Here is a 288358-nt window from a genome sequence, read left to right as displayed (position 1 = left end):
TGTTTTTCCGAGGAGGGTTTCTGACAGTTTAATTTACTTTCTGAAGTTATTTTGACCTCAAATCAAGGTTACAATCATGATTTTTAAAAAGTAAGGGGGACATTTCAATATAATAAAATATATCCTGACAGAATCTGTTTTTCCGAGGAGGGTTTCTGACAGTTTAATTTACTTTCTGAAGTTATTTTGACCTCAAATCAAGGTTACAATCATGATTTTTAAAAAGTAAGGGGGACATTTCAATATAATAAAATATATCCTGTCAGAATGTGTTTTCAGAGGAGGGTTTCTGACAGGAAAACTTATTTTCTGAAGTGATTTTGACCTCACATCAAGGTTACGATCATGATTTTTATAAAATAAGGGGGACATTTCAATATAATAAAATATATCCTGTCAGAATGTGTTTTCAGAGGAGGGTTTCTGACAGGAAAACTTATTTTCTGAAGTGATTTTGACCTCACATCAAGGTTACGATCATGATTTTTAAAAAATAAGGGGGACATTTCAATATGATAAAATATATCCTGTCAGAATCTGTTTTCAGAGGAGGGTTTCTGACAGGAAAATTTATTTTCTGAAGTGATTTTGACCTCACATCAAGGTTACGATCATGATTTTTAAAAAGTAAGGGGGACATTAAAAATATATTAAAATATATCCTGTTAGAATCTGTTTTCAGAGGAGGGTTTCTGACAGTTTAATTTATTTTCTGAAGTGATTTTGATCTCAAATCAAGGTTACGATCATGATTTTTAAAAAGTAAGGGGGACATTTCAATATAATAAAATATATCCTGTCAGAATGTGTTTTCAGAGGAGGGTTTCTGACAGTAAAATATATTTTCTGAAGTCATTTTGACTTCACATCAAGGTTACATTCATGATTTTTAAAAAGTAAGGGGGACATTTCAATATAATAAAATATATCCTGTCAGAATCTGTTTTCAGAGGAGGGTTTCTGACAGTTTAATTTACTTTCTGAAGTTATTTTGACCTCAAATCAAGGTTACAATCATGATTTTTAAAAAGTAAGGGGGACATTTCAATATAATAAAATATATCCTGTCAGAATGTGTTTTCAGAGGAGGGTTTCTGACAGTTTAATTTATTTTCTGAAGTCATTTTGACTTCACATCAAGGTTACATTCATGATTTTTAAAAAGTAAGGGGGACATTTCAATATAATAAAATATATCCTGTCAGAATGTGTTTTCAGAGGAGGGTTTCTGACAGGAAAATATATTTTCTGAAATTATTTTGACCTCAAATCAAGGTTACGATCATGATTTTTAAAAAGTAAGGGGGACATTTCAATATAATAAAATATATCCTGTCAGAATCTGTTTTCAGAGGAGGGTTTCTGACAGTTTAATTTACTTTCTGAAGTTATTTTGACCTCAAATCAAGGTTACAATCATGATTTTTAAAAAGTAAGGGGGACATTTCAATATAATAAAATATATCCTGTCAGAATGTGTTTTCAGAGGAGGGTTTCTGACAGGAAAATATATTTTCTGAAGTGATTTTGACCTCACATCAAGGTTACGATCATGATTTTTAAAAAGTAAGGGGGACATTTCAATATAATAAAATATATCCTGTCAGAATCTGTTTTCAGAGGAGGGTTTCTGACAGTTTAATTTACTTTCTGAAGTTATTTTGACCTCAAATCAAGGTTACAATCATGATTTTTAAAAAGTAAGGGGGACATTTCAATATAATAAAATATATCCTGTCAGAATGTGTTTTCAGAGGAGGGTTTATGACAGTTTAATTTATTTTCTGAAGTGATTTTGACCTCACATCAAGGTTACGATCATGATTTTTAAAAAGTAAGGGGGACATTTCAATATAATAAAATATATCCTGACAGAATCTGTTTTCAGAGGAGGGTTTCTGACAGTAAAATTTATTTTCTGAAGTGATTTTGTCCTCACATCAAGGTTACGATCATGATTTTTAAAAAAATAAGGGGGACATTTCAATATAATAAAATATATCCTGTCAGAATGTGTTTTCAGAGGAGGGTTTCTGACAGGAAAATTTATTTTCTGAAGTGATTTTGTCCTCACATCAAGGTTACGATCATGATTTTTAAAAAAATAAGGGGGACATTTCAATATAATAAAATATATCCTGTCAGAATCTGTTTTCAGAGGAGGGTTTCTGACAGTTTAATATATTTTCTGAAGTTATTTTGACCTCACATCAAGGTTACGATCATGATTTTTAAAAAGTAAGGGGGACATTTCAATATAATAAAATATATCCTGACAGAATCTGTTTTCAGAGGAGGGTTTCTGACAGGAAAATATATTTTCTGAAGTGATTTTGACCTCACATCAAGGTTACGATCATGATTTTTAAAAAGTAAGGGGGACATTTCAATATAATAAAATATATCCTGTCAGAATCTGTTTTCAGAGGAGGGTTTCTGACAGTTTAATTTACTTTCTGAAGTTATTTTGACCTCAAATCAAGGTTACAATCATGATTTTTAAAAAGTAAGGGGGACATTTCAACATAATAAAATATATCCTGTCAGAATGTGTTTTCAGAGGAGGGTTTCTGACAGGAAAACTTATTTTCTGAAGTGATTTTGACCTCACATCAAGGTTACGATCATGATTTTTAAAAAAATAAGGGGGACATTTCAATATGATAAAATATATCCTGTCAGAATCTGTGATCAGAGGAGGGTTTCTGACAGGAAAATTTATTTTCTGAAGTGATTTTGATCTCAAATCAAGGTTACGATCATGATTTTTAAAAAGTAAGGGGGACATTAAAAATATATTAAAATATATCCTGTTAGAATCTGTTTTCAGAGGAGGGTTTCTGACAGTTTAATTTATTTTCTGAAGTGATTTTGATCTCAAATCAAGGTTACGATCATGATTTTTAAAAAGTAAGGGGGACATTTCAATATAATAAAATATATCCTGACAGAATGTGTTTTCAGAGGAGGGTTTCTGACAGGAAAATATATTTTCTGAAGTGATTTTGACCTCACATCAAGGTTACGATCATGATTTTTAAAAAGTTAGGGGGACATTTCAATATAATAAAATATATCCTGTCATAATCTGTTCTCAGAGGAGGGTTTCTGACAGGAAAATATATTTTCTGAAGTGATTTTGACCTCAAATCAAGGTTACGATCATGATTTTTAAAAAGTAAGGGGGACATTTCAACATAATAAAATATATCCTGTCAGAATATGTTTTCAGAGGAGGGTTTCTGACAGGAAAATTTATTTTCTGAAGTGATTTTGATCTCAAATCAAGGTTACGATCATGATTTTTAAAAAGTAAGGGGGACATTTCAATATGATAAAATATATCCTGTCAGAATCTGTTTTCAGAGGCGGGTTTCTGACAGCAAAATTTATTTTCTGAAGTGATTTTGACCTCACATCAAGGTTACATTCATGATTTTTAAAAAGTAAGGGGGACATTTCAATATAATAAAATATATCCTGTCAGAATCTGTTTTCAGAGGAGGGTTTCTGACAGGAAAATATATTTTCTGAAGTGATTTTGACCTCACATCAAGGTTACGATCATGATTTTTAAAAAGTAAGGGGGACATTTCAATATAATAAAATATATCCTGTCATAATCTGTTTTTCCGAGGAGGGTTTCTGACAGTTTAATTTACTTTCTGAAGTTATTTTGACCTCAAATCAAGGTTACAATCATGATTTTTAAAAAGTAAGGGGGACATTTCAATATAATAAAATATATCCTGTCAGAATCTGTTTTCAGAGGAGGGTTTCTGACAGGAAAATATATTTTCTGAAGTGATTTTGACCTCACATCAAGGTTACGATCATGATTTTTAAAAAGTAAGGGGGACATTTCAATATAATAAAATATATCCTGTCATAATCTGTTTTTCCGAGGAGGGTTTCTGACAGTTTAATTTACTTTCTGAAGTTATTTTGACCTCAAATCAAGGTTACAATCATGATTTTTAAAAAGTAAGGGGGACATTTCAATATAATAAAATATATCCTGTCAGAATGTGTTTTCAGAGGAGGGTTTCTGACAGGAAAACTTATTTTCTGAAGTGATTTTGACCTCACATCAAGGTTACGATCATGATTTTTATAAAATAAGGGGGACATTTCAATATAATAAAATATATCCTGTCAGAATGTGTTTTCAGAGGAGGGTTTCTGACAGGAAAACTTATTTTCTGAAGTGATTTTGACCTCACATCAAGGTTACGATCATGATTTTTAAAAAGTAAGGGGGACATTAAAAATATATTAAAATATATCCTGTTAGAATCTGTTTTCAGAGGAGGGTTTCTGACAGTTTAATTTATTTTCTGAAGTGATTTTGATCTCAAATCAAGGTTACGATCATGATTTTTAAAAAGTAAGGGGGACATTTCAATATAATAAAATATATCCTGTCAGAATCTGTTTTCAGAGGAGGGTTTCTGACAGTAAAATATATTTTCTGAAGTGATTTTGACCTCAAATGAAGGTTACGATCATGATTTATAAAAAATAAGGGGGACATTTCAATATAATAAAATATATCCTGACAGAATCTGTTTTCAGAGGAGGGTTTCTGACAGGAAAACATATTTTCTGAAGTGATTTTGACCTCAAATGAAGGTTACGATCATGATTTATAAAAAATAAGGGGGACATTTCAATATAATAAAATATATCCTGACAGAATCTGTTTTCAGAGGAGGGTTTCTGACAGTAAAATTTATTTTCTGATGTGATTTTGACCTCAAATCAAGGTTATATTCATGATTTTTAAAAAATAAGGGGGACATTTCAATATAATAAAATATATCCTGACAGAATCTGTTTTCAGAGGAGGGTTTCTGACAGTAAAATTTATTTTCTGAAGTGATTTTGACCTCACATCAAGGTTACGATCATGATTTTTAAAAAAATAAGGGGGACATTTCAATATAATAAAATATATCCTGTCAGAATGTGTTTTCAGAGGAGGGTTTCTGACAGGAAAATTTATTTTCTGAAGTGATTTTGTCCTCACATCAAGGTTACGATCATGATTTTTAAAAAAATAAGGGGGACATTTCAATATGATAAAATATATCCTGTCAGAATCTGTTTTCAGAGGAGGGTTTCTGACAGGAAAATTTATTTTCTGAAGTGATTTTGATCTCAAATCAAGGTTACGATCATGATTTTTAAAAAGTAAGGGGGACATTTCAATATGATAAAATATATCCTGTCAGAATCTGTTTTCAGAGGAGGGTTTCTGACAGGAAAATTTATTTTCTGAAGTGATTTTGATCTCAAATCAAGGTTACGATCATGATTTTTAAAAAGTAAGGGGGACATTTCAATATAATAAAATATATCCTGACAGAATGTGTTTTCAGAGGAGGGTTTCTGACAGGAAAATTTATTTTCTGAAGTGATTTTGACCTCACATCAAGGTTACGATCATGATTTTTAAAAAGTAAGGGGGACATTAAAAATATATTAAAATATATCCTGTTAGAATCTGTTTTCAGAGGAGGGTTTCTGACAGTTTAATTTATTTTCTGAAGTGATTTTGATCTCAAATCAAGGTTACGATCATGATTTTTAAAAAGTAAGGGGGACATTTCAATATAATAAAATATATCCTGACAGAATGTGTTTTCAGAGGAGGGTTTCTGACAGGAAAATATATTTTCTGAAGTGATTTTGACCTCACATCAAGGTTACGATCATGATTTTTAAAAAGTTAGGGGGACATTTCAATATAATAAAATATATCCTGTCATAATCTGTTCTCAGAGGAGGGTTTCTGACAGGAAAATATATTTTCTGAAGTGATTTTGACCTCAAATCAAGGTTACGATCATGATTTTTAAAAAGTAAGGGGGACATTTCAACATAATAAAATATATCCTGTCAGAATATGTTTTCAGAGGAGGGTTTCTGACAGGAAAATTTATTTTCTGAAGTGATTTTGATCTCAAATCAAGGTTACGATCATGATTTTTAAAAAGTAAGGGGGACATTTCAATATGATAAAATATATCCTGTCAGAATCTGTTTTCAGAGGCGGGTTTCTGACAGCAAAATTTATTTTCTGAAGTGATTTTGACCTCACATCAAGGTTACATTCATGATTTTTAAAAAGTAAGGGGGACATTTCAATATAATAAAATATATCCTGTCAGAATGTGTTTTCAGAGGAGGGTTTCTGACAGGAAAATATATTTTCTGAAGTGATTTTGACCTCACATCAAGGTTACGATCATGATTTTTAAAAAGTAAGGGGGACATTTCAATATAATAAAATATATCCTGTCATAATCTGTTTTTCCGAGGAGGGTTTCTGACAGTTTAATTTACTTTCTGAAGTTATTTTGACCTCAAATCAAGGTTACAATCATGATTTTTAAAAAGTAAGGGGGACATTTCAATATAATAAAATATATCCTGTCAGAATCTGTTTTCAGAGGAGGGTTTCTGACAGGAAAATATATTTTCTGAAGTGATTTTGACCTCACATCAAGGTTACGATCATGATTTTTAAAAAGTAAGGGGGACATTTCAATATAATAAAATATATCCTGTCATAATCTGTTTTTCCGAGGAGGGTTTCTGACAGTTTAATTTACTTTCTGAAGTTATTTTGACCTCAAATCAAGGTTACAATCATGATTTTTAAAAAGTAAGGGGGACATTTCAATATAATAAAATATGTCCTGACAGAATCTGTTTTTCCGAGGAGGGTTTCTGACAGTTTAATTTACTTTCTGAAGTTATTTTGACCTCAAATCAAGGTTACAATCATGATTTTTAAAAAGTAAGGGGGACATTTCAATATAATAAAATATATCCTGTCAGAATGTGTTTTCAGAGGAGGGTTTCTGACAGGAAAACTTATTTTCTGAAGTGATTTTGACCTCACATCAAGGTTACGATCATGATTTTTATAAAATAAGGGGGACATTTCAATATAATAAAATATATCCTGTCAGAATGTGTTTTCAGAGGAGGGTTTCTGACAGGAAAACTTATTTTCTGAAGTGATTTTGACCTCACATCAAGGTTACGATCATGATTTTTAAAAAATAAGGGGGACATTTCAATATGATAAAATATATCCTGTCAGAATCTGTTTTCAGAGGAGGGTTTCTGACAGGAAAATTTATTTTCTGAAGTGATTTTGACCTCACATCAAGGTTACGATCATGATTTTTAAAAAGTAAGGGGGACATTAAAAATATATTAAAATATATCCTGTTAGAATCTGTTTTCAGAGGAGGGTTTCTGACAGTTTAATTTATTTTCTGAAGTGATTTTGATCTCAAATCAAGGTTACGATCATGATTTTTAAAAAGTAAGGGGGACATTTCAATATAATAAAATATATCCTGTCAGAATCTGTTTTCAGAGGAGGGTTTCTGACAGTAAAATATATTTTCTGAAGTGATTTTGACCTCAAATGAAGGTTACGATCATGATTTATAAAAAATAAGGGGGACATTTCAATATAATAAAATATATCCTGACAGAATCTGTTTTCAGAGGAGGGTTTCTGACAGGAAAACATATTTTCTGAAGTGATTTTGACCTCAAATGAAGGTTACGATCATGATTTATAAAAAATAAGGGGGACATTTCAATATAATAAAATATATCCTGACAGAATCTGTTTTCAGAGGAGGGTTTCTGACAGTAAAATTTATTTTCTGATGTGATTTTGACCTCAAATCAAGGTTATATTCATGATTTTTAAAAAATAAGGGGGATAATTTCAATATAATAAAATATATCCTGACAGAATCTGTTTTCAGAGGAGGGTTTCTGACAGTAAAATTTATTTTCTGAAGTGATTTTGACCTCACATCAAGGTTACGATCATGATTTTTAAAAAAATAAGGGGGACATTTCAATATAATAAAATATATCCTGTCAGAATGTGTTTTCAGAGGAGGGTTTCTGACAGGAAAATTTATTTTCTGAAGTGATTTTGTCCTCACATCAAGGTTACGATCATGATTTTTAAAAAAATAAGGGGGACATTTCAATATGATAAAATATATCCTGTCAGAATCTGTTTTCAGAGGAGGGTTTCTGACAGGAAAATTTATTTTCTGAAGTGATTTTGATCTCAAATCAAGGTTACGATCATGATTTTTAAAAAGTAAGGGGGACATTTCAATATGATAAAATATATCCTGTCAGAATCTGTTTTCAGAGGAGGGTTTCTGACAGGAAAATTTATTTTCTGAAGTGATTTTGATCTCAAATCAAGGTTACGATCATGATTTTTAAAAAGTAAGGGGGACATTTCAATATAATAAAATATATCCTGACAGAATGTGTTTTCAGAGGAGGGTTTCTGACAGGAAAATTTATTTTCTGAAGTGATTTTGACCTCACATCAAGGTTACGATCATGATTTTTAAAAAGTAAGGGGGACATTAAAAATATATTAAAATATATCCTGTTAGAATCTGTTTTCAGAGGAGGGTTTCTGACAGTTTAATTTATTTTCTGAAGTGATTTTGATCTCAAATCAAGGTTACGATCATGATTTTTAAAAAGTAAGGGGGACATTTCAATATAATAAAATATATCCTGACAGAATGTGTTTTCAGAGGAGGGTTTCTGACAGGAAAATATATTTTCTGAAGTGATTTTGACCTCACATCAAGGTTACGATCATGATTTTTAAAAAGTTAGGGGGACATTTCAATATAATAAAATATATCCTGTCATAATCTGTTTTCAGAGGCGGGTTTCTGACAGCAAAATTTATTTTCTGAAGTGATTTTGATCTCAAATCAAGGTTACGATCATGATTTTTAAAAAGTAAGGGGGACATTTCAACATAATAAAATATATCCTGTCAGAATATGTTTTCAGAGGAGGGTTTCTGACAGGAAAATTTATTTTCTGAAGTGATTTTGATCTCAAATCAAGGTTACGATCATGATTTTTAAAAAGTAAGGGGGACATTTCAATATGATAAAATATATCCTGTCAGAATCTGTTTTCAGAGGCGGGTTTCTGACAGCAAAATTTATTTTCTGAAGTGATTTTGATCTCAAATCAAGGTTACGATCATGATTTTTAAAAAGTAAGGGGGACATTTCAATATAATAAAATATATCCTGACAGAATGTGTTTTCAGAGGAGGGTTTCTGACAGGAAAATTTATTTTCGGAAGTGATTTTGACCTCACATCAAGGTTACGATCATGATTTTTAAAAAGTAAGGGGGACATTAAAAATATATTAAAATATATCCTGTTAGAATCTGTTTTCAGAGGAGGGTTTCTGACAGTTTAATTTATTTTCTGAAGTGATTTTGATCTCAAATCAAGGTTACGATCATGATTTTTAAAAAGTAAGGGGGACATTTCAATATAATAAAATATATCCTGACAGAATGTGTTTTCAGAGGAGGGTTTCTGACAGGAAAATATATTTTCTGAAGTGATTTTGACCTCACATCAAGGTTACGATCATGATTTTTAAAAAGTTAGGGGGACATTTCAATATAATAAAATATATCCTGTCATAATCTGTTCTCAGAGGAGGGTTTCTGACAGGAAAATATATTTTCTGAAGTGATTTTGACCTCAAATCAAGGTGTATTAATTGTTGTTGTTTTTTAAAGTTAAAATATAAACTGCCAGAATCTGTTCTCAGACGACGGTTTCTGACAGTAAAATGTATTTTCTGAAGTGATTTTGACCTCAAATCAAGGTTACAATTTAGATTTTTTAAAAGTAAGGGGGACATTTCAATATAATAAAATATATCCTGAAAAAAATCTGTTCTCAGGAGGGTTTCTGACAGGAAAATGTCCCCCTTACTTTTTAAAAATCATGATCGTAACCTTGATTTGAGGTCAAAATCACTTCAGAAAATATATTTTCCTGTCAGAAACCCTCCTCTGAGAACATATATTCATGATTTTTAAAAAGTAAGGGGGACATTTCAATATAATAAAATATATCCTGTCAGAATCTGTTTTCAGAGGAGGGTTTCTGACAGGAAAATATATTTTCTGAAGTTATTTTGACCTCAAATCAAGGTGACATTCATGATTTTTTAAAAATAAGGGGGACATTTCAATATAATAAAATATATCCTGTCAGAATCTGTTTTCAGAGGAGGGTTTCTGACAGGAAAATATATTTTCTGAAGTGATTTTGACCTCACATCAAGGTTACGATCATGATTTTTAAAAAGTAAGGGGGACATTTCAATATAATAAAATATATCCTGTCAGAATCTGTTTTCAGAGGAGGGTTTCTGACAGTTTAATATATTTTCTGAAGTTATTTTGACCTCACATCAAGGTTACGATCATGATTTTTAAAAAGTAAGGGGGACATTTCAATATAATAAAATATATCCTGTCAGAATCTGTTTTCAGAGGAGGGTTTCTGACAGGAAAATATATTTTCTGAAGTGATTTTGACCTCACATCAAGGTTACGATCATGATTTTTAAAAAAATAAGGGGGACATTTCAATATAATAAAATATATCCTGTCAGAATCTGTTTTCAGAGGAGGGTTTCTGACAGTTTAATATATTTTCTGAAGTTATTTTGACCTCACATCAAGGTTACGATCATGATTTTTAAAAAGTAAGGGGGACATTTCAATATAATAAAATATATCCTGTCAGAATCTGTTTTCAGAGGAGGGTTTCTGACAGGAAAATATATTTTCTGAAGTGATTTTGACCTCACATCAAGGTTACGATCATGATTTTTAAAAAGTAAGGGGGACATTTCAATATAATAAAATATATCCTGTCATAATCTGTTTTTCCGAGGAGGGTTTCTGACAGTTTAATTTATTTTCTGATGTGATTTTGACCTCAAATCAAGGTTATATTCATGATTTTTAAAAAATAAGGGGGACATTTCAATATAATAAAATATATCCTGACAGAATCTGTTTTCAGAGGAGGGTTTCTGACAGTAAAATTTATTTTCTGATGTGATTTTGACCTCAAATCAAGGTTATATTCATGATTTTTAAAAAATAAGGGGGACATTTCAATATAATAAAATATATCCTGACAGAATCTGTTTTCAGAGGAGGGTTTCTGACAGTAAAATTTATTTTCTGATGTGATTTTGACCTCAAATCAAGGTTATATTCATGATTTTTTAAAAATAAGGGGGACATTTCAATATAATAAAATATATCCTGACAGAATCTGTTTTCAGAGGAGGGTTTCTGACAGTAAAATTTATTTTCTGAAGTGATTTTGACCTCACATCAAGGTTACGATCATGATTTTTAAAAAAATAAGGGGGACATTTCAATATAATAAAATATATCCTGTCAGAATGTGTTTTCAGAGGAGGGTTTCTGACAGGAAAATTTATTTTCTGAAGTGATTTTGTCCTCACATCAAGGTTACGATCATGATTTTTAAAAAAATAAGGGGGACATTTCAATATAATAAAATATATCCTGTCAGAATCTGTTTTCAGAGGAGGGTTTCTGACAGTTTAATATATTTTCTGAAGTTATTTTGACCTCACATCAAGGTTACGATCATGATTTTTAAAAAGTAAGGGGGACATTTCAATATAATAAAATATATCCTGTCAGAATCTGTTTTCAGAGGAGGGTTTCTGACAGGAAAATTTATTTTCTGAAGTGATTTTGACCTCACATCAAGGTTACGATCATGATTTTTAAAAAGTAAGGGGGACATTAAAAATATATTAAAATATATCCTGTCAGAATCTGTTTTCAGAGGAGGGTTTCTGACAGTTTAATTTATTTTCTGAAGTGATTTTGATCTCAAATCAAGGTTACGATCATGATTTTTAAAAAGTAAGGGGGACATTTCAACATAATAAAATATATCCTGTCAGAATGTGTTTTCAGAGGAGGGTTTCTGACAGGAAAACTTATTTTCTGAAGTGATTTTGACCTCACATCAAGGTTACGATCATGATTTTTAAAAAATAAGGGGGACATTTCAATATGATAAAATATATCCTGTCAGAATCTGTTTTCAGAGGAGGGTTTCTGACAGGAAAATTTATTTTCTGAAGTGATTTTGATCTCAAATCAAGGTTACGATCATGATTTTTAAAAAGTAAGGGGGACATTTCAATATAATAAAATATATCCTGACAGAATGTGTTTTCAGAGGAGGGTTTCTGACAGGAAAATTTATTTTCTGAAGTGATTTTGACCTCACATCAAGGTTACGATCATGATTTTTAAAAAGTAAGGGGGACATTAAAAATATATTAAAATATATCCTGTTAGAATCTGTTTTCAGAGGAGGGTTTCTGACAGTTTAATTTATTTTCTGAAGTGATTTTGATCTCAAATCAAGGTTACGATCATGATTTTTAAAAAGTAAGGGGGACATTTCAATATAATAAAATATATCCTGACAGAATGTGTTTTCAGAGGAGGGTTTCTGACAGGAAAATATATTTTCTGAAGTGATTTTGACCTCACATCAAGGTTACGATCATGATTTTTAAAAAGTTAGGGGGACATTTCAATATAATAAAATATATCCTGTCATAATCTGTTCTCAGAGGAGGGTTTCTGACAGGAAAATATATTTTCTGAAGTGATTTTGACCTCAAATCAAGGTGTATTAATTGTTGTTGTTTTTTAAAGTTAAAATATAAACTGCCAGAATCTGTTCTCAGACGACGGTTTCTGACAGTAAAATGTATTTTCTGAAGTGATTTTGACCTCAAATCAAGGTTACAATTTAGATTTTTTAAAAGTAAGGGGGACATTTCAATATAATAAAATATATCCTGAAAAAAATCTGTTCTCAGGAGGGTTTCTGACAGGAAAATGTCCCCCTTACTTTTTAAAAATCATGATCGTAACCTTGATTTGAGGTCAAAATCACTTCAGAAAATATATTTTCCTGTCAGAAACCCTCCTCTGAGAACATATATTCATGATTTTTAAAAAGTAAGGGGGACATTTCAATATAATAAAATATATCCTGTCAGAATGTGTTTTCAGAGGAGGGTTTCTGACAGGAAAACTTATTTTCTGAAGTGATTTTGACCTCAAATGAAGGTTACGATCATGATTTATAAAAAATAAGGGGGACATTTCAATATAATAAAATATATCCTGACAGAATCTGTTTTCAGAGGAGGGTTTTTGACAGTAAAATTTATTTTCTGAAGTGATTTTGACCTCACATCAAGGTTACGATCATGATTTTTAAAAAGTAAGGGGGACATTTCAATATAATAAAATATATCCTGTCAGAATGTGTTTTCAGAGGAGGGTTTCTGACAGTTTAATTTACTTTCTGAAGTTATTTTGACCTCAAATCAAGGTGACATTCATGATTTTTTAAAAATAAGGGGGACATTTCAATATAATAAAATATATCCTGTCAGAATCTGTTTTCAGAGGAGGGTTTCTGACAGGAAAATATATTTTCTGAAGTTATTTTGACCTCAAATCAAGGTTACGATCATGATTTTTAAAAAGTAAGGGGGACATTTCAATATAATAAAATATATCCTGACAGAATCTGTTTTCAGAGGAGGGTTTCTGACAGTTTAATATATTTTCTGAAGTTATTTTGACCTCACATCAAGGTTACGATCATGATTTCTAAAAAGTAAGGGGGACATTAAAAATATAATAAAATATATCCTGTCAGAATCTGTTTTCAGAGGAGGGTTTCTGACAGGAAAATTTATTTTCTGAAGTGATTTTGTCCTCATATCAGGGTTACGATCATGATTTTTAAAAAAATAAGGGGGACATTTCAATATAATAAAATATATCCTGTCAGAATCTGTTTTCAGAGGAGGGTTTCTGACAGTAAAATTTATTTTCTGAAGTTATTTTGACCTCAAATGAAGGTTACATTCATGATTTTTAAAAAATAAGGGGGACATTTCAATATAATAAAATATATCCTGACAGAATCTGTTTTCAGAGGAGGGTTTCTGACAGCAAAATTTATTTTCTGAAGTGATTTTGACCTCACATCAAGGTTACATTCATGATTTTTAAAAAGTAAGGGGGACATTTCAATATAATAAAATATATCCTGTCAGAATCTGTTTTCAGAGGAGGGTTTCTGACAGGAAAATATATTTTCTGAAGTGATTTTGACCTCACATCAAGGTTACGATCATGATTTTTAAAAAGTAAGGGGGACATTTCAATATAATAAAATATATCCTGTCATAATCTGTTTTTCCGAGGAGGGTTTCTGACAGTTTAATTTACTTTCTGAAGTTATTTTGACCTCAAATCAAGGTTACAATCATGATTTTTAAAAAGTAAGGGGGACATTTCAATATAATAAAATATATCCTGTCAGAATCTGTTTTCAGAGGAGGGTTTCTGACAGGAAAATATATTTTCTGAAGTGATTTTGACCTCACATCAAGGTTACGATCATGATTTTTAAAAAGTAAGGGGGACATTTCAATATAATAAAATATATCCTGTCATAATCTGTTTTTCCGAGGAGGGTTTCTGACAGTTTAATTTACTTTCTGAAGTTATTTTGACCTCAAATCAAGGTTACAATCATGATTTTTAAAAAGTAAGGGGGACATTTCAATATAATAAAATATATCCTGACAGAATCTGTTTTTCCGAGGAGGGTTTCTGACAGTTTAATTTACTTTCTGAAGTTATTTTGACCTCAAATCAAGGTTACAATCATGATTTTTAAAAAGTAAGGGGGACATTTCAATATAATAAAATATATCCTGTCAGAATGTGTTTTCAGAGGAGGGTTTCTGACAGGAAAACTTATTTTCTGAAGTGATTTTGACCTCACATCAAGGTTACGATCATGATTTTTATAAAATAAGGGGGACATTTCAATATAATAAAATATATCCTGTCAGAATGTGTTTTCAGAGGAGGGTTTCTGACAGGAAAACTTATTTTCTGAAGTGATTTTGACCTCACATCAAGGTTACGATCATGATTTTTAAAAAATAAGGGGGACATTTCAATATGATAAAATATATCCTGTCAGAATCTGTTTTCAGAGGAGGGTTTCTGACAGGAAAATTTATTTTCTGAAGTGATTTTGACCTCACATCAAGGTTACGATCATGATTTTTAAAAAGTAAGGGGGACATTAAAAATATATTAAAATATATCCTGTTAGAATCTGTTTTCAGAGGAGGGTTTCTGACAGTTTAATTTATTTTCTGAAGTGATTTTGATCTCAAATCAAGGTTACGATCATGATTTTTAAAAAGTAAGGGGGACATTTCAATATAATAAAATATATCCTGTCAGAATCTGTTTTCAGAGGAGGGTTTCTGACAGTAAAATATATTTTCTGAAGTGATTTTGACCTCAAATGAAGGTTACGATCATGATTTATAAAAAATAAGGGGGACATTTCAATATAATAAAATATATCCTGACAGAATCTGTTTTCAGAGGAGGGTTTCTGACAGGAAAACATATTTTCTGAAGTGATTTTGACCTCAAATGAAGGTTACGATCATGATTTATAAAAAATAAGGGGGACATTTCAATATAATAAAATATATCCTGACAGAATCTGTTTTCAGAGGAGGGTTTCTGACAGTAAAATTTATTTTCTGATGTGATTTTGACCTCAAATCAAGGTTATATTCATGATTTTTAAAAAATAAGGGGGACATTTCAATATAATAAAATATATCCTGACAGAATCTGTTTTCAGAGGAGGGTTTCTGACAGTAAAATTTATTTTCTGAAGTGATTTTGACCTCACATCAAGGTTACGATCATGATTTTTAAAAAAATAAGGGGGACATTTCAATATAATAAAATATATCCTGTCAGAATGTGTTTTCAGAGGAGGGTTTCTGACAGGAAAATTTATTTTCTGAAGTGATTTTGTCCTCACATCAAGGTTACGATCATGATTTTTAAAAAAATAAGGGGGACATTTCAATATGATAAAATATATCCTGTCAGAATCTGTTTTCAGAGGAGGGTTTCTGACAGGAAAATTTATTTTCTGAAGTGATTTTGATCTCAAATCAAGGTTACGATCATGATTTTTAAAAAGTAAGGGGGACATTTCAATATAATAAAATATATCCTGTCAGAATCTGTTTTCAGAGGAGGGTTTCTGACAGGAAAATTTATTTTCTGAAGTGATTTTGATCTCAAATCAAGGTTACGATCATGATTTTTAAAAAGTAAGGGGGACATTTCAATATAATAAAATATATCCTGACAGAATGTGTTTTCAGAGGAGGGTTTCTGACAGGAAAATATATTTTCTGAAGTGATTTTGACCTCACATCAAGGTTACGATCATGATTTTTAAAAAGTTAGGGGGACATTTCAATATAATAAAATATATCCTGTCATAATCTGTTCTCAGAGGAGGGTTTCTGACAGGAAAATATATTTTCTGAAGTGATTTTGACCTCAAATCAAGGTTACGATCATGATTTTTAAAAAGTAAGGGGGACATTTCAACATAATAAAATATATCCTGTCAGAATATGTTTTCAGAGGAGGGTTTCTGACAGGAAAATTTATTTTCTGAAGTGATTTTGATCTCAAATCAAGGTTACGATCATGATTTTTAAAAAGTAAGGGGGACATTTCAATATGATAAAATATATCCTGTCAGAATCTGTTTTCAGAGGCGGGTTTCTGACAGCAAAATTTATTTTCTGAAGTGATTTTGATCTCAAATCAAGGTTACGATCATGATTTTTAAAAAGTAAGGGGGACATTTCAATATAATAAAATATATCCTGACAGAATGTGTTTTCAGAGGAGGGTTTCTGACAGGAAAATTTATTTTCTGAAGTGATTTTGACCTCACATCAAGGTTACGATCATGATTTTTAAAAAGTAAGGGGGACATTAAAAATATATTAAAATATATCCTGTTAGAATCTGTTTTCAGAGGAGGGTTTCTGACAGTTTAATTTATTTTCTGAAGTGATTTTGATCTCAAATCAAGGTTACGATCATGATTTTTAAAAAGTAAGGGGGACATTTCAATATAATAAAATATATCCTGACAGAATGTGTTTTCAGAGGAGGGTTTCTGACAGGAAAATATATTTTCTGAAGTGATTTTGACCTCACATCAAGGTTACGATCATGATTTTTAAAAAGTTAGGGGGACATTTCAATATAATAAAATATATCCTGTCATAATCTGTTCTCAGAGGAGGGTTTCTGACAGGAAAATATATTTTCTGAAGTGATTTTGACCTCAAATCAAGGTGTATTAATTGTTGTTGTTTTTTAAAGTTAAAATATAAACTGCCAGAATCTGTTCTCAGACGACGGTTTCTGACAGTAAAATGTATTTTCTGAAGTGATTTTGACCTCAAATCAAGGTTACAATTTAGATTTTTTAAAAGTAAGGGGGACATTTCAATATAATAAAATATATCCTGAAAAAAATCTGTTCTCAGGAGGGTTTCTGACAGGAAAATGTCCCCCTTACTTTTTAAAAATCATGATCGTAACCTTGATTTGAGGTCAAAATCACTTCAGAAAATATATTTTCCTGTCAGAAACCCTCCTCTGAGAACATATATTCATGATTTTTAAAAAGTAAGGGGGACATTTCAATATAATAAAATATATCCTGTCAGAATCTGTTTTCAGAGGAGGGTTTCTGACAGGAAAATATATTTTCTGAAGTTATTTTGACCTCAAATCAAGGTGACATTCATGATTTTTTAAAAATAAGGGGGACATTTCAATATAATAAAATATATCCTGTCAGAATCTGTTTTCAGAGGAGGGTTTCTGACAGGAAAATTTATTTTCTGAAGTGATTTTGATCTCAAATCAAGGTTACGATCATGATTTTTAAAAAGTAAGGGGGACATTTCAATATAATAAAATATATCCTGACAGAATGTGTTTTCAGAGGAGGGTTTCTGACAGGAAAATTTATTTTCTGAAGTGATTTTGACCTCACATCAAGGTTACGATCATGATTTTTAAAAAGTAAGGGGGACATTAAAAATATATTAAAATATATCCTGTTAGAATCTGTTTTCAGAGGAGGGTTTCTGACAGTTTAATTTATTTTCTGAAGTGATTTTGATCTCAAATCAAGGTTACGATCATGATTTTTAAAAAGTAAGGGGGACATTTCAATATAATAAAATATATCCTGACAGAATGTGTTTTCAGAGGAGGGTTTCTGACAGGAAAATATATTTTCTGAAGTGATTTTGACCTCACATCAAGGTTACGATCATGATTTTTAAAAAGTTAGGGGGACATTTCAATATAATAAAATATATCCTGTCATAATCTGTTCTCAGAGGAGGGTTTCTGACAGGAAAATATATTTTCTGAAGTGATTTTGACCTCAAATCAAGGTGTATTAATTGTTGTTGTTTTTTAAAGTTAAAATATAAACTGCCAGAATCTGTTCTCAGACGACGGTTTCTGACAGTAAAATGTATTTTCTGAAGTGATTTTGACCTCAAATCAAGGTTACAATTTAGATTTTTTAAAAGTAAGGGGGACATTTCAATATAATAAAATATATCCTGAAAAAAATCTGTTCTCAGGAGGGTTTCTGACAGGAAAATGTCCCCCTTACTTTTTAAAAATCATGATCGTAACCTTGATTTGAGGTCAAAATCACTTCAGAAAATATATTTTCCTGTCAGAAACCCTCCTCTGAGAACATATATTCATGATTTTTAAAAAGTAAGGGGGACATTTCAATATAATAAAATATATCCTGTCAGAATGTGTTTTCAGAGGAGGGTTTCTGACAGGAAAACTTATTTTCTGAAGTGATTTTGACCTCAAATGAAGGTTACGATCATGATTTATAAAAAATAAGGGGGACATTTCAATATAATAAAATATATCCTGACAGAATCTGTTTTCAGAGGAGGGTTTTTGACAGTAAAATTTATTTTCTGAAGTGATTTTGACCTCACATCAAGGTTACGATCATGATTTTTAAAAAGTAAGGGGGACATTTCAATATAATAAAATATATCCTGTCAGAATCTGTTTTCAGAGGAGGGTTTCTGACAGGAAAATATATTTTCTGAAGTTATTTTGACCTCAAATCAAGGTGACATTCATGATTTTTTAAAAATAAGGGGGACATTTCAATATAATAAAATATATCCTGTCAGAATCTGTTTTCAGAGGAGGGTTTCTGACAGGAAAATATATTTTCTGAAGTTATTTTGACCTCAAATCAAGGTTACGATCATGATTTTTAAAAAGTAAGGGGGACATTTCAATATAATAAAATATATCCTGACAGAATGTGTTTTCAGAGGAGGGTTTCTGACAGTTTAATATATTTTCTGAAGTTATTTTGACCTCACATCAAGGTTACGATCATGATTTCTAAAAAGTAAGGGGGACATTAAAAATATAATAAAATATATCCTGTCAGAATCTGTTTTCAGAGGAGGGTTTCTGACAGGAAAATTTATTTTCTGAAGTGATTTTGTCCTCATATCAGGGTTACGATCATGATTTTTTAAAAAATAAGGGGGACATTTCAATATAATAAAATATATCCTGTCAGAATCTGTTTTCAGAGGAGGGTTTCTGACAGTAAAATTTATTTTCTGAAGTTATTTTGACCTCAAATGAAGGTTACATTCATGATTTTTAAAAAATAAGGGGGACATTTCAATATAATAAAATATATCCTGACAGAATCTGTTTTCAGAGGAGGGTTTCTGACAGTTTAATATATTTTCTGAAGTGATTTTGACCTCACATCAAGGTTACGATCATGATTTTTAAAAAGTAAGGGGGACATTTCAATATAATAAAATATATCCTGTCAGAATCTGTTTTCAGAGGAGGGTTTCTGACAGGAAAATATATTTTCTGAAGTGATTTTGACCTCACATCAAGGTTACGATCATGATTTTTAAAAAGTAAGGGGGACATTTCAATACAATAAAATATATCCTGTCAGAATCTGTTTTTCCGAGGAGGGTTTCTGACAGTTTAATTTACTTTCTGAAGTTATTTTGACCTCAAATCAAGGTTACAATCATGATTTTTAAAAAGTAAGGGGGACATTTCAATATAATAAAATATATCCTGTCAGAATGTGTTTTCAGAGGAGGGTTTCTGACAGGAAAACTTATTTTCTGAAGTGATTTTGACCTCACATCAAGGTTACGATCATGATTTTTAAAAAGTAAGGGGGACATTTCAATATAATAAAATATATCCTGTCAGAATCTGTTTTCAGAGGAGGGTTTCTGACAGTCAAATATATTTTCTGAAGTGATTTTGACCTCAAATGAAGGTTACGATCATGATTTATAAAAAATAAGGGGGACATTTCAATATAATAAAATATATCCTGACAGAATCTGTTTTCAGAGGAGGGTTTCTGACAGTAAAATTTATTTTCTGATGTGATTTTGACCTCAAATCAAGGTTATATTCATGATTTTTAAAAAATAAGGGGGACATTTCAATATAATAAAATATATCCTGACAGAATCTGTTTTCAGAGGAGGGTTTCTGACAGTAAAATTTATTTTCTGAAGTGATTTTGACCTCACATCAAGGTTACGATCATGATTTTTAAAAAAATAAGGGGGACATTTCAATATAATAAAATATATCCTGTCAGAATCTGTTTTCAGAGGAGGGTTTCTGACAGTTTAATTTATTTTCTGAAGTGATTTTGATCTCAAATCAAGGTTACGATCATGATTTTTAAAAAGTAAGGGGGACATTTCAATATAATAAAATATATCCTGTCAGAATCTGTTTTCAGAGGAGGGTTTCTGACAGTAAAATATATTTTCTGAAGTGATTTTGACCTCAAATGAAGGTTACGATCATGATTTATAAAAAATAAGGGGGACATTTCAATATAATAAAATATATCCTGACAGAATCTGTTTTCAGAGGAGGGTTTCTGACAGGAAAACATATTTTTTGAAGTGATTTTGACCTCAAATGAAGGTTACGATCATGATTTATAAAAAAATAAGGGGGACATTTCAATATAATAAAATATATCCTGACAGAATCTGTTTTCAGAGGAGGGTTTCTGACAGTAAAATTTATTTTCTGATGTGATTTTGACCTCAAATCAAGGTTATATTCATGATTTTTAAAAAGTAAGGGGGACATTTCAATATAATAAAATATATCCTGACAGAATCTGTTTTCAGAGGAGGGTTTTTGACAGTAAAATTTATTTTCTGAAGTGATTTTGACCTCACATCAAGGTTACGATCATGATTTTTAAAAAGTAAGGGGGACATTTCAATATAATAAAATATATCCTGACAGAATCTGTTTTCAGAGGAGGGTTTCTGACAGTAAAATTTATTTTCTGAAGTGATTTTGTCCTCACATCAAGGTTACGATCATGATTTTTAAAAAAATAAGGGGGACATTTCAATATAATAAAATATATCCTGTCAGAATGTGTTTTCAGAGGAGGGTTTCTGACAGGAAAATTTATTTTCTGAAGTGATTTTGTCCTCACATCAAGGTTACGATCATGATTTTTTTAAAAAAATAAGGGGGACATTTCAATATAATAAAATATATCCTGTCAGAATGTGTTTTCAGAGGAGGGTTTCTGACAGGAAAATTTATTTTCTGAAGTGATTTTGTCCTCACATCAAGGTTACGATCATGATTTTTTAAAAAAAATAAGGGGGACATTTCAATATAATAAAATATATCCTGTCAGAATGTGTTTTCAGAGGAGGGTTTCTGACAGGAAAATTTATTTTCTGAAGTGATTTTGTCCTCACATCAAGGTTACGATCATGATTTTTAAAAAAATAAGGGGGACATTTCAATATAATAAAATATATCCTGTCAGAATCTGTTTTCAGAGGAGGGTTTCTGACAGTTTAATATATTTTCTGAAGTTATTTTGACCTCACATCAAGGTTACGATCATGATTTTTAAAAAGTAAGGGGGACATTTCAATATAATAAAATATATCCTGTCAGAATCTGTTTTCAGAGGAGGGTTTCTGACAGGAAAATATATTTTCTGAAGTGATTTTGACCTCACATCAAGGTTACGATCATGATTTTTAAAAAGTAAGGGGGACATTTCAATATAATAAAATATATCCTGTCAGAATCTGTTTTCAGAGGAGGGTTTCTGACAGTTTAATATATTTTCTGAAGTTATTTTGACCTCACATCAAGGTTACGATCATGATTTTTAAAAAGTAAGGGGGACATTTCAATATAATAAAATATATCCTGACAGAATCTGTTTTCAGAGGAGGGTTTCTGACAGGAAAATATATTTTCTGAAGTGATTTTGACCTCACATCAAGGTTACGATCATGATTTTTAAAAAATAAGGGGGACATTTCAATATGATAAAATATATCCTGTCAGAATCTGTTTTCAGAGGAGGGTTTCTGACAGGAAAATTTATTTTCTGAAGTGATTTTGATCTCAAATCAAGGTTACGATCATGATTTTTAAAAAGTTAGGGGGACATTTCAATATAATAAAATATATCCTGTCATAATCTGTTCTCAGAGGAGGGTTTCTGACAGGAAAATATATTTTCTGAAGTGATTTTGACCTCAAATCAAGGTGTATTAATTGTTGTTGTTTTTTAAAGTTAAAATATAAACTGCCAGAATCTGTTCTCAGACGACGGTTTCTGACAGTAAAATGTATTTTCTGAAGTGATTTTGACCTCAAATCAAGGTTACAATTTAGATTTTTTAAAAGTAAGGGGGACATTTCAATATAATAAAATATATCCTGAAAAAAATCTGTTCTCAGGAGGGTTTCTGACAGGAAAATGTCCCCCTTACTTTTTAAAAATCATGATCGTAACCTTGATTTGAGGTCAAAATCACTTCAGAAAATATATTTTCCTGTCAGAAACCCTCCTCTGAGAACATATATTCATGATTTTTAAAAAGTAAGGGGGACATTTCAATATAATAAAATATATCCTGTCAGAATGTGTTTTCAGAGGAGGGTTTCTGACAGGAAAACTTATTTTCTGAAGTGATTTTGACCTCAAATGAAGGTTACGATCATGATTTATAAAAAATAAGGGGGACATTTCAATATAATAAAATATATCCTGACAGAATCTGTTTTCAGAGGAGGGTTTTTGACAGTAAAATTTATTTTCTGAAGTGATTTTGACCTCACATCAAGGTTACGATCATGATTTTTAAAAAGTAAGGGGGACATTTCAATATAATAAAATATATCCTGTCAGAATGTGTTTTCAGAGGAGGGTTTCTGACAGTTTAATTTACTTTCTGAAGTTATTTTGACCTCAAATCAAGGTGACATTCATGATTTTTTAAAAATAAGGGGGACATTTCAATATAATAAAATATATCCTGTCAGAATCTGTTTTCAGAGGAGGGTTTCTGACAGGAAAATTTATTTTCTGAAGTGATTTTGTCCTCATATCAGGGTTACGATCATGATTTTTAAAAAAATAAGGGGGACATTTCAATATAATAAAATATATCCTGTCAGAATGTGTTTTCAGAGGAGGGTTTCTGACAGTAAAATTTATTTTCTGAAGTTATTTTGACCTCAAATGAAGGTTACATTCATGATTTTTAAAAAATAAGGGGGACATTTCAATATAATAAAATATATCCTGACAGAATCTGTTTTCAGAGGAGGGTTTCTGACAGCAAAATTTATTTTCTGAAGTGATTTTGACCTCACATCAAGGTTACATTCATGATTTTTAAAAAGTAAGGGGGACATTTCAATATAATAAAATATATCCTGTCAGAATCTGTTTTCAGAGGAGGGTTTCTGACAGGAAAATATATTTTCTGAAGTGATTTTGACCTCACATCAAGGTTACGATCATGATTTTTAAAAAGTAAGGGGGACATTTCAATATAATAAAATATATCCTGTCATAATCTGTTTTTCCGAGGAGGGTTTCTGACAGTTTAATTTACTTTCTGAAGTTATTTTGACCTCAAATCAAGGTTACAATCATGATTTTTAAAAAGTAAGGGGGACATTTCAATATAATAAAATATATCCTGTCAGAATCTGTTTTCAGAGGAGGGTTTCTGACAGGAAAATATATTTTCTGAAGTGATTTTGACCTCACATCAAGGTTACGATCATGATTTTTAAAAAGTAAGGGGGACATTTCAATATAATAAAATATATCCTGTCATAATCTGTTTTTCCGAGGAGGGTTTCTGACAGTTTAATTTACTTTCTGAAGTTATTTTGACCTCAAATCAAGGTTACAATCATGATTTTTAAAAAGTAAGGGGGACATTTCAATATAATAAAATATATCCTGACAGAATCTGTTTTTCCGAGGAGGGTTTCTGACAGTTTAATTTACTTTCTGAAGTTATTTTGACCTCAAATCAAGGTTACAATCATGATTTTTAAAAAGTAAGGGGGACATTTCAATATAATAAAATATATCCTGTCAGAATGTGTTTTCAGAGGAGGGTTTCTGACAGGAAAACTTATTTTCTGAAGTGATTTTGACCTCACATCAAGGTTACGATCATGATTTTTATAAAATAAGGGGGACATTTCAATATAATAAAATATATCCTGTCAGAATGTGTTTTCAGAGGAGGGTTTCTGACAGGAAAACTTATTTTCTGAAGTGATTTTGACCTCACATCAAGGTTACGATCATGATTTTTAAAAAATAAGGGGGACATTTCAATATGATAAAATATATCCTGTCAGAATCTGTTTTCAGAGGAGGGTTTCTGACAGGAAAATTTATTTTCTGAAGTGATTTTGACCTCACATCAAGGTTACGATCATGATTTTTAAAAAATAAGGGGGACATTTCAATATAATAAAATATATCCTGACAGAATCTGTTTTCAGAGGAGGGTTTCTGACAGTAAAATTTATTTTCTGAAGTGATTTTGACCTCACATCAAGGTTACGATCATGATTTTTAAAAAAATAAGGGGGACATTTCAATATAATAAAATATATCCTGTCAGAATCTGTTTTCAGAGGAGGGTTTCTGACAGGAAAATTTATTTTCTGAAGTGATTTTGATCTCAAATCAAGGTTACGATCATGATTTTTAAAAAGTAAGGGGGACATTTCAATATGATAAAATATATCCTGTCAGAATCTGTTTTCAGAGGAGGGTTTCTGACAGGAAAATTTATTTTCTGAAGTGATTTTGATCTCAAATCAAGGTTACGATCATGATTTTTAAAAAGTAAGGGGGACATTTCAATATAATAAAATATATCCTGACAGAATGTGTTTTCAGAGGAGGGTTTCTGACAGGAAAATTTATTTTCTGAAGTGATTTTGACCTCACATCAAGGTTACGATCATGATTTTTAAAAAGTAAGGGGGACATTAAAAATATATTAAAATATATCCTGTTAGAATCTGTTTTCAGAGGAGGGTTTCTGACAGTTTAATTTATTTTCTGAAGTGATTTTGATCTCAAATCAAGGTTACGATCATGATTTTTAAAAAGTAAGGGGGACATTTCAATATAATAAAATATATCCTGACAGAATGTGTTTTCAGAGGAGGGTTTCTGACAGGAAAATATATTTTCTGAAGTGATTTTGACCTCACATCAAGGTTACGATCATGATTTTTAAAAAGTTAGGGGGACATTTCAATATAATAAAATATATCCTGTCATAATCTGTTCTCAGAGGAGGGTTTCTGACAGGAAAATATATTTTCTGAAGTGATTTTGACCTCAAATCAACGTTACGATCATGATTTTTAAAAAGTAAGGGGGACATTTCAACATAATAAAATATATCCTGTCAGAATATGTTTTCAGAGGAGGGTTTCTGACAGGAAAATTTATTTTCTGAAGTGATTTTGATCTCAAATCAAGGTTACGATCATGATTTTTAAAAAGTAAGGGGGACATTTCAATATGATAAAATATATCCTGTCAGAATCTGTTTTCAGAGGCGGGTTTCTGACAGCAAAATTTATTTTCTGAAGTGATTTTGATCTCAAATCAAGGTTACGATCATGATTTTTAAAAAGTAAGGGGGACATTTCAATATAATAAAATATATCCTGACAGAATGTGTTTTCAGAGGAGGGTTTCTGACAGGAAAATTTATTTTCGGAAGTGATTTTGACCTCACATCAAGGTTACGATCATGATTTTTAAAAAGTAAGGGGGACATTAAAAATATATTAAAATATATCCTGTTAGAATCTGTTTTCAGAGGAGGGTTTCTGACAGTTTAATTTATTTTCTGAAGTGATTTTGATCTCAAATCAAGGTTACGATCATGATTTTTAAAAAGTAAGGGGGACATTTCAATATAATAAAATATATCCTGACAGAATGTGTTTTCAGAGGAGGGTTTCTGACAGGAAAATATATTTTCTGAAGTGATTTTGACCTCACATCAAGGTTACGATCATGATTTTTAAAAAGTTAGGGGGACATTTCAATATAATAAAATATATCCTGTCATAATCTGTTCTCAGAGGAGGGTTTCTGACAGGAAAATATATTTTCTGAAGTGATTTTGACCTCAAATCAAGGTGTATTAATTGTTGTTGTTTTTTAAAGTTAAAATATAAACTGCCAGAATCTGTTCTCAGACGACGGTTTCTGACAGTAAAATGTATTTTCTGAAGTGATTTTGACCTCAAATCAAGGTTACAATTTAGATTTTTTAAAAGTAAGGGGGACATTTCAATATAATAAAATATATCCTGAAAAAAATCTGTTCTCAGGAGGGTTTCTGACAGGAAAATGTCCCCCTTACTTTTTAAAAATCATGATCGTAACCTTGATTTGAGGTCAAAATCACTTCAGAAAATATATTTTCCTGTCAGAAACCCTCCTCTGAGAACATATATTCATGATTTTTAAAAAGTAAGGGGGACATTTCAATATAATAAAATATATCCTGTCAGAATCTGTTTTCAGAGGAGGGTTTCTGACAGGAAAATATATTTTCTGAAGTTATTTTGACCTCAAATCAAGGTGACATTCATGATTTTTTAAAAATAAGGGGGACATTTCAATATAATAAAATATATCCTGTCAGAATCTGTTTTCAGAGGAGGGTTTCTGACAGGAAAATTTATTTTCTGAAGTGATTTTGATCTCAAATCAAGGTTACGATCATGATTTTTAAAAAGTAAGGGGGACATTTCAATATAATAAAATATATCCTGACAGAATGTGTTTTCAGAGGAGGGTTTCTGACAGGAAAATTTATTTTCTGAAGTGATTTTGACCTCACATCAAGGTTACGATCATGATTTTTAAAAAGTAAGGGGGACATTAAAAATATATTAAAATATATCCTGTTAGAATCTGTTTTCAGAGGAGGGTTTCTGACAGTTTAATTTATTTTCTGAAGTGATTTTGATCTCAAATCAAGGTTACGATCATGATTTTTAAAAAGTAAGGGGGACATTTCAATATAATAAAATATATCCTGACAGAATGTGTTTTCAGAGGAGGGTTTCTGACAGGAAAATATATTTTCTGAAGTGATTTTGACCTCACATCAAGGTTACGATCATGATTTTTAAAAAGTTAGGGGGACATTTCAATATAATAAAATATATCCTGTCATAATCTGTTCTCAGAGGAGGGTTTCTGACAGGAAAATATATTTTCTGAAGTGATTTTGACCTCAAATCAAGGTGTATTAATTGTTGTTGTTTTTTAAAGTTAAAATATAAACTGCCAGAATCTGTTCTCAGACGACGGTTTCTGACAGTAAAATGTATTTTCTGAAGTGATTTTGACCTCAAATCAAGGTTACAATTTAGATTTTTTAAAAGTAAGGGGGACATTTCAATATAATAAAATATATCCTGAAAAAAATCTGTTCTCAGGAGGGTTTCTGACAGGAAAATGTCCCCCTTACTTTTTAAAAATCATGATCGTAACCTTGATTTGAGGTCAAAATCACTTCAGAAAATATATTTTCCTGTCAGAAACCCTCCTCTGAGAACATATATTCATGATTTTTAAAAAGTAAGGGGGACATTTCAATATAATAAAATATATCCTGTCAGAATGTGTTTTCAGAGGAGGGTTTCTGACAGGAAAACTTATTTTCTGAAGTGATTTTGACCTCAAATGAAGGTTACGATCATGATTTATAAAAAATAAGGGGGACATTTCAATATAATAAAATATATCCTGACAGAATCTGTTTTCAGAGGAGGGTTTTTGACAGTAAAATTTATTTTCTGAAGTGATTTTGACCTCACATCAAGGTTACGATCATGATTTTTAAAAAGTAAGGGGGACATTTCAATATAATAAAATATATCCTGTCAGAATCTGTTTTCAGAGGAGGGTTTCTGACAGGAAAATATATTTTCTGAAGTTATTTTGACCTCAAATCAAGGTGACATTCATGATTTTTTAAAAATAAGGGGGACATTTCAATATAATAAAATATATCCTGTCAGAATCTGTTTTCAGAGGAGGGTTTCTGACAGGAAAATATATTTTCTGAAGTTATTTTGACCTCAAATCAAGGTTACGATCATGATTTTTAAAAAGTAAGGGGGACATTTCAATATAATAAAATATATCCTGACAGAATGTGTTTTCAGAGGAGGGTTTCTGACAGTTTAATATATTTTCTGAAGTTATTTTGACCTCACATCAAGGTTACGATCATGATTTCTAAAAAGTAAGGGGGACATTAAAAATATAATAAAATATATCCTGTCAGAATCTGTTTTCAGAGGAGGGTTTCTGACAGGAAAATTTATTTTCTGAAGTGATTTTGTCCTCATATCAGGGTTACGATCATGATTTTTAAAAAAATAAGGGGGACATTTCAATATAATAAAATATATCCTGTCAGAATCTGTTTTCAGAGGAGGGTTTCTGACAGTAAAATTTATTTTCTGAAGTTATTTTGACCTCAAATGAAGGTTACATTCATGATTTTTAAAAAATAAGGGGGACATTTCAATATAATAAAATATATCCTGACAGAATCTGTTTTCAGAGGAGGGTTTCTGACAGTTTAATATATTTTCTGAAGTGATTTTGACCTCACATCAAGGTTACGATCATGATTTTTAAAAAGTAAGGGGGACATTTCAATATAATAAAATATATCCTGTCAGAATCTGTTTTCAGAGGAGGGTTTCTGACAGGAAAATATATTTTCTGAAGTGATTTTGACCTCACATCAAGGTTACGATCATGATTTTTAAAAAGTAAGGGGGACATTTCAATACAATAAAATATATCCTGTCAGAATCTGTTTTTCCGAGGAGGGTTTCTGACAGTTTAATTTACTTTCTGAAGTTATTTTGACCTCAAATCAAGGTTACAATCATGATTTTTAAAAAGTAAGGGGGACATTTCAATATAATAAAATATATCCTGTCAGAATGTGTTTTCAGAGGAGGGTTTCTGACAGGAAAACTTATTTTCTGAAGTGATTTTGACCTCACATCAAGGTTACGATCATGATTTTTAAAAAGTAAGGGGGACATTTCAATATAATAAAATATATCCTGTCAGAATCTGTTTTCAGAGGAGGGTTTCTGACAGTCAAATATATTTTCTGAAGTGATTTTGACCTCAAATGAAGGTTACGATCATGATTTATAAAAAATAAGGGGGACATTTCAATATAATAAAATATATCCTGACAGAATCTGTTTTCAGAGGAGGGTTTCTGACAGTAAAATTTATTTTCTGATGTGATTTTGACCTCAAATCAAGGTTATATTCATGATTTTTAAAAAATAAGGGGGACATTTCAATATAATAAAATATATCCTGACAGAATCTGTTTTCAGAGGAGGGTTTCTGACAGTAAAATTTATTTTCTGAAGTGATTTTGACCTCACATCAAGGTTACGATCATGATTTTTAAAAAAATAAGGGGGACATTTCAATATAATAAAATATATCCTGTCAGAATCTGTTTTCAGAGGAGGGTTTCTGACAGTTTAATTTATTTTCTGAAGTGATTTTGATCTCAAATCAAGGTTACGATCATGATTTTTAAAAAGTAAGGGGGACATTTCAATATAATAAAATATATCCTGTCAGAATCTGTTTTCAGAGGAGGGTTTCTGACAGTAAAATATATTTTCTGAAGTGATTTTGACCTCAAATGAAGGTTACGATCATGATTTATAAAAAATAAGGGGGACATTTCAATATAATAAAATATATCCTGACAGAATCTGTTTTCAGAGGAGGGTTTCTGACAGGAAAACATATTTTTTGAAGTGATTTTGACCTCAAATGAAGGTTACGATCATGATTTATAAAAAAATAAGGGGGACATTTCAATATAATAAAATATATCCTGACAGAATCTGTTTTCAGAGGAGGGTTTCTGACAGTAAAATTTATTTTCTGATGTGATTTTGACCTCAAATCAAGGTTATATTCATGATTTTTAAAAAGTAAGGGGGACATTTCAATATAATAAAATATATCCTGACAGAATCTGTTTTCAGAGGAGGGTTTTTGACAGTAAAATTTATTTTCTGAAGTGATTTTGACCTCACATCAAGGTTACGATCATGATTTTTAAAAAGTAAGGGGGACATTTCAATATAATAAAATATATCCTGACAGAATCTGTTTTCAGAGGAGGGTTTCTGACAGTAAAATTTATTTTCTGAAGTGATTTTGTCCTCACATCAAGGTTACGATCATGATTTTTAAAAAAATAAGGGGGACATTTCAATATAATAAAATATATCCTGTCAGAATGTGTTTTCAGAGGAGGGTTTCTGACAGGAAAATTTATTTTCTGAAGTGATTTTGTCCTCACATCAAGGTTACGATCATGATTTTTTAAAAAAAATAAGGGGGACATTTCAATATAATAAAATATATCCTGTCAGAATGTGTTTTCAGAGGAGGGTTTCTGACAGGAAAATTTATTTTCTGAAGTGATTTTGTCCTCACATCAAGGTTACGATCATGATTTTTAAAAAAATAAGGGGGACATTTCAATATAATAAAATATATCCTGTCAGAATCTGTTTTCAGAGGAGGGTTTCTGACAGTTTAATATATTTTCTGAAGTTATTTTGACCTCACATCAAGGTTACGATCATGATTTTTAAAAAGTAAGGGGGACATTTCAATATAATAAAATATATCCTGTCAGAATCTGTTTTCAGAGGAGGGTTTCTGACAGGAAAATATATTTTCTGAAGTGATTTTGACCTCACATCAAGGTTACGATCATGATTTTTAAAAAGTAAGGGGGACATTTCAATATAATAAAATATATCCTGTCAGAATCTGTTTTCAGAGGAGGGTTTCTGACAGTTTAATATATTTTCTGAAGTTATTTTGACCTCACATCAAGGTTACGATCATGATTTTTAAAAAGTAAGGGGGACATTTCAATATAATAAAATATATCCTGACAGAATCTGTTTTCAGAGGAGGGTTTCTGACAGGAAAATATATTTTCTGAAGTGATTTTGACCTCACATCAAGGTTACGATCATGATTTTTAAAAAATAAGGGGGACATTTCAATATGATAAAATATATCCTGTCAGAATCTGTTTTCAGAGGAGGGTTTCTGACAGGAAAATTTATTTTCTGAAGTGATTTTGATCTCAAATCAAGGTTACGATCATGATTTTTAAAAAGTTAGGGGGACATTTCAATATAATAAAATATATCCTGTCATAATCTGTTCTCAGAGGAGGGTTTCTGACAGGAAAATATATTTTCTGAAGTGATTTTGACCTCAAATCAAGGTGTATTAATTGTTGTTGTTTTTTAAAGTTAAAATATAAACTGCCAGAATCTGTTCTCAGACGACGGTTTCTGACAGTAAAATGTATTTTCTGAAGTGATTTTGACCTCAAATCAAGGTTACAATTTAGATTTTTTAAAAGTAAGGGGGACATTTCAATATAATAAAATATATCCTGAAAAAAATCTGTTCTCAGGAGGGTTTCTGACAGGAAAATGTCCCCCTTACTTTTTAAAAATCATGATCGTAACCTTGATTTGAGGTCAAAATCACTTCAGAAAATATATTTTCCTGTCAGAAACCCTCCTCTGAGAACATATATTCATGATTTTTAAAAAGTAAGGGGGACATTTCAATATAATAAAATATATCCTGTCAGAATGTGTTTTCAGAGGAGGGTTTCTGACAGGAAAACTTATTTTCTGAAGTGATTTTGACCTCAAATGAAGGTTACGATCATGATTTATAAAAAATAAGGGGGACATTTCAATATAATAAAATATATCCTGACAGAATCTGTTTTCAGAGGAGGGTTTTTGACAGTAAAATTTATTTTCTGAAGTGATTTTGACCTCACATCAAGGTTACGATCATGATTTTTAAAAAATAAGGGGGACATTTCAATATAATAAAATATATCCTGACAGAATCTGTTTTCAGAGGAGGGTTTCTGACAGTAAAATTTATTTTCTGAAGTGATTTTGACCTCACATCAAGGTTACGATCATGATTTTTAAAAAAATAAGGGGGACATTTCAATATAATAAAATATATCCTGTCAGAATCTGTTTTCAGAGGAGGGTTTCTGACAGGAAAATTTATTTTCTGAAGTGATTTTGATCTCAAATCAAGGTTACGATCATGATTTTTAAAAAGTAAGGGGGACATTTCAATATGATAAAATATATCCTGTCAGAATCTGTTTTCAGAGGAGGGTTTCTGACAGGAAAATTTATTTTCTGAAGTGATTTTGATCTCAAATCAAGGTTACGATCATGATTTTTAAAAAGTAAGGGGGACATTTCAATATAATAAAATATATCCTGACAGAATGTGTTTTCAGAGGAGGGTTTCTGACAGGAAAATTTATTTTCTGAAGTGATTTTGACCTCACATCAAGGTTACGATCATGATTTTTAAAAAGTAAGGGGGACATTAAAAATATATTAAAATATATCCTGTTAGAATCTGTTTTCAGAGGAGGGTTTCTGACAGTTTAATTTATTTTCTGAAGTGATTTTGATCTCAAATCAAGGTTACGATCATGATTTTTAAAAAGTAAGGGGGACATTTCAATATAATAAAATATATCCTGACAGAATGTGTTTTCAGAGGAGGGTTTCTGACAGGAAAATATATTTTCTGAAGTGATTTTGACCTCACATCAAGGTTACGATCATGATTTTTAAAAAGTTAGGGGGACATTTCAATATAATAAAATATATCCTGTCATAATCTGTTCTCAGAGGAGGGTTTCTGACAGGAAAATATATTTTCTGAAGTGATTTTGACCTCAAATCAACGTTACGATCATGATTTTTAAAAAGTAAGGGGGACATTTCAACATAATAAAATATATCCTGTCAGAATATGTTTTCAGAGGAGGGTTTCTGACAGGAAAATTTATTTTCTGAAGTGATTTTGATCTCAAATCAAGGTTACGATCATGATTTTTAAAAAGTAAGGGGGACATTTCAATATGATAAAATATATCCTGTCAGAATCTGTTTTCAGAGGCGGGTTTCTGACAGCAAAATTTATTTTCTGAAGTGATTTTGATCTCAAATCAAGGTTACGATCATGATTTTTAAAAAGTAAGGGGGACATTTCAATATAATAAAATATATCCTGACAGAATGTGTTTTCAGAGGAGGGTTTCTGACAGGAAAATTTATTTTCGGAAGTGATTTTGACCTCACATCAAGGTTACGATCATGATTTTTAAAAAGTAAGGGGGACATTAAAAATATATTAAAATATATCCTGTTAGAATCTGTTTTCAGAGGAGGGTTTCTGACAGTTTAATTTATTTTCTGAAGTGATTTTGATCTCAAATCAAGGTTACGATCATGATTTTTAAAAAGTAAGGGGGACATTTCAATATAATAAAATATATCCTGACAGAATGTGTTTTCAGAGGAGGGTTTCTGACAGGAAAATATATTTTCTGAAGTGATTTTGACCTCACATCAAGGTTACGATCATGATTTTTAAAAAGTTAGGGGGACATTTCAATATAATAAAATATATCCTGTCATAATCTGTTCTCAGAGGAGGGTTTCTGACAGGAAAATATATTTTCTGAAGTGATTTTGACCTCAAATCAAGGTGTATTAATTGTTGTTGTTTTTTAAAGTTAAAATATAAACTGCCAGAATCTGTTCTCAGACGACGGTTTCTGACAGTAAAATGTATTTTCTGAAGTGATTTTGACCTCAAATCAAGGTTACAATTTAGATTTTTTAAAAGTAAGGGGGACATTTCAATATAATAAAATATATCCTGAAAAAAATCTGTTCTCAGGAGGGTTTCTGACAGGAAAATGTCCCCCTTACTTTTTAAAAATCATGATCGTAACCTTGATTTGAGGTCAAAATCACTTCAGAAAATATATTTTCCTGTCAGAAACCCTCCTCTGAGAACATATATTCATGATTTTTAAAAAGTAAGGGGGACATTTCAATATAATAAAATATATCCTGTCAGAATCTGTTTTCAGAGGAGGGTTTCTGACAGGAAAATATATTTTCTGAAGTTATTTTGACCTCAAATCAAGGTGACATTCATGATTTTTTAAAAATAAGGGGGACATTTCAATATAATAAAATATATCCTGTCAGAATCTGTTTTCAGAGGAGGGTTTCTGACAGGAAAATTTATTTTCTGAAGTGATTTTGATCTCAAATCAAGGTTACGATCATGATTTTTAAAAAGTAAGGGGGACATTTCAATATAATAAAATATATCCTGACAGAATGTGTTTTCAGAGGAGGGTTTCTGACAGGAAAATTTATTTTCTGAAGTGATTTTGACCTCACATCAAGGTTACGATCATGATTTTTAAAAAGTAAGGGGGACATTAAAAATATATTAAAATATATCCTGTTAGAATCTGTTTTCAGAGGAGGGTTTCTGACAGTTTAATTTATTTTCTGAAGTGATTTTGATCTCAAATCAAGGTTACGATCATGATTTTTAAAAAGTAAGGGGGACATTTCAATATAATAAAATATATCCTGACAGAATGTGTTTTCAGAGGAGGGTTTCTGACAGGAAAATATATTTTCTGAAGTGATTTTGACCTCACATCAAGGTTACGATCATGATTTTTAAAAAGTTAGGGGGACATTTCAATATAATAAAATATATCCTGTCATAATCTGTTCTCAGAGGAGGGTTTCTGACAGGAAAATATATTTTCTGAAGTGATTTTGACCTCAAATCAAGGTGTATTAATTGTTGTTGTTTTTTAAAGTTAAAATATAAACTGCCAGAATCTGTTCTCAGACGACGGTTTCTGACAGTAAAATGTATTTTCTGAAGTGATTTTGACCTCAAATCAAGGTTACAATTTAGATTTTTTAAAAGTAAGGGGGACATTTCAATATAATAAAATATATCCTGAAAAAAATCTGTTCTCAGGAGGGTTTCTGACAGGAAAATGTCCCCCTTACTTTTTAAAAATCATGATCGTAACCTTGATTTGAGGTCAAAATCACTTCAGAAAATATATTTTCCTGTCAGAAACCCTCCTCTGAGAACATATATTCATGATTTTTAAAAAGTAAGGGGGACATTTCAATATAATAAAATATATCCTGTCAGAATGTGTTTTCAGAGGAGGGTTTCTGACAGGAAAACTTATTTTCTGAAGTGATTTTGACCTCAAATGAAGGTTACGATCATGATTTATAAAAAATAAGGGGGACATTTCAATATAATAAAATATATCCTGACAGAATCTGTTTTCAGAGGAGGGTTTTTGACAGTAAAATTTATTTTCTGAAGTGATTTTGACCTCACATCAAGGTTACGATCATGATTTTTAAAAAGTAAGGGGGACATTTCAATATAATAAAATATATCCTGTCAGAATCTGTTTTCAGAGGAGGGTTTCTGACAGGAAAATATATTTTCTGAAGTTATTTTGACCTCAAATCAAGGTGACATTCATGATTTTTTAAAAATAAGGGGGACATTTCAATATAATAAAATATATCCTGTCAGAATCTGTTTTCAGAGGAGGGTTTCTGACAGGAAAATATATTTTCTGAAGTTATTTTGACCTCAAATCAAGGTTACGATCATGATTTTTAAAAAGTAAGGGGGACATTTCAATATAATAAAATATATCCTGACAGAATGTGTTTTCAGAGGAGGGTTTCTGACAGTTTAATATATTTTCTGAAGTTATTTTGACCTCACATCAAGGTTACGATCATGATTTCTAAAAAGTAAGGGGGACATTAAAAATATAATAAAATATATCCTGTCAGAATCTGTTTTCAGAGGAGGGTTTCTGACAGGAAAATTTATTTTCTGAAGTGATTTTGTCCTCATATCAGGGTTACGATCATGATTTTTAAAAAAATAAGGGGGACATTTCAATATAATAAAATATATCCTGTCAGAATCTGTTTTCAGAGGAGGGTTTCTGACAGTAAAATTTATTTTCTGAAGTTATTTTGACCTCAAATGAAGGTTACATTCATGATTTTTAAAAAATAAGGGGGACATTTCAATATAATAAAATATATCCTGACAGAATCTGTTTTCAGAGGAGGGTTTCTGACAGTTTAATATATTTTCTGAAGTGATTTTGACCTCACATCAAGGTTACGATCATGATTTTTAAAAAGTAAGGGGGACATTTCAATATAATAAAATATATCCTGTCAGAATCTGTTTTCAGAGGAGGGTTTCTGACAGGAAAATATATTTTCTGAAGTGATTTTGACCTCACATCAAGGTTACGATCATGATTTTTAAAAAGTAAGGGGGACATTTCAATACAATAAAATATATCCTGTCAGAATCTGTTTTTCCGAGGAGGGTTTCTGACAGTTTAATTTACTTTCTGAAGTTATTTTGACCTCAAATCAAGGTTACAATCATGATTTTTAAAAAGTAAGGGGGACATTTCAATATAATAAAATATATCCTGTCAGAATGTGTTTTCAGAGGAGGGTTTCTGACAGGAAAACTTATTTTCTGAAGTGATTTTGACCTCACATCAAGGTTACGATCATGATTTTTAAAAAGTAAGGGGGACATTTCAATATAATAAAATATATCCTGTCAGAATCTGTTTTCAGAGGAGGGTTTCTGACAGTCAAATATATTTTCTGAAGTGATTTTGACCTCAAATGAAGGTTACGATCATGATTTATAAAAAATAAGGGGGACATTTCAATATAATAAAATATATCCTGACAGAATCTGTTTTCAGAGGAGGGTTTCTGACAGTAAAATTTATTTTCTGATGTGATTTTGACCTCAAATCAAGGTTATATTCATGATTTTTAAAAAATAAGGGGGACATTTCAATATAATAAAATATATCCTGACAGAATCTGTTTTCAGAGGAGGGTTTCTGACAGTAAAATTTATTTTCTGAAGTGATTTTGACCTCACATCAAGGTTACGATCATGATTTTTAAAAAAATAAGGGGGACATTTCAATATAATAAAATATATCCTGTCAGAATCTGTTTTCAGAGGAGGGTTTCTGACAGTTTAATTTATTTTCTGAAGTGATTTTGATCTCAAATCAAGGTTACGATCATGATTTTTAAAAAGTAAGGGGGACATTTCAATATAATAAAATATATCCTGTCAGAATCTGTTTTCAGAGGAGGGTTTCTGACAGTAAAATATATTTTCTGAAGTGATTTTGACCTCAAATGAAGGTTACGATCATGATTTATAAAAAATAAGGGGGACATTTCAATATAATAAAATATATCCTGACAGAATCTGTTTTCAGAGGAGGGTTTCTGACAGGAAAACATATTTTTTGAAGTGATTTTGACCTCAAATGAAGGTTACGATCATGATTTATAAAAAAATAAGGGGGACATTTCAATATAATAAAATATATCCTGACAGAATCTGTTTTCAGAGGAGGGTTTCTGACAGTAAAATTTATTTTCTGATGTGATTTTGACCTCAAATCAAGGTTATATTCATGATTTTTAAAAAGTAAGGGGGACATTTCAATATAATAAAATATATCCTGACAGAATCTGTTTTCAGAGGAGGGTTTTTGACAGTAAAATTTATTTTCTGAAGTGATTTTGACCTCACATCAAGGTTACGATCATGATTTTTAAAAAGTAAGGGGGACATTTCAATATAATAAAATATATCCTGACAGAATCTGTTTTCAGAGGAGGGTTTCTGACAGTAAAATTTATTTTCTGAAGTGATTTTGTCCTCACATCAAGGTTACGATCATGATTTTTAAAAAAATAAGGGGGACATTTCAATATAATAAAATATATCCTGTCAGAATGTGTTTTCAGAGGAGGGTTTCTGACAGGAAAATTTATTTTCTGAAGTGATTTTGTCCTCACATCAAGGTTACGATCATGATTTTTTAAAAAAAATAAGGGGGACATTTCAATATAATAAAATATATCCTGTCAGAATGTGTTTTCAGAGGAGGGTTTCTGACAGGAAAATTTATTTTCTGAAGTGATTTTGTCCTCACATCAAGGTTACGATCATGATTTTTAAAAAAATAAGGGGGACATTTCAATATAATAAAATATATCCTGTCAGAATCTGTTTTCAGAGGAGGGTTTCTGACAGTTTAATATATTTTCTGAAGTTATTTTGACCTCACATCAAGGTTACGATCATGATTTTTAAAAAGTAAGGGGGACATTTCAATATAATAAAATATATCCTGTCAGAATCTGTTTTCAGAGGAGGGTTTCTGACAGGAAAATATATTTTCTGAAGTGATTTTGACCTCACATCAAGGTTACGATCATGATTTTTAAAAAGTAAGGGGGACATTTCAATATAATAAAATATATCCTGTCAGAATCTGTTTTCAGAGGAGGGTTTCTGACAGTTTAATATATTTTCTGAAGTTATTTTGACCTCACATCAAGGTTACGATCATGATTTTTAAAAAGTAAGGGGGACATTTCAATATAATAAAATATATCCTGACAGAATCTGTTTTCAGAGGAGGGTTTCTGACAGGAAAATATATTTTCTGAAGTGATTTTGACCTCACATCAAGGTTACGATCATGATTTTTAAAAAATAAGGGGGACATTTCAATATGATAAAATATATCCTGTCAGAATCTGTTTTCAGAGGAGGGTTTCTGACAGGAAAATTTATTTTCTGAAGTGATTTTGATCTCAAATCAAGGTTACGATCATGATTTTTAAAAAGTTAGGGGGACATTTCAATATAATAAAATATATCCTGTCATAATCTGTTCTCAGAGGAGGGTTTCTGACAGGAAAATATATTTTCTGAAGTGATTTTGACCTCAAATCAAGGTGTATTAATTGTTGTTGTTTTTTAAAGTTAAAATATAAACTGCCAGAATCTGTTCTCAGACGACGGTTTCTGACAGTAAAATGTATTTTCTGAAGTGATTTTGACCTCAAATCAAGGTTACAATTTAGATTTTTTAAAAGTAAGGGGGACATTTCAATATAATAAAATATATCCTGAAAAAAATCTGTTCTCAGGAGGGTTTCTGACAGGAAAATGTCCCCCTTACTTTTTAAAAATCATGATCGTAACCTTGATTTGAGGTCAAAATCACTTCAGAAAATATATTTTCCTGTCAGAAACCCTCCTCTGAGAACATATATTCATGATTTTTAAAAAGTAAGGGGGACATTTCAATATAATAAAATATATCCTGTCAGAATGTGTTTTCAGAGGAGGGTTTCTGACAGGAAAACTTATTTTCTGAAGTGATTTTGACCTCAAATGAAGGTTACGATCATGATTTATAAAAAATAAGGGGGACATTTCAATATAATAAAATATATCCTGACAGAATCTGTTTTCAGAGGAGGGTTTTTGACAGTAAAATTTATTTTCTGAAGTGATTTTGACCTCACATCAAGGTTACGATCATGATTTTTAAAAAGTAAGGGGGACATTTCAATATAATAAAATATATCCTGTCAGAATGTGTTTTCAGAGGAGGGTTTCTGACAGTTTAATTTACTTTCTGAAGTTATTTTGACCTCAAATCAAGGTGACATTCATGATTTTTTAAAAATAAGGGGGACATTTCAATATAATAAAATATATCCTGTCAGAATCTGTTTTCAGAGGAGGGTTTCTGACAGGAAAATTTATTTTCTGAAGTGATTTTGTCCTCATATCAGGGTTACGATCATGATTTTTAAAAAAATAAGGGGGACATTTCAATATAATAAAATATATCCTGTCAGAATGTGTTTTCAGAGGAGGGTTTCTGACAGTAAAATTTATTTTCTGAAGTTATTTTGACCTCAAATGAAGGTTACATTCATGATTTTTAAAAAATAAGGGGGACATTTCAATATAATAAAATATATCCTGACAGAATCTGTTTTCAGAGGAGGGTTTCTGACAGCAAAATTTATTTTCTGAAGTGATTTTGACCTCACATCAAGGTTACATTCATGATTTTTAAAAAGTAAGGGGGACATTTCAATATAATAAAATATATCCTGTCAGAATCTGTTTTCAGAGGAGGGTTTCTGACAGGAAAATATATTTTCTGAAGTGATTTTGACCTCACATCAAGGTTACGATCATGATTTTTAAAAAGTAAGGGGGACATTTCAATATAATAAAATATATCCTGTCATAATCTGTTTTTCCGAGGAGGGTTTCTGACAGTTTAATTTACTTTCTGAAGTTATTTTGACCTCAAATCAAGGTTACAATCATGATTTTTAAAAAGTAAGGGGGACATTTCAATATAATAAAATATATCCTGTCAGAATCTGTTTTCAGAGGAGGGTTTCTGACAGGAAAATATATTTTCTGAAGTGATTTTGACCTCACATCAAGGTTACGATCATGATTTTTAAAAAGTAAGGGGGACATTTCAATATAATAAAATATATCCTGTCATAATCTGTTTTTCCGAGGAGGGTTTCTGACAGTTTAATTTACTTTCTGAAGTTATTTTGACCTCAAATCAAGGTTACAATCATGATTTTTAAAAAGTAAGGGGGACATTTCAATATAATAAAATATATCCTGACAGAATCTGTTTTTCCGAGGAGGGTTTCTGACAGTTTAATTTACTTTCTGAAGTTATTTTGACCTCAAATCAAGGTTACAATCATGATTTTTAAAAAGTAAGGGGGACATTTCAATATAATAAAATATATCCTGTCAGAATGTGTTTTCAGAGGAGGGTTTCTGACAGGAAAACTTATTTTCTGAAGTGATTTTGACCTCACATCAAGGTTACGATCATGATTTTTATAAAATAAGGGGGACATTTCAATATAATAAAATATATCCTGTCAGAATGTGTTTTCAGAGGAGGGTTTCTGACAGGAAAACTTATTTTCTGAAGTGATTTTGACCTCACATCAAGGTTACGATCATGATTTTTAAAAAATAAGGGGGACATTTCAATATGATAAAATATATCCTGTCAGAATCTGTTTTCAGAGGAGGGTTTCTGACAGGAAAATTTATTTTCTGAAGTGATTTTGACCTCACATCAAGGTTACGATCATGATTTTTAAAAAATAAGGGGGACATTTCAATATAATAAAATATATCCTGACAGAATCTGTTTTCAGAGGAGGGTTTCTGACAGTAAAATTTATTTTCTGAAGTGATTTTGACCTCACATCAAGGTTACGATCATGATTTTTAAAAAAATAAGGGGGACATTTCAATATAATAAAATATATCCTGACAGAATCTGTTTTCAGAGGAGGGTTTCTGACAGGAAAACATATTTTTTGAAGTGATTTTGACCTCAAATGAAGGTTACGATCATGATTTATAAAAAAATAAGGGGGACATTTCAATATAATAAAATATATCCTGACAGAATCTGTTTTCAGAGGAGGGTTTCTGACAGTAAAATTTATTTTCTGATGTGATTTTGACCTCAAATCAAGGTTATATTCATGATTTTTAAAAAGTAAGGGGGACATTTCAATATAATAAAATATATCCTGACAGAATCTGTTTTCAGAGGAGGGTTTTTGACAGTAAAATTTATTTTCTGAAGTGATTTTGACCTCACATCAAGGTTACGATCATGATTTTTAAAAAGTAAGGGGGACATTTCAATATAATAAAATATATCCTGACAGAATCTGTTTTCAGAGGAGGGTTTCTGACAGTAAAATTTATTTTCTGAAGTGATTTTGTCCTCACATCAAGGTTACGATCATGATTTTTAAAAAAATAAGGGGGACATTTCAATATAATAAAATATATCCTGTCAGAATGTGTTTTCAGAGGAGGGTTTCTGACAGGAAAATTTATTTTCTGAAGTGATTTTGTCCTCACATCAAGGTTACGATCATGATTTTTTAAAAAAAATAAGGGGGACATTTCAATATAATAAAATATATCCTGTCAGAATGTGTTTTCAGAGGAGGGTTTCTGACAGGAAAATTTATTTTCTGAAGTGATTTTGTCCTCACATCAAGGTTACGATCATGATTTTTAAAAAAATAAGGGGGACATTTCAATATAATAAAATATATCCTGTCAGAATCTGTTTTCAGAGGAGGGTTTCTGACAGTTTAATATATTTTCTGAAGTTATTTTGACCTCACATCAAGGTTACGATCATGATTTTTAAAAAGTAAGGGGGACATTTCAATATAATAAAATATATCCTGTCAGAATCTGTTTTCAGAGGAGGGTTTCTGACAGGAAAATATATTTTCTGAAGTGATTTTGACCTCACATCAAGGTTACGATCATGATTTTTAAAAAGTAAGGGGGACATTTCAATATAATAAAATATATCCTGTCAGAATCTGTTTTCAGAGGAGGGTTTCTGACAGTTTAATATATTTTCTGAAGTTATTTTGACCTCACATCAAGGTTACGATCATGATTTTTAAAAAGTAAGGGGGACATTTCAATATAATAAAATATATCCTGACAGAATCTGTTTTCAGAGGAGGGTTTCTGACAGGAAAATATATTTTCTGAAGTGATTTTGACCTCACATCAAGGTTACGATCATGATTTTTAAAAAATAAGGGGGACATTTCAATATGATAAAATATATCCTGTCAGAATCTGTTTTCAGAGGAGGGTTTCTGACAGGAAAATTTATTTTCTGAAGTGATTTTGATCTCAAATCAAGGTTACGATCATGATTTTTAAAAAGTTAGGGGGACATTTCAATATAATAAAATATATCCTGTCATAATCTGTTCTCAGAGGAGGGTTTCTGACAGGAAAATATATTTTCTGAAGTGATTTTGACCTCAAATCAAGGTGTATTAATTGTTGTTGTTTTTTAAAGTTAAAATATAAACTGCCAGAATCTGTTCTCAGACGACGGTTTCTGACAGTAAAATGTATTTTCTGAAGTGATTTTGACCTCAAATCAAGGTTACAATTTAGATTTTTTAAAAGTAAGGGGGACATTTCAATATAATAAAATATATCCTGAAAAAAATCTGTTCTCAGGAGGGTTTCTGACAGGAAAATGTCCCCCTTACTTTTTAAAAATCATGATCGTAACCTTGATTTGAGGTCAAAATCACTTCAGAAAATATATTTTCCTGTCAGAAACCCTCCTCTGAGAACATATATTCATGATTTTTAAAAAGTAAGGGGGACATTTCAATATAATAAAATATATCCTGTCAGAATGTGTTTTCAGAGGAGGGTTTCTGACAGGAAAACTTATTTTCTGAAGTGATTTTGACCTCAAATAAAGGTTACGATCATGATTTATAAAAAATAAGGGGGACATTTCAATATAATAAAATATATCCTGACAGAATCTGTTTTCAGAGGAGGGTTTTTGACAGTAAAATTTATTTTCTGAAGTGATTTTGACCTCACATCAAGGTTACGATCATGATTTTTAAAAAGTAAGGGGGACATTTCAATATAATAAAATATATCCTGTCAGAATGTGTTTTCAGAGGAGGGTTTCTGACAGTTTAATTTACTTTCTGAAGTTATTTTGACCTCAAATCAAGGTGACATTCATGATTTTTTAAAAATAAGGGGGACATTTCAATATAATAAAATATATCCTGTCAGAATCTGTTTTCAGAGGAGGGTTTCTGACAGGAAAATTTATTTTCTGAAGTGATTTTGTCCTCATATCAGGGTTACGATCATGATTTTTAAAAAAATAAGGGGGACATTTCAATATAATAAAATATATCCTGTCAGAATCTGTTTTCAGAGGAGGGTTTCTGACAGTAAAATATATTTTCTGAAGTGATTTTGACCTCAAATGAAGGTTACGATCATGATTTATAAAAAATAAGGGGGACATTTCAATATAATAAAATATATCCTGACAGAATCTGTTTTCAGAGGAGGGTTTCTGACAGGAAAACATATTTTTTGAAGTGATTTTGACCTCAAATGAAGGTTACGATCATGATTTATAAAAAAATAAGGGGGACATTTCAATATAATAAAATATATCCTGACAGAATCTGTTTTCAGAGGAGGGTTTCTGACAGTAAAATTTATTTTCTGATGTGATTTTGACCTCAAATCAAGGTTATATTCATGATTTTTAAAAAGTAAGGGGGACATTTCAATATAATAAAATATATCCTGACAGAATCTGTTTTCAGAGGAGGGTTTTTGACAGTAAAATTTATTTTCTGAAGTGATTTTGACCTCACATCAAGGTTACGATCATGATTTTTAAAAAGTAAGGGGGACATTTCAATATAATAAAATATATCCTGACAGAATCTGTTTTCAGAGGAGGGTTTCTGACAGTAAAATTTATTTTCTGAAGTGATTTTGTCCTCACATCAAGGTTACGATCATGATTTTTAAAAAAATAAGGGGGACATTTCAATATAATAAAATATATCCTGTCAGAATGTGTTTTCAGAGGAGGGTTTCTGACAGGAAAATTTATTTTCTGAAGTGATTTTGTCCTCACATCAAGGTTACGATCATGATTTTTTAAAAAAAATAAGGGGGACATTTCAATATAATAAAATATATCCTGTCAGAATGTGTTTTCAGAGGAGGGTTTCTGACAGGAAAATTTATTTTCTGAAGTGATTTTGTCCTCACATCAAGGTTACGATCATGATTTTTAAAAAAATAAGGGGGACATTTCAATATAATAAAATATATCCTGTCAGAATCTGTTTTCAGAGGAGGGTTTCTGACAGTTTAATATATTTTCTGAAGTTATTTTGACCTCACATCAAGGTTACGATCATGATTTTTAAAAAGTAAGGGGGACATTTCAATATAATAAAATATATCCTGTCAGAATCTGTTTTCAGAGGAGGGTTTCTGACAGGAAAATATATTTTCTGAAGTGATTTTGACCTCACATCAAGGTTACGATCATGATTTTTAAAAAGTAAGGGGGACATTTCAATATAATAAAATATATCCTGTCAGAATCTGTTTTCAGAGGAGGGTTTCTGACAGTTTAATATATTTTCTGAAGTTATTTTGACCTCACATCAAGGTTACGATCATGATTTTTAAAAAGTAAGGGGGACATTTCAATATAATAAAATATATCCTGACAGAATCTGTTTTCAGAGGAGGGTTTCTGACAGGAAAATATATTTTCTGAAGTGATTTTGACCTCACATCAAGGTTACGATCATGATTTTTAAAAAATAAGGGGGACATTTCAATATGATAAAATATATCCTGTCAGAATCTGTTTTCAGAGGAGGGTTTCTGACAGGAAAATTTATTTTCTGAAGTGATTTTGATCTCAAATCAAGGTTACGATCATGATTTTTAAAAAGTTAGGGGGACATTTCAATATAATAAAATATATCCTGTCATAATCTGTTCTCAGAGGAGGGTTTCTGACAGGAAAATATATTTTCTGAAGTGATTTTGACCTCAAATCAAGGTGTATTAATTGTTGTTGTTTTTTAAAGTTAAAATATAAACTGCCAGAATCTGTTCTCAGACGACGGTTTCTGACAGTAAAATGTATTTTCTGAAGTGATTTTGACCTCAAATCAAGGTTACAATTTAGATTTTTTAAAAGTAAGGGGGACATTTCAATATAATAAAATATATCCTGAAAAAAATCTGTTCTCAGGAGGGTTTCTGACAGGAAAATGTCCCCCTTACTTTTTAAAAATCATGATCGTAACCTTGATTTGAGGTCAAAATCACTTCAGAAAATATATTTTCCTGTCAGAAACCCTCCTCTGAGAACATATATTCATGATTTTTAAAAAGTAAGGGGGACATTTCAATATAATAAAATATATCCTGTCAGAATGTGTTTTCAGAGGAGGGTTTCTGACAGGAAAACTTATTTTCTGAAGTGATTTTGACCTCAAATGAAGGTTACGATCATGATTTATAAAAAATAAGGGGGACATTTCAATATAATAAAATATATCCTGACAGAATCTGTTTTCAGAGGAGGGTTTTTGACAGTAAAATTTATTTTCTGAAGTGATTTTGACCTCACATCAAGGTTACGATCATGATTTTTAAAAAGTAAGGGGGACATTTCAATATAATAAAATATATCCTGTCAGAATGTGTTTTCAGAGGAGGGTTTCTGACAGTTTAATTTACTTTCTGAAGTTATTTTGACCTCAAATCAAGGTGACATTCATGATTTTTTAAAAATAAGGGGGACATTTCAATATAATAAAATATATCCTGTCAGAATCTGTTTTCAGAGGAGGGTTTCTGACAGGAAAATTTATTTTCTGAAGTGATTTTGTCCTCATATCAGGGTTACGATCATGATTTTTAAAAAAATAAGGGGGACATTTCAATATAATAAAATATATCCTGTCAGAATGTGTTTTCAGAGGAGGGTTTCTGACAGTAAAATTTATTTTCTGAAGTTATTTTGACCTCAAATGAAGGTTACATTCATGATTTTTAAAAAATAAGGGGGACATTTCAATATAATAAAATATATCCTGACAGAATCTGTTTTCAGAGGAGGGTTTCTGACAGCAAAATTTATTTTCTGAAGTGATTTTGACCTCACATCAAGGTTACATTCATGATTTTTAAAAAGTAAGGGGGACATTTCAATATAATAAAATATATCCTGTCAGAATCTGTTTTCAGAGGAGGGTTTCTGACAGGAAAATATATTTTCTGAAGTGATTTTGACCTCACATCAAGGTTACGATCATGATTTTTAAAAAGTAAGGGGGACATTTCAATATAATAAAATATATCCTGTCATAATCTGTTTTTCCGAGGAGGGTTTCTGACAGTTTAATTTACTTTCTGAAGTTATTTTGACCTCAAATCAAGGTTACAATCATGATTTTTAAAAAGTAAGGGGGACATTTCAATATAATAAAATATATCCTGTCAGAATCTGTTTTCAGAGGAGGGTTTCTGACAGGAAAATATATTTTCTGAAGTGATTTTGACCTCACATCAAGGTTACGATCATGATTTTTAAAAAGTAAGGGGGACATTTCAATATAATAAAATATATCCTGTCATAATCTGTTTTTCCGAGGAGGGTTTCTGACAGTTTAATTTACTTTCTGAAGTTATTTTGACCTCAAATCAAGGTTACAATCATGATTTTTAAAAAGTAAGGGGGACATTTCAATATAATAAAATATATCCTGACAGAATCTGTTTTTCCGAGGAGGGTTTCTGACAGTTTAATTTACTTTCTGAAGTTATTTTGACCTCAAATCAAGGTTACAATCATGATTTTTAAAAAGTAAGGGGGACATTTCAATATAATAAAATATATCCTGTCAGAATGTGTTTTCAGAGGAGGGTTTCTGACAGGAAAACTTATTTTCTGAAGTGATTTTGACCTCACATCAAGGTTACGATCATGATTTTTATAAAATAAGGGGGACATTTCAATATAATAAAATATATCCTGTCAGAATGTGTTTTCAGAGGAGGGTTTCTGACAGGAAAACTTATTTTCTGAAGTGATTTTGACCTCACATCAAGGTTACGATCATGATTTTTAAAAAATAAGGGGGACATTTCAATATGATAAAATATATCCTGTCAGAATCTGTTTTCAGAGGAGGGTTTCTGACAGGAAAATTTATTTTCTGAAGTGATTTTGACCTCACATCAAGGTTACGATCATGATTTTTAAAAAATAAGGGGGACATTTCAATATAATAAAATATATCCTGACAGAATCTGTTTTCAGAGGAGGGTTTCTGACAGTAAAATTTATTTTCTGAAGTGATTTTGACCTCACATCAAGGTTACGATCATGATTTTTAAAAAAATAAGGGGGACATTTCAATATAATAAAATATATCCTGTCAGAATCTGTTTTCAGAGGAGGGTTTCTGACAGTTTAATTTATTTTCTGAAGTGATTTTGATCTCAAATCAAGGTTACGATCATGATTTTTAAAAAGTAAGGGGGACATTTCAATATAATAAAATATATCCTGTCAGAATCTGTTTTCAGAGGAGGGTTTCTGACAGTAAAATATATTTTCTGAAGTGATTTTGACCTCAAATGAAGGTTACGATCATGATTTATAAAAAATAAGGGGGACATTTCAATATAATAAAATATATCCTGACAGAATCTGTTTTCAGAGGAGGGTTTCTGACAGGAAAACATATTTTTTGAAGTGATTTTGACCTCAAATGAAGGTTACGATCATGATTTATAAAAAAATAAGGGGGACATTTCAATATAATAAAATATATCCTGACAGAATCTGTTTTCAGAGGAGGGTTTCTGACAGTAAAATTTATTTTCTGATGTGATTTTGACCTCAAATCAAGGTTATATTCATGATTTTTAAAAAGTAAGGGGGACATTTCAATATAATAAAATATATCCTGACAGAATCTGTTTTCAGAGGAGGGTTTTTGACAGTAAAATTTATTTTCTGAAGTGATTTTGACCTCACATCAAGGTTACGATCATGATTTTTAAAAAGTAAGGGGGACATTTCAATATAATAAAATATATCCTGACAGAATCTGTTTTCAGAGGAGGGTTTCTGACAGTAAAATTTATTTTCTGAAGTGATTTTGTCCTCACATCAAGGTTACGATCATGATTTTTAAAAAAATAAGGGGGACATTTCAATATAATAAAATATATCCTGTCAGAATGTGTTTTCAGAGGAGGGTTTCTGACAGGAAAATTTATTTTCTGAAGTGATTTTGTCCTCACATCAAGGTTACGATCATGATTTTTTAAAAAAAATAAGGGGGACATTTCAATATAATAAAATATATCCTGTCAGAATGTGTTTTCAGAGGAGGGTTTCTGACAGGAAAATTTATTTTCTGAAGTGATTTTGTCCTCACATCAAGGTTACGATCATGATTTTTAAAAAAATAAGGGGGACATTTCAATATAATAAAATATATCCTGTCAGAATCTGTTTTCAGAGGAGGGTTTCTGACAGTTTAATATATTTTCTGAAGTTATTTTGACCTCACATCAAGGTTACGATCATGATTTTTAAAAAGTAAGGGGGACATTTCAATATAATAAAATATATCCTGTCAGAATCTGTTTTCAGAGGAGGGTTTCTGACAGGAAAATATATTTTCTGAAGTGATTTTGACCTCACATCAAGGTTACGATCATGATTTTTAAAAAGTAAGGGGGACATTTCAATATAATAAAATATATCCTGTCAGAATCTGTTTTCAGAGGAGGGTTTCTGACAGTTTAATATATTTTCTGAAGTTATTTTGACCTCACATCAAGGTTACGATCATGATTTTTAAAAAGTAAGGGGGACATTTCAATATAATAAAATATATCCTGACAGAATCTGTTTTCAGAGGAGGGTTTCTGACAGGAAAATATATTTTCTGAAGTGATTTTGACCTCACATCAAGGTTACGATCATGATTTTTAAAAAATAAGGGGGACATTTCAATATGATAAAATATATCCTGTCAGAATCTGTTTTCAGAGGAGGGTTTCTGACAGGAAAATTTATTTTCTGAAGTGATTTTGATCTCAAATCAAGGTTACGATCATGATTTTTAAAAAGTTAGGGGGACATTTCAATATAATAAAATATATCCTGTCATAATCTGTTCTCAGAGGAGGGTTTCTGACAGGAAAATATATTTTCTGAAGTGATTTTGACCTCAAATCAAGGTGTATTAATTGTTGTTGTTTTTTAAAGTTAAAATATAAACTGCCAGAATCTGTTCTCAGACGACGGTTTCTGACAGTAAAATGTATTTTCTGAAGTGATTTTGACCTCAAATCAAGGTTACAATTTAGATTTTTTAAAAGTAAGGGGGACATTTCAATATAATAAAATATATCCTGAAAAAAATCTGTTCTCAGGAGGGTTTCTGACAGGAAAATGTCCCCCTTACTTTTTAAAAATCATGATCGTAACCTTGATTTGAGGTCAAAATCACTTCAGAAAATATATTTTCCTGTCAGAAACCCTCCTCTGAGAACATATATTCATGATTTTTAAAAAGTAAGGGGGACATTTCAATATAATAAAATATATCCTGTCAGAATGTGTTTTCAGAGGAGGGTTTCTGACAGGAAAACTTATTTTCTGAAGTGATTTTGACCTCAAATAAAGGTTACGATCATGATTTATAAAAAATAAGGGGGACATTTCAATATAATAAAATATATCCTGACAGAATCTGTTTTCAGAGGAGGGTTTTTGACAGTAAAATTTATTTTCTGAAGTGATTTTGACCTCACATCAAGGTTACGATCATGATTTTTAAAAAGTAAGGGGGACATTTCAATATAATAAAATATATCCTGTCAGAATGTGTTTTCAGAGGAGGGTTTCTGACAGTTTAATTTACTTTCTGAAGTTATTTTGACCTCAAATCAAGGTGACATTCATGATTTTTTAAAAATAAGGGGGACATTTCAATATAATAAAATATATCCTGTCAGAATCTGTTTTCAGAGGAGGGTTTCTGACAGGAAAATTTATTTTCTGAAGTGATTTTGTCCTCATATCAGGGTTACGATCATGATTTTTAAAAAAATAAGGGGGACATTTCAATATAATAAAATATATCCTGTCAGAATGTGTTTTCAGAGGAGGGTTTCTGACAGTAAAATTTATTTTCTGAAGTTATTTTGACCTCAAATGAAGGTTACATTCATGATTTTTAAAAAATAAGGGGGACATTTCAATATAATAAAATATATCCTGACAGAATCTGTTTTCAGAGGAGGGTTTCTGACAGCAAAATTTATTTTCTGAAGTGATTTTGACCTCACATCAAGGTTACATTCATGATTTTTAAAAAGTAAGGGGGACATTTCAATATAATAAAATATATCCTGTCAGAATCTGTTTTCAGAGGAGGGTTTCTGACAGGAAAATATATTTTCTGAAGTGATTTTGACCTCACATCAAGGTTACGATCATGATTTTTAAAAAGTAAGGGGGACATTTCAATATAATAAAATATATCCTGTCATAATCTGTTTTTCCGAGGAGGGTTTCTGACAGTTTAATTTACTTTCTGAAGTTATTTTGACCTCAAATCAAGGTTACAATCATGATTTTTAAAAAGTAAGGGGGACATTTCAATATAATAAAATATATCCTGTCAGAATCTGTTTTCAGAGGAGGGTTTCTGACAGGAAAATATATTTTCTGAAGTGATTTTGACCTCACATCAAGGTTACGATCATGATTTTTAAAAAGTAAGGGGGACATTTCAATATAATAAAATATATCCTGTCATAATCTGTTTTTCCGAGGAGGGTTTCTGACAGTTTAATTTACTTTCTGAAGTTATTTTGACCTCAAATCAAGGTTACAATCATGATTTTTAAAAAGTAAGGGGGACATTTCAATATAATAAAATATATCCTGACAGAATCTGTTTTTCCGAGGAGGGTTTCTGACAGTTTAATTTACTTTCTGAAGTTATTTTGACCTCAAATCAAGGTTACAATCATGATTTTTAAAAAGTAAGGGGGACATTTCAATATAATAAAATATATCCTGTCAGAATGTGTTTTCAGAGGAGGGTTTCTGACAGGAAAACTTATTTTCTGAAGTGATTTTGACCTCACATCAAGGTTACGATCATGATTTTTATAAAATAAGGGGGACATTTCAATATAATAAAATATATCCTGTCAGAATGTGTTTTCAGAGGAGGGTTTCTGACAGGAAAACTTATTTTCTGAAGTGATTTTGACCTCACATCAAGGTTACGATCATGATTTTTAAAAAATAAGGGGGACATTTCAATATGATAAAATATATCCTGTCAGAATCTGTTTTCAGAGGAGGGTTTCTGACAGGAAAATTTATTTTCTGAAGTGATTTTGACCTCACATCAAGGTTACGATCATGATTTTTAAAAAGTAAGGGGGACATTAAAAATATATTAAAATATATCCTGTTAGAATCTGTTTTCAGAGGAGGGTTTCTGACAGTTTAATTTATTTTCTGAAGTGATTTTGATCTCAAATCAAGGTTACGATCATGATTTTTAAAAAGTAAGGGGGACATTTCAATATAATAAAATATATCCTGTCAGAATCTGTTTTCAGAGGAGGGTTTCTGACAGTAAAATATATTTTCTGAAGTGATTTTGACCTCAAATGAAGGTTACGATCATGATTTATAAAAAATAAGGGGGACATTTCAATATAATAAAATATATCCTGACAGAATCTGTTTTCAGAGGAGGGTTTCTGACAGTAAAATTTATTTTCTGATGTGATTTTGACCTCAAATCAAGGTTATATTCATGATTTTTAAAAAATAAGGGGGACATTTCAATATAATAAAATATATCCTGACAGAATCTGTTTTCAGAGGAGGGTTTCTGACAGTAAAATTTATTTTCTGAAGTGATTTTGACCTCACATCAAGGTTACGATCATGATTTTTAAAAAAATAAGGGGGACATTTCAATATTATAAAATATATCCTGTCAGAATGTGTTTTCAGAGGAGGGTTTCTGACAGGAAAATTTATTTTCTGAAGTGATTTTGTCCTCACATCAAGGTTACGATCATGATTTTTAAAAAAATAAGGGGGACATTTCAATATGATAAAATATATCCTGTCAGAATCTGTTTTCAGAGGAGGGTTTCTGACAGGAAAATTTATTTTCTGAAGTGATTTTGATCTCAAATCAAGGTTACGATCATGATTTTTAAAAAGTAAGGGGGACATTTCAATATGATAAAATATATCCTGTCAGAATCTGTTTTCAGAGGAGGGTTTCTGACAGGAAAATTTATTTTCTGAAGTGATTTTGATCTCAAATCAAGGTTACGATCATGATTTTTAAAAAGTAAGGGGGACATTTCAATATAATAAAATATATCCTGACAGAATGTGTTTTCAGAGGAGGGTTTCTGACAGGAAAATTTATTTTCTGAAGTGATTTTGACCTCACATCAAGGTTACGATCATGATTTTTAAAAAGTAAGGGGGACATTAAAAATATATTAAAATATATCCTGTTAGAATCTGTTTTCAGAGGAGGGTTTCTGACAGTTTAATTTATTTTCTGAAGTGATTTTGATCTCAAATCAAGGTTACGGATCATGATTTTTAAAAAGTAAGGGGGACATTTCAATATAATAAAATATATCCTGACAGAATGTGTTTTCAGAGGAGGGTTTCTGACAGGAAAATATATTTTCTGAAGTGATTTTGACCTCACATCAAGGTTACGATCATGATTTTTAAAAAGTTAGGGGGACATTTCAATATAATAAAATATATCCTGTCATAATCTGTTCTCAGAGGAGGGTTTCTGACAGGAAAATATATTTTCTGAAGTGATTTTGACCTCAAATCAAGGTTACGATCATGATTTTTAAAAAGTAAGGGGGACATTTCAACATAATAAAATATATCCTGTCAGAATATGTTTTCAGAGGAGGGTTTCTGACAGGAAAATTTATTTTCTGAAGTGATTTTGATCTCAAATCAAGGTTACGATCATGATTTTTAAAAAGTAAGGGGGACATTTCAATATGATAAAATATATCCTGTCAGAATCTGTTTTCAGAGGCGGGTTTCTGACAGCAAAATTTATTTTCTGAAGTGATTTTGATCTCAAATCAAGGTTACGATCATGATTTTTAAAAAGTAAGGGGGACATTTCAATATAATAAAATATATCCTGACAGAATGTGTTTTCAGAGGAGGGTTTCTGACAGGAAAATTTATTTTCGGAAGTGATTTTGACCTCACATCAAGGTTACGATCATGATTTTTAAAAAGTAAGGGGGACATTAAAAATATATTAAAATATATCCTGTTAGAATCTGTTTTCAGAGGAGGGTTTCTGACAGTTTAATTTATTTTCTGAAGTGATTTTGATCTCAAATCAAGGTTACGATCATGATTTTTAAAAAGTAAGGGGGACATTTCAATATAATAAAATATATCCTGACAGAATGTGTTTTCAGAGGAGGGTTTCTGACAGGAAAATATATTTTCTGAAGTGATTTTGACCTCACATCAAGGTTACGATCATGATTTTTAAAAAGTTAGGGGGACATTTCAATATAATAAAATATATCCTGTCATAATCTGTTCTCAGAGGAGGGTTTCTGACAGGAAAATATATTTTCTGAAGTGATTTTGACCTCAAATCAAGGTGTATTAATTGTTGTTGTTTTTTAAAGTTAAAATATAAACTGCCAGAATCTGTTCTCAGACGACGGTTTCTGACAGTAAAATGTATTTTCTGAAGTGATTTTGACCTCAAATCAAGGTTACAATTTAGATTTTTTAAAAGTAAGGGGGACATTTCAATATAATAAAATATATCCTGAAAAAAATCTGTTCTCAGGAGGGTTTCTGACAGGAAAATGTCCCCCTTACTTTTTAAAAATCATGATCGTAACCTTGATTTGAGGTCAAAATCACTTCAGAAAATATATTTTCCTGTCAGAAACCCTCCTCTGAGAACATATATTCATGATTTTTAAAAAGTAAGGGGGACATTTCAATATAATAAAATATATCCTGTCAGAATCTGTTTTCAGAGGAGGGTTTCTGACAGGAAAATATATTTTCTGAAGTTATTTTGACCTCAAATCAAGGTGACATTCATGATTTTTTAAAAATAAGGGGGACATTTCAATATAATAAAATATATCCTGTCAGAATCTGTTTTCAGAGGAGGGTTTCTGACAGGAAAATATATTTTCTGAAGTGATTTTGACCTCACATCAAGGTTACGATCATGATTTTTAAAAAGTAAGGGGGACATTTCAATATAATAAAATATATCCTGTCAGAATCTGTTTTCAGAGGAGGGTTTCTGACAGTTTAATATATTTTCTGAAGTTATTTTGACCTCACATCAAGGTTACGATCATGATTTTTAAAAAGTAAGGGGGACATTTCAATATAATAAAATATATCCTGTCAGAATCTGTTTTCAGAGGAGGGTTTCTGACAGGAAAATATATTTTCTGAAGTGATTTTGACCTCACATCAAGGTTACGATCATGATTTTTAAAAAAATAAGGGGGACATTTCAATATAATAAAATATATCCTGACAGAATCTGTTTTCAGAGGAGGGTTTCTGACAGTTTAATATATTTTCTGAAGTTATTTTGACCTCACATCAAGGTTACGATCATGATTTTTAAAAAGTAAGGGGGACATTTCAATATAATAAAATATATCCTGTCAGAATCTGTTTTCAGAGGAGGGTTTCTGACAGGAAAATATATTTTCTGAAGTGATTTTGACCTCACATCAAGGTTACGATCATGATTTTTAAAAAGTAAGGGGGACATTTCAATATAATAAAATATATCCTGTCATAATCTGTTTTTCCGAGGAGGGTTTCTGACAGTTTAATTTATTTTCTGATGTGATTTTGACCTCAAATCAAGGTTATATTCATGATTTTTAAAAAATAAGGGGGACATTTCAATATAATAAAATATATCCTGACAGAATCTGTTTTCAGAGGAGGGTTTCTGACAGTAAAATTTATTTTCTGATGTGATTTTGACCTCAAATCAAGGTTATATTCATGATTTTTAAAAAATAAGGGGGACATTTCAATATAATAAAATATATCCTGACAGAATCTGTTTTCAGAGGAGGGTTTCTGACAGTAAAATTTATTTTCTGATGTGATTTTGACCTCAAATCAAGGTTATATTCATGATTTTTAAAAAATAAGGGGGACATTTCAATATAATAAAATATATCCTGACAGAATCTGTTTTCAGAGGAGGGTTTCTGACAGTAAAATTTATTTTCTGAAGTGATTTTGACCTCACATCAAGGTTACGATCATGATTTTTAAAAAAATAAGGGGGACATTTCAATATAATAAAATATATCCTGTCAGAATGTGTTTTCAGAGGAGGGTTTCTGACAGGAAAATTTATTTTCTGAAGTGATTTTGTCCTCACATCAAGGTTACGATCATGATTTTTAAAAAAATAAGGGGGACATTTCAATATAATAAAATATATCCTGTCAGAATCTGTTTTCAGAGGAGGGTTTCTGACAGTTTAATATATTTTCTGAAGTTATTTTGACCTCACATCAAGGTTACGATCATGATTTTTAAAAAGTAAGGGGGACATTTCAATATAATAAAACATATCCTGACAGAATCTGTTTTCAGAGGAGGGTTTCTGACAGGAAAATATATATTTTCTGAAGTGATTTTGACCTCACATCAAGGTTACGATCATGATTTTTAAAAAGTAAGGGGGACATTAAAAATATATTAAAATATATCCTGTTAGAATCTGTTTTCAGAGGAGGGTTTCTGACAGTTTAATTTATTTTCTGAAGTGATTTTGATCTCAAATCAAGGTTACGGATCATGATTTTTAAAAAGTAAGGGGGACATTTCAATATAATAAAATATATCCTGACAGAATGTGTTTTCAGAGGAGGGTTTCTGACAGGAAAATATATTTTCTGAAGTGATTTTGACCTCACATCAAGGTTACGATCATGATTTTTAAAAAGTTAGGGGGACATTTCAATATAATAAAATATATCCTGTCATAATCTGTTCTCAGAGGAGGGTTTCTGACAGGAAAATATATTTTCTGAAGTGATTTTGACCTCAAATCAAGGTTACGATCATGATTTTTAAAAAGTAAGGGGGACATTTCAACATAATAAAATATATCCTGTCAGAATATGTTTTCAGAGGAGGGTTTCTGACAGGAAAATTTATTTTCTGAAGTGATTTTGATCTCAAATCAAGGTTACGATCATGATTTTTAAAAAGTAAGGGGGACATTTCAATATGATAAAATATATCCTGTCAGAATCTGTTTTCAGAGGCGGGTTTCTGACAGCAAAATTTATTTTCTGAAGTGATTTTGATCTCAAATCAAGGTTACGATCATGATTTTTAAAAAGTAAGGGGGACATTTCAATATAATAAAATATATCCTGACAGAATGTGTTTTCAGAGGAGGGTTTCTGACAGGAAAATTTATTTTCGGAAGTGATTTTGACCTCACATCAAGGTTACGATCATGATTTTTAAAAAGTAAGGGGGACATTAAAAATATATTAAAATATATCCTGTTAGAATCTGTTTTCAGAGGAGGGTTTCTGACAGTTTAATTTATTTTCTGAAGTGATTTTGATCTCAAATCAAGGTTACGATCATGATTTTTAAAAAGTAAGGGGGACATTTCAATATAATAAAATATATCCTGACAGAATGTGTTTTCAGAGGAGGGTTTCTGACAGGAAAATATATTTTCTGAAGTGATTTTGACCTCACATCAAGGTTACGATCATGATTTTTAAAAAGTTAGGGGGACATTTCAATATAATAAAATATATCCTGTCATAATCTGTTCTCAGAGGAGGGTTTCTGACAGGAAAATATATTTTCTGAAGTGATTTTGACCTCAAATCAAGGTGTATTAATTGTTGTTGTTTTTTAAAGTTAAAATATAAACTGCCAGAATCTGTTCTCAGACGACGGTTTCTGACAGTAAAATGTATTTTCTGAAGTGATTTTGACCTCAAATCAAGGTTACAATTTAGATTTTTTAAAAGTAAGGGGGACATTTCAATATAATAAAATATATCCTGAAAAAAATCTGTTCTCAGGAGGGTTTCTGACAGGAAAATGTCCCCCTTACTTTTTAAAAATCATGATCGTAACCTTGATTTGAGGTCAAAATCACTTCAGAAAATATATTTTCCTGTCAGAAACCCTCCTCTGAGAACATATATTCATGATTTTTAAAAAGTAAGGGGGACATTTCAATATAATAAAATATATCCTGTCAGAATCTGTTTTCAGAGGAGGGTTTCTGACAGGAAAATATATTTTCTGAAGTTATTTTGACCTCAAATCAAGGTGACATTCATGATTTTTTAAAAATAAGGGGGACATTTCAATATAATAAAATATATCCTGTCAGAATCTGTTTTCAGAGGAGGGTTTCTGACAGGAAAATATATTTTCTGAAGTGATTTTGACCTCACATCAAGGTTACGATCATGATTTTTAAAAAGTAAGGGGGACATTTCAATATAATAAAATATATCCTGTCAGAATCTGTTTTCAGAGGAGGGTTTCTGACAGTTTAATATATTTTCTGAAGTTATTTTGACCTCACATCAAGGTTACGATCATGATTTTTAAAAAGTAAGGGGGACATTTCAATATAATAAAATATATCCTGTCAGAATCTGTTTTCAGAGGAGGGTTTCTGACAGGAAAATATATTTTCTGAAGTGATTTTGACCTCACATCAAGGTTACGATCATGATTTTTAAAAAAATAAGGGGGACATTTCAATATAATAAAATATATCCTGACAGAATCTGTTTTCAGAGGAGGGTTTCTGACAGTTTAATATATTTTCTGAAGTTATTTTGACCTCACATCAAGGTTACGATCATGATTTTTAAAAAGTAAGGGGGACATTTCAATATAATAAAATATATCCTGTCAGAATCTGTTTTCAGAGGAGGGTTTCTGACAGGAAAATATATTTTCTGAAGTGATTTTGACCTCACATCAAGGTTACGATCATGATTTTTAAAAAGTAAGGGGGACATTTCAATATAATAAAATATATCCTGTCATAATCTGTTTTTCCGAGGAGGGTTTCTGACAGTTTAATTTATTTTCTGATGTGATTTTGACCTCAAATCAAGGTTATATTCATGATTTTTAAAAAATAAGGGGGACATTTCAATATAATAAAATATATCCTGACAGAATCTGTTTTCAGAGGAGGGTTTCTGACAGTAAAATTTATTTTCTGATGTGATTTTGACCTCAAATCAAGGTTATATTCATGATTTTTAAAAAATAAGGGGGACATTTCAATATAATAAAATATATCCTGACAGAATCTGTTTTCAGAGGAGGGTTTCTGACAGTAAAATTTATTTTCTGATGTGATTTTGACCTCAAATCAAGGTTATATTCATGATTTTTAAAAAATAAGGGGGACATTTCAATATAATAAAATATATCCTGACAGAATCTGTTTTCAGAGGAGGGTTTCTGACAGTAAAATTTATTTTCTGAAGTGATTTTGACCTCACATCAAGGTTACGATCATGATTTTTAAAAAAATAAGGGGGACATTTCAATATAATAAAATATATCCTGTCAGAATGTGTTTTCAGAGGAGGGTTTCTGACAGGAAAATTTATTTTCTGAAGTGATTTTGTCCTCACATCAAGGTTACGATCATGATTTTTAAAAAAATAAGGGGGACATTTCAATATAATAAAATATATCCTGTCAGAATCTGTTTTCAGAGGAGGGTTTCTGACAGTTTAATATATTTTCTGAAGTTATTTTGACCTCACATCAAGGTTACGATCATGATTTTTAAAAAGTAAGGGGGACATTTCAATATAATAAAACATATCCTGACAGAATCTGTTTTCAGAGGAGGGTTTCTGACAGGAAAATATATATTTTCTGAAGTGATTTTGACCTCACATCAAGGTTACGATCATGATTTTTAAAAAGTAAGGGGGACATTTCTATATAATAAAATATATCCTGTCAGAATCTGTTTTCAGAGGAGGGTTTCTGACAGGAAAATTTATTTTCTGAAGTGATTTTGACCTCACATCAAGGTTACGATCATGATTTTTAAAAAGTAAGGGGGACATTAAAAATATATTAAAATATATCCTGTTAGAATCTGTTTTCAGAGGAGGGTTTCTGACAGTTTAATTTATTTTCTGAAGTGATTTTGATCTCAAATCAAGGTTACGATCATGATTTTTAAAAAGTAAGGGGGACATTTCAACATAATAAAATATATCCTGTCAGAATGTGTTTTCAGAGGAGGGTTTCTGACAGGAAAACTTATTTTCTGAAGTGATTTTGACCTCACATCAAGGTTACGATCATGATTTTTAAAAAATAAGGGGGACATTTCAATATGATAAAATATATCCTGTCAGAATCTGTTTTCAGAGGAGGGTTTCTGACAGGAAAATTTATTTTCTGAAGTGATTTTGATCTCAAATCAAGGTTACGATCATGATTTTTAAAAAGTAAGGGGGACATTTCAATATAATAAAATATATCCTGACAGAATGTGTTTTCAGAGGAGGGTTTCTGACAGGAAAATTTATTTTCTGAAGTGATTTTGACCTCACATCAAGGTTACGATCATGATTTTTAAAAAGTAAGGGGGACATTAAAAATATATTAAAATATATCCTGTTAGAATCTGTTTTCAGAGGAGGGTTTCTGACAGTTTAATTTATTTTCTGAAGTGATTTTGATCTCAAATCAAGGTTACGATCATGATTTTTAAAAAGTAAGGGGGACATTTCAATATAATAAAATATATCCTGACAGAATGTGTTTTCAGAGGAGGGTTTCTGACAGGAAAATATATTTTCTGAAGTGATTTTGACCTCACATCAAGGTTACGATCATGATTTTTAAAAAGTTAGGGGGACATTTCAATATAATAAAATATATCCTGTCATAATCTGTTCTCAGAGGAGGGTTTCTGACAGGAAAATATATTTTCTGAAGTGATTTTGACCTCAAATCAAGGTGTATTAATTGTTGTTGTTTTTTAAAGTTAAAATATAAACTGCCAGAATCTGTTCTCAGACGACGGTTTCTGACAGTAAAATGTATTTTCTGAAGTGATTTTGACCTCAAATCAAGGTTACAATTTAGATTTTTTAAAAGTAAGGGGGACATTTCAATATAATAAAATATATCCTGAAAAAAATCTGTTCTCAGGAGGGTTTCTGACAGGAAAATGTCCCCCTTACTTTTTAAAAATCATGATCGTAACCTTGATTTGAGGTCAAAATCACTTCAGAAAATATATTTTCCTGTCAGAAACCCTCCTCTGAGAACATATATTCATGATTTTTAAAAAGTAAGGGGGACATTTCAATATAATAAAATATATCCTGTCAGAATGTGTTTTCAGAGGAGGGTTTCTGACAGGAAAACTTATTTTCTGAAGTGATTTTGACCTCAAATGAAGGTTACGATCATGATTTATAAAAAATAAGGGGGACATTTCAATATAATAAAATATATCCTGACAGAATCTGTTTTCAGAGGAGGGTTTTTGACAGTAAAATTTATTTTCTGAAGTGATTTTGACCTCACATCAAGGTTACGATCATGATTTTTAAAAAGTAAGGGGGACATTTCAATATAATAAAATATATCCTGTCAGAATCTGTTTTCAGAGGAGGGTTTCTGACAGGAAAATATATTTTCTGAAGTTATTTTGACCTCAAATCAAGGTGACATTCATGATTTTTTAAAAATAAGGGGGACATTTCAATATAATAAAATATATCCTGTCAGAATCTGTTTTCAGAGGAGGGTTTCTGACAGGAAAATATATTTTCTGAAGTTATTTTGACCTCAAATCAAGGTTACGATCATGATTTTTAAAAAGTAAGGGGGACATTTCAATATAATAAAATATATCCTGACAGAATCTGTTTTCAGAGGAGGGTTTCTGACAGTTTAATATATTTTCTGAAGTTATTTTGACCTCACATCAAGGTTACGATCATGATTTCTAAAAAGTAAGGGGGACATTAAAAATATAATAAAATATATCCTGTCAGAATCTGTTTTCAGAGGAGGGTTTCTGACAGGAAAATTTATTTTCTGAAGTGATTTTGTCCTCATATCAGGGTTACGATCATGATTTTTAAAAAAATAAGGGGGACATTTCAATATAATAAAATATATCCTGTCAGAATCTGTTTTCAGAGGAGGGTTTCTGACAGTAAAATTTATTTTCTGAAGTTATTTTGACCTCAAATGAAGGTTACATTCATGATTTTTAAAAAATAAGGGGGACATTTCAATATAATAAAATATATCCTGACAGAATCTGTTTTCAGAGGAGGGTTTCTGACAGTTTAATATATTTTCTGAAGTGATTTTGACCTCACATCAAGGTTACGATCATGATTTTTAAAAAGTAAGGGGGACATTTCAATATAATAAAATATATCCTGTCAGAATCTGTTTTCAGAGGAGGGTTTCTGACAGGAAAATATATTTTCTGAAGTGATTTTGACCTCACATCAAGGTTACGATCATGATTTTTAAAAAGTAAGGGGGACATTTCAATACAATAAAATATATCCTGTCAGAATCTGTTTTTCCGAGGAGGGTTTCTGACAGTTTAATTTACTTTCTGAAGTTATTTTGACCTCAAATCAAGGTTACAATCATGATTTTTAAAAAGTAAGGGGGACATTTCAATATAATAAAATATATCCTGTCAGAATGTGTTTTCAGAGGAGGGTTTCTGACAGGAAAACTTATTTTCTGAAGTGATTTTGACCTCACATCAAGGTTACGATCATGATTTTTAAAAAGTAAGGGGGACATTAAAAATATATTAAAATATATCCTGTTAGAATCTGTTTTCAGAGGAGGGTTTCTGACAGTTTAATTTATTTTCTGAAGTGATTTTGATCTCAAATCAAGGTTACGATCATGATTTTTAAAAAGTAAGGGGGACATTTCAATATAATAAAATATATCCTGTCAGAATCTGTTTTCAGAGGAGGGTTTCTGACAGTCAAATATATTTTCTGAAGTGATTTTGACCTCAAATGAAGGTTACGATCATGATTTATAAAAAATAAGGGGGACATTTCAATATAATAAAATATATCCTGACAGAATCTGTTTTCAGAGGAGGGTTTCTGACAGTAAAATTTATTTTCTGATGTGATTTTGACCTCAAATCAAGGTTATATTCATGATTTTTTAAAAATAAGGGGGACATTTCAATATAATAAAATATATCCTGACAGAATCTGTTTTCAGAGGAGGGTTTCTGACAGTAAAATTTATTTTCTGAAGTGATTTTGACCTCACATCAAGGTTACGATCATGATTTTTAAAAAAATAAGGGGGACATTTCAATATAATAAAATATATCCTGTCAGAATCTGTTTTCAGAGGAGGGTTTCTGACAGTTTAATTTATTTTCTGAAGTGATTTTGATCTCAAATCAAGGTTACGATCATGATTTTTAAAAAGTAAGGGGGACATTTCAATATAATAAAATATATCCTGTCAGAATCTGTTTTCAGAGGAGGGTTTCTGACAGTAAAATATATTTTCTGAAGTGATTTTGACCTCAAATGAAGGTTACGATCATGATTTATAAAAAATAAGGGGGACATTTCAATATAATAAAATATATCCTGACAGAATCTGTTTTCAGAGGAGGGTTTCTGACAGGAAAACATATTTTTTGAAGTGATTTTGACCTCAAATGAAGGTTACGATCATGATTTATAAAAAAATAAGGGGGACATTTCAATATAATAAAATATATCCTGACAGAATCTGTTTTCAGAGGAGGGTTTCTGACAGTAAAATTTATTTTCTGATGTGATTTTGACCTCAAATCAAGGTTATATTCATGATTTTTAAAAAGTAAGGGGGACATTTCAATATAATAAAATATATCCTGACAGAATCTGTTTTCAGAGGAGGGTTTTTGACAGTAAAATTTATTTTCTGAAGTGATTTTGACCTCACATCAAGGTTACGATCATGATTTTTAAAAAGTAAGGGGGACATTTCAATATAATAAAATATATCCTGACAGAATCTGTTTTCAGAGGAGGGTTTCTGACAGTAAAATTTATTTTCTGAAGTGATTTTGTCCTCACATCAAGGTTACGATCATGATTTTTAAAAAAATAAGGGGGACATTTCAATATAATAAAATATATCCTGTCAGAATGTGTTTTCAGAGGAGGGTTTCTGACAGGAAAATTTATTTTCTGAAGTGATTTTGTCCTCACATCAAGGTTACGATCATGATTTTTTAAAAAAAATAAGGGGGACATTTCAATATAATAAAATATATCCTGTCAGAATGTGTTTTCAGAGGAGGGTTTCTGACAGGAAAATTTATTTTCTGAAGTGATTTTGTCCTCACATCAAGGTTACGATCATGATTTTTAAAAAGTAAGGGGGACATTTCAATATAATAAAATATATCCTGTCAGAATCTGTTTTCAGAGGAGGGTTTCTGACAGGAAAATATATTTTCTGAAGTTATTTTGACCTCACATCAAGGTTACGATCATGATTTTTAAAAAGTAAGGGGGACATTTCAATATAATAAAATATATCCTGTCAGAATCTGTTTTCAGAGGAGGGTTTCTGACAGGAAAATATATTTTCTGAAGTGATTTTGACCTCACATCAAGGTTACGATCATGATTTTTAAAAAGTAAGGGGGACATTTCAATATAATAAAATATATCCTGTCAGAATCTGTTTTCAGAGGAGGGTTTCTGACAGTTTAATATATTTTCTGAAGTTATTTTGACCTCACATCAAGGTTACGATCATGATTTTTAAAAAGTAAGGGGGACATTTCAATATAATAAAATATATCCTGACAGAATCTGTTTTCAGAGGAGGGTTTCTGACAGGAAAATATATTTTCTGAAGTGATTTTGACCTCACATCAAGGTTACGATCATGATTTTTAAAAAATAAGGGGGACATTTCAATATGATAAAATATATCCTGTCAGAATCTGTTTTCAGAGGAGGGTTTCTGACAGGAAAATTTATTTTCTGAAGTGATTTTGATCTCAAATCAAGGTTACGATCATGATTTTTAAAAAGTTAGGGGGACATTTCAATATAATAAAATATATCCTGTCATAATCTGTTCTCAGAGGAGGGTTTCTGACAGGAAAATATATTTTCTGAAGTGATTTTGACCTCAAATCAAGGTGTATTAATTGTTGTTGTTTTTTAAAGTTAAAATATAAACTGCCAGAATCTGTTCTCAGACGACGGTTTCTGACAGTAAAATGTATTTTCTGAAGTGATTTTGACCTCAAATCAAGGTTACAATTTAGATTTTTTAAAAGTAAGGGGGACATTTCAATATAATAAAATATATCCTGAAAAAAATCTGTTCTCAGGAGGGTTTCTGACAGGAAAATGTCCCCCTTACTTTTTAAAAATCATGATCGTAACCTTGATTTGAGGTCAAAATCACTTCAGAAAATATATTTTCCTGTCAGAAACCCTCCTCTGAGAACATATATTCATGATTTTTAAAAAGTAAGGGGGACATTTCAATATAATAAAATATATCCTGTCAGAATGTGTTTTCAGAGGAGGGTTTCTGACAGGAAAACTTATTTTCTGAAGTGATTTTGACCTCAAATGAAGGTTACGATCATGATTTATAAAAAATAAGGGGGACATTTCAATATAATAAAATATATCCTGACAGAATCTGTTTTCAGAGGAGGGTTTCTGACAGGAAAACATATTTTCTGAAGTGATTTTGACCTCAAATGAAGGTTACGATCATGATTTATAAAAAATAAGGGGGACATTTCAATATAATAAAATATATCCTGACAGAATCTGTTTTCAGAGGAGGGTTTCTGACAGTAAAATTTATTTTCTGATGTGATTTTGACCTCAAATCAAGGTTATATTCATGATTTTTAAAAAATAAGGGGGACATTTCAATATAATAAAATATATCCTGACAGAATCTGTTTTCAGAGGAGGGTTTCTGACAGTAAAATTTATTTTCTGAAGTGATTTTGACCTCACATCAAGGTTACGATCATGATTTTTAAAAAAATAAGGGGGACATTTCAATATAATAAAATATATCCTGTCAGAATGTGTTTTCAGAGGAGGGTTTCTGACAGGAAAATTTATTTTCTGAAGTGATTTTGTCCTCACATCAAGGTTACGATCATGATTTTTTAAAAAATAAGGGGGACATTTCAATATGATAAAATATATCCTGTCAGAATCTGTTTTCAGAGGAGGGTTTCTGACAGGAAAATTTATTTTCTGAAGTGATTTTGATCTCAAATCAAGGTTACGATCATGATTTTTAAAAAGTAAGGGGGACATTTCAATATGATAAAATATATCCTGTCAGAATCTGTTTTCAGAGGAGGGTTTCTGACAGGAAAATTTATTTTCTGAAGTGATTTTGATCTCAAATCAAGGTTACGATCATGATTTTTAAAAAGTAAGGGGGACATTTCAATATAATAAAATATATCCTGACAGAATGTGTTTTCAGAGGAGGGTTTCTGACAGGAAAATTTATTTTCTGAAGTGATTTTGACCTCACATCAAGGTTACGATCATGATTTTTAAAAAGTAAGGGGGACATTAAAAATATATTAAAATATATCCTGTTAGAATCTGTTTTCAGAGGAGGGTTTCTGACAGTTTAATTTATTTTCTGAAGTGATTTTGATCTCAAATCAAGGTTACGATCATGATTTTTAAAAAGTAAGGGGGACATTTCAATATAATAAAATATATCCTGACAGAATGTGTTTTCAGAGGAGGGTTTCTGACAGGAAAATATATTTTCTGAAGTGATTTTGACCTCACATCAAGGTTACGATCATGATTTTTAAAAAGTTAGGGGGACATTTCAATATAATAAAATATATCCTGTCATAATCTGTTCTCAGAGGAGGGTTTCTGACAGGAAAATATATTTTCTGAAGTGATTTTGACCTCAAATCAAGGTTACGATCATGATTTTTAAAAAGTAAGGGGGACATTTCAACATAATAAAATATATCCTGTCAGAATATGTTTTCAGAGGAGGGTTTCTGACAGGAAAATTTATTTTCTGAAGTGATTTTGATCTCAAATCAAGGTTACGATCATGATTTTTAAAAAGTAAGGGGGACATTTCAATATGATAAAATATATCCTGTCAGAATCTGTTTTCAGAGGCGGGTTTCTGACAGCAAAATTTATTTTCTGAAGTGATTTTGATCTCAAATCAAGGTTACGATCATGATTTTTAAAAAAATAAGGGGGACATTTCAATATAATAAAATATATCCTGTCAGAATGTGTTTTCAGAGGAGGGTTTCTGACAGGAAAATTTATTTTCTGAAGTGATTTTGTCCTCACATCAAGGTTACGATCATGATTTTTAAAAAAAATAAGGGGGACATTTCAATATAATAAAATATATCCTGACAGAATCTGTTTTCAGAGGAGGGTTTCTGACAGGACAATTTATTTTCTGAAGTGATTTTGTCCTCACATCAAGGTTACGATCATGATTTTAAAAAAATAAGGGGGACATTTCAATATAATAAAATATATCCTGTCAGAATCTGTTTTCAGAGGAGGGTTTCTGACAGTTTAATATATTTTCTGAAGTTATTTTGACCTCACATCAAGGTTACGATCATGATTTTTAAAAAGTAAGGGGGACATTTCAATATAATAAAACATATCCTGACAGAATCTGTTTTCAGAGGAGGGTTTCTGACAGGAAAATATATTTTCTGAAGTGATTTTGACCTCACATCAAGGTTACGATCATGATTTTTAAAAAGTAAGGGGGACATTTCAATATAATAAAATATATCCTGTCAGAATCTGTTTTCAGAGGAGGGTTTCTGACAGGAAAATTTATTTTCTGAAGTGATTTTGACCTCACATCAAGGTTACGATCATGATTTTTAAAAAGTAAGGGGGACATTAAAAATATTTTAAAATATATCCTGTTAGAATCTGTTTTCAGAGGAGGGTTTCTGACAGTTTAATTTATTTTCTGAAGTGATTTTGATCTCAAATCAAGGTTACGATCATGATTTTTAAAAAGTAAGGGGGACATTTCAATATAATAAAATATATCCTGTCAGAATCTGTTTTCAGAGGAGGGTTTCTGACAGTAAAATATATTTTCTGAAGTGATTTTGACCTCAAATGAAGGTTACGATCATGATTTATAAAAAATAAGGGGGACATTTCAATATAATAAAATATATCCTGACAGAATCTGTTTTCAGAGGAGGGTTTCTGACAGGAAAACATATTTTCTGAAGTGATTTTGACCTCAAATCAAGGTTACGATCATGATTTTTAAAAAGTAAGGGGGACATTTCAATATAATAAAATTTATCCTGACAGAATCTGTTTTCAGAGGAGGGTTTCTGACAGTAAAATTTATTTTCTGATGTGATTTTGACCTCAAATCAAGGTTATATTCATGATTTTTAAAAAGTAAGGGGGACATTTCAATATAATAAAATATATCCTGACAGAATCTGTTTTCAGAGGAGGGTTTCTGACAGGAAAACATATTTTCTGAAGTGATTTTGACCTCAAATCAAGGTTACGATCATGATTTTTAAAAAGTAAGGGGGACATTTCAATATAATAAAATATATCCTGTCAGAATGTGTTTTCAGAGGAGGGTTTCTGACAGGAAAATTTATTTTCTGAAGTGATTTTGTCCTCACATCAAGGTTACGATCATGATTTTTTTAAAAATAAGGGGGACATTTCAATATAATAAAATATATCCTGTCAGAATCTGTTTTCAGAGGAGGGTTTCTGACAGGAAAACATATTTTCTGAAGTGATTTTGACCTCAAATGAAGGTTACGATCATGATTTATAAAAAAATAAGGGGGACATTTCAATATAATAAAATATATCCTGACAGAATCTGTTTTCAGAGGAGGGTTTCTGACAGGAAAATTTATTTTCTGATGTGATTTTGACCTCAAATCAAGGTTATATTCATGATTTTTAAAAAGTAAGGGGGACATTTCAATATAATAAAATATATCCTGACAGAATCTGTTTTCAGAGGAGGGTTTTTGACAGTAAAATTTATTTTCTGAAGTGATTTTGACCTCACATCAAGGTTACGATCATGATTTTTAAAAAGTAAGGGGGACATTTCAATATAATAAAATATATCCTGACAGAATCTGTTTTCAGAGGAGGGTTTCTGACAGTAAAATTTATTTTCTGAAGTGATTTTGTCCTCACATCAAGGTTACGATCATGATTTTTAAAAAAATAAGGGGGACATTTCAATATAATAAAATATATCCTGTCAGAATGTGTTTTCAGAGGAGGGTTTCTGACAGGAAAATTTATTTTCTGAAGTGATTTTGTCCTCACATCAAGGTTACGATCATGATTTTTAAAAAAATAAGGGGGACATTTCAATATAATAAAATATATCCTGTCAGAATCTGTTTTCAGAGGAGGGTTTCTGACAGTTTAATATATTTTCTGAAGTTATTTTGACCTCACATCAAGGTTACGATCATGATTTTTAAAAAGTAAGGGGGACATTTCAATATAATAAAATATATCCTGTCAGAATCTGTTTTCAGAGGAGGGTTTCTGACAGGAAAATATATTTTCTGAAGTGATTTTGACCTCACATCAAGGTTACGATCATGATTTTTAAAAAGTAAGGGGGACATTTCAATATAATAAAATATATCCTGTCAGAATCTGTTTTCAGAGGAGGGTTTCTGACAGTTTAATATATTTTCTGAAGTTATTTTGACCTCACATCAAGGTTACGATCATGATTTTTAAAAAGTAAGGGGGACATTTCAATATAATAAAATATATCCTGACAGAATCTGTTTTCAGAGGAGGGTTTTTGACAGGAAAATATATTTTCTGAAATGATTTTGACCTCACATCAAGGTTACGATCATGATTTTTAAAAAATAAGGGGGACATTTCAATATGATAAAATATATCCTGTCAGAATCTGTTTTCAGAGGAGGGTTTCTGACAGGAAAATTTATTTTCTGAAGTGATTTTGATCTCAAATCAAGGTTACGATCATGATTTTTAAAAAGTAAGGGGGACATTTCAATATGATAAAATATATCCTGTCAGAATCTGTTTTCAGAGGAGGGTTTCTGACAGGAAAATTTATTTTCTGAAGTGATTTTGATCTCAAATCAAGGTTACGATCATGATTTTTAAAAAGTAAGGGGGACATTTCAATATGATAAAATATATCCTGTCAGAATCTGTTTTCAGAGGAGGGTTTCTGACAGGAAAATTTATTTTCTGAAGTGATTTTGATCTCAAATCAAGGTTACGATCATGATTTTTAAAAAGTAAGGGGGACATTTCAATATAATAAAATATATCCTGACAGAATGTGTTTTCAGAGGAGGGTTTCTGACAGGAAAATTTATTTTCTGAAGTGATTTTGACCTCACATCAAGGTTACGATCATGATTTTTAAAAAGTAAGGGGGACATTAAAAATATATTAAAATATATCCTGTTAGAATCTGTTTTCAGAGGAGGGTTTCTGACAGTTTAATTTATTTTCTGAAGTGATTTTGATCTCACATCAAGGTTACGATCATGATTTTTAAAAAGTAAGGGGGACATTTCAATATAATAAAATATATCCTGACAGAATGTGTTTTCAGAGGAGGGTTTCTGACAGGAAAATATATTTTCTGAAGTGATTTTGACCTCACATCAAGGTTACGATCATGATTTTTAAAAAGTTAGGGGGACATTTCAATATAATAAAATATATCCTGTCATAATCTGTTCTCAGAGGAGGGTTTCTGACAGGAAAATATATTTTCTGAAGTGATTTTGACCTCAAATCAAGGTGTATTAATTGTTGTTGTTTTTTAAAGTTAAAATATAAACTGCCAGAATCTGTTCTCAGACGACGGTTTCTGACAGTAAAATGTATTTTCTGAAGTGATTTTGACCTCAAATCAAGGTTACAATTTAGATTTTTTAAAAGTAAGGGGGACATTTCAATATAATAAAATATATCCTGAAAAAAATCTGTTCTCAGGAGGGTTTCTGACAGGAAAATGTCCCCCTTACTTTTTAAAAATCATGATCGTAACCTTGATTTGAGGTCAAAATCACTTCAGAAAATATATTTTCCTGTCAGAAACCCTCCTCTGAGAACATATATTCATGATTTTTAAAAAGTAAGGGGGACATTTCAATATAATAAAATATATCCTGTCAGAATGTGTTTTCAGAGGAGGGTTTCTGACAGGAAAACTTATTTTCTGAAGTGATTTTGACCTCAAATGAAGGTTACGATCATGATTTATAAAAAATAAGGGGGACATTTCAATATAATAAAATATATCCTGACAGAATCTGTTTTCAGAGGAGGGTTTTTGACAGTAAAATTTATTTTCTGAAGTGATTTTGACCTCACATCAAGGTTACGATCATGATTTTTAAAAAGTAAGGGGGACATTTCAATATAATAAAATATATCCTGTCAGAATGTGTTTTCAGAGGAGGGTTTCTGACAGGAAAATTTATTTTCTGAAGTGATTTTGTCCTCACATCAAGGTTACGATCATGATTTTTTAAAAAATAAGGGGGACATTTCAATATAATAAAATATATCCTGTCAGAATCTGTTTTCAGAGGAGGGTTTCTGACAGTAAAATTTATTTTCTGAAGTTATTTTGACCTCAAATGAAGGTTACATTCATGATTTTTAAAAAATAAGGGGGACATTTCAATATAATAAAATATATCCTGACAGAATCTGTTTTCAGAGGAGGGTTTCTGACAGTTTAATATATTTTCTGAAGTTATTTTGACCTCACATCAAGGTTACGATCATGATTTTTAAAAAGTAAGGGGGACATTTCAATATAATAAAATATATCCTGACAGAATGTGTTTTCAGAGGAGGGTTTCTGACAGGAAAATATATTTTCTGAAGTGATTTTGACCTCAAATGAAGGTTACGATCATGATTTATAAAAAATAAGGGGGACATTTCAATATAATAAAATATATCCTGTCAGAATCTGTTTTCAGAGGAGGGTTTCTGACAGGAAAATATATTTTCTGAAATTATTTTGACCTCAAATCAAGGTTACATTCATGATTTTTAAAAATTAAGGGGGACATTTCAATATAATAAAATATATCCTGTCAGAATCTGTTTTCAGAGGAGGGTTTCTGACAGGAAAATATATTTTCTGAAGTTATTTTGACCTCAAATCAAGGTTACATTCATGATTTTTAAAAAGTAAGGGGGACATTTCAATATAATAAAATATATCCTGACAGAATCTGTTTTCAGAGGAGGGTTTCTGACAGTAAAATTTATTTTCTGAAGTTATTTTGACCTCAAATGAAGGTTACGATTATGATTTTTTAAAAATAAGGGGGACATTTCAATATAATAAAATATATCCTGTCAGAATGTGTTTTCAGAGGAGGGTTTCTGACAGGAAAACTTATTTTCTGAAGTGATTTTGACCTCACATCAAGGTTACGATCATGATTTTTTAAAAATAAGGGGGACATTTCAATATGATAAAATATATCCTGTCAGAATCTGTTTTCAGAGGAGGGTTTCTGACAGGAAAATTTATTTTCTGAAGTGATTTTGACCTCACATCAAGGTTACGATCATGATTTTTAAAAAGTAAGGGGGACATTAAAAATATAATAAAATATATCCTGTCAGAATGTGTTTTCAGAGGAGGGTTTCTGACAGTAACATTTATTTTCTGAAGTTATTTTGACCTCAAATGAAGGTTACATTCATGATTTTTAAAAAATAAGGGGGACATTTCAATATAATAAAATATATCCTGACAGAATCTGTTTTCAGAGGAGGGTTTCTGACAGGAAAATATATTTTCTGAAATTATTTTGACCTCAAATCAAGGTTACATTCATGATTTTTAAAAATTAAGGGGGACATTTCAATATAATAAAATATATCCTGTCAGAATCTGTTTTCAGAGGAGGGTTTCTGACAGTTTAATATATTTTCTGAAGTGATTTTGACCTCACATCAAGGTTACGATCATGATTTTTAAAAAGTAAGGGGGACATTTCAATATAATAAAATATATCCTGTCAGAATCTGTTTTCAGAGGAGGGTTTCTGACAGGAAAATATATTTTCTGAAGTGATTTTGACCTCACATCAAGGTTACGATCATGATTTTTAAAAAGTAAGGGGGACATTTCAATATAATAAAATATATCCTGACAGAATCTGTTTTCAGAGGAGGGTTTCTGACAGGAAAATATATTTTCTGAAGTGATTTTGACCTCACATCAAGGTTACGATCATGATTTTTAAAAAGTAAGGGGGACATTTCAATATAATAAAATACATCCTGACAGAATCTGTTTTCAGAGGAGGGTTTCTGACAGTTTAATATATTTTCTGAAGTTATTTTGACCTCACATCAAGGTTACGATCATGATTTTTAAAAAGTAAGGGGGACATTTCAATATAATAAAATATATCCTGACAGAATCTGTTTTCAGAGGAGGGTTTTTGACAGTAAAATTTATTTTCTGAAGTGATTTTGACCTCACATCAAGGTTACGATCATGATTTTTAAAAAGTAAGGGGGACATTTCAATATAATAAAATATATCCTGTCAGAATGTGTTTTCAGAGGAGGGTTTCTGACAGGAAAATTTATTTTCTGAAGTGATTTTGTCCTCACATCAAGGTTACGATCATGATTTTTAAAAAAAATAAGGGGGACATTTCAATATAATAAAATATATCCTGTCAGAATCTGTTTTCAGAGGAGGGTTTCTGACAGTTTAATATATTTTCTGAAGTGATTTTGACCTCACATCAAGGTTACGATCATGATTTTTAAAAAGTAAGGGGGACATTTCAATATAATAAAATATATCCTGTCAGAATCTGTTTTCAGAGGAGGGTTTCTGACAGTTTAATATATTTTCTGAAGTTATTTTGACCTCACATCAAGGTTACGATCATGATTTTTAAAAAGTAAGGGGGACATTTCAATATAATAAAATATATCCTGTCAGAATCTGTTTTCAGAGGAGGGTTTCTGACAGGAAAATATATTTTCTGAAGTGATTTTGACCTCACATCAAGGTTACGATCATGATTTTTAAAAAGTAAGGGGGACATTTCAATATAATAAAATATATCCTGACAGAATCTGTTTTCAGAGGAGGGTTTCTGACAGTTTAATATATTTTCTGAAGTTATTTTGACCTCACATCAAGGTTACGATCATGATTTCTAAAAAGTAAGGGGGACATTAAAAATATAATAAAATATATCCTGTCAGAATCTGTTTTCAGAGGAGGGTTTCTGACAGGAAAATTTATTTTCTGAAGTGATTTTGTCCTCACATCAAGGTTACGATCATGATTTTTAAAAAAATAAGGGGGACATTTCAATATAATAAAATATATCCTGACAGAATCTGTTTTCAGAGGAGGGTTTCTGACAGTAAAATTTATTTTCTGAAGTTATTTTGACCTCAAATGAAGGTTACATTCATGATTTTTAAAAAATAAGGGGGACATTTCAATATAATAAAATATATCCTGACAGAATCTGTTTTCAGAGGAGGGTTTCTGACAGTAAAATTTATTTTCTGAAGTTATTTTGACCTCAAATGAAGGTTACATTCATGATTTTTAAAAAATAAGGGGGACATTTCAATATAATAAAATATATCCTGACAGAATCTGTTTTCAGAGGAGGGTTTCTGACAGTTTAATATATTTTCTGAAGTGATTTTGACCTCACATCAAGGTTACGATCATGATTTTTAAAAAGTAAGGGGGACATTTCAATATAATAAAATATATCCTGTCAGAATCTGTTTTCAGAGGAGGGTTTCTGACAGGAAAATATATTTTCTGAAGTGATTTTGACCTCACATCAAGGTTACGATCATGATTTTTAAAAAGTAAGGGGGACATTTCAATATAATAAAATATATCCTGTCAGAATCTGTATTTCCGACGAGGGTTTCTGACAGTTTAATTTACTTTCTGAAGTTATTTTGACCTCAAATGAAGGTTACATTCATGATTTTTAAAAAATAAGGGGGACATTTCAATATAATAAAATATATCCTGACAGAATCTGTTTTCAGAGGAGGGTTTCTGACAGTTTAATATATTTTCTGAAGTGATTTTGACCTCACATCAAGGTTACGATCATGATTTTTAAAAAGTAAGGGGGACATTTCAATATAATAAAATATATCCTGTCAGAATCTGTTTTCAGAGGAGGGTTTCTGACAGGAAAATATATTTTCTGAAGTGATTTTGACCTCACATCAAGGTTACGATCATGATTTTTAAAAAGTAAGGGGGACATTTCAATATAATAAAATATATCCTGTCAGAATCTGTTTTCAGAGGAGGGTTTCTGACAGTAAAATTTATTTTCTGAAGTTATTTTGACCTCAAATGAAGGTTACATTCATGATTTTTAAAAAATAAGGGGGACATTTCAATATAATAAAATATATCCTGACAGAATCTGTTTTCAGAGGAGGGTTTCTGACAGTTTAATATATTTTCTGAAGTGATTTTGACCTCACATCAAGGTTACGATCATGATTTTTAAAAAGTAAGGGGGACATTTCAATATAATAAAATATATCCTGTCAGAATCTGTTTTCAGAGGAGGGTTTCTGACAGGAAAATATATTTTCTGAAGTGATTTTGACCTCACATCAAGGTTACGATCATGATTTTTAAAAAGTAAGGGGGACATTTCAATATGATAAAATATATCCTGTCAGAATCTGTTTTCAGAGGAGGGTTTCTGACAGTTTAATTTACTTTCTGAAGTTATTTTGACCTCAAATCAAGGTTACAATCATGATTTTTAAAAAGTAAGGGGGACATTTCAATATAATAAAATATATCCTGTCAGAATGTGTTTTCAGAGGAGGGTTTCTGACAGGAAAACTTATTTTCTGAAGTGATTTTGACCTCACATCAAGGTTACGATCATGATTTTTAAAAAATAAGGGGGACATTTCAATATGATAAAATATATCCTGTCAGAATCTGTTTTCAGAGGAGGGTTTCTGACAGGAAAATTTATTTTCTGAAGTGATTTTGACCTCACATCAAGGTTACGATCATGATTTTTAAAAAGTAAGGGGGACATTAAAAATATATTAAAATATATCCTGTTAGAATCTGTTTTCAGAGGAGGGTTTCTGACAGTTTAATTTATTTTCTGAAGTGATTTTGATCTCAAATCAAGGTTACGATCATGATTTTTAAAAAGTAAGGGGGACATTTCAATATAATAAAATATATCCTGTCAGAATCTGTTTTCAGAGGAGGGTTTCTGACAGTAAAATATATTTTCTGAAGTGATTTTGACCTCAAATGAAGGTTACGATCATGATTTATAAAAAATAAGGGGGACATTTCAATATAATAAAATATATCCTGTCATAATCTGTTTTCAGAGGAGGGTTTCTGACAGTAAAATTTATTTTCTGATGTGATTTTGACCTCAAATCAAGGTTATATTCATGATTTTTAAAAAGTAAGGGGGACATTTCAATATAATAAAATATATCCTGACAGAATCTGTTTTCAGAGGAGGGTTTTTGACAGTAAAATTTATTTTCTGAAGTGATTTTGACCTCACATCAAGGTTACGATCATGATTTTTAAAAAGTAAGGGGGACATTTCAATATAATAAAATATATCCTGACAGAATCTGTTTTCAGAGGAGGGTTTCTGACAGTAAAATTTATTTTCTGAAGTGATTTTGTCCTCATATCAAGGTTACGATCATGATTTTTAAAAAAATAAGGGGGACATTTCAATATAATAAAATATATCCTGTCAGAATGTGTTTTCAGAGGAGGGTTTCTGACAGTAAAATTTATTTTCTGAAGTTATTTTGACCTCAAATGAAGGTTACATTCATGATTTTTAAAAAATAAGGGGGACATTTCAATATAATAAAATATATCCTGACAGAATCTGTTTTCAGAGGAGGGTTTCTGACAGTTTAATATATTTTCTGAAGTGATTTTGACCTCACATCAAGGTTACGATCATGATTTTTAAAAAGTAAGGGGGACATTTCAATATAATAAAATATATCCTGTCAGAATCTGTTTTCAGAGGAGGGTTTCTGACAGGAAAATATATTTTCTGAAGTGATTTTGACCTCACATCAAGGTTACGATCATGATTTTTAAAAAGTAAGGGGGACATTTCAATATAATAAAATATATCCTGTCAGAATCTGTTTTTCCGAGGAGGGTTTCTGACAGTTTAATTTACTTTCTGAAGTTATTTTGACCTCAAATCAAGGTTACAATCATGATTTTTAAAAAGTAAGGGGGACATTTCAATATAATAAAATATATCCTGTCAGAATGTGTTTTCAGAGGAGGGTTTCTGACAGGAAAACTTATTTTCTGAAGTGATTTTGACCTCACATCAAGGTTACGATCATGATTTTTAAAAAATAAGGGGGACATTTCAATATGATAAAATATATCCTGTCAGAATCTGTTTTCAGAGGAGGGTTTCTGACAGGAAAATTTATTTTCTGAAGTGATTTTGACCTCACATCAAGGTTACGATCATGATTTTTAAAAAGTAAGGGGGACATTAAAAATATATTAAAATATATCCTGTTAGAATCTGTTTTCAGAGGAGGGTTTCTGACAGGAAAATATATTTTCTGAAATGATTTTGACCTCACATCAAGGTTACGATCATGATTTTTAAAAAATAAGGGGGACATTTCAATATGATAAAATATATCCTGTCAGAATCTGTTTTCAGAGGAGGGTTTCTGACAGGAAAATTTATTTTCTGAAGTGATTTTGATCTCAAATCAAGGTTACGATCATGATTTTTAAAAAGTAAGGGGGACATTTCAATATGATAAAATATATCCTGTCAGAATCTGTTTTCAGAGGAGGGTTTCTGACAGGAAAATTTATTTTCTGAAGTGATTTTGATCTCAAATCAAGGTTACGATCATGATTTTTAAAAAGTAAGGGGGACATTTCAATATGATAAAATATATCCTGTCAGAATCTGTTTTCAGAGGAGGGTTTCTGACAGGAAAATTTATTTTCTGAAGTGATTTTGATCTCAAATCAAGGTTACGATCATGATTTTTAAAAAGTAAGGGGGACATTTCAATATAATAAAATATATCCTGACAGAATGTGTTTTCAGAGGAGGGTTTCTGACAGGAAAATTTATTTTCTGAAGTGATTTTGACCTCACATCAAGGTTACGATCATGATTTTTAAAAAGTAAGGGGGACATTAAAAATATATTAAAATATATCCTGTTAGAATCTGTTTTCAGAGGAGGGTTTCTGACAGTTTAATTTATTTTCTGAAGTGATTTTGATCTCACATCAAGGTTACGATCATGATTTTTAAAAAGTAAGGGGGACATTTCAATATAATAAAATATATCCTGACAGAATGTGTTTTCAGAGGAGGGTTTCTGACAGGAAAATATATTTTCTGAAGTGATTTTGACCTCACATCAAGGTTACGATCATGATTTTTAAAAAGTTAGGGGGACATTTCAATATAATAAAATATATCCTGTCATAATCTGTTCTCAGAGGAGGGTTTCTGACAGGAAAATATATTTTCTGAAGTGATTTTGACCTCAAATCAAGGTGTATTAATTGTTGTTGTTTTTTAAAGTTAAAATATAAACTGCCAGAATCTGTTCTCAGACGACGGTTTCTGACAGTAAAATGTATTTTCTGAAGTGATTTTGACCTCAAATCAAGGTTACAATTTAGATTTTTTAAAAGTAAGGGGGACATTTCAATATAATAAAATATATCCTGAAAAAAATCTGTTCTCAGGAGGGTTTCTGACAGGAAAATGTCCCCCTTACTTTTTAAAAATCATGATCGTAACCTTGATTTGAGGTCAAAATCACTTCAGAAAATATATTTTCCTGTCAGAAACCCTCCTCTGAGAACATATATTCATGATTTTTAAAAAGTAAGGGGGACATTTCAATATAATAAAATATATCCTGTCAGAATGTGTTTTCAGAGGAGGGTTTCTGACAGGAAAACTTATTTTCTGAAGTGATTTTGACCTCAAATGAAGGTTACGATCATGATTTATAAAAAATAAGGGGGACATTTCAATATAATAAAATATATCCTGACAGAATCTGTTTTCAGAGGAGGGTTTTTGACAGTAAAATTTATGTTCTGAAGTGATTTTGACCTCACATCAAGGTTACGATCATGATTTTTAAAAAGTAAGGGGGACATTTCAATATAATAAAATATATCCTGTCAGAATGTGTTTTCAGAGGAGGGTTTCTGACAGGAAAATTTATTTTCTGAAGTGATTTTGTCCTCACATCAAGGTTACGATCATGATTTTTTAAAAAATAAGGGGGACATTTCAATATAATAAAATATATCCTGTCAGAATCTGTTTTCAGAGGAGGGTTTCTGACAGTAAAATTTATTTTCTGAAGTTATTTTGACCTCAAATGAAGGTTACATTCATGATTTTTAAAAAATAAGGGGGACATTTCAATATAATAAAATATATCCTGACAGAATCTGTTTTCAGAGGAGGGTTTCTGACAGTTTAATATATTTTCTGAAGTTATTTTGACCTCACATCAAGGTTACGATCATGATTTTTAAAAAGTAAGGGGGACATTTCAATATAATAAAATATATCCTGACAGAATGTGTTTTCAGAGGAGGGTTTCTGACAGGAAAATATATTTTCTGAAGTGATTTTGACCTCAAATGAAGGTTACGATCATGATTTATAAAAAATAAGGGGGACATTTCAATATAATAAAATATATCCTGTCAGAATCTGTTTTCAGAGGAGGGTTTCTGACAGGAAAATATATTTTCTGAAATTATTTTGACCTCAAATCAAGGTTACATTCATGATTTTTAAAAATTAAGGGGGACATTTCAATATAATAAAATATATCCTGTCAGAATCTGTTTTCAGAGGAGGGTTTCTGACAGGAAAATATATTTTCTGAAGTTATTTTGACCTCAAATCAAGGTTACATTCATGATTTTTAAAAAGTAAGGGGGACATTTCAATATAATAAAATATATCCTGACAGAATCTGTTTTCAGAGGAGGGTTTCTGACAGTAAAATTTATTTTCTGAAGTTATTTTGACCTCAAATGAAGGTTACGATTATGATTTTTTAAAAATAAGGGGGACATTTCAATATAATAAAATATATCCTGTCAGAATGTGTTTTCAGAGGAGGGTTTCTGACAGGAAAACTTATTTTCTGAAGTGATTTTGACCTCACATCAAGGTTACGATCATGATTTTTTAAAAATAAGGGGGACATTTCAATATGATAAAATATATCCTGTCAGAATCTGTTTTCAGAGGAGGGTTTCTGACAGGAAAATTTATTTTCTGAAGTGATTTTGACCTCACATCAAGGTTACGATCATGATTTTTAAAAAGTAAGGGGGACATTAAAAATATAATAAAATATATCCTGTCAGAATGTGTTTTCAGAGGAGGGTTTCTGACAGTAACATTTATTTTCTGAAGTTATTTTGACCTCAAATGAAGGTTACATTCATGATTTTTAAAAAATAAGGGGGACATTTCAATATAATAAAATATATCCTGACAGAATCTGTTTTCAGAGGAGGGTTTCTGACAGGAAAATATATTTTCTGAAATTATTTTGACCTCAAATCAAGGTTACATTCATGATTTTTAAAAATTAAGGGGGACATTTCAATATAATAAAATATATCCTGTCAGAATCTGTTTTCAGAGGAGGGTTTCTGACAGTTTAATATATTTTCTGAAGTGATTTTGACCTCACATCAAGGTTACGATCATGATTTTTAAAAAGTAAGGGGGACATTTCAATATAATAAAATATATCCTGTCAGAATCTGTTTTCAGAGGAGGGTTTCTGACAGGAAAATATATTTTCTGAAGTGATTTTGACCTCACATCAAGGTTACGATCATGATTTTTAAAAAGTAAGGGGGACATTTCAATATAATAAAATATATCCTGACAGAATCTGTTTTCAGAGGAGGGTTTCTGACAGGAAAATATATTTTCTGAAGTGATTTTGACCTCACATCAAGGTTACGATCATGATTTTTAAAAAGTAAGGGGGACATTTCAATATAATAAAATACATCCTGACAGAATCTGTTTTCAGAGGAGGGTTTCTGACAGTTTAATATATTTTCTGAAGTTATTTTGACCTCACATCAAGGTTACGATCATGATTTTTAAAAAGTAAGGGGGACATTTCAATATAATAAAATATATCCTGACAGAATCTGTTTTCAGAGGAGGGTTTTTGACAGTAAAATTTATTTTCTGAAGTGATTTTGACCTCACATCAAGGTTACGATCATGATTTTTAAAAAGTAAGGGGGACATTTCAATATAATAAAATATATCCTGTCAGAATGTGTTTTCAGAGGAGGGTTTCTGACAGGAAAATTTATTTTCTGAAGTGATTTTGTCCTCACATCAAGGTTACGATCATGATTTTTAAAAAAAATAAGGGGGACATTTCAATATAATAAAATATATCCTGTCAGAATCTGTTTTCAGAGGAGGGTTTCTGACAGTTTAATATATTTTCTGAAGTGATTTTGACCTCACATCAAGGTTACGATCATGATTTTTAAAAAGTAAGGGGGACATTTCAATATAATAAAATATATCCTGTCAGAATCTGTTTTCAGAGGAGGGTTTCTGACAGTTTAATATATTTTCTGAAGTTATTTTGACCTCACATCAAGGTTACGATCATGATTTTTAAAAAGTAAGGGGGACATTTCAATATAATAAAATATATCCTGTCAGAATCTGTTTTCAGAGGAGGGTTTCTGACAGGAAAATATATTTTCTGAAGTGATTTTGACCTCACATCAAGGTTACGATCATGATTTTTAAAAAGTAAGGGGGACATTTCAATATAATAAAATATATCCTGACAGAATCTGTTTTCAGAGGAGGGTTTCTGACAGTTTAATATATTTTCTGAAGTTATTTTGACCTCACATCAAGGTTACGATCATGATTTCTAAAAAGTAAGGGGGACATTAAAAATATAATAAAATATATCCTGTCAGAATCTGTTTTCAGAGGAGGGTTTCTGACAGGAAAATTTATTTTCTGAAGTGATTTTGTCCTCACATCAAGGTTACGATCATGATTTTTAAAAAAATAAGGGGGACATTTCAATATAATAAAATATATCCTGACAGAATCTGTTTTCAGAGGAGGGTTTCTGACAGTAAAATTTATTTTCTGAAGTTATTTTGACCTCAAATGAAGGTTACATTCATGATTTTTAAAAAATAAGGGGGACATTTCAATATAATAAAATATATCCTGACAGAATCTGTTTTCAGAGGAGGGTTTCTGACAGTTTAATATATTTTCTGAAGTGATTTTGACCTCACATCAAGGTTACGATCATGATTTTTAAAAAGTAAGGGGGACATTTCAATATAATAAAATATATCCTGTCAGAATCTGTTTTCAGAGGAGGGTTTCTGACAGGAAAATATATTTTCTGAAGTGATTTTGACCTCACATCAAGGTTACGATCATGATTTTTAAAAAGTAAGGGGGACATTTCAATATAATAAAATATATCCTGTCAGAATCTGTATTTCCGACGAGGGTTTCTGACAGTTTAATTTACTTTCTGAAGTTATTTTGACCTCAAATGAAGGTTACATTCATGATTTTTAAAAAATAAGGGGGACATTTCAATATAATAAAATATATCCTGACAGAATCTGTTTTCAGAGGAGGGTTTCTGACAGTTTAATATATTTTCTGAAGTGATTTTGACCTCACATCAAGGTTACGATCATGATTTTTAAAAAGTAAGGGGGACATTTCAATATAATAAAATATATCCTGTCAGAATCTGTTTTCAGAGGAGGGTTTCTGACAGGAAAATATATTTTCTGAAGTGATTTTGACCTCACATCAAGGTTACGATCATGATTTTTAAAAAGTAAGGGGGACATTTCAATATAATAAAATATATCCTGTCAGAATCTGTTTTCAGAGGAGGGTTTCTGACAGTAAAATTTATTTTCTGAAGTTATTTTGACCTCAAATGAAGGTTACATTCATGATTTTTAAAAAATAAGGGGGACATTTCAATATAATAAAATATATCCTGACAGAATCTGTTTTCAGAGGAGGGTTTCTGACAGTTTAATATATTTTCTGAAGTGATTTTGACCTCACATCAAGGTTACGATCATGATTTTTAAAAAGTAAGGGGGACATTTCAATATAATAAAATATATCCTGTCAGAATCTGTTTTCAGAGGAGGGTTTCTGACAGGAAAATATATTTTCTGAAGTGATTTTGACCTCACATCAAGGTTACGATCATGATTTTTAAAAAGTAAGGGGGACATTTCAATATGATAAAATATATCCTGTCAGAATCTGTTTTCAGAGGAGGGTTTCTGACAGTTTAATTTACTTTCTGAAGTTATTTTGACCTCAAATCAAGGTTACAATCATGATTTTTAAAAAGTAAGGGGGACATTTCAATATAATAAAATATATCCTGTCAGAATGTGTTTTCAGAGGAGGGTTTCTGACAGGAAAACTTATTTTCTGAAGTGATTTTGACCTCACATCAAGGTTACGATCATGATTTTTAAAAAATAAGGGGGACATTTCAATATGATAAAATATATCCTGTCAGAATCTGTTTTCAGAGGAGGGTTTCTGACAGGAAAATTTATTTTCTGAAGTGATTTTGACCTCACATCAAGGTTACGATCATGATTTTTAAAAAGTAAGGGGGACATTAAAAATATATTAAAATATATCCTGTTAGAATCTGTTTTCAGAGGAGGGTTTCTGACAGTTTAATTTATTTTCTGAAGTGATTTTGATCTCAAATCAAGGTTACGATCATGATTTTTAAAAAGTAAGGGGGACATTTCAATATAATAAAATATATCCTGTCAGAATCTGTTTTCAGAGGAGGGTTTCTGACAGTAAAATATATTTTCTGAAGTGATTTTGACCTCAAATGAAGGTTACGATCATGATTTATAAAAAATAAGGGGGACATTTCAATATAATAAAATATATCCTGTCATAATCTGTTTTCAGAGGAGGGTTTCTGACAGTAAAATTTATTTTCTGATGTGATTTTGACCTCAAATCAAGGTTATATTCATGATTTTTAAAAAGTAAGGGGGACATTTCAATATAATAAAATATATCCTGACAGAATCTGTTTTCAGAGGAGGGTTTTTGACAGTAAAATTTATTTTCTGAAGTGATTTTGACCTCACATCAAGGTTACGATCATGATTTTTAAAAAGTAAGGGGGACATTTCAATATAATAAAATATATCCTGACAGAATCTGTTTTCAGAGGAGGGTTTCTGACAGTAAAATTTATTTTCTGAAGTGATTTTGTCCTCATATCAAGGTTACGATCATGATTTTTAAAAAAATAAGGGGGACATTTCAATATAATAAAATATATCCTGTCAGAATGTGTTTTCAGAGGAGGGTTTCTGACAGTAAAATTTATTTTCTGAAGTTATTTTGACCTCAAATGAAGGTTACATTCATGATTTTTAAAAAATAAGGGGGACATTTCAATATAATAAAATATATCCTGACAGAATCTGTTTTCAGAGGAGGGTTTCTGACAGTTTAATATATTTTCTGAAGTGATTTTGACCTCACATCAAGGTTACGATCATGATTTTTAAAAAGTAAGGGGGACATTTCAATATAATAAAATATATCCTGTCAGAATCTGTTTTCAGAGGAGGGTTTCTGACAGGAAAATATATTTTCTGAAGTGATTTTGACCTCACATCAAGGTTACGATCATGATTTTTAAAAAGTAAGGGGGACATTTCAATATAATAAAATATATCCTGTCAGAATCTGTTTTTCCGAGGAGGGTTTCTGACAGTTTAATTTACTTTCTGAAGTTATTTTGACCTCAAATCAAGGTTACAATCATGATTTTTAAAAAGTAAGGGGGACATTTCAATATAATAAAATATATCCTGTCAGAATGTGTTTTCAGAGGAGGGTTTCTGACAGGAAAACTTATTTTCTGAAGTGATTTTGACCTCACATCAAGGTTACGATCATGATTTTTAAAAAATAAGGGGGACATTTCAATATGATAAAATATATCCTGTCAGAATCTGTTTTCAGAGGAGGGTTTCTGACAGGAAAATTTATTTTCTGAAGTGATTTTGACCTCACATCAAGGTTACGATCATGATTTTTAAAAAGTAAGGGGGACATTAAAAATATATTAAAATATATCCTGTTAGAATCTGTTTTCAGAGGAGGGTTTCTGACAGTTTAATTTATTTTCTGAAGTGATTTTGATCTCAAATCAAGGTTACGATCATGATTTTTAAAAAGTAAGGGGGACATTTCAATATAATAAAATATATCCTGTCAGAATCTGTTTTCAGAGGAGGGTTTCTGACAGTAAAATATATTTTCTGAAGTGATTTTGACCTCAAATGAAGGTTACGATCATGATTTATAAAAAATAAGGGGGACATTTCAATATAATAAAATATATCCTGACAGAATCTGTTTTCAGAGGAGGGTTTCTGACAGGAAAACATATTTTCTGAAGTGATTTTGACCTCAAATGAAGGTTACGATCATGATTTATAAAAAAAATAAGGGGGACATTTCAATATAATAAAATATATCCTGACAGAATCTGTTTTCAGAGGAGGGTTTCTGACAGTAAAATTTATTTTCTGATGTGATTTTGACCTCACATCAAGGTTACGATCATGATTTTTAAAAAGTAAGGGGGATATTTCAATATAATAAAATATATCCTGACAGAATCTGTTTTCAGAGGAGGGTTTCTGACAGGAAAATTTATTTTCTGATGTGATTTTGACCTCAAATCAAGGTTACATTCATGATTTTTAAAAAGTAAGGGGGACATTTCAATATAATAAAATATATCCTGACAGAATCCGTTTTCAGAGGAGGGTTTCTGACAGGAAAATTAATTTTCTGAAGTTATTTTGACCTCAAATCAAGGTTACGATCATGATTTTTAAAAAGTAAGGGGGACATTTCAATATAATAAAATATATCCTGTTAGAATCTGTTTTCAGAGGAGGGTTTCTGACAGTTTAATTTATTTTCTGAAGTGATTTTGACCTCAAATCAAGGTGACGATCATGATTTTTTAAAAATAAGGGGGACATTTCAATATAATAAAATATATCCTGACAGAATCTGTTTTCAGAGGAGGGTTTCTGACAGGAAAATATATTTTCTGAAGTGATTTTGACCTCATATCAAGGTTACGAACATGATTTTTAAAAAGTAAGGGGGATATTTCAATATAATAAAATATATCCTGTCAGAATCTGTTTTCAGAGGAGGGTTTCTGACAGTTTAATATATTTTCTGAAGTGATTTTGACCTCACATCAAGGTTACGATCATGATTTAAAAAAATAAGGGGGAGATTTCAATATAATAAAATATATCCTGACAGAATCTGTTTTCAGAGGAGGGTTTCTGACAGGAAAATGTATTTTCTGATGTGATTTTGACCTCAAATCAAGGTTACATTCATGATTTTTAAAAAGTAAGGGGGACATTTCAATATAATAAAATATATCCTGTCAGAATCTGTTTTCAGAGGAGGGTTTCTGACAGGAAAATTTATTTTCTGATGTGATTTTGACCTCAAATCAAGGTTACATTCATGATTTTTAAAAAGTAAGGGGGACATTTCAATATAATAAAATATATCCTGACAGAATCTGTTTTCAGAGGAGGGTTTCTGACAGGAAAATATATTTTCTGAAGTTATTTTGACCTCAAATCAAGGTTACATTCATGATTTTTTTAAAATAAGGGGGACATTTCAATATAATAAAATATATCCTGACAGAATGTGTTTTCAGAGGAGGGTTTCTGACAGGAAAATTAATTTTCTGAAGTTATTTTGACCTCAAATCAAGGTTACATTCATGATTTTTAAAAAGTAAGGGGGACATTTCAATATAATAAAATATATCCTGTCAGAATGTGTTTTCAGAGGAGGGTTTCTGACAGTTTAATTTATTTTCTGAAGTGATTTTGACCTCACATCAAGGTTACGATCATGATTTTTAAAAAGTAAGGGGGACATTTCAATGTAATAAAATATATCCTGTCAGAATGTGTTTTCAGAGGAGGGTTTCTGACAGGAAAATATATTTTCTGAAGTGATTTTGACCTCAAATCAAGGTGTATTAATTGTTGTTGTTTTTTAAAGTTAAAATATAAACTGCCAGAATCTGTTCTCAGACGACGGTTTCTGACAGTAAAATGTATTTTCTGAAGTGATTTTGACCTCACATCAAGGTTACGATCATGATTTTTAAAAAGTAAGGGGGATATTTCAATATAATAAAATATATCCTGTCAGAATCTGTTTTCAGAGGAGGGTTTCTGACAGTTTAATATATTTTCTGAAGTGATTTTGACCTCACATCAAGGTTACGATCATGATTTAAAAAAATAAGGGGGAGATTTCAATATAATAAAATATATCCTGACAGAATCTGTTTTCAGAGGAGGGTTTCTGACAGTTTAATTTACTTTATGAAGTTATTTTGACCTCACATCAAGGTTACGATCATGATTTTTAAAAAGTAAGGGGGACATTTCAATATAATAAAATATATCCTGACAGAATCTGTTTTCAGAGGAGGGTTTCTGACAGTTTAATTTATTTTCTGAAGTGATTTTGACCTCACATCAAGGTTACGATCATGATTTTTAAAAAGTAAGGGGGACATTTCAATGTAATAAAATATATCCTGTCAGAATCTGTTTTCAGAGGAGGGTTTCTGACACGAAAATATATTTTCTGAAGTGATTTTGACCTCAAATCAAGGTGTATTAATTGTTGTTGTTTTTTAAAGTTAAAATATAAACTGCCAGAATCTGTTCTCAGACGACGGTTTCTGACAGTAAAATGTATTTTCTGAAGTGATTTTGACCTCAAATCAAGGTTACAATTTAGATTTTTTAAAAGTAAGGGGGACATTTCAATATAATAAAATATATCCTGAAAAAAATCTGTTCTCAGGAGGGTTTCTGACAGGAAAATGTCCCCCTTACTTTTTAAAAATCATGATCGTAACCTTGATTTGAGGTCAAAATCACTTCAGAAAATATATTTTCCTGTCAGAAACCCTCCTCTGAGAACAGATTCTGACAGGATATATTTTAATATATTTTTAATGTCCCCCTTACTTTTTAAAAATCATGAATATATGTTCTCAGAGGAGGGTTTCTGACAGGAAAATATATTTTCTGAAGTGATTTTGACCTCACATCAAGGTTACGATCATGATTTTTAAAAAGTAAGGGGGACATTAAAAATATCCTGTTAGAATCTGTTTTCAGAGGAGGGTTTCTGACAGGAAAATATATTTTCTGAAGTAATTTTGACCTCAAATCAAGGTTACGATCATGATTTTTAAAAAGTAAGGGGGACATTTCAATATAATAAAATATATCCTGACAGAATGTGTTTTCAGAGGAGGGTTTCTGACAGGAAAATTTATTTTCTGAAGTGATTTTGACCTCACATCAAGGTTACATTCATGATTTTTAAAAAGTAAGGGGGACATTTCAATATAATAAAATATATCCTGACAGAATGTGTTTTCAGAGGAGGGTTTCTGACAGGAAAATATATTTTCTGAAGTGATTTTGACCTCAAATCAAGGTTACATTCATGATTTTTAAAAAGTAAGGGGGACATTTCAATATAATAAAATATATCCTGTCAGAATCTGTTTTCAGAGGAGGGTTTCTGACAGGAAAATTTATTTTCTGAAGTGATTTTGACCTCACATCAAGGTTACGATCATGATTTTTAAAAAGTAAGGGGGACATTAAAAATATATTAAAATATATCCTGTTAGAATCTGTTTTCAGAGGAGGGTTTCTGACAGTTTAATGTATTTTCTGAAGTTATTTTGACCTCACATCAAGGTTACGATCATGATTTTTAAAAAGTAAGGGGGACATTTCAGTATAATAAAATATATCCTGTCATAATATGTTCTCAGAGGAGGGTTTCTGACACGAAAATATATTTTCTGAAGTGATTTTGACCTCAAATCAAGGTGTATTAATTGTTGTTGTTTTTTAAAGTTAAAATATAAACTGCCAGAATCTGTTCTCAGACGACGGTTTCTGACAGTAAAATGTATTTTCTGAAGTGATTTTGACCTCAAATCAAGGTTACAATTTAGATTTTTTAACAGTAAGGGGGACATTTCAATATAATAAAATATATCCTGAAAAAAATCTGTTCTCAGGAGGGTTTCTGACAGGAAAATGTCCCCCTTACTTTTTAAAAATCATGATCGTAACCTTGATTTGAGGTCAAAATCACTTCAGAAAATATATTTTCCTGTCAGAAACCCTCCTCTGAGAACATATATTCATGATTTTTAAAAAGTAAGGGGGACATTTCAATATAATAAAATATATCCTGTCAGAATGTGTTTTCAGAGGAGGGTTTCTGACAGGAAAACATATTTTCTGAAGTGATTTTGACCTCAAATGAAGGTTACGATCATGATTTATAAAAAATAAGGGGGACATTTCAATATAATAAAATATATCCTGTCAGAATGTGTTTTCAGAGGAGGGTTTCTGACAGGAAAATATATTTTCTGAAGTTATTTTGACCTCAAATCAAGGTTACATTCATGATTTTTTTAAAATAAGGGGGACATTTCAATATAATAAAATATATCCTGTCAGAATATGTTCTCAGAGGAGGGTTTCTGACAGGAAAATATATTTTCTGAAGTGATTTTGACCTCAAATCAAGGTTACGATCATGATTTTTAAAAAGTAAGGGGGACATTTCAATATAATAAAATATATCCTGTCAGAATCTGTTTTCAGAGGAGGGTTTCTGACAGGAAAATATATTTTCTGAAGTGATTTTGACCTCAAATGAAGGTTACGATCATGATTTATAAAAAATAAGGGGGACATTTCAATATAATAAAATATATCCTGACAGAATCTGTTTTCAGAGGAGGGTTTCTGACAGGAAAATTTATTTTCTGAAGTTATTTTGACCTCACATCAAGGTTACAATCATGATTTTTAAAAAGTAAGGGGGACATTTCAATATAATAAAATATATCCTGTCAGAATGTGTTTTCAGAGGAGGGTTTCTGACAGGAAAATATATTTTCTGAAGTGATTTTGACCTCAAATCAAGGTTACATTCATGATTTTTAAAAAGTAAGGGGGACATTTCAATATAATAAAATATATCCTGTCAGAATGTGTTTTCAGAGGAGGGTTTCTGACAGGAAAATATATTTTCTGAAGTGATTTTGACCTCAAATCAAGGTTACATTCATGATTTTTAAAAAGTAAGGGGGACATTTCAATATAATAAAATATATCCTGACAGAATCTGTTTTCAGAGGAGGGTTTCTGACAGTAAAATTTATTTTCTGAAGTTATTTTGACCTCACATCAAGGTTACGATCATGATTTTTAAAAAGTAAGGGGGACATTTCAATATAATAAAATATATCCTGTCAGAATCTGTTTTCAGAGGAGGGTTTCTGACAGTAACATTTATTTTTTAAAAATCATGATCGTAACCTTGATGTGAGGTCAAAATCACTTCAGAAAAAAATTTTTACTGTCAGAAACCCTCCTCTGAAAACAGATTCTGACAGGATATATTTTATTATATTGAAATGTCCCCCTTATTTTTTTAAAATCATGATCGTAACCTTGATGTGAGGTCAAAATCACATCAGAAAATATATTTTCGTGTCAGAAACCCTCCTCTGAAAACACATTCTGACAGGATATATTTTATTATATTGAAATGTCCCCCTTACTTTTTAAAAATCATGAATGTAATCTTGATGTGAGGTCAAAATAACTTCAGAAAGTAAATTAAACTGTCAGAAACCCTCCTCTGAAAACAGATTCTGACAGGATATATGTGGAAAAGGTTTAAGCCAAAAAAGAAGTCTTGAATATTACATGAACATTCACACTGGCGAGAGCTCCTACACCTGCAGACAGTGGGGAAAAGGTTTTGAACAACATGGAAACCTTAAGGTCCACATGAGAGTTCACTCTGGAGAGAAGCCGTTCATTTTGTGATCTCTGTGGATAGAGTTTCGGATATAAAGAAACCTTTAAACACCACATGAGCATTCACTTGTGAGAGAATGGTTTTATTTGTCATCAGTCTGGAATGAGTCTCGGACAGAAAACCTTAAGCCGAAAGTATAGTTGTTGTTTTTTTACGCATATGCACAGTCAAATGCACAGCATTGCAAAGTATACTTATTTTAACTCGTATGCGTGCATAGGTATTCTGTGCAGTTTGAGCAATCTCAACGTGCTATTCTTCGGCTGAATCCGAAATCGCCCCCTAAACCCTCAAATCACGATTCCCTACTTTAGTCCACTGATACAGTTCACTTGAAGGAGTGAATGAGAATGAGTGAGTGAATTCAGACAGTGTGTACATCGGCTGTACACTCGTTATTGCGGTGCATTGTGGGATAGAATGAGTGCACTCAATAACGTCCACTATGGTTTCGGACACCACTACAAATGGCTGTCCCTTCAAATAAGACAATCGTACGATTGTTTTCATGGGTGCTTGCACTTTTTAAATAACCATAACTTGCTCAAATTTCTACCGATTTTCAAACTGTTCGGTTTTTTATAGACGTCAGCGATGCAGTTATGACACTGCACACTTATGAAAAATTATTCATAATTTGTTCAAGCATCCATAACTATAGCCACATTAATAACATTTGTAAGAAACCAAACCATTTGTAAATCCGTCAAGATTTCAGTGAGATAAGAGTATTTGTGTTCGTGCAGATCACTCACCTTACATCAGGAGCCACAGAGCCCTGCCTGTGACAAGATGGCTGCCGGTGATGATGTTAGAGACTCCGCCGTAAGACATCTAGCCTTTATCATGGATATCTATGGTGGCTTCAGTCTAGTGATGGGAAGTTTGGTTCTTTTCCGCGAACCGGTTCTTTCGGACAGTTTGTTTCAATGATCAGGTTAAAAAAAAACGGTTCAACGGTTCTTTTACGTCCTCATGTAATGACGTCATTTCATCATCCCGGCGGATGAAAATACATTAAAAACACATTCATATAAAGTAATTTGTAATCATAACTTAGTATAATAATAATAAGTGGATAAGTTCTTACATTTACGTTTTGCAAAAGCACTCAATACAGCCTCTGTGGTGCAAACGTGGATGTTTATAGGGATTAAATAAATGTACATTGACATAACATAAACTTACAGAAGTCGTCGGTTCACCCGTGCTCATACTATCAGCACAGCATCAGCTGTTCGAGAGAAACAGTTCGGTTCAGACGGTGCTATCACACATGCTCAGTATCTCAGCTAATCGGTTCTCAGTATCGAACATGTCCGAAAGAAATGGTTCTCGATTCTGTACTGATGATCCGAGAACTGCTGCAACCCGTTCCTGACTCGAGAACCGCTGTATCAGTGTGCTGAGCTGAGAACTGCTGCAAGCTGAATATGTAGTCTATATTAAAACTTCTGTTTTGATGAATATATTTTAAGATTTATATCAACTTATTTAGAAATGTAATAAGTTGTTCCTGAAAATATCATTATTGATAAAACAAATAGGCTTACATGTTTAGTTTGACGGTTTTACAATCCATGCATTGTGTTTCCAAACTTTAAAACAATACAGTGATAGACAGCAATTATGTGATGAACATGTTTCAAACTTGATAATTTTATACACATGAAACCTGCATTTCGTTCCTCTGAACAAATGACACGCATTATCTGCTCATCGTTTCTCAGTATCGAACATGTCTGACAGAAACGGTTCTCGATTCTGTACTGATAATCCGGAAGTACACGCATGCTCAGCTCATCGGCTCTCATCTAACGTGTCCGAAAGAAACGGTTCGTTCAGATTCTCGAGAACCCGAGAACCGCTGTGCGTTCGGTAGTACACGCGCATGCTCAGTATCAGCTGCTCGTGAGTTCTCATCAGTTCTCTCAGCACATCATGTCTCAGTTCAGTGAACTGTTATAGTTACTAGTAACATATACTTCAGGTTATTAGTTTATTTCTAGTCAGATGGACTGTCACTCATGTCAGAAAGTTAGTAACTTATGGATCAGCGCTGACTCGAGACTCAAACCGTTTAGAACGATTCAGTCCGATTTGGTGAACTGGTTCGACCGGTTCACTAAAAAGAACCGGTTCAAAAGAACGATTCGTTCGCGAACCGGACATCACTACTTCAGTCACAAGAAGATCTTGCAAAGAGAGGAGATGAGTCTGAGTTGCATCATCCAATCACAGCTAATTCAGTCATTTGTTTCTCTATTTACACAACCTCACTGGGCATGATCATGAAGACACGTGGCATATCCTAATACAGTTGGGCAGACGATTCACAGCTTTATTTGTCATTTCAATCTGATAATATCTGTTTTAGCTTATCTCTGCCTGCTTTTTTGACATCTCAGCTAAAAGTGCTCCAGACCCGGAGATCTACTGAATGGATTCGAAAATGCTAAAATTCAACTGTGTAACTTTAGGGGAGTTGGAAAATGAGCCTATTTAAAAAAAAGCGGAGTGTTCCTTTAAATACTAGCGTTTCGTTCTCCCACATGCACGACACCCGTAAGACCTCCGTTCATCTTTGGAACACAAATGAAGATATATTTGTTGAAAGCTGATGGCTGAGAAAGGCCTCAGATAGGCCTCCATTGGCATTCAGTACATTTACACTCACAAGACCCATAAAAGGCACTTAAAACGTCGTTACAAAGTCCATCTCACCACAGTGGCTCTACAATAATTTTATGAAGCGACGACAATAGTTTTTGTGCGCAAAAAAAAATCAAAATAACGACTTTATTCAACCTCTTCTTTTCTTCCGTGTGTGCCTCCACGACACATGCGCGAGAATATAACGTAGCGCCGGCGTTCAGGAATCCATGAAATGCACACTTTAGTCCCATTTTGAGGACTACGCTGAGACCTAAAGCACGATCAATGTAGAATTCAACAGCTTAGATACGCGCGTCTTCCTCTGCTTGTAAACAAATCGCTTCTGGGTCATGTGTCCGAACGCCGGATCTGCGTCATATTCTCGCGCATGCGTCGTGGAGGCACACACGGAAGACAAGAACAAGTTGGATAAAGGTGTTATTTTGATTTTTTTTTTGCGCACAAAAACTATTGTCGTCGCATCGTAAAATTATTGTAGAGCCACTGTGTTGAGATGGACTTTGTAACAACGTTTTAAGTGCCTTTTATGGGTCTTGGGAGTGTAAATGTACTGAATGCCAATGGAGGCCTATCTGAAGCCTTTCTCAGCCATCAGCTTTACACTAAAATATCTTCATTTGTGTTCTGAATATGAACGGAGGTCTTATGGGTGTCGAACGACATGAGGGTGAGTAATTAATGACAGAATTTTCATTTTTGGGTGAACTAACCCTTTAATAACGCGACTACATCTCTGCGTTTTCAATACATTATTAACGTAACTGACTTCAAACTACATCTTTTTAAAAACGAGTTGACTTACTATGCCAAATACAAACACACGACATACTAGTAGCAAGCGCGTCCAGTATAAACACCTCCCCAACCGGAAGAGGCGCGCACGCAGCGGAAGCCTGCACTGTGTAAACAAACCTTTATTCTTCACTTCTTTGATCAGACGATCATACCAATACTTACATATGTATTATTATGCATGTTCACGTTTACTATTAATCCCCAGTTTACAAACACTTCAACTCAGTGTTATACAATAACCTTACTTTATTTTACATAACTCTTGTCTTTTTTTTTTACACAGACTGCTTAATACTAATCCTAAAATATAACATTTACAAAAATGTATTGCATGGGCTTGGTCTCATTTAATATACACACTATATGTCTCTATATCCATTTATCTAGACCTTTGCATTTTTCCTATTTAAAATTCCAAATTTCCAACCAGGTTTTCCATAACTATACAAAACCTAAATCGACCATCCTTCTAAGAAAAAATAAACCCCGTCCAAATAATGATTTAACATTTATTCAAACCTACTAATGTCAATGCTTGCATTTCTTAATTAAATCAACAAATACACAAGCAATTCACTAAATTATCTGTTATTGGTAAAATTATAGAAATAGACAAATGTAGAAATAAAATATTTTGACAGTATCACTTTGTCCTCATTGACCTACCAGTTTGCCTCGGTTCTCCACTGAAAATCCAGCCATGGTTTCAAAAACACCCGTTTTATATAACAAAATGCACAGCGTTTGTCCTTTCCAAAATATCCATTACAACAACACATTAAAACAGAACACTTAGTCAATAACACAATCTCAAAGATTACAATGATACTGCAGCCACTTATTGGTCCCCAAATGCTGCAACTACTACAACTTCCTTCACTGTGCTGCAGCTACCTCCTGGTTGCTCATACCATTCCTAAGTATAAGAAAAGACCATAAAAGTTAAATACACACAAACATTTATACAAAAAAGACAGCAAGGCATTACATTTCAATATATTCACTTTAAACATAATTAACTTACTACATTACCAAATTATAAGAAAAAACAACAGCTGCATCCAAAATCACATTAAATAATATCAATTGAACAAGCTACATTCACCAAACTGTTGCTGTCATATGTAGTAGCAACATTACTTACATCCGTACCCTCATAAAATAATAAAGTGTGCATTTTAAAGCTCACCACAAATAGTATGTCAAGCCGGTACTTTTTTTGTTTTGTTTTCCACATACTGGACATGGAAACATATTACTGTATTTCCCTTGCATACCATGTAGTATCCAAACATTTGCTTCCAGGAGCAACAAATGACATCACCTTTTAAATAAAATGATCCCTTAAAATTCACTCATTACACATTTATAATCTTTCAAATTTTAATGATTTCCTTTCTTTAAATATATTAATATATATATTAAATATGAACAAAGTGATAAAATCACACAAATATTAATAACCAAACATAAAAATCTCAATTTTAGCAAACATTGCATTAACCCATTATAACAATATTCACTTAGATTACTGACACTTTACCTGATAGTTCTTCCTCCATTAGCATTGCAGCCGCTACCTCTTCAATTGAATCTGCATCAACTTCTGCCTCTTCTTCCATTGAGGATGCAGGGACTTCTATTACCACCGATGCAGCAGACACTTGCCTTGGCACCGATGCAGCTACTTTATGAACCTCAGACTGTGTAGCTGTATTGACCACCATCTTCTCAATTGCAACCACCATGTTATTTTGCATTTTTACTGTGCAACGTTCCATAGTTAGAAAATGCTCCTCCACATTTTGCCCGTCTGTGAGTAAATTAAGAAGATTCTCACCTTCCAAATATTTCTTCAAGACAGAGTTGGACAAGCTCAAGTCCTCCTCTCCAAACTCCCCTACCAAACACACCTTTCCCGTGGCAATGGGTTGGTAGTTTTCAGCCTTCTGCAGCAGTCCACACTTTTGGCAGCGGTGGAATTTACATTTTACCTTGAATTCCACTTGCCACGTCTGGCATTTAGTACACCTCAGTGAAACAGCAATTTCAGCAGTGTTAATGTCACCACTGTCACCACTTTCACAAGGTTGTCACGTCATCTTCCTCGATCACAAAGTCCCCGTGCGGACTAGGACCATGCAAACCTTGGACTTCTTTTATTTCAGTCTGACGTGTGGTAGTCAGAAAAGCAGATCCCGTAAATTCTCTTGTGCTGACATTTCGTATGTCATATGTCTTTCCAGTCACGAGCATCCCTATCTGACTGTCCCACAACTGAATTTTCATGCGTCCTGTCAGATCTTCCACATAACAGGTCTGCGTCTCGATGCGAGCTCCTCTAACTTCCACCATTTCAGTTGAAGCCTTTACATGCACGACATGAACCTCCATAATGCCAACCTAAAAAAAATTAAACATACAATAAATTAGTACCATTTTACCTGCACAAATGTCTGACATATAACTAATACATAAACAATGCATAATATAAACAAAAATATTATAGCTACAGAATTACATTCAATAAACAAATGTATCCATTTTTATGCTGGCTAAATATATAATATTGCACTATAATATAATAACTCCACTATAATAATACTCATTAGTGATGGGAAGTTCGGATAATTTTACTGACTCGGATCTTTGAATCTCATTCAGCAAAATGAACAAATCTTTTTTCAAGTCATTTCGTTCATTTCAGCAGAATCTAATTAAAACGTTACATGCTTCATTTTTCAACACATTTAGTACTTTTGGAATAAAAAATAAACTTTAAGCTAATGCAGCCATGGCCAAACTTTGAAAGTTATTAATGAATTGCTTCAATTGCTTCAGTCTATGTATGCACTCTGTTAGTTCACCTCACCTCCCGATCCAAATCATGCTTTTCTTTGTCACTTCACATTTAATTCTTTCAAGTCCCCATAGGCTGAATGCAGAAACAGAAAAGATTAGTTCATCTCTCGAGTCTTCTCGTGCAAAAAAGAAGTCGTTAGTTCTTTTTTCACGTGACCGCTTTCCTGTTCAGTGTCTCGGCAGTGAACACCACAACTTTATGATATTCATCGCGGCTCACCTGAAGTACTGCATTCAAATACTTCGACCTGTTTCTCATCGACGTTTTTACACAACTGACATTGTGTAAGAATCCACACACTGAATTGCTGCTCTTCTCAGCTTCAACTTTCATCCTTTTTAGTGCAAACGCCATCATTAAAACACCTTCTTCGCAAACTAATTCTTCATACGTCACAAGTCACATTTCATTGGATGAAAATCTGATGTCCTGCCCCAAAACTCTCCAATACTATTGGCCTTACATACTGTACATCAGGGGTCATCTACTATATTTGCCCAAGGGCCAGAATTTTTCTCTGCGGACACTGTAAGGGCCAGATACTCGTAATATAAAATAAAACTGAGGCCTGTCGCTTTTATTTGTCATTAGAACTATTTGCTCATGTGCAAGACTTGCAAATACCATGTTCTTCTCTGTTATGTTGATGGTTGTTATTGAGACACCGCAATTGTGCGCAAATCCCAGGGGTCCATGTACTTCGTTCATTCGATTTTCTTTATAGAAACGGTATTAAAAAACAAAAAACGGCTCCTTTATCGTTTTTTCATTTTTTTTTTAACAAAACGAAAAACAAGAATTCAGCTTTATTTTTCATTAGGGGGAAAATTAATAAACGGATTGAATTTTCGATTTTTAGACCTGGCTGGGAATCATACGCCCCTTTCTGCTGATTGGTCAGCCGAGGATGAAATTGTTCCATCATTAGTTCTTCCTCAGTACCGCACAGCAGAATAATAGTCCTGCGCAAACAATCAGATTAACGAATGGCTCGACACAACCCGTCCCGGGGCAGAGCCTAGACAGGGCTTTCTCCTGTAGATATAAATTCACATACACTTCGCATCAGCTGGATATGGCAGGATATATGATGGCTGTATAGCATACCCTGGTTGCCCAGTAAAAATAAATAAATTAAGATTTAAATTAATATAATTAGTTGTAAATTAAATATTTTAAACACTAATAAAAATAAATAGATTAAATTAAAAATTTATATCATTATTTGTAAATTAAATATTTTAAACACTAATACAAAAAGGAAAGAATATCGCGTTGACATGTAATAGGCCTGTAACGTTCACACAAGAACTGTCATTCTGACTAACTGACAACAGAACAACAGATATGTTAAAATAGGCCTACATACTCTTCTGAGTTTTATGATGTAGGCCTTGCGTTTTATTAAAATGTATTATAATTGATATCTCAAAAGGATGCCCTTCTGCGCGGAGCGAGCTGCTGCGCAAGCACAAATGACTGCAACATTTTCACTTGCCATTTCGATTTGTTTCTCACCAGCAAACCCTACAGTAACTATACCTTCAGAACGCTAGGAATATAGCCTACGGCATGAGTTGCAAAGGATTATTTTACAAATTTGAATCCACTTGAGAAAAAAACAACAACTGTGCAAATACAGACTGACGCGTTTAGCCTATTGCAACTTGCCTATTTCATCTCTTTCTCATCAAACAACCAGACTAACGAATGGCTCGACCCAACCCGTCCCGGGGCAGAGCCTGGACAGGGCTTTCTTGTGTAGACCAGCGGCTTTAGTCCTGCGCAAAGTGCCAGGGGGTCCGCGAATTTGCTATATCATACAATATTTTCTGTCACTTTTTTTATTATCGTGATTTTTTATTTTTATTTTAAAAGGGTATTTTTTTTATTAGTTCAATTACAAAGTACAAAACAGAAATAAGATATTGTGGTACAATTCAGAGTATGCAATAACAATTAAAATATAGATTATCATAAAACATGCTGTGATTTAATCCAAAGTGACTTAAATAATGCATTTAACGTAAAATAATCTATACTTTTAAAAGTAGGTTCGTCAAGTATTCGTTGTATTTTGGTTAATGTTGTGGTTTGAGCCAGAAGATGTTCAAGGAGACCGAGACGCGCGCACACAGCGCATCCTGGTGTTTTCTTTATTTTTCAATAAAGTCATTTTGAATGTACACATATAAAAGTATACATTTTACGATGACGATTATGATGTACTCATCAGTATGATGATACATTTATTTCCTCTGCTGAGGAAAAAAATTCACGTTGGCGCCGGCGACTCACGCGCACATTATTATCAAAATAAAACGTCAGTAATAATATTCAATAAAAACATTTAAAAAAATATTCTGCTTGGTCTTTTGTACAATAGTTGCAGTTGATCTGTTGGGCAAGTAGAACGCACATAACCCAGTGTTGTTGTATTTTATTTACCTGTATTTTATACTAATTCTGAATGTAGGCTAATAATAAAGTGCAGTGATGTGACCCGTGCACGCGTCTCTCTCAACATGACACTCAGGTGCGACTTATTTTCTGGCAAATAGCGATGGTCGATTATAATTGATATTCATTTATATCTTAATCTATTTATTTTTATTAGTGTTTATTTAATTTTCAACTAATTATATTAATTTAAATCTTAATTTATTTATTTTTACTGGGCAACCAGTAAAGGCTATGACAGCCATCATATATCCTGCCATACCCAGCTGATGCGAATGTGAATTTATATCTACACAGGAGAAAGCCCTGCCAAGGCTCTGCCCCGGGACGGGTTGTGTTGAGCCATTCATTGGTCTGATTGTTTTATGAATAAAAGATTAAATGTAGCTGCAATAAACACGTTAAGAATCCGTAGCAGCAGGACTATTATTCTGCTGTGCTGAACTGAGGAAGAACTGATGACGCCCCAATCAGCAGAAGGGGGCGTATAATTCCCGCCCATGTCTAGAAATCGAATATTTAACCCGTTTATTAATTTTCCACCTCTGAATGAAAAACGAAAAATCAAGCTGAAATCTTGTTTTTCGTTTTGTTTAAAAAAAAGGGGGAAAAAAGGGAACAAAACGAAAAAAGAAGCTGTTTTTTAATACCGTTTCTATAAGGAAAATCGAATGAACGAAAAAGTACATGGATCGAACATCTATAGACTATAGTCAGAGGCGTAGCAAGCTTTTCAAAAGTGTGGGGGATGGATGTGGTTTGTTTGTTAACAATAAAAACGATGAATACAATGACAGAAGGGTACAAAAGGTATAACACAAGATTTAAGGAGAAAGTTAAGGAGAAAAAAAATACTTAAAAGACTTGAAAAACCTTACTTAAACTTAAAACTTTACTTAAAAAAACCTTGTACACATTCCTAGTGTATAGTATAATATAAAATAAATATATATAAAGACTTACACTGGCAGCTCAGAGCTCAGCAGCATTTAAGTATGAAATTTAATGAATAAATGTATAAATAAAACACTACATAGACTTCACTATAAAATATACATTGATTCTTATTAAAGCTACTGTATTAAAGTTTATCAGTCAAGAGCAGTGAGTGATTTTCTCTTTGTCTTTTGTAGTTTTATTAACATTAAAGTCCCCATAGTAGGAAATAATATGGAAGTCAATGGCTACCATCAGCTGTCTGTGTTCAACAGAAGAAATTAATACAGGTTTGGAACAACATTAGATGAGTAAATAATGACAGAATTTTAGAGGTGAACTGTCCTTTTAAGGACAGCGTGTTCACTATAGGCTGCGCTGCTTTCAATTTAAGACGTGCATCTAATATACACACACGCGAATTTACTTTCACTTTACACATAACCGAATGTGTTTGTTAACCTTGTGTGTATTTGACAGTATTAGCACAGTCAGACTACTTAGTCCAGTAATCATGTGTTTGACAGGCTTTTAGCTCTGTGCGTTAAAACGGTGCATAATAACCGGTGTTCTGTCGATTTGTCCTACCTTGTCAGATTTTGCTACCTCCCATTAAAACAGTAGGTAGCACGATTCGACAGCAAAAAATGCTGCCTATCAGATTGTGCTACCAGCATCATGTTCATCTGATTTGAGGCTTTATTAATATTCATACCTACCCCTACCCTGAACCTACCCTTAAAACTATGTAAATATTTTAAATAAATAAATATTAAATATGGATGTAAAATGCTACCTATCAGATTGTGCTACCAGAATCATATTAATGTGATTTGCTTTATTAATATCCATTAATATCCATACCTACCCCTATCCCTACCCTAAGCCTACCCTTAAAATGTAAATAATAAAAATAAAAAATATTGATGTGGGCATGCGCAGTAAGCCTTGGTAGGACAATCTGACAGGTAGGATGAAATGTCAGGACACCGGCAAGGCTTTAAAACCCATGCAAATAATGAACTTTCGTGATTGTGAATAAATATAGTGTTCTGTGAGTATAACTCTCTGACACCAGCATTGCAAGCTTGTCTAGCACTGTGTATAGTGATTGGATATTTGCTCATATCAGCGCGTAGACTCACAGGCACACTGCAAAAACAACGCAATTCACAAGCGCGTATTGAACCGTGAATGCCGTACCGAACGGTTCAATATTATAATGAGAATTGTGGCATCCCTAAAGCGATTAAAGATAGCAAGATTAAAGATTGTTTTAAATTAGTTTTTTGTATAATTGTATTGTTATTATTATCAAACTTTTTCATTAGTAATTAGTAGTGAGAAGACACAAAAAAAATAAGTGACTGCATTGTTATTGCTTAAATTGTATTACAAAAAATGTATTACAATAATACATTCAACTCTGAATTTGGCCATCGATTTTTTTCCTTTTTTTCCTTTCTATGCTCGTCTGTGATTTTAGACAACAGTTTATGAACGGGACTTTTATTTTGGCATCTGCGTGTGACGTCATAAGGCTGCGCCGCGCTCCTGCATCTGTTGTGATTCTGCTGAAGAAAGGTTTGTGTTTTAAGCGTTTAAAGTAAAATACTGAATGTTGTATTATTAAGTGTAACACTGCATTGCTTTATCTAACATTTATCAGCGTTGTGAGTAAAGTAACGTAATGAAACTCATGAGTAACAGAAGAAGCGTCTCATTTCGCTTTTATCGTGAATCAGTTCAAACATGAATATATGCTGCGTCCCAATTCGCCTACTTATACTACGACCTAAAAGTATGTCCTCTTTCTGTGAAGAAAAGAGTATGCAAGCTTTGGGACATCCACTACTTCTTCATCTTTAACGGACTCAATCTAACATGAATCTCTGGCGAGCGACGAGAGAACCGGAGCTTTAGACTCTCTCGGTTCACATCAAATGATTCAGTGATTCAAAACGCTCAGTTTCCAAATCTATCTCGATTTCTACAAATCATTAAATAGCTAAACTAATATACTAAGGGTCTGAATAATTTTTATAATTGTAATTATTTTATTAATTTGTTGTGTTAGTTTTGAGTGTTTTTGTCTAATCAGGTTATTTAGGTATATTAAAGGGATAGTTTGCCCAAAAATGACAATTCTGTCATCATTTACTCATCCTCAAGTTGTTTCAAACCTGTATTTCTTTGTTGAGTTTCTTTGTTGAGACAGAGCAACCAAATGACCAGTAAAAGATGACAGTGTTCATTTTTGGGTGAACTGTCCCTTTAACCCATTTGTGTCCAGTTTTCCCCCCTGAATGGTTTAAAGCATATAGTCATGTTAAAGTGTCCTATGTGAACATCTTCTGCATTTACTTTCCCCAGCTTTTTTTTCTTCTTTAAAATCGTATTTGAATGTGCAGCAACTGTAGTTGCCGATGGGCTAATATGTTTTATGCCCCTTCAATGTCAAATTTTAATAGGGAGAGAACATTTGGCATCTAAATAACTGCTCTCAACAGATCAATCTTTATTCATAAGAACATGTATATGTATAAAAGTCAAAGAACATTCGATGCAAACAAAAAAAAAAGCTGCATCTATGATCTATCTTATAATCTTTTGAATATGAAAACACAACAAATACATTTGTCTTAAAGTGTTGGACCATAGTGCAGAACTACATACAGCCATTAAGTTGCCCCAACAGGGCATTGTGTATCAAAAAGTTAAATGAAAATAAATTAATAGACGAATGACAAAAAAAAATACATCTCGCTCTCTCGCTCTCGCTCTCTCTCTCTCTCTCTCTCTCTCTCTATAATATAAACAATTAACAAAATAGTCCCATAGTATTCAATTGCTGACTGTAGAAGTTGATTTCATATTATAATGTAAATGTAAACTCATTGCTTGTCTGAATTTCCACATTATAAAGGAATCATAAGCTACTAGTCATAAGAAGAATGAGGATCCTTGACCGATTAGAATGAAACGCATCCAAACTGGATGAACGGTCCTCAATATCTTGGCCCTTACAAGACATAATATCATAAAATATTATATTTTGTCCTAACAAATTAAGGTCTACTGTAGAGAAGAAATGTCAGTTAAAGAGTTATGTTTTAAGTGGGATATTATGAAAGCAAAAAGCACTAATCAAGACCAAAAATCTTCATTTATTATTAACGTACTAACACAGTATACCCCATTTCCCCATTATATGGACTTAGAAGTCATTTGCCCACCGGCAACAATAGTGAACTATAGTATACAAAACACTATAGATCTCTTGTAAGATTTTGTTTGGATGATTCTAGAGATCTTCATGATTATGTAGATCAGGGCTGGGGAACGTCCAGCCTCCAGGCTGTATGCGGCCCGTGGGCCAGTTTGATCTGCCCCAGAGTAAAAAACCTCAGAATTACAACAAAAAAATGTGTACAAAAAAAGTAAACAGCATTACTGTCAATATAATTATTATTTTATATTACACGGCTCTGTGGAATACTTGATTCTGATTGGTCAATCGCCCATTGTTGAAGAATTCTCTTTCCATAAAAATTACTTTGCAAATGATTAAGGATTTCAGAAAAGGCTTTATTCACACCAACCACACAACAAAGCCTGGGGGTTCTTGCAAGGACCACCCCACTCTTTGGACTTTCTGTCACATATATACCACAGTTGTTTTCCTATTATGGTAACAAGCTTTAAGCACCTGGCTCACATTTCACTGTATTCCAAGTTCTTTTTCTGGAGGACACAAATCCTATGCTTGTCATTTTAAAGGACTTTCTCAAAGTCAATGCACATGCACAGCACACAGTGAAACATAATAGTGTCTTTGAATTAGCCTTAAATTGCTAATTTCTAAATAAATAAAATCTTCTACATTCCCCCCTCTGGGGCTTGTCCAAGTCCCACCTTCACTAACCTTTTCCCAGATGTGTAGTTTCAGAATCCAGCTTTTTCAGTTATGCTACCTAATGACTTAAAATAAGTCACTCAGTTTCACTACCAATGACTAGATTATGCAACCACACTCCGGAGGAATATTAGAACCAAACATCTCCTTCCCGATTTTGCTTTGTTTTCTTTTTATGGAATGGAGTAAAAGATTCTAATTTCCCTAATTCCTATGTCTTATCATAAATACATTGTTATAAGCGTGAGCGTGCAATTTGTTCAGCCTTGCCTGTGGTTGTCACAGTTATGTAGAATATTCAAACATCAAACCATGCATTATATTATTAAAAGTTCTCTTTATATCATAGTCATCTTCTTCAACCCAGACACTTTGCGCATCGTAGAGGGTCACCCTTTGGGGAGGGGTTAGGCTAGCACATACACCCAGGGTCTGGCTCATCGTCCTCATTGGAGGTACTTGAATCAACTTCCAATGCTTGCAATATCCAGTTTGTTTTATCAGGCAAGTCCTTATTATCCATTAAGTTGTCATTGTCCTGATGTTTTAGCACTTCCATATGCTTAACCGTGGTTTGGACAACTAATGATCTTGCTATAGGAATTACACAACAGAATAATATTCCTCCTATTAATAATGCTATTCCTACGAATATTCCTATTTTAGTGAACCATGCTCCCATTGCCCCAAACTTGAAATCTAACCAGTCAAACATTCGGCCTTCACTTCCAGCATTTGCCTTAACTTCTATTCTTAAATTTTTTATTTTCAACATAGCTTCACTAAATTTCCCTCCTGGCGCAGTATTATTTGGTATAAAAGTACAACACTGATCTCCAAACATAATACATACACCTCCTTTGTCTGCTAGCAACCAATCCAGGGCTTGCCTATTTTGCCATGTCATTCTACTTGTTTCTTTTAGTTGTTCTCCTAGTGCGGCTAATGCATCATCAGTGTAATTGATAAATCTTTGCTGATTATAGTAAATATAATTAATCCATTCTGTGTTTTTGTTTTGTGTAATCCATATAAAAATGGACTCAAACCCTGATTTTACTTCATCTCTTGCTTTGTATTCCTGAGGTATCCCTCTAGGTTGACTAATTGAATCTATGTGTATATTAGGGTCTGGTGCATAAGCTCTTTTGGTTCTATTTGTGTTTTGTATTATATTTTGTTCTGGATCCCACTCTATTAAAGTAATTTCTTGAATTAATCTTACTCTAGCGCATACTCCTGTCCAGTTTAGTGGCAAAGAAGCTAGAAGTGTTTTCCTCCCACAAGCCCAAAAGAAATCTGCTACTACCATTGTCTGATCTTCATATACTTCTATTGACGGTAGTGCTATAGTTTGCGTTTTACAGTCTTCTTTATCTGGATAAATTTTTTCCCCATTTCTTATTCCTAGTGCTTGTGGTTCTGGGGCTCTTACAGGTACTTTTGTGTCCCAACCCTTTTCTCTATCTAAGTCCCAAATAGTAGCACATTTTCCTTTAAACTTTCCCAAATTATGAGCTCCTTTTGGTTTGTTAAAACACTCATACTCTTGATTATAATCTATACTGTACCATTTAGGTACTTCTATTTTTTCCTTCTCCAGTTTAATGTTTGCATTTACGTCCCAATATCTACACCAATCTCCCCAATGTGGTCTACTAAATTTATCTTGAAGTTTAGAATTTCCCATAAAACCTAAACATTCTGCTGAGCAGTAAGGTCTAAAAAAGTCATCTGTGTGGCAAAAGTGACTTTTAAATTCAGCACATTTTACGTAATCATGCGTATTTGGAACAACTATTACCTTATTTAAGGGTGATTTAGAACACATTAAGCAATTTCTCAAACCTGTTTCTTTTGCTGTAAATGATGCCCATTTATACCAATCATTATTTTGCGCTGTTTCCCATAGCTCATCTTCTTCGCTATTTTTCTCAATTTCCTCATCCGTCGCATCTCTACGTTGTTTTACTTTTTGTATTTCACTAAATTTTTGTTCGGCTGGTGTCTTTGCTGGGCTATAATTAGGACTAATCGAGGCATTTAAAGTTAATTGTAAGGAAGTCTGGGTGCTCTTCACAACAGTTTGATCCTGGACGGAGGATTGGGTGCTGATGCTTATGGCTTGAGCTGGTAGTGTCAGATGCAGCAGATATGCAATCATCATCAGACACATCATTGGACTCAGTCTGTTGATTTTCCCTGGTTTCAACATTTTGCACCCTTTCATCCGTTTCTGGACTTGCTTCCTCGCTTTCTTTTTGCTGCCTTTCTCTGGGAACTCTTGTGCAGTGGTTCAAATGATACCAGGTGGTACTTCCTTCCACTTGGAGTGCAGTTGGAGTAGCTGTCACCACCTTATGAGGTCCCGTTCTCCTGGGTTGATTCCACTTTCTCCTGAATACCCTCAGATACACCTGGTCACCTGGGACAACTGGACAAGATGTTTCTGTCTCCTCACTGGGCTGCTTTCTTTTTTCCTGCAAATATATAGCTTTATGTATTGCAGTTAGTTTCCTCATATAAGATCTTAATTCCATTTGCAATTGTTCTAACGGGGGTCCCTTGTAGGGACCTCTGCAATATGGCACAGGCATGGGTCGACCCGTAAGCATTTCATGCGGTGTTAAATGCGTGATTCTGTTAGTTTGCATGCGACAACTCATCAGTGCAAGTGGTAGTGCATCAATCCAGTTTAATTTAGTACTTTCACATATTTTGCTAATTTTGGCCTTGAGTATTAAATTAAATCGTTCGACTTGGCCTTGACTTTGAGGCCTATAGATGCAACCAAGTCTTTGTTTTATTCTAAGCTGCTGCAATACTTGTTTTACAGTTTTTTGAATAAACGCTGACCCGTTATCTGAACTTATTTCTGATGGTATTCCAAATCTAGGAATTACCTCTCTTGTTAGAAATTTGATTACTGTTCCTGACCCCTCATCTGCAGATGGTACTGCTTCCACCCATCTACTAAATCGATCAACTATCACAAGCATATATCGTTTTCCTTGTATTCGCTTTATCATGTCCACATAATCCATTACCAGATGCCTAAAAGGTCCTTCTGGCACTGGTATGTGGCCAATTGGTGTCGCTGTTCCCTTTCTAACATTGTATTTGGCACATATTTCACATGTGGACAGAAAATTGTCTACCATCGCATATAAATATGGCGACCAATACCCTTGTTGTTTAATTTTCCTTATCACTTCCCCCCTCGCGCAGTGATCAAATCCATGCGCATCTGAAATGAGAATGTTTAAAAGTGCTGTTGGTGCAACAATCTGTCCTTCATGTGAACGCCAAATATCTTTTTCATCTTTTTGGGCCCCCCTCTGATGCCACATAGAATGTTCATAAGGGCCTGCTTGCTGCTGTATTCGAACAATATCTTCCAGTTGTGGTTGTGGTTCTATCAAAACTACTGGAGTAATTATCGCCACTAAACATCCTGAGGCTTTTTTAGCCTCCAAATCTGCTGCATTGTTACCTTTAATTACAAAGTCATTTCCTTTTTTGTGAGCTTGACATTTGATGACTGCTAACCTTTTTGGGAGCATCATAGCAGTTATTAATTGACATATTTGCTCAGAATGCTGGATGGGAGATCCATCAGACTTTTTGAAGCCTCTCTGTTTCCAAACTGCTCCAAATAAATGACACACCCCATGAGCATATGCTGAATCTGTAAAAATGTTTGCAACTTGTCCCTTTGCAAGTTGACATGCATCTGTAAGGGCTTTTAATTCTGCTAATTGAGCAGAACTAGGTTGTGCACAATGTTGAGATACTGCAGGCACAAACTCTTCTATGTTTTTTCGTACTACTGAATATCCTGTATGATTTCCCAAGTGATCTTTAAAACTAGATCCATCTACAAAGTAAATGACTTCTGCTTCAGAGATCGGTGTTGATTCAAGATCTGGTCGTAATCTTGTGAATGCCAGTGAATTGGCCACACACTCATGTGGCTCTCCTTCGTAATCCAAAGGAATCGATTCAGCTGGATTCACTGTATTGCATCGTTTAATAGTAACATCTGGGTACGTAAGCAATGATGAATATGCTAAAAATGCGAGCTTGTGTTAAAACAAATTTTCCTTGCTCTATTAGTTCAACAATTTTATGATGTGCATATATAGTTACTGGGTACCCCATAGTTATTGTAGAAGCTTTCTCATATGCATAGTATACTGCTGCAAGACCCTGCTGATAGCATGGCGGATAGCCCTGTGCTACACTGTCTAGCCTAGTGCTATAATAAGCTATAGGCTGCTTTTTCCTGCCACTGCAAGTTTCTTGCATCAGCACAGCTGATGCATAGCCGTCAGTTCTATTTGCCACATATAACTCAAATGTTTTAGTATAGTCAGGATTTCCAATCACAGGTTCTTTTTGCAATTCCTTATTCAAACGCTACCAAAGCATCTGTATTCCATTTTAATGAATTTCCTAAGTTTTGTAATCCTGCCTCTTTCATGATTTCTCTTAATGGAGCTGTTTTTATTGCATAGTCTTCTATCCAATCAGCATTGAAACCAGTCATTCCTAGAAAAGTCATCATTTGTTTTACTGTTTTTGGTAATGGTACTTTACTTATGCCCTCTAATTGTTCTGGAGCAATGGCCCTTGTACCATATGAAATTGTCCTTCCTAAGTATTCAACCTGTGGTTGGCAATACTGTAGTTTACTTTTAGATACCTTATGACCTCCCTGGGCTAATTTTGTTAGGACTTTAATAGAATCTTTGTGACACTGTTCTCGAGTTGTTGAACAAATCATCAAATCATCTACATATTGTATCAAAGTACTGTCTATCATTAGGTCTTCTAAATCAGCCTTGAGAACCTGATTGAATATATGCGGTGAATGTTTAAATCCTTGCGGCATTCGAGTATAAGTATATTGTTTATTTGCATATGTGAATGCAAATAAGTACCTACTTTCTTCTTCTACAGGAATGCTGAAAAAGGCATTACATAAATCTATCACCGTGAAATATTTAGCATCTGGGGGATATTTGTCAATAATGTGTGCGGGTTTGGAACATCAGCTGGCCAATCTTCTACTATCTCATTAATTGCTCGTAAATCATGCACAAGGCGCCATTTTGTTTTATTTGCTTTTATTACAGGCAAAATTGGAGTGTTACAGTAACTGTTTGTTTCTATTAATACTCCTACTTTTTCTAATCCTTCAATTGTGGTCTTTATGCCTGCTTCTGCTTCTCTTTTTAATGGGTATTGCGATTTTCTTGGAAGTCTTGCACCCGGCTTAAGCTGTATTCTTATTGGGCTAGCTGATTTGACCAATCCTACATCTGTGTCATGTTGAGACCATAAATCAATCGGCACTTGTTGCTCCATTTCCTTAAATAGCTCACTCTCAACAGACTCTGTTGATTTTGATTTTGCTATCATTTGTTTTTGTACTTTTTGATTTATAACTATTTCTTGAGGAATCCCCATTAATTTTGTTTCACACAAAACTTTTATGAAATTTTTGTCAACAGAGTGAAAAATTAATGGATTTATTGTTGAATTCCACTGGCATTGTTCAGCTTTTTTCATCATTGGCCCTAAGTCTTTGGCTTCCCAATTCTTTCCTGCGTATAAAGATACATGTGGAACAGAATTTGGTACATTAAACCAACTTTTTGTAAATTCATTTTCAGTTATATTCATTGCTGCTCCCTGTTTACCTATTATGATGTATTTTGAGGTAATCTCAATTTTTTGACTGTCCGTTTCTTTTTGCCATTTCTTTTCTATTTTTTCATCTCTCTTATCGTCATAAATCATAGTACAGTGAAATCCTGACTTTGGTAACTGCGCTTCAGAAATCTGCGCTTCAATAAACTTTCCCCATTTATTAATGATTTGTCTTACATCATTTTCTATTTGTCCTATCCAGTATACATTTGCTTTTGGCTCAGAAATCATCATTTGAGTTTTTATTCCTTGTAAGTCTATATACACTCCTTCTGGAGAACACCAAATTTGAAGTCCTAATTTGCATAATGCATCTCTTCCTAACAAATTTACAGGAGTTTGATTTGATACAAGAACTGGTAAGGTCACACTTTTATTTTTAGTCTGTAAGCAAACTGGAGCTGTCATAGGAATTAACTGTTTTTGTCCCGAGAATCCTATTGTCTTTGCAAATTTTCCAGACAAGGGGAGGTGTGAGGCATAATCCGAATTAAGACAAGTTAGTTCCGCCCCCGTATCAATTAACATGGGCGTGTCTTTACCCTCTATTTTTACTTTTAACATTGGATCTTGATCAGCATTAGTTGTTAAAATTGGAAGCTGAATTTCCCCTATAGGATTCTCTGGGCACCCCTAATATCCCTGATTGGGACCTCCCCATGGGTTTACTGGGCCTCTACATGGACTTTGATAGGGCTGTTGCCACCTCCCCCACCTTCCATCCCTGAGTGACTGTTGCCATGGATTGTTTGGGCACCTGGTTTTGTTATGTCCAGGCTGTCCACACCCCCAGCACAGAGAAAGAGTGTCTTTTCCTCTTTGTCCTCCTTCTCTTTTCCATCCTGCTGGCCCTTGTTGCTGAGCATAGACATTGACCATGGGTGCAGGAACCTGTTGCAAATTTGGAGGAATTGCTGCAGATGGAGGAAGCTGCATAGTCAGTGGGTTATTTACAGAGGTATTCACAGAAGCATTTGCAGGAGTCATGACAGCCATCTGCTCTGACTCTTCTCTTTTTAGTGTAGCTTGAGTCTTTTTCTTATGACTGTTTATTAAATGTTCAATCTGCAACTGAGTCAACTTTCTTTGAAGCTCTTTTTCTTGATTTTGCAGTTTTTGTTCATTTTTTCTGTATTGTTCTACAGCATGAGTCACATGATCACAGAACTCCTTGTGCGTTTTGGAGTTTAAACCGACCACATCTTCCAGTTTGCTTTTTACTGCTTGTGGCATAGCATCGACCACAGCATTTCTAAACAATGTAGCCATCAATGGGTCTCCTTCTGGATTCCCCTCAGTCTCTTGCTTCCATTTTTTTAATTGTCTCTGCACATATATGATTGGACTTTCAGTGTCCCCCAGCTGTTCCCCTTTTAGCGATTTAGGATCTACCCGAGTAGGATACTCATTTCGCAAAGCCTGCCATATTGCTGGACGATATGCATCAAACACAGTCCCATCCACATAGCAAGAGTTCACAGCTCTGTCTAGGTCAGCAGCTTGAAGAATTTCTTCCATTTTTGATCCACCTAGAATTTTCGCCAGAAGTGCTTTAATGTCCCCCACAGATAACAACTTCCCCATTGTTTCTTCCTCAAACACTCTAATCCACTTTCCAGCCCCCTCATGAATGTCAGGTAGGGACGTGACAAGGCCCATTAAGTCCTGCGACTTCCAAGGTACGTAAGAAACTTGAGCCCCCCGAATTAAAATAGGTAATTGTTTTGTCAGGGTTCTTAACTTCCCTGTCTCTCTCCCCTGTGACCACCTTTCCGCATTTTCCTCTTCGTCTTCTATATTTAAACTATCTAATAGTCTCTTTCTATCACTCGCCCTCCTCTCTGTACGTTTTATCAATTCTTCTGTTTCTTTGATACTTTTATCTAAGTCTTCTATTTGTGTTTCTGTTTCAACTTCTTTTCTTTCTGCCTGTTTATCCGCATACTTAGTTTTTAGCTGCTCTAATGCTTCTCGTGCTTGTTCATAACAATCTAACGGTACATTTTTCTTAAAAGTTTTACTTTTCTCCTTTTGTCTCACATCTTGTCTTGTTTGTTTTTCGTTTTCTAACTCCACCTGTCCTTCCATTTGCATTTCACCTATGACCTCGACCAACCCTTTTAGAACTGGGAACTGCCCTTCTGGAGTTACATTTGACAGAGTGTTAGAAAACATGTTGTCTTTTTTCTTTGTTTCCTTGTCTACTTCTTTTAAAATTTTCCTTGCCTGTCTTATGTTTCTTAATAATTCTTCTCCTTCTTTTCTGAACAATGCCAGCACTGCTTTTTCCTTTTCTCTTTTAATTTCTCTCTTCTTTTTCTTTAAACTGTTCTTGATTTTGTAATTTTTTATCAAGGTTTCCATTTCTTCGCATAATGTTACATCAAATGTCCCTTCTTTTGGCCATTTGGTTATCATATATTGAGTTCTTTTTTTGCCATTTATTTGACATCTCATCTATTAATTCTTTACACAGTGGGTATTTTGAGCCTAACATTTCCACCGGAGTGGCCATAATTGTCCTTTAATCAATAACTATTTTAATAAACAATTTCTAGACCTGATTCACTTCTTTAACTTACTTTACTTTACTTTCTTTAACTTTAACTTGTTTTCAAATATAATTTTCAAATTAATCACTTATTTATTTCTTTTATTTTATTTAACTTTGCCTTTTTATTTTTATCATATATAATATCTGTTAATCACCAGCTACTTTTTAATTTTCCAATTTTTAATTTTACTATTTAACTTTACTTTGCATTAATAAAATTATTCACCACTTGTCATATCTCTTCTTTATTTTGTTCTAATTCTGAAACAGGGCTCATACAGACTCTTTTATCTCTTTCTCAAATGAAATGTGCACCTCCAATCACAGAATGCTGGAAGACACCCTCACAAGAGGAAAAGCTTATTTTTAACCACTGACACTCAAACTTGCACACACATACACACACACACACACACACACACACACACACACACACACACACACACACACACACACACACACACACACACACACACACACACACACACACACACACACACACACACACACACACACACACACACACACACACACACTATTCTTAGCCACAGGCAGTCCAGCAAACACACTCTATTCTATACTTTTAAGAAAATAATTATTGTTTTACTCTTAATTTTTTCCTTATTTATTTAACTTAATCAAATCGATACACTTCCTCAACACGATTTGTATTTCTTATTTTTTAATTTAATCAAATCAATGCACTGATTCTTATTGTCAAGTCTATTGATACACTTCCTCAACTCAATAACTTACAATTAAAACTCTTTTTGTCCAAATTTATCAATACACTTCCTCAACATGATAAACCACAATTAAAACCTTATCAATACACTTCCCCAACATGATAAAGCACAATTAAAACCTTTTTATCAAGTTTTATCAATACACTTCCTCAACATGATAAAACACAATTAAAACCTTATCAATACACTTCCCCAACATGATAAAGCTCAATTAAAACCCTTTTTTTTTTCAAATTTATCGATACACTTCCTCAACACGATAAAACACAATTAAAACCTTATCGATACACTTCCTCAACACGATAAAGCACAATTAAAACCTTTTTATCAAGTTTTATCAATACACTTCCTCAACATGATAAAACACAATTAAAACCTTATCAATACACTTCCCCAACATGATAAAGCTCAATTAAAACCTTTTTTTCAAATTTATCGATACACTTCCTCAACACGATAAAACACAATTAAAACCTTATCGATACACTTCCTCAACACGATAAAGCACAATTAAAACCTTTTTATCAAGTTTTATCAATACACTTCCTCAACATGATAAAACACAATTAAAACTTTATCAATACACTTCCCCAACATGATAAAGCTCAATTAAAACCTTTTTTTCAAATTTATCTGGCTTGACAAGAATACACATATCCTAATTTACGCTTCTACATATTTTCTTAATATCCCCACGGCCTTTTTGTTAGAAATTATACAGCATGCATTTATTCTGAAATCAAAAATCCTTTTCAGTTCTTTAAATTTGGAGAAGCTGTCTCACCACAACAGGTACATTTCTGGCGAATGACACAAACTTTAAACAAAAACTGCTTACCGTGGCCACTTGTTTGTGCTGATTCGTCCAGGAACACCCTGCCGCGGTTCTTTATCAGCTCCTAAGCCAGTCCCATCTGGGGTGCCAAATTAATAGCCAAACTTGGAGACCTGGGCATCAACACTTCAATGTGTAACTGGATTTTGGACTTCCTAACTGACAGACCCCAGAATGTTCGTTCAGGATCCACCTGCTCCACATCCATCACACTCAACACTGGCGTACCACAGGGCTGTGTGTTAAGCCCGTTTCTCTACTCCCTCTTCACCGCCGACTGCAAGCCTGTGTATGGATCTAATTCCATCGTCAAGTTTGCGGACGACACAACGGTGATTGGTCTCATCAGCAACAACGATGAGACTGCCTACAGGGAGGAGATCCAGCACCTGGCCACATGGTGCGCTGATAATAACCTGCTCCTCAACACCACCAAAACGAAGGAGCTCATCGTGGACTTCAGGAAGGAGTCAAGAGGCACACATGACACCATCCACATCAATGGAATGGCTGTTGAGCGTGTCTCCAGTTTCAAGTTCCTGGGGACCCACATCTCGGCGGACATGTCGTGGACGACCAACACCTCCAGCCTGGTCAAGAAGGCTCACCAGCGCCTCTTCTTCCTGAGGACACTGAGGAAGAATCAGCTCTCCTCGGCTATCCTGGTGAACTTCTATCGCTGTGCAATAGAAAGCATCCTGACCAACTGTGTGGCAGTATGGTATGGGAGCTGCTCTGTTGCGGAGCGCAAGGCACTGCAGCGGGTGGTGAAAACTGCCCAGCGCATCACAGGGACTCCACTGCCTGCCATCGAGCACATCCAGAGGAAACGCTGTCTGCATCGAGCTCGCAGCATCCTCAAGGACTCCTCTCACCCAGCCGGACTGTTTCTCTCCTGCCCTCCGGCAGGCGTTTCAGGATCCACCGGACCAGGACCAGCAGACTTAAGAACAGTTTTTTCCCCAGAGCTGTCTCTTTATTGAACTCAAACCCCCGTTGATCCACTTCCCTCATAAACTGCTAACTCTCCTACCTCACATCTGCCTTCACTTTGTTATTTGCACTACCGACTGTTTATCACAGTAACAACTGTTTACATATGCATCTTGCACTGCCATATCTTAACTGGATTATGCTCATTTGCACTGCCGACTGTATTTATAGTACCAATGTTTACATTTGCATTTTGCACCGTACTTCTAACTGTAATATGCAACCACTTTCCACTGCACTTTTACACTTTTCTCCGGATAGCTCTGTCCATAATTTATTGCACTACCCTAATCCACTGCTATTCCTCATATTAGCCTAGCATATTATTGTATACCTCTATCTGTAAAATTCTGTTTATAGTAATAGCCATCTGTATATTGTATTCATAGTACATATTCACCTGTAAATTCTGTTTATAGTAATAGCCATCTGTATATTTATTCACTGTACATATTCACCTGTAAATTCAGTTCTGTTTATAGTAATAACGTCTCTCTATTTATACATATTTATATATATTCAGTACATATCCATGTCCTGCACTTACGCATCCATTGTATATCCTGCACTTGCTGCTATTGCACTTCTGGTTAGACCTAAGCTGCATTTCGTTGCCTTGTACTTGTACTTGTGTAATGACAATAAAGTTGAATCTAATCTAATCTAATCTAAATATGTTGAAGAATTCTCTTTCCATAAAAATTACTTTGCAAATGATTAAAGATTTCAGAAAAGGCTTTATTCACACCAACCACACAACAAAGCCTGGGGGTTCTTGCAAGGACCACCCCACTCTTTGGACTTTCTGTTACATATATACCACAGTTGTTTTCCTATTATGGTAACAAGCTTTAAGCACCTGGCTCACATTTCACTGTATTCCAAGTTCTTTTTCTGGAGGACACAAATCCTATGCTTGTTATTTTAAAGGACTTTCTCAAAGTCAATGCACATGCACAGCACACAGTTAAACATAATAGTGTCTTTGAATTAGCCTTAAATTGCTAATTTCTAAATAAATAAAATCTTCTACAAAGGTGAAAATGAACTAACTTTAAGTCTAACTCAGAGCATTTTTTTTTTTCATGTACATTCTATTGTTGTTACTTCTGCTCTTGTAGCTCACATCTGTCCACCATTTTGAAAATTGACTAATTACAATATTTTAAGACAGTTATTTACTATATAAGAACAAAATGAAAGGGACCTCATGTTCGGAATATTTCAAATGGTGACAATTGGTATTTTTATTACATTTAAATGTATGTCTTAAATTAGTTTTCTGTGGTATGCCATTCCTTTAAAACTATTGATAATCTCATTTGTCATTTATTTGACAACTTAAATTTGATTTTCGTTAAATGAAAAACACATGACTGAACAGAAGTTATTTACTAGCTTTCAAATGTATCAGACATAGAGGTTTCCTGTGTATTTAAAGGCTACTCACATTTTAACCAGTTGGATTATATAAGCATTTTCCAATTGCCATCAGGTTAACCATAAGCTATGTTAACATTAAAATAATATCACACTTGTCTAATTAAAATGTTATGTAATTTGTGTGGTCTTCTCAACATCTTTCTCATCAATGTGGATTTCAAGTTGATCAGGGAGTAAAGCCACCACCAGTTAATTTACTTTTACAAAGGTTATAACTTTTGAACCCTTTGTTCTAGAAAAAAAATATTCACCTGATTACTCTGTTCATGCTGATCACATTCAACATCTTACATTAAGGGTGGGTTGCACCAACAAGGATTAATCTTATATCTAGAATAAATCAAGGTTTATCTAATAATTCTGTTGAACCAAAATTTAAACCTTGTTTAAAAATAAGCAGATTTATATATAATCCATCATTTATTCCTGGATTTAATTTATATTTAAAATATATTAACTTTAATCATGTTGCTCCATAATTTTAAACTCAGATTTAAATCTCAATTATGAATTAATTTTAGACGTTTAAATTAAATAAAGTTCACCTACAATTAAACTATGCAGATGATTGAACAGAGATCGAAACAGTGGGTGTGTCGTCATGTCTCAGAGGGGTGTTTATTATCCATCACTCATCTCAGTGCACCTCGGTGTTGGACAAAGAAAAGAAGAGAGGAATATATTTAGCATTTAACGGTAGCGGGGATGATGAGGTGAGCGCCAGTGATCGCGGCCGCGTCTCGTGTTTCTCATTCCTGCTCCACTTATGGCTGCGATCAAGCAGGATGGGCGGAGAAAGTCACTTGAGTCCACCAATCATGACAGTTGTTTTGTCATAAGTTACACTGCCATAATATACTTCATTAATTGATTTTATAAATATATCTCCATGCTTATGAAACCCGCACGCGCTGCTGCAATGTTTTCATTGCTTGATCAGTAACGGTCTCTCTACATAGCGCTTTATAAAGACAGCCGACATTTTATGTTTATTTCCTTTATCGGCAAGAGCTACTTATGTCAGAGAGAGAGTTTCTGGGTGTCAATAAAGAAGGAAATTGAATATTAGTATTGTTGCTGTCAATTTGTTAATCTGGGTTTAAAATTGAGTGGTGCAACACAACTCGATTTAAATTAAAGCCTAGATCAACAAATCCTAGATTAGCTCTAAACTGATCTTAATTTAATCATTCTTGGTGCAACCCACAAGACTCCATCCATTACAGTAGTTGCCATTTTGAAATATCTCTTCAAAGCTAGGGTAACCAGATTTTCACATTTCCACAAGTTTATACTGTATAAATTACAACCTATTTATTTCAAATGTTTTGTTGCATTTGTGCTTGAAAATGATTTTTACTATCCTTAATTGAGCTTAATTTGCATTTATTTCAAGCAGAAAGTATGTGTATTCTACAAGTGTATTTGTTGCAGGTGTACACAATTGTTTAGTTTTTATAGTTAAGATGTATGAAAATTTCTTATGACTATATGGAACTTTTGGGGATGTTTAAAATTGTGCAAAACAATACCGCATCCCATTGAGGGCCTGTTATAACGCATTCAAACAGCATTACTTCAATTTAACATTAAAAGTTAGGTAACTTACTACCTTGAAAGCATGAACAATGTTTTTTATATATTAAAAAAATCAAGCACGAGCACGACCAAGTAAAGTCTGCGTAGCTCACAGCACCATCTGTTAATGAAAATTTCCACTACAAGATTGCTCTTATGACCAACAGGCTTCTGGTGTGTTAATCAGGCTTTTTTGCAATGTATTTGCAGCTTATTTTGAACAAACTGTAAAACTTGGACATTTGAGTCGAGTCTGCATCAACTGAGTGGAACAATCAGTTACATCACATGCCACAAGCCCTGAACCATTCAGGTCATGGGTTTGAATCTTGTGTGGTACAGGCCCAGACCGCACTCTGGCCAGAAGTGGTGCAAAAGTTCCTTCTGTTCCAGACATTGAGAATGATCTCATCTGAATTTATTAAATATGATAAATATAAATATATATGCAAAATCTTAATTTTGAGTTCATCCTACCTATACCTATCTGTTCCCCATGTACATTCTATTTCTGCTGTCTGCATTGCGCAACAGAGGGAGAGAATACTTGCTGTGCTTACAGTACTTGCTGTGCTTACAGTACATGCTGTGCTTAAAGTACTTGCTGTGCTTACAGTACATGCTGTGCTTACAGTACTTGCTGTGCTTACAGTACATGCTGTGCTTACAGTACATGCTGTGCTTACAGTACATGCTGTGCTTACAGTACATGCTGTGCTTGCTGTGCTTACAGTACTTGCTGTGCTTACAGTACATGCTGTGCTTACAGTACTTGCTGTGCTTACAGTACATGCTGTGCTTGCTGTGCTTACAGTACATGCTGTGCTTACAGTACATGCTGTGCTTGCTGTGCTTACAGTACATGCTGTGCTTACAGTACATGCTGTGCTTACAGTACTTGCTGTGCTTACAGTACATGCTGTGCTTGCTGTGCTTACAGTACTTGCTGTGCTTACAGTACATGCTGTGCTTGCTGTGCTTACAGTACATGCTGTGCTTGCTGTGCTTACAGTACATGCTGTGCTTACAGTGCATGCTGTGCTTACAGTACATGCTGTGCTTGCTGTGCTTACAGTACATGCTGTGCTTACAGTGCATGCTGTGCTTACAGTACTTGCTGTGCTTTACAGTACATGCTGTGCTTGCTGTGCTTACAGTACTTGCTGTGCTTACAGTACATGCTGTACTTACAGTACATGCTGTGCTTGCTGTGCTTACAGTACTTGCTGTGCTTACAGTACATGCTGTACTTACAGTACATGCTGTGCTTGCTGTGCTTACAGTACTTGCTGTGCTTACAGTACATGCTGTGCTTACAGTACATGCTGTGCTTGCTGTGCTTACAGTACTTGCTGTGCTTACAGTACATGCTGTGCTTACAGTACATGCTGTGCTTGCTGTGCTTACAGTACTTGCTGTGCTTACAGTACATGCTGTGCTTACAGTACATGCTGTGCTTACAGTACTTGCTGTGCTTTACAGTACATGCTGTGCTTGCTGTGCTTACAGTACTTGCTGTGCTTACAGTACATGCTGTACTTACAGTACATGCTGTGCTTACAGTACATGCTGTACTTACAGTACATGCTGTGCTTGCTGTGCTTACAGTACTTGCTGTGCTTACAGTACATGCTGTGCTTACAGTACTTGCTGTGCTTACAGTACATGCTGTGCTTACAGTACATGCTGTGCTTACAGTACTTGCTGTGCTTTACAGTACATGCTGTGCTTACAGTACATGCTGTACTTACAGTACATGCTGTGCTTGCTGTGCTTACAGTACTTGCTGTGCTTACAGTACATGCTGTGCTTACAGTACATGCTGTGCTTGCTGTGCTTACAGTACATGCTGTGCTTACAGTACATGCTGTGCTTACAGTACATGCTGTGCTTACAGTACTTGCTGTGCTTTACAGTACATGCTGTGCTTGCTGTGCTTACAGTACTTGCTGTGCTTACAGTACATGCTGTACTTACAGTACATGCTGTGCTTTCTGTGCTTACAGTACTTGCTGTGCTTACAGTACATGCTGTGCTTACAGTACATGCTGTGCTTGCTGTGCTTACAGTACTTGCTGTGCTTACAGTACATGCTGTGCTTACAGTACATGCTGTGCTTGCTGTGCTTACAGTACTTGCTGTGCTTACAGTACATGCTGTGCTTACAGTACTTGCTGTGCTTACAGTACATGCTGTGCTTACAGTACTTGCTTTGCTCCTGTGCTTACAGTACACACAGTGCTGCTGTCCTTACTGTGCTGCTGTACTTGTTGTTTGAGCTATTTGCTGTCCTTGCAGTGCCTTCTGGGCTTGGCCCCGCAATTGCTGCTTGCAGCTATATTTTGTTCTATACTTCTTTTGCTCTGTATAGGAAAACATACTGGCGATCGACAAAGAGCACTCTGACATAAAAGTGGCTGATTTGGGCTTCCGGTAATGGCAGCGGACTGATCAGTCGCATTTTTAACTCTCCCGTTCCACGTTCCTGCTGTTCTTTATTTACCTTCACCCATCTTTCTCAAAAGTCATTATTTAGTTGCTTTATTGCTTCTTTATCATGCCCAAGCCGTCAAAATAGAACAAGCCGGACCATTCCCGAGGTTTTACGGAAGAATGTACGGATTCGAACGAGGCTAGTGCTAGCAGTGGCCATGCGGTTAGCAATGAGAGCTCGTTACCTGATTTATCACATGGGGCTTTGCTGAAACACATTGCCGAAGTCGTTGCAGAAGAAGGTCGGAACACGCAAAAGATGCTGAATGACTCTTTTGTTAAGCTGGAATCGGGGCTGGACGTGAAAGTTGATTGCATCATCAAACGCATCGATGAGGTTGCTGCAGCCACCGACTCCCTTGCGACGCGCCAGGCTGAAACAGAAACTCGTATCTCCGTCCTGGAAGATGACATTGCTCCACTTAAAGGGAAATTGGCCGCACTCGAGAAGCTTAACTCGGCACTTACGGAGAAGGTTACGGATCTAGAGGGGCGTTCCAGACGGGACAACATCAGAATCCTTAACCTCAAGGAGTCCGTCGAGGGAAGTGACCCCATACTTTTCTTTGAAACTTTCATTCCAAAGCTGCTTGAGCTGTCAGTCCCGAATATCGCAATTGACCGCGCACACCGAGGGCTCGGTACTCCTTCGGATGGTCGGCCTCGACCTGTTATTATCAAGATTCATCGCTCTAGAGATGTCGCTACAATTCTGACCACTGCTAGACGCAAAGGCCAGCTTCAATACGAGGATCAACCTCTCCGTTTCGCTCCTGACATTTCGCCTACAGTTCGTGCCGCGAGGAGAGCCTTCAATCCGATCTGCGCTGAGCTTATTAAGAAGGGCATCCGCTTCCAAATGAACTTCCCAGCCGTGTTGGTCTTCAAAGCAAACGGCACGCAGAAAACCTTCAGAGACCCGAAAGACGCCAAAGCCTTTATGGACGGTAATTTGTGAACTATTTTGGCTTTTCGTGTTACCGGTAATATGATCCATGCAACGGTTATGTTTATTCAATGATGGGTGTATGCCGAAAGGAATGGGAGAGTTTTCACATGTGTAAACCGTTATTATCGTGAAGTTTTTGATTTAAGCTGGGATATTGAACAGGTGCATATCTTTTTCTGTACTTTTAATGATTAATAGATCCTAGTTTTCCGTTTGTTTCACAGTTCTAGTCATGGTTGAGGCCAATCTTCTCCTTGTTCGGTTTTTGTTTTTGTTTTGTTATAATGTTAGGTTTTCAAAGCCTGAACCAGAGAAGTTCCTATTTCCTCCCCATCTTTTTCCCCTATGGAAAGTTTGTTTATCTTGTTTACTGCATAGTTTACCTTGCTATTACTTTTTAAATGGTTGATGGTGCCAAGTTGAATATTCTCAGCCTCAATGTAAGGGGCCTGAATAACCCAGTGAAACGAGTTGCTGTTTTGGACTTTTTGCGGAAACAAAGAATTAATATATTCTTCCTACAAGAGACTCATCTGTTAAAAAGGGATACAAATCGAATGTCTAATCGCTTTTTCTGGGTTGTTGCTTGCTCGTCAGCTTTAAACAAATCGAAAGGGGTGGCAATCATATGTTAGCGTAATTTTCGCTTTAAGTTGTTGGATACTTGGGCAGATCGCAAAGGCAGAATAACAGTTGCTAAAGTTCATATAGAAAATAGAAATGTTGCATTTGTCTCAATTTATGCCCCTAATATTTTTGAAAAAGAATTTTATGAACAGCTCACTAAGGTTCTGCTGGAGTTCTCTGACTTCAAACTCGTAATAGGTGCTGATTTTAATGCTGTTGTTGACTATTCAGTGGATAGATCGGGACACTTCGAAAATTTAGATCAAAAATATGCTTCTGAGGCTTTATGTTCCTGGATTAATGATACTGGGGTGATGGATCTCTGGCGCGTATTAAATCCTGGTGTTAAAGGCTTCACCCATTTTTCATCAAGACATAAATCTTCCTCTCGAATTGACTTTATTTTTTCTTCTCGGGATTTGTTTTATAATATTGTTTCTGTTAACTCATTACCAGTGGCATTTTCTGACCGTAATGCAGTGATTGCATCTGTGTTGTTAAATTCAAATCCAGCTCGGGCCCCTAGATGGCGTTTTAACACCTCGCTACTCCGGGATGAAGCATTTAAAACCAAGTTTTCAAGTCAACTATCAGATTTTGTAAATATAAATAAAGGCTCTGTGGATGACCCAAGGACAGTCTGGGATGCTGTTAAAGGTTTTATCAGAAATTGTACTGTATGTTATGCCTCCAATATAAGGAAAGCTCGTTCATCCAGATTACACAATTTAGAGTCTAAATTATCAGCATTAGATAGCCTATTACAACAAAGTTATGATGAGGAGGTTAGGCTTCAATTTGACCTTGTGAAAAAAGAGATAAATGCTATTATGAAACAGCGGGCCGAATTTTTAATTCATAGGACGCGACAGTTGTACTATTTTAATGGGGCTAGACCCAGCCGTTTATTAGCCCTTAGATTGCGGTCCAATGAACATTTTGCAGATATCGGCACAATTAAGACCAAAAATGGTGATATTCTTAGTGAACCCTCACAAGTTAATGCTACTTTCCGTAGCTTTTATGCGGATTTATATAGCTCTGAGATATCACATAATCAAGATACTTGTGACAATTTTCTAAACAAAACTCTACTTCCTAAGCTGTCTGAGGAAGACTCTCTAGAATTAAATACCCCCATTACTTTAGCTGAGCTTAAGGAGGCTGCTTTTGATATGTGTAGCTGTAAATCCCCTGGGTTGGATGGAATTCCACCAGAATTTTATACCACGTTCTGGGACAGTCTGGGCCCTCTACTCTTTTATATGATTCAAGCAGCTATTGAGAGAGGGTCCTTTTCTAGAGATGTGAATATTGCAGTTATTACACTTTTGCTCAAAAAAGACAAGGACCCCAATGATTGTTCAAATTATAGGCCTCTGTCACTTCTAAATGCTGACTTGAAAATTTATGCTAAATTGCTCGCGCGGAGGCTCCAGCCGGTCATGACTAAGCTTGTTAACTGTGACCAGACAGGCTTTATTAGGACTAGATTAGCATCTGATAGTGTTAGGAGGCTACTCCATATAATACATGGGTCATCTTCGTTGACTCCTCCTACCGCGGTCCTTTCCTTAGATGCTATGAAAGCCTTTGATCGTCTGGAATGGCCATATTTGTGGTCTGTGTTGAAGCTCATGGCTCTGGGGTCCTCCTACATTCATATGATCAAGGTGCTGTATTCGAACCCCACAGCCATGGTTTTGACAGGTAAGACTTGTTCTTCACTGTTCAACATAGCCAGAGGTTCCCGACAGGGATGCCCTCTAAGCCCACTTCTTTTTGCACTTTCGCTAGAGCCACTGGCCCAGATAATACGCATTGATAAAGGTATCACCCCAATCACAATGTGTGGGACCAACCATCATATTTCTTTGTATGCAGATGACATCCTTCTTTTTTTAGGCAATCCACTGCAGTCCATTCCTAACATTTTAACTATTTTCGACAGTTTTGGCGAGATTTCCGGATATAGAATAAATTGGACCAAGTCGGCACTTCTTCCACTAAATGACGCAATGAGAGACTTAGCACTACCCTCGGGTATACCGGTGGTCAAACAACTTAAGTATTTGGGCATTATGATTGGTGCTTCTTTGCAGTATATAATTAAGACCAACTATGAGGGCATCCTGTCAAAAATTTCTTGTAACTTGGATAATTGGTCATCACTTCCAAACTCCCTTAGATCGCGCATCTCGATTATCAAAATGAATGTACTCCCTCGAATTAACTTTGTGAGTTCTATGCTGCCCTTGCCTCCCCCTTCTCGTTTTTGGGATAGGCTACAGAGCATAATTACCAAATTTGTATGGAATGGCAAACGCCCACGTCTGAAACTATCCACGATTCAACAAGATAGATTCGCGGGTGGACTTGCACTTCCGAATTTTAAGTTATATCACTGGGCTTTTACACTACGTCCCCTGCTTAGCTGGTATAATGACAAAATGGATGTTTCGTGGCGTTCCTTGGAGGGAAATCTAGTTCTTCCTCTGAAGTTAGATGAAGTTTTATTTGCCAATATTCCTTTAAAAAAGTGTATGCTCCGTTTCGGTCCTTTAGTGTCACACGCTCTGTCGGTCTGGAGAGCAGCAGAAAAAGCTTGTAATTTCTGTTCTAATTGGAATCCCTACTCTCCTATCTTTAATAATGATGGTTTGCTAATTGGTAAGCGCCCAATAAAGATTGGCCAGTGTCGACAGTGGTTCGACAAAGGAATTCACTCCTTGGGTGATTTAATAGGTGATAAAGGCCTTCACTCCTTTGAAGAACTTTCCATTCAATTTAACCTTCAGAGCTCTACCTTTTTTTTTTACTTACAGTTGAGGGCAGCCATGAAGGCTTATGGGGTTCCTTGGTTGGCTCCTCTTAAAGATCACCCTTTACTTAAAGTGTTACGTGAGATGCGGGGAACAAGAGGGTTGGTTTCTAAATTATATAATTTTTTTCTGGAAAAAATGCAGCCTCCTCTGACAATAGACTCTTCATGGCGGGCAGATATTCCTGACCTTTCCCCCAGTTTTAATTGGGACAGTGTTTGGGTGATGGTAATGCATGCCTCAAGGAATCCCGATCATCAACAAATCCATTTTAATTTTATTCATAGGACTTATATGACTCCACGAAAACTCTATAGTATGAAGCTTAAACCTGACCCTAATTGCACGTTGTGCCATACAGGGGAAATTGGTACTTTTTGTATGTATATATATGTATATATATATATTATTGTAATTAATTAATTTATTTTCATTATTATTTAAAAAAATGTTTTTTTTATTATTATTATTTTTATTATTATTATTATTTTTTAATTATTAATTTACTTTTATCTATTATTATTTGTATCTTTTTTCATACTGGGGTAATTGCTGATTGTTTGTCTTCGATATGTCATGTTTAAACGAAATTAAAACAATAAAAATTTGATAACAAAAAAAAAAGTGGCTGATTTTGGATGCAGCTGTTATGAGGATGAGCAAGGTGAGTTAAGTTATAGAGGCTTTGAATGTGAGAGAGTAAGTGTTTAAATATGTGCGAAATTTGGTTTTATTTGAGGTTATTCTTGCATTTGCATGACCCTCCCCTCTCTCTCTTCATCCATTGTAGTTTACGACTACATAGGAACTCAATGGTACCGTGCACCTGAGTTGCTGATAGGACATCCCTACAGCACTGCCATAGATATGTGGAGCTTTGGCTGTGTCCTAGCAGAGCTTCACACTGGGGGATCCATCTTTACCGGCAAAAATTAGCTTGATCAGCTGTCCTGTATAATGGAGGTAAAGGCAGTGTATGAAAGTCTGCTTTCAGAAACATGAATATTAATTTAATGTCAGAGTTTATATTGATTGTGTTTTATTGTTTAGATGCTTGGAATGCCTCCCATTGATGACATAGAAAAATCTGAATTTTGGACTGCGTTCTTTGGTGAGCTCAAAACACACACATGATGTGATTTTTTTTCAGTTGTTTTTAGTCTCCTAAATGTGCTGAACTAGTATTGTCTGTTTTGTTCTATTATAGCTCATAAGGGGAAACACAAGACTGTAGCCAAACCCAAATCTAGACCTCTGGCCAGTATTCTGGGGCACTCTGATCAAGACTTTTTGGATTTTGTGAGACGCTGCCTGACGTATGTTCATTTTGATTACTATACAAGAAATTTGTTTATTTGTCTGATGAATGTAAATGTACTGACCATGTATTACTAACCTTTCCAGGTGGGACCCCAAGATGTGCATGACACCACAGGAAGCCATGCAGCATAAATTAATCATGGAGGGTCACAGGACTCATGTCCCTCACAGTACTCATAAGCAGCCAAAGGACAGCACTGGGGAACCATCTCATGACCATCTCAGGACTCATGTCCCTCACAGTATTCATAAGCAGCCAAAGGACAGCACTGGGGAACCATCTCATGACCATCTCAGGACTCATGTCCCTCACAGTATTCATAAGCAGCCAAAGGACAGCACTGGGGAACCATCTCATGACCATCTCAGGACTCATGTCCCTCACAGTATTCATAAGCAGCCAAAGGACAGCACTGGGGAACCATCTCATGACCATCTCAGGACTCATGTCCCTCACAGTATTCATAAGCAGCCAAAGGACAGCACTGGGGAACCATCTCATGACCATCTCAGGACCCATGTCCCTCACAGTACTCTTGAGGAGCCAAAGGACAGCACTGGGGAACCATCTCATGACCATCTCAGGACCCATGTCCCTCAGAGTACTCTTGAGGAGCCAAAGGACAGCACTGGGGAACCATCTCAGGACCCATGTCCCTCACAGTACTCATAAGCAGCCAAAGGACAGCACTGGGGAACCATCTCATGACCATCTCAGGACTCATGTCCCTCACAGTATTCATAAGCAGCCAAAGGACAGCACTGGGGAACCATCTCATGACTCATGTCCCTCACAGTACTCATAAGCAGCCAAAGGACAGCACTGGGGAACCATCTCAGGACCCATGTCCCTCACAGTACTCATAAGCAGCCAAAGGACAGCACTGGGGAACCATCTCATGACTCATGTCCCTCACAGTACTCATAAGCAGCCAAAGGACAGCACTGGGGAACCATCTCATGACCATCTCAGGACTCATGTCCCTCACAGTATTCATAAGCAGCCAAAGGACAGCACTGGGGAACCATCTCAGGACCCATGTCCCTCACAGTACTCATAAGCAGCCAAAGGATAGCACACACGCACACATCACAATGCTCCGTGTCTTTCCAGATTTTGCAAATTAGTGGTAATATGCTTGTTTATCTCAAGAATTTTCGGTAAAATCAGTTTAGCGTACATATCGTACACCCGACAGGAACTTTTGGACGTTGGTTCCTGCAACTCTGACCTCGTTATCAGCATAATGCCAGAGATCGCTAAACCAGCGACACTTCTGAACAGCCCCTCACCGACTGGAGAGATCTTCAAACGGACACGCAAACGTCGCCGCAGGGGATCGCTGATCACCTCTCTTTGTTTCTACTGCCTAAGTATTCATCACTCATCAAACGTGTGAAACCAACAGTAAGGACAGTCAAAGTGTGGCCAGAGGGAGCTGACTCAGCACTTCAGCAGCGCTTTGAAAACACTGACTGGAGAGTGTTCGCAACTCAGGCGACCCATGACTCACACACCGACATTGATTCATATGCCTGCTCCGTTCTGGACTGTATCAACTCAAACATCAAAAGTGTCACCAACCTTAAACGGATTACCACTTTCCCTAATCAGAACCCATGGATGAACAGTGAGGGCAGACTCCTGCTGAAGGCACGAGCTGCCACTAACGACTATTTTTATATCGATTAATCTATCAACTAATTTATCACGATAATTTTCACTGTTCTCCTTCCATTGTTTAGTGAACGGTGGAAGCAGAGCTCACACACACGTCCTCCTCACTCCTGCGGTCACACATCAATGCACATGAAGAAATACTGCTCCTATTAGAGTGCTGTCCTTTTTAAAGTACCAGTACTAATACAATTTCATATCGTACCCAACTTACCCAGTCAACTAAAAATATTGACGTCGACTAATTAACAGCATTGACGCAGTCGATTGTATCGACCAATCGTGACAGGCCTAGATAATAGTAACACGTATGTGAGAATACTGTTCATTGACTTTAGTTTGGCTTTCAACTAGGGATGCACCAAATCCAGATTTTTGGGGTTTGGCCGAATACCGAATCCACTGGTTAAAGGGTTAGTTCACCCAAAAATGAAAATTCTGTCAGTAATTACTCACCCTCATGTTGTTCCAACCATGTAAGACCTTTGTTCATCTTCGGAACATCATTTAGTATATTTTTGATGAAATCTGAGAGCTGTCTCACTCCTCCATAGGCTTTCAGAGGGAATGAAACTTGATGGCCCAGAATAGTAAGTAAAAACGTCATTTAAGGAGTCCAAATGACTACAGTGGCTCTGTATTAAGTCTATCATGCGACGAAAATACTTTTTGAGCGGAAAAACAACAAAAATAACTACTTTATCACACTATTAACCAAGATGGCGGCGCGAGTAGATCGCGAGGCTCTGGTTCTCTCCAGATTCTGCAATTTTGCGGTATTTCTCCTGTTCTTCTCGGGTCTGTTCGCACAGAACAGTTGTGCCTTTACAACGTACACCCGCGCTGAGCTTTTGGATATTGGTTTGTGAATTTCCGACAGTTTTATGGACAATCTACAACTCCTTCCTGAGATCGCTAAGACACCGGTGACTCTGCACTCTAGGGGGAGGCGTGGAGGAACGCGTGCTAAGCTAACGCTTACTCCTCATCGGCTCTCTTTACCCAGCATTTTCCTTGCCAATGTACGGTCGTTAGTGAACAAAATGGAGGAGATTCGACTCAGCATCACACACAGTAAGAAACTTTTGAACTGTAACGTCCTAATATTCACGGAAACCTGGTTAAACAGCGGAATACCGGACACCGCTATCGAGCTAGCGGGACGCCACACACTCCGGGCGGATAGAACATTAGATGGCTCCGGGAAGAGCAGAGGGGGCGGATTGTGCATTTATATTAACAAGGCTTGGTGCACAAACTCTGCTATTGTTGGGAGTCATTGTTCAGCTAACCTGGAGTTTCTCATGGTTAGATGTAGACCGTTTTATCTACCCCGGGAGTTCACCTCCACCATTATCACAGCAGCCTATATTCCACCCGATGCTGATGCCAAGCTTGCTATGAAAGAACTTCACGCAGCCATCAGTAAACAACAGACTGATCACCCGGAAGCTGCGTTTATTGTTGCAGGTGACTTTAATCACTCAAACTTAAAGTCAGTGCTACCCAAGTTTCACCAGCATGTTTCCTGCCACACCAGAGGAAACAAAACCTTAGACCATGTTTACACAAACATGGCCGGAGCTTACGTTGCAACACCCCTCCCCCACCTGGGACAGTCAGACCACCTCTCTTTGTTTCTCAGACCCAAATATTCACCCCTCATCAACCGCGTGAAGCCATCAATGAAAACCATCAAGGTGTGGCCTGCGGGGGCAGACTCCACACTCCAGGAAAGGTTTCTAAACACAGACTGGAGTATGTTTGCTTCTCAAGCCACCAGTGGCGCTCACACGGACATTGACTCCTACACCTCCTCAGTATTGGATCATATCAATACCACCATCGACAGTGTTACAACCCAGAAACAGATCACCACATACCCAAATCAGAAGCCTTGGATGAACAGGGAAGTACGACTCCTGTTGAAGTCACGCAACACTGCCTTCAGATCAGGAGATGCACAAGCCTACAGCGCATCCAGGGCAAACCTGAAGAGGGGCATCAAAAAGGCCAAGCACTGCTACAAGCTTAAGATTGAGGGTCACTTTTCCAACTCTGACCCTCGACGCATGTGGCAGGGCATCCAGGCCATCAGTGACTACAAACCCCCCCACTCCACCCCCGCAGCCACTGATGTCAACTTCCTGAATGAGCTAAATTACTTTTATGCTCGTTTTGAAAGAGACAACAGAGAAACTGCCACCAAGCTCAAACCCTCAGCTGACCACCCACCAATCACACTCTCCTCCACAGATGTCTGCAAGGCACTGAGCCGGATCAGCGCGCACAAGGCTGCTGGACCAGACAACATCCCTGGACGTGTGCTCAGGGCATGTGCGGAGCAGCTCGCTGGGGTTTTTACAGACATTTTCAACCTGTCTCTCGCCCAAGCAGCTGTACCATCATGCTTTAAACGCACTTCCATTGTGCCAGTGCCGAAACACTCCAGCCCGAGGTGCCCTAATGACTACCGCCCTGTAGCACTCACACCCATCATTATGAAGTGCTTTGAGCGGCTGGTCCTGGAACACCTAAAAGACTCTCTACCATCCACATTGGACTCACACCAGTTTGCCTACCGCAGCAATAGGAGCACAGAGGATGCCGTTTCCATGGCACTGCACTCTGTGCTCACCCATCTGGACAGTAAAAACACTTATGCACGCATGCTGTTTGTTGACTTCAGCTCAGCATTCAACACTGTCATCCCATCCAAGTTAATTGCCAAACTTGGAGACCTGGGCATCAACACTTCAATGTGTAACTGGATTTTGGACTTCCTAACTGACAGACCCCAGAATGTTCGATCAGGATCCACCTGCTCCACGTCCATCACACTCAACACTGGTGTACCACAGGGCTGTGTGCTAAGTCCGTTTCTCTACTCCCTCTTCACCTCCGACTGCAAGCCTGTGTATGGAACTAATTCCATCGTCAAGTTTGCGGACGACACTACGGTGATTGGTCTCATCAGCAACAACGATGAGACCGCCTACAGGGAGGAGATCCAGCACCTGGCCACATGGTGCGCTGATAATAACCTGCTCCTCAACACCACCAAAACGAAGGAGCTCATCGTGGACTTCAGGAAGGAGTCAAGAGGCACACACGACACCATCCACATCAATGGAATGGCTGTTGAGCGTGTCTCCAGTTTCAAGTTCCTGGGGACCCACATCTCGGCGGACATGTCGTGGACGACCAACACCTCCAGCCTGGTCAAGAAGGCTCACCAGCGCCTCTTCTTCCTGAGGACACTGAGGAAGAATCAGCTCTCCTCGGCTATCCTGGTGAACTTCTACCGCTGCGCAATAGAGAGCATCCTGACCAACTGTGTAGCAGTGTGGTATGGGAGCTGCTCTGTTGCGGAGCGCAAGGCACTGCAGCGGGTGGTGAAAACTGCCCAGCGCATCACAGGGACTCCACTGCCTGCCATCGAACACATCCAGAGGAAACGCTGCCTGCATCGAGCTCGCAGCATCCTCAAGGACTCCTCTCACCCAGCCCACAGACTGTTTTCTCTCCTGCCCTCCGGCAGGCGTTTCAGGATCCTCCGGACCAGGACCAGCAGACTTAAGAACAGTTTTTTCCCCAGAGCTGTCTCTTTACTGAACTCAAACCCCCGTTGATCCACTTCCCTCATAAACTGCGAACTCTCCTACCTCACATCTGCCTTCACTTTGTTATTTGCACTACTGACTGTTTATTACAGTAACAACTGTTTACTTATGCATTCTGCACCACCATACCGTAACTGGATTATGCTCATCTGCACTGCCGACTGTATTTACAGTAACAATGTTTACATTTGCATTTTGCACCGTACTTCTAACTGTAATATGCAACCACTTTCCACTGCACTTTTACACTTTCTTTCGGATAGCTCTGTCCATAATTTATTGTACTAACTTAATCCACTGCTATATTCCTCATATTAGCCTAACATATTATTGTATACCTCTAACTGTAAAATTCTGTTCAAAGTAATAGCCGTCTGTATATTTATTCATAGTACATAGTCACCTGTAAATTCTGTTTATAGTAATAGCCATCTGTATATTATATTCATAGTACATATTCACCTGTAAATTCTGTTTATAGTAATAGCCATCTGTATATTATATTCTAGTACATATTCACCTGTAAATTCTGTTTATAGTAATAGCCATCTGTATATTTATTCACTGTATATATTCATCTGTAAATTCAGTTCTGCTTATAACCATCTCTCTACTTATACATATTTATATATATTCAGAACATTTTTATGTCCTGCACTTACGCAACCATTGTATATCCTGCACTTGCTGCTATTGCACTTCTGGTTAGACCTAAACTGCATTTCGTTGCCTTGTACTTGTGTAATGACAATAAAGTTGAATCTAATCTAATCTAATCTAATTATTGTTGTTCAATTTGAGCCTCTGACGAGAGTTCGCGGGAGTGCCACGACGCATGCGCGAGAACTCAGATTACAGCGTTCTTCTTCTACTACTACTTGTTACTGGCTGCTCACTCTTTCGGAGTAGGGTTAATTTCAGTTCTCGCGCATGCGTCGTGGCACTCCCGCGAACTCTCGTCAGAGGCTCAAATTGAACAACAATAATAGTGTGATAAAGTCGTTATTTTTGTTGTTTTTCCGCTCAAAAAGTATTTTCGTCGCATGATAGACTTAATACAGAGCAACTGTAGTAATTTGGACTCCTTAAATGACCTTTTTACTTAATATTCTGGGCCATCAAGTTTCATTCCCTCTGAAAGCCTATGGAGGAGTGAGACAGCTCTCAGATTTCATCAAAAATATACTAAATTATGTTCCGAAGATGAACGAAGGTCTTACATGGTTGGAACAACATGAGGGTGAGTAATTACTGACAGAATTTTCATTTTTGGGTGAACTAACCCTTTAAGATTCTGCCGAATCCGACACCGAATACCGAATCCTACTCCCATCCTCAGTCCATTATCACAGGAAACACATTAATGAAGTAAACAACATCCACAGCAGTGTAGGGATGCTATTGACCATTTAACTGTTAACCGAAAGTAAGAACTTTGACCGATTAAAACTATCAGTTAAACGGTTTGTTTTTAACGTTTTTTTTTTTTTTGATGCATGGTTAAGAAATATGCTGTATAGCGTTATTTGTTCACTCACGGAGCGCGTCGACATGTGCAACCACAAACCAGATATATCTCGCAAAATAAAGCAATGGTAAAGCTTACTGTGTGGGAGCATTTCGACAGAAAAATACAGCAGCAGCTCAAGCTCCTGACTGGTGGAAAGCAAATGAAGGCGCTTCCCAAGGCTGGCCACTCTAGCGAGGCGTTCTCTCTGTATTCCCGGGACATCAGTGCCATCTAAAGCTTTATTTAAGGCTTTTAATAGTGTGGTTTTGGTCAAGTTTTCTAAAGTAAACATTGTCGCGTATGTTCTTCTCACCACTGTTTCCTGATGATTTATAGAAAAATTACCAGAGTCACCCTCTGTCGTTTCAAAAAACAACACAACGGAGAGCGCAGGAGGCGCGCACGCAGTCAGTCAGCCGAGGCTCACACTGCGGAGACAGAAGGATTGAGAGGTTATTTTCTGCCGCAGGTTTAACTGTCAACAGGCTGTGCTCCAGACTAACTTAGACATGTTACTTAACTTCTTAACCCGCATCGGATTGTGGGCGGGGGGGGTTGACGGAAGTGTGGGGGGGGGTGTGTACTTTTATTTACTTTTGTTTTATACAAAATATTCAATCAACTATCACAAACTATGCATCATTTGAAAGCTAAAACACTCAAGATTCATGTTCTGAACTTGTTTTTGCAATAAATACACCAGAGAGGAAAGGGTTAAATGAAACGCTAAAGGACCGTCCATGTAAACATTAGCAAAATATTAGCGATACTCATCTTTCATCTCCTGTCGTTCAGATCATATCGGACGAATCCAATAAACACCCGCATACATCTCTGTGTAAGAGTCCACTCTTCAAAATGCATCCCACTTTTTAATCCAAAACAACGAAAAAATAGGGAAAAAACTAAAAATCCTCCGTTGTTTGCAAGAGAGTTTTGAGTTAGCGTAATCAATCATGTCCATTTTCAATGAAATATCGAATCTAATCCGTGTCTGGCAAACTCCCCCTGCTAGAATAGTTTCTCCCACGTGAAATGGTTCAACCCTCGTCTCTCTCCTTCAATCAGAGACTCTCCTGGGATGGATCATATAGAGGAAGTGCCTTACAGGCTTGGTGAGCTGTCAATCATTGCGCCCATGGTTTTCGTTGGATAAAGGCACTCGGTGCCCAGCCAATGCCTTTCCAACAAAGGTTTGATTGATGGGCTTAGTAACCAATCAAAAGGCATTATCTTGCGCAGTTTACGTAAGTAGGCTTTGGTGAATACTGTTTGTGCGCTGGCTGCGCGTTCTCCATGGCGCAACTGCAGTGGAGCGCGCAGACTCTTACTGACACTTATTATCAGCTAAATTAGCTTTTTACACTTTGTAATCTCTGTAAATAGTTGCTTTAGTTTTTCAGTAACTGTTTATCCATTATAATTAGTAGTTTATTGCAGTTTATTGCAGATTTATTTTAATGAAAAACTACTCTTTACAATAGCAAATGTTCTGAAATAAATGGCCTTTTTGAAATGACGCCTAGACTTTTCTTGACATAAAAGCTCACAGAAGCCACATTACTGAGAGAATCATCCTCATATTTGAATCATGACATGATTAGACATTCAGTTTTATATTTAAGTTATTTTCAGGCTCTTAACATTAAATTATAATATTTTTTTCCCTAAGTGAAATAAAAAACGTGAGTCACTTACATGTATATTTACATGTATATTACTCTGTTCCCATATTACTTTGAGTTATTATGACTCTTGGGTAGCAATATTTCAAGTGTCTAGTTTAAAATAAGACCAAGTTTATGAATATAGACCATAGGGTTTAAGAGCTGCAGACATTTTCATTTGGGTATATCGTTTTCAAAGAATTCTCAAAAATGGGGCGCTTGTTAAGAGGTTAAAAAAAATAAAAAAAACATACAAGGTGCGGACTGAGGTAGCCTAGGCCTGCTATTTTTATTTGACAAAAAAACGATTCTTGGTTCTTGAAAGCTTCAAACGGATTCAGTGTATTTTCATTTTGTCGTCTTAATTTGGTAATTATTTAAGTGAAATATATTTAGCGAAGGCCTATTTATTTTATTATTTTTCTTTATATTTTATCTGATCTATATGCACGGGAAAATAAAATACACTTGGCTGCTGTCTGTAGATTCCTTCATGCGCACCTCGTATTCTTTTGAATGTTTGATACAAAAAAGTTTTAACAGCGGCTGTTCTTTAGGTTCCTTGCCACCACGAGACAAATCGGCATTGCAAATTGAACATGTAGCTCGACTTGAATCGCCTTCTTTTGACTTAAAGTACTGCCACATTTTCAGTTCATGAGTTTCATTTTCACTTTCAACAGCGGCGTCATTACGTTCGACCAGCGCGTAGTGCTCTAGACTGCTGACCGCAGTGTTGCCAAGTCTGCGCTTTTCCCACGGACAGGTGATGCCAGGCGGCATATGACAGGTTGGGTCAAACCATCCTGGTATGGGGGAGACTCTAGATTTTTAGGATAATGAAATTGAATAGCCTACTGAATATAAAATTCATTTTATTAACTTATACTTATATTTTCCTGAAATATTTATTAAATAATTATTTTTAAAAGATTTTTGCATGGATGCTACTTTTTAAATATATGTAAGCTATATTTTAAAATCTCACGTACCCCCTGGAGTGCCTCATGTACCCCCAGGAGAACCACTGGCGTAGTGCAAGTTTGAAGCAATTAAATGAATTTCACTGTGTGGCAGCAATTAAACATTTTACCACCAGGGTGTAATATTTGACACCATACTCGGTTATCTGTGATCTTCTGTTTTGAATTCAAAAGAATAATCATGAAGAGGTCCCGGCGAAAGTGTGGCGTGGGACCATTTTGATTTAAAAAGCGAAATAGCAAACATTGCGATTGTAGTACCCTCACCGCCTGATGAGGGGAGATATAAATATGAATAAAACACAGGACACGGAGCTGCTGCTGCTTCATCATCAGGTTTTCCACTAACAAGAACCATTGTCAAGTGTCTTGCCCTGGAAATAATTAAAGAAAGCAGCATGAAGACTCTAGTCAACCTGGAGACGGGGTTGAGTGACAACTGGTGGGTCCGCTTCAAAGCTCGCCACCCAGAGTTGACCACCGGACTCCCTTGATAGGGCCAGGGTCCCTGCTGCAACACCTGAGGGAATTAGTATTGCTTTCGTCAATGAAAAGTATGACTAAATATCGTCGTCAACGAACCTTTATCACGTGACGAAAACGAGACGCAGCGTAAATGCTGGTCATGTGACGATGACGAATAAAAACTAGACTAAATGTGGTTCAAAAAATAAAAACTATGCTATGTCTCTTCATTTTCGTTGACGAAAATGAGACGAGATGAAAAGTCGCGTTTTTATTATTATTTTGCAGCATTTCTGTGCGTCTCATTCAGGGGCTGCATCAGGTCTCACTGCGCAGACGCAGGTGACATCACTCTCTTCAAACCCTACTCGCGCAGCATTTTAGAAGATTTAGCTCCGGTGAGTGAACGAGACCGATGGGCGGGCAGTCGGGGTTCGTAAGCACTATTCGGACGGTAATTGTTTGTCCAGCGGTTGTAAGATGTCTTTATCATTTACAGGGGCTAGTCAGTGATTTTATTGTCGTCTTAATCCAGAATATCAGTGTTTTTCTCCCACCACCCGTGAAAAAAATCTCCGGTCGAATTACCTAACTTACTGTTTGACAAACACCAAGGTCGTGTGGTGCCATCTGAATCCACATCTCTGAGTTTTCAATAATATATCCAGTATTTCCCCTACAATGTATTCACAGCGGCGCAGCGCCGCCGCTGGATTTTCAGCGCCACTGCAAAATCTTCACATGATCAGAAATATCACGACATTCACTTACACACTGTAAAGGAGAGAGAAAGACTGACGATGGCAAGAGAACTAAACAAAAATGTAGTCTGCTTACACTTTCACAATATCACAGGGCTGTGATATTAATCTTATTTTATTTTCGCTTCCAAGGATTAAAAAAAGAAGATATGAGGTAAAACTATTATAAACTATGCTCAACTTCCTTCCCTTCACAGCGCGCGCTGTCATTTCTCCCCAAACATGCATTTAACGTCAGATTCAACACAATCCGTGATTGTTGTCAAATGCACTCTCCACTTTGGCTAAATTGCAGAACGTGTTTGACTAAATGAAAAGCATAATAATCCGCACAATAGACACTGTTTCCAAGTTCAAGGCGGTGTGTGTGTGTGTGTGTGTGTGTGTGTGTGTGTGTGTGTGTGTGTGTGTGTGTGTACGCACGCTGCGAAACGGACCGACTTGCACATGCTTCGCGCGACTAAACCATCAAATAGCCTACACAACAAAATAGCCTATATCTCAAAATGACAGGCTTGGAGAGTATTCACTTAAACACAGTTTAGCTTAAATGGGCGTAAAAGGGAGAATGATATTAGATCTGCGTCTTAAAGGGGCAGCATCTAATAAACTTGGTGACGATTGAGCCATTAATGTGAATCAAACAACAAAAGGCAAAGAGCAAATTACTTGCAGCTCTTGTATGATATGTGATGCTCTTAAAAAAAATGTTTTTTTTTTTGTATTTGATTAATAAAAAGGTAAAAAAAAATATCAAGCAATCACTTTTTGCAAAAACATAAAATAGTATCCAAACATTTTTATTTATTTTATTTTTTATTTTTTTACATATTGCCCCTTTCTTACATTTGAGCCCTTGCCCCTTAGGAACTTTCTGCACGTCCCTGCAGGTTATTGAAGTAAAATAGGCTATAAGCTAGTCACCTTTTAAACTAATGAAAAGCTTAATTTGGATTTTAATGTTCAAAATGTCTATTTCTATCCACAAAACTTGCCAGAAGTCATGGTTTAAGTTTTTTTTTTTTTTTATTCGGGCGGTGCATGCCCCCGGACCCCCCAACGAGCGGCTTGGTAACAACCTCCGGCATGTAACAGCACCGCTGCTGGAAAAAATTCTAGGGGAAACACTGATATCACTTCAGAATTCACTGTTTATATCCTTTTTGGCCACTGCAGAGCACTGTGCGGCTGTGCTTCGCTGTTATTTGGATGCATTTTAAAGATCTAGACTTGTATTACTGAAATATTGGCAAGTATTTACAAGAGAAAGATATTTCATCACCTCTCAAAAAAGAAAGAAAGAAAGAAAAGCACGTAAACATTTGAAATGGGACGTTATAACGGCAGCAATTATGTATGTTAAAATAACCGCAGCATTATGATTACCTCATAAGCGAATAAGAGGCTGTATTCACTTATTTCCGCTCATTTCCATGTGGAATAAAATTACATCCTTTATTTTGAGATAAAATCCAAGACAGAAAAACATTTTAACTATAATGTGGGTCTAATTTTAAACAATTTAAATAAATTAAATAATAATTTGGATATTATTTTCCTATTATTAAATTAAATATGCATTTATTCTTATTAAGACATTTGGAAACACTTTTATTACATTGAAGTGGAAAATAAAACGGGTGTTGTGGAAAAAGATGGGGAGAAATGTGGACACAAAAATCACAGGAAAAAACACCACAAACCTTAAGAGACATCTCAATGTTTTTATTTATTTTATTTAAATGTATGTGTTTGTACTTCTAACATGTTTAGTTGGTAAAATAAATATGTTGTAACTTCAAATCAGAGCGTCTTCCGTGTCTGGAATGGATGTATTCTTGAGTCTATAAGGTGACAATAATATAATAAGATAACATTGTTTGAAATGGGTTTGGCTAAAAGAAGATTTTGGTTTTGTCTATAATACGTACTTATACTATATTGACTGGATTAAATAGAATTGCATTACTAAAAAGAGGCTAAAATACAATTTTCGTTGACTAAAACTTGACTTAAATTTCATCAGTTTTCGTCGACTAAAACTAGACGAAAATAGTCATAGATAATTCGGACTAAAATGCTCAGACTTTTAGTCAACTAAAACTTGACTAGACTAAAAAGAGTATGAACGTGACTAAAACTAATAAAAACTAAAATGACAGCTTGACACAAAGACTAGACTAAAATTAAAATTAAAACAGGCTGCCAAATGCAACACTAGAGGGAATAGATCATTTTTTCACGTTGCTAGTAAGAATTATTAACCTCCACAGTCTGCATGACAAACCTCATCAGCTGTGGAACTGTGATGAGACGGGCTTCGGAGATAAGCCAAAGTCGAAGGAGATCTGCCAGAAGGAAAAGCGCCACGTCTACCGGCAGCAGACGACCACCAGGGAGCACATCCACACCAGGGAGCACATCACTGTTAGTGCAGCTGGTGAAAGTGTCCCTCCCTTCATAATATATCCCCGCTGCCTTCCCAGTGCGGCATATGCCTGGGGTGGGCCAGAAAATAGCCTTTACGGCTATGCTAACAAAGGCTACATGATGGCAGAGCTGTTTTTGAAAAGGTTGGACCATTTCTAAGAATGCCCCTCCTGCACGCCCTCTAGTCCTTTTCAACCCCCTAAAGGGAATGTTCAGAATTGTGTTTATTTACGGTAAATTAATCCTCCACATGGCTTTACATGAACAGTATTTCTAGCTATAACAATATACTACGATGATATAAAGTTCTTAAATATAGTGTTAGCATTACAATATAATATTATCAACGTCAATTCCCTTTCGAACGGTCAGTCGTACTGCGTCGAAGACTCATATGGGTTATAGGTTCTCCTATTCTCGAATACTGAAGCATTTATACAATCATGCAGTGCTACTGCACAGTCAAAACGGAGTCGAGACTTCTCACGCGCTATTGGCTGGCCAGTGGTAACTGCATGAACCAATGGCAGAACAGCGTATCTGAGCGAACCTATGGGCGCTAAGCCCGTGACGCTGAACACAGAAGCCCGCGAACTGAGCGTAAAAGCCTGCGAAGGGCGCCCTTAAAATACGCTGTAATGCCCCAAAAATGTCAGATTTTTCTCCTTCAGCGAAGATTTTCTATCCTCGCTGATACCTTTCTGATACGAAGATAAGCTTACTGTGAGAGATGAGCCGTCAGCAGAATTGAGCCAGCCAGCCCAGACCCCTGCGAGAGTCGGTCTGTCTTCAGCGCTCTCATCCAATCCGAGAGCTGTCGCTCCTTCTCCCCTGCGCTCGCCGGTGATAAACACTTCTCAAGTGTATCCTTCAGTACAAAAGTGAATACACATGTCACAATTCTGGGTTAGATGCAGCACAACCCTGCATCAGGAGGATGCCCATGACCAGTGTATTACCTGTCTGGGCAAGGCCCTCGCCGACACTCTCTCTGGGTCCGGCTGCTCTCAGTGCGAGAGCATGTCCATCTCCTCCCTCCATTCGCGGATCGCGTTCTTCTCAGAGCGCGACCCAACCCCTCGCGCTCTCCCGCTCCCTTACCCGTCCGAACCCCGGCAGAAAAAGCGGCAGAGCCAGAGGGCTGACTATACTGAGGCGGGCGAGCTCACGTCGGCCCAGTGCCCGCATGCCTCGTCCTCGCCTCAGAGAGACGTTTCCCCAGTAACGTTCTTTTTGTTCAGACCTGCTTCCTCCGCTCGACGCCGAGGACCTGGTCTCATTTGGCGGCAATGACGAGGACGATCCACATGATGATTCCGTGTCCCTCATCGCCTCCGATGGCGAGAAATGGTCAGGTTCCGTTGGCGACCCTACCTCCTCGACATCTCAGCAGCGCAACGACGCGGCTAAGGCTGGTGCAGACACCGAGCTAATCCGTGTCCTCAATAAGGCCGTTTGTGAGCTGGGCCTGGACTGTGCAGTCCCTGAAGAGCCCATCCGTCTCGATGAATGGTACCTCCCGGGGCACCAGCAGGCCCCTCGGCAGAGAGCGGCACCCTTTTTCCCTAAGGTGCACCAGGAGCTGGCGAAGTCATGGCGCGCTCCCTACTCCGCTCGCCTCCGCCGATCCACCTCGCATGCGCTCTCCACCACTGACGGCGCCGTCGAGAAGGGCTATGAGAAGCTCCCGCCGCTCGAAGAATCGGTGGCTGCACACCTCTGCCCGCCCTCTGCGATAGGCTGGAAGCCCAAAATCGCACACCCTTCGAGGCCCTGCCGTACCACGACGGCCTTGGCAAATAGGGCCTACGCTTCCGCCGGCCAAGCAGGCTCCGCTCTCCACTCGATGGCGGTCCTGCAGGTGTTCCAGGCTAAGCTCCATCAGGCTATGGACGAGTCCAATCCAGACCAGGAGGTTTTTCGTGACCTCGGAAGCGCCAGAGATCTGGCCCTTTGAGCTACGAAGGCCACCGCCCAGGCCATAGGCCAGTCTCGTGGTGTTAGAGTGCCACTTGTGACTAAACCTCACGGAGATCAAGGAGGCAGATAAAACTGCCTTCCTCGACGCTCCCATCTCTCCGAACGGTCTGTTCGGTCCCGCGGTGGACGGTGTCGCGGAACGCTTCACCGTGTAGAAAGCGTCCCAGGCGATGAGCCATTTTCTGCCGAAAAGAGCCAGCGCCCCCTCTTCAACTCGGCCAAGAGCTCCGTACCAGCAGCAGCGCAGATCTGCGACTGCGACCGAGCTCGCTCCCTTGCAGCCCCGCCCACCTTATGACCAACGTCAACGTCATTACCAGGCGAAGCACTTCCCACCCAAGCGTCACGGTACCCGGCCTAAGATCACGCTGGACCCAGATAGCAGTCCAGGAAGCAGTCCTGACCGGCTGATCAGGAAGAGAGGAGGGGTGAGCTCCGCCCAAGCCGGTCCACCCCCAAAAGACTCAGAATTCTCTCCCCACGGCCCGTTTTTGTTCCGGCCCGGGAGAAACATGTTGTATATGTGAAAAATGTGAGCAGCGAGCCCGCGCGCGCTCCACAGCACTTTACCGCTGTTATTGCGAGTTCAATAAAAAACTTGAATGTTCAACAAATGAGTCTTCCTTCTCTTCCACACCATACGAATGTCGGCGCACTTTCGACACTATAAAACCCCTATACAACTGGGCAGAGGCTTGTAAAGCAATCCCTGGTGTGTCACAGTGGGTTATAAAAACAATTCAACTAGGCTATTTGCTCCAATTCGCTCACAAACTACCGTGATTCGCGGGCATAACTTGCACTTCAGTGAAGAGCAACGTAACTCACGTCCTCAAAACCGAAGTGGAAAGTCTATTGATGAAAGGAGCTATAAAGGCGGTGCCTGCAGCTCAGAGCGACTACTTCCTGGTTCCCAAGAAAGATGGCAGCCTCAGGCCCATCTTAGACCTCAGACATCTGAACAAGGCTCTTCTCAAACGGCTGTTCAGAATGCTGACATTAAAACAAATCATTGCGCAAATCCGCCCCGATGGTTTTTCTCAGTAGATCTGAAAGATGGCAACTTTCATATCCAAATTATCCCACGTCACAGACCGTTTCTGAGATTCGCGTTCGACGGGAAGGCCTACCAGGACACAGTTCTGCCATTTGGCCTGTCTCTGGCGCCCTGCACTTTCACAAAGTGTATGGATGCCTTTAAGACAAATGGGAATGCGCATTCTGAACTACCTCGACGACCGGCTCATACTGGCCCAGTCAGAGGAAGAACTACAATCTCACAAATCTGTGCTACTTAGCCATCTAGAATGCCTGGGTCTCAGAATAAATACAGCCAAGAGCTTGTTGCTTCCCAGACAGAGGATCTCTTTCCTGGGAACGATTTTAAACTCAGCTCAAATGAGGGCGTGGCTATCAAACGAACGTGCTCTGACTACACAGCAGCTTGCACACTCGTTCAAAACAGGAACCAACAGACCCCTGAGAATTTTTCAGAGAATGCTAGGCCTTATGGCATCAGCTTCTCCAGTACTTCCGCTGGGTATGATGCACATGCGCCCCCTGCAGTACTGGCTGAAATCACAGGTTCCTTCCCAAGCGTGGCATTCAAGCCAGCTTTGGATCAAAGTGGGCCGCGGCTGTGTCAAAGCCCTGGCCCTGTAGTCGAATCCCTGCCTCTACAAGTAAGGGGTGAGGATGGGAACAGTTTCCAGACGTATGGTTGTAACACTCAGCCTAATGACAGACCGTTTACACGACGTAAAGACGTTCTTAACTTTTTATAAAAGGTGTTGGGATAAATAGCTTTTCAAATAAACACAGAATAAATAACAACCCAAAGTGTATTATTCAATAAGCAACGAAAACAACAGTATATACATCATAGAAACAAAAGAATGAATGTAAATGTGGTGGAATAGTCCGTTCTCAGTCCAATGTAATGAGTGTGTGTGTGTGTGTGTGTTGAATCGGCCTCACCGGTTTGGCTTTTAACCCGGGAGCACGATGGTGTACAGCGCTGTCCTGTAAAGTCTCTCAAAGGTGAAATATTCTCGTATATTTCCTCAACAAGATATCCTCAACAGACGATGACAACGGGTTGTGTAGATCGATCGATCGCGTAATCCTCACTTTGAATTGAGAGCGTCCTCTCTCGAACGCCGGTAAGCCGGCACTTTTATAGTACGTCCCTGGATCTTCCCGACACAAGTCTCGCGTGAGTAAAAACAGGAACGCAAACACATATCCGGGCAAAAAAAACCACAGGGGATAACAATATACACAAAACAGCTGTATTAAATTAATAATGACAATTCACAGCCGTATATATATATATTCCCTCATAATGTGGCCGCGCTACATGGTGGTCACCATAGATGCCTCCAATACTGTGCTCTGTGTGAGGGAAAACCGGCCTTCGGCTCATGGTCGAGCACGGAGTCACGGTTGCACATAAACTGACTAGAAATGCTAGCAGTAGTGCTAGCCCTCGAGACTTTTTCACCACGTCTCTTGGGTCATCACGTCCTAGTCCGTACGGACAACACAACTGCGGTCTCCTACATAAATCGCCAAGGCGGGCTCAGGTCGAGATGGCTCAACCAACAGGCCAGACATCTCCTCCTAGGGGCGAAAGACAGAATGCATTCGCTAAGAGCAGTGCACATGCCGGGCAGACTGAACCAGGGAGCAGACATGCTCTCCAGGGGCCTCGTGTCCCCAGGGGAATGGTCCCTCCATCCCCAAACGGTTCAAATGATATGGAATGTTTTTGAAAAGGCAGAGGTCGACCTCTTCGCCTCCAAAGACAACTGTCATTGCCCAATTTATTTTTCAAAGAGCAAGGATGCGCTGGCCCACGAATGGCCCAACTGCCTGCTTTATGCTTTTCCACCAGTACCGCTCCTTCCCCAGGTCTTAAAAAGAATCAGGGAATGCGGGCACACAGTCCTGCTAGTGGCTCCACTCTGGCGAACCCACCACTGGTTTCCCGAGTTGATTCAGCTGCTATCAGCGTCCCCTTGGCCAGTCCCGCTGAGAAAAGATCTCCTATCTCAGGCGGTCCCAAACTGTGGGCGCTACATGTTTGGCCCCTCAAGGGGAACTTGAGAACCTCCCAGTGAGTGTCCTGAACACTATCGGTGAAGCTAGAGCCCCGTCTACTAGACGTCTCTATGCCCTTAAATGGTCAGTGTTCTCTGACTGGTGTTCAGCTAGGAACCATAACCCAGGTGTCATGCGAGATATCACAGATACTTGTTTTTCTACAAGAGATGTTGGATGCAGGACGCACTCCATCCACACTCAAAGTCTACACAGCAGCTATTGCCGCATCTCATACGCCTATAGCTGCCAATCAGTAGGCAGACACGACATGATCATAAAATTCTTAAAGGGAGCCAGGAGGCTTAACCCTCCTCGCCCTCCTACGGTGCCATCCTGGGATCTTTCATTGGTCCTACGAGCACTAAAAGGACCTCCCTTCGAACCAATGCAGACGGCTGAACTAAAACCGCTTTCACTGAAAACCGCCCTGCTATTAGCATTGGCATCAGTTAAGCGTGTTGGTGACATTCAAGCGCTCTCTGTGAACGCATGTCTAGAATTTGGCCCAGGTGATTCTAGAGTCATCCTCAAACCAAGACATGGCTATGTACCCAAAGTGCTTTCAACACCATTCAAAGCAAAGGTAATCACTCTTTCTGCTCCTCTTACACCTGCTCTGCCCTGTTAGGTCGCTCAGAGCTTATTTTGAGCGGTCCTCCCACTTTAGGTAGTCGGAGCAGCTCTTTGTAAGCTTTGGTGGCCGCACTAAGGGACTTCCGGTCACCAAGCAAAGTCTAGCCAGATGGCTAGTTGACGCAATAGCGCTAGCATACGATACTATGGGCCTTCAATGTCCCATAGGTGTCAAAGCTCACTCCACCAGAGGCATGGCCTCCTCCTGGGCGTGGTCTAGTGGAGTGTCTATTGGTGACATCTGTAGATCGGCAGGCTGGTCCTCACCATCTACTTTTACCAGATTCTACAGCCTGGAAGTCCCTGCGCTGCAGGCACAGATCCTTGCTGTATAATGATAAGCATTAACTGGTAACCCGTCCTTATAAGTTAGGCATCTGGGTCTTCATATGCTCAATGCATGACTGAATTTTTTCCCCTTAATTGCTGGCCTCTATGAGCCCAGTATGAATAGGGATATATATATATAAAATATACATCATGATGTGTCAATAACTCTAGTCTTGGGCCCCCTTATAGTGCTCAAACTGAGGGAGTACATACCATTGCGCTTCATAGCACGGCGGGATTAAATAGGCTCCCATATGCGTCTGCGACGCAGTACGACTGACCGTTCGAAAGGGAACGTACTCGGTTACTTATGTAACCTCGGTTCCCTGAGATAAGGGAAGGAGTACTGCGTAGACTGCCGTGCAATGGCGCTAAAACAACAGGTGACCTTCGCTTCAGTTGAATTAACCTGACGTTTTTGGGGCATTACAGCGTATTTTAAGGGCGCCCTTCGCAGGCTTTTACGCTCAGTTCACGGGCTTAGCGTCCATAGGTACTCTCAGATACGCTGTTCTGCCATTGGTTCATGCAGTTACCACTGGCCAGCCAATAGCACGCGAGAAGTCTCGACTCCATTTTGACTGTGCAGTAGCACTGCATGATTGTATAAATGCTTCAGTATTAGAGAATAGGAGAACCTATAACCCATATGCGTCTTCAACGCAGTACTCCTTCCCTTATCTCAGGGAACCGAGGTTACATAAGTAACCGAGTACGTTTTCAGATGCGCACCACCATTTTGGAGTGCCATGTGCTTCACATGAGCATTCGTCGATTAAAAGAGTGTATAGACACTTATAAATAATAAATATACAGCATATGAAGATTAATATCATTATTTTACCAACTTATAGTTGTTAAAATGTATGTGTTTTATATTAGAAATGACTCCTCACCTGTCCGAAACACAGTGAGTTGAAATTTTCAGCCGTCCGGAACACCGTGAGTCCCAACGGTAATCCGGACACTGCGTCTCCTGGCAGTTTTTTCAAGGTTTCTCCAAAATGATTCATCCAAAATGTGTCAATCAAACTTTGAAAAGTGTGGAAGGCATGTCCCCAGAGACAGACGAACCAATCAGGTTTATCTTTCCGCGGATTGATATCTTACGGGACTTTTTACTGTGCAAAATGTCTGGAATACAGTGAGTCTACGTTACTGATGTACGTTAGTTCATTGTTACCACGTTAACTTTATCACCAGCGTACAGTTTGTAATAACACAACCATAACGCGTTGTTCATTATAAACGTGGGATTATGAATTATATTGAAAACGTCGTCATACATAGAAAGAATGCCGTAATGTAAACTTTAGCCGCATTCATCATGAAGCGTGCAACCAATTTGCAAAGATTAATATAAAGGTTAATAAAACGTTACACTCACTTCTTCTGGAGGTGCAGCAGGAACATGAATAGTTGGTAGCAATCCTTTTTCAGGAGCAGCTTCTTGGCAAAACCTGCTTTATACTGACCCTCGTTTATAAAGCAGTCTGCTGAGAACTGATTCGCGCAAACATTAAAGCATTGATGTTGATCAGGGGGAATATTCCCACAGCCACTGTGTTTTCAGCGGTTCGGATTTAGGAACATCAAAATGACTGCTGTGTTCGTTATTACACTCAAGAACAGAACACCACAATCGCTTAGACGCCATTCTGCCCCAGCGTATCAACCATAGACCGTAAAAAAATATGGACGACGCGACTCCATTGACTTCCGCTGACCTAAGTTGAAGCTTTCATAGGCCCGCTCACGGCGCTGACATCTTGGGACCGAGTCTGCGCAGTAGCGATCTCGGGACCGGAGTTGCGCAGTAGAGAACAGGAAGTAGAGGCGCGATTATCAAAAGCCCGCCCACACTCTCGCAGATGCAGAACAATTCATTATGTTGGTGTGAAATAAACAGTTATGGAAGTGTAGAAATTAAAGCTAAAGCTCCAATCTCCTCCCAAAAATCCAGAAAAAAGTCTGTTAGTGCCTCAGTGAAAACTTCACTCAGAGAAGCCGTCAATCTCAGCTGCCAATCATGACGTCACACACACCCCCCACCCCCCTCGCTCGCTCAGGGCGGGTCTGTATTGAAACGCTGCTGTCAATCAACAATCGTGGGAGGGGCGTACACCGTGGGACGGTCAGACGGCTCGATTTGAGACAGGGGAAAACATATGGAGATTAAAGAAAAAACACTGGATGGATTTTTATCATTATAGGATGGTTGTGTACAGGCACTGCCAACACATATTTCCGTACAATCAACTTGTAAAAGTGCATGTACCATTATATGACCCGTTTAACATATACTATCTGTCAGTCTGAAATGTCGTTGACCGCTCATTCTGACACTGCCTCTTTTTTTTCTCTCTTTTTGTTGTAATTATTCTACTCATTGTAAAAGTAAAACACAATATGTTTGTATCTATAATCACATATTCATAATTGTGACCATACGGTCTGCTTACAACACATCTTAAACCACCAAAATGTCAGGAGGTGCAACTGCCCAAACAAATAAACAGTCTAAGAAAACTACTTGAAATTATGTCTTAATAGGAAAATTAAAAACTTAATACTATGGGATATTTTTTTGGTTTGTAAACCTTTCATATAAACACGTTTTACAAACATAAGTAGTTTTTAAAAGTTTACAAATTGTATAATTCTCAAATGTCAGGGTGGCACAACTGCAAACATGAATCTGATTGACTCTTTGATTATGAATTTATAAGTTAATAACAGTAAATATGATAATGCTTCATCCAGAGGAGCTCAACTGATCCTGGAGCAGTGAAAAGGTTTGTATTTCTCTCTCAAATACTCATAAAAACTGGTCCTTTCAAGTGTGAGTAAGTTTGAATGAACACTTTAAAATGTTATTTAACTAAACCTACTTTAGATACATCGCTCATGACTCAAAAACATTACATCAGTTTTGGAAAAATGTAAATAAAATCATAGCCAATTCAGTTTTGAACACACATGACGAAGAAATCACAAAAACACATCACCATCCCTGCACAAGTTGTAAACATGCAGTTATTAATCAGTGTATCAGGCGAACCGCTCACATAAACCTTCACACTGCATTCCCTCGGTTAAAACTACACTTCTGCAGATTAAACGCCCTTAAACTTGGCTCTAATGAAAGAGAACATACTCGCGCTTCTCATTCACACATTTTAACAAAACACAGATCAATTAATCATCGATTCTTAACCTTTAAGACGCTTTTGAACACGACTGAACAAACACACGCCTTTCTCCCCTCAGATCTCCCGCGGACTGAAGAAGCGAGAGCGCGCAGCGGGAGTGCGCCGGTGACGTCACAACTGCGATGCACATGCGATTTGAATATTTCAGGTAAAAGAAATGGGCTTCAAATAATTATTTCATTATTATAGTGTGAAACATTGTGGAAGTGACCCCATTATGCCCACATATAAAACAAATATAAAACAGAAAGCATTAGGTAATTGAAAATAGTATTTTGTATCACATGAAATGAATGATGTCTGTTATTGTATTTTTTATTTGGAGAAATGCAGTGTTAGCTGACTGTGTGATTTGTACATTTCTGAAATTCATAACTTTTGGACAAATCACCTCTGATAACAGATCACTCTAAATAGTAATGATATTTAAAAAGTTATGGGGAAATTTCAACATAAAATATATTCTGACAGAATCTGTTCTGAGAGGAGGGTTTCTGACAGGAAAATGTATTTTCTGAAGTGATTTTGACCTCAAATCAAGGTACATTTGTGAGTTTTAAAACGGAAGGGGGACATTTCAATATAATAAAATATATTCTGACAGAATCTGTTCTCAGAGGGTTTCTGACAGGAAAATATATTTTCTGAAGTGATTTTGACCTCAAATCAAGTTTCTGACAGGAAAATGTATTTTCTGAAGTGATTTTGACCTCAAATCAAGGTACATTCGTGATTATTAAAACGTAAGGGGGGCATTTCAATATAATAAAATATATTCTGACAGAATCTATTCTCAGAGGGTTTCTGACAGGAAAATGTATTTTCTGAAGTGATTTTGACCTCAAATCAAGGTACATTCGTGATTATTAAAACGTAAGGGGGGCATTTCAATATAATAAAATATATCCTGACAGAATCTGTTCTCAGAGGAGGGTTTCTGACAGGAAAATATATTTTCTGAAGTGATTTTGACCTCGGATTTAAAGGTGAGACGGAACATATAATTCGTATTGGGTCACTTCCACTTTGTGGAAAATACATCCATACATCAAATACATCCATACATCAAATACATCAAGTACATCCATACGTGTTTCAAATACACGTATTGATGTATTTGAAACACAATGTATTTAGAAATGTTAATTTACAAATAAATTAATAAATAAAAATAATTTTAAAAAAGACAGAAAGTTGCCCTTTCCAGTAGCTGAAAGGAAATTTCATTTTCTGAGGTAACTTTACTTCATTAAAATTTGTATCAGTGACTTTCAATATATAAATCAACTACATTAATAAATAAATACATTCCTGTGAAATATTAAGTATAAAAAGAGAGAAAACCTGTCAAGAGTATGAAGTTTAAAAAATGAATCCTGTCAGAGGCTGCTCTTTTTCCACTGCCATGTAATTTTCTGAGGTAAATTTTTAGTTCACACGAAATTTATTTACGCAATTAATTTATTAATTGGAAGTTGTCGATAAAAATTTCTTGTAACGTAAATATTAAATTTTAAAAAAGTCTGTCAGGGATTGGAAAAGGGGCCGTCTATAGGGTTATGGCTAAGGTTGAGTTCATTTTCTATCATTGACTTTCAATAAATAAATCTAAACTACAACTATAAAGAAAACGAAAAAAATATTATGTAATAAAGTACAGTAATAGAAACATCAATAATAATAATAATATGTCATAAGTAAGTCATTTGTCATGATTTGATTCATGTTTTAGAATGTCATTGAAAACATTATGAAAGTTATAACCATACCTTTTTTATGTATTTATTATTCTTAGGATGGCAACCCCCTACAATCAGCAAGCACCACTCAAACTGAAGTGTGTGGGTAACCGCAGGAGCCAAAAGGCTTTAACTTTTGTCTCCAACGATAATACAATTGATGTTGGAGTATACAAGGTGACCACACTTTCAGTCCTAACAGATGGACAGACATGTTACACGTCAATAAAAAACGGAAGTGACCCAGAGTTTGAAGAGGGTGGATCATATGTTGTCAGAAATTTCACCCTCTCAAAGAGATATGGCCGGCAATGTTTTTTTTGTAAACTGTTCAAGCAGGAAATTCAAAACCCTCCCCATTGGCCATAATTGAGGAGGCAGAGAGAGCTGCTAAAGAGGTCCTCTGTCCTCCTTCCCCATGTGTAACTGGGAAAGAACAGCACATCTTCTCAAGCCCTGGGTACCTGAGTCTCCGGGGAAATATTGAGAAAGTGAGTGAATTTAAAAGCAAAATTGAATATCTAGTACATTATCCTGGTTTACTTAACCTAGGTAAATGTAAGCTATTATACTTCTCAATCACAGTCCTAGAGTACCCTAACACTCTTATTTGAGATACACAATTTAGGTGAATTAACCTTGATTGGGAATACATAGAAAATATTCAGTGTTGGGGATACCTGGACTAGGACTGAGGTATTGACGTTTGGCGTGGATGTCTTCTGGCTCTTTGTCCTGCAGTAAAAACCAGCATAAATGTAAGATTCCTTCTAAATATTTACATTAAAATTGTATTTACATTCCCAGTATATATATATATATATATATATATATATATATATATATATATATATATATATATATATATATATATATATATATATATATATATATATATATATATATATATATATATAAACGCTCGCTCTGCACCACTGGACACCCACCACAAAGTGATTTAAAAGGTTGTTTTTTTAATTACTTATTTTAAAAAAAAAACTTTAGTGGGGGGCAGGGCGGGATATTTTGGTACATTTTCAGCCCCTTTAATGAAATTTCAATTTAGATAAATGTTCACTATAAGAATCTAACTGTAAAACTAACCTTAACCTAACTTTAACTTTTTTTTTTCACCAGATTGTTGAGGGTCAGATCCTCGAGGCAGTGTTGACGATTATTGGAGTGTCAGAAGATGACGGTATGCTCATCCTGTTGGACAGTAATTTGGAAGATTACACTGTACCAAGTCATTTTTACTCTGGCAATATAAATGACTTGCTACAGCAGCTTCCAATTACATTAAAAGTCCAGCACATAAATCATCATGTGCTGAGACTTCAACACCTTGAGCAAGTTCAGACTGCGGAACCTCATCGAGGTGGCAGAATCCCTGGACCTCATCGAGGCGGCAGAATCCCTGGACCTTATCGAGGCGGCAGAATCGCTGGATCCAATTGAGGACGCAGAATCCCCGGACCTCATCAAGGCTGCAGAATCCCTGGACCTCATCGAGGCGGCAGAATCCCTGGACCTCATCGAGGCGGCAGAATCCCTGGACCTTATCGAGGCGGCAGAATCCCTGGACCTCATCGAGGCGGCAGAATCCCTGGACCTCATCGAGGCGGCAGAATCCCTGGACCTCATCGAGGCGGCAGAATCCCTGGACCTCATCGAGGCGGCAGAATCCCTGGACCTCATCGAGGCGGCAGAATCCCTGGACCTCATCGAGGCGGCAGAATCCCTGGACCTCATCAAGGCTGCAGAATCCCTGGACCTCATCGAGGTGGCAGAATCCCTGGACCTCATCGAGGCGGCAGAATCCCTGGACCTTATCGAGGCGGCAGAATCGCTGGATCCAATTGAGGTGGCAGAATCCCTGGACCTCATCAAGGCTGCAGAATCCCTGGATGGTGAAAACGCTGAATGAGGATTACAATTTGTTTGTGTCATGATCATTGACTTTTATTTTAATTCAGTTTTGTTTTCTTAAGTTCTGATTGTCTAATAACACTAAGTGTTCTACTGGAACTAAAACAGCCAGGCTTTGGCGACCAACAGGCAACAGTCAAAGATTTTAGAAGTGTATTCTCAAAAGACTGTACTGTGGGTCACATCGTGCTTGTAAGGGTAAGTAACCACTTTAATACGGCAAATTTGTCAGGGAATAATACGGATTCAGTTGCAGGTAACAGAAGAGTTTATTTTGAGCTCAGAAATGAACACAGGGAATAAATAGCAGGAACAAAAATTATCCAAATCATATGTCCACAGGTCCGGTGAGCACCATTAAACAAGGACAGTTCCCATCGTCACCAATGACGCAATGTAGAAGTTCTACTGAGATTTCAGATGAGCTCAATGGGCGCAATGAGCACGGAATACCAGAGTATTCTGTAGAATGATGTTTGCAATGGTAAATTGAGACTTTTCACAATTAATTCCTGCATTCAATATCTTTTAAATTTAAAATGTTTTCAGACTCCAACAGAACATAAACCTGTGATGGAAGGGTCAACTGAAATCACTGAAATCAGTGATGACACTCTTTCAAGAATCTTTCAAGAATGTACAGTGAGATTTACAAATATTTACAATATAAGAGATTTACAATATAAGACGTTTGGATAGAGTAAGTTTAATGTGTAAAGTTTTGTCAAGTGTAGTTGTTGAATAACACTGATTTAACCATTTTATATTGTTTTTAAAGTAACACTGGATTTATATTACTCAACAGAAAATAGAATCTTATAAAGAATTACAGGAACGTGAATGCTTATCACAGGAACTGGGGGCTTGCTGCTATCAAAGAGTCAGAAATCAGTAAGTCAAATAGGGGAGGAAGAAAAAAAATATATATATATATAAATACAACCTTAAATGAACAATAACAAATGGCATATCACACCGTTTCATTATTCAAATAACAAAAATTAAGACAAATTGGAAAAACCATGGGGGAAAAACTGAAAAAAATATTTAAATAGATATGTATGCTTTTACGTGTGTGTGTGTGTGTGTGTGTGTGTGTGTGTGTGTGTGTGTGTGTGTGTGTGTGTGTGTGTGTGTGTGTGTGTGTTCACAGAACCATGCACTCAGTAAAGAATGTACAGTGGACACAGCAGTGGCGGCTGGTCAATAGAGGGCGCTGGGGCGCCGCCCCCATAAAAATTCCAGAAATATACATGTATACAAAAATGATATAAAAGTGAAATAAAAATAAAATAGTTTACTCATACGATGTGCAGGCTGTTAGTAATGGGTTTGATGGGTTTACTATTTTATATGTTCTTCAATATGTTTCATGCGGTTTCATGCGCGAGGGACGCCGGACAAATGGACGTCTATCTGAGTCTAAAAATATACGGGCAGCATGTGACCTGAATCTGGTCTCTAATTGGTTCTTAAAGATCCTCCTCCGGACGCAGGTCGTTGCATCCCTGGCGAATCAGAATTGGATGCGTGTTATTTTATCCAATCTGATTGGTTCTCGTCACCTGTAGAGAGCAAAATGTATGTTCAAATAGTCAACATGCTAGTCTGTTGTTGCCGTTTTCTTTTGTTTGTCCTCATTCAATTATATGTGGGAAATGAATGTGTAAAAAGATAAAAGTGAAGACACTGTTGTTTTCTCATTGATGCTTGAATTTAGTCAACATCTTGATGCACCTAGCCCCCTGCCGCCGCCCCACTGAAAATAAATAAATAACCCCCCCCCCCCCCCCGCCCCACTGAAAATAAATAAATACCCCCCCCCCCCCCCCCGCCCCCGCCCCACTGAAAATAAATAAAACCCACAATTTGTGCTTTCTGGATTCACAGAAACTTGCAGATGACCTTTGAACTGGGGTGCTGCGATCAAATCATATGTATCTAAAACGTCACCCCAATTTCAATCTCAAATTCAAACAAAACAGAGAAGCACTGATCAGTATCTTCAATGAAAAACAGGTATAATAATAATAATATTATAATTATAATAAATAATTTGATGTTAACTAATATTATTAATGCATTATAACAAAACATATTGTGCTAGTACTGAGAGATTATTTTCTTTCAAACAATCATAATTTTTGTTCTGTATATTCAGACCACAGCCATAATAGATAGAGTGGACACTGTATTGGGCCGTGACAAGACAAACTTGGAACAGCTTTCATTTAATTTGGATGTGATGACACCTGAGGTAATTATTTCGTTATTTTTTGCTTATCTTATTGGATTTAGCTCTGAACAGCAGTTAATGTTATGTGACAATTCCTTTATATTGTAAAGGTAACCCTGTGCATCCTGAGAAAAATGGAGGGATTTAGCCGCTATGAAGTGGAAAAGGCTTTTGTAAGTCATGTTTTCTTTGAAGGTAAGAATAATTTATATTTAAATGGTGTAAAAATACCCTAATATTCATGAATATATTTAATAGTTATTTGATAGATTTACTTAGACTCAAGTACTTAATGCATTTTTATAACAACTAAAAGTTAACATTGTTTTTAACATTTAACAAATTTTAACAAATTTTTCCATTTGTAGTCACTTGTCATGAGTTTGAGTCTTATTACAATGAATCATTATTAGCACATCACTACAACTTGTATACTAAAGCATAGCATTTGAGCAAAAAAACGTATTACAATTTTTTATTTTAATTTTATACAATTAATTGTATAATTGTATTTCATTTCTCAGAAATAACACTAATTACTTTCATGTCTTTATTAGGTGAAGATTAAAGACATACGGCAGAGACTGGAATGTTTTCCTGTTCCTACAACACAGGAATTACAAATATAAAGGAACACTCTAAAAAATTCTGGGTTGTTTTTTCAACCCAAACGCTGGGTTGAGACTGCTGGGTAAGAATGCTGGGTTGATTTAACCCAATTTGGGTTGAAAGTTGTTCTTAACCTGCAACCCAGCGTGCTGGGTTGGGAACGCGGACGTGAAAGAGAGCACGCACGTCACGCAAAAACACGGACGACACCAGTTGGAGAAGCCGCCATTTTCTTAGCGCATTCAGGAGGAAGCGAATAAAATACATTTATGCAGTTTATGGTAAGTAAATATACAAATTTCAAGTAGTTATCAATTGTTTTTTATCCAAGAGTATTTTGAGATTTCGTGGAAGGTGGAAAAGTTAGAAAAGAGCTTATATGGAAATATTTGCGTTTTTTTGCCTCAAGTCTTAACTGCCGCTTTTATTGGGTTTCTTATGTCTTATTTCCAAAAATTCTGTTAATAGAGGCTGTTATCAACATATATTCAATATTTCTCTAACGATTTTACTGTATAAACGCAGTTTTATGCTCTCAGCTCAATTGAGATTGGACCTCACGGCCGAATGACAGCCGCGCTGCGTCTCATACGACACAATTCTCTGTTCAGTGGACTAGGAAGAAAGCGCGCCACACTGTCATCACGACGCTGGCATTTGGAAGGGAAAAGGTAAGTTAAGTCCATTTTTTAAAATTGCTTCTGAATATGTTAACTTTACTTTATTATATTATTTGCTGTATTAGCTACGGGTTTGATTCGGTGAAGTTTAACTTACTATTCTAGCTTGGTCTTCTGTCAGAACATAACGTTAACGTTACTTAACAAATTTTCCGCTCCTGCTTTCGTTTAACTGTACATTAATGACAGTAGATGTTATTATTTTACTATGAGCAATCTACTTACTATACATTTGTATCTATTTAAACGTATATACAGTATATATATATTTTTTTAACGTTACCTCGACCGCCATTTTGTCCGTGCCTCTCCCGAGATACGTTAAGTTAATTTGGATAAGAGCTTTTCTCAAGTTTTCTGTGATAATAAAATGCCTTTTGACTGACATTAATTTTTGTTTTATAGAATGTAAAGGCAGCAAGCACTGTGATCTTTCTGAAATGACTGGAAAGTGCATCGAAGGATATTGAAAAATAAATGCAAAACAGTAAGACCTTTTTGTTACTGTTGTACTTGTTAAATTATAATTTCATAATTTTTAGTTTTTGCCAAATGCTGCTTTGACGCAGAAGAGTGTTAAATCCAGCTAACGTTCCGTCTCATTTTCCCACTTCTAATTTCAACTCTGTTATGCCTTGTATATTTGACATCATCGACCCTGATTTAACTAAGAGCAATGAGACGTTTTACATGTTTTCAGTTCTATAAACCTGACTACACTTGCCTAGTTCAATAATGTTAACTAGCAATTAATATAACAACTAACTAACATGCCCACCAATTTTGCCTTGTTTACCCAACTCTGTAATTGGGATGTACATAATTTAGTCATAAAATGTATTTTATCTGTTATTTGATCTTAGATGGACGAATATGTGAAAACTAAACTAAGAGAATGGAATCTTGAAGAGTTAATTCCCACATTTGAAGGTATGTAGTAATATTTTACAGGGTTCATTGTAATTGTAAGCCACTTGCACACTTTAAGACTGAAAAATTAGTGTAATTTATCAAATCTGCTGTTCAAACAAGTGTATTTTTAGAAAAGGTTTGAATCTTCACTTGCCTCACTCACGATTCGATTACAATTCTGAGGGTAACAATTTGATTATATAATTTTTTATGATGCATCATGGTCCACTTCACAATACATTTTTCAGACTATACAATGCAAATGCAAAAATTAAATTTAAACCAGACGTTCATTTTTTTTAGTTTTTCGGTTACATGAATGGATATTTGCCATTTTCTCCCCTTTTTTCAATTTTACTTTTGCTAAATTGTGACATCAGAAAAATAAATTTTGAAGAAATGAAATTGAACGTATTTTCTATTTTTAAATTTTTTTGTCATGTAATTTGCGTCGTATGGCTGTGCCATTAGCACCACAAGCAATCTTGTTATCATTATAATGCTATGTATATGACAGATTAGCGATGCACATCTTGCACTTAATTTAATTTTTTGTGATCAAAGTGATTACAGACATCACTGCGTGATAGATGTTATATCTGTTATAATTCTATCTTTCCCAGCCGTTTCTATATGAGATAATATTAAACCATTTGTCTGTGATGCATTTTTGCAATTCACAATCCAGAAGAGAGAGAGAGCCTACAGCGAACACAACACGTCAGCTTAATGAGTGACGATGGCCAAGAGAACTAAACAACAGTTTAGTCTGCTTAAACTTTAGGGATGTGCTGTGATATTAATATAATTTTATTTTCGATTTCGGCTTCCAAGAATTATAAAAAGATGATATGAGGTAAACTATTCCTATAGCCGTGTTCCGTCGAGCGAAACATCCTTACCTTCACAGCCTTGCTGTCATTTCTCCCTCAACCTAAACTTAACGTCAGAATCAGTAGCCACGTTTACATGCGCACTTTTTTGTCATTCCGATTGAAAGATTCACTGGACTGTTTACATGAGTTATCTAAACCGATCTGGTGTTTACATGTGCTGACTTTCAGTCGGAATCATTTTGTGACATGCGCACACTGTTTGTCTGCCGCATCAGATTCGTAATGTTAGTATTGTGGATCAATAGTTCTGTGTTGGTAATTTTTATATTTATTTATTTTTCTGTGGGCGGACATGCAGTAGTTTAACCTAATTTATGTCCTATACAATGGCTATTTCAAAAGCTGTGAATGATGAATGCTGAATCAAAATGAATTCAATTCATTTATTTTGAAAAACACAAAATTAACAATAAAATGCACTCAAATTATTAATAAAAACATAGGATGTACGGTGAAACATGAATGAAAGCATAGACGTGTTCAGCATCATTACTAGTAGTAAACATAGATATTTCAGATGATTAAGGAAAGACACCATAATCACAAAGGTATAAATATTAACAAAAGTAATTAAAGTAGACTGTGGGTAATGTTACTTAACCAATTTGAAGCAGTTGTTGAACTTTTTTTTTTTATATCTAACTTAACTAACGTGAAACAGAAAAATGTCGACTCATCCTCTCCAGCAGCTTGAATGTTCCCTGTTGAAATGGCAACTCTCAACGGCCACCAGGACTTATATCATTTTATAAAAGCTATTTGTTGTAAAGTGTAAGAATCACCTCAGAAAAATAAATTCTTCTGTCAGGCACAGTTCAAGCCTAGGACAAATGCTGTCAAGATGAGATGGTGTAGCCAGGCTATGTCTGTGTCATTATTCCAACACCATGTTACGAAATAAAAAGTTTAATACCTAAGAAAAATGAACTTTCCTCTCTTGTCAACATTAGCCTGGTGTGAGTGCGGCGCGTGCTCTTCAGTTGAGGAGGTCACACGTACACTCAAAGTAATCGAATCAGGTCGTTTACATGGTGGAATTTTTCGTTTGATCGGTTCATGAAAAGGTTTATCCCACCTCTCTCAAACTGATTACAATTTCATCCGGTTTGGCCATTTTTATTCCGATTGAGGTGTTTATATGGGGCATTTTCATTCGGATTGGATTTTTAAACCGATTACAGTGCTCCATCTAAACGCACCTACTGATTGTTGTAAACTGCAGTCTCTACTGTTGCTAAACTGCGGGATGTTTGATAATAAAGAGCTATTAAATGCACAATAATCCGCGCAAGAGACGCTGTTTCCAACTTCAAGGCGGCTTATGTGTGTGTGCTGCGAAATGGACCGACTTGCACTTTATATTTTAGGCTTTGTGTGCGTGTCTAAACCATCAAATACACAACAAATAGCCTGTGTCGAAATGACCGGATTTGAGAGTAGTTATTTTAACAGTTTATATCTTAAATGGGTGTAAATAGTTTGGAGAAATAGGAGAATATTATATTAGTTCTGCATGCGGTCTTAAAGGGGCAGCGTCTAATAAACCTGCTGACGATTGAGCCATTAATTCGAATCAAACTAAAGGCAAAGAGAAAATAAGCACATCTCTTGAATGAATAACTTTAGCTTTTATAAGCATTAATCTATAAATTTATACAGTGAAAACTATGCAGTGTTATTTCATTACTTTATTAGATTTCTTTGTAGGTTTGTTCTTTCTAAGTAATATTAATGTTAGCAGACCTTCCGAATGCCTGCACACTGGTCCATTTGCAAATAGATGTTTTATATTTTTGTTCAAACATTGCTGTTTCTTTTGCTATAGATATTTTACTTTTCAGATTATAAAGCCATGTTAATTATGTTCTTAATTATGTTGTTTGTTTGTTTTTCATAAAAATAAGAATACCGAAATACCAATAAGAATACCGAATACCGTTAAAGTACCGGATCGATAAGCAGTATTGGTAAGAGTAGTAATACCCTTAAAACCTTAATGATACCCATCCCTATTAGTAATACAGTGGAAATTAGTAGATTTGGTTAGCATGTTGATTTACGGTGTGTGCGGCCCTACATTTTCTAGTTGTGCCCCTAAAATTTTCAGTTAGGGGCCACTGTGCTCCTAGTGAAAAAAGTTAGTCTGGAGCCCTGCCACCACACCTGTCCCTAACTTTACCCGTATCTCACCTCAATATCAGCCAAAGTGTTTTACAATACAATATGAACACAATAAGTACATTGTACTTATTTTTTGATGTAAGTGCATAGTAGTTAAGGCCACCTAATATAAAGTGGGACCAAAAAATGTCCTGGATAATCCAAGCATTGAATGGCATCCCAATATTTGAAGCCCAAAAAAGTGTATCCATCCATTATAAAATGATATGTTTCATCATCTCCATCAAAATACTTATGTTCTGCATTTTTTTTTCTCTTACAGCTGAGAAGATTGATCAAGAAACCCTCCTTCTTTTAGATGATGTCACACTGACCTCTCTTATCCCCATTATTGGACTTCATTTAAAATTCAAGAAGTACCTCAAGAATGCACTTGATGTAAGTACAAGGTATTAGGTGTAGAAGGCATGGGGTTCATCTGCTTTAAATGCAAAAGGTCTTTGGGGCCTAATATCAGAGCTTTATTTTCACATTTGAGGGTTGTACATCATGTATTTTCTACATCTAGTTACTTTCAGTGTGCTCAATCTGGATGTCATCGCACATTCAGTATTATTAGATCATTTAGAAGACACCTACTGGAGCATGTTAATGACATTGGAAATGAAGTGGAGGAAACCCCTTTGGTTGAGCCTGATAATTTATCAAATTCAGTTTTAGATGCTGTTGAGCAGTGTGATGAGGACTGTGATGAAATTGCTGAAGAACAATTTGATGAGTTAGAGGAAGAAAATATACAAGACAGAGTAGCTTTGTTTTTAGCGAAATTAAGGTCAAATTCCTCCCAGACATTGAGTACTGTTAATTTTGTGGTAGATCACACATACATCCAGCCTTATCAGTGATGTTGTTGGATCTCTACAGAGAAACACAGTCTCTTTTTTAAGAGAGATAGGCCACAGCGAGAGTCCTGGGACCCAGAAACCATTTCAGGGATTTGAGTCAGAGTACAAACAAATCCAGTATTTTACTCAGTCTGGATGCTTTGTGCAGCCAGAGGAAGTACCTCTCCCTGGCTTTTCATACACTCAACAGAGAGACACATTGACGGGGACTGTTAGACAAGTGGCAGTCCGAGACACTTTTCAACGTGTTCCTCTAAAGCCTTTGCTGAAGCAGGTTTTAGAAAGTCCAGGAACAATGGAGAAAATCTTTGAGTGGCAAAATCAAGAAAGCACTGGTCTTGAAGATTTTAAAGACGGCACAATCTTCAAAGCAAATTAACTCTTTTCTAAAGAGTTGTCCATTCCTCTTGTCATTTACAATGATGATTGTGAGATGGTCAATCCCCTCGGATCAAAAACCTCAGTTCACAAGCTAGGTTTTATTTATTTTACTCTTAAATGCTTGCATCCTGAGTATCTTTCCAGCCTGAACTCTCACTTCTTGTTGGCAGTGTACAAGACAGACGATGTAAAAACATATGGAATCAATGCTGTCTTGGATCCAATTGTGTCTGAGATTAAAGATCTGGAATTGGAAGGATTTCAGGTTGTCACAAAACATTTCAAGGGCACTGTCAAAGCAGGAGTCGCACAGGTTTGTGGGGATAACTTGGGTCTTAATGGTATCCTAGGCTACACAGAAAGCTTCTCAGGGAAAACTGTGTGTCGATGGTGTCGGGTACAAAGGGATGTTTTGAGAGGACAAACAGTTGAGGATCTGTCAGTGATGCGCAACAGGGTTAACTACCACTCTGATCTGCTTCAGAATAACCCAACTGAAACTGGCATCAAAAGAGAGTGTTCACTCAATAAACTGCAGTTCTATCATGTAACTGACAACGTAACTCCAGATGTCATGCATGACATTCTGGAAGGGGTTGGAGGTTATGAAACCAAACTTATTCTCAATTCTTTGATTGAACAAAAAGTCTTGACACTTGATCAGCTGAATAATAGACTGACAAGCTTTGACTATGGTTTTTCTGATAGTCACAACAAGCCATCTGCGATCAAACCTCAGGAACTTAAAAACCCTGATGGGTCCATGAGGCAAACAGCAGCACAGATGTGGTGCCTTCTAAGGCTGCTGCCTCTTATGATTGGAGATTTGATTCCAGAAGGTGAGAAACACTGGGGACTACTACTTTCACTACTTGGCTGTATGGAGTTGATTTTCTCTCCAGCCTTGACTGAAGAGGCAGCTATATTTTTGCAGCATCTGATTGAGGAACACCATAGGCTGTTTTTGGAGCTTTATCCAGACAGGCATTTGAAGCCAAAACACCACTTTATGCTTCATTATCCTGGGGCCATCAAGAAACTTGGACCTTTGGTTCAGTTCTGGTGCATGCGTTTTGAGGCAAAGCATGGCTTTTTCAAAAGACTAAGCCATATAACCTGCAATTTCCGCAATATCTGTAAAACGCAGGCTTTCCGACACCAGATGATGTTGTGCTACACCCTACTCTCTGGGAAGATGTTTTCACATGACTTTGAAGTTGGTCCAGGATACACCACACTCCTGGGAACTATAGAGGGTTTTGAGAAAGTGAAATGTGGTTTTGAGGGAACTCCATTGTTCTCAGATGTCTATTTGCCATCTTGGATTAAATGCAAAGGAACTACTTACAGGTCAGGAATGACACTTTTTGTGTCTCACTCTGCTGATGGTGAGCCCCAGTTTGCAACCATTCAGAGCATTGTGCTCATTGACTCCAAAGCCAAATTCATTGTGAAAAAATGGGACACCGTTGGATTTGACAGACACTTTTTTGCCTTCTCTGTGTGTCCTTCTTCTGCACTTGATTTGGTGGACATTCATTCTGTTGATGATCACCACCCTCTACATGTTGTGATGTCTTTTAAGGAGAATGAGAATAATCATTACGTTGCTCTGAGATACAGGCTATTTTAGGTGGGAGAGGGGAATCAAAAACAATTTTAGTTTTAAGCAAGGGTTCTCAACCCTGGTCCTCGAGGGCCACTGTCCTGCAGAGTTTAGGTCCAACCTTGATCAAACTCACCTGCCTGTAGCTTTCCAGTAATCCTGAAAGGCTTAATTAGCTGGCTCAGGTCTGTTTGATTTAGGGTTAGAGCTAAACTCTGCAGATCAGTGGCCCTCGATGACCAGGGTTGAGAATGCCTGGTTTAAAGGGTAAGTTTACTCAAATGATTAAACATTAATTACTCGCCATCATGTCGTTCCTAACCCGTAAAATATTCGTTCATTTTCGTAACACAAATTAAAATCTTTTTAATGAAATATGAGAGCTTTCTGTCCCTCTATTGACAGTCTACATAACTACCACTTTGATGCTTCAAAAAGTTCATAAAGAGATCGCAGAACTAATTTATATAAATCAAGCGATTTAGTCCGCATTTTCTGAAATTACTCGATCGTTTTTTATTTGATGAACAGATTGAATTTAGTTGTTTATTAACTGATCAGCATAAAAAGCTCAACCTGACCAGCGAGAATAAACCTGAACCTCATTGATTCTCACACGTCAAGCGAACATTCTTGAGCTTCTGTTTACCACAACTGATGTGTGAGTTGAATGTTTGTTTGTTTGTATGTATGTGCATGAGCCTAAATTCTATCTGTTCATCAAATAAATCGATGGTGTCTCTTCAGAAAATGTGGACTAAACCGCTCGATTCATATAAAAAAATTAACTTTTTGAAGCTTCAAAGTGCTAGTTGTGAAGACTGTCAAAAGAGGGACAAATCTCAGATTTCATCAAAAAGATATTAATTTATGTTCTGAAGATGAACGAAAGTCTTGCGGGTTTGGAACAACGTGACAGTGAGTAAATAACCCTAACTAACCCTTTAAATTATGCTTGTCTACACCTTCTACCAAATACTACCTCTTGCAGTTGTAAACCATATTCTATTAATATAAATATCAATTAAGTCATCATGGGCACATCACAATACACTGAGAGGGTTTCTCAATTTGTTGACATCATATACATCTTGTAAGTTTCACTGACAAAATGGTTTAGTCAAATTAACAGAATTGTGAATGTGCACATCATGATATCATTGCTGAAACAATATATTGTGCAGAACTAACATGCTGTAAAAATGCATTACCATTCAATTTTCTATTAAAGGTATCAACTGAAGAGCTTGCAACTACACCTACTATATCAAGGGAGCAGCAGCACAGGATAGCTGTGGAGCAAGTAGCAGCATTTGTAAGTTTGTGTGTGTTTAATGATTTCTTGTTTTGGTACCAGACTGTTGCTAGAAAAGGCCTTGTCTTTTTTTGTTGTTGAATGAATTAAAGAAATTTGTAGGATGTTTTTCTAACAAAAATAACACAATAATTTAAACAAAAATATATAATTTTTTTTTTTAGAGCGTAAGAGACATCCTTCTTGCAACACCCAATGGCAGAGGTATTGTAGATGCTATTGAAAACAAGCACTGCATTTCACTTAAAGAGAGACAAGCTATGGTTCGGATCTTGGTGTCACATCTTATTGAACGCTTTGGAGAAAAGTGAGTACACATTTTCAATACAAAGTAAAGTAAAACATTTTAATGCTAGAATATTTTTGGATATATTAAATGTCTTGGTGTGTACATTTGTACTATTGTTAAAATTCAAAATATGAAATGGTTTCTTTTAGCCCAAGTGCAGGTACAAAAGTCACCCTGGCTTCATCAGTAGTTGAACAGTTTCCATACCTTAAGGATTGCCAGGGTAAAGGCTATGTGAGTACAGTGTCTAACACAGGGATGTGATTTTGCTGTATTTATATGCATTTTTGTATTTCTCTACTAATGAGCTGATGAGTTGAATCAGGTGTTTGATTAGGAAGAGTTCAGAAATGTGTAATGCTGGTGTGCCACCAGGAACAGGGATGGGAAAACACTCCTTTAATCACATTCATGTACTCATGTAAATGGGGCCAGTGTTGCACTTTTTAATACTGTTTTCTTTTTCTTTAAACACAAGGAAGCATGGTTCAGTCCAGGTCGATTTCACAGACCTGCTACTGGCTTCCTGGAGGAGCGTCTTCGAAACGTGCGCAAAAGGGTCAGAAAAGGAGGACAAAATCGAGTTTCTTCAGAGAACCCAAGAACTAGCAGTAGTTTTATTTTGCCAGGTATGTCTGTGTCTAATATATATGCAAAATTTGGACTTCCGATTCTGGGTGCGAATGGCCTCTACTTGTTAAATTTTATTGATCTATGAGCCAGCTGCTTTAAGTGAGAGCCGTTTTCCCTTTTTGTATATTAATACAAGACAGAATAATATCATTATCCTTTCACTACACTGCTCAGCCACACTTCAAGTAGTCACTAGCTGAATGTTATTTTTTTTAAGTGCATGTACATTACCCCTCTGTTCTCGATTCGTCGCACGCACATACACATTAACATAACATTCAGTCACTGTATATGGTCGAGCAGTGTGGTAAAAACATCCTCCGTAATATTGGGTCAGAAAACAAGATGAGTAACATTGATATTTATTACGTATTTCACTTAAATTATTAAATCACAGCAGGCCAAAAATTACTATATTTGACGGAATTTAAAGAGTTCCGTTTGAAATGAAGAGCTGTTTGGGAGCTGAAAGAGCCGACTCTTATTACTGAGCTGAGCCAAATGATTTGGTTCTCTAAAAAGAGTCCTCCTGTGGGTTTAGTGTTCGCAACATCAGAATTTATTCAGCAAATGCGTTTACATCTCCCATTATTTGCATTAACTTGTTTTCATACTAGTCAAAAACCACCTCAAACGAGTATAAAAACTTTTTTTTAGAATTTTGTTTCTATTTTTTTGCATTTCCTTCACTCATCTGATGCGATATTTCAAAATACCTCAACACAGTGATAGAACCATAGCTAATAAGGACTGATTAGCCAGGGTCAGCGTGAAAGATGCCCGGGATTGTTGACAGAATTATATATATTTATATTATGTGTGTGTGTGTGTGTGTGTGTGTGTGTGTGTGTGTGTGTGTGTGTGTGTGTGTGTGTGTGTGTGTGTGTGTGTGTGTGTGTGTGTGTGTGTGTGTGTGTGTGTGTGTGTGTGTGTGTGTGTGTGTGTCCGCTTGACATATTTTCCCATTCAAAATTCCTGTTTGTGATTTTTACATTTCTGCTCTCAACAGAGGCAAATGTAGATTCAGAAAGAGCTACTCAAATGACTGAGTGGCTTAAAAATAATATCTGGCCACTAAGTCAGGTTGAGCAATACATGAAGGAGACGTCTATCCATAGGGCCAAATGGATTCGTGACAATGGAACCAAGACAATCATGGAAATATTCAAGGAGTATCCACGTCTCCTCGACACTCCAGGCATGGTGGGTTTAAATTTAAGAAATTAAAACATTGGCTCAGTATTTTCTTTTTTGTTTTACTTTTTTTGCCATGTTGGCCTTTGTTTTGTATTTTTTAGATATCCCAGGATTTCTTAATTTTGAATCCAGACTCCGCTTCAAAACTCACCGAAAATTGGGTACCTGTGTTAAGGATAAGATTCTGCAGTTTGCCAGCAGAGAGAAACAATCTCTTGATCTACTTTCCAGTGTAGACTTGATGTCCGCAGGTAATGGGTATTATTGTTACAAATAAATAATTCAGTCATTCTTAAAAAAGGAGAGATTTTCCCTGTTTACAGTTACTGTTAGTCATGACAATTTTCATTGTTGGGGTAACAGCTTAGGACCCAGGACCAGTAGTGAAAAATGAAGACCAGGAGTCAGGAGTCAGATTAATTAAAGAAAATTTACTGAAGAATAGTTTGCAGTTTCATCAGCAGAAGCCAGCTTCAAGAGGAGTTTGTAGGCCGCGCTCCCTCTAACAGTCTCCCCGCCTCCGTCTAACGTACATACAATTTTCTGAACAGTTATACTGTTTTCAAGGTCTAGACACGTCATTACTGCCATGTGGAATGATTCTGATTGGTTCTAACAACATGCAATGTAAGCAACTTTCCACTCGTAGACAGATAGGGACATATATCTCTCAAAATGCGTAGACTCTGTGTCGCCCAGGCCCAGATTAATCCTCAATGACCTCGGAGGTCACAGAAAAGACGCCTCAAAGTCTGGAATCGTTTGCAGAAAGGATCATCTCCAATACTGGATCTGCACAGAATCATGAGACGCACACACAAAGTTTCCCAGAAAAACAGTTTCCATCAAGGTCGGGACATCTTAACTAACTATCAACAAAGCTGAATCTGCAAAACATGCTGATACTACATTTAGTACAGAAGTGACTTTATTCTATTCTATAAAGAAAGAAAAGTATATCAGAGAGGTACATTTCTCCCCAAAAGAGTCCCATAGCAGTTACATGGATGACCCCAGGGGTCACCTCAGTAAGACATATAGTTAACACATGCTGATCTCGTTTTACTCCCTGGAGTGTATTACAACACAGTTGCCTGTCAGCACGTCTTGACACAGACATCAGAGCAGCTCCTGAATAATCTGGATTCAAAAGCACAGAGCAACTAAAACACTACAATATCCAAAATCACTCCTTGAATATAGAGAACTGATTTATCAAATGTAGGAAATGGTTATAACTTGAGTATCATTCATTCTTATTTTTAATATTGAACATAAAATCATTCTTGAAGGATATGTGTCTGATGAAGAGACAAGTGATGTTTGGCTTGACCCTTGACCCTTCATCATTTTGTTAACTATTTCTTTGTAACACAATTTAATAAATGAATGTCATACATCCAGATTTATTGCAGTCAAATTTTATTGCAGTTTTATGAATACTTTTTTTTTTTTAATTGAGTAATTTGTGAACATTTTTTTCATTGTATTCTAAAGAGACGCAGAGTGATGTTGCCTTGCAAGTACTTCCTGTAGTCCTTCCAACATCCGTGTACAAGATTGGAAGGAAAACGTTTAAACCAACATTCATTGAAACCCGGAAGGCCTTCATAGACATACAGCCTGTAAGTTAACAGCCATTGCTAAAACTACATGGTTTAAGTATTTACAATATATTGTATGGACCCTTTTCACAGACTGACACATTTTACAATTATCAATGTCAGAAATCTAGTAATGTTTTTAATTTAATTTGAGTGAAAAAATACATTTAGTGTCACCCAAAAATGAAAATTGTCATCAATTACGAAAAATAAAATGAATAAATTCCAAACCTTAAAGACTTTTGTTCATCTTTGGAATGGGATAAATATATTTCTAATGAAATGTGAGTTTTCTGTCCCTCTAGTGACAGTTTATACAACCCCAAATCAGAAAAAGTTGGGACAGTATGGAACGCAAAAAAAAAAAAGAAGTGATTTCTAAATTTACGTTGACTTGTATTTCATTGCAGACAAAATGAACACAAAATATTTCATGTTTTGTCTGGTCAACTTCATGTCATTTGTAAATATGCATCCTTTCCTGTCATTCAGACCTGCAACACATTTAAAAAAAAGTTAAAGGAAAGGATGCATATTTACAAATGACATGAAGTTGACCAGACAAAACATGAAATATTTTGTGTTCATTTTGTCTGCAATGAAATAGTCAAAGTCAAAGTAAATTTAGAAATCACTTCTTTTTTTCTTTTTTTTGCGTTTTCCATACTGTCCCAACTTTTTTTGATTTGGGGTTGTACAATTACCACTTTGACGCTACAAAAAGTTAATAAAGATTGTAAAACTAATTCATATGAATCTAATGTATTCCAAATTTTCTGAAGAGACTTGATCGCTTTATATGATGAACAGATTTAATTTAAGTATTTCTTTTTGGGTGAACTAACCCTTTAAGGCCATGACTAGGGTTGCCACCCGTCCCGTAAAATACGGAATCGTCCCGTATTTACAAGCAAAATGACGCGTTCCGTATCAAACCAATAAGGGACGCGATTTGTTCCGTATTTTACATAGGTCACACATAGTTCAATAAACACACAAGGATTTTGCAGTGTGGAGAATACTGATAGCAAATATAAACAAATCAATTTCACAATAAGTAGTACAGGAGCTCATTTGTGCGTGATGGCGTTTTAGCGGCTTTGTTGTCATAGCGGCGGAGTCTCGAGAACTTGCGCTGTGCCGTGTGTGCCTGTAAACTTGCGCGTTTTTTAAAAAACATGTCGAGCTCGCGTCGCGTGCGTCCACCGTTTTAACGCAAGACAATCTCCAGATATAGAGCTGAATATCAAAAAGGTATCAATGGTTCTGTCCAGTAACTCATGATGAACCTCAGGCCAACTGCACACTTTGTGAGAAGCATTTCAGTTGCTCAGACTGACTGACTTAAAGCAACAGCGGTGACAGACACATCTGTGCTTCTAAAGGTAGCCTATAGTTTGTTTTAATGGATAATATATTAATATAATATTCCATAAATTATCAGAGCTTGGCAGACAGAATTATAATTTTTTAGACAGGTTAATTAATAGATTATAGCCTAATAAATGTAATTATTAATTTATAATTTAGCTACGCTATAATCATACATAACCAATAATCCTGTCGTATAAAGTTTATGACATTTAAAAAAAAATTTAGATAAAAATGGGACAAATAACTACATGATAATATAGTCATAATTTAAGTAAATTAATTTAAAAAAATTACATTTTTGAAATTCAAAAAGTGATTAGTGGTTCAGAATGACTGCTTAAAGGGACAGTTCACCCAAAAAAGAAATTTCTGTCATCATTTTCTCACCCTCAAGTTGTTCCAAACATGTATACATTTCTTTGTTATGTTGAACACATACAAAGATTACTATGGAAGTCAATGGTGCCCCCAAAGAAGCCTGGTTACAAACATTCTTCAAAATATCTTCTTTTGTGTTCAGCAGAATAAAGAAACTCATACAGGTCTGGAACATCATGAGGGCGAGTAAATGATGACAGCATTTTCATTTTGGGCTGAACTGTCCCTTTAAAGTGCACCAAATAGGCTACTAAAAAGTTCTTTAGAAATAAATAAAATAATCAAATTTAAAATAATATAAAATGTGCTCTGTTGCAAGTTCACATACTTGATCTCATGTTTTCTTATGGTTTATTATTGAGCTGTCAGGTAGTCAATGTAATAATCATTTCATGACGTGTTTTTTTTTTTGGTCGTGAATGGGTGTCCCTTATTTTGCCACACCAAAGGTGGCAACCCTAGCCATGACACACCAAGCCAACATTAAAAAACTAGTGACATCAAACGGTAAATGTGTTGTTGCCATGAGTCATCTGCATCTGGGCCAAAAAGTTGGACAACAGGGGTCCGACTAGTGCTAACATTGGCCGATGGTCGGCTTGGTGTGTCATACCCTTTACTGTTCCTAAAGGTATTTACATTAGTTTGACCTTTTTTGCGTTCTAAATTGATGCCAATCCCCTATCCCCCCCCCCCTTCTCTATTTTTTTTTTCTTTTCAGATTGGGACCAATATGGCTGAGTACCTGCGCTCAAAAGACTCAAAAGAATTTCCACATGTTCTCATGCTTGGAGACAACCAATGCTTTCAAGCCTTTGCAATTATCAACGGAGAGGCACTCGAGCAAAATACATTGCTTGCTGCAGTTGATGTTTGCTTTAAGGCATTCTATGTATTTGACATAGACTACCCGAAACAGTGTTCCACAATGTGGCAGTTTTTACAAACTGTAGTTTATGGACTTTCCGGGGATGAAACCCCAACAATGAGAGTTTTGCGAGCCTTCATTTTTGCTGACAAACAGTAATTCTCACATGATGTTATGCTCAAGATGTTGATGTAAATGCTTTGAAATGTTTTAAGATTTCAAATTCACGTTCTTCAAAAGGTTAATTTTTCTGACTCATTTTTGCTCTGTTTTTGTTATTACTGTCTGAGACCTTTCCTCTTTGCTGTTCTTTTTATATTTACTACTACTTCTAAATACTTGTAGTTTTCTTCTATAGTACAATTACACTACAATTGATTACTGAGTATTTCGCTCACATGATGTATGCTCAAGATGTTGATGTAAATTTGAGATTTCAAATTTTCTTCAAAAGGTTCATTTTTCTGACTCCTTTTTGATGACAGTTTTTGTTATTACTGTCTGAGACCTTTCCTCTTTGCTGTTCTTTTTATATTTACTACTTCTAAATACTTGTACTTTCTTCTACAGTACAATTACATTACAATTGATTCTGAGTATTTCGCTCACATGATATCTTGTGTGCAAGATGTTGATGTAAATGAAATGTTTTTAGATTTCACTTCATATTTTCTTCGTTATTTCAAGTCTCATTGATTTTTGTCAATGGGTAGGGAGTGATGGGAAATTTAAAAAAATGTATTCACAAATGGACAATTTTACTTGATTAATAAAAATATGAAATTTTATTTTTGTTTTCTGAAGTCTGTATTGCTGTAGATGTTATTTTAGTCGTTTTAATTACTAAAATTTCTAGTTTAAACTTCCAACCCATTTTGGGTTACATCAACCCAGCAGTGTAGTAATTTTTAACCCATAATTGGGTTAAAATAACAACCCAGCATGCTGGGTTAAACATTTAACCCAACTAGTTGGGTTAAAACAACCCAGCGCTGGGTACGTCCCTTTTTGACCCAGCGCTGGGTTGCCAAAACAACCCAATTTGGGTTGATTTTAACCCAGCAGTTTTTAGAGTGTACAAAGAAGCGACTGAGTCATGAATACGAACGCAGCGCGTTTAATTATGCGTTAAGCGTTTTTCTTCCTTTTTAGAAAACCATTAAAGGAAAGCACTTAATATGGCTCAATGACTTAAGACCATGTTTCTAAAATACCAAAGTCAGCAAAAAACATTATTAATAAATCGTAGTAGGCAAACACATGAGCGCATAATGAGCGCAAAGCGCTAAATGATGCTTTAAGCATTTTCCTCAGAAAAGTTGTGTATATAGAAGCAAAACGCTTAATGCCTTATTATTAAATGTGTTGTATCTGTAATCTGGATTCAGCTCCCTGTCTGTACATTGTGTGCTTTATGTGTTTACCAATTAGTACGTTACAAGACAGTGTCTTAAGCCATTAGGTAATTTGTGAATGCACCTGGTTGGCTTGCGGGGCACAGGCCAATCCACGATCTGCCCTTAATTGACATATCTGAGATATAAATAGCTCTGAGTTTTCGAATATGTTGTCATTTGCTCAAGACAACCATCTTGAAGTGCCAAAAAAAGACTACATCTGCGGAAGAATGGCCAGTCCAGCCAAAGTGCAGAAAGAGGGCGAGGATGCGGTGGAAGGCTTTATCTGTAATGTGTCTGCCAGAAAACAATCAAGGAACACCTCATTGTTTTTCACCGCCGTTCTACAAAAAGCCAGACAGGAATACCACAGAGTGGTGGTGTTCTCGATGGACAAGCAAGCCACTTTCAGCCAGGCTGAAAAGAACGGCCACGCTGTTAAGCTGCTGAATGTCAGGCGCAGCTTAAGTAAGTAGTCTAAGTGATTTTAGAGCTCAGCCTTGTGTGTTGTGCTGTATCGTTGGTGGGCTCGGATTTAATTGGCGACTTTTGCTTGTTTCTTGTAGGCTTCTCTGATCCAGATGGCTACGATGTGCTATGCTCCCGTTCAACCAGAGTGGAGGTGACCAGGCTGCCGTTTCTACGTCACTCGCCGCCGGGCTGCAAAACGATGAGTGTAGCGGAGGTGAAGGCTCTCGGTCCAAAGCAGAAGGTGCGAATTGCAGAGCTGACATTTCAGAGCCCAGCCTGGGTGCTGGCGTTCTTCTGTAGGTGACCGAACTGGATAGAAAAGTAATGTTTTCTTTGTGGTTGGTTTCTGTAGGTGGGAGAGGTCCGTGGGAAGGTTCGAGTACACGGATCCTTAAACAGAATGGTCACAGTCAACGGCTCGGACGTTGAGCTCAAAGAGGTGCTAATTTGTGATGGGACGGGCGAGATCAGCGTGACGTCGTGGGACTGCTACGTTAACCAGGCCGAGGGCGGCCACTCGTATGCTTTCAGAAACCTCTCTACGAGAGAGAGAGATGGGAGCATCCGTCTGTGTACCGGTCCAGAAAGCCCCATTGAGCAGATAGCAGATTTGGAAGTGCCAGAGAGAGAAGGCAGCGAAGAGGATGGATCAAGGGCGCTTTTCAACGCTACTCTAAAGGGCATCGAAGTCACAATTCAGCGTAAATGTTCCAGCTGCCAGTTTAAAAAGACTGAGTTCGTGGAGAAGTCCATGACGCACAGGTGTGAGCGATGCAACCTGAAGCAGGCGTCACTAAGTTTTTCAACCTGTTTTGGAGGGAAAGCCACCTTCTCGACTGCCGACGGCGATGAGAAAGTGCTGCTGACCAACTCCACGCTGATGACCTACCTGCACGCCGCCGGACTCAGCAGTGCGTTTAACGATGCAGAGTCCATCGAAGATCACCTTCTACTGTCGGCAGTTTTTAACGTAAAGGTTAACACTGATTGCTTCCTTCTATCGATCCAACCTGCTGATGCGTCTGGTGTGGATGACCAGCGGACCGGTGACGCAGACGAGGGCGCAACTGTTGACCCGCAACTGGCAGAGGAAGGCGGCGCGGCGACTCCTAGCTCGGTGGCCTAAAGTTTTCTGGGTTCAGTTTCGTTAAGAGTAGGCCTATGGTAGCAAATGCTTTTTTGTTAATAACCTTTTTTGGCGTTTCACTGCACGTTTTCTGCGTGTTTCTGATTTAATGTTCAATAAATATATTTCCTTTTTATTATCTAATACTGTTTGCATTGTGTGCTTATTTCACTCCAGTACAGGTGTTAAGTGTTTTTTTTTTTTTTTTACTGTAGCCTATGCTACCATATACCAAGTCAAGCTAAACGCTTGTATAGAAAAGTAGATTATGCTTAAATAAAAATGAAATTGAGTCTATTTGCTGAAATGGGTGGCATTCGTCGTAATAAATTTGAACATTTGTTTCCTGTCTATAAGATTTAACAAACATTTTAATTTAATATCCAATAAATATAACTTTTTTGCATTTCATCTCGGACATGTTAGGAATGAGTTTCTAATGTAGCCTTTTCTTAAAAATGGTATTTAAAGTTGTTGTTTTTTTAAAATAGAAAAGTAGATTATGCCTAACTATAAAACGACAATAATAAAAGCTCACCCTCAAACGTTAACTTGTCTATTTGTATTTAATGTAATACATTTAGTTATAATGATGTTCTAGTGTTCTCTTGGGTTATAGTCATTTGTGACTTATAGCCGATTTTTTGCCATTTTTATTCTTTCCATTCTCCCCTTGCTATAGCAGCAGATCAGACAAATAATTTACATTTGAAGGAAGTGTTACAAATGGCTTGTGGCGACATTGTACAATTCTTAACGTGACGTAACGTATTAAGTGTTTTAACAGGCCAGAAAATGCTTAAAGTGGCTCAATGTCTTGCCCCAAACTCAGCAAAAAAAAAAAATTACATCAGCAGATGGGCCCATAACATGATCTCCCCGCTTTGGGGAGATGAGCCCAGAATATGAACGTAACGCGTTTAATTACACGTTAAGCGTTTTCTTATAATGGTTTTCTATGGGAGGAAAACGCTTAACGTGTAATTAAACGCATTGCGTTCATATTCTGGGCTCATCTGATTTTTTGCACATAGTATACGTCATTAGTATTATGTTTACTGAGTTTGGTCTTTTAATAACACTGTCTTGGTACACTAAGCCACATTAAGCATTTTTCATGTTAAGCGTTTTAGAATGTCCCAACGCTTTAAATTCAAGCATTTTCCAGATAACGTTTTCAATGGGAGCAAAATGCTTGATTTATAATTAAACGTGTTGTTTATTCTGAACCATGGGGATCGGAACCATTGTAAGTGGGTGGGACATGTATTATTTATCTCGGTTTTTGTAATCCTGTGCTTGTTGAAGGGAATATCAGTTAAGAACAGTGAGATATGTTGTGTTTTCCGGTTGTCGTGTGAATGGTGTTACTTTTTAACACATTGTATATTTTTCTTGTTCAGTGTAAACCTAATCAGCTTCGGCTTTAAGACTTGTATGGCTTAATATAACATAAATCATGTCTCTTACTGAAATATGTAGTAGAAAACCCATGAAAGATCCACGTTATTCAAAAATGTCTAGGTTGATGACGTAGAATGGTTGCACTCGGCAATCAACTGACGCTACCCGTAGCTATTTTTACCACAACACAACTCGAAAAATGTTTCAGAGTTAAACAAAACCAATTAATTGCATTTATAATACATTCAAACACACGTGCAACCAAACTGTCTCTCTCACACACACACACACACACACACACACACACACACACACACACACACACACACACACACACACACACACACACACACACACACACACACACACACACACACACACACACACACACACACACACACACACACACACACACATCTGAGAGACTGCTGTCTCAATTGAGATTGCGCACATTCAAGCAAAGGCATTAAGGATTTGTTGTGGAGCATACCCTTCACGCGTTGCAGGTAGAAGTAGGAGATATGCCTCTCAAATTAAGAAGACAACAGTTAAATGCAGTATATTGGGTGAATCTTATGGGACAGGACAAATCTCATCCTACTTTAAGGGTATTAGAGCAGTGTTGGGAGAATGGGAAAAGGAAGTGTAATAGTTTTGGATGGGTGATTGATAATTTAATAAAAGAGTTGGAAATTAAAGAGTTAAGATTTACTCCAAGAGTGGTGTTACCAGCAGTCCCTTTGTGTATTTTGCCATAGCCATCAGTTGATTTAAGGATGTTGGAAAACAGGCAGAAAGAATGTCAGAGTGAAATAGAGCAATTCCAGGTAAGGGAATACTTATGGTTAAATTATGTGCATAGAATACAAGTATATACAGATGCATCAAAAAAAATCCAGATAATGAACATGTAGGTGTAGCGTTTGTTGTTCCAAATTGCAGATATCCAGAAAAATAAGGATATCAAATAAATTATCAGTTTTTTCAGGAGAGTTAATTGCAATAATGATGGCATTGAGGTGGATAAATGAGGCAGGATTAAAGGATGTGGTAATATGTTCAGACTCCAGTTCTGCTCTTATGTGCATTGAAGCACAACAGTCAGACTCTAGACAGGATTTAGTAGTGGATATATTGCAAGAATTATATATGTTACAGCAGGTAAGAGTGAGGGTAATATTCATGTGGGTTATCAGCTCATGTCGGGGTAAAAGGGAATGAGGCAGCAGATAAAATGGCGAAACAAGCTTTGCAGGAGAATAGAATCGGAATGGAAATAACACATAGTAGAGATGAAGTTAAAGCTATAATTAAAAAGCAAATAAATCAAAGATGGCAACAAATGTGGGAAACAGGAAGTAAGGGTAGACACATGTATGCAATACAGCCAAAAGTGGGGAAAAAGAGGTACTTGGGTGGAAGTAGAAGAGAGGAAAACATTTTATCAAGACTTAGAATAGGACATACAGGACTTAATATAACATTGAAATTAATGTCCAAGCATCCAACAGGACTGTGAATGGTGTGGAGAAAATGAAACAGTAGAACATGTTATCATGTATTGTGAAAGATATAAAGAGGATAGAGACAAATTATTTGAAGAGATTATGAGGAAAGAGGAGATTGATGTAACTTTGAGAAACATATTAAAACCAGAACAGGGAAATGATAATAGAGAAGCTTTATTTAAATATTTGGAAGATACAGGTTTAATTAATAGGATTTGAAAGGTTTTTTTTTTGGGTTTTTTTTGGAGCCAGAGGAGCTGATCATGTAGCGCTGGCTGTAGCATAATGTTTTAATATAGTGGGTAAGGATGGGGGTAGTGGTTAGAGTCTCTGGATCAAGTTCACAGTAGGTGGCGGTAATGCTCGAAATCGATGCAAATTGCCAAAAAAAAAAAAAGGAGGAAGATAGAATGCACCTTGAAGTTGTATGCCAACTGACATAAAATCAAAGACGAAGAAGAACAAGGTAGAAAAAAAATAAGTAGACAGGCCACCCGCCACTAAACGCATAAAAGAAGAAACGCAGACAAAGTACAAGATAGAAAACAAAAATGGAGCATCCAATTGCTACTGTGTTCACATACGGCCAGGGGAAAGGCTTGAATGTGGCGTTTGTTTGCCAGGGCCGCACTGGACCGGCCCACATGATCAGGTAACACATCTATTGATGAACTTTCTCAACTTTGAGAGTTTCTCTCCACAGCTGCTGTTTCTGAGAGTTTGTAGCTGTAACCTGTTGATCATCAATAAAGTGAATCTTGAACCTGTGACACTAGTATTGAGGCTCTTGACTTAATTTACCAGTCAATGTGTATATTTTAAATCTAGAAGATATGATGTATGAAATGTAGAGCAGTATTTCTCAACTGGTGGGTCAGTGGAAGAAACAGCAACAAACACAAATCTAAACGTTTTCCTGAGTCGAGACTTGAGAGCCGAAGCTGTTGACTCTTCTGTCGGCACTCGCCAGGTTTCCATCAAATATTTTTTTTTTTTGAAAAAGGTTCAGTGCATTAAAATGTTTACCGATATAAGCCAAGTTTCCTTCCACTTTTCCACGGTTTTGTTTTCGACAGTGAATAAGCGTTAAAAAAGATTGTGCATTTTGCGGTCTCAGGCCTGTTTCCATCCAATTGGCCTTTTACCGATTAAAATGGTGTGTGTAATGACATCCCTGAAAAAAAAAGCATTGTCGCATAAGTTTTGTTGTATCGGTAAAAAACAAAAAAATCATCCTTCAAGTCGTTTCGATACAGCATTTCATTTATTTCTCAAATTCTTTTGTGACCCAAATATTTGTACAATGCAGAGAGTAATGAGAAGATTGAAATGTGCTTACTATTTTCAGAATAATAGGATTATTACTAACTGATGAAATATGAATCAGAAGATGACGGAGAAGTGGGACAGTTAAGACCATACATCACTAGAATCTTCATGAGGTCTGGAGGATCTGCTGTGACTGACGTCTTCCTCATCTTTCTCTCCGTTAGATTCTCGGTTCAGGTTAAGATTGGGGAGGAGGAGTTCTCAGAGGGCACGGGATTCAGTAAGGCGGCGAGGGAGAAAGCGGGTCGAGTGGCTCTGGAGGAGCTCCAGAAGAGAGGAACACTGTCAGAGATTCTGAGAGAAGCACTGAAACCACAGAAAGAGTGTGATGACAGCAGTGGCGGATCTAGAAAATGATTTATAGGATGGCAAACGGGTGGCATGAGATCTAAGAGGGGTGGCAGCACCAAAGCAAGCTCACAGTACGGCTCCAGATTGGACAGGAAGTGTTCGAGGAGGGCTCCAGGAGCAACAAAACACGACATCAGGAGACACATACCAGTAATGTCTGCTAGTAAAGTTCCCTAAAACACACGCCCTAAAGCTCCGCAGCTAGTGACTCTCCAGCAATATCATCCAAATATGGTAAAAAGTACTACAGAGGTTGACACAGCCGTCTACGAGGAGCTCGTCCGCTGGAAGCCATCAAAAGGTATTATTATGATGATGATGATGATGATGATGATGATGATGATGAAGCTGCATAACATTAAGTTCTGTTTTCAGCTTTAGTAAAGTCAATGCATTACTTCAGTTTTAATTCAGATTTACTTCTGACCTCAAACGTCAGTGAATATTTAGTGTGTGTTTTGACAGATGTTCCTCGACAATAATTCTGAGGACAGGAGACAAACACAGAAAGTGGATCTGTGATCAAGCAGGTATTGCACAAGAGCAGTTTTAATGAGAACTACAGAGTAGAACAGGAGTTTATTTCAGTGTCATTTAAAACATGTTAACGTGAATGTTGCTTGTTTCTTAAAGGCTGTTGAAGAGCTCAGAGTCAGATGGAAGCGTGTTCATGATGGGATGGATCACATAACCTGTAGAAGGGCCACTGCAATAATGAATCAAATGAGCTAAACCTGTTGGCAAAGGCAAGCTTATGTGTGTCACATGTATTATAATAAACTTATTCATTTTGATGGCCTAAAACATCATTTCATTTGTCGTTACATTTCTTCACTGAGCACAAAGACGTGTGTGCCCTTCAGAAAGTCATTGTGTGTGTAACCCTTGCATGTCACAGCCTATTCTGTAAATGTGTATCTGATCAAATGTTGTTTATTTCTTTTACTGATTTGCAGTGGGATGAAATGGACGGACACCTGGGATCGAAACAATCATTCTTCCCTGAATAAGGATCATGTCCCTGTCCGTGTGTCTGTTTATTCTGATTTCATGAATGAATTGTGCTGCTTTTTCAGAAAACCTTTGCTTGGTCAAAAGTTGATGCTCCTGTTCTTGCTCAAGTTACTGTGTTTGTTCTGGTTTCTTATGAAATCTGCTTTTACTGCCTGGAACGGTCTCTTGGCTGATGTCTCAAACATCTAATATGACTTTTGACTTTAATAATATATAGTATATGAATAGTAATCCCAACAGGCAGAAATGTGAGGAGAGCTGCTCAATGATCCGGGATCAGTGTTGATCAGTCACGCTGGGAGTCTCTTATATTGGAACACGTGTGTGAGGAAAGTCTGAACTTCATCAAAACATCAAGAGACGGATCTCTACTGAATCCACAAAAGAAACTACGCAGAGCCCTCAAAATAACGGCATCTTTCAGACGCTTTACTTTCATTCATTTTCCCTTTCTTCAAACACACATTGACTCTCATTCCTCCATCACACTCTCAGACTCTTTTCTCTTCCAGTCAGAAACAAGTGGAGCTTTTCTAACGCCTCTCACTGATGTCAAACACCTGCCGGCACTGATTAAGGACTGTTCCTCAGGTGCATGTGCCAAAACACATTTCTTTTCTTTTTGTTTTAGTCTGAGGCCAAACTTTTCTTCATGTAGATTGTTAGCTGGACAAAAACTCATGAGCTTTTGGGTTTCCCCCATAATGAGCCCAACATAGAGACCCAAACTGATAAAAAAAAACCCAACAACAAACAGCCCAGAAGAGACTGGAGCTGAAAGGAGAAAACATTATATTACCATACCGCAGGGAGGAAAATGAGAGGGATAGAGCGAGCGTCAGACAGACACAGATTCACCACAAGAGCTTTTCAAAGCTTCTGTACTCCAGTTCTGTACTCCAGCTTCTGTGATCAATGAGTCTTCCAGCGTTCTGATTGGAGGAGGAGGACGAGTGGGAGGAGCCGAGAGTAATCAGGCCTTGAGTTAGTGATCAGCTCCTTTACTCACTCTCTCTCTCTCTCTCTCTCTCTCTCTCTCTCTCTCTCTCTCTCTCTCTCTCTGAAGCCAATAAATCAATCAGTAAAACAATACATGAATACATTTTATAATCAAGAAAATAATTAAGACAATAAAATTAATAATAATAACAAAAATAATAAAAAGCTTTGTACGTACACATTCAGACGAGATAAGAATATTTCTGACTTTAGTTTTGTCCACTGGCTTTTTACTTCAGTTTACTTTTAGGACAACCTTGTCTGACTCCTCGTTTTTGGTAGAAAGATTCTCTCTCTCTCTGAATTCAGTTTTCAGATCAAAGTCGGTGAAACGGGGAATTTTCATAGGCTATGTTCAGACTGCTAGCTAAAGACTGGACAGTGAAAACACACACAACATCAGTTGTATTTAAAATACGGTTGAAGTGTGTTTGAAAGAGCAGCGCTTCAAACCCTTCAGGGCCTAAAAAACTATCCGTTCAACAGTCTCCTTCACCATAGCCGTGTGGGTTTTGGGTGAATATACACCACCGTGACCAACATTTGAGGGAATTCACCAGGCAAATAAGAAAGCAGTTCAATATCGTGGCCACACAAGTTCTCCCTTCAATTACTGAACTGCAGCACTTGTTATTAATGTAGACACAAACGCCGCCTCCTTGACTTTCACCTGGAATAAGTCAAGTTAAAAGAGGAATAAATGTCCATGTTAATACACCAAATTACCTGTTATTTTGACTTCATCTGTCTCACTCCAGCACAGTAGATGTAGATACTGATCATAATAATTGTATTGTTTGTGAATCTGAGATTAAAACAACAGATAATTTATTTTCAGCTGCTCAAACAGTAGTGACATGATCGCTTTCACATTTCAATTAATTTTAATCACTTACTAGAATTGACATGCACATTCAGTTGTTCTTGAGCAATATGTTTTATATTTTCAAGGAAAATTTATATTTCTACATTTAAGTGCCTTAAGGTAGGTGGGACCATTGCCATGAATGCACTGATGTGTGGGGAGGGAAACTTTATACACGACTGAAGAATTGGTGTGATGTGTTCATATTTGCGCACTCTCATCAGGATCCTAGCGGATACATATATAATGGATAGTGTATTTTTGGTATCAGCTGTTGTTGAGGCTCGCGCTGCCTTACTGTGAGAAACTTTCATGGAGAAATTGAATTAGCGTAACGGCAAACGTGAAGAAATTCACAGAAGAAACATACTGAGGTAGAAATTCAACATGTTTAGTTTATTTATAGTCCTGTAGTTAAATAATATACCATGACAAGGGAGCTGTTTTGCTGAGTATTTTCACGAAATGATAGTGCTGGTTCGGAGCCAGAGCCTAGTTTCAAATCGGTTCTGTGTGTTTCCACACCCAAAGCACCAGCTCTGAACCAGGAAAAGGGGTTCTTAAGTAGCACCAAATCATTGCTGGGCTAGAAGCATAGACTGTAAAAAAAAGAAGTAAGAACCAATTACATCAGGCGCTGGGGGCGGGGTTACCGTGACCAACAAGACCAACACACAATTGTGACCAGCATTTTTGAAATAGCAGCTAATGGAGCTAACAGCTGCTGCTCGTTTGTAATCTCCGTCTATACAAATTACGGCGAGCTGCACGAATGCATTGGATTTGCTGTGTTTTGATGCCGATGTAGGATCGTAAAGCCATGTGCATCAGTAGTAACGCAACGTTCGCCATTGTTGATGGAAGGCTTGCTCGAGATGCGATCGGTCTGCACAGCGCTGATGCCGCATGACATCAGAGTCCAGCGAGAGCACACGACTCCTTATGCTTTTGATTCATTCATGCTGTGTTTTGATATCATATGCGGATTGGTTTGCGCAGCGCCGATGCAACTCAAACAAGCCTGGTGTGTTTGTGTTTCCTGCTGCCTCGCTAGAGTCGCTGAGAAAGATGAGACGTATACAGTGACGTAAGACCTGGCTCTGTGGTGGCTCTCTAGCCTGTGGAAAGGCAAACGGTTCTTAGAAAGCTCCTCAGTCGAACCAACTATGAACTGGGACTAGCACTGGCTCTGAACTAGCACCCGGTTCATTCTGGTGGAAAAGGGATATTTATAATGTTCGGATCTGTCAATCACATGTCGCGAGTGCATCTGCACACTTGCCCAAACTGCCGTTATAATGAATGACGCTGTTATGCAGCACAAAGCTCTTACTGTATTCATGTCGATGTCGTGTTTGCTGTTAGTTGTGGTCAAAGCATTTTGTGAGAGAAATAGCGCTGCAATGAGGAGATTACTGCATTTGATCAACAGACTGTCTGTGTACTCAATGTTCATCACTGCAGCTTTTCATGTGATGGGAAAAGATCTAAAAAATAATGCTATAATCAACACTTTGACGATTCATTCATCTCGACAGCTGTAATGGTAAACCTAGTTTAGTGGGTTTAGAAGGGTTCCACATGTTACAAAGTTGGTAGAATAAGGAGGAAGAAGACAGGGTCAGCGTGACTGGGACTTGTGTTTATTCAGAACTATCAGATACAAACAAAATAAACTTGCGGTCTCAACAACTCGGTACAATATAACTTTCTCAGCAATCTTTCCCCACCTCTCCGTCTCTCTCTGGTCCACATGCAGTCCATCTCTCTCTCTCTCTGGCAGTGCTTGCAGACCTCGCTAAACCACGCCCCCTCTGCCACATAATCTAACACTCATTTCAAATGCAAAGATGTCAGCCAATCACATCAGTGGGCGTTTACACTGAAGTCTCACAGCAGACACGCCCCTTGAAACAGAGCATTCAAGCCAGAGGGTTAATATCAGTATAGAAAACATTTTATTAATTTATTAATTACGATTAATATTTTGATAGCCCTAATATATATATATATATATATATATATATATATATATATATATATATATATATATATATATATATATATATATATATAGTATTTACAATATTTACTTAACCAAGGTAGGCTATGACAGCCGTCATATAACCTACTGCCAGCTGATGCAAAGAGGTGAATAATATCTACACAGAAGAAAGCCCTGTCTAGGCTCTGCCCCTATTGTCGAGCCATTCGTTAGTCTGGTTGTTTGATGAGAAAAATATGAAATGTAGTTGCAATAAACGCGTTAAGAATCCGTACAGCTGCAGAAGCGCATGGCTTTTATTCTGCTGTGCGGAACTGAGGAAGAACCGATGACGGAATAGTTTGATCTTCGGCTGACCAATCAGCAGAAAGGGGCGTATAATTCCCGCCCACGTGTAGAAATCGAATATTCAAACTGTTTATTCATTTTTCTACCTCTGAACGAAAAATCAAGTCGAAATCTCGTTTTTCTGAGAAAAATTAAAAAAAGAGCTGTTTTCTCATTTTTCAACTTTCAATATTAAATCAAAAATCGACTGAACGAATGAAACACAGATTTTTTTTACCCAATTGACTTCCATTATAACCACATGTTTTTGATTGCAAAGCCATGACACCATATAATGCATTCTGACTGTTGGTGGTTTTCCTTTTTGGGAAGAGGTCAAATTTGTCATTTTTACTGTTGATCACCAGGTGGCACCATTAACCCTTTAGATAGGCCTGTGCTAAAATAAGCTTAGTTTCTGGCTTTTATATAGAGTGTAACAGCATATAAATGAGGGAGAAAAATATAACATCTGATGCTGCACAAAAACTAACAATGCATCTAAGCCAATGTTATTACTAATCTTTCACATGTCCAAGACTGTGATAAAAGGTAAAAAAATATCCAGTCCACAATTACTTTTTATATTGAAAATAGTCATTTTGTGTGTGTTTTCCCCAAAATCAGTGACATCATTTATGAACTTGGCAGTTAAAATACTTGTCTGGTTATCACCAGACCAAGCTCAATCCTTTAAGATCTAGTCTGGGGAGTCTGCTCTGTATTTTCTACTGCACAAGAGGCGTGATCAATGGGCATAGTTCATAGTTGTGGAAGAACATTGTTGCTGGAGCTACTTCTCTCAGTTTATGATGAGTCAAGTAAGTATTGGGCTACTCCCCAGTGGTTAAAGTTGTATAGTGTACCTTTAAAGGTGATCTCACAATGTCTCTGCTGTGTCTTTAAAAACAATAATAATAATTTTTAAAGCATTTTTTAGGTGTTGTAAGGTGGTGCCGATCAGTCTGGGCCGAGAGATGCCGTTCAGTCTGAACAGAGAAACCGTGATTTCCCGGAAACAAAGGACTTTCCCAAAGATTACCATTCGAACACTTCCCCAAATACACAACAGCCCCACCCGAGACACATCACACTGAGACACACACACCACACATTCACACCCTGCACAGCACCCTCTGTATAACTCACTCTCACCCACACTGAAAACTCATTCAAAATCTATGCAACGTTAAATGTATACAATGTGTAACTATGCATGTTTAGTATCATTTGAAACGTATCAGTGCGTCTGGTAAAATGGTCTCATTCTCCTAATCATAATGCAAACCTCCAAGAAGTTATGTAAGTTGATAAAAATACTATGTCTCACCAAAAGGTGACCCCCCACAGATCATCCACTCAAGTGCCTCCTGTATGTAAATAAGTGCCCTCATTTGCAGATGCCTAGAACCCAATCAAACACAGATCCTGATTGCCCATTTGTGACCCCCCCGGATGAGGGACCAAAATCTAATTATAACCTCAAACACCACCATTTGTGGTCTTATTGAATTATCTGGGTATTTAAGGGAAGGTGATACAAGAATCGTGGAGTCTGTATTGAGATTTCCCACACTGCTTGTGTGTAGTTTTTCATGACCAGGTAAAGATTTCTAGAATCCTTGATTCTTGAATTATTGTTTCTGTATATGATTGATTGATGCTTTTTTACTCTTTGAGTTGACTTTTGATTTGATGTTTCCTACCTGGTTAATAAATCGTTATGCTTTAAACTTACTGCAACGCATTTTGTGTTATTAACTCAGTATTTCATGTTATAACCATAACAGTACGGATATCTGCTCAGGTTAGTTTAACACGGACTAAGACACGGTTTTGGTGAAGCTTAAAGAGCACAACGGATTGATGTTTTAGAGCTCCGACTAACACATTGGCACTATAGGTACGTATACTTGGACTGTAGAGGTTGATAGGCTAAACAAGTCTTTCCGTTTAGAACAATAGTAAATTGTTAGACCAATCTAAATAGGGCAACCTCAATTCCTGATTATTGCAATACTGTTCTAATTAACGTATACGTGGGAAACCACGGCATGATTATAGAAAGTTATCATCAGAATTAGCAAGTTGGTCGCTTGATTCTGTGATAATGGTCATGGCCTCTGATTAGAAACAGTTTTGCATTAATTAAGTGAATTCAGATCTAAGGGAACTGAATAAAAATATTCTGGAATGATCAACGTATTGCACGGGCGTCCAGAATATCAGTGTGTCGCCTCTGCCTTGATGACCAAGACTGACTAGTCCGTAACAGAGATCGTAAACCCGGCCGGTGCGAAACTCTAAACCGTTACTGGAATCTTGAATGCTGAGTATAACATAAGATAAACGATTTAAATTGAAAGACAAAGTATAAATCTAAAGTTAATGGTTAACAAAATCATTTAACACCTTTTCATTTAATGGAGTCAGATGAAACAACAAGGTAAATACATACAAAAGAATGTGTTTAAATTGAACTGTTTTATTGTGTAAAAGGAAAGACAGCGATACGCAGAAACACCTTCTTCCTGCCATTGGACGCCGAGAATTGGACCAGTGGGCGGGGTTTTACAGTGTACTACAGGGTTATACCACCAGCAAATGAAGAACATTCAAACTACGAAGTTCAGATTATTATTAGGGGCCAAGCACCGAAGGTGCGAAGGCACCTATTGAAGCCATTGAAGTCTAAGGCAGCCAATAGAACCGCTTGCGGGAAACTTATGAAATTTGGCACACTCATAGAGGACAGTCCCAACATTAACCAAACCAATTTTAGAGTCTCCAAAACAATCCCTCTAGCACCACCACCTGTCCAAAGTTTGACTCATGTTTATGCTAATAACTTTTGAACCTTTTGAACTTTTCTCTGATTCCTTGGCTCAATGAAAAAGAAGGTTCTTGTCCTAGACGGTTCGTCCGATTTGCACAAAAATTGAACCAGATCATCTACAGACCATGCTGACAAAAAGCTATGGAATTAAAGTTGATTCAAACCTTTCCTAGGTTAAATTGTTTTCGATAAACGCGCCAACAAATTTTATGTTGCGGGCGCAAAAATACACTTAATTATTACTATTGTTGTTGTTGTTGCATGTTGCTATGGAATACTTGATTCTGATTGCCAATTATAGCATTCAGCAGTCAAAAATATTTTACAGTTAAATTAATTATCTCCTATTGGACAGAAGAAAAAATGCCATATAGGTTTGAAACAACCTGACAGTGAGTAAACAATGACATATATATATATAATATTTTTTATTATTATTTCTTATTTTTTAAGGGAGGACTTTGTAGTTCTAACAGACACAGAGGACGAACCTGTTATGTTGGGCTCTCCCGTTCACACCAATTCAGACTCTGTGAGTACATACTAACCAGGCACTTTGCATGAAATGTATAGCTAATAATAACAACAATAATATTCTGTTAAATTTCTCAACCTTTATTTTGGAAGAAGCAGATTTGGCTGACATTCTGAGATCATTCCAGAAAGACCACCTTGACACTCAAAATTGTGCCATTGTTGTTGCAAGACGGTCAAAAATTCTCCAAAGTGCCTGTCAAGCTCTGTCAAAAAGCTACTTTGCTTGGCACAGAACTCCACGAATTGAGTTTGTTGGCGAGTCTGCTGAAGATCATAGTGGATCTAAGATTCTTTAGGGTGGTATATGTACTGATAGGATGTTATGGATCTGTAATGTGCACATTTTGAAAATGAAACTAACACATTTTTTTATTGTTTTTTATTTTTATGGTTCCATTGTCAAAATGTATAACAGGGTGGCCGCGGGTTCTTAAAAAGTCTTAAAAAAAGGTTTTCCTTAAATAAGGCCTTAAAAAGTCTTAAAATGTCTTAAATTCAGATTTGATGGGTCTTAAATATTTTTGGTCACATTACTGGTATAATTTCTCCAGTCTGACGGACACAGTGACTGTTATCATTGGACAAACCACAGACCGATTTCTCCCCACTGCGTCATCTCATCAGAGAGAAGTGCGGAGGCAGAATCCAGTCGAACTACAGCTAACGTTAGCTGACCAGCCTCCTAACTAGTTTAGGTGGGTTCATGCAAGTCTACAACAAATGGCAGCATCTTATCACGAGAATGATTCTTCTGATTTTATTACATTCAGCGATAGATAATGGATAGTGTATTTCTGGTATCAGTGTCGCGCTGTTGTTGAGGCTCGCGCTGCCTGACTGTTTGTGAGAAACTCTCATGGAGAAATAAAATGAGCGTAATGGCAAACGTAAAGAAATTAACAGAAGAAACATACTGAGGTAAAAATGCAACATGTTTAGTTTATTTATAATCTAGTCCTGTAGTTAAATAATATACCATGACAAAGGAGCTATTTTGCTGAGTATTTTCACGAGTGCACGTTACATTACAAGTTCAACAAACTGTCACGGTTCATGAATGCAGTGTTTCCTGCTTGTCTCGTGTCAGTGTTATCTGTGTGTGGGTGTGTGTGTGAGTGGGCGGGACTGAGCCGCTTGGGTTGATTAGCAGTCCAGCTGATCTCGTTTCCAGCACCAGCTTATTCCCTGAGCCTTCTTATACTCACTCGTTTCTCATCTCCTTTGTCAGATCGTTGTTGATGTCTCCTGTTGTGTGCGTCTTACCTGGTCCTGTGTGGTGTTCCAGTTCGTGTTACCTGTTCCTGTTTGGTGTTCTGTGGACTTCTGCTCTGTGTCTGGATTATCATCATCACCTCTCACCAGCACATCTCGACTCACCATCTCGTCTGACCATCTCAGTCCCTGTGTCACCAGTCTTCGTCTGTGTTGACTTCTGTTCTGAGTCATTTATATAATAAACACGTTACTTGCATTTGCTTCCTGTATTCAGTCATGACACAAACAAGTTGTAAAGTTACTTACATTTTAGACACAATATTCACTGTTTTGTTCAGTTTCACCAACGAAAAAACAAAGATTACCGCAGAAGTAATATATTTCGCGTTCTCCCAGTGACACTCCGCATGTTGTTGTTTTGTTCCAGCGCTTTGAACCAGTCGGTTGAGATGAAGTGACTTACCGCCACCTACTGGTGGTTTAGTGTATTTAAATGTAACGTTATGTGTTTAAACATTTCTTATTCTTATAGGCCTATTCAAAACTGTATTTAAAACATTAATCTCATAACATTATTTTTTGCAGTTGTAATTTTACTCTGTAAATTATTTAATTTGATTGGTAATAGCCCTATAGTAAATTCTTGACATTTTTAAGCTGTACTTTTAAGACCACTGATGAATATATTACTTCAGAATAAATTGTTAATACCACCAAAAAGCTTGGTGATATCATATGATACTTTGTGGGGATAAATTTATTTTTGGGGCTTTTATTGTTACATTACACTGTAGTAGACATCAGTGAACATCTCAACTAGCCTGTGTTATGAAAGATACAAGAGCATGATTTGATTTTACTTTATGCAATATGTGTAAAATGGCCATACATAAATTAAAAAAGAAGTGTACTAATGGGAGGAGTAATTGGCAACATTTTCATTAGAATATCTAATATTTCATGGTAATATTGATATAGGGCCTATAATTTATATTCCTGTTCACTCATTGGCCCTCATTTATCAATCTTGCGTAGAAACGGGCATATATGTTGGTGTAAGATTATGCTTACACTCCTCTCACCGCCTGATTTATGAAGCTGTGCGCACCTCTGAAATCCAGGTGTACGCAAAACCTGCCCTTGATAAATGTCGCGGCTGAAAACGATTGTCATTAGAATAACATGCCCCTATATATTCAAGTCTCTGCCTCCCCCACGCCCTCATTTTACGCCATGGACACACGGAAGACGGCAAAGAAGCGAAACTTCTCTGACGTGGAGATTGAGACCAACACCACAAGGGAAGTGGAAAAAAACAAAATTGTTTTATTTGGGAGTTTAAAGAGTGGGATTAAAGGCGCCCACAAAAACAAAATATGGTGTACGGTGGAAATCCAGTTTAAATAGCTGTTTGGATGAGAAATTACCTATCACAATGCATTATTTTACAGCACGTGTTTTGAAACAATTAGCATTTAATTTCGTATCACGTCACATGTATTGGGGTGTACAATAGTGATGATGATGTGATGTGGAGTACCATTCATTCACATTAATAATTGCATGACAATTTGTAAGATTCTTCTTCTTCTTATTATTATTATTATGATTTTTATTATTAATGACGCTTATTGTTATTTAGAAGAAGAATGTCGTTATTATTATTATTTATTTATTATTATTATTTAAAAGAATGTCATTTTTATTATTTGTCAGTCTGAATTATTTTCAGTCCCAGTCCGTGCGCAGCTGCCGGGCCTAACCCTGAAACGCGCACAGGCTCGCAACTGGAGGAATACATATGCCTACAAATCAAATGCTTTGGTAAAGTCCCACAAATTAAACATTGAAGTCCATGTTGCACAAAAATGAACACTGAAGTTTATAATTACTAAAGCCCTATTCGCACGGGATTAGTATATTATGTGGGGACCTCAGGTGATTTGTAATAATTGCAGAGAATGTCTGTGATCTTAATCCTGTGCGAATCGGCCATGTCTGTAATTTGTAAAGTAAAAATTCCCCGCAAATGACCTCCCATATTTCGCCGAACACGAGGTCCTGTGATAATATTAGTCCTGTGCGAATCGGCATCTCTGTGATTTGGCCGGGATTAGGCGGATCGTATATATTTTTTGCAAGGTTTTTGTTTCCTGTGTGCATTTCTATCTTTATCTTTCACGAAGAATGGAGCTAGGCTGCATATAATGCGCACCGTTATGAATTCCTGTGCGGCCGCGCGGATTATACTTTCACTTTAGAATGAGCACCAATTTGGGAGTAAATTGCTTGAATGGTGTGTTTATTATTCTTAATGAAAAACACAAAAACAGAACAGTACAATGACAAACTTGCTTAAATAGGCACTTTTACATTTAGCTTTGAAACTGAATCTTCTGCCGTATATTGTTATTATATTGCTCAGTTCCGTTTTTAATTGCGTCTTGTTCTATAACTGAACGAAATTATTTTTATTACTATAAAACAATCAAAATGATATCGATACGACTGTTTATAATTTCATACAGCTATATATATATAACGAAAAAACATTTACAAGTCTTGACATCATATCCGGGAGATAAGTCAGTAGGCTAAATTCGAGTAAAATCACAGGCTTGCTTATCCCATGCGAATGCGCCACGCAAAATTCAGATGTGGGGGAGTAATTTCTAAATCACACGAGGTCCCCAGATAATACTAATCCCGTGCGAATAGGGCTTTAGTTGTTGTTGTTGTTTTTTTACAGTGGGTCATAATATAGCATATCTTTGTCAGTGCGTTTTGTGGTGTTAGGAATAGTTTTTCTGCGCATTTTCGCACTAACTCAAAAAGTGCGTACACCACCTCCTGAGCTGGTGTAGGATTTGAGCGTGCCGTACGCCAACGTCCATATTGATAAATCTCAAAGTCACCGTGGTTTTGGGTGTAAGCCAGCTGTACGCTGGAAATTTGGTGTACGCACTTTTGATAAATGAGGGCCATCATGTCTTCCAAAATGCCTGATTTACATGCTTTAAGTGCTTTTAAGTTGCTCTGATGTCCATTACAGTGGACGTATGAAATCGAGGTCCTGTTTAGTAACATAAGTAAGTTTAGTAAGTCATATTCTGATTTTGAAACCCCATAATAATTTTTCGAGATATTGATTTACAACAAACTATTTGAAAATTAGATTTGATAATTGCAAAATTGAATCATATTTCCATAAGACTGTAAAATTTGATCCTTCAGTCAGTGCCAGTCATATTTAGAGACAGAAGAAGGAGTGGTCGTGGTGAAACCTCCAAAATGGTATCTCTGAAAATCCCTGAATGTGCTCTTTACAGGACACCCAGACTTAAAAATGTGACGCGTATGGTGTCAGAAAAGAAAAAAAAAAAAAATCGCTAAAACATATCCACTACAGTAAACAAAATGCTATGCTTGTGTCTCTGGGATATTTTGTTTTCTTTTTGCATTAAATGCATTAAATATTACATATACGTATGTAATATAATGTGTATTTCCATCACAGGTTTGGTCTTAATTTCACGTAAGGTGGTATTAAAAAGTCTTAAATTTAACTTGTTCATATCTGTAGACACCCTGCTTTAGCTCCACGAGTCGTGGGCGGGGCTACAGAAGCATATTTACCTGTAGAGGTGGCGTCTCCATCCCTACTACGTAAGAGGTCGACATATTCTGAGAGCTCTCGTTCTGGGCCTGGTGTCAATAAAAGCTTTTCTTTGCCTAACAAGGAAGTTTTCAGCTCTGAAACTTACAGGATATTCTTATATCACGATGAACTTTTATATATCAAAGGCTCAAGGGAAAGTTGATTTCTCAGTTCATCACCCCATTAAGCACCTGCTCACTCAACAAAAAGTGTAATTTTAGTAATATCCACGAAAGCTGCAACCGATCAGAAATCAGATTATCCCGCACTCTGTGCTCCATGCTTCAGTAGTGGGGTCCTCAGTATGATCTTTCATAATTTGCAGAAATAAAGGACTCCACATGGATCCATACTACAATAATGATTTAGGAGTAATACAAGATAAATCAAGATTAGCATTTATTTTGGCCAGACAGAAAAATAAATGACGTAAACAAGAATCCAGATCAGCGTAAAAACAAACACAATTGCAATGTAATCTGAAAATAATTTCAAGGAGTCATCATGTCTGGCACAATACATGCAGTGTGTGTGAGTGTAACCCAACACAACATGGGGGTTCTGGCTGCAGAATGTTTCCCAAATGGCAGCACTGTTACCCTTCCTTAAATACTCAGACTGGAACAAAAGAGTTGTAAATATTTGCAACACAAACACCTGGTTTTGGGGGAGTGGATCAGATATCTTTGAAGAGACCACTCAAAAGGAGAACAGACTTCTCGTTAGTTTTCAATCTTTCTAATACTACTGGTGACTGCAGTGAAACTGAGACCATTTTACATTTGAAGGGACACCAAACATGATGTTAAGGGATAAAACAACAGATTCACAAGATACCTCATCTCTGGTATATCTACCATTGAAACGGGGGAAAAGGGAGGGGAGAATGGGGAGGGGGAGAAGGTTTGGGTAGGGCGATGTCCCACAGTCTTTCTGTGAGTTCTTCTCCCCAGATTAGTGAGTTGTATTGTTTTATTGCAGGGCGTTGAATCTTAGCTTTTGTCTTAGCACTAAAACTGATGCTTACAGTGCATCGGTGCGGCTCCTAAGTGTGGATAAATGTCATGTTTTGAGGAGTTTGTATGGCTCAGTCACTGCACCAGTGAGGATACTGTACTTAGGAATCACACATAATGCGTCTTGGAAGTATGACTAAAATAAGAAGTTTCACCGGAAAATGTCATCAGTAACTAGGGGTGGGAATCTTTAGGCACCTCACGATTCAATTTGATTCCGATTCAGAGGGCTGCGATGCGATTATAAACGATTATCGATGCATCTTTTTTTTTCTATACAGATTTTCTTTTTTCTCACTTGGTACTTTTGAAGCAAAGCATTTGTAATGACCCATAATGAATTTACTTCCAATATATTTTATTAATAAAACAAATGGAAGTGATTTTACAAGTCAACAGGAAGATTACATTTAGGCCAGAATATGTACCAACATTGCAAAAAACCAACAGGAAGTGTGTCTGTAGCAGCATACTTGAAGTAAATGAATTGTCACAATTCACCGGTGAGTGCCCGTGATTACCACCAGAGGGCACTCCACCCCGGACTGTCACTCCATCACAAACTACATAACTCACTGCTCCTCATCATCCCTGATTACATGCACCTGTGTCTCATTACCCTGTTTACCTCACCCTATATAAACCTGGTTATCTCAGTCATTCATTGCGAAGTCTTGTCTAGTGTATCACTGCATTTCTGAGCATTCTCCCTGGTTTCTTGTCTCTGGTTTTGGATTACTTACCTGTTCCGTGGATTACCCTTTTGCCTGTCTCTCCTGCCTTGTTTGCCTGTTTGGACTGCTTACCTGTTATGACCTCTTGCCTGTTTTTGACTACCAGTGTGGATTACCCTTTAAATAAAGCTGCATGTGGATCCTCAACCTTCTGTCTCACAGCAGTACGTTACATTAATACAGACTGCAGCATATTCTGAATCACTAACAAAAAGTAATCTTATGTGCAATGAGCAATATAATCCTTCAGACAATAAAATAAACATTTTGTTGTACCAAAATCACAGCTTTAATACAAAAATATAGAATTGTGTACCAGCAGCTCTCATACAAAAGTAGTGCTTGTGGACTTCAGCATATTCTGAATAACTAATAACATACAGCTGCTCTTATACATAAATACATAATAGAGTCTAAAACTTATGACTTAAAACTAAATCCTGAGCACAGACACATTTTTTCTGTATACCTCAATCGAAAACAGCTGGACACAAAATGAACATCCGCTATCAATTTTGTGATAGAGTTTGTGGTTTTCTGGTTGGCAGCAACTAACGTTACCGGAAAAACCGAGCGTTGGAAAAGTGTGATATGGTTTTTCATGTATGGAAAATATTTTAGTTTAGTTTGACACAACTTGCATATAGTGTGGCTCTTGTCCAGGTCATTTTCCCCTTTTAACTTCATAGACGTGCTTCCATACGCTAGGGTGCAGTCGTTCAGATTTCTCGCTCAGCTCTCATGCGTCTCTGTTATGTGCACGCGTTCCGTCAACATTTAGAAAATCGATTTTTTTTTACATTTGTGAATCAATTCAGAATAGTCCACAACGCGCGATGCCTCTAAGGGTGCTTTCACACTTGGTTCGATTGCCTGGACCGAACCCGAGTTCGATTGCTCCTCCTCCCCCTGCCCCCGCTGGACTGTGTTCATATTATATTATTTGGGTCCGAACCGGGGTGCGTTTGCGTCATCAAAGCAGCAGCTGTTTACCCGGTTGCTTAGTAACGACAGCGAGCGTGAAGGCGGCAAAATGCATAGCGTTGCTCACCTCACTTTTATATATTTGTTTTTTAACCGTTGGTTTTGTTTTTAAAGCTTCAGTACGTAATGGCACTTGCGTCTATATGCCGCAAATGTACTGCAATGCTCTAAAGAATGCTGAAGACGAGCAGAAATGAGGTTTACAGCTCTCTGCTTGCAGTATGTCAGTCACGCTCGTCAGTTAAATGAGTGAAACACACACAAACATTTTTATCAAATCATACGTCATTAATAGCGGTTCACTTCCGCGATTTAGTACTATGGCGTTCACATCAGCAGCGAACCGTACCGGAGTTCACATGAACCGTACCCCAGACCACCCTTTTTAAGCGGACTCTGGTACGGTTCGCGGGTGCGCACCCGAGTTCGGAAGACCGTGTTCACATCATCCAAACATACCGAACTCTGACGTCAATCGAACCCGGGTGCGCACCAAAACTGCTAGTGTGAAAGCACCCTAGGAAAACACATTTTTCCCCCATCAGTAACATGCCATTTTTGTTCTGACTGCTAAGAAAAAAATGATCAGATGATCAACAGTAACGTAATCATCCAAGTCACCAAAGAGTGCTTGGGTTGAATTCGTTCTAATCCCAAACAGAGAACTTGTTCGTATATGCTTCACCTTTACTATTTCTGTCAAAAAAAAAAATTCTGTTCTGTGCTAGATTAACTGAGACGTGTTACATCACTTGCATATTGTTGCCCTTGACTGCTCTAGTTGCTTCTATTGCCCTCATTTGTAAGTCGCTTTGGATAAAAGCGTCTGCTAAATGAATAAATTTAAATGTAAAAATTATGGTAAGTACCCAGTGTACCCTTAAATTCTTTTTACAGTACTGGCAAAGATCGTTTACACATCTTCTTCTTCTGCTTCTTCCAGTGAGTGTGCAGTTGAGTTCAACCTTGAGGGGTTGAGGGCTGGTGTTGGCACATGAAATGATTCTCTCTGGTACAAGTTAACACGTGAACCATAAGGTTTTTCAACTCATTCCACACTGATGACATAAAAAGTGAGCGTTCACTCACAAGTGAATGCTCATGTGGTGCTTAAAGGTGACTCTATATCTATAACTCTCTCCACAGATGGACCACAAATGAACAGTTTCTCTCTAGTGTGGATTCTCATGTGCCTGTTAAGACTTCGTTTATGGTTGAAACTCTTTTCACACCATTGGCAGGTGTAGGGCTTCTCTCCAGTGTGGATTCTCATGTGTATGTTAAGATTTCCTTTATGGTTGAAACTCATTCCACACTGAGGGCAGGTGTAAGGCTTCTCTCCAGTGTGAACTCTCATGTGGATGTTAAGGTCTCCTTTTCGGCTGAAACTTTTTCCACATTGTTTGCAAGTGTAAGGCTTCTCGCCAGTGTGAGTTCTCATGTGGACGTTAAGGTCTCCTTTTCGGCTGAAACTTTTTCCACATTGTTTGCAAGTGTAAGGCTTCTCGCCAGTGTGAGTTCTCATGTGACTTTGAAAGTGTTGTTTTTGTCTGAAACTCTTTCCACACTGAGGGCAGGTGTAAGGCTTCTCTCCAGTGTGAGTTTGTATGTGCCTGTTAAAGTTTCCTTTATGTCTGAAACTCTTACCACACTGAGGGCAGGTGTAAAGGTTCTCTCCAGTGTGAATTCTCATGTGGTCTGTAAGGTTTCCTTGTTGATTCAAACTCTTTCCATACTGAGGGCAGGTGAAATAAGTTTCTGTCAAATTTCTGTCATCTTCATTCTCAAATGTATCTTTCTCTTTCATTTCATCCAGATCTTGACTCTCCTCTTTCAGCGCCAACAGGTCTAAGGAGAAAAAAAGACAAATTCAACCTTCATGTTTTGATGATGTTTAATTTCATATGATTTAAAGAGAAATTCAATTAATGTTTCATGCCTTCATTCGATTGCCAGAAAAAAGTTAAATACACAACAAAATCTCTGATAAAAATATACACAATTTCTCAATAAAAAAAATATATTGAAATGGATAAATCATAGATTATTAATTTAATTTAACTATTAAAAGGGGTTTTATAGAACAATTGGCTGATGTCATGAACAGAGCGTGAGCGTGGGCTGTTTGCCCGAAAACGAGACAAAAAGTGAAAAATGCCACCAAAGAAAATCAGCAATGCCGTTGAGGAAGAGTTGGAGGAGATAAGGAAATCTCTAAACTTCATGTCGGACGAGCTGAGCAAAGTTGCTAAACAACAAGCTATGCTACTCGATCTGATGGATGAAGTTAAACAACTGAAGAACCTTGTGAAAGAGAAGGATAAGAAAATCGAAGAATTAGAAAGAAGGATTGATGATCTTGAATAATATACAAGAATGGAGGACTTAATTATAAGCGCACTGCAAACAACACATCGAACTTATGCCAGTACAGTGGCTAGAGACAAAGTCGGTGAAGATGCCCTCCCAGAGGAGCTACAAACGCTGGAAAAACAAGTAACAAAATTCTTTGAAAGTAAGAATATGATAATTCAGAGCGATAAAGTTGTGGCCTGTTATAACCTTCCACAAAGAAACAGCAGAGCGAAGCCTGCCATAGTTGTTCAGTTTGTGAATAGGAAGCACAAGACCGAGTTACTGAGAGAAAAGCTGAAGGGGACAGGGGTGTACCTGAATGAACATCTTACAAAAAAAGAACGCCGACATTGCCAGACGTGCACGCTTTCTGAGGAAGCAAAACAAGATACAAGCTACATGGACAAGAAACTGCAAAGTGATGATACGGTTAAATGGAACACCTGAAGAAGCTAAAGTACTCATAATAAGTGAACTCAAAGAATTGGACCAGGATGCATAAGTGAGGACTGTGTGGAGGAATAATATGGAAAATGGAAACTGTGGATTGTGGTTACAAGTGATGATTATATGGAGGAATATTATTCTCAAATGGACCCATATGGATCACCAATAAAAAGGATGGACATTGATAAGGATTTTTTGTTCCCATTTAGAGATATTGACAATGAGGAGTTTGTTAATATTCATAAGGAGTGTGTGACTGACCATTTACAAAGTAACTGTAAGTATGAAAATTTGAATCTTAAAACGTTCAATCACACAGAGAATAAAATGTACAACCCCAAATCAGAAAGAGTTGGGACAGTATGGAAAACGCAAATAAAAAAAAGAAGTGATTTCTAAATTTACTTTGACTTCAATTTAGACAATATGAACACAAAATATGTTTTGTCTGGTCAACTTCATGTCATTTGTAAATATGCATCCTTTCCTGTCATTCAGACCTGCAACACATTTAAAAAAAAGTCGGGACAGGAGCAATTTAGGGCTAGTAATGAGGTAAAATGGTTAAATAATGATGTGATTTGAAACAGGTGATGTCAACAGGTGATTGTAATTATGATTTGGTACAAAAGCAGCATCCAAGAAAGGTCTAATCCTTTAGGAGCAAAGATGGGCCGAGGATCGCCAGTTTGCCAACAAATACATGAGAAAATTATTGAAATGTTTAAAAACAATGTTCCTCAAAGAAAGATAGGAAGAGATTTGGATATTTCACATTCAACAGTGCATAACATAATTAAAAGATTCAAGGAATCTGGAGGAATTTCAGTGCGTAAAGGACAAGGGCGCAAGCCTAAGCTGAACAACCGTGATCTCCGATCCCTCAGGCGGCACTGCATCAAGAATCGTCATTCATCTATAAGTGATATCACCACATGGGCTCAGGACTACTTTGGCAAACCTTTGTCAAGTACCACAATACGTAGTTACATCCACAAATGCCAGTTAAAACTGTACTGTGCCAAAAGGAAGCCCTATGTTAACAGTGTCCAGAAGCGCCGTCGACTTCTCTGGGCTGGGAGGCATCTGGGATGGACCATCACACAGTGGAAACGTGTACTGTGGTCAGATGAATCAGTATTTGAGGTATTTTTTGGGAGGAATGGACGCCGTGTGCTCCGGACCAAAGAAGAAAAGGATCATCCAGACTGTTACCAGCAACAAGTCCAAAAGCCAGGGTCTGTCATGGTATAGTATCTCATTACAGTGGTTCTACAATAACTACAATAACTAAAGTGACGAGAATAGTTTTTGTGCGCAAAAAACCCCTAAATAACGACATATCATGATGACCGATTTCAAAAAAAGGCATCATGAAGCTTCGAAGCGTTATGAATCAGTGAGTCGATTCAACGGTTTGAATCGCCAAAGTCACATAATTTTAGCAGTTTGGCGGTTTGACACGCGATCCGAATCATGATTCGACTCGCTGATTCATAACGCTTCGAAGCTTCATGATGCCTTGTTTTGAAATCGGTCATCATGATGCCTTGTTTTGAAATCGGTCATCATGATGCCTTGTTTTGAAATCGGTCATCATGATATAAGTCGTTATTTAGGGTTTTTTTGCGCACAAAAACTATTCTCGTCACTTTATAAAGTTATTGTAGAACCACTCTAATGAGATGGACTTTGTAACGACGTCTTTAGTACCTTTTATGGGTCTTGAGAGTGTAACGTGCATTGTGCCAATGGAGGCCTTTCTGAGCGATCGGATTTCAACTAAAATATCTTCATTTGTGTTCCGAAGATGAACGGAGGTCTTACGGGTGTCGAACGACATGAGGGGAAGTAATTAATGACAATTTTCATTTTTGGCTGAACTAACCCTTTAACTATAGAAATTATCATTGAAAGATTTAACAATATAATTATTAGTTGTGTGTATAGAACACCAGGAACATGCATTGATACATTTATGGATAAATTAAGTGGTGTATTAAATAAATGGAAGGAGAATAAGGTACAAATTATATGCAGAGACTTTAACATTGACTTGTTAAAATGGACATAAGAGGACAACAGATTTTATTGATGCAGTGTATAGTAAAGGTCTATTTCCTGTGATTACAAAACCAAGTAGAATAACAACTGACATGGCAACACTAATAGATAATATATATACAAATAAAATTGTTCCTTGATTATTTATAAATTATATAACTGATCATCTTCCAGTTTTTGTGATCTTTTAAAGATTATTAAAAAATACAACTAATGAGAATAAAGAGAATAGGAGAAATATTTTTAAAAGTATTCGATATAGAACACCAGAAGCCATCGCTGCCCTTGGGGAGGATTTAAAAAAACAAAATTGGAGTGATGTTTATGTAAATAAAGATCCTAATAGAGCCTATGATGCTTTTTTTGACCATACTAATTAAACAATATGATAAACATTGTTTGTCTAAGAGGATTGTAAAGCGCATGATGACAAACCATGGATTACTAAGGGAATAGAGAGGGCATGTAAAAAGAAAAATGCATCATATAGAAAATGTACTATAACTTGAACAAAACAAGCAGAAAATAAATATGTTATATAAAAATAAATTAAAAAGCAAAAAGGACTACTATTATAAATTATAGTAATAAGAGTAATACTCAAGAAGCATGGAAAATACTAAATAGTATAATTAAAAATAATACTGGAAAAGTAGATTACCCAAATTATTTTGTAAATAACGATTCAAGAATTATAAATAAAGTGAATGACATTGTCAATAAATTCAATGAGTATTTTGTAAATATTGGATATAATTTAGCAAAAGAGGTTGTAGAGCAGAGAACTGAGGATAGGGTAGATGAAGTGAACATTTCTAGTAATATTACTTCAATATTTATAAGGGGAGCTGATGAAAAGGAAATACTTGATATTGTTAATAACTGAAAGAGTAAAAAGCCTACTGATTGTAATGATCTTGACATGTCATTATTAAAAAATATTATAGAATATATAGTAGAACCATTTACACATATTTGTAACCAGTCAATTTTAACAGGTATATTTCCAAATAATATGAAAACAGCTAAAGTTATTCCTATTTTTAAAAGTGGGGATAGACATCTTTTTTCCAGCTATAGACTCTCTGCTTTCCCAGTTCTCGAAAATGTTAGATTTTATTATTTGTACACAGACTTGATAATTTCATACACAAACACAAACTCTTGAGTGAACATCAGTATGGCTTTATAGAAAATAGGACGACCTCAATGGCAGTGATGGAACTGGTAGAAGAGATTTCCTCTTCAATGGATACTAATGAATATACAGTGGGGGTGTTTCTAGGTTAAAAAAAAGCCTTTGACACTATTGATCATGGCTTATTACTGATGAAATTAGAAAGATATATGGTATAAGAGAAAGTGCTTTCTCTTGGTTAAAAAGTTACCTTGATGACAGATATCAATTTGTACAAATAAATTATGTTAAATCAGATCTTCTGAAAGTCACTTGTGGTGTTCCACAAGGTTCAGTGCTAGGCCCGAAATTGTTTGTATTATATATAAATTATATTTGCAATGTGTCAAAAATATAAAAAATGGTTTTGTTTGCTGATGACACAAATTTGTATTGTTCAGGGAAAAATTTGGAACAACTTCTGATCACAGTGGAAAGTGAACTGAGAATCTTTAAAAAATGGTTTGATGATAATAGACTTTAACTTAATTTAATTATAACAAAGTTCATAATATTTAGTAATCCACAAAGTAATAATAAAGCTAAATTTAGGATTAATAATGAGGAAATTGAAAGAGAGTATGAAAATACATTTCTGGGTGTTATAATAGATCATAAGTTATGTTGGAAATTACTTAAATAATATAAAAAGAAAAATATCTAAATCAATTGCAATATTAAATAGAACAAAACATATTTTGAATGAAAGCTCACTATTCTGTATTGTGTGCTCATAGTTCCATACATGACTTATTGTGTGGAGGTGTGGGGCCACACATATAAAACCAATATAAATCCACTATATATATTACAAAAAAGAGCAATAAGGATTATAAAACATGTTGACTATTACGAACCAACAAATCAATTATTGATTAATTTACAAGCTTAATTTTTTTTTTACTTCATTGATTTCTATACTGCACAAACAATGTATAAAGTATATAATAATTTACTTCAAAATTGTGTTCAGAGGCTGTTTGAAATAAGAGAAAGTCAGCATAAACTAAGAGGAATTCATATGTTTAAAAAAGTAAGGACAAGAACTAATATAAAAAATAGATGTATATCTGTCAAAGGGGTAAACCTATGGAATAATTTTGAGATGGACTTAAAACAGTGTAATTCATTTTGTAAATTTAAGAAAATGTTTAAAAACAGGGTGATAAATAATTATATTATAATATAAATAATTGGTGTATGCAATACTACATTTATTGTTGTAATAGCTAAAATGTATACATGTAATGTGATCTTTGTAATTAACATTGTACATTATGTAACTATATTGTATTAATCTAATCCATTAGAAAAAAAAATCACGCTCATTAGATAAATATGTAATAAAGGGTAGGCAAAATAAGCAGTATATACCTTTTCAGGTTATGTATATTTTTTTGTTATATTTCTTTTGTTATATATATATATATATATATATCTTTTTTTTTTGTCTTATTAATTATGGAATATGTTCTGTAAAGACCGAAATAAATAAACAAAATAAACAATACAAAAATAAAGGAATTGGAGGGGGAAAACGTATTTCATGGCCCTAAACATGTAAACAAATAAATAGTTGGATTGTTAAAGGGTCACTTCAGCATCTGAAGTGACACTACACCATCGTTTTGATCTTCATAGTAATACAATCATTTCATTCAGTTAGAGAATAAACACTACAATTTAAAACTGAACGTGTCTTTTCAATAAAGTGTGAGTGAACTGAACAAAACGAAAGTCACAGGACAAACACAGCAGGAGTCCGATTTCATTCAGCACGAGAGGGAAGTAGTAGCTGAGGTAAGCGCGGCTGTCCTTCTCAGCGCATGTCCAGTCTGGCACGTTTTCTGAACGCATATGGAAGCTAAACTCTCATAGGAATTAATTGAAAAGTTGAAACACTCACTTTGCTCTGCAGCGATCCGTTATGTATGCTCGAGGTCAAGCCGCAAACGCATTTACATTCTGTACATGACATCCCACCCCTGTGGACGGGTTGAAAACATGTGGAACAGCTCCATTTACTGGCTGTAGTTTTTAGCCTCTGGCCAAAAAAATCCTCTTTTCTGAATTTCTGAGGATTTTTTCCAGAAATATAATGCATAATTCTCTCGTCTCAGAGGGATATTAGGGGGGGGGGGGGAGTACCATAATTCAAATATACTACTACAGGGTTTCTACTGATACAAATCTTAATGCTAAATCACCGAAGTTACCCTTTAAATTGTTTAATGATTAAATGAATTAGACATGTTTTTTACTTTTTAGTAAAATTTGATGTAACCATTAAAATGGGAGTTAAAAAAAAATGGTGAAAACCAGGGCATTTGATGGGGCAGCGCCTGTGCTGTCGTCTCCGCTGGTTTCAAAACATGTCTCCTTTATGTTGTCATTTTCACCTTAACTGGTGGGCAAAATTCTCTGTGAGTTAGAGTCTGGCCTGCGATTCCACGAGAGACTCTGACGCTGGCTTCTGCTGATGAAACTGCAAACTATTCTTCAGTAAATTTTTCTTTAATTAATCTAACTCCTGGTCTTCATTTTTCACTACTGGTCCTGGTTCCTAAACTGTTACACCAACAGTTTGCGGATATTTCTTGAAACGAGGAGGGGAAAAAAAAGATTGGATAGGGAAAGCTCTGGCTTCGTGTGGACGGGGCCTCAAACTCAGCTCACTATCCTGCAGAGTTTAGCTCAAACCATAATTCAACACACCTGATCCAGCTCATCAAAGTCTTCAGGGTTACTAGGAACTTACAGGTGAGTTAAAGCAGGTTTGAGTTTGACAGGAGCTGAGTTTGAAACCACTGCTATCGACATTCTCACTAAACTAAACCAGTGTTAGTGGGATGTCTAATGTGGCGTTCACACCGGACGCGATTCGCGCGAATAATTCGCGCTGATCGCGCGAAGGTGGACGCGTGTACATTTTGAGTTTACTCGCGCGAATCGCGTGTGACATTTACTGCACAACAGATGCGAATTCGCGTCATGGGCGGGGCTTCCGCCAGCAGCTCGTCTCGTTGAGAAATGGCTGACATGGGCTGTGTTTACATGTCTTTTTTTTTTGTTCATATCTACTGTTAATGTGTGACAAAACGTAGTTTTAAGACTTTTTCAGTCGATAATGTAGTTGTTTAAAGCTCAAATCTGTGGTTTATTTACATAAACAGTGCCTATTTGAACATTTTATCTGCCGTTGTCGGAGCTGTGAGCTCCAGCGGACAGCGCGCTCAGCGCACGTGAAAGCCGGCGAGGGCAACCTTTCCTCGGCCAGTCCTTCTGCCGTCTCCCGCTGGCTCTGATGTCTCTGTGGTGTGTCTCGAGCTATAATTCGTCTTGTAACGGCCGATCTTTGGTCTCATGGATCTATAATTTGTTCCCTGGCAAATCGTTTAGGCTGAGGGCAAAGATAAGTTTCATTACTTTATATTTTTAGGCTATAACTGTACGTTGCAGTTGTAACGTTAGCCTACTAGCACTGACTTTGAATGTTTGACTGCATTGTTGCTTTGTTTCATGTATAGCTTGTTATACATTACTGATACTTTTGTATTATTGATCATACATAAACTTGCATTTAACAAAAAGAGACTGGGTTGTGTTTCATGTAATTTAATGTTATCACAGTGATAATCATATTGTCTGAACCAGATATCAATATACAGATTTTCTCTTCATTGTTGTCACTACTAGAGCAAGCTCCTGATTGGTTAACGCGGCGCGAAATATCCGCCAAAGTTCAGATTTTTCAACTTGAGCGTTTCGCGCGAATCGCGCGTTCAAAACGCTCAAGTCGCGTCCTTCTCGCCGCCTCAATCGCGCGAATCTCGCCGCCTCATTCGCGCGAATCGCGCCGCAGAATGCCATTTCGCGTCTCTGCATTGACTTAACATGTAAATCACTCGCGCGAATCGCGTCCGGTGTGAACGCACCATAAGACTGACTTAGAATACTCCTAAAAGTACACGCCTCCTCCCACCAGCTGAATGAGCAACGCCTCGGCTCTGTGACCTCTATTGGATAAAAAGTTTGACTAAATGAATAAATATAAATGCTAATAATGAACCATCGTACACTAGTGATGCGCGGGTCGTCTCATAACCCGCGGGTCGGGTTGGGGCGGGTTAAGAAATGTTCGCTTATTTTGCGGGGCGGGTCATTAAAAATAAAAAAAACTAAAATCAATGTATATTGCCTGCAATTCCCTATAGCCTATATTAATTATTTGGAAGTATCTATTTTCATATTTTATTAGGTTCTTTGATAAGGTTACAATACGAAGACCGTAGCAACGTAACTTGCGTGATGTCCCCAAGCCTTTGGCGACACGTCATGAAAGCTGCGCGCCGAGCAGCTCCTACTACCGGCAGCCACGACAACAAAAATGGAGATAAAAGTGAAGATGGAAGACGAGGTGCGGGAGAATCCCGGCCACAAGCGCATCAAGCGGGCGCACTTTCAGCTGCTGGCCGGGTGCTGGAGTCTAGCCGAAACAGATTAAACCCCGGTACAGTGGACGCCATTCTTTTTTTGCACAGCGCATGTAAACACGCTATGAACATTTCTCTGTGTTAAATAAAACAAAAGTTTAGTGGTTATGTAGCGTAGGCTGTAAACTGCCTATACAAATCTGAAATAAAAAATAGTTTAGCCTACTATACAAACGCTGCTTTGGTGAAAATTAAATGTTGAAAATGTTTATCATTATCTTGTTATTAATATGACCTGATTTATGGTTCATATTCATAATAATCGTATGGTGTTGCCAGTTTACAGGGCAATGTTTCCAAGCACTTTCGGAAATAAAGGCTGTTTTCATTTACATTACAATGGCTAGTATGTCTATTTAATGGTCGCGGGTGCGGGGCGGGTTGTAAAAATAGATACACTGGTGCGGTGCGGGCTGGGGCGGGCCAAATAATTTCATAAAAGCGGGACCCGCGGGTTGGAAAAAAAGCCGATCCGTGCATCACTATCGTACACTAATCATCCACTCGCACTCATGATTTCCTCTGATTTGTGCATCCACACCCGATCGTCACACAATTATTAAAATGTGTGATGATATGGTAATACATAACTCTGAAGTAGGCTGCTTTTAATGAACATTTATTTAAAGAAAAAAAAATCCTTTTTCATATATCTTCATTGGTGAAATTACATTTCTTTAATAACAATCTTTAATATAATAATTAAATGAATCCAATCACAGTCAATGTAAGGCATCATATTCCCATTAGATTTTTCTTTTTCAAAAACACTGATGGTGCATTAATAATGACAGTATGAAATAATAAAATTGCTTTGTTATCTTCATGGTGGTGGTTCACTACATAAAATGTTTGTTATGTTCTTACATTACATTAAATGTTGACTAAACGTTTTCTTCTCATGGCCACACGGTGCCATCTTTTATATTAATGTTGTCTATTGATTCCTGACCTGCAGCCGTACCACAAATGACAAGCTCAATATGTTCCACTCATTTCATTAAATACTAGAGGTTCGCTCTCCCACGTGCAGGACTCTGTGTTTTACTTCAGATGTTTACACACACTTCCCTCACTAACTTTCCGCCAGGTTACACTCATAATCCCCAAATCAATGCCCATTTCAATCTCCAATGACATTGTGGATTATGAACTAAATCTTCTATAGTACAACATGTTAGCTAAACAGAGAGCGCTTCTGAGGGTGAAAAAAATATCCCTTATAGACAACAAATGTAAAGCTGATCAGTCACATTTCATGCTTTGCTTTATGCAAAACACAGATTGTGTTAGATACTGTTATCTAGTGTAATTAGTGTGACATATTTAAGTAACAGAAGTAGATTTTGGGTTTAATGTCACGCGTAATTATAAAAGGCTATTACTGAATTATTTTTCCTAATTTAGAGTGTCACAATAACGAATGGAAGTCGGATCTTCACAGGTTCACTTGAGCATTAGTGTTTGTCTGGTCATGTGATCTGAACATGTCTGTCCACATGAGGCGACCCACTCCATGTTCAATAATGACACTTTAAATTATGACACTCATATGACATTCTTCAAAAATATCACTCATTTCTGTAGAGCTGGAGATTTTAATAATGATCAAATGACTGAGTTCAGTTTTGAGAATGAAACCAACCTGTTTGTTCCTCAGTTTCTTCATGTTTCACTCTCAATGTTTCTTCAATCTTAATGTCTTCACTCTCCTCTTTAATGAACTCCATCTTTATAATAGTGTCTCACGTGGATCCCAGTCGCTTCAGCAGGAGTTTTTGTGTTTGTCCTGTTTAAGAAGAGAATAATTAACAGAAAGTGAAGTCTCAAAGCTGTAGTTCAGTAGTTCTAACACAACTATTAAAAGAATGAAAATTATATATTAGCCAGTTTAGTTATTAATGATTTGTATAAATCTAGATAGAAATGGAGCGCGGACTCGGTTCTCTCGTCACTAGAAATAGAGATCGAATCACTGAATCATTGGTTGTGAATCAATCGGTTCAATTGACTCAGAGAGTCTAAAGCTCCGGTTCTCTCGTCACTCGCCAGAGACTGAACTCATGTTTGAACTGATTCACGATAAAGAGCGAAATGAGCCGCTCCTTCTGTTACTCATGAGTTTATTCTGTTACTTCACTCACACAATGTTAGATAAAGCAATGCAAAGTTACATTTAATAATATATCATTCATTCTGCTTCACTTTAAACGCTTCAAACACAAACCTCTCTTCAGCAGAATCACAACAGACGCAGGAGCGCGGCGCGGCCTTATGACGTCATACACCAAGACCAAAATAAAAGTCCTGCTCACTGCTGAGTCCAAAATCACAAAAGTGCAGAGAAATTTACATAGAAAAGATATATTAATAAAACTAAGAAAAGATGATAAAATTCAGAGTTCTATGTATTATTGAAATGCATTTAAAAACACAATGGTAAGTTAATAATACAGTTCACATTGAGAGATTAAAAAAATATTAAATTACTCTAAATCAAGACACAGTAGACTACCCGACTGCTGTTTGTATATATACAATATAGAAAACATTCATTATAAATTAAATAAATAAGGAAATACCATAAGGGCCATTCCACGAAATCTGTGCCTTTTCAACTTTAAAAATTTGAAAAATATAATTGTTTCAAACAATTTTTTTTAATACACATAAAATTAAGACATCTTAAAATGACAAGATATTGTTTTGGGCCATCTCAAGCTATGCCATTTATTATTTTATGACTGTTTGTTTATTTCATGGTTTGATATTTTCCTCAGTCCTGTTACCGACTAAAGTGTTACTATATATAATACTTCCAATAACAAATATGCAACAGTTTGCACATATAAATAGTATTTTGGTCCCTCTTTTCATTCAGATTACATCATATTAAAAAAAAAATCCGGTTTTATATCATAATTGCGATTCAGATTACTGAAAATGTCATATTTCAGGGATGACATCACATTACAATTAAGAAATATGTATACTTTGACTAGACATTTATTTTAAAAAGGGTCTTGTCCAAAATGCAATATAGTGCAGGTTACTATGGTGAGATCTGTTTGACTGTCAAATGTCATTTTTCTTTTAAAATATCAAATGAATGACAGTAACAGGACTGAGCTCTCAATAACCGAGAGTGTCTTTAGTCACCTATTGTTTGTCATTGCAGTTAATTGCATGTATTATGGACAATAGTTATGAACTTATTTACTTCCATTTACGTTACTGTTAATATTTTCTTATTTCTTGGGCTTCACTTTTTAACTTTCCTTGTATAACACTGACTTTTCTGCCATGGTACGTGTGCACAATTAGACAATACATTCAGTAGTCCTTGGACACATTCGCACACACCCAGACATCCAAGACAAAACATTAAGATACACATACACACATTTTGCGCACATACATGTTTCACTTACACCTTTATATATGACCTTTCTTCCTTAATAAATTTGAGAATGTTATAGTACTGCACTGTGTCTGTGGTTCCTTGAGCATTCTCCCAAGATCTTGCGCTGCAGCTGCTGCCACACATCACAGGGGTGGACATCGACTGATGATTGAGAATATTGATATACTGATAGTCTACCTAAAAGTTAGATTCTAACAGCTGGGGGCTCGTCCGGGATATTCCCAAGAAACACGGGACTGCTGAGAAGTCATCCTCCATCACAGGTAAGTTATCTTTGTATGATTTCCTGTGGTGGTAGGATTGATTGATTGATTGATCCCATAGAAGGTAGAGATAGCCCTGGTGTTCCTGTCCAGGAAGATTTGTCTGTAAGGGTAGTGTTTAAATGCACAGTTACCTGACAAATATTTTTTGAGTACTCCCTCCAGTGCGAGGAAGACCCGTTTAGATCTGCTCTGACGGGTAAAACATTCTGAGATAGCCCTCCAGTAGGAGGAAGGACCGTGTAGATCCGCTCTGACGGTCAAACAAGTGTTGATGGGAATATTCCGTTTAGACAACTAATAAAAGTAATTGACAAACTGATCGACACCAAATATTTGACAAATTGATAAAGAGACCCCTGTGATGTGGTGTGGTAAACTAACAAAATAATCAAATCACAATTGATTAAGTGAAGGATGGGTCAAAAAATATCAAGACCAGAACAAGGGGAAACACCCCGAGACTGGATATTTAGAAATAGTTGCGGATACTGGACCGAACTGTATTTATCAAATTTGAAAGGGTGGACTCAGGGAAAAATACAATTGGATCATTTCCCTGAAGATGGTTCTTTTAAGCCAGGGGATATGGATAGTGCAGATTCAATGATTAATGGGGGATGGGGAAATCCAGAATGGAATTATAAGTACATGAAAGAGGCATACAATAAATGGAAAGAAATGAAAAAATACTGGGATAAGGGTCCAGAGAGGCCGAACTCAAAAAAGAAAAACCAGTCACCCCCATACCAGCCAGCAGTAATACCCCATGTCACACCGGTAGAATACAAGTCAGCTGTGGTGACACATGTCCCGCCGGTAGAATTCAAATCGAGCACTTACCAACATAATGTTCCTAAACATAATGTTCCTAAATTAGAGGAATTGAAACAATCCATCCCTGAAACAAAACTATACCACACCCTGACAGAGAGTAGAGACGGAGTAGAGAGTGAGACTGAACTGTGTGTAGCAGGGGGGGCCACAGCTGATGAACAGAAAACAGAGCCTGCATTTATGTTTGTGAGAAGGGGAAATCAAATTTCCATACGCCCTGCTAAGGTGAGTGATATTGAAAGTATATGTAACAATCTGCCTTCTCCCTCTCATCCGGTGAAATATGTCCAGATCCTAAAAAGTCATACACGATATGCACAATTGACAGGTCCAGATTTTAAAGTAATACTACTCAGAACTCTGGGGGAGGACGTGACAGAAACAGATATAATTGACGGGTGTCCTTCTCTGAGAACAGAAAACGATAAAATGACTGGTAAAGGTACCGCAGATAATCCTAATAAGCTGCTTTGGGAAGAGGAAGAGCATTTAGAGACTTTTTATGAGGAGCTGCAAAAAATGTTAGAAAGAAAGGTGATTTCTAAAAGAGACATTTCATATGCCGCGAACACTAAACAGGAGCCAAAAGAATCAGCCGCAGCTTTCGTAAATAGATTCAAAAAGGCGTGGCAGGATGACTCTAAACTGCCAACCACACAAGATCATATCATACTGTTTATTAACACATGTTTGAACAACATGAATCCAACACAGGCCCAGCTGATAAGAGTAACCACCTCAAGAATTACTGAGTTGTCTGTGGAAGAATTTTGTGCACGAGTGAGGGAATTAGATGCTGCTGGAGGATTTTCAGATAGCAGCGGGGTGACGGTTAAAACTGAACCTGCATTCATGCAGACAACGGCAGTACAGAGAGAAGGGGGTGGGCGCAGGCCAGGGAAGTGTCACTATTGTGGAAAAATGGGCCACTGGTTAAGAGATTGTAGAAAACGGAGATATGATGAGGAGAGAAAGAGAAGGGGAGGGGCAGAAAAAAAGGAGAAGTCGACTGACAACCAATATCAAACAGAATGGACTCCCCAATAGGGAGGCCTACGGAGTGATAGAACCCCAAATACATCTATGCTCACTGTAAAATATGATAACAACAAAATTGATTTGCCAAATTTGGAATTGAGTGTAGATGGGAAGAAATATTGTTTTCTTATTGATACTGGTGCTAGTTGTTCCTCTATTTCTGGTTTAATATACGAGGGCCCAGTTTCAGCAAGAATTACACGCTCCGTGGGTATAGATGGGGTTCCGATCTCCTGCCCAGTGACACATCCTTTGCCTGTGGTCACAAGTGATGGTCAACATTTAATGCACAATTTTACTATTATTCCAGAGTCACCTCTGAACTTGCTGGGAAGGGATATAATGCACAAATTGGGGATGGAAATTGTGTTTACTGAAACTAATGTGTCTCTTTTCTTCCCTTCTGTGCTGATGGTGTCCACTGAGCCTCACCCTCTTCATGTTGATTACATGGCGAGTGAAGTCGAGGGGGAGGGAGAGATAGCGCCACTAAGACGGGTGAATCCAAAACTATGGGCTAAGCACAAGGACGAAGCAGGTTTTATCAATGTTAAACCATACACTGCGTTGCTAAAAACAAAAACACCAGTCTATGTAAAACAATACCCTCTCTCTCCAGAGAAAGAGAAGGGCATTGAACCTGTAATAGATAATCTATTGAAACAAGGCATTATCATAGATATACATTCGCCATATAACACACCTATTAATCCGGTCCTAAAAGCAGATGGTCAAAGCTGGTGACTGACACAAGATTTGAGAAAGATCAATGATTTGATCATACCACTTTCTCCAGTGGTACCGGACGTGGTAACTATAATAAACTCAATACCACCTACACACAAGTTCAATAGCGTAATTGATTTATGTTCTGCATTTTTCAGCATACCGCTATCCAGAAAAGTCAGTACCCACGCCTCCATTCGTCCATCATATCTCCGTCTATCCAGAGAGGTGCAGCCACTGTTTTCGTTTACATACAAACAAAAACAACTAACATGGACACGTCTTCCTCAGGGCTACGTTGACTCGCCCGCAGTGTTCTCTGCGATCGTGCACAAAACCCTCAGCACCATTAATCTCCCACCACTGACTACGTGCTTACTACAGTACGCTGACGACCTTCTCATCTCTGCCACGACGGCAGAGGCCTGTGAGCAGGCCTCCATTATTGTCTGCAATGTGTTGGCAGAGGCGGGGTTTAAAGTCTCGAGAAAGAAACTACAATGGGTGAAACCACAAGTCTCCTATCTGGGACACGTTATCTCTGAAGGACAAAAGAGAATCTCTCCAGAGAGAGTGGAGCTGGTAAAGAGATTTACTAAACCAGACACAATCAAACAAATGCAGAGCTTTCTGGGACTGATAAATTATTGCAGGGCCTGGATACCAGACTGTTCTTTGTATGACAAGACTCTGAGACAAGCAATTGACACCAACGCTTCACCAAAACAAACAATCAAGTGGACTGATGAAATGGAAGTGGCCTTTAAGGTATTAAAACAAGCTATCATGTCAGCACCGGCTTTGGGCCTTCCGAACTACAAAAATAATTTTCATCTGTATGTGCATAGGGCGATAGAAAGGCGATAGAAAGTGTCCTGACTCAGTGCATCACAGCGTGGTACGGGAACAGCACCAGTCACGATTGCAAAGCCCTGCAAAGAGTGGTGCGCTTATCCGAGCGCATCTCAGGCTCAGCTCTCCCGTCTCTGCAGGACATCTACACCAAACGCTGCAGAGGTAGAGCTACTAAAATCATCAGAGACATTAATCACCCTGCAAACTCTCACTTCACCCTGCTGCCATCTGGTAAGCGCTTCCGTAGCCTGATGGCAAAGACTGAAAGACTCAGGAGGAGTTTCTTCCCCCAGGCCATCAGACTCCTGAACTCAGTCACGTGACTTCACTTCACCCCGCACACGCATAAACATCCAGTTTAAACATTAACATCCACATACTGCCATTGCACTGCACTTTACGTTCCTATTGTTACTGTGTAACAACCTGTAATAACCTGTTTGCACATCATACTCCTGTTTGCACATTATACTCCATTTGCAATTATACCTATTGCATGCACATCATACTTCTCTATATATAAATATATATATATATATTTTATGTTAACCACTTATTTTTAAGTCTACAGTTTCTCACTTATCATATCCACTTATTTTATATTTTATATTTTTATTTTATTTTTTTATTTTTATCTTATTTCCTATTTTTATCTTACTTGATTTATTTATAACTCTACTTATGTTAATACTTTTTATTCTAATTTTATTCTATTTCTATTTTAATTTCCCCTTGTGTTCTTGTAACTGTTATTTGCACTGTCCATGGAGCGGACCTGTTTACATTTCACTGCCAGTTGTATATTGTGTATATAACTGTGTATGTGACAAATAAAACTCTTGAATCTTGAATCTTGAAAATGCATGAGAGCGGGGGCATTGTGGCGGGGATACTGGCCCAGGAACATGGTACAAGTTATCGTCCAGTTTCTTATTTATCCAAAACTTTAGACAATGTTGCACAAGGTCTGCCTACATGCCTCCGAGCAGTAGCTGCTGCTGCGTTGATGGTAAGGGGTGCTGAAAAAACAGTTCTGTCATATCCATTGACATTGCACACCTCACACCAGGTAAACGCAATTTTACACAATCTTAATACACAACACATGACAGCACAACGTCGTTCAGGTTACGAAGCCACTCTGTTAGCGACAACAAATTCAACCATTAAGCCATCATCTGCTCCACACATTGCTGTCATTGCTTTGAGAGAATTGCTGGATGCAGCAGACCAAAACTCTGACAGCACTGATGAGGTGCATGATTGTCTGAAAACAATTGAAGCTGAAACTGCTTGTAGGCCCGATCTGTTAGATACGGCCCTAGAAGAGGGGGATAAACTATATGTTGACGGTTCATGCTCTAAACCATCAGATGGTGTATATTTATGTGGTTATGCAGTCGTTAGACTCCCTGATGAAGTGGTGGAAGCAGAGCCATTGCCGTACACATCAGCACAGGCAGCGGAACTAGTGGCACTGACGAGAGCTTGTGAACTTTCAAAAGGTAAAATTGTCACAATTTATACTGATTCTAAATATGCACATGGTGCTGTACATGATTTTGCAAAAACATGGGAACAAAGAAATTTTAGGACAGCAGATGGAAAACCAATAGCACATTCTGATTTGATAGGAGATTTAATCAATGCGGTGCAGTTGCCGAGCAAAGTGGCCATAGTCAAGGTGAGGGGGCACGCAGCAGGAGATTCAGAGGAAGTAAGAGGTAATCAGTTGGCTGACGCAGCTGCAAAGGAGGCTTCTAAAAAAACATGCAAAAAGGTAATAGAATTGGGGGAAGTTGCTATGATGGCACATGTAACTAATTTACCTGATATTGATATCAAAATACTGCAGAGTCAGCCAACTGAGGCGGACTTAAAATACTGGGCCTCAAAAGGCTGTAGGCCAGACGAACAGGGAATTATCAGAGACTCTGAGGGGAAAGTGGCCTTGCCAAAATTAACACTTGTGTTGCTCATACGTCATTATCATGGTCTCTCACACACCAGTTCTGCAAAAACGGCACAAGCAATCAATGCTTTGTATTGTATAGCAGATGTACACAAGACAACTAAATTACTCTTAGACTCATGTCTAATTTGTGCAAAAACTAATATTCATCGACCTGTAAGTCATTCAGCCTTACCATTTCCAGAGGCTCCATTTCAACATTTGCAAATAGATTTTACACATATGCCACCTGTTCAGAATTGCAAATATTTGTTAGTGATTGTTGACAGATTCACAAAGTGGCCAGAAGCTTTCCCATGTGCGAGGGAGAATGCAAAAACAGTGGTCAAGATTTTGTCCAAAGAAATCATACCCAGATTTGGGATACCGACTGTAATCGAAAGCGACAATGGAACACCTTTTGCATCAAAGGTAACACAATTATTGGCTAAAACATTGGCTATTGATTGGCATTTCAATATCCCGTACCATCCACAATCGTCGGGCGTGGTCGAAAGATCCCACCGAACGATCAAAGACCGATTAACAAAAGCGTGTTTAGACAGGGGAAGAAATTGGATGACTGTACTACCAGCTGTTTTAGCTGAAATACGAATGACACCATCCTCCACTACTAAAATGTCTCCTTTTGAAATCCTAATGTGTAGGCCTTTCCCGACCCCATGGGTCAAAGGCTGCGCTGGCGTTTCTTCCTTAGGTGAGATGGAGGTGATCATGGAGGACTATGTCACGGCGCTGGTTGAGAAATTGAATTCTATTAATGGTGATGTCTCACTAACATTTCCTCTCTCCTCAGAAAAACCAACACATCAGTTTGTGCCCAACCAACAGGTGTTGATAAGGAACCTGAATCCAGTCAAGGTCGGAGAGCCAAAATACCTTGGGCCGGCTACAGTGATTGCAGTGACGAGGACAGGAGTGCTGACTGACCTGCAGCCGCAGTGGATACATGCAAGTAGACTGAAGGCTGCCCCGTGCCAAGGGGGACGTCCAGATTAACTAGGAGAGTAAACATATGGGCGGAAAGGAGCTGACGAACGCAGCGTTACGTCCATATGCGATCTGATTAGTTAATCTGTACCAACAACAACACATCAACGAGGAGGCTGGACAGGATACAACATCACGACGAGTATGGTCTATAGATCACAATATTAGACTGAAAATAATCATAAACATATTAATAATCATATTCTTTTGTATTTGGTATCCGGAGAGTGACTGAGGGTCCGATACTTAGTGTTGGGAGTGCAATAACAGTGATTATTCATTCAGCCCGGCTCCCAGATAACCAATATGCATTTGAAAGGTACTATCCCTTAAAAAAACAGCCTTAGCTATTTTCCTAAAAGTGAAGCACTAAATCATAAATGATTTAAAGTGGCCATTGTTAATATTTTCTTATTTCTTGGGCTTCACTTTTTAACTTTCCTTGTATAACACTGACTTTTCTGCCATGGTACGTGTGCACAATTAGACAATACATTCAGTAGTCCTTGGACACATTCGCACACACCCAGACATCCAAGACAAAACATTAAGATACACATACACACATTTTGCGCACATACATGTTTCACTTACACCTTTATATATGACCTTTCTTCCTTAATAAATTTGAGAATGTTATAGTACTGCACTGTGTCTGTGGTTCCTTGAGCATTCTCCCAAGATCTTGCGCTGCAGCTGCTGCCACACATCACAGGGGTGGACATCGACTGATGATTGAGAATATTGATATACTGATAGTCTACCTAAAAGTTAGATTCTAACAGTTACCTATGAAGTTACCTATGGAACATTAGACCATAACAATCTGCTTCCATATGGGAGGTAATCTAGAATTGTATAGAAAAAAAAAACAATCATAGAAGAAAACATCTTTATTAAAACAAATCATCTTTGGACATATAAAAAACAACTGGCAAAACTGTAAAGTACTTTTAAAAACTGATTATTTCTGGTAAGTATGACATTTTGAATCATCTGGTAAGAACAGCCATACTAACGTCACATTACATGTTGAAGTTAAAAATCTCAACAAAGGAAAGGAATTTCATCAAAGGAAATTAGATGTAAAAACTTTCAACTCAATCATGCACTTAGTAGTGTTTAACATGTAAAAACTCAATTTTATGTATATTGTGACAGTTAAAGAAACAGCTGCCACAAAAAAAGTGCAAACAGTACCACAGAAAAACTGGAATTGGAAATGGAATGGAAGTGGTGACAGAGGAACATTTGGCGGAAGGTAAATAATTTGATCTAATGCAATTTCATTCAACAGAGAAACCTCTATGATCGAAGATAATGACAGAGCTACTTCTCATTTTACTTTGTAAGCTCAAACCATACATCTCTCTGTATCTCCACATGGCGGGCAGTGACTGGCAAAGGAGCAGGGATGAGACGAAGCACATCATCAAATAGATACCAAAGTACATCATCTCGAATAGGCCAAGAGAATCTGTTTGGACCTCTGCTGTGCATGCATTTCACCTGGACGTAAGAATCATCTGTTGCCATCACAGTCCCGGGGTAAAGGTCATCTCCATATTTAACAACACACCACTTTCCAATGACTTCGGAATTGGTCCAGTCAACTGTGTTGTCTTGTATTGGAGTTTGGTTGTCACGCAGGAAACTGAAGGCCTGAGATCCAAGGCACTGGCACTGAAGTCTCTTCATAGCTACGCATGTACAACTTACATCACGGCAGATAAGGCTACCTCTTTCTAAGGTCACAACTTGATGAAGGCGCATAGTTGAGGGAACTGTTGGGATGTTCTGAGGCATAGCCTGCACTGCCTGTTCTATATCGTCCTCATCCACATAGAACAGCTTGATGGTGGTGTGTGCTCTGATCAGCGCTGAGTACAGAGACCTTGCATCAGTGATGTCATGGCCTTTGCTGACAAGGCCATCAGCTTGTCTCTTCAGTGCACCTCATACTCCATCAGGAGCCCCCTTCCCATGACTGGCCTCAAAATAGTTCCATGTGCCTTGTGTGAAGCCCCATTTGTGTAATTCGGTGCAGAAGAGGAAAAAGTTGCTGCGCTGCCGGTATTGTGAGCAGGGTCCATCACTCAAAATGTAGCACCTTCACAGTAGGATGCTCCTGCTTGACGTATGTCAGCACTGGCCTAAGATGCTCCCATATTGCAGCCGGGCCTTTTTGCCTTGAGGAAGTCACCGTACAGAAACAGGTAGGTGTGGCATTTGGGGCCGTATATAACACACCTGTTTGCAAGATGGCCTGTTGGTGTGACCCCCCAAATTGCGCAGCCTGGATCTCGGAGGACCACTTACATGCATAGTTCTCTGAAAAATCAATATGAATGATACATTCATTATCAGAGAGCTCTGCCTTCAGGGCTCTGACGAAGGCAAATTGCTTGCTGATATTGAAGTTATGCCGTTTGAACTTTACAAGCTGGTCATTAAATTTTTCAACAAGGTCACCCAGAGTGCTCTCCATTACCTTTTTTTACAGTGATTTTGAATGCTACACTTTCACCTCCTTCAGACCTCTGTCGCTCCTCCATTCCCCACTGAACGTAGGAGACCATGGTTTCTGGTGTGTAAGGGGCCTTCATTGGAAAGTTGGTGAGTTTGCATGTCTCACACTCACCATACATGCACTCTTTTCTTTGTGAGTCACACACGATTTCTTTCACTAGCTCTTCGAGGTTGCAGTGCGAGACAAGCTTGTGTTGGTGGAGCTTATTCACTATGAAGGTAAGATTCTCGTGTGTCTTACACAGACACATCTCCCTATCTGCCAGACTTGGACTGACCACCCAAAAAGGTTGCAGGTGACAAAACAAAGAATACGAAATTATTCTCTCGGGGTATTCGGCCAAGAATTTCCTGTGAGCATTCCGCATTGTGTCAAGGAGGAATCGTTTTTGCTTTTTCAATTTACTTTTTGTTTTAGTCTGCTTTTTGCCAGTTATCAAACGGCTCACATCATCACGTTCAAAATATTGTCTCACGCAGGTCTTAACTGTCTCTCCAATTCGTGCGTTTCCTTTACGTTGAAATGCCAGGGGTTCTTTGTTAGACATTCTCCACCTTTTTTTTGGAGAAACCCAATGCTGCCTCTGCGTACTTCCTCAGCCTGTACTTCCGGATAATTTTACCCCCGGCACATATTTTCGCAATCATCTGCCTTTCCTTTTCGCCAGTGGCATTTTGGTAGCGTGCTCTTAGGTCGTTGGTAAGGGCCGCATGGAAAAGGAGACGTTTCCTTACCACTGTAGGTGAACTTCGCAGCTCGAGGTTTATCTTTGACCTTGGGGACATTTGTTGTTTCTTCTGCCGTTGGCATCTTTTCTTAAATTTCTCCTTCTGTTTGCGTTCCTTTTTCAGCTCTTTTTCCAGCCATAACAGCAGTGAAGTTATTTTTTTTGTGTTGTTTTGACCGTTTCCTTCCCTCTCGATGTTGTCTGAAATGTAAACATAACACAAAATTACTCCAATATTGCTTGTCAGTCTCTTTAGGAATAAATCAGTTAGATTCCACTAGTATACATGTTTGTGGTGGTGTACTTGTTCCATGTCTATTCTTGAATGCACTTCCCTACTCCTCATTCCACTGCCTATATTTGCTTGTATGGTGCAACTCAATACTACCTTCTGCTTATATTGAGCAGACTTTACATATCTTTTTACTATTCTAACCTTGAAGGGCCTGGTTCTTGGCAATCTACTTCTTGGTGACCAGACTCCGGACTCTCTGGTGGTGTGGAAAGGATGTTGACTGCAACTGCAGTAGCCTTCTTTGCTGCACTGGTCTTTGCCTGGTCTGCTCTCCATCTCCTTCGCCTCACCACCTTTTCTACCTCATTGCATTCTTCTATGCTTTTTTTCTTTCCTTGTTCTCTGTCTCTCTTATACTTCTTTTTTTCCCATAGAAGGTACCGTTCCCTCCTCTCTGGATCCTGGTCTCTATGACCGCGATAGCGCCGTTGCTTCTCCGCTGCAGTTAATGGCATTTTATTAACAACTGTAAAAGTGTATAGCAAATCAAAAGTGATGTTAATTATATGCAAATAAGACAGTAAAGTAAGGAGCATAAGAATACAAATAAAAAACAGATGCATAAACAAACAATGGTAACTAAGCATGTACTCGATGCTCATATGCTGCTGACTCATGTGTCGCTGGTTTTAGCTCAATAACACACTGTCAGGACTCCTGGGTGATCGTGTGTGTATGTATGTCTTACCTGTTGGTGGTGGTTCCTCACGGGTTCACTGGCTCCTCCCGCTCGTTTCAGTAATTGTTCACCTGTTGTGTCTCATCAGCTGTTCTCTTTTTATAGCACTCTGTCCTGTCTCTCGTCGCGTGCTCATTGTCTTGGTTGGTCTCAGTCATGCTGTCCTAGTCCAGTCGGTTCATCTTGCTGTTCCTCTCCAGTTCCTCAGGTTCGGTCGCAGGCATCTGGAGGCTCGTCTTTGCCCAGAGTTCACACGCCTGTGGATATCTTGAACTTGACCTCGAGTGATCTGTGTTCTGTTTTCCTGGTATTACTGGTGCGCTTTGTTTTTAGGCGAGATCCAGTATCGTCTATGGGTTCCTGAGCGCCTACGTTCCGATGTCATCCGGTGGGGTCACGAATCCAAGTTTGTCGGCCATCCAGGAATTCGGAGAACGTTGGCTGCCATCCGTCAACGTTTTTGGTGGTCTTCTATGACTTCGGACATCAGACAGTTCGTATTAGCCTGTTCAGTCTGTGCTTGTAATAAAGCATCTAATCAACCTCCCGCTGGTCTGCTTAAATCTTTGCCCGTCCCCTCCCGCCCCTGGTCTCATATAGCCCTTGATTTTGTCACCGGCTTACCGGCGTCGAATGGTAACACTGTCGTATTGACTGTGGTGGATCGTTTTTCCAAAGCGGTTCATTTTATTCCCCTGCCTAAACTTCCTTCTGCCAAGGAGATGGCTCAGGTTTTGATTAATCACGTCTTTCGGTTACACGGTATTCCGACTGATGTAGTTTCAGATAGGGGTCCTCAGTTCATCTCTCGTTTTTGGCAGGAGTTTTGTAGACAGATCGGCGCTACAGCCAGCCTGTCTTCTGGTTATCATCCGCAGACCAATGGGCAATGCGAACGGGCTAATCAGGATCTCGGTCGAACGCTTCGCTGTCTGTCGTCTAAATATCCGAATTCTTGGTGCCAACAGCTTCCTTGGGTCGAGTATTCTCATAATTCTCTTCCCGTCGCATCCACTAATTTGTCTCCGTTCGAATTATCTGTCGGATATCAACCTCCTCTTTTCCCATCACAGGAGCCCGACGCAGCGGTTCCGTCTGTTAGTTAGTTAGTCAGTTTATTTATCCCCGTAGGGAAAGTACATATGCAGCATACTCACACAGACATTTAGGATTTCATAATTGGCATATACAATCATAATTTAAAACCAATAAATCTACTTTAGAGTTTAAGATAAGATAGCCGGACCAGCTGACCATCAATCATCATTAGAGGATGAATTTAAAAATCTGATTGCTTGGGGAACAAAAGATAGTTTGGTCCTGTTTTTCATGCATCTGGGGACACAATACCGCCGTCCAGATGGCAGTAGTTCAAAAGCATAATATAAGGGATGCCTCTTATCCTGCACTATAATGTTGGCTTTATTTATTACTCTCTCTTTGTAAATGCTCTCTAAACTTTTTAATGAAATTCCCAGCAGTTTGCTTGTCATTGTCACAACCCTCCGTAATGATTTCTTCTGAGCCTCCGAAGCATTACCGTACCAGCAGCTCACACAAAATGTCATAATACTTTCAATGAAAGCCCCATAAAACAACAAAAGCAGTCTGCTATGTACATCAAAAGACAACAATTTCTTTAAGAAATACAACCTCTGTTGTAACTTTTTACCTACATAATCAGTCCACTCATTCCATTTCAGCTTATGATCCAAAACTATACCAAGGTATTTATAATGAGTAACTACTTGTATTTGTTCACCATGTATTAATGTAGGATGGGTTATATCCTGTTCTCTCACTCTAAAATCAATAATTATCTCCTTAGTTTTGGAGGCATTTAAGATGAGACTTGATTTCTCACACCAGTTTAAAAAGAAATCTAAGACAGGTCCATGCTCTTCCTCCCCATCATGTAGAAGGCTCACTAAAGCAGTATCATCTGCATACTTAATAATAAATCTGTTTTTAAAAGAACTAGAACAAGAATTTGTATATAAAATAAATAATAAGGGCGATAGGACACATCCCTGAGGAGATCCAACCGAAGTAATCATTTTTCCTGAAATTGACCCTCCTAACTTAACCTGCTGGATTCTACAGCTGAGAAAGTCAATCACCCATGTAATCAACCTCTTGTCTAATGAAAAATCTTTTTGTAGGATCTCTGCTAATGTACTGGGGGAAATACAGTTAAAGGCTGATGAGAAATCCACAAATAAGATTTTTGTGTGAGTCTTTGGTTTCTCTAAATGTGTATACAGCAGGTGAAGTACAGTTAAAATGGCGTCCTCTACACCCCTAGAGGCTTGATAGGCAAATTGCATAGGATCTATGAGATGCTCCGTTTCAGATACAATATACTTTTTTACTAAACGCTCAAAACGTTTCATCACTAAAGAAGTGAGTGCTATTGGTCGAAAATCACTAAATTCTAAGGGTCTAGAGACTTTTGCCACTGGAACTATATTAGATGTTTTCCATAGAGTGGGGACAATACCGGAATTATAGGAAACTCTAAAGATATTAGTAAAAACTGGTGCCAACTGAACCGCACAGTGTTTTAAAACATTACCACATATCTTATCTGGGCCTGGACTTTTCCGAGGATTACATTTCTTAAAAATCTGGCTAACCTCTATTTCATTCATATAAAATCCAGCCGGAGATTTAGTCATAAATGATGGTGACATTGGGACAGCATCTCCATCTCCTCTGTCAAAACGACAGAAATATGAGTTGAGCTGATTGGCCATCTCTACCTCCTCACATCCTTTTAACAACCGAGGCTGTGCGCTTTTACCCTTGTGGGGAGCATTAGTCATATTTTTAATGCCCTGCCAGGCATATCGTGAATTGCCACATGACATAGATGCCTCAATTTTTTCTTTATATACATGCTTATCTATTTGTATTTGTCTTTTAATCTGTTTCTGAATATCCCTTTGAGCTGATATATCTTGATTTTTATAGGCTGTTCTCTTTTTATTAATAAGGGTTTTTAATTCTTTAGAAAGCCAGGGTTTGTCATTAGGGTACACCTTAAATGTCTTAATAGGAATAATAGTGTCCACACAGTAGTGTATATAATCAGTAACTACTTCAACATGTTCATTGATATCTACACTTTCAAAAACCTCCCAATTGGTACATTCAAAACACCCCTGCAAAGTCTTTATACTATCATATAAAGTCTGCTTTAGCTTTCGTGCGCAGGTGCAGACGCACTTGGAAGAAAGCTAAATCACTCTTGTTACAAAACTCCAGACGAACCAAAGCTGCGGCTGACCGTCACCGGCGACCTCCACCCCGTTATGTGTGTGGACAAAAGGTATGGCTTTCCACCAAGGATCTGCCTCTCCGTGAGCCTTCTCGTAAGCTGGCTCCTCGTTTCATTGGGCCATACAGTATATCTAAGGTCATTAATCCGGTAGCGGTCAAGCTTAAGTTACCTCCTATTCTTGGTCGGGTTCACCCAGTTTTTCATGTATCCAGGGTTAAACCTGTGATTTTTGCCCGGAACAATCCCCCTGTCTCTGCCCCTAAACCCCCCGCCCCTCGTCTAGTGGATGGTGCTCCTGCCTATACTGTTAGGAGATTACTAGATTCTCGTCGCAGGGGCAGAGGTTTTCAGTATTTAGTGGACTGGGAGGGTTACGGTCCGGAGGAGAGGTCCTGGGTTCCGGCCCGGGATATACTGGACCCTGGTCTGATCGAGGATCTCCGTCGGCGACAGGGTGAGTCTCCTCCATGCCTGTCCGGTGCCGGTAATGGGGGGGGGGGGGGGGGTACTGTCAGGACTCCTGGGTGATCGTGTGTGTATGTATGTCTTACCTGTTGGTGGTGGTTCCTCACGGGTTCACTGGCTCCTCCCGCTCGTTTCAGTAATTGTTCACCTGTTGTGTCTCATCAGCTGCTCTCTTTTTATAGCACTCTGTCCTGTCTCTCGTCGCGTGCTCATTGTCTTGGTTGGTCTCAGTCATGCTGTCCTAGTCCAGTCGGTTCATCTTGCTGTTCCTCTCCAGTTCCTCAGGTTCGGTCGCAGGCATCTGGAGGCTCGTCTTTGCCCAGAGTTCACACGCCTGTGGATATCTTGAACTTGACCTCGAGTGATCTGTGTTCTGTTTTCCTGGTATTACTGGTGCGCTTTGTTTTTAGGCGAGATCCAGTATCGTCCAGGTTCCGGTGAGCGTCCTTTTCTGTCGGGCGTTGTTTTCCCTTCTGTCCAGTGTTCAGACGTTATCGTCAGTCATCTGCCGTGTCTGGATTTCTTCCCGGTCAACCGACCAGAGTGGATTACCTCGTGGAACGCCGCGTGTGGTCTCTGTTCAGTGGACTGTGACTTTTGTGCTTCATCTGACCCTTTCTTGCCTCCTTCAAAATAAACATTGTGAACTTGCATTTGGCTCCGAGACTCATTGTGACAGAGGCGTACATACACACACGATCACCCAGGAGTCCTGACACACACAAAATAACCTTTATAAATGTCTATATCCCTGAGTTGTTGTCCTAATCCTTAAATTGCATTTGAATGTTTTCCCCTGCAAATAACAAATACACCATCTATGCCCGAGTAATGCAGCTGAGCTAGAATCTATGCTCCCTATTGCTCTGGGAAAGTAACAGGACTGATGGTAACAGGACTGAATGTGTCACAGGATGATTTGATGCTAATATGCTAATTTCTAGCTAACAGGTCATGGTCAGAAAAGCACATGGTATGTAATCTGAAAGGTTATTAATTCTATTTATTGATAATATCAGGATTAATAAATAATTGTTTATATGTACACTTAAAAAAATGGTAACAGAACTGATGTTGTATGCCGACCCCTCTCTAACAACCCTGATAAAACATGAAAAATAGTAAATTTAAGAAGAGAGAAACTTACCCTTGCTTATACTGTGGAATCCTCTTCTTCTAAATGATGTCACTCCCTTGAAATGATGTCACTTCTGGTTTGTACCATTATTTTATAGGGTGTTTTTGGGGATAGTAACAGGACTGATATGAAATTAGGGGACAATGATAAAATTACTTTTATTTCTAAGAAAACATTTATTTATGTCAAAACCATTGCTTAACAATGAGATAACACTTGAGACAATATAAAACTGTGAAAAATGTATAATTTTACCAACATTTTACAAATGAGAAGTCCTGTTGAAAAAGAACAACCCTAGCAAGGGACAGGCCAAAATCCTTACCTATGGCATATAATATGTGATTTAAATTATTTAAAATGATATTTTATTGGCTTTTACTTGGTCTTATATTGATGCATATGATCTATAGTAGTAATAAGTTTTTTAAATGACAAATGTATTTGTTGTTAAAGCAACTTTAGAACTGATTATTTGTTAGGGACGCAAAAGGCACCGATTTCACGGAATCACCCGTAAATGTAAGTTCTCTGTCTGTCATTGCTGAGGAAGAGGATTACGTACCTGTGTATTCACCTGTCTGCTTTGCAGTGAACTTCTCCCGTTGCAAGCTCTGTGTCTGCCAGTTCTTCAAGAGGAATTCATACCTGAATACTCACCTGACTGCTTTGCAGTGAAGCCCTCCAGCCAAGAAGAGGAGTACGTACCCGAAACCCGTGCCTTAACTGTTCCATCACAGTCCCTCCGGTCGTAAGCCCCGACTCATCTCTCCCATTGGAAGACAGCGAAGCCACTCACCCGAGCACTCCCCTACATTGCACTCTGTGGGCCTCTGGCGGGTCCGCAGGTCGGAACGACCCTGCCTAGAAGACTCACCATTTTAGATCCCCCTTTCCATTTTTATATTTAATAAAATATTGTGTTACTTGAAGCCTTGTCTGTCGTCCTTGCCGGGTCTCTGTCCGACTCCCCAAGGGTGGTACGGGTCTTGGGGGTGAGTGCAGCCTGATTGGCCTCCCCCGTGACATTAGTGGCTGCCATCAACCGTATGGTTGGTCAACATTCTTCTAAATATCTTCTTTTGTGTTCAGCAGAACAAAGAAACTCATACAGGTTTGGAACAACTCGAGGGTGAGTAAATGATGACAGAATGTTCATTTTTGGAGTGAACTATCCCTTTAAAGCTGCCGATTATAGTTCACTCCAAAAATGAACATTCTGTCATCATTTAAGCTTGGAACATACTCTGCAAGAACAAAGAAATTTGTTTGTTTTCTCGAGGTGGCAAGAACACGAACAAAGTTTGTTCTGGCCAGGACATTCCATACTTCACGAGAAAAGCAGGTGCCGAACATCTCCGTTTCTCCGCATTAACCCCGCTCACTTCAAAATTCTGACCAATCACACAATAGTTCTCGGACACCCACAAGAAAAAAGTTCTGCTCAGACAATGTGTCGAGAACGAGCTGCGAGAACTCCCAAACCAGGGAGCGAGAACTTTTTTCTTTGTTCTTGCGGAGAATGTAGCAGCCTTTACTCACCCTCGAGTTTTTCCAAACCTGTATGAGCTTCTTTGTTCTGCTGAACAGAAAAGAAGATATTTGGAAAGTCGAACAAAATTTCTAACCGGCATTAGGGATGGCTGACGCGAAACTGACGTTTCGGCGCAGATGTTTCGAAACACTGCTCCGAACTCTGATTCGAGACACCCATGTCACTTGACTATGGCTAAATGAAGCTTCGAATTGTTTCATCAGGTGGCGCCTGCCGAAACTGCGTTGATTAAAGGGGGCGGGAACAAACCACACAGTCACACATCTGTATAAACCTAATTCACCACAGTTTAAAAGTGAAGCAAATCCATCTTCACCTTGTGGGTTTTTGTGAGAGGAGAGACATTTTGTGATAGCAGTGATTTTGTGATATAAGTGAGATTTATAGTGTGCTTTGGTTAGTTAGGCTATATTTAGGCTAGATTTAAATTAGATATATTGACTGATAGGTATAGACAGTGACAGATAGGATAGATGTAGTGACACATTCATATGTTAGATAGTGACAGAGAGCACAGCATACGAGAGATATAGAATTATATTCATAGGTGATATATAGATAGATAGATATATTAATAGAATAGATACAAATGGAGGCTCCACATAAGAGATGCCGTACTTTTTTTATTATTGCTGAACAAATAATCCTTTACAAACAGCATGGCAATAACAGAACATTTTTGTATTACAAAATACAGATCAGGTGCTTGAAAGTACAGTAGAAAAATATATCAGGCAAATCATAATAAAAGAAACAAAAAACATTAAAGGGGCTAGGGTTTTGTTCATATTCTCATATTCAGATCATATTCTTCTATAATGGAAAAAAGACTGATTGCATTTTCATAACTTTGAGGGCTTTTGTATAAGAGTTAAACTCATTATGAAATTAATAAAATCTTGGTTTCACCTTTAAGAACTTGCATTTGTGTAGGCTATATAAAATGTTCCCAGCATGAGGATGTTGTTAATCAGGAAGTTATCTTTGTTATTGTCCATTACAAGAGATGCCGTACATCTGTGGTGTGGGTTCATTTCCATTTGGAAACACCAAATAAAGTGAGATGTGTGTATTGTGATAGGCATGCACCATTTGAGGAGCTCATCCTGGCATTCTGGAGGGTGCAGAGGACAACAATTGTCCCATGTGAGAGGATTTTTCAAAGGCTGGAGAAAATATATGTAAAAAAAGAAGTCAGTTAACTCCTTCAACAGCAGAGCAAATCATATTTTTGAATAAAAATGTTATGCAACAAATGTGACTCATTCTGGCTTTATTTATTTTAATTTTCACAAGACAGATGTTAAAATATATATTTTTTTAATTTTTATTTTTTTACATGGATCATTGTCAAGGTATTTCAGATCAATACATGCAAGTGACCACTAGATGTCGCCGTAGAGACGGGTGTCGGATTGATTCGAAGCTTCGAAACAATATGGCACATTTGCTTCAACTGTTTCAGTGCTTCACGAAGCCTCCGCCTGCCCATCACTAACCGGCATGCACTGCTTCATCGCTGTATGAAGTCCAACAAGCCTATGCTAAACCAAAATGGGCGTTTACCAATCAGTGGCCAATTTCAAACTACAATAGATGTTTTTCAACCACTTTTCAACAGATTTGCTAAACTCATGAAGGCCCACCCCTAAACCAAGCCCTCAGTGGATTAGAGCAAATCAGGTAATGCGATTGAAAATACCCATTATGGTTTGAAAACGCCCCACTGATTGGGAAACACCCACTAGTGTTCTGCAGAGAGACACACCTGCATGATCTTGTGCTCATCAACTACAGATCACTGCTAGTTCAATGTCACTGTCTCCACCCATGTGTGCTGTCGACTTTCATCACAATCTCAAGGCTGATACAACACACTTTAAACATTGAATGTCTATCTCAACCAAAATGATGGTTTGGATCAAAACTCAACATTGCATCAATGTTACCATGCTGTCTGGGATTATTATTCTTGCCCCACTGGCAGAACATTTTACTTGGTTTTTTTTAAGTAAAATGCACTTATTTCAAATTTTACATTTACATGTAGATTTTTTTTTTATAGAGATTTGTGACAAAAAAACAGACATCCCAAGTCTCCCGGAAGTTCAAATTGATAGCGGCTCCCTGATGCCCGCAAATTAGTTAAAATCTCCAGGAATTTAATTAAGTCAACCAATAAAGTGTCAGTGTGGGCGGGCTTTTATCTCTTCTCCCAAACCGAATTAATCAGTTCAGTGTATCTAGAAACTAGGTTTGGGACTTTTTGCAGGTTGGGATGTCTGAAAATACTCAAATAATCAGGTAACTGACTCTGAGTATAAGTTACCTCTCTTTTAGAAACGGGCTTGACTTACCCTGCTTTCTCAGGTTTGACATACCTCCATTTCTGAAACAGAAAACCCAGAGTTTCCCTTATTTCAGGGTTAATATACTCAGAGTTTTCACTTAACCTCCTTTCTGAAACGGGCCCAGGACAGTTGTGGTAAAAAATAAAACATATCACTTTACATGTGTAGGGGGAAAATAAATGGTTCCCCTTTATTAATTATTACTTTTTAATCAATTATAATAATTGGGATCTATTGACTTATTGGGGGAATTCCTGAAAGAATCGTCTAATAAATGTTTAATGAGAACGTCTATAGACTATAGTCCATTACTCAAATTAGGGATGCACCGAAATGAAAAATCAGGGGTTTTGAAACCAAAATTGAAACTAATATTAATAATTTCTTGTTTTAAATTTATTTTTTGTATAATTGTATTTTATTATTATCAAACTTTTTCATTAGTAATTAGTAGTGAGAAGACACAAAAAAATTAAGTGACTGCATTGTTATTGCTTAAATATTTTTTTTAACTCTCAATGAACTGTATTATTAACTTACCATTGTGTTATTAAATGTATTAAAATAATACATTCAACTCTGAATTTGGCCATCTTTTGTAATAGATTATTTCCTAGGTAAATTTCTATGCATGTCTGTGATTTTAGACAACAGTTTATGATCGGGACTTTTATTTTGGCATCTACGTGTGACGTCATAAGGCTGCGCCGCGCTCCTGCATCTGTGTGATTCGGCTGAAGAAAGGTTTGTGTTTTAAGCGTTTAAAGTAAAATAATGAATGTTGTATTACTAAGTGTAACACTGCATTGCTTTATCTAACATTTATCAGCGTTGTGTGAGTAAAGTAACAGAATAAACTCACGAGTAACAGAAGGAGCGGCTCATTTCGCTTTTATAGTGAATCAGTTCAAACATGAATATATGCTGCGTCCCAATTCGCCTACTTATACTACGACCTGAAAGTATGTGAAGAAAAGAGTATGCAAGCTTTGGGACATCCACTACTTCTTCATCTTTAACGGACTCAATCTAACATGAATCTCTGGCGAGCGACGAGAGAACCGGAGCTTTAGACTCTCTCGGTTCACATCAAATGATTCAGTGATTCAAAACGCTCAGTTTCCAAATCAATCTCGATTTCTACAAATCATTAAATTGCTAAACTAATATAGACTTAGGGTCTGAATAATTTTATAATTTTAATTCTTTTATTAATTTGTTGTGTTAGTTTTGTGTCTAATCAGGTTATTTAGGTCCATTAAAGGGATAGTTCGCCCAAAAATGACAATTCTGTCATCATTTACTCACCCTCAAGTTGTTTCAAACCTGTATTTCTTTGTTGAGTTTCTTTGTTCTGCTGAACACAAAAGAAGATATTTTGAAGAGTGTTTGTAATAAAGCAGACAGAGCAACCAAATGACCAGTAAAAGATGACAGTGTTCATTTTTGGGTGAACTGTCCCTTTAACCCATTTGTGTCCAGTTTTCCCCCCCTGAATGGTTTAAAGCATATAGTCATGTTAAAGTGTCCTATGTGAACATGTTCTGCATTTACTTCCCCTAGCTTTTTTTTTTCCTTTAAAATCGTATTTGAATGTGCAGCAACTATAGTTGCCGGTGAGCTAATATGTTTTATGCCCCTTCAATGTCAAATTTTAATAGGGAGAGAACATTTGGCATCTAAATAACTGCTCTCTACAGATCAATCTTTATTCATAAGCAAATGTATTATGTATAAAAGTCGAAGAACATTTGATGCAAACAAAAAAAAAAGCTGCATCTATGATCTATCTTATAATCTTTTGATTATGAAAACACAACAAATACATTTGTCTTAAAGTGTTGGACCATAGTGCAGAACTACATACAGCCATTAAGTTGCCCCAACAGGGCATTGTGTATCAAAAAGTTAAATGAAAATAAATTAATAGACGAAAGACAAAAAAATTACACACATATATATATATATATATATATATATATATATATATATATATATATATATATATATATATATATATATATATATATATATATATAACAATTAACAAAATAGTCCCATAGTATTCAATGGCTGACTGTAGTAGGTGATTTCATATTATAATGTAAATGTAAACTCATTGCTTGTCTGAATTTCCACATTATAAAGGAATCATAAGCTACTAGTCATAAGAAGAATTAGGGTCCTTGACCGATTAGAATGAAACGCATCCAAACTGGATGAACGGTCCTCAGTATCTTGGCCCTTGCAAGACATAATATCATAAAATATTATATTTTGTCCTAACGAATTAAGGTCTACTGTAGAGAAGAAATGTCAGTTAAAGAGTTATGTTTTAAGTGGGATATTATGAAAGCAAAAAGCACTAATCAAGACTAAAAATCTTCATTTATTATTAACGTATTAACACAGTATACCCCATTTCCCCATTATATAGATTTAGAAGTCACTTGCCCACCGGCAACTATAGTGAACTACCGTAAAACTTCAAATAATAGCCGAGTCCCAAATAGACGCCTGTCTCTTTTAAACGCCTGGTGTGACTACCGGTTTGGGTAAATAAAGGCCGGTCTCAAATAGACGCCGGGTCTGTTTTTTAGTATCGGGTTGTTTGATCTTCTAAAACCTGTCAGATCTTCTGTTCTATGTTTTGATTAGATTTCACGTGACAGACGCAACCGTTCACGAACGACTCATCACTATGGCAACATAAAGAGGTTAAGGTAATGTGATTGGCTGTTGTCGCATCAAAGGCAAGCTTCAGCCACGCGTTAATGCTGACACCCCATGTGAATGAGCTGTCAGTCTTCAGTGTTTCTTAATTAAATCAAAACCACCATGGAGACAAAAAGAAAAAAGTATGATTTGACATTTAAGCTGACAGTTGTCAAATTTGCCGAAACAAATTCGGGAGAAGCAGCGGCAAGACATTTCTCGGTTGATCCAAAGAGAGTGCGAGAATGGCGTAAAAATAAAGCTGAACTGCAACGTCTGTCCGAGGAAGACAACAAAAGGGCCAGACTGCGAGGTGGAGGGAGGAAGAAGGCCAGTGAAGAGCTGGAGGTGAGCGTGTGTGAGTGGATCCACAGCATGCGGGCAAAGCATCTCAGAGTCTCACGTAAAATGATCAGGGCCAAGGCAAAAGAAGTGTATGCAACAGTGAGTGACGGCAGGGATGAGGAGAGTTTTACTGCGAGCGCTGGCTGGCTGGACAAATTCCTGAAGCGCAACGACTTTTCAGTCAGAAGACGCACAACTGTGGCCCAGAAAGACGCAAAGCATTTCACTGAGAAACTGGTGAATTTTGTCACATATACAACGCGGATTATTAAGGCAAAGAAAATACAGCCGAAAAACATTATAGCCATGGACGAAACAGCGGTGTGGTTTGATATGGTGGGCTCTACAACGGTGGATGCAAGAGGTGCGCGCAGTGTTCCACTGAAAACCACAGGCCATGAGAAGAGCCACTTAACTGTGGTGTTGGCTGCGAAAGCAGACGGGATCAAATTGAAACCTTACATTGTCTTCAAAGGGGGGATCAAGGAGGTGAAATCAATGCAAAATATCAGTGGGGTGGTGGTGGCCACGTCCAAAAATGGATGGATGAACGAGGAGTTGACTGCAGACTGGCTTGAGAGAGTGGTGGGAAAGCTCAACTTCGCCCCTCGTCTCCTAGCCTGGGATTCATATCGCTGTCATATCAGCGCAGCGACCAAAGCTGAGCTCAAAAGGGGCTACAACATAACCACGGCTGTGATACCCGGTGGCTGTACAAAGTACATACAGGCCCCTAACGTCGTATGGAACCAACCATTCAAAGCCAGCCTGCACGAGTCCTATGACAACTGGATGGCAGGGGATGTGGACAAAGAGTACACAGCTGGAGGAAATATGAGGGCCCCAGCTCGCCGCTTGTTGGTTTCCTGGGTACTTCAAGCGTGGGAAAAGCTGGATACGGAGCAGCTGAAAAATTCCTTTAAGGTATGCTGTGCGGCGTGCGCGTGTGTGTGTGTTGGTTGTTTGTGTGCGAGGGAGAAAGAGGAGATACCGGTAATATATTTCATTAACTTCGGGATGTTATCCTTAGGTATGTGGCCTGACAGTAGCTTCTGATGGAAGCGAGGTTCACCTTATCCGTTGTTTCAAAGAGGGAGAGCCGTGCGCATCTGGGCGGGAGCTGTTAGTGCAAGCAAGGCAGGCAGAGTTAGCGGAGGCTGGAGAGGGAGAAGTGGAGGAAAGCGACGAGGAGGAGGAATTCGCCAATGAACTTGTAATTGAGGATTGCGGGGATGATGATAGTGATGAATAGAGTAATTTTCTATCACATGATTGCAGTTGTTTTACAGGGTAGCCTTCATTCTTTCTTGTTGATGTGTTTCGGGCAACAAGTTCATACGCTCAATGGATTTTAGCGGTAACCCATTGCTCATTGCTGTCACATCGTTTCGTTTTTTGTGATGCCAATAATCTATGACATTTCTTACATTAAATGATTTGTTAAACACATTTGAATTAATTACCGGTATAAATAAAACGTAATATAATGTGGTAACCTCCTACCGTCACGCTTGAACATATCCACACTAAATTAAAGGCCTGTCTCTTATAGACGCCTGTTTCAAATACAAGCCGGTGCAGTTCGGCGATTTGGGTAAATAGAAGCCCGGGCTATTATTTGAAGTTTTACGGTATATTATACAAAACACTATAGATCTCTTGTAAGATTTTGTTTGGATGATTCTAGAGATCTTCATGATTATGTAGATCAGGGGTGGGGAACATCCGGCCTCCAGGCCGTATGCGGCCCGCGAGACAGTTTGATCCGGCCCACGAGTAACACCCCCCCACCCCCTCCAAAAAAAAACTCAGAATTACAACAAAAAAAGTAAACAGCATTACTGTCAATATAATTGTTATTTTATATTACACGGCTCTGTGGAATACTTGATTCTGATTGGTCAATCGCCCATCCTGGTACTAAGAGTTATCTTAACCGGTACTATATGCTTAACGTGTCACTCCACTGTCAAAAACACTACCACGGGTTACAATGGAAGACTGCAAGGGATAGTTCACCCAAAAATGTAAGCCCATGATTTACTCATCCTCAAGTCACCCTAGGTGTGTATGACATTCTTCTTTCAGACGAATATAATCTGAGTTATATTAAAAAAGTCCTGGCTAATCCAAGCATTATAAATCCATAAAAATGCATCTGTCCATCAAATAACGTGCTCCGTGCGGCTCCGGGGGTTAATAAAGGCCTTCTGAAGTCAAGCCACGCCTTTGCGTAAGAAAAATGTCCATATTTAAAACTTAATTAAGTTCCGGCTGATGGCCTTCCATGGAAAAGTGTTGAAAGTGCCTTCAAGATACTCACGCTACATCTGACGACCGGGACTTTGAACTGCTGAGGCACTTTCAACACTTTTCCCATAAACTGAATACGGAAGGCGATTGGCCGAAGCTCTACTTCATAGAGTTTCGCGTCGGGTCCTGATCACTCTGTCGGGGTTTATTCTGCGATAACAACCGGCTGGATGTACATTATCCCTTACTTATTATATATTATATTTAGGGCTGAAACGACTTATCGAGTTACTCGATTACAAAAATTCCTTGAGGCAAAAACTCTGCCTCGATGCCTTGTTAAATACCGGAAGCACACCATAGCGCGTGATACATGTTGAATTTAGTTGCCGCGATGGCGGAGAGTAAAGATGTCCATAAACGGCAGAGAATGTCTAAAGTTTGGGATCATTACATTCTTAAAAAAGAAGAGAACAAGGTGCAATGTGTCTACTGCAAAGTAGACTAGGCATTCCACAGCAGAACGACTTCAAAGATTCAGCATCTGAACGGAAAACATCCACTCCATGCTGGTTCACTGAAACGTAGCCTCAGCATTAATACATTGATGTTCGCTGATTTTAGTCCCACACTGTATTTGTAGCGATGTCGTGATGCGGTTTGACTAGATATGATGTTTAGCTTTGATGTTTTTAAGTTGTAAACGTTTTCACGTTCAATTGCAAGAGAGTATAGACTAAAAAAAGAACACACACACGCACCCTCGTCTCTCTCACGCCAGTCAGACCAATAGTGGCAATGCATCACATATGCAACTTTTATGTAGCCACGCAACAATAATTTCAGCATGCATTCACTGTATACACCGGGACGTGATGTTGTGACGCGATTTTTCGAACGAATGCTTCACCTAAAATGCACCGCAATGCAAGTGATGCAAGCCAAATTCAGCGATCTATTGAAAATGAATGTATGTATTTCTGCCGGACCAAACTGCAATGAAGCAACTGGTCTGACTGCTTCCTCACGCACGCACGCACGCACGCACGCACGCACACACACACACACACACACACACACACACACACACACACAGGTTGCTAGGTTACCATAGCAAATAGGCTCACCCCAGAAATTATATATTATTTATTAGTAGCCTAATGGTAAATGCTGCAGGTGTAGAAATCTACATAACACAGATATTTACTTTGATGTCAGGGCTAGATTACAGCATGAAACCTGTTGTGCATATTAATACATTCAATTGCTTTTTCTCCCTCTCAACACACAACATTTTTTATCCGATTAATCGATCGATTAAGTGCTAGATTAATCGATTACAAAAAGAATCGATAGCTGCAGCCCTAATTATATTAGATAATAAATATATAATATATGTCCAGGTCACAGTCAGGGTGAACGCAACAGGTACGAGTGTTTGTCATTGCTGACATGCATAATGGGGACAGTCAAGAAAAGAAAAGTAGATGCAGAATGTCGGGCTTTTCAAGAAAAATGGACAAACGATTATTTTTTTTGTCAAAGTGAAAGGCAAGCCAGTCTGCCTAGTTTGTGGGGATGCGCTAGCAGTGATGAAAAAGGCCAATCTCGAGCGTCATTACAGCTCGAAACATGCTAAACTGGATTAGTTGCAAGGACAAATAGGCTTGGATAAAGTTTGGGTGCCCAACAAGCAGTTTTCACAAGAATGCATTCTGACAGAGACAGTGTTACTCCTGCAAGTTTTGTGGTGAGCGAGCTAATAGCGAAGAAGCTGAAACCTCATTCAGAAGGAGAGTTTGTGTCTTGTTGGCGCTGTGGAGCTGCTAGCACCAGACAAAGTAAAACTGTTCCAAAGTGTCAGTTTATCTCGAAGAACCATCGCAGAACGAATTACTGATATAGCACAAGACAACTGTCGTTTCCACCATAAATTTCATCAAAAGCAGAGGGCTAAACAGCCACCAGTTCAAAGAGTTACTGAGTGGTCTTGAGTCTGAGTCTGGAGATCTGGTTTACCATTGTGAGGTGCGAGGGCTGAGTCACGCAGATATGCTCACACGGTTTTATAAACTGAGGGAAGAAGTTAAACAGTTCATGGAGATTAAGGGAAAACCTGTTTTGGAACTCAGTGATGGCAAGTGGCTGTGTGATTTGGCCTTTGTGATGGACATAACCAAGTACCTGTCAGATACCTCTTTTCCACCAGAATGAAGCGGGTGCTAGTTCAGAGCTAGAGCCAGTGCTTAGTTGGTTCGACTGAGGAGCCTTCTAAGAACCGGTTTGCCTTTCCATGGGCTAGAGAGCCACCACAGAGCCAGTTCTTACGTCACTGTATACGTCTCCTCTTTCTCAGCGACTCTAGCGAGGCAGCGGGAAACAAACACACCTGGCTTGTCCGAGATGCACCAGCGCTGTGCAGACGATCAGCGTTTGATATCAAAACACCGCATGAATGAATCAAAAGCATAAGGAGTCGTCTGCTCTCGTTGTCATACGGCGATCGTTCTGCACAGCGCCGATGCATCTCGAGCAAGCCTTCCCTCAACAATGGCGAACGTTGCGTTACTATTGATGCACATGGCTTTACGATCCTACATCGGCATCAAAACACAGCGAATCCAGCACATTCGTGCAGTTCGCCGTAATTTGTATAGACGGAGATTACAATCGAGCAGCTATTAGCTCGATTAGCTACTATTTCAAAAATGGCGGTCACAAGTTTGTTTGTGTTGGTCTTGTTGGTCACGGTAACCCTGTCTCCAGCCCCTGACACAAGCGGTTCTTGCTTCTAGACCAGCAATGTTTTGGTGCTACTTAAGAACCACTCTTCCTGGTTCGGAGCTGGTGCTTTGGGTGTGGAAAGACAAAGAACCGATTTGAAACTAAGCTCTGGCTCTGAACTAGCACCAGCACTGCCTTGGTGGAAAATGGGTAAGAGCTAAACGTCAAGCTCCAAGGTATGAACCAGCTTCTCTGCTTTCAAACGTGAAATCATTCGAAGGAAAATTAAAGCTGTGGCAATTGCAACTGGAAAAGGGTAACACTGTGCATTCTCATGTGATCGTGTTGTTAGTGATACATGTTCAATAATTTAGTATGGCCCTTAAAGGAAGTTACAAAAATGTAAATGGCCCTTGATAGGAAAAAGGTTCCCCACCCCTGATGTAGGTGTATATATGTCAACAAACAATACTTATTAGTAACATGAAAATCATCTTTCTTTGGGAGGGTTTGCCTTCGCCTTGCTTCCTAGACGTAGGGGTAGGAAGTTCGCAGCCTCATGTGACTGGAAGGAAGTGAATACCTTTTTTTTCTCTTTGAAATCCTTTATTTGGTTGTTTGCTTGCATGTCATTGAGACATAAATCATGGATAATATCTAGAAAAATACTTATAAAAGGAAAATGACAACTATACACTGCGGCAACTATTGTATTGAGACACTGATAATTAATGTGGATTTATTTCTGTTAGCCTAATTATTCTCATCTTAAACAGGACAAACACAGAAAAACTCCTGGTGAAGTGACTGAGATCCACAGCAACATAAAGATGGTGCTTATTAAAGAGGAGAGAGAAGACATGAAGATTGAAGAAACATTCAGAGTGAAACATGAAGAAACTGAGGAACAAACAGAGAAAGAGGAGAGTGAAGACGTGAAGATTGAGGAAACATTGAGAGTGAAAGATGAAGAAATTGACGAACACACAGGTTGGTTTCATTCTCATAACTGAACTCAGTCATTTGATCATTATTAAAATCTCCAGCTCTACAGAATTATATATATATATATATATATATATATATATATATATATATATATATATATATATATATATATATATATATATATATATATATATATATATATATATATATATATAAACCTGTGATACTTTTTTCAGGATTCTTGGATGAATAAATGAAGAATGGCTGATGAAAATTCAGCATTGCATCACAGAAATAAATTATATTTTATAGTAAATGTCTATCAAAATATAAAACCTTTATTTTAAATGGATTTTTTGTTGTATTTTTGGTCAAATAAATACTTGATGAGCATAAGAGACTTCTTTCAAAAACATTAATTCAAATAGTAATATCCAAATGTTTGACTGGACTTCATTTATAGCATCTGAGCAGAACTTTGTGAACAAAATCTTTATTGATGTGACACTAGGCTACTTTACAGTAAACCCTTCACAATCTGTCCAAAACAGGCCAAAGAAATCTTGTCTAAACATTCTTGTGTATATGACATTTTATGATTTGAGAAATATGCTATATCTGTTCTATTACAGAACCTATAAATGTTAATCTGCAGTTTAATACGTTTCCTAAAGCATATTATTTCATTATTTATTACATAGAGATTTCACTCATCTCAGTATAGTTTTGGAAAACTGTGAAAATTGTAAGTATGTGTGTAGTAAGTGAAAGTGCACGTCAGTTCTATTCATTCACACTTGCAGAATATACAGGATTCATATTTAAACAGTCTTTTTGCGGTTTAATATTCGCAGACGCAAGTCTATATCCCAATTAGAAGAACAGAGAATAAATGTAACTGTCACAATCCTCGGCTGGACCCGTTGTTCCTTGAAATGAAACCAACTTTTCTTCTGAGGTAAATTATCCCAGGATTATTCCTCACCGCATCTCAAAGCGATGTAAATTCATCGCACTAAACTTGATGTGTTTTACGGAGTTGTTGTGGGTTTTAACTTGTTTGCATAGATCTCCTCAGAATTAGCCTTTTGAATAGAGCGAATAGAACGATCCGTGGGCGTGGCCCATTAGCAGATGAGGCAGCATGTGAACGACTTACATCTCTCTTTTTAAATGGATCACATAAACAGAATATTTGAGTTCAAGTTGATGTTCATAATTTAAAAACCTGACATTTCTTTAGACATATGTCTCGTATGTTGTGTGACGAGTATTAACTAAGTTGCAGTTCATTTTCTGCAGAGTATCAGAATGGACTTCATTGAGAGAAAGCCGGCAGATCGCACATCATGTTTGTTTTCTTTGGTTTGCAAATAGCACAGCATTTTGTTTTTTTATTGTGAGTGCACAAAAATAGAAGTAGAAACTTAACAGATTTGAATGATGTAAAGCACTTGTCTGTATGACTAAAATCAATGGAGTATTTTGAGTCTCTTTCGCACTAAGAAAAAAGCGAGTTGGTCATGCCGGACCTCTAGGGGTTAATGCTTTACAAATGTTTTGATGGCTGTTGTGGTGTGCTATTAAACTGGGGTTAACTTTTGTCTTTTTTGCCTTAGACCTGATGCCGTTGAAAGAGGAGTGTGAAGTACTAAAGGAAATGGAAGAAAAAGATCAATATGAGAATGATCATGATTTCATAACTGAAGAAACATATTTTAGTTGCTCACAGACTGAAAAGACTTCAAAAACAAGCAGAGAAAAAACTGAAAACAAAGAAACAAGTTACTTCACCCGCTTTCAGGGTAGAAAGAGTTTGAATCAACAAAGAAATCTTACAGACCACATGAGAATGCACACTGGAGGGAAGCCTTACATCTGCCAAAGTTGTGGAAAGAGTTTTGATCAACATGAAAACCTTAAAGTCCACATGAGAGTTCACACTGGAGAGAAACCCTACACGTGCCCTCAGTGTGGAAAGAGTTTCAAACATAAAGGACACTTCCAAGACCACTTAAGAATTCACACTGGAGAGAAGTCTTACACCTGCCAACAGTGTGGAAAAAATTTCAACCGAAAAGGAAACCTTAATCACCACATGAGACTTCACACTGGAGAGAAGCCTTACACCTGCCGACGGTGTGGAAAGAGTTTTGATCAACATAAAAACCTTAAAGTCCACATGATAATTCACACTGAAGAGAAACCCTTCACCTGCCCTCAGTGTGGAAAAAGTTTCAAACCGAAAGGACAATTTCAAGAACACTTAAGGATTCACACTGTAGAGAAGCCTTACACCTGCCCTCAGTGTGGAAAAAGTTTTAACAGAAAAGGAATCCTTGACACACACATGAGAGTTCACACTGGAGAGAAGCCGTTCGCCTGCCCTCAGTGTGGAAAGAGTTTCAACAAAAAAGGAATCCTTGACACACACATGAGAGTTCACACTGGAGAGAAGCCGTTCGCCTGCCAACAGTGTGGAAAAGATTTCAGCCATAAAGGAAGTCTTGATTCCCACATGAGAATTCACACTGGAGAGAAGCCGTTCATTTGTGATCTCTGTGGAGAGAGTTTCAGATATAAAGAAACCTTTAAGCACCACATGAGGATTCACTTATGAGAGAACGATTTTACATCATCAGTCTGGAATGAGTTTCAGACAGAAAAACCTTAAAGTCCCTGTAAAGGCAATTCTGAGATTTGTTTCTAAACACATTATAAATGTAAGAAATGTATTGCTGTTACACGTTACTGTGAACTGTGTAGTACTGGATTGTGGAATTAGACCGTTAAACTGTTTTTCACCATTACTGTGTTCAGGATTTTTTGGGTGGGGCTAAAACGGCGGCTCGATGACGCACTGGAGCCACTGTGCATATAACCCCTCCCCCAACACTATAATAACTGTTGATGACACACTGGAGCCACTGTGCATATAACCCCTCCCCCAACACTATAATAACTGTTGATGACACACTGGAGCCACTGTGCCATATTAGGGGTGTAACGATATTCAAACCGAACCGGAAAACCGTGATACACCACCCACGGTTCGAACCGCAATCCTCTCATGTCGAACCGAACATGCCCGGCCCCTGCTGCCCCAGCTCAGCTCTCACTTCACCTTATGCCACAAAATATTTTTTCTTCCTTGACATTAGATTAAATAGTAACTTTTAACAACTAATAAGAGCTGTATTTTTACTAAATATTATTATAATAATTATTTTTACTAAATATTATTATAATAATAATATTTACTAAGTATACACTAACTTTTGTCTTCCAAGTGCATGTCACGTCACTTTGGGTGATCGCTCAAGTTGCTGCATGGTGGAAGGACAAAAAGAGCCAGTTTCCCCATTTAGGCGGGTAGGCAAAATGCTACCTGGAGTCCCAGCAACACTGTCATTTTCGTAGCTTGTTAAAAAATAAAAAATCCTCTCTCACCTCAGAAACCCACTTTCCTGTCCTGTAAGTTATACTGAACTCGTAGCGCACTTTAGTTACACGCACACACACGGTGGTGCACGCCCTATATTAAGAGCGCAATAGAAACTACGAGCATGCAACGTTACGATATCAATATGTAAGTCATGAAATAAAAGTAAAGTACCAATAAATCACATAACAGGTTCGACGTGTGTTAGCCTGGAAGGATTTGCATGCAGTTGTGATGTGTGTTCTGTTTATCAGGAGCAGTTTTCATCTTTCATTAAAGGTCCCATGGCATGCATTTTTTATTTTATTTTATAATGTATTCTGAGGTGTACTTATATTGTTAGTATGATTTTTACATAATAAAATGTTATAATTTAGAAATAAAAGGCATATTTGCCCTCTGGCTGAATGCCCTGTTTCAAGGGGCGTGTCTGCTGTGAGACTTCAGTAAAAAAAACGCCCACTGTTGTGATTGGCTGACATCTTTGCATTTGAAATGAGCAGAGGGGGCGTCGTTTAACGAGATCTACCAGGCACATCAGAGAGATGGATGGACCTGAGTTCACTTCTCATCAGCACGTCTCAGTTCAGTGAACTGTTGTAGTTACAGCATATACTTCAGGTTATTCGTTTATTTCTAGTCGGAGGGACAGTCACTCATGTCAGAAAGTTAGTAACTTTAGTAAATTATGGATCAGCGCTGACTCGAGACGCGAACCGTTTAGAACGATTCAGTCCAATTTGGTGAACTGATTCGACCGGTTCACTAAAAAGAATCACTAATGTACCAGAGACGGAGCGATTGCTAACAAGTAACGAGTTACGAGTAAGTGTTGATTATAGCATTATATTTATATATTTTCCTATCATATGAAAAGCTTCAGTGACGCGCATTAAGATTTCAGCATCAGCCTGAGTGAGAGAAGATAGGAGACGTGCAATATTACGAAGATGGAAAAAAGAGTTTTTAACAACAGAAGAAATGTGGGATGCAAAATATAGAGATGAGTCAAATAAGACACCAAGATTACGGACAGATGAGGAAGGCCTAACATAATCCCCATCAATTTCAAAGGACAGGTCTATCCTTTTTACTGAGGTTGCAGAGCCAATAATCAGTATTTCAGTTTTGTTATTATATAGTTTAAGGAAATTCAAGGACATCCAATGCTTGATATCCCTGATACATGCAGTGAGTGAGTCAGGCAAGGATGGCCTATCAGAGCTGGTGGTGAGGTAAATTTGAATGTCATCAGCATAGCAATGAAACTGAAGTCCATGCCTGTGTATAATGTTACCAAGTGGATGTATATAAATGATAAACAGAAGTGGACCAAGAACTGAGCCCTGAGGAACACCCTGTGAAAGTGGAGCAGTGGCAGATTTATAGCCTTGTATGGTGATATAATATTTTCTGTCGCTGATGTAGGAGATGAGCCAGGAAAGAGCTGAACCAGTGATACCGATATCAGAAAGGCAAGAAATTAGTATGTCATGACAAACTGCGTCGAAAGCAGAGCTAAGACCCCAAAGAATCAAGATGTTTATTAACCCTGAATCCATAGACAGAAGAATATCATTAGCCACACGAAGAAGAGCAGTTTCAGTGCTATGTGACGAGCAAAATCCTGACTGAAAAGGTTCAAATAGGCCATTAGCATTTAAGTATGATCTCAATTGTGAAGCCACAACTTTTTCAAAAATTTTACTTAGGAATGGTAAATTTGAGATCGGCCTATAATTATTCATGTTTAGATGGTCGAGACTAGGTTTCTTAAGAATGGGGGTCACGGCAGCCAGTTTTAATTTTGCTGGAACAATAGCAGATGTTAAACTAGAATTTATAAAATGAGTTATGAAAGGTTCAAGTTCACAAACACACCTCTTAAGCAAGACAGTAGGAGTAGGGTCAAGCTGGCAGGATGTAGAGTTGGACTTCACAACTAGATCACTTATGGCAGCAGAAGTAGTGAGAGCAAAAGCAGAGAGAGAGTTTGTGGAATGAGCCGAGTCAGCTGACATCAAGAGAACATTTGAGTCAGTTGTATGAGAGGTGTCTTTGGAAATGGATGTAGTGATTGACTTCCATTTGTCTGAAAAGTAATGTGAAAAATTATTCACAAGCACCTCAGAGCCAGAAATAACATGTTGAGGAGGATTAATGAGATTGTTGACCATAGCAAACAGAGATTTTTGGCCTGCACATGGAATTGTTAATAGTAGATGAGAAATATGAGGATCTTGCAGCATTGAGGGAGGGCTGTACGGTAGTTGAGCAAGTGTTCCTTCTGGGCCAAAGAGTGCACAATGAGTCCAGTTTTCCTGTAAAGTCTTTCCAAGCGACGACCCATAGCTTTCATAGCTCTGAGTTCAGGAGTGAACCAGGGTGAAACACATGCAGAAGGAACCAGTCTAGTTTTAACAGGAGCATGTATCTCAAGTATTTGGGAAATGGTATTATTATAAATGCTGCAGATTTCTGAAGGACATTTGGATAGTAAACAATCTGACAAGGTAGAAGCCCTTAGTGAATTAGAGAAAGCGGATGGGTCCACAGAACAAATTTTTCGATAAGTGAGCATTTTTTTACAGGCGATATTGATGCTGGGAAACTGAAACTGAAGTTTATGAGTTTGTGCTCTGAAAAAGCAAAATCAGTTCCACTAACTAGAATATTATATAAGCCAGATGTACATATAAGGTCCAGTGTATGACCCTGTTACATTCCATGTGTTTTCATTAACATGTTTTGGAGGGTGTTTGTTTCTCTTCCACTTTTTGCCTGTTTAGTTAATTTCTTTAGGGAATCCTCACTACGGACGAACATTACTGACGTCACTACGTCATACGTAATGATTGACGTTCGGCCAATCGGCGGACGTGCCTGCAGGATAAGAGGCCTCGTTTCCCATGGATGGCCAGTGAGCAGATCAACGCAAACTCTCACTCATTGCTGTCTCTGTCTTAGTCATATTTGTGACTGTCAAAGTATTCTAATTGTTATGAGAAGCCTTTGCTTATTCATATTTGTGACTGTCAAAGTATCCTAACTGTTATGAGAAGCCTTTGCTTAATCTGTCCTTGTTAACTCTATCTTGGAGTTTGTTCGTTGCTATGTTAGAGTTAGACTTGTCACGTTTGAGAGTGCTTGCGATGATTGTTTTGCCGGCAGGTGTTTGAGATCAGAGCGTTACACGCGTATGAGACACATGGTGAAATAACTCGTCAGTGGAGGTCGGATTTCTTTGTTTCGTGTTAGTTGTTTGTCTATTTACTTCCATTTAGATAGGTAGTTTTCTCTAATGTTATTTAGTTAAAAAGAGAGATCGCCCTCAGTTGTAATTTTGTTTGGTAGTTAGTGTAGTTTATTTATAGCGTCGCATACGCTGAAGATTTCGGTTTGGTTTCTACATTTTTCTTTGTTAGTTAGTATTAGAGGTTGGGTTAGTAATCATTGGGTTTTATTTTGATTATTTCATTGATTTGGGCGACTCTTGTTATTCTTGATTCTTTCGTGTTCTGTTACTTTTCATTATGGTGATTTTTGTGGTATTGTTTTCCTGGGAATAAATTACTTTAATGTCATTTATTCAGGTTGTTGGATGTTTTTCTACCTGCACCCCTCAACAGTCACATCTCACATAAATGTTGCGTCATCCCTTTTAAACATCTTTTAAACACGTAACAGACCCTTAGAGTGAGTAGCAAATTTACATGTTGCGCTAAGTTGAAACAGTCCAGAACAGACATCAATTCATTGTATTGCAGAGTTTTCATGCATGTTGAAATCACCAAGAAAAATTACAGATAACTAGCACAGACAAGAGTAAGTAACTCACTTATCTCAGAGAAAAAATCTGAATTAATTTTTGGAGGTCGATAAATTAGGATTACAGCCATTGATGTGTTGCCAGTCATTTTCAACGCAAGGTATTCAAAAGAAGAAACACCATGGAACTCAAGTTTTGATATTGTGATACTCTCATGACAAACTACAGCTAACCCTCCACCTCTACGATGGAGACTAGGTTGAGAGAAATATATGTACCCAGGTGCTGTTAAGAGGTTTAAATGTAAAAAGTCATTGGGCACCTGCCAGGTTTCTGTCAAAAGTAGCATGTCCAGGTTTGTATTAATGATAATGTCATTGATACAAAGAAGACACACGGAAGCACGGGTGTTAGTGCAGATAACCGGAATACTATTTGAAGACGAATAGTGATACGTCTGAAGTTTCTTCCGCGAGTTGTTCACACCATGTATAGGTGTCCGGAGCTAAGCAGAGAGATAGGAGAAAGTTGAGCCGAAGAAAATTGCAGAGCCATCTTGGGAGAGGTCACTTTTTTAACATCAACCAAAAATAGTACAAAAAGACCAACGAGCAAAACCGTCAAGTGGTTTCGCGTCGACATGACAAAACCAATGGGACCCACACAACAATTATCGGTTTAACTACGTTAGCCAGAACCGTACTAAATCCACAATCCACAGAAGGGAGGGCTACCCAACCATACCAAGGATTGACACCACAAAAATGATAAAGAGAGTGGAGACTCACTGTATCAGATGTCGCGAAGGATATGGATTGGATGGAGAGGGCTCGCAGCCGATCAGTGCGACAGGATCATTAAGAAGGCCAGGTTAGTCATCCAAAGTTAACTGAGTAAAGAGAGAGTAGTCCAGAAAAATAATCCATGTAATCACGGTGTGTCAAGTCCATCTGAAAACATATCCAAAAACGAATCGGAGTCGTTGAACAAACAAACAGACAGACAGGTACCAGCGTGATCAGCCCCATCAGCACCTTGCTGATTTTGGCTAGTTGTAGCGTTCCTTCGGGCAACCGATAAAATTTCCGATGGACTCGTATATCGTGTCTGAGAAAATCGGCCAGCTGGTCCATCACATTTTTGACGGTTGTTTACAAGTAGCTCCATGGAGTCCATCATACTGGGGGTCAGGAGTATTGGGACCTTTCTGTCTCGCTTGCCTCTAATTTCGATGTGCTGGAAGTGCTGACAGAGCTTCGGCTCAACTTCAGATAAAGCATCAGCGACATCGGAATGTAAAACAGATGTGTTCCGGAGAAGAGACCTCATTTTCGAAACTTCTCCTGCGATCAAACAGATTTACTTCACACAGAGTTATTTGGGCAAGATTTGACCAGTTCTTCTGACTGTTTTCAAGTTTGAGCTTTTCTTGGTACAGTTTAGTTTGATTGCTGAGATGCATGTGCATTTTTTTAACACCCTCAGTAAAAGGGAGAAGTTCTGGAGAGTCCCATATCGCTTCATTAAGCGTCTTCAAGGCTGAGGCGGACACACATTCATTCCATTTTGGGGTATGCATTTGCTTTAACATTTTTACATTTTTTACCAACCTGTGTGTTCATCAGTTTCTTCATGTTTCACTCTCAATGTTTCTTCAATCTTCACGTCTTCTCTCTCCTCTTTCTCTGTGTGTTCCTCAGTTTCTTCATGTTTCACTCTCAATGTTTCTTCAATCTTCACGTCTTCTCTCTCCGCTTTCTCTGTTTGTTCCTCAGTTTCTTCATGTTTCACTCTCAATGTTTCTTCAATCTTCACGTTTTCTCTCTCCTCTTTCTCTGTTTGTTCCTCAGTTTCTTCATGTTTCACTCTCAATGTTTCTTCAATCTTCACGTCTTCTCTCTCCTCTTTCTCTGTGTGTTCCTCAGTTTCTTCATGTTTCACTCATTGTTTCCTCAATCTTCACGTCTTCACTCTCCTCTTTCTCTGTTTGTTCTTCTGTTTCTTCATGTTTCACTCTCATTGTTTCCTTAATCTTCACGTCTTCACTCTCCTCTTTAATAAACTCCATCTTTATGTAGACGTGGATCTCAGTCGCTTCACCAGGAGTTTTTCTGTGTTTGAAAACTCTATCCCGTTTAAGATGAGATTAATTAACAGAAACAAATCCACACAAAATCTCTGAGAGTCTCAATCAGCTCTAGTTCAGTAGTTCTGTTAATGGACTTAAATCACCTTATTAGACAAAACACTCAAAACTAACAACAAATTAATAAAATAATGCAAATTATAAAATTAGACAGACCCTTAATGTGTTAGTTTAGCTATTTAATGATTTGTAGAAATAGAGCACTTCGAATTGTGCTTCACTTGTTCAAATTTAAGACAATAAAAAGTCATAAATAGTATAACAAACACAAATTATCATTTTAATTGGCCTTGAATTTGTGTCTTTAAAAACAGAGGCGCTGTGGTCTGGATATAAGCAGATATCTGTAGTTTGAGAGTGTAGAGCGACTGAGCAGGTTAGATTCAACACTCAAAACAAAACTTTTTTGTCTACTTTATCATATTCATCATCATTTATTAGTTTATGGCTTTAAAATGGGAAAAGTGATACAAATAAAGTCAATAACTTTTGAAAGTTTGTGAAGATTTCATGTAAAATAAATTGACTAATTCATACAAATGAATGGTAATGTAGATATTTGTGCAAACAGATAAGTTAGCTCAATGATAATTAGTGCAGCAGCAGAATACATTCCTAAGAAAGTAATATCTCATAACAAGAAATTAGTTCTATGGTGGAGCGATGAATGCTCTATGTCAATTAAAGAAAGAAATCAAGCATTCAAAAAATTTCAGGAATAATATGAATATGGAGAATTTAGTAGAATACATTATATAGTGGCTATAGTGAGAAGAACTAATAAATCGACAAAAAGAAATGGAGAAACTACTGTTCAAATATTGGTAGAGAAACTGACCTTGGAGAGGTATGGAATATGGTTAAGAAAATGTGTGGGAAAAGAGTTTATAAGTCAATTCCAGTACTTTAGAAAGGGAATGAAATAGCTGTTACCGAAAAGGAAAAAGCTGATTTACTAGGTAAGGTATTTTCAGGAATACATAGTGGTAGTCATACTGACCATCAAAAGGAAAAGAAAGAAGCTAATTATTAAAAAGAAAGATGAGAATACCCCTTTAGATTTGGAATTTAATTTGATGGAGCTAAAAAAGAGCCATTATAGGATCTAAAAATTCAGCCCCAGGACAAGATCAGCTGAGTTATACCATGTTTCATCATCTGCCAGAAGAAGCATTAAATGTCATTCTGGAATTATTTAATACAATTTGGCGAGAATGTGAAGTTCCTGGACTGTGGAAAAGAACAGTTATAAAAAAGGGATTATTAATAGTCATCAATGTGGTTTTAGAAAAGGTAGGTCAACTACAGATACTATGATTAAAATAAGCAATGAAATGAAAAGGAAGAGAATATTATAGAATTCAAAAATCTATTAAAATTAGATAATTTAATAATAGAAACAGAAGAGAGGAAATAATTTTCACAAGACTAAGGTTAGGACATACTAGACTTAATAATACTTTATTTCTTATGAGTAAAATAAACACTGATAAATGTAAGGTATGTGATTTGCAAAGAAAATGTAAAACATGTTTTAATAAAATGTAAAACATTTTATGAAGAAAGAGAAAACTTTAAAGAATGTGTTATCAAATTAGGGAGGGAATGGGATATTAAAGGTATTCTAGGTATAGAACATTCCCAAAGTGAAGTTGTTGAAGTTTTAATGAAGTTTATGCATGAAACTGGAGTAGTTTTTAAAATTTAAGAAATAAAGCCATGCTTTTACATACTCCAATATAGTAGGTGGCGGTATGCACATTTACCGCTGTTTTGTAACCCGCCTTAAAACTAAAAGAAGAAGTAGATGCAGCAGAGCGTGAACAGGACTTTTATTTTGGTGTGGTGGTGTGACGTCATAAGGCTGCGCCGCGCTCCTGCATCTTTTGTGATTCTGCTGAAGAAAGGTTTGTGTTTTAAGCTTTTAAAGTAATAGAAACAGAAGTCACACAGCATGAATGATGTATTATTAAATATAACACTGCATTGCTTTATCTAACATGTATCAGCGTTGTGTGAGTAAAGTAACAGAATAAACTCATGAGTAACAGAAGGAGCGGCTCATTTCTCTCTTTATCATGAATCAGTTCAAACATGAGTTCAGTCTCTGGCGAGTGACGAAAGAACCGGAGCTTTAGACTCTCCGAGTCAATTGAACCGCTTGATTCAAAACAAATGATTCAGTGAATCGAAGTGCGCTGTTTCTATTTCTATCTCGATTTTTTTTTTTTTTTTTTACAAATCATTAAATAGCTAAACTAATATATTAAGGGTCTTTATAATTTGCATTATTATATTAATCTATAGTGTTAGCTTTTAGTGTTTTGTGGTCATTTAGGTCCATCACTCTGACTAATGAATAGCGATATAATTTTGGCAGAAACAGACTTCATGATAATACAATATTCTTTCACAGAAATATGACACTTACTTTTAAGACATACTCAAAAGCTGACCATCAGAATTCAACAACTGACCAACTAATAATATATTAGACTCAAACCATGTCTTGAAAATATTTTTGTTGTTGGTGTGTGATATACTTATTATTCCAAATAAAAAAGGAGTGAGAGAAGTTATGTTTAAAAACCAAACACGGCATCAAAAGGACCTGTTAAAATTAGATCATTAGATCAATTAGAGGTGTTTTGTTAATATCAAAACTGCATCTAAGAAAAAAGTTGATTAAATAAATGGTTATTCAGCAATTATTTTTAATAATTAAAAGTCTCCAAAATTTTGTTTTTAGATAAACTTGATTTAATTAATGATGAATGCAGTGATTCCTTCTCTTTTTGTTTAAATCTCTTCTCCTCCATCTAAATTAGTTTAGGTTAATATGTTTCTCTCATTTGAGTGGGAATATTTTGGGGGATTTCTCAGTGGGTATTGTGTAACAAATAAAACCAAAGAAGTGTCATTTAACATTGTTCACAGAATATATCCTGAGAAACACACATTAGATGCGAGATTCGTCTCAATTTATAAGAGTTAAAATGAACTGCAATCTAGTCTTAATTGTGTCAATTTTAACTTTATTCAAATGAATGACTTTTCAAAAAGAAATGTATATTATTGATTTGTTTTTGTCATTAGAAAAACGTTTTATTCATCAAACTAAATGGAATAACTCAAAACCCAAGTTTGCTCATTTAAAAAAAAAAAGTCAAATTAATTTAACATGTTTGTGATGCCCTTTCATTTTGAGTTCATCTTTTTTTGTTCCTTTTTATTTGAATCTATACTTACAAAATGTGAAAATGTGTCAAGAAACTTGCTGTTGAATTCTGTAATTTTGAAAGTTCAATTAAAATAAAACATGCGCCAAACTACTGAACTAGGAGAGATTCAAGTTTGGGTGTGCTTTTCTTTCTGTTAATTATTCTCATCTTAAACAGGACAAACACAGAAAAACTCCTGGAGAAGCAACTGAGATCCACATGACACACTATTATAAAGATGGAGTTTATTAAAGAGGAGAGTGAAGACCTGAAGATTGAAGAAACATTCAGAGTGAAGCATGAAGAAACTGAGGAACAAACAGGTTGGTTTCATTCTCAAAGCTGAATTATGAGCTAATATTGTGTTGGTCCCCCTTTTGCTGCCAAAACCGCCCTGACCCGTCGAGGCATGGACTCCACTAGACCCCTGAAGGTGTGGTGTGGTATCTGGCACCAATATGTTAGCAGCAGATCCTTTAAGTCCTGTAAGTTGTGAGGCTGGGCCCAGAGTCCTGCACGGGTCCGATTTTGTAAACATGCACCGCTCGTACCCGCAGTGCTTAAAACCGCATCCGACCCGTTTTCGGACAACAACACTAAATAAAATCTGCACCCGACCCGCACCCGCAATAAAATCAGTTTAGCATATCACATTATTGACACACTTACAAAAATGTTATTGCCAGCATACAGAAGTTATTACACGACCATTAACACAAGGACAACTTCAGCAGGGACATTCTAAAACGCATGTAGGTAAGACACTTGTTAAACTCAGTAAACATAATACTAATAACGTATACTATGTACAAAAAAAATCAGATGATCCTAGAATATGAGCGAAACGCGTTTAATTACACGTTAAAGGGGTGGTAAAACACATTCTTTTGAAGGCTTGACTGTGTTTGTGGGGTGCACTGTAACATGTGTTCATGCTTCGTTTTAAAAAAAATTGCCTTATTTTTCATATATTTGACCTTTATTCTACACTGCTCTGTCCCTCTTTGTAAAACGGTCTGATGCTTTCCGGGTTGTATGAAGCCAGTCCCTCAAAAATACGCGATGGCCTCTGATTGGTTAGCTGGCCCAGTGTGTTGTGATTCGCTAACCGCAGTGCACGTTTGTCGGAAACGTCACGCCCTTTACCTGGAGGCTGTGCTTTGGTCAGTATTAGAAACAACGGCGTCAATAAAACCATCTGAGCCCGAATCAGACCCAGAACATTTGAGTGAAGATGATCGAGCAGAACCTGTTCAGTCCTCAAGAGTAAAGACTGCGGATCTATAGTGATCGCTACTGAATGGCACTTTAACTTTTGTATTTTTAGAACGATTATAGCCAAATATCTGTCGCAAGAACTAACCCAAAACGAACACTAAGCACTGGCTTTAACTAGTAAGTTAGCCAAATCACACACAGAACCATGTTTAGCAAGCCTGTAGATAAACAATACATAAAAGCTCTAATCAAAGAATCATTTACACTAATGCCAGGTTCGCTGTTGAGATTTTAACGTTAGTGTTTGTAACGTTAGGTGTTCGTCGGATAACGTTAAGGATGAATGAGCATTTAACAGACTGATTTGCAGAACAGCGCTGTCATCTGTTTACTTCCTTTCTACAACCTATTACAGGAAAACACATAGATGAAAAATAAATCAGACTTACAGGTTGTGTCCCGTAAACAGCTTCTGTTTGTAAATCCAGCTTTCAGGACAAGCCGTTGTGTGATTCCTGAATTGAACTCGCGAACACAGTTTTCCTCCGTGAAATGTGCAGCGCGCGCGTCGTGCATCCAAGCACTGGCAGTGTTTTTTTCACGCAGCTGACGTTGTGCAAATCTGGCATTGAAATCGCGAAGACGGTGGATGTTTCCCTCCGTGAGATGTGCTGCAGGGAGCCCCGCGCGCGCCTGTTCCCCGCTGTCTCATACACACGTGCAACATGTTGTATGTTAAACGCTCTGCAACGCACCCCCGTCCCTATGAAGGCTGAACAGAGCAAGTACCCCAGACCTGCAATCCGGATGAATATAACAGCGTTTCCTTGGCATCGCGGCAACAACACTCCAGCCTACTATACCACAACAGCGCCGCGATACAAAATGGCCTCACCCCCCCTTATTTAATATTCTCGGAGGAGGGGTTTATGTAAATATTGAGCCTGGTGATGTCACCAACCCTGGAGGAATGTGTGTAGTCGCCTACTGGCCGTTTGCTGTAGTTCTTAGAAACGTATTTCTTTAAAAGCAAATATCTCCCTTTGCTTTAAACTTTGAACGTTGTAACTTTGCAGATGTTGTTTATGCTCAAGCAGCAACATTACACGCTAGCTAAAGTTAGAATAGTGAAATCGTGGTTTACCACCCCTTTAAGCGTTTTCCTCCCATAGAAAACCATTATAAGAAAACGCTTAACGTGGCATAATGTAGGCTACTAGACAGTGTTATTAAGAGACCAAACTCAGGAAACATGACAAAAATACTTATGGATTGAACTGCGTGTGCTTGGTTTGTTACCACAGTTATCTGTGTGCTTCCTCAGCGATGAACTTCCACATTTGTGGCTATCTTTAACTCCTCAGGATCCATCTTGACGACTGCAGTGCAGGCAGGCCACAAATAAACTAATATTTTATCAGTAAGAAGAAACTAAATTATTTTATCAACTTGAAATACAGGCAAGGCACATTTTTGTATAATGCATATTTTTAGGAACACATCTACAATATACATATATTTTTATATAAGGCCTATATTCGTTTGCACGTGACTGTTTAAAACCCATGTTTAGACCCGTGTTCTCCCTTGTCAGACCAGACCCGCACCCGTATCCGACACAGTTAGGATGTTTTTCACCCGTTTCAGCAATATTCGCGGGTCACCCGTCGGGTACAAAGTAACGGCAGGACCCATGGTTTCCCAGCAGAACATTGCCCAAAGCATCACTGCCTCCGCCGGCTTGCCTTCTTCCCATAGTGCACCTGGTGCCATGTGTTCCCCAGGTAAGCCACGCCTTCTTCTCATAGTGCAACTGGTGCCATGTGTTCCCCAGGTAAGCAACACACACACCCGGCCATCCACGTGATGTAGAAGAACACGTGATCATCAGACCAGTCCATCTTCTTCCATTGCTCCGTGGTCCAGTTCTGATGCTCACCTGCCACTGTTGGTGCTTGGGCGGGGTCAGGGGTCAGCATGGGCACCCTGACTGGTCAGCGGCTGTGCCGCCCCATACACAACAAACTGAGATGCTCTGACACCTTTCTATCAGAACCAGCATTAACTTTGTCACAGAGAAGACAGAGATTGACAGAGAAGCATGACTGGTCATTCCAGAGAACACGTCTCCACTGCTCTAGAATCCAGTGGTGGCGCGCTTTACCCCACTGCATCCCACACTTTGCATTGCACTTGGTGATGTAAGGCTTGGATGAGCTGCTCGGCCATGGAAACCCTGAAGCTCTACACACTAGGTGCGTTGACATGGAGCACTGTAATCGGTTTAAAAGTCCAATCCGAATGAAAATGCTCCATATAAACACCTCAATCGGAATAAAAATGGCCAAACCGAATGAAATTGTAATCGGTTTGAGAGGGGTGGGATAAACCTTTTCATGAACCGATCAAACGAAAAAATCCACAATCTGATCCGATTACTCTGAGTGCACGTCTTTCTGTGACGTGATATACAGCGCGCGCCTCCACAACTGAAGAGCGCGCGCCACGCTCACACCAGGTTAATGTTGACAAGAGAGGAAAGTTCATTTTTCTGAGGTATTAAACTTTTTATTTCGTAACATGTTATGAACATGATGTTGGAATAATGACACAGACATAGCCTGGCTAAACCATCTCATCTTGACAGCGTTTGTCCTAGGCTTCAACTGCGCCTGACAGAATCATTTATTTTTCTGAGGTGATTCTTACACTTTACGACAAATAATAAATAGCTTTTTTAAAACTGTACGTTATAAGTCCTGGTGGCCGTTGAGAGTTGCCATTTCAACGGGGAACATTCAAGCTGCTGGAGAACATGTCGACATTTCTCTGTTTCTCATAAGTTAGATTTAAAAAAAAGTTCAACAACTGCTTCAAATTGGTTAAGTAACATTACCCACAGTCTACTTTAATTACTTTTGTTAATATTTATACCTTTGTGATTATGGTATCTTTCCTTAATCATCTGAAATATCTATGTTTAATAACTGTTACTAGTAATGATGCTGAACAGGTCTTGAATGCTATTTCATTCATGTTTCACCGTACATCCTATGTTTTTATTAATCATTTGGGTGCATTTTATTGTTAATTTTGTGTTTTTCAAAATAAATGAATTGAATTAATTTTGATTCCGCATTCATCATTCACAGCTGTTGAAATAGCCATTGTATAGGACATAAATTAGGTTAAACTACTGCATGTCCACCCACAGAAAAATAAGTAAATAAAAAAATTACCAACACAGAACTATTGATCCATGATACGTAACGAATCTGAGGCGGCAGACAAACTGTGTGCACGTCACAAAATGATTCTGACTGAAAGTCAGCACATGTAAACACCAGATCGGTTTAGATAACGTCTCATGTAAACAGTCCACTGAATCTTTCAATCGGAATGATTTTAATCGGAATGACAAAAAAGTGCTCATGTAAACGTGGCTACTGTTCTTGAGCTCATCTGAAGGCCACATGAAGGTTGGAGGTCTGTAGATATTGACTCTGTAGAAAGTTGGCGACTTCTGCACACTGTGACCCTTAGCATGCGCTGACCCCGCTCTGTGATTTTACGTGGCCTAAGACTTCGTGGCTTAGTTGCTGTTGTTCTCAATTGCTTCCACTTTGTTATAATCCCACTAACAGTTGAGCGTGGAATATTTAGTAGTGAGGAAATTTCACTAATGGACTTATTGCACAGGTGGCCACCGATCACGGTACCATGCTTGAGTTCACTGAGCTCCTGAGAGCGGCCCATTCTTGCACAAATGATTGTAGAAACGTCTGCATGCTTAGGTGCTTGATTTATACAGTTGTGGTCATGAAGTGATTGAAACACCTGAATTCAATGATTTGCAATATAGTCTATATATTTTGCATTTCACACATCGCTGATCTGCATTAAATTGTTTTTTAGGTTTTTTTTGCAACAGGATGTTTTCAATGCTACAATGTATGTACAAAGTATAAGTTATTTTAACACTTTTGAAAATATTGCAACGTCTTTGAGTTGGCCAAAAGATTGTTGTTGCAATGCAAATTGGCTGGGAAAGCTTTAGAGGTTTATTCAACCCCTGTCTTTAGAGACAGCCTTAAGTACAGTGTGGTTAAGCTAGCCATACTCAAGGGTTATGAGTTAGTCCCAGAGGTCTACAGGCAGCAGTTTTGTAAGAAAAACGCCAGTCAAACATACTTTGAATTCACCCGAGACAAGGGAATTATTTTTGATAGATGGTGTACTTCTAGCAAAGTGGAGAGTTTTACATCACTTTTTGTTACTTTAAGATTTAAAGTGTCTTCCAGAGAGGATGATACTGTATTTAAATGAACAAAAATTAACGACATTGTTTCAGACAGTGGCGTTAGCAGACATATTTGGGCTCATGCACTGAAATGTTTTTTATTCAGCAAGTGTCAAAAAGAGTTCTTTGATGGCGCTGAACTGAGTTGTGAAAAGCCCAAAGAAATGCGAGTGTTTTTACTGCTGTAAGCAGGGTTCCCACGCTTCTTGAAAGTACTTGAAAGTTCTTGAATTTCAGACACATGGATTCAAGGCCTGGAAAGTACTTGAAAACAAACACAGGTCCTTGAAAGTGCTTGAATTTCAGACACATGGATTCAAGGCCTGGAAAGTACTTGAAAACAAACACAGGTCCTTGAAAGTGCTTGAATTAAGCATGAACTGCATTTTGTTAGAGTAGCATTGTGCTATTACAAACATTGGCCTTCATGCGCTGCCAAAGCCAGAACAAAACAGCGCTACGAATCCACATCTCTGAGTTTTCAAGAATATATCACTTCAAAATTCTCTATTTATATCCTTTTTGACCACTGCAGGGCACAGTACGGTTGCGCGTTGCTGTAATTTGGATGCATTTTAAAGATCTAGCCTAGTATTTACAAGTATTTTCATCACCGCTCAAAAAATAAAAAGAAGAAAAGCACTTCAACATTTGAAATGCGGCATTATTATGGCAGCCGTTATATATGTTAAATATTATATATGTGCAGGTCTTAAAAGCCTTCAAATTGATGTTTAAAAAGGTACATGTACAGGTGATTTAACCTCTTATCTATGCACCGGTTCGTGGGGCGGTTGACGTGAGTGGGCGTGTCTGTACTTTTATTTACTTTTGCTTTATACAAAATATTCAATCAACTATCACAAACTATGCATCATTTGAAAGCTAAAACACTCAAGATTCATGTTCTGAACTTGTTTTTGCAATAAATACACCAGAGAGGAAAGGGTTAAATGAAATGCTAAAGGACCAGCCATGTAAACATTAGCATAATATTAGCGGTACTCCTCTTTCATCTCCTGTCGTTCAGATCAGATCGGACGAATCCAATAAACACCCGCATACATCTCTGTGTAAAGGTCCACTCTTCAAAATGCATCCCACTTTTTAATCCAAAACAACGAAAAAATAGGAAAAAAAACAAAAAATCCTCCGTTGTTTGCAAGAGAGTTTTGAGTTAGCGTAATCAATCATGTCCATTTTCAATGAAATATCGATTCTAATCCGTTTCTGGCAAACTCCCCCTGCAAGAATAGTCTCTTCCACGTAAAATGAATACTCCCTCGTCTCTCTCTTTCAATCAGAGACTCTTCTGGGATGCATCATATAGAGGAAGCGCCTTACAGGCTTGGTGAGCTGTCAATCATTGCGCCCATGGTTTTCGTTAGATAAAGGCACTCGGTGCCTAGCCAATGCCTTTCCAACAAAGGTTTGATTGATGGACTTAGTAACCAATCAAAAGGCATTATCTTGCGCAGTTTATGTAAGTAGGATTTGGTGAATACTACTAGTGCTTACGGTTTCATAACACCGGCACGCTGTCTATGGCGCCTGCTAGTGTTCAGGGCAGAAACTGCAGTGGAGCGCGCAGACTCTGACTGACACTTCTTATCAGCTAAATGAGTTTTTTTACACTTTGTAATTTCTGTAAATAGTTGCTTTAGTTTTTCAGTAACTGTTTATCCATTATAATTAGCAGTTTATTGCAGATTTATTTGAATGAAAAACTACTCTTTACAATTGCAAATGTTCTGAAATAAATGGCCTTTTTGAAAGGACGCCTAGACTTTTCTTGACATAAAAGCTCACAGAAGCTACATTACTGAGAGAATCATCCTCATATTTGAATCATGACATGATTAGACATTCAGTTTTATATTTAAGTTATTTTCAGGCTCTTAACATTAAATTCTCATATTTTCTTCCCTAAGTGGAAAAAAAGAAGAAAAAAAGTGAGTCACTTACATGTATATTACTTTGTTCCCATATTACTTTGAGTTATTATGACTCTTGGGTAGCAACATTGCAAGTGTCTAGTTTGAAATAAGACCAGATTTATGAATGTAGACCATAGGGTTTAAGAGCTGCAGACATTTTCATTTTGGTATGTCGTTTTCAAAAAATTCTCAAAAATAGGGGTGCAGGTTAAGAGGTTAAAATAAATAATTTTACATATTTTTAATGCCTAACAATTAACTTGTCCATATCTTTTCATTTAATTAGAAAATTCATGTATACAATATTATCTCTATATTTCGATGTTTTAATTAAGTAATGATTTATAAAAAAGAAAACTAAAACTAGTGTGAAATAAATGTTAAAAGCAGGAATAAGAGAGCTGCAAACCGCATCTCTTGTTAAAACTCGCTTGCTCTTGTACACCAGCCTCTTTCCTCATTGGATTTAAAAAAAAGTCACATGCCCCTAAAATTGTATTTTAGTTGTTAGTATATGCCTTAGCGTTACTGCATTAATGATAGACACAGGTACAGTAGGTATTTGATATACTGTCCAGATTGTCAGTAACACACCCACCTTTATCGTATTTATTGTGCTTGATTTAAAATAAAAGGTGCTTTAAAAAGTCCTTCAAAGTCCTTGAATCTGGTGTTCATGAAAGAGTGAGAACCCTGTGTAAGAAAGGACATGTTATAGCAGAGTGTTTGTCCCTGAAGCAGCAGCAGGCTCAAACAAAAGAGATTGCTTTTGTTAATGTGGTTAATCAGTGTGCATTTTGAAATGACTAAAGATGAAGTCAACAGTCTCTACCTACCATTTCTTTTTAAAGACACAAACAAAACAACAACTATCAGTAATCAGTTCTCACCCACGCGCACTGTGGATTTTAGATCAGCCACATCCACAACCGAAGTATCTAAACTTCTACTCTCCAGCCATCCTACCACCTGTCCTCTTGATCCCATTCCCTCACACCTCCTTCAAGCCATCTCTCCTACACTCCTACCAGCACTCACACACATCATCAACACATCTCTCTGCACCGGCATTTTCCCTACCACATTCAAGCAGGCTCGGGTAACTCCACTGCTTAAGAAACCCACATTAAACTCATCACTCATAGATAACTACAGACCTGTCTCTCTCCTACCATTCATAGCAAAAACTCTAGAACGAGTTGTTTTCAACCAGGTTTCCTCCTTCCTCCCACAGAATAATCAGTTGGACGTCAACCAATCAGGTTTCAAAAGGGGCCACTCCACAGAGACCGCATTACAGTCGGTCACTGAAGTCCTGCGGATAGCTAAAGCTGAGTCCAAATCATCAGTCCTCATCCAGCTCGATCTATCTGCTGCCTTTGACACGGTCAATCATCAGATTCTTCTGTCCACCCTCTCATCTCTGGGCATCACAGGGACTCCGCTCCTTTGGTTTGAGTCTTATCTCACAGGTAGGTCTTTCAAAGTTGCCTGGAGAGGAGAGGAATCCGAAGCACATCAACTGACCACGGGGATTCCTCAGGGCTCAGTGCTTGGACCTCTCCTCTTCTCCATCTACACTACTTCATTGGGACCCATCATTCAGGCACATGGCTTCTCATACCACTGCTATGCTGATGACACTCAGGTCTACCTTTCTTTTCAACCAGACGACCCCACAGTAGCTGCACGAATCTCCAGCTGTCTGGTTGACATCTCTGCATGGATGAGAAAACATCACCTGCAGCTCAACCTGGCAAAGACTGAGTTTCTTATCTTCCCCGCCAGTCCCACTAAACAACATGACTTCACCATCCAGTTAGGTACATCCTTGATTTCCCCATCAAAGTCAGTCAGAAATCTTGGAGTAACATTTGATGACCATTTGTCCTTCAAAAAATTTCTAAGACAGCTCGTGCAGGTTTGCGCTCTACAACATCAGGAAGATCAGACCATTCCTACAGAGCACAAAACACAGCTTCTTGTCCAGGCCCTGGTTATTTCTAGACTTGACTACTGCAATGCGCTTCTGGCTGGACTCCCCTCTTGTGCGATCCAAACACTTCGAATGATCCAGAATGCAGCAGCACGTCTTTTCTTCAATGAGCCCAAAATGACCCACGTCACACCTCTCTTCATCTCTCTGCACTGGCTACCACTCGCTGCTCGCATCAAGTTTAAGGCGCTGACCCTTGCCTACAGATCCACCACGTGCTCAGCTCCTGCATACTTTGACTCGATTCTACGACTCCACACCCCCACCAGAAGCCTTCGTTCAATTAAGGAGCAACGGCTTGTGGTACCATCACAGAGAGGCAAAAAAATCCCTTTCCAGAACATTTTAATTCAACGTTCCCAGCTGGTGGAACGATCTTCCCACCGCCATCCGAAACGCAGAATCATTGACAACATTCAAAAGTCAACTAAAACTCAGCTCTTCCGTGACACTTAACCTCATAAAAAAAAAACAACCACAAATAAACGTTCTTTTCCTCTTTCTTCCCCTTTTTTCCCTCCCTACTCTAGCCTGTCCATTGAGCAATGTACACAGTCTCAGTATTTCAGGCACTTGTTGCGCTTACTTGACTCTTCATGACCAATCGCTTCTTGTACTCCCAAGTTGTAAGGCGCTTTGGATAAAAGCATCTGCTAAATGCGTAAATGTAAAGGGTATGTATCGCTTTTAGGTAAGGAGGAAGATTAGGTAGTGTGGGTGTTAAGGGACATGGACGCTGCTCAGTCTTTTGTGTGTGCAGATGTTTTGTCCTTTTCAGATCAAACATCAGTTGGATCCTGTAGACTTGTACAGAGTTTCAGCATGGAGGTCATGAGAGTCCCAGTTTACTGTATTCATCTACAGACAGACGTCTTGTCTGGTTTTGTGGAGGTAGAATTATGCCCTGTTTTACTGGTGAAAGGTGTAGCCGTCATTTTAGGTAACGATTTGGCTAAAAGGGAAAGTAATACCTCCATTAGAAGTAGTTGACTCCCTGTCGACAGAGCATAGCTCTGATGAATTGTTTCAGAAATATCCAAATGCGTTTGCGTTGTGTGATCACATGCCCAAGGAAAGATAGTTATGCATCTTTATTTGACTCTTTCTTATGTGCAGATCAGATTGATGGTAACTCTTGAAAAACTTGTTGAAGCTCAAAACAATAACGTTTCACTTGTAAAATGCTTTAAATTGGCTGACAAACCTGCACTTAACAAAGTCTCATTTTTGATGAAAGATAGACTACTGATGCGGAAGTGGCATAAAAATAATACTATCGAGGATGAGTGGAATGTTTTTATCAGGTATGTCCAGCAGGTACTGTCACTGGCACACAATCATTCACTGTCGGGACACTTTGGGGTGATAAACATACAACCATGTTTTACAGCATTTATTTTTTGGTACGGTGTGAAGTGTGATGTGGTATAGTGTTCCAAGAAGTGTCATGTTTGCCAGTATGCTAGGAACCTAAACCAGGTGATTCCACCAGCCCCTTTAATCCCAGTTCCTGTCATAGGCTAACCTTTTGAGCATGTGATAGTGGGACTGTGTTGGTCCTTTATTTGCATTGGCATTTTGTTTTGTTTTTAACTTTATTTTTATACATCAAAACAAATCACAAACAATGAACTAACCATTCCTTGACAACAGCATTGACTAAAGTAAAAAAAAAAAAAAAATAGTGGCAAGAAAACATAGTCAATCTGTGAAACTGTGCTGGAGTCTCTCAAGTTCAGCCCATCAGAGCTGGTCTTTGGCCATACTGTGAGAGGACCACTGAAAGAGAGAATGTTCAGCATTGAGAACTCTAAGAAAACAAATTCCAATTCCATAATTGGCTTCAGAAAACGTGTGTGCTAGCTCATGAGACATTGACTAAAGCACAGGGGGAAGATTAAAATGTGGGCCCTCTGCACTCTGTCCCCTTTTCCCTCCCGGTGTGATGCCCATGGGAATAGAATCTAGTTGTGTACTGGTTTTTACACTTTACATGTCTAAATGTTTTGTTGTCTGTTGCTTTGTGCCATTAAACTGATGTTCATTTGCATTTGTCTCTTTTCGCCTTAGACCCGATGGTGCTGAAAGAGGAGAGTGAAGTACTGAATCAAATGGAAGAGAAAGATTCACGAAAAAAGGCTAAAAATAAGAGAACTAGAAGTAAATTCACCTGCCAACAGTGTGGAAACGTATTCCCTCTAAAAAGAAACCTTGAACGACACATGAGAATTCACACTGGAGAGACGCCTTACACATGCTCTCAGTGTGGAAAGAGTTTCAAACATAAAGGAAACCTTGACAGTCACATGAGACTTCACATTGAAGAGATACCCTATACATGCCCTCAGTGTGGAAGGAGTTTCAGTAAAAAACAACACTTTGAAAACCACATAAGGATTCACACTGGAGAGAAACCTTTCACCTGCCAACAGTGTAGAATAAGTTTCAACCGAAAAGGAAGCCTTGACAGGCACATGATAATTCACACTGGAGAGAAGCCTTACACCTGCCAACAGTGTGGAAAAAGTTTCAACCGAAAAGGAAGCCTTGACAGTCACTTGAGAATCCACTCTGGAGAGAACCCTTTCACCTGCCAACAGTGTGGAAAGAGTTTCAAAAGAAAAGGAAGCCTTAACATGCACATTAAACTTCACACTGGAGAGAAACCCTACACATGCCCTCAGTGCGGAAAGAGTTTCAAACATAAAGAATACCTTTACAGTCACATGAGACTTCACTCTGGGGAGCAATGCTACACATGCCCTCAGTGTGGACAGAGTTTTACTAAAAAACAACACTTTGAAGGCCACATAAGAATTCACACTGGGGAGAAGCCGTTCACCTGCCAACAGTGTGGAAAAAGTTTCAACCGAACAGCATGCCTTAAACGGCACATGAGAATTCACACTGGAGAGAAGCCATTTACATGTGGTCACTGTGGAGAAAGTTTTAGGTATGACATAGCCCTCAAGTACCACATGAGTATTCATGAATGAGAGAACTGGTTTTATATGTCGTCTGTGTGGAATGAATTTCACAGACAGGAAACGCCTCATGTTTGAGAGACTGTATAATATGCAGATTATTGTTACAATACTAAATCACATTAGAGGCTTGAATTCCCGAATTATGTCCAGTGTCTGTGAGAGGAGGAAAGAAACCAGAATCAGAATTAGACTCTGTATTGATTAGCCAAATGAAGAATTAACTAGTTACAATTTTACATGTCAACAGAAGTATAACTCTGAATCAAATGAAATGCATAAAACTGTGTAGGCCTGCACAAAATAATAAACCAAAAAATAATATAACAAACAGGCTTTTTGATTCAAAAGATACAGAGACGTGGAGATATGGGAATAGCCGTTTATCTACAGTCGGACCAGTGCGAGCCAGGGCGACCCAGGGCTTTGAACGGGCCGAGCCGGGCTAATAGCCCCTGTCCTGTAGCGTTGAGCTCAAAATCACGCTGTGTTTCCAGTGCTTTACTAAATCCTCTCTTAACTCTTCTCTCTGAAACAACATTACACAACCCCATCAAAACACTGGGAAGTGTTATCAGACTGGAAACTAGAACAATTGCAAAATGAACATGATAAATGTTTGCCTTTTTGTTTTTTACTTAGATTTAAAACCCAAGCATCAGTTTTACCACAATTTGAAAATTAAAGTGATACATTGATAATAATTGATTAATTTTTGTCAGGATTGCACAGTAATCATACAGAAATAAAGTGGTTTTACCAATATTTCACAAAAGAGGTAGGACACGTACTTATTGAGTCACGTCTGTTTCTGTTTATTTGTAGTCACAGGACAGCACAGAACTGTGGGGATTTAGTCCAAAAGCATGCACATTAAAACATTTTCATATGTTTACTTCACATTTCCTTAGTAAGAATGATCTGAGAACTATCTGAGGAGCTTTGAGTCTCGAGGAGCTCTCCAGTCCCAGTATAGTGTTATTATTTCAGCCAGAGAAACAGAGGAAGCTCTCGACTGAAAAACAGGAGTTATGATGGAGGAGGCTATATTTTATGACATATGCACAGCTAAATATGCATATCAGGCAGTCCGGTATAAAAAATATGAGGAGTATTGTCAGATAAAATATATAACCAAATAAATACACTATTGTGATATTAGTGTTTTGCATTGCATATAAATATATTTCTGTCTTATGCGGTGATCAGAATGGGTCTGAAGTTATTTCAAACCCTTGCTGCTTTCTGAGATTTGAGTTCAATTTACTTTAAATATCTGTGAGGGACCGAACAGTCAAGGTAAGGAAGGCAATATATAAAATAGTTTCCCAAAAAATTATTTAATATAAATTCAGGCTTCTACACAAAAGATTCAAATAAGGAAACTAAAGTCCAAATAAACAAATCAAATGTTTAGGCCTATAACTGAGCTCAACAGAACATTAAATGCAATATAAAAATAAATGCATAGCTTAAGTCAATAAAGAAGCAAAGCAAGCAAACAAGAAATTAGCATAAGAAATCCAGATCCAAACATTATATTCCCCCCACAGTCAATCTGCTGATTGGTAGCGGCAGGCTGAACCAAAACGGCAGTCCGTGCCATAGACATCATCATATAGGTAGACGCCCTATCAAACGCTACTGCCTATTGGCACGGTCGAGCCGTGGAGCCGCCATCTTGGATCGGTCGCCAGCTCCACTCAGTGTAACTTGTTTGCCAGGTGCAATGAGCTGCCAGCGCATTTAATTAATCATATCTCACTGAATACCTAACTGATTTTGACGCAGGGTTTTTTTGCTGCAAAGGTCATTCATGTAGCTATGATACAGGACATATGGTTCAGCGTATTTTAATATTCATAGTAGGCTTAACAGTTATATAATATTCTGATATAAGATATAAAGTGACCAGATGTCCAAAATCAAAATATGTGATGTAGGATATAAGGTAATTTATAAATCACACACACTCAGGCCCGGATTAAGAACATGTAGGGCCCTGGGGCTATGACAAACCCAAGGGCCCCCATAGTAGCCGATCTTAGTGCCACAACGTTTTCTACCACAGAAATAATTAGTATTTTTTAAAAACGAAATCTTCAAAGCACAGAGATACAATGAGTATATACTGTCTGAATTTTCCATTTTAATATTCAGTAGGCCTTAATTGCATAAATGCATTAACTCCAGATATGAGGTCAAAGCAAACCGGTTTCCAGAAAAAGCAACAACTTTTGAGTATATACAACTGCCTTAAGGAGTTTTAAAACCTGTGAGGTCCCAAATTTGAGGTATTTTGGGGGGTTTGGGGGCATGGTCCCCCAAGAAAATTTTGATTTCTCTGATCTATATATGTGCATTTTAAGATGTTTGAAGGCCAAACATTTTTTAATAATAAATAGCTTTCAAAACCATGCAGGTGGGCAGTAGATTGTCATACCCATAGTTGCCAAGTCTGCGTATAACACGCGACTTTGGGCTTCTTTTTATGGCAGGTCGTGTAAAAAAAAACACGAGTTGCAGTTTTTTGGGCTTATTTTAAAAAATGTGTTTGCTTGTTAGGAAAATATGACAAGCAACTTAATTTCTTTACATTTATGGTCGCTGTTTTGTCCAATACATTGACTGACACTGTCTTCTCAAAGCTAATAGCCAATCAGTGCTATGATACAAATGCTGTAGTAATTCGTTCTCACATCCCGCCTCCTTCTCCCCCTCATTGAAGAAAAATTGCATTCAATGTGACATTATAAATGCACGTAATGATAGTTAGTAGACGTAAATAGACGTATAGCTACATTTCCACAAACAATGCCACCAGCAGAGATGAACAGAGATGGAGAGGAAACAGGGAGGACAGGCACCTCATTTAATTTTAAAAATATTTGTATAACATATTTATCATTACAGGCTATAATAAAAATAAAAACTAGTATACTAACAGTAGGTATGGTTCCCAATTATTTTATAATAAATATGTGGCTATATTGCAGCACTCCCTTAGTGCTTTCATACATCCCAATGTGCATACTATCCATCCTAAATAGCATGTGACATTAGTAATTTTCAATACTATTTAGGGCAGATAGTATCAGATTGAGATGCAGGGCTTGTCTTTTTCACAGTTTGTAGTGCGTGTTAACTACTCTGCACCTAATATGTGTGCACTAACTCCGACTAAATTGGCCTTCACGTCACTTTTTCCATCTGCAAACCTCTTCTGTTCACTGCTGATTGGAGGATATTTCGTGCCCTTTATTGCAATTTGATGATTTTTTGTAAAATCACATCTGTTTTTGCTTTTCAAACTCAGAGAGGTTTCAGTTTAATATGTTGCAGGCTCATTTATTGATAACAAAATAACTGATAATAAATTATATTGATGATAATAAATAATATAATAATATTGGGCTTGTTTTTGAAGCTGTGGTTGCTTATTTGTCTTGCCAGAGTTGGCAACACTGGTCATACCTGCTCTCTCCTCATTTCATCACTCTCTCATTCTTTTTCTCTCAGTCTCCTTCTCTTGCCCTGTCTCTTCCCCTCCTAAAGCTGAGCTCTGGCTGATAGTCTGTTCGTTGTTTAACATTGAACGTTGTTTGAAATATGAAATGTTTAGTTTGGCTATAATGTATAGGCTACTTACATCTCACACCGTTTACTGAAGCGTCGCGTGACTCGCGCAGCAGCTTCTGTGTACATAAAGCACTGTATTGGTGGTCAATTATTTCACAACATTTATTAGCTATGTAGCCTACACCTCGGAAAAATACAGCGGTCCGGACCTCGGAGACCTCATAGCTGGCTACGGCCATCGTGTAGGCAGTCTATATTTACCTCAACACTTCAGACATGGTCGGAGCTTTTCAGTCTGGTTCAGCCAATTTCGCCACAGAGCCTTTACTGTACACATGATGTTGAGCTTGTATCAAATTCAAATGGATAAAACGACTGCCTGGCGCTCGTTATGACTTCAACGGAGCGGCGAAAGCGCCGAACGAGTTTGTCAGCGACGACCCAGCTGCTCTCGCGCTGCCACTGCTGGATGCGCGTGCGGTTTATTCAGGTAGCGCCGTTTCTTCACCTGGCTTTTGATTTTCCCATGCACTCGCAGCACTCCAGTAGCCTAAATAACAGCGCTTAATTTGTGGGGGCGTGGTGTGGTTTTGCGAGCGGCCCAACAGGAAAACTTTAGGTGCTCCCGATCAATTGTCAATAATTTCCTCGGCCAATCACGGGCCCCCTCCGTGCTTGGGCCCTGGGGCTTCAGCCCCACCTAGCCCTTATGTTAATCCGGCCCTGCACACACTATAAATATGATAAAGAAGCAGAAACCGATAGTTGCAGTAAAATAAGATAAGTTGAAGAAACAATTTATGATGATTTGTGACATTCTCTCTCTCTCTCTCTCTCTCTCTCTCTCTCTCTCTCTCTCTCTCTCTCTCTCACACACACACACACACACACACACACACACACACACACACACACACACACACACACACACACACACACACACACACACACACACACACACACACACACACACACACACACACACAATACTGGAGTCATTTTACAGGAAACCCTCTTAAGTTTCATAAAGCACTGCTAACATTGATAAACATGTAACTAGCATTATAGTTCCTAAACTATGTGTTTTATCGTTGTTATATTGTAATATTAATGTTTTAAATATCTGAGCTGTTATGCATAGCATAAAATGGATATAATAAAAGCACAAAATTCCATATTGTCATCTGTGGCTTTTTGTTCCATTTTACGCCTTTGTTCATGGTGTCCACATACGTGGACAGTTAAATAATTTTTAAATAAAACTGAATTTTGTAAAAATTAAAATGGATTTCAATTTTAGCATCATTTTAAAGAATCTAGATAATGTTTTCCATAATTCATGCATGAAAGAGTTAAAATATATTTTTATCAAACCAGTTGTGAAAAAAAGATTTATTTTTATATCTAATATTTGTATTATTCCAAATAAAGTAGCTATATGGAGAATTAGCCTATATATAAGTGACGTCACAGTCGCCAGTTCTAAATTCTAATCGTGACATCACAGGCGGACAGCGCGAGTTCAGTTCGGCGGTTATCAGTTGGTGTTCAGTTTCAGTCAGGAAAAGTGTTTTACACAGTTTACAATTATACAACGAGTCCCGTGAATCCCGTAGAGATGTGGATCAGCATCGATGTTCGTGGAGGTGTTGGCAGAGTTGACCGCGGCTGCGTTGCTCTTCGTGATTGTGCATACTTTAATGTTCGTGTATAAGTACTTCACGGAGGAGAACAGAAGCGGCGAGCGCGAGTTACCGGAGGAGAACCGAAGCGGAGAGTCCCCCGTGAGCCGGACACCAGCAGCGATCAGCCGCCGAGGAGCAGCTCCAGCAGCCCAGTCCAGAACCCAACAGGTACCGGTGACATTAACACTAAACTCACGGATATGAAAATAACCGGCAAAGAGCAGCAGAAATATGACCGGCGTTCACAGCTCGCGTTCCGCCTTAAAGGAGCAGTCCCTACTTCTGCTGTTACTCCTGTAACCGGACGTGGGAACCACTTTGGGTCTCGATCTGCTCCTCCAGTTTCGGGACACCGAGCAGAGAGGCGGCCATTTTAGGCGCTGTCTCTCAATCGCGCGAAACTTCAATCACGTGAGCATAACGACACTCAGTAACATTGTGTGTTTTTACAAACAGAAGGCATTATTTTATTATATTTCAGCATCGACTGAACACAATCTAGAAAACACTAATGGGTCATTCCTGTTATACAGTGACTTTTCTGTCCCTATGATTTACTTACTCATATTTTCTATAAAATGAGTCACATAAGAAATTGCTTAAATGATAAATGTAGGTCTTCTTTATCACTTAAACAGATATAATAGGTATTAAAAATACTATTTTGTATTTTACACACCTTTTTATTGATATATGCATTCAATTTTATCATGTCCTCAGTGCAAAGTAATCAACTTCCACAAGAACTATAAACTATGAAATGCTAAAAAAAAATCTCAAAATATTTTTAGATTATGTTATAGAATAGGCTAAACTACCTCTAGTTATACATATAAAACATGTGAAACTATAGTTATTTTTTTACAATTGTCTTCATTTTCTGTGTCCCTGAAGTCATCTTCCACCCTGTTAGTATGTATTTCTCAACTTCCAAAAAAGACCACAATTTCATTGAGAGAATTTTCAGGAAATTACATAATTAGTTTTTCCTGCTGGAATTCAACCGTACAAAATTAAGTAAGCTTCAACTCTCACCTCTACCTTTTTTTTTAGCTTGTGAAATGTTATCCTGCTTGTCCCACTCTTAAAGTTCCTCCTGTTAGGCTCTGTTATGAATAGGGTTGGGAATCGTGAGAAATTTTCCGGTTCCGGTTCTGGTTCCGGTTCCGCCTAACGATTCCGGTTCCATTAAAATTATTAAACAAATAGTGATAAAGGAAAAAGGCACAATACGCAACTCAAACAATCCATTTTGTGTTTATAACTTGCTCTAAAATTAATTTACAGGTTGGCAATGTCAAAAAAGTCCTGTACTGTACATATATTACAGTATTAATTAAGCCATTCTTGAAACACATTTTTTTTTCAAATGAACACCTCTGAAATTGTCTTATTACATTTTATCTCTCTGTCTCTGAATAAAACCAAGTTATAAATTATATTTATTAGTTATATTTATTAATTAGTTGTATATTAATTTAATTGTAATTCAGTTATTCGGTGAACTTGTAAATAATAAATTGCAATTCAGCATTACAAAGGTAATTGTGCCTAAACGCTTACCTAAACCATGGTGACTCAACGGTTGACAATATATATATATATATATATATATATATATATATATATATATATATATATATATATATATATATATATATATATATATATATATATATATATATATATATATATATATATATAGGCCTTTCACTATAAATCTGGTATAAGCCCTGTGGCACTCTGTGCTGTAGCAAATGTTTTGTCAAATTGCTAGTGCAGCCTCCTTTGTATGTTATTAACTTTTCACATGTGTTACATTTTGCTTCATTATCATTCATTCTTTGGAAATGAATACATACTTGTGACTTTCTCTTCGCCATGCTGGTGGTCAACGAGAAAATATCTGACGCAAAACCGTAAATGTGTAGCACGAGGGCTTTCAGGCTGAACTGCGCTGCACTCCTGGAAGCGGCAGGCAACGTAATTAATATTCATGATGAGGTGAGACAGGGTTGCCAGGTTTTCATAACAAAACCCGCACAATTGCTACTCAAAACTAGCCCAAAACAAGCCCAATTGCATTTCAGGGGGGCTTCTCCGGTAAAATTCGCATTTCCGGGGCTAAATATCACATAATTGGGGTCGCTTCAACCCGCGGACATGAAACACAGCCCGCGGCAACAGTGGAAAGCGGGAAAACCACGGACTTGGCAACACTGGCTGTCACTCGCTATTAAAGGATACGCTTCCAGCGCACACACATTGCACCAGAACCGTTTTCGGAACCGAAACTTAGGAATTTTGCACGGTTCTGGTATTTTTCAAAAATCAGTTTCGGTTCTGCATAAGAACCGGTTCTCGGTTACCAACCCTAGTTATGAAGAATGTTTGTCCTGTCAAAAAAAATGTTAAAACATATCTGACATAGTTATAAAAGTTCTGTTTATCTGTAGAAGGTTAGCTAGCTAAACGTTTATCCCTCAAAGAGCTACGGCTAACTTATCTTAAAATTTTCCACACTGTTGATTCCGCCCTGTTAGATCTATAAACCTAACAGGGTGGAAATTCTAATAGAATAAATCGTATTTAGTGTATATTGCAATTTCCAAAAACACATATATGCATATATAAATATTATATATATAAAACAATATTATATAGGTGCAGTTCCACACATTACTGATGGCAAATCCTGCAGGACAGTGAGGGAAAACTCCTCCACTGTTATGGTCTTCCACCCTGTTAGGCGAGTCATTTTTAAATAATAATTTGACAGCAACGTTAAATGTTTTCCATACTTATGTCTTATTTTGGAAGGTGAGGATCATTAACAGCATATACAATATGTTTTTGAACACGTTTTTTTATTATTTACCATCCTGTTGGCAAAAATGGGTACAAAAAGTACCTGTTCTTAATAATCAAGACATTCTATTCATCAATAATAGTTTTGTTATTGTTTCAAGAATTTAAAAAAATACCATGATGGCATAAGGGACATATACTATCCAAGAAAAACTCCTTATTGTTTAACATTTACATTATTAACATTTTGTGATAACTATGTATATGTCCCTAACAGGGTGGAACACCTTCACGGCCCGTGTCTGAACAATGAATCTACCCATAATTATTATTTTTTTAAGTCCCTGAGCTTGACTAATGTGTATTCCGACTAGTTAAATATGTCACCATTTTGGTAGAATGCTAAAAACATGAAAATCATGTTTCCGCATACCGCAAAAAAAATGTTACTGCATACCAGGAATGACCCAGCTATAGTTTCTAACTGTGTCGCTATTTGATTAGAAAAAAGAAAGACAAAAGTGAACATTGGCCTGCATGGTAGCCTAATGAGGTGCCGTCAATGGTCTTGCTTTGTAAATAAACCCTTATTGTAACAAATTATATAGTTAAACAATTACAAGAACTATATGTAAGTTCTAAGGCTGAGAACAAGTTAGAAAGAGCTTTAAAATACGGACCTTCTTGAATTATTGACTAAACAATCCCCCCATAGCCACGCCCCCAACAAAGCCCCGCCCCCTCTGGTGAGTACCGGCACTTTGTTTTTTCCACTTCAAGCACTGGTCACTTGTTTAAGAATAAGCATTTTTTAAACCCAAATATCAAAGAGCAACATTCTACATTCCGAGGCTAACATTCTATGACATCACAGTGTGCTTGACACAATATACACTTCGAGTGAACATCAGTGCTATTGCTTCAGTGTGAACAAGCTCATGAGAGAACTGCCAGCGAGAACGAAGGATTTCATAGAGAACAGCAATATTTGTCTAGAGAAAATGTCTCAAGCTACTTTAATGTCAAGCTTTATCATTTGCCCGGTACCGCCACCAACTACCAGGCCATCAACCATCAGGCAGCTTCGCCGTTTGAAGTCAAAGCCTCAAGAGTCTGTGAAGCCCACTGGCCAGACATCCAGGCTCCCACCAATCATGGTGTTTGGAAATGAGTGTAAAACCAGTCTGACCCGACCTAACCAGAGTCAGACAACCATCAGGCACCATCACCGTATGCAGATGCCGTCAATTCAGTCTGTGAGTGTGAAGCCCACTGTGCAGACGCCCACACACACACCACTCATGGTGACTGGAAACCAGCATAGAAATGGTCTGACCCGACTTAACCAGACAACGTGGGCGAGAGTTGAAAGGCCACTCTGGGAGGTCAACAAATCTCCAGTCCTGACTCTGCCTCCGCTGGTCAAGATGGACAACTCCCGCGTGACAGCGAGAGCTCCACTACGACAACCTGCTGCTGATCTGCCACAGCCTGGGGCTCGCCGGATAGCACCTGTGGCCCGTGTGGAGAAACCAGCCAGAGGAACGTTAGTCCAGCAGAGCCCTGTTCGTCCAATACAGAAGAACAGGAGCTGTAGAACAGAGGAGCCATGTAAAGACGAACCGCGAAAGCCAGTGAGGCTCCTGGCTGAGGCTGATTTTCCTCCAGTGAGTGAGTCAGTGAGGGCACTGATGTGCAGAATGGCCGCTCAGCAGCAGAAGCAGCGCCAGCAGCAGAAGCAGCGACAACTGTCCCGTGGAGATCCAGCAGCAGCGACAACTGTCCCGTGGAGAGTCTGAGCAACAGTGTGTGGGTGTGTCCAACATAGAAAAGTGGAGCGCACATGTTTCTGGTTGCAAGCTTGAATCTCTGGTGGAGTGGCGTTCACAGACCATATAGACGAACACAAGAACCAGACAAGTCCTCTGCACAGACCCTATGAACAGCTTTATCTCCCTCCCACCAAAGGCTGGAGTAATGTATCCCGATCAGGAACTGGACAACATATTCTGAATGATATCCACAATCTGACTTGTGATGCTGCCTGACCACGTTCATTCGTCTGAGCCTGGTTTCTCCCAAGGTTTTCTCCCCTCCATTGGATGGAGTTCGGGTTCCTTGCCACAGTCGACTTTTGGTCGGAGATGCTTCATATTCAGCAAATATTACTGATCTGACTGCACTGACGCCTTTGGCTGAGAGCTGAACTGAGATGGATTAAAAAAAATGCTTTTTAGATGAATTTAACTCATTCCATAATGGATGAATTTTACACAGTTATTGAACAAGAAAATCTATCACTGAATAAATTGTGTAGTCTTTAATAAGACTTACATTTGATTATTCAGTTCTGTACCTGAACATTTTAAAGCAGTTTATTTCTTATATTGTATTTTGTCCTAGTGTTTTTTCTATGAATGAACATGAATGAAAATAAATCAATATTAATTAATAAATTGTCACTAAATGTTACAAGGCATTAAATCGTTGCGTTTAAATCGCTGCGTTTAAATGTTGAAACTGACACGCCTTTAAACGCATTTACTTGACAAACTTTAGGAGCTCGAAAGTGAAAGCGATCTGGCTTCGGGGCTTGCGCGCGCTGTCTGTGTCTGTGTGTGTGTGTGTCGGTGGCAGCGCGTAGGCTATAAGAACGGTGATTAACTGACCTGCATATAAACTGTGTAAAACATGCAGTTACTATAGTGATTCTGGGCTTCTATAAACACAGATAACTGCTCCTGCATCCCTCTGTGTGCCTGCAAACTGCACTTGATGTGACTGACGGGGCAGAGTCACGTGAAAACCGAAATAACCGACATGGGAAAAATACTTCGGTTAGTTTCTTATGCTCTAAACAATGTAATGACATGAAAAATACTAAATTCAAAAAACTTTTTTTTTCTGGGTCCTTTATTAATGAAAAGCATGGGAACTTCAACTAACTCACGTGCAAAGTATGTACTCTAAAGGAGTATTCAATTGAAACCCTCTTTTAGAATTTCGTAAAATATATATATATATATATATCTTAAACCTCTTAATGTTTGCAAAACGATACCGAGATGATTTATTTTTATTATTTTATTTATTTGGCGAGGTTGACACAACATGAAAGATTAATATGCTAAAAATAAATTAACGTGTAGGCTACTACAATGTGCATAAACAAAATCCCTGTTGTAATGTGAAGAAAATAGTATTCAAAAGAAAACAGAATGTCACGTGTTTGAAGGCACGCAAGAACTCAAAAGGCCCAACATTCTATTTTGGATTGTGACATCATAATGGACATTATTACAGAGAATCCTGGAGAAAAGACCTTCATTTTGCATCTGACTGTTGTTGTTGTTGCTTCTTGCTCATTCAAGACAGTTTTGTTGAGGAAATCTTCACTCCAGCATTTAAACATGTGGAACAAAGCAAGCAATACTCTCCAGAATCCGCCACTGCTATGCACAGGCAAACAGATTTTCAGCAGATCTTCTGGACCAGAGACTGGAGAAAAGAAGTCAGCTTCAGGTGAAATGCTAACAGGACGTCAAGGTCCTAGATCTCCTGTCTATTTTATGGATGTGGTAGAGAGAAACAGCACAGACCCTTCATGTGGACCAGTGAGGGTGGACAACGAAGCGTCTCTGTCTGAAAGCCCTGTTGCCTTGTCCACAATCATACCTGTTCTGGAACTAACCCATGTTCCCGTCAAGCCTGGACAGAACAAGTCAGCTGGACATTGCTTTTTGCCAAAGGCTGAAAAGAAGAAGAAGACTGAATCAGTTTCAGGTGTAACCCCAGGGCATCGAGGAGCCAGGTCTTCTGAGCATTTCAAGGAAGTGTCGGTGAAAAACATCACATACCCTTCATGTGAGTCTGACCTGAATGTCAGTGCTTCCTTACATCTTTATCTTGAGAGTCAACCAGTGAGAGTGGACAGACGTACGTCTCTGCGCCAACACCCTGTTGCTGTGTCCAAAATCATGCCCGTTCCTGTGAAGGTTCTAGCTGGACAAAGGTCAATTTCATGTGAAAGACCTCCAAGACATCAAGGGCTCTGCATTTCTACAGATCTAATTGATTTGGTGGGAAGAAACATGGGAGAACCTTTATGTGAGTCTGATCTGCAAGCCATTGCTCCCCTTTCCATCCCCCGACTGCCCAGTCTCGCAAGTCGGCCAGTGAGGGTGAGCAAACGCACATCTCTGTGTGAATCTGCTGCTGTGTCCATGAACACGTCTGTTCTGGAAATAACCCATGTTCCTGAGAAGCCTGTTGCTGACCCACAGAAAAGAGGCAGTGTTGTTCTGAAGATGTAGAGATAAAGCATCCACACGCTAAGGAAACAAGATATAATGAAAAAGATATTAAAAATATTCTTTGTGCATCAGAAAGCTTTGTGTGCATCTAAAAATGTTTCTTTGTTGATAAACAGGTGTGACAGGTAATGAAATGTACATTAAAAATGCCTAATCATTGTTTAAACAGCACAAATTATTTCATGAAGAAAAAGCTTTAACAATCATATTTGCAATATGCCAGCCATTTCATAGTCTAAAACCTTCTGTATAAATATCACTCCCACACCCACACAGAAATTTGACACAGACATATGAGAATCTATCAATATTTCTCCTCATCTACACACTTTTGAACTGAAAGCCCTGAGGGATGTTGATTTGTCGCGAGTCTTCGTGACGAACAAAGAGGAGTTTTTTTATGAATGAGAGCAGCTGAGGCTCATATTGCAATCAAACGGTACCGAAAACCGCGGTTTTCATATTCATAACTCCTGACACATTAACAAATTACTGTCACTATAAGACTTTGAGAATAAAACAGAGGTAAAAAATGGAAGCTTGAATCTTAGATCTTTTAAATGATGTATAGTTTGTCGAGGTATATACTTACATCTGACAGTCATTTGAGCTAATTTAAACAAATAAAGCTTAAGGACGAATGTGCCCTCAATCCGGTTAATTCACATCGATCATCATCATGACTCAAAAACATCAGTTTTGAATTTTTTTTAATGAAATCATATAAAGCCAATTCAGTTTTGAACACACATGATAAAGAAATCACAAAAACACCAAAACACATCACCATGCCTGCACAAGTTGTAAACATGCAGTTATTAATCAGTGTATTATGAATCTGCCAAACATTGAAGGAGAGAAATTCATCTCCACAGGCGGAACCGCTCACATAAACCTTCACACTGCATTCCCTCGGTTAAACTACACTTCTGCTGATTAAACGCCTTTAAACTCGGCTCTAATGAAAGAGAACATACTCGAGCTTCTCATTCACACATTTTATCAAAACACAGATCAAATAATCATCGATTCTTAACCTTTAAGACGCTTTTGACGTCACAACTGCGATGCACATGCGATTTGAATATTTCAGGTAAAAGAGCTGGGCTTCAAATAATTATTTCATTATTACAGTGTAAAACATTGTGGAAGTGACTGCATTATGCCCACATAAAGAACTATAAAATAGAAAGAATAAAGTAATTGCAAATAGTATTTTATATCACAAGACATTTATGATGTCTGTTATTTAATTTTTTATTTAGAGAAATGCAGTGTTAGCTGACTGTGTGATTTATGTACATTTCTGAAATTCATAACTTTGGACAACTCACCTCTGATAACAGATCACCCTAATTTCTAATGATTTTTAAAAAGTTATGGGGAAATTTCAACATAAAATATATTCTGACAGAATCTGTTCTCAGAGGAGGGTTTCTGACAGGAAAATGTATTTTCTGAAGTGATTTTAAAGTAAAAGTTATATCTTAAGTTATATTAATGTTTTTTTAAAAAGTAAGGGACATATTTCAATATAATAAGATATATTCTGATAGAATCTGTTCTGAGAGGAGGGTTTCTGACGGGTAAATGTGTTAACATATAACAGAAAATACATTATTATTATTTCTTTGGGTTCTGTTGTGTGTATCGCAGTTGTGACGTCACCGGCGCGCTCCCGCTGCGCGCTCTCGCTGCGCGCTCTCGCTTCTTCAGTCCGCGGGAGATCTGAGGAGAGAAAGGCGCGTGTTTGTTCACTCGTGTTCAAAAGCGTCTCAAAGGTTAAGAATCGATGATTAGTTGATCTGTGTTTTGTTAAAATGTGTGAATGAGAAGCTCGAGTATGTTCTCTTTCATTAGAGCCAAGTTTAAAGGCGTTTAATCTGCAGAAGTGTAGTTTAACCGAGGGAATGCAGTGTGAAGGTTTATGTGGCGGTTCGCCTGTGGAGATTAATTTCTCTCCTGTGCTTCAATGTTTGGCAGATTCATAATACACTGATTAATAACTGTATGTTTACAACTTATGCAGGCATTTTGATGTGTTTTTGTGATTTGTCGTGTTCAAAACTGAATTGGCTTTATATGTTTTTATTTAAATCTTAAAAAGTAGTATAATGTTTTTGAGTCGTGAACAATGTGTTTAAACTAGTTTCAGTTATAACATTTAAAAGAGTTTATTCAATTTGTGACACTTTTTATGTCACCTTACATGGAAAGTGCTTATTCATACTTGAAATGAGTATTTGAGAGAGATCTACCAACCTTTTCTCTCTGCTTAAAGGGTTAGTTCACCCAAAAATGAAAATTCTGTCATTAATTACTCACCCTCATGTCGTTGGACACCCGTAAGACCTCCGTTCATATTCGGAACACAAATGAAGATATTTTAGTTGAAAGCTGATGGCTGAGAAAGGCTTCACACAGGCCTCCATTGGCATTCAGTACATTGACACTTCCAAGATCCATGAAAGGCACTTAAAACGTCGTTACAAAGTCTATCTCACCACAGTGGCTCTACAATAATCATACAATGCGACGACAATAGTTTTTGTGCGCAAAAAAAAATCAAAATAACACCTTTATCCAACTTGTTCTCGACTTCCGTGTGTGCCTCCACGACGCATGCGCGAGAATATGACGCAGATCCGGCGTTCGGACATATGACCCAGAAGCGATTTGTTTACGAGCAGAGGAAGACGCGCGTGTCTAAGCTGTTGGATTCTACATTGATCGTGCTTTAGGTCTCGGCGTAGTGCTCAAAATGGGGTTAGAGTGAGCATTTCATGGAATCCCGAGCCCCGGCGCTACGTCATATTCTCGCGCATGCGTCGTGGAGACACACGCGGAAGGCAATAACAAGCTGGATAAAGGTGTTCTTTTGATTTTTTTTTGCGCACAAAAACTATTGTCGTCGCATTGTATGATTATTGTAGAGCCACTGTGGTGAGATAGACTTTGTAACGACGTTTTAAGTGCCTTTCATGGATCTTGGAAGTGTCAATGTACTGAATGCCAATGGAGGCCTGTGTGAAGCCTTTCTCAGCCATCAGCTTTCAACTAAAATATCTTCATTTGTGTTCCGAATATGAACGGAGGTCTTACGGGTGTCCAACGACATGAGGGTGAGTAATTAATGACAGAATTTTCATTTTTGGGTGAACTAACCCTTTAAGGATCAGTTGAGCTACTCTGGATGAAGCATTATCATATTTACTGTTATTACCTTCACAATTCATAATCAAAGAGCCATGTTTGCAGTTGTGCCACCCTGACATTTAAGAATATACAAATTGTGAAGTTTTAAAACTAACGTTACTGATATTTGTAAAATGTGTTTATATGAAAGGTTTCAAACCTAAAATTACACCAAAGTATTTAGTTACGAATTTTTTTTATCAACACACCATTTCAAACAGTTTTCTGAGTCTGTTTATTTGTTTGGACAGTTGTACCACCTGGGGCCTATTGCACAAAACTAGGATAAGGGATTAAGCCGGGATATCTTGGTGATCCTGGCTCAATTTATCCATGATCCGGTTGCACTAAAGCTGGATAGGGTGGCAGTTGGATGTTATGGTATAAATTACCATGGAGATTTATTCTGTGGAGCTAGCCTGCTCCAGACCAGGCTAAATTCCAGGATCTATTTAATCTCATCCCTTATGTCAGTCAGCAGTCACCACTAACGGAAACCAATAGTTATTCCACTGCCCACTATACATTGTTATCACATATAACTAGACCCACTGTCATTATTTAAACTTTCAGATCATTAATTTCAATAATTTTGGATAAATTATGATTTTTAGATGATGCTGTCATAAGATAATTTACAGTTTCCCATAGACTATAAGGCTATATATAAAATTATAGAATATTAGGGCCACAGAGGAAAAAAAGAAAATTCACAGACTTCGAGAATGAAGTTATAATATTGTAACCCGCTGTTTTAGAGGAGGACAGTTGTTAAAATGACAGCTGTGGGGCATTTCATGGAATTGTTCTTCAGTATGGTTTCACAAACAAGGACATACTTAATCTTTTGGCACATCAGCATCACATTGTCATAAGTATCAGGACTGTAAAAAGTATATGCATGTTTTCCGCAGAAAGAACCAGCCTCATGTATATATATGACTTTTTTCCTTCTTCCTCAGTGTGGCCCTAATACACGGTCGTATAAAATACACATTCCATATAAATATAAAAACACAAAGTGTAACATTATGTTCCTTTATTGAATAAGGATAAAACAAAGCAGGTAAACCATCAGCTCCTTTCGAAACTGAAGTCACACAGTGACTCTACAAGATGGAAAGCACAGAATCAAAGCATTTACAACAAAAGGATAACACATTCAAAGGTCTGTATATAACACACCCCGCATGTCTGCACACTGAAATAAATGCAGGACAAATCCATACACATCAACTGAACAGACAAATGAATGCAGTAGCCTCCCTGCAAGCTTGTATTACACACAGTATACAGCACAAACATCATAAGAGGCCAAATCAATAAAAAAATTATAAAAATGTAACCCAAATTCCTCTGCCACCGCAGGACATATTTAACCAAAATTGAAAGCAAACATTCTAGCTAAAATAATTCAACACATATTGGTCCCTCAGCAGCCGACCACTGTCGTCATCAGGGAAGATTGCCGGATTGTCCCAGTCCATGGCTGGTGGCACTCTGGGGGCCCTCTCCTTCCTCAGGCAGGCCACATTGTGGAGGACAGCACAAGCCACAGTAATGTCACATGCCCTCACAGGGCTGACCCTTAATTTGTGAAGGCAGTGAAAGCGTGCCTTCAGGAGGCCAAAGGTCATTTCAACTCTGGCCCTGGTCCTGGCATGGGCATGGTTGTAGGCCTGCTGTGCTTCCTGGGGGTCTGTGAAAGGTGTCAGGAGAAAAGGCTGGCAGCCATACCCCCTGTCTCCCAGCAACACACCAGAGAATTCACCTGTGAACACAAAATCTCATCATTACTACCTCATAAACAGTGATATTCTTGACACAGTCATGATGTAAAAAGTGGTTATTAATAGGGGTTGTATGTGTGGCTCACCTTGTGATAGGCGCTGATAGATTTCAGAGGCCCGAAAGATTCTGGAGTCATGGACTGAGCCAGGCCATTTTGCCACAACATTGCTGATCACACAGTCAGCATTGCAGACCATCTGAAATCATAAGATGAGGAATATTAAACCAATCAATGCACATCACTGGCAATGCACAGTGTTCATCAATGGACAATATCAAAAAGTTATGCTCACCTGAACATTAATGCTGTGAAAGGATTTCCTATTCACAAAATCTGCCTCATGGGCACCTGAGGGGGCTTTTATCCTTATGTGTGTGCAGTCCAGTGCACCAATGACATTGGGGAAACCTGTCACACAAAGTAATGAGTATCCTACTACGGGTGTTAACAGTTGTCCTGTAATTTGTAGATCCTCTTACCTGCAATCCTATAGAATTCCTCTTTGATGTCACAGAGTCTTCTGTGGGGAGGGAAGGAGATGAAGACATCTGCTAATGCTTTGATAGCCAGACACACACTCCTTAGTGTGCGGCAAATTGTGGCCTTGTTCAGCTGTTCTGCATCCCCAACGGAGTACAGGAAGGCTCCACTAGCAAAAAAGCGCAAGGCCACACAAACCATTTGCTCCACACTCAGTGCATAGCTCCGTGCGGTGCGGTGCTTAATCCTGGGACCCAGCAGTCTGCACAGATACCTGATGCCATCTGCAGAAAACCTGTATCTTTCATATAGATGGTCATCATGATAGGCCAGTGGGTCCAACCGGTCCCTGAAGACCCTCTCTCGCCTGAAGGCTCTCCTGAGCACAAGTGCTTCTTCATCCACCACATCTCGCAAGAATGGGCACGCCATTGTCAGAGCAGAAAGGAAACACCATTTTGGCCCTTCATATAGGCTAGTGGCCACACCTGGCGCTGGGGGGTGCCTTATAACGATGCTTATTTCAATTCAAATTCAATTCAATTCAAATGTATTTGTATAGCGCTTTTCACAATACACATTGTTTCAAAGCAGCTTTACAGAAAGTGCATTTCATAAATGTACATTGAAAAATGTTAGAAAGAGAATGTTAAAGAAAAATGTTAGAATAAGTTAATCAATCGTGTATTATTTTAGGCCATAACACTGGCGTCGAGTCGTCTCATCACAGGTGTTGTTATTTGTACTGATTGCTGGGGAAAATAAAAAAAAACAACTAAAAGATGCCGCTGGTCCTGTGTGCTCACAATGGGAGCTCATATGTCATGGCTCACTTGACTTAACCTTATATTTTTTATTTTAAAGATGTGTCATCTTCTTGGAGCTGGGGGAGGAAAGGAGAATAATGATTAATACATTTGTTACAGGTAGCATATAGTGTACATTGAAGGCATAACTCACCTCCCGCTCAAGTTTTTTTATTTCAAGGTCCAGTTTCCTAACTGTCCTCTTTTTTATTTCGGCCTCCAAATCAAGATTTTCCATCTTTTTCTTCTTGTACTGCATGTCTATATCTGCCAGTTCTATTTGGCGCCGGAGGTGGTTGCCATACAACTGTCTGATAGCTTGTGAGGTCTGTGAACACAATACAATTAGCGCAGCGGGAATTTGGCACGATGTAGTGTCCTTCCATTAATACGCACTATGTTGCCAGGCTGGCTTTCCCACTGTACAGCATCTGGGTCCTATTACAGAAATGAGATTTTGTGATTTTGTGTGGGCTCCAAATGATAACTCCTCACCATTGTAGACTAAATAGTACTTTCACAGGCTTGACATGATACCTCATGCCTTCTTGAATCCAGAGAGATGGTCTCCTCATCATCATCATCGCCGTCATGTGCTGTTGCTGCTGCTCTGTGGCCTTCACCCTATCACATTTAATTGGATTCATATTGAAGCTAGAAGACAAGACATGCCAGGCCTACAGTATGCCTTTGATGGAGTACTCACTGGATCAGCATCGTCTGGTGCTTGTGCTGGTGGCTCTAACAGTAACACAGTGCTGCCAGACACTGCAAGGCAATAGGCAAACCAAAGTCAGACAGTCCAAATGGATTCAATATGAATGTGGTTGTGTCCCATGTAGAGATGGAAGGACATACCTTGTATGAAGTGGGTGGCATCTTGGGAGGGACCTATGCTTGTCTCTTTCCCCCCAGGGATCCCCTCCAACACGGGCCTGCCTTTATTTAGCTCCAAGGCCATGTCCTCTGCTGGGGTGAGGTCAGCTTTTGGTGACCCACCACCCGTGCCTTGTCTGTGGGTATTCTTTTTCACTGCTAAAACAGTACAGACAATGTGTGAGCAGCCACCTTCTGGGTACAATATATGCTTGTGCATTGTTAAGTATTAGTCAGGGCCCTTACCATTCTGGAGAATGTTCTTGTATTTGATTTTGACTTGCTGCCATGTCCGTTTTGGCCCAGTCATGTTTAATCTACATCACACACACACGAAAAAAGATACTTTCTTTATCACACAAGAACATTCAATGGAGTCAGTGAGCAAGCGACTTTGACTCCTTTGAAAGGCGCTATATAAATTAAAGTGATTATTATTATTATTATTATTAGCTCATCTATTTATTCAATTCATTTTTATTTTATGTATAGCGCAATCACAATTGTTTCATTGTTTCAAAGCAGTTTTACATTAATAAAAGCAGGAGAACACAGAAAAATCGGTGGACAACATAAGAAGCACAGTACAACGGCTTCTAAAATTAAACCGTACTACTGAGCGTAGTAATAATGTAAGGCTTTGATAATAATTTATCAAAGCCTTATACAGTGTGATGGAGTTACTTTACACAATTTAACTCATATCTGCAGTCCATGTAAATAAATTCAACTGTTTCATAATCAGAGTACAACTGCGTTTTTGGAGATGTGAATAAACTATTTGGATTGTAATTGTGATGTTTCAGCGGAGCGGTGAGTGTGTAATTGTGCACTACTTACACATTCAGGCGGTCTGCAATACTTTGCCACGCTTTTTCCCTTTGTTTTATCACTGTGGCGGTGTTGCCTTTCTTCTTAATTATATCTTTTACCTCCTCGTATGCCTCCATGAGGATTTGTGCCTCCGACGGGGAAAAGTACGCTGCTCTGGTTGCCATGGTGAATCAGCGAATCTGTGATCGGTGGCAGGTCTATTTGAGTGAGCCGTGAGCGCGCACCTATCCAGGATTGGTTTCACCTGGCTTGATGAATCCGTGTCTGCTCATCCTGGCTTGGTGTTTGTGCAACCAATTAAGCCTGGACGCACCTGTTTTGGCTTCATTGAGCTCAGCTCAGTCATTTATCTTGGATGTCTTAATTCTACTTTTGTGCAACAGGCCTCAGGAGATAAAAAAGGTTCATTAAATGGGATTGGGATGTTGTCTTTTATTCTGGACGGCAAGGGCAGTGATTGCATGTATTTTGCAGTATTAAACATGTATTTATATCGATTTCATCAGGCTCCGAAAATTCCTCAAAAAGAACACAAAGAATGGCCTTCTCGGCTGCCATAGTTACAACTCTTGCGTCACCAGAACAGGGTGTTCAACGCAGCACCGTTTCCCTTTAAAACACCTTTTGCAACGTTTTGTCGGGGCTGAACGCAGCCCAGGTTAGATTCACAGAGTAACGGCCCCAGGGACAGTTGTGGTAAAAAAATAAAACATATCCCTTTACATGTGTAGGGGGAAAATAAATTGTTATAAATTGAAATTTTTTTTATCAATTATAAGAAATTGGGATCTATTGACTTATTTGGGGAATTCCTGAAAGAATCGTCTAATAAATGTTTAATGAGAACATCTATAGACTATAGTCTATTACTCAAATTAGGGATGCACCGAAATGAAAATTCAGGGGTTTTGAAACCAAAATTGAAACTAATATTAATGATTTCTTGTTTTAAATTTGTTTTTTTTATAATTGTATTATTATTATTATTATTATTATTATTATCTAACTTTTTAATTAGTAATTAGTAGTGAGAAGACACAAAAAAATTAAGTGACTGCATTGTGTTATTGCTTAAATATTTTTTTAACTCTCAATGAACTGTATTATTAACTTACCATTGTGTTAGTAAATGTATTACAATAATACTTTCAACTCTGAATTTGGCAATATTGTTAATAGATTTTTTCCTAGGTAAATTTCTATGCACGTCTGTGATTTTAGACAACAGTTTATGATCGGGACTTTTATTTTGGCATCTACGTGTGACATCATAAGGCCGCGCCGACCGATGTAGGATCGTAAAGCCATGTGAATCAATAGTAACCACTGCATGAAAAGTGGGATTTTCGACCCAGTAAACGCCTGTAGACTACCGGAAATCTCAAAAAATTTCGGCAGTTTTCGACAATTTAGAGGCAGCGAACGTCGCGATCGTCTGTGCCACAAATTGTCGTAAACGAACCATGACGTAGGTGGAGAGCCCCCCGCGGAGAGACCGCGCGGAGGTGCGATGCCTCTAAATAGCATATGAATAGCAGCGAAACCAGAGAGTCAACGGCCAGACTTGAATTTACTCACTTAGTATTGGCTGAGGCCACTACTTTTAAACAAGAAAAAGCTCTCGTGATTGGTTGGCAGATCACTGCAAACCAATCATTATTGGTCCCCCTGGCTCATTATAAATGTAAACCCCAATAATAATAATAATAATAAATATATAATAAATATATAATTTATGTTGTAATAATTTATGTTTTATATTAATGTTATTGTGCTATGAAGTATTCATACCATCAAGGAATATATGGGAAATTATACGGACCGTGCCGTTTATTCAAAGAAAGAGCTTTACTGTTAAACACACAACTATGTACAGTGCAGCTGTAATGTCTCTTATGTTGTCCTCCAAAAATGTCAAAAAGAAGCGGCCAATACTCACATTGACAAAAAAACGGATCTAATATAATAAATCTTACCCTTTTTCTTCTTGATCGACTCCGAGCTAAACTTCGCAGTTTCCGCCTGCGATGTAAGTTCAGGTTGTTTGTATCTGAAGCTCCGGCGTGTCGATTCATAATACGTCTTACAGGCAGCTGGAAAACAATTACATGAGACTGGTATTAATAAAAACAGTCACGGTAAAATTAAACAAGAAATGAGAAAAACATTAGAAGTTATACTTACACACAATGTCGTCATGTTCAGCGGTTAAATCTGGACTCGCGGAAATCGCTCCAAGCAGAAAAGAGGTCACGGCTTCGTTATGAGGCGAGGATAGTCTGTGTAAACAAAATGTGCAGTTTTAAGCTCGGATCTATTAACGCATCCATTTGCTTATTCAGCTGAATAAAAGCATATTCTTTAAATCGTAACGTTACATTACCCATGCTGTGGTTCATAGCGCCTGCAGTTTACCTCAAAGTTGTGAAGATGAAGACAGCTGAAAATTTGTCTAAAAAGTTAGCCGCATGCAGAGGAGTTGAAGGGGAGCTGAAGGCGAAACGGCGTCCTGTCATTGTTGATCACGAAAAAGCAAAGCAGCAAAAACACAGGAAATGTATTAAAAAAAAAGAGTCCAAGGGCCCGTCCACACGGAGACGCGTATCACTGTATACTGTATACATTTTTTATCGTATTGTCGTTTCGTCCACACGGATCCAGCATTTTGGGAGACTGAAACCGCTATTTTTCGAAACCGGGTCCTAAAGTGGATAAATCTGAAAACGACACCCTTGCGGTTTCGTATATACAGTCAATCCGTATATTTTGTGAAACGATGATGTCATCACACCACGTCCTGCGCAGGGAAGACTTGAAGCGATAAAAGTACGGGCACTGGGCATGCGCACATCAATACTGCGTTGTTTAATTACTGTATTTGCATTATTATAAGGGTATGTTTAGGGTTGGGATAGGTGTATGTGTTAATAAAACACATCTGGTAAGTAGCAAATTTATTTATTATTTTATTGTGAGATTTTACCTCACCTCCGACTGTTGCCGTACCCCTTCTAGCCACAATTCTTCTTCTCCGTTTTTAGTGTATTTCTGTGGCAGAATTACAGTGCCACATACTGGCCTGGCATGTATACTACATAGTTTTGAGCCGTTTTCATGCTCTTGTGTGTACGCTGATATTTCTTGAAACGAGGGAAAAAAAAGATCGGATAGGGAAAGTTCTGGCTTCGTGTGGACATGGCCCAAAACACGTCTGTTTAAAGCTCGTCTTCAAGTTTTGTACGCGTCATGGCCATGACCTCGCACGTGAAGTATTGTCAAGTATCGTCAAGAAATGTATTAAATTAACAAGAAAATGAAACAAAGAATGTTAAGAGGTGAATAAAAAAAAAATGTTGATGTATTTTGGCTGTATGTGTGCGCGTGTGTGTGTGTGTATGTGTGTGTGTGTGTGTGTGTGTGTGTGTGTGTGTGTGTGAGAGAGAGAGATAGAGAATCACAAGAGTCAGGAAATCAGTCCACAGAGGGGCTTAATTTATCCCTATATTCTTCAACCTCATTGAGGTTTCAGACCACCAAGGAGCTCCAGAAAAAAACAATTATATTTATTTTCACTTTATTTAAGTTAATGGGTGTGGCAAAAGTGCTTCAATTACATATAGGCATAACACCGTAACTTTTTATTTTGTGTGTATTTTTTTTTTTACATAATATTGGTAATTGCTAATGACATACAGAGTAATTAATCTACTCTGTTTGCCCGGACAAGTTGAATCTACTTAAAAAATTGGAGCAAACTGGTTGCCCTAAAAATTTAGGAATGTGAACTAAAACGAGTACATTTAACTTAAAATGTTTTAGTTAAAAAAATTCAGAACCTAGATAAAACTCCCCCTGCTGCTACTCTGATTTGCATTTGTGTAGCTCACAGCATGTTCATTTACATGTTAAAGCCTCCCCTAGAATTAAGGGGAGGGGGGGGGGGGGGTCATGGGGGGACAACTGCCAAGCAAGGCCCACGTCAATTTCCGACAATTTACGGCAGTTTTCGGTGTTGCCTGCAAATTGCCGTGCACAGTCGTAAACCTGAAGTTCCACGGCAATCTACAGTGCCACATACTGACGAAAATCCCACTTTTCATGCAGTGATTGGTATTAGATTTAATCGATTATGGTCATACATTTGTAGAGCAGGGTTTCATTGTATTTTTAGATTTCTACAAAGCTTTCGATTCAGTAGAACATCCCTTTATTTTAGAAACTCTAAACCTTTTTGATTTTGTACAGAATTTTACCAATCTAATTAGTCTACTACAATGAAATAAACAGCTGTGTATCTCTGGAGCATGGCACATGTTCACGATTCACAGTCAAGAGGGGCATTAGACAGGGATGCAACAGCTCGCCTTTATTATTTGTATTGGTTGCTGAATTGCTGTCTATCATGATTAAAATTAATAAATCAGATGGCTTTAACATCATGGGAAAACACATCATCTTAAGTCAGTTTGCTGACGATACGACTTTATTTCTAAAAGATGAAAGGCAGATCTCCACAGCATTAGATTCAATCAGTCAATTCTTGAAAGCATCAGGTGTTACTTTGAACATTAATAAATGTGAAATTCTTGCTTTACACAATCAACCGGCTCGTTTAATTGAGAATATACAGGTTAAAACAGGAGTCAAATATTTGGGCATTACGATCACCAGACATAAAGAAATAAGGGAAAAAGAAAACATTCTTAGAAATATTGATAAATGTAAAGCAATATTGAACTCATGGTTACAAAGGGATATAACTATTTTCGGTAGGGTTTTATTATCCAAGATGGAGAGTGTATCGAGAGCTATTTACCCTGCCTTTTCATTAGAAATTTCAGATATGATCAAATTATTTAACAAGATAAATTTCAACTTTATTTGGAAGGATAAATGCCATTGCATTAGAAAAGCTGACATGATTAAGAGTATTGAAGAGGGTGGAATGAATATCATAGATTTTTCTGTCATGAATGGTGTACTAAAACTGAAATGGTTGAAATCCTTTTGTCAAAAAGATTCTTTTTGGTTTAGCATCCTAAATGCAATTTTCAAAAAGATGAGTGGAATTGATTTTCTATTACGTTGTGACTATGATTTATACAAACTACCTGTAAAATTATCTGATTTTCACCAACAAGTTCTTCTGTACTGGAACCTAATGTTTAAACATAACTTTACACCACATAATACACCTTTGTGGAACAACAGATATATTCTGAGTAATAGGAAATCATTGTTTCTCGGTACTTGGATGGAAAAAGCTATATGGACAGTAAGTCATTTGATGGATAATTTTGGTAATTTGCTGTATTATAGTGACTTCTGTGATAAATTTAGCTTCAAATGCCCAATTAGAGAATACAATAAAGTGATAAAGGCTATCCCAGCACCCGTGAAAACAATGATTCAACAGTTTGTAATATACTCTAACTCTCGATCAGAAATTAGATCACTTTGTATTGAAGGTATTCATTTAAATAGCAAACAATTTACAAATAAGTTTATTAGAAATGTATTATCGAAACAGTATTATCCTAATCAACTGAAAATAAAATATGTTTTACAAGATTTTAGTGGGGAAGAGGCAAAAAAAAAAATAAGGAAGAGATACTTGTCATACCCAATTCTTCCCAAAGCCAAAGAAGTGACATTTAAAATCCTGAA

At 36.6% G+C, this 288358-nt stretch overlaps 1 protein-coding gene across 1 annotated transcript; it reads right to left on the bottom strand.

Annotated features, from left to right (window-relative positions):
• Positions 1–279303: 279303 nt before the first annotated feature.
• Positions 279304–280607, bottom strand: LOC307119454 (putative nuclease HARBI1; the record flags this gene model as incomplete). Its single annotated transcript, XM_079805728.1, has 4 exons — positions 279304–279674; positions 279780–279891; positions 279988–280103; positions 280175–280607. 4 exons carry the CDS (start codon positions 280605–280607, stop codon positions 279304–279306), a joined length of 1032 nt encoding a protein of 343 aa, XP_079661854.1.
• Positions 280608–288358: the final 7751 nt, after the last annotated feature.

This window comes from Gobio gobio, assembly GCF_949357685.1.
Source record: "Gobio gobio genome assembly, chromosome: 1".
NCBI classification, from domain to species: domain Eukaryota; kingdom Metazoa; phylum Chordata; class Actinopteri; order Cypriniformes; family Gobionidae; genus Gobio; species Gobio gobio.
This window is presented reverse-complemented; position numbering and strand designations above follow the sequence as displayed.